Below are 243,793 nucleotides of genomic sequence, written 5' to 3'. Positions count from 1 at the left end.
AAAACCTAAGCTTGGAGTTTAGAAGCCTTTAAAGATTGAAATCCTCTCCACCACCTGGAAGCAGTGTGATCTTCGACAAATTTCATGCTATAATACTTTAAGCCTCAGATTCTTAATATATAAAATGAGGATAGAATATACATCCTGTCATCATAAAGTAATAGTGTGAAATAAAGAAGATATAATAAGGTGCCTTTCACAGAGGAAGTGCTCAACCAACGTTAAGTGAACGCAAAAATATCTCCATATCTTTAAAAATGAAATATCTACTAAATATGAAACCCAACAGCATTAAATTTCAGATAGTTATAAGAGGAAGTATCCTAGATAAACACACTTTAAATAAATGGCATAAGCTAATTTTTCAAGAGATGAAGCATCTGACTTTCAAAAAACTATTTTACTCAGGTTCTGAAACCTGACCAAGCTTTTTTTTTTTTTTTTTTATAATTTCACCATTTCCACTTTATGCAAGAACTCTCAGAATACAACTTATAACTGAACTTCCTGTGTACATAAGTAATTTACAATGAAAAATGTTTTATATCTTCTAAAAAGTAGGTTCTGCATTCATACTACAATACCTTGAGAAGTATCTTTAGGAAGAGAGTATTTCTTCTTTACAATAACACCTTTACTTTCCACTTGTCTTGTTCCTGGTGATGCTTTAATAATACAACATATTTCTGATGTATTCGAAGGAATCTGAAAAAGAAAAAAGCAGATATTGCATAATTTTTCGAGGTACTATATCTGTAGATTGTTTTATTTCAAAGGCAAATTGTCTCAGTATCCATATATTTCATAGATATTAACAATAGAAAGCATTTATGAAATGTTTACTTCACTCCAGACACTACGTAATTGGTTTTAAAACATTTGCTTATTTAATATTCATAAGAACCAGCAAAGTAGATTATATTATTCCCACTTGTAAAACAAGGAAACTTAGGTCCAGAGAGGTTGGATAACTTATTTTAAAACAGAAAGTAAAGATAGAGTTGAGATTCAAGCACTTGAAAGTGGGAGAAAAAGTTTACAGGATTTACTGAATTAAAACATAAATTTAAATTTAAGTTGGAGTTAAACACTAGATTTCCTTGATTTCTCAACTCAGTTAACTTTTTTTGAAATTTTATGAAGAATATTTATTTCTTCTATAATTGGATTAAATTAAATAACCTTTTCATACCATTTTACATCCCTTTCCCCACAGCATTAATGTTTAGTCTTTCTAGTGGTTACTTCTATAACTTTTTTTTTAAATTGAAGTATAGTCGATTTATAATATCATGTTAGTTTCAGGTGTACAGTACAGTGATTCAGATATACATATAGATATATATATATTCCTTTTCAGATTCTTTTCCCTTATAGGTTATTATAAAATATTGAGTATACTTCCCTGTACCATACAGTAGGTCCTTGTTGATATCTATTTTATATATAGTAGTGTGTATATGTTAATCCCAACCTCCTAATTTATCCCTCCCCCACCTCCCTTTTTCCACATTGGTAACCATAAGTTTGTTTTCTACATCTGTGACTCTATTTCTGTTTTATAAATAAGTTCATTTGCATCAATTTTTTTAGATTCCACATATAAGCGATATCGTATGACATTTGTCTTTATCTGAATTACTTCACTTAGTATGATAATCTCTAGGTCCATCCATGTTGCTGCAAATGCCATTATTTCATTCTTTTTTGTGGCTGAGTAATATTCCATTGTATGAATATACATCTTCTTTATCCATTCATCTATCTATGGACATTTAGGTTGCTTCCATGTCTTGGCTGTTGTAAACAGTGCTGCAATGAACACTGGCGTGCATGTATATTTTCAAATTATAGTTTTCTCTAGATATATGCCCAGCAGTGGAATTGTAGGATCATATGGTAGCTCCATTTTTAGTGGGGTTTTTTGTTTGTTTGTTTTAAAGGAACCTCCATACTGTTCTCCATAGTGGCTGTACCCACCAACAGTGTAGAAGGGTTCCACTGTAGTTTTGATTTGCATTTCTGTAATTAGCGAGGTTGAGCATCTTTTCATGCGCTTCTTGGCCACCTGTATGTCTTCTTTGGAGAAATGTCTGTTCAGGTCTTCCGCCTATTTTTTTTTAAGAACTTTTATTGAGATACAGTTAACAGACAATAAACAGCATATATTTAGAGTATACAATTTGGTATCCCAATCTCCCAATTCATTCCCCCCCAACCCTCCCTGCTTTCCCCACTTGGTGTCCATGTGTTTGTTCTCTACACCTGTGTCTCTATTTCTGCCTTGCATTTCCTCTTTCATAGTTGTTAGCATTTGTCTTATGTATTGAGGTGCTCCTACATTGGCTGCATATATATTTATAATTGTTATCTCCTCTTCTTGGATGGATCCCTTGATCTTTATGTAATGTCCTTTCTTGTCTCTTGTAACATTTTTTATTTTAAAGTCTATTTTATCTGATATGAGTATTGCTACTCCAGCTTTCTTTTGATTTTCATTTGCATGGAATATCTTTTTCCATCCCCTCACTTTCAGTCTGCATGTGTCCCTAGGTCCGAAGTGGGTCTCTTGTAGACAGCATATATATGGGTCTTGTTTTTGTATCCATTCAGCCAGTCTTTGTCTTCTGGTTGGTGCATTTAGTCCATTTACATTCAAGGTAATTGTCGATATGTATGTTCCTAGTACCATTTTCTTAATTGTTTTGTTGTTGTTTTTGTAGGTCCTTTTCTTCTCTTATGTTTCCTGCTTAGAGAAGTTCTTTTAGCATTTGTTGTAGGGCTGGTTTAGTGGTGCTGAATTCTCTTAGCTGTTGCTTGTCTGTAAAGTTTTTGATTTCTCCATAGAATCTGAATGAGATCCTTGCTCGGTAGAGTATTCTTGGTTGTAGGTTCTTTCCTTTCATCACTTGAAATATATCATGCCACTCCCTTCTGGCTTGCAGAGTTTCTGCTGAGAAATCAGCTGTTAACCTTATGGGAGTTCCCTTGTTTGTTATCTGTTGTTTTTCCCTTGTTGCTTTTAATAACATTTCTCTGTCTTTCATTTTTGTCAACTTGACTAATACATGTCTTGGTGTGTTTCTCCCTGGATTTATCCTGCCTGGGACTCTGTGCTTCCTGGACTTGGGTAGCTATTTCCTTTCCCATTTGAACTGTAATCTCTTTTAATATTTTCTCAGGTCCTTTCTCTCTCTCGTCTCCTTCTGGGGCCCCTATAATGCGAATGTTGGTGTGCTTAACATTGTCCCAGAGGTATCTTAGGCTGTCTTCAGTTCTTTTCATTCTTTTTTCTTTATTCTTTTCTGCATCAGTGATGATCACCATTCTGTCTTCCAGGTCACTTATTTGCCCTTCTGCCTCAAGTTAATCTGCTATTGGTTCCTTCTAGTGTACTTTTCATTTCAGTTATTGTGTTGCATATCTCTGTTTGTTTGCTCTTTAATTCTTCTAGGTCTTTGGTAAACTTTTCGATCTTTGCATCCAGTCTTTTTTCAAAGTCTTGGATCATCTTCACTATCATTATTCTGAATTCTTTTTCTGGAAGGGTGCCTATCTCCTCTTCCTTTAGTTGTTTTTCTGGGGCTTTATCCTGTCCCTTCATCTGGTACAAAGTCCTCTGCTTTTTCATTTTCTCTATCTTTCTGTGGCTATGATTTTCAGTTCCACAAGATGAAATACTGCTGATACTGCTTGATACTGCTGTCTGCCCTCTTGTGGAGGAAGCTATCTAGGAGCCTCCTGTGTGCTTCTTGATGGGAGGGAGTGATGGTGGGTTGGGCTGGGTGGGTGGAGCTCAGTAAAGCTTTAATCTGCTTGTCTGCTAATGGGTGGGGCTGTGTTCACACCTTGTTGGATGTTTGGCCCGAGGCCACCTAGTGCTGGAGCCCACAGGCTCTTTGGTGGGGCTAATGGTGGACCCTGGGAAGGCTCACACCAATAAGCACTTCCCAAAACTCCTGCTGCCAGTGCCCCTGCCTCCTCGGTGAGCCACAGCTGCCCCCCCACCTATGCAGGCAACCCTCCAACACCAGCAGGTAGGTCTGGTTCAGTCTCCTATGGGGTCACTGCTCCTTCCCCCTGGGTCCTGGTGAGCACATTTTTTGTGTGCCCTCCAAGAGTGGAGTCTCTGTTTCCACAAGTCCTGTGGAGGTCCTGCAATCAAATCCCGCTGGCTTTCAGAGTCTGATTCTCTGGGGATTCCTCCTCCCATTGCTGGACTCCCAGGTTGGGAAGCCTGATGTGGGGCTCAGAACCCTCACTTTAGCGGGTGGACTTCTGCAGTATAAGTGTTCTCCAGTTTGTGAGTCACCCAACCAGCATTTATGGGATTTGATTTTAACGCGATTGCGCCCCTCCTACCATCTCATTGTGACTTCTCCTTTGTCTCTGGATGTGGGATGTCTTTTTTGGTGAGTTCCAGTGTCTTTCTGTCGAAGATTGTTCAGTAGTTAGTTGTAATTCTGGTGCTCTTGCAAGAGGGAGTGAGCGAGCACATGTCCTCCTACTCCGCTATCTTAATCCTATCCTCTCTTCTGCCTATTTTTTGATTGGGTTGTTTGGTTTTTTTGATACTGAGCTGCATGAGCTATTTGTATATTTTGGAGATTAATCCCTCATCGGTTACATTGTTTGCAAATGTCTTCTCCCATTCTGTAAGTTTTCTCTTTGTTTTGTTTATGGTTTCCTTTGCTGTGCAAAAGCTTTCAAGTTTAATTAGGTCCCATTTGTTTATTTTTGTTCTTATTTCCATTACTCTAAGAGACGGATCCAAAAAGATCTACTGCGACTTATGTCAAAGAGTATCCTGCCTATGTTTTACTCTAGCAATTTTATAGTATCTGGTCTTACATTTAGGTCTTTAATCCATTTGGAGTGTATTTTTGTGAACTGTGTTAGAGAATGTTCTAATTTCACTCTTTTACATGTAGCTGTCCAGTTTTCCCAGCACCACTGATAACACTTCTGGGCACCAACATAGTCACAAGACTCAGCATAGCCAATCAATATATTCCATGCCCCTAGACATAGTGACTGGCTCAGACAAGGACACCGCAAATGGGCCAACAGGAAGAAGGGAATGCTGAACCTGAGATTCTGACACAAAACCAGAATCGTTAAAGGGGCAAGTGGCCCCAGATTAATACTCAACCCTAGCTACATCTTTTGTAGTAGAAACAGATACAAATCTTAGGAGGATAAGATCCCCAATTTAGGCCCATAGGATTCTCATCAAATAAGAGCCACAAAATAAATGATCGGGGTCAAGGTCAGTGTCAGAGTCTTCTTCAAGATTCAGCTCAGAATAGTTTTAAGCAGAAATGACGGACAAAATAAATTACACATCCTCCTAAAAATTCATTATAACAACAAAAAAGTAAGTACCAAAGGGGCTGTGGAAAATGCCATTGATAATTTGATAGGGATTTTTCAGTTAATTTTGACAATATTCCATCAAGCAGACCATCTGCAGAATAAAGAAATACTGTATCTCTCAAATGTGACATATTTTGTCTCTTAGAACTCAGAAGTAGAGATACATATTTATGAAAGGCTCCTATTTTAAATAAAGATTATACAGAAACCTCTTCTAATGTAAAATTCATCTCATCCTCTGAGGTGGACATCTGCAATTTTCCTGCCCAGCATTCATTTTCCATGCTTCTGATACTGAACAGTACCAGAGCATTCTTGGGAGAATCTACTCATTCAGCCCCTTTGGCTGGTTGGAGAAGCACTGGGAGAGGTAGAAAGGTTGGAGAAACCTAGACTTCACTCAGAAGGAGTGCGCAAGTGCTGGCTTGCCCCCAGGTAAGGAAGACAGGTCTGCCCCAATGGCTGCTAGGTTTCCCACAACAGCCTCACAGTACTCCCCAACTTGACTCAAGTGAATGCTCCAGCCCAGCTCACTCCATGCCACAGCATGGCACTGGATCTAGGGCAGCCAGCACAGGGGAAAAGACTCTGCCTTTGGATGCAGAAGTGACCTGGTTCTGGGGCAGAGGCCAAGTGGGGTAGCAGTGGCAACTGCTGCTGCTTACTCAACCAGTGCCCCAGAAGCAGCCCAGACTTCTAACAGCAGCACAGCCACTGGGTTTCCCCGCGACTGTCTCGTTGTATACCTTAGCCCAAGCTGAGTGAACTCTCTGGCCCTACTCACTCCATGCCACACCACAGCACTATATCTGGAGCAGTCATGACCTGGGGAAAAATGTGATGAACATAGGCAGAGCACTGGACCTCTGTAGGCACACAAGCCCTCCTTTGGGGCAAAGGTCCTGGTACGACGAGAAGGAAAAACACACAATGAAAGGGAACAGAGCCAGCATGAGCCCAACCCTCAGGGCTTCTACTCCAGCAACTTGGGATCAGAACCCACCTGACAGGGTTGTGACAGCCACTCAGTAGAGAGGAAGTCCTGCCTCACAGCCTGTGCAAGTTCTAGTTCCTCCATCTCCAGCCCCACCCTTTCCAAGGTGACAGCTGCCAGCAAACACTGATGAAAGGTGTGACTGGTGTCCATATCAAATCCAGCCCTCCCACCAAAGGCATTGAGAACATACATTCTACAAAGGGAAACTCCCATGTAAGAACACCCCTTCAAGACCATACAGGGAACTGTTTCACTTAAATTCATAGAAGCAGAGAAGGTTACGTAAAATGAAAAGGCAGATAAACTGCCCTCAATTGAAAGAGCAAGATAAAAACCCTGAAACAAACAAGCAAACAAACAAACAGATATAAGCAAGTTACCAGAAAAAGAAATCAAAACATTGGTAATAAAAATGTTAACTGAACCAGGAAAAACAATTGATCTAAGCACTGATAATTTTAACAAGGAAATAGAAAATATTTAAAAAAAAACCTCATCAGAAATGAAAAATTCTATAGTTGAAATAAAAAAACACACTAGAAGGAATGAATAGCAGACTAAGTGATACAGGAGAATGCATAAGTGACCTGGAAGATAAAATAATGTAAATCATCCAATCAGGACAGCAGAAAGAAACAAAAATGAAAAAAATCAAAAGCAATCTATGAAATCTTTAGGATAATATTAAGTGTTACAACATTCACATTACAGGGGTTCCAGAAGGAAAAGAGAGAGTAAAGGGAACTGAAGATGTATTTGAAGAAATTAAGGCTGAAAACTTCACAAATCTAAAGAAGGAAACATACATCCAGGTATAAGAACCACAGAGTGTCCCAAACAAGATGAATCCAAACAGACCCATAGGAGGACACATCATACTTAAAATGGCAAAAGTTAAAGATAAAGAGAGAATTCCAAAGGCAGCAAGAGAAAAACAAAGAGTCATATACAAGGGAATCCCCATTTGGCTATCCCTTGATTTTTGTGCAGAAACTTTGCAGGCCAGAAGGGAGCTGCATTATATTTTCAAAGTCCTGAAAGGGAAAAACCTGCAACCAAAGATACTCAAAGGTACCCAGCAAGAGTATCATTTGGAATAGAAGGAGAGATAAACAGTTTCTCAAACAAGGAAAAACCTTCATTCAATTCATCAATATTAAATCTACTCTAAGAGAAATGTTGAAAGGTCTCTAAATGGAAAAGAAGTAAGAATTTGGAGGAAAGAGAATATTCCACTAGGAAAGGCAGATATATAATAAGGATTGAAGATGACTTATATAAGCCAGTGTGCAGACTGAAAGACAAAAAATTGTAAAAGCAACTACAACAATAATTACCAGCAAGAGGCTAAGCATGAAGATGTAAAATATGACATCAAAAACACAAAATGTTGAGGGGGGAGTAAAAAATGTAGATCTTTTAGCATATGTTTGAACTTAAATGAATACAAGTTTAAAATAAGTAGATATAATTATGGGTCAATACTATTTCTATGGTAACCACAAATCAAAAACCTACAGGAGATAAAGAGAAACCAAAAAGAAATGTACCCAAGTACACTACTAAAGAAAATCATCAAACTGCCATGGTAGAAACAAAAAGAAGAAATGAACAGAGGAACAAAAAGAAAAAGAAGAAATAACAGAACTGAAAAAAAGTAATAAAATGGCAATAAGTACATACCTACCATAATTACTTTATGTGTCTATGGACTAAATGCTCCAACCAAAAGACATAGGGTGGGTGATTGGATTAAAAAGACTCTTTATTATGCTGCCTACCTGAGGCTCACTTCATGGCTAAAGACACACACACACTGAAAGTGAGGAGATAGAAAATATACTTCATGCAAACAAAAACAACAAGAATGCAGGGGTAGTAATACTCATATCAGACAATATCAATTTTGAAACAAAGGCTATAACAAAAGACAAAGATTAAATATCATTTATAATGATAAAGGAATCAGTACAAGAAGAGGATATTATATTCATTAACATATATGCACCCATACAGGAGCACCTAAATATACAAAGCAGATACTAACAGACATAAAGGGAGAAACTGGCAATAATATAATAATAGTAGGGGACTTTAACAACCCACTGGCATCAATGGACAGATCATCCAGATAGAAAATCAATAAAGAAACAGTGGTTTTAATGACCCAATGGACGAGTTGTACTTAACAGGTATCTACAGGACATTAAATCCAAAAACAGCAAAATACATATTCTTTTCAAGTGCATATAGAAAGTGCTCCAGCATAAGTCACATACAGGGCCACAAAACAAGCCTCAACAAATTTAAGGAGATGGGAATTATATCATGCTTTTTTTCCCAACCACAATGGTATGTAAATAGAAATCAATTACAGAAAGAAAAATGGGAAAAGAACAAGCACATGGAGACTAAACAACATGCTGAAGTCAAAGAGAAAACCAAAAAATACCTCAAGACAAATGAAATGGAATCAAAAGTTCCCCAAATCTATGAGATAAAGCAAAAACATTTCTAAGAGGGAAGTTTTACAGCAATACAGGTCTTCTTCAAGAAACAAGAAAAATCTCAAACAGCCTAACATTCCACTTAAAAGAATTAGAAAAAGGACTTCCTAGGTGGCGCAGTGGGTAAGAATCCACCTGCCAATGCAGGGGACATGGGTTTGATCCCTGCCCCAGGAAGATACCACATGACTCAGAGCAACTAAGCCTGTGTGTCACAACTATTGAGTGTGTGCTTTAGAGCCCATGAGCCACAACTACTGAGCCCATGTGCTGCAACTACTGAAGCCCACGTGCCTAGAGCCCGTGCTCTACAATAAGAGAAGCCACTGCGATGAGAAGCCCACACATCACAACAAAGAGCAGCCCCCGCTGGCCGCAACTAGAGAAAGCCCGTGTGCAGCAACTAAGACCCAACACAGCCAATAAAATAAATTAATTAATTAATTAAAAAAAAAAGAATTAGAAAAAAAAGAACAAAGCCCAAAGTCACTAGACGGAAGGAAATAATTAAGATTAGAGAGGAAATAAGTAAAACAGTTAGTATGCCCACAAATTTGACAATCTGGAGGAATTTGACAAATTTATAGAAGCATATGAACTACCAAGACTGAACCAAAACGAAACCAATAATTTAAACAGACCAATCAATAGCAGTGAAATAGAATCTGTAACTTAAAAAAATTCCCAGCAAACAAAAGTCCAGGACCAGAGAGCTTCACAAGGGAATTCTACCAAACATGTAAAGAAGAACTAATACCCATCTTTCTCAAACTATTCCAAAAAGCTGAAGAAGGAAGAACACTCCCAAATACATTTGATAAGGCCATCATTGCCCTGATACCAAAACCAGACAAAGACACTACTAAAAAAAGAAAATTATAGGCCAATATCTTTTATGAATATAGATGCAAAACTCTTCAACAAAATATTAGCAAACCAAATCCAACAATATATAAAAAGGACCACATACCATGATCAAGTTAGATTTATTCTAGGGTCACAAGGACAGCTCAACATTCATAAATCAATCAGTGTGATGTGCCATAGTGACAAAAGGAAGGATAAAAATCATGTGATAATCTCAACAGACACAGAAAAAACATTGAACAAAATTCAACATCCATTTGTGATAAAAACTCTCATCAAAGTGGATACAGAGGGAACACATTCTCAACTTAATGAAAGCCATTTATGACATGCCCACAGCTAATATCATACTCAATGCTGAAAAGCTGAAAGTCTTTAAAGTCAGAAACAAGACAGAGATGCCCACTCTCACCAATTCTATTTAACACAGTAATAGAAGGCCTAGCCACAGCAATAAGGTAAGAAAAACAAATAAAAAGTATCCAAACTGGGAGAGAAGTAATATGATACTTTGTATAGAAAATCCTAAAGCCTCCACCCCAAAATTATTAGCAATAATAAATGAATTTAGTAAAGTTGCATGATACAAGATTAATATACAGAAATCTTTTGCATTTCTATACACTAATAATGAAATAACAGAAAGAGAAAGTAAGAATGAAACAATCTTGTTTAAAATCAAATCAAAGAGAATAAAATACCTAGGAACAAAATGAACCAAGGAGGTGAAAGACCTATACTCTAAAAACTAGAAAACACTGATGAAAGAAACTGAAGATGATACAAAGAAATGGAAAGATATCCCATGCTCTTGAATTGGAAGAATTAATTTTTAAAATGGCCATACTACCCAAAGTAGTCTTCAGATTTAATGCAATTCCTATCAAAATAAACATGACTTTTTTTTCACATAACTAGAACAAATAATCCTAAAAGTCATATGGAACTACAAAAAGACCTCAAGTTGCCAAAATAGTCTTGAGAAAAAAGAACAAAGCTGGAGGTATAACGCGTCCAGACTTCAGACTATACTACAAAGCTACAATAATCAAAACAGCAGAGTACTGGCACAAAAACAGATACATAGATCAATGGAACAGAATAAGGCCAGAAATAAACCCACACAACTATGGTCAATCAATCTACAACAAAGGACACAAGAATATACAGTGGAGAAAAGACAATCTCTCCAATAAATGGTTCTGGGGAAAATTGGACAGCTACATGTAAAAGAATGAAATTGGAATATTTTCTAACACCATTTGCAAAAATTAACTCAAAATGGATCAAAGGCCTAAATGTAAGACCAGATACCATAAAACTCCTGGAAGAAAACAAAGGTAGAATACTCTTTCACATAAATGGTAACAATATTTTTTGACTCTGTCTCCTAAGGCAAAAGAAATAGAAGCAAAAATAAACTAACAGGACCTAATTAAACTTAAAAGCTTTCGCATAGTAAAGGAAACTGTAGGCAAAATGAAAACACAACCTACAGAATGGGAGTAAATACCTAGGAACAAAATTAACACCTAAACTACATAAACAGCTCATACAACTCAATATCAATAAAAACAAACAATCCAATCAAAAAATGGCTAGAAGACCTAAATCAACATTTTTCCAAAGAACATATACAGATGGCTAACAGGCACATGAAAAGATGCTCATCATAGCTAATTATTAGAGAAATGCAAATTGAACAATGAGGTATCACCTCACATCTGTCAGAATGGCTATCATCAGAAAGTATGTGAAACACAAATGTTGGAGAGGATGTGGAGAAAAGGAAACCCTTGTACACTGGTGGTGGGAATGTAAATTGATGCAGCCACTATGGAAAACAGCATGGAGGTTCCTCAAAAAACTAAAAATTGAACTACCATTTGATCCAGCAATTCCAGGGCTTCCCTGGTAGCACAGTGGTTAATAATCTGCCTGCTAATGCAGAGGACATGGGTTCAAGCCCTAGTCCAGGAAGATCCCACATGCCATGGAGCAACTAAGCCCATGTGCCACAACTACTGAGCCTGTGCTCTAGAGCCCATGAGCCACAACTACTGAAGCCCACACACCTAGAGCCCATGCTCTGCAACAAGAGAAGCCACTGCAATGAGAAGCCTGGGCACCGCAACAAAGAGTAGCCCCCACTCTCCACAGCTACAGAAAGACTGCACACAGCAATGAAGACCCGACACAGCCAATAAATAAAAATCAATAAATTGATCCAGCAATTCCATTCCTAGGTATATATGCAGAAAAAGTGAAAACATTAATTTGAAAAGATACGTACATGCACCCCAATGTTCATGGCAGCACTATTTACAATATCCAAGACATGTAAGCAACCGAAGACTCCATCAACAGACAAATGGATAGGACTTCCCTGGTGGTGCAGTGGTTAAGAATCCACCTGCCAATGCAGGAGACACGGGTTCGATCCCTGGTCCGGGAAGATGCTACATGCTGAGGAGCAACTAAACCCATGCACCACAACTACTGAGTCTGTGCTCTAGAGCCCATGAGCCACAACTATTGAGTCCACAAGCCACAACCACTGAAGCCCACGCGCCTAGAACCTGTGCTCCACAACAAGAGAAGCCACCACAGTGAGAAGCCTGCACACTGCAATGACGAGTAGCCCCCACTTGCCACAACTAGAGAAAACCCGTACACAGCAACAAAGACCCAATGTAGCCAATAAATGAATAAATAAGTAAATAAATTTTAAAAAAGACAAATGGATAAAGAAGATGCAGTTTATATGTATATAAATGGACCATTAGCCATAAAAAAGAATGAAATTCTGTCATTTGCAGCAATATGGATGAACCTAGAGAATATTATGCTTCATGAAATGTCAGACAGTGAAAGACAAATACTTTATGACATCACTTATATGTAGAATCTAAAAAAAATAATACAAATGAATATATATACAAAACAGAAATAGACTCACAGATATAGAAAAGAAACCTGTGGTTATCAAAGTAGAGATGGTAGGGGAGAGGGACAAATTAGGTGGCTGGATTAACAGATAAAAACTACTATGTATAAAATAGATTAGCAACAGGGATATATCGTATAGCACAGGAACTATAGCCATTATCTTACAATAACTTATAATGGAGTATAGTCTGCAAAAATACTGAATCACTGTGTATACAAATGTATGCATGATATAATATTTTAAATCAATTCTACTTCAATACAAATAATTAATTATCTTTAAAAAATTAAAATAAGATAATCAGCAAAAGGAAAATGCACATAGGGTGGAGTCCAGAAGAAAAGGCATACAAAGCTGATTTCAGGAGGATAAGCTTCCAGTTGTCCGCTCATAGTTAAAGTCACATGGAGAACATAAATTTCTCCCATGAGCAAAGCACTGCCAACCAGGGAAGCTCAGTGAGCTTTGGCATCAGGGTTTCTATTTGGAGTCAGTCACATAAGCATGCAGTGCCTGCATGACTGACCTCAGCCACTCAGACCCCAGTCCCCCAGAGGTCAAACTGACACAAGGTGGCCCAAAACCTCAGTCAACAAAAACAGGTGTTTACCATAAATCACTTGTTAGCATAAACTGTCTGGCCTGGCTCAGGACATACAAAAACACTGTTTTCAGGCAGGATACTCCAAGGGCTCAGAGGTCATCTCCCAGGAGCCTCACCACAAGATAGGCCTGAGGACCTTGGCAATTTGCAGGCCTGAAGATTTAACCCTTTCCTGCATACCTATAATTTACAAGGAAATGACAATTAGGCCAATAGAAGAGTCCCAACAGCAATATGTAAGTGAGAAGTCAGTGGAATGATAGCATCAAAGAGCAGAGAGAAAAAAGGCTCTCAACACAGAAGTATGAACCCATTAGATGCAGAAGAAAAATTTAATAAAAATCATATTCACATCATAGCAAACTAGAAATAGGGGAAGTTCTCAACCTAGTAAAGGATGTTGGTAGCCCTGAGTATTGTTTCTCAAAGATTTTTTATTTTCCTTGGAGAAGATGTACCTCCTGGTTCCCTTCTGATTCAGTAAGGTCATGTGAGTCTGGCCAATGAGTTTTCAGCAGAAGTAATGAATGTCACTTACAGGCCAGAAGATTTAATTTCCAATGTAAGAAGACATTCCAGAGCTTTATTTTTTTTCACTGGCATAATTTCTAGCAATATTCAAGATGGGGGCTGCTCTATGAGAAGGGTCCTAAGTCAACCCAAAGGAGGTATAGCATGAGCAAGAAATAAACTTTTATTGTTTTAGCTGCTAAATTTTTTTTAGTTGTTTCTTACCACAGGTTATCCTGCTTAATACAAGTTACCTATAAAATAAGTTGCACAAGCTTTAAGCTTAACAGTGAAACTTTTAAAACAATTTCCCTTAAGATCTCAAATAAGAAATACATTGTACTGGAGGTCTTATCCAGGACAATAAAGGACAATTCTCATGGAAGAAAAAAATTGTTATTCTTCACAGATGATATGATTGTCTACACAGAAAATCCAAAAGACTCCACACATATACATTAACATTAATAAGATTTAGCAGGGTTCTGGCTATACACAAATATAAACAAATCATTTGTATTTCTATACACTATAAACAAAAAGTTAAAAATGTAATTTTAAAAAGACATAATTTACCACAGCATCAAATAATATAACGTACTTAGGAATGTGTTTAACGAAAACATACAAGGTCACTCTGGTTAAAATAATAAAACTTTATTGAAAAATATTGAGGAACACATAAATAAATCAGGAAATATATGATGCTCATGGAATGAAAGATTTAGTAAAGATGCTAGTTATAAAAATAAAAAGAGCTACTTCCTTGGTAGCACAGTGGTTAAGAATCCACCTGCCAATGCAGGAGACATGGGTTCGATCCCTGGTCCAGGAAGATCCCACATGCCGAGGAGCAACTAAGCCTGTGTGCCACACATACTGAGCCCGTGTGCCACAACTACTGAAGCCTGCGCACCCAGAGCCTGTGCTCCACAACAAGAGAAGCCACCACACTGAGAAGCCTGAGCACCTCAACGAAGAGTAGCCCCTGCTCTCCGCAAGTAGAAAAAGCCCACGTGCAGTAATGAAGACCCAACTCAGCCAACAGAAATAAATTTAAAATAAATAAATAAATAAATAAATAGAAAAAAATAAAAATAAAAGTAGAGGAATGAATGGCACAAATCTCAGGATAGTCATTATTTATGGGAGAGGGTTAATGGAATCATAGTGAGACTCCTTGGGTTTCGGGAGGGACGGTATTTATAATGTTCTATTTCATTGTTTGCATGGTGGGAGAGCACAAGAGTGTTCATTTATTTTTTTTTAAACTATGCATACTCTCCTTCTATGAATGCTATATTTACATAAAAAAGAAGGTAGTCAAATTCCCAGATCTACTCTCCTACTTCTTGTAATTGCTTTACTCCAACTCAAGCAAAAGACTGTAGGATTTTTCTATGAAAAAGATATTACAGATGGCTTCTTCTCTGAGGAATTTCCTGAAGTTGAAGGGAAAGGTACCGTGCTAAAAATAAGTGGTACTGAGACTCCCAACACTAAGAGGCTTTTATCCTCCAGACAAGAGATTGAAAGATTTTGCTCTCTGCAGTCCAAAAGGAAAGAGCTAATGTTGCTGATACATGTAAAAGGCTCAGCAAAATCACCCTACAATGAATTTCACAGGTGACAAGCTCTATGCAGGAATTAGAGAGGCCAATCAACTTTTTAAACCCACAATCTTAAATATGAGTAGATAGAGAAAGAGAGAAAGAAACAAACGCAACAGATAGGAATGGAAGGGAGGGAGGGAGGGAAGGGAGAAGAGAATAGATGAGGGGAGGGGAGAAGAAGGAAAGAGAGGCAAGATGAAAGAAGGAAGGATACATTGTGCAGGAAACAGACTACAGTAGTAAAAGAAAGCTTCAAGAACAGCTAATTAACATTATAAGATATGGCAAACATGAAACAAGTACGATATTATAAAGTGGCATCCAGAGAATAAAAAGGAGCTCTTCTACATTAAAAAAATATTATAGCAGTAATGCAAAATCTTCAGTATAAGATGTGGAAGATAAAACTGAGGGAATCTCCCAGAGAGTAGAACAAAAGGATAATAAGATTATTTTAAAGATAAGAAATTGACTGTACGCAGAAAACTTTAAGACATTGATGAAAGAAATCAAAGACGACACAAACAGATGGAGGGACATACCATGTTCCTGGATTGGAAGAATCAACATCGTGAAAATGACTGTACTACCCAAAGCAATTTACAGATTCAATGCAATCCCGATCAAATTACCAATGGCATTTTTCACAGAACTAGAGCAAGAAATCTTATGATTTGTATGGAAACGCAAAAGACCCCGAATAGCCAAAGCAATCTTGAGAAGGAAAAATGGAGTTGGTGGAATCAGGCTTCCTGACTTCAAACTATACTACAAGGCCATAGTGATCAAGACAGTATGGTACTGGCACAAAAATAGAAAGGACAATCAATGGAATAGAATAGAGAACTCAGAAGTAAGCCCAAACACATATGGGCACCTTATCTTTGACAAAGGAGGCACGAATATACAATGGAAAAAAGAAAGCCTCTTCAATAAGTGGTGCTGGGAACATTGGACAGCAACATGTAAAAGAATGAAATTAGAACACTTCCTAACACCATACACAAAAATAAACTCCAAATGGATTAAAGACCTACATGTAAGGCCAGACACTATAAAACTCCTAGAGGAAAACATAGGCAGAACACTCTATGACATACATCAAAGCAAGATCCTTTTTGACCCACCTCCTAGAATCATGGAAATAAAATCAAGAATAAACAAATGGGATCTCATGAAACTTAAAGGCTTTTGCACAGCGAAAGAAACCATAAACAAGACTAAAAGGCAACCCTCAGAATGGGAAAAAATAATTGCCTATGAAACAATGGACAAAGGATTAACCTCCAAAATATACAAGCAGCTCATGAAGCTTTATACCAAAAAAGCAAATAACCCAATACACAAATGGGCAGAAGACCTAAATAAACATTTCTCCAAAGAAGACATACACATGGCCAACAAACACATGAAAAGATGCTCAACATCACTAACCATCAGAGAAATGCAAGTCAAAGCCACAATGAGGTATCACCTCACACCAATGAGAATGGCCATCATCACAAAATCTGGAAACCACAAATGTTGGAGAGGGTGTGGAGAAAAGGGAACTCTCCTGCACTGTTGGTGGGAATGGAAGTTGGTACAGCCACTATGGAAAACAATTTGGAGGTTCCTTAAAAAACTACAAATAGAACTACCATATGATCCAGTAATCCCACTCCTGGGCATATACCCAAAGAAAACCATAATCCCAAAAGAAACTTGTACCATAAGTTTATTGCAGCACTATTTACAATAGCCAGGACATGGAAGCAACCTAAATGCCCATCAACAAATGAATGGATACAGAAGATGTGGCATATATATACAATGGAATATTACTCAGCTATAAAAAGGGATGAGATGGAGCTATATGTAATGAGGTGGATAGAACTACAATCTGTCATACAGAGGGAAGTAAGTCAGAAAGAGAAGGACAAATATTGTATGCTAACTCACATATACGGAATCTAAAAATGGTACTGATGAACTCAGTGACAAGAACAAGGATGCAGATACAGAGAATGGACTGGAGAACTCGGGGTATGGGAGGGGGCGGGGGGTGAAGGGGAAACTGAGACGAAGCGAGAGAGTAGCACAGACATATATATACTACCAAGTGTAAAATAGTCAGTGGGAAGTTGTTGTATAACAAAGGGAGTCCAACTCGAGGATGGAAGATGCCTTAGAGGACTGGGGCGGGGAGGGTGGGGGGAACTCGGGGGGCGGGAGTCAAGGAAGGGAGGGAATACGGGGATATGTGTATAAAAACAGATGATTGAACCTGGTGTACCCCCAAAAAAATAAAATAAATAAATAAATAAAATAAATAAAAAATAAAAAAATAAAAAGATAAGAAATTGAGAGGGGTGGTATAGGAATTCCACTATGCAAATAATAGATGTTCCAGAAAAAGGAGAAAAAAAACAGAGAGGAGGAGATTATCAGTGAAAGAATATGAAAAAAACTCCCCAAACCTAAGTATTTATATTTCCAGGTTGAAAGAATCCACCATGTTCTAGCATAATACATGGACAAAAACCTAAACCAAGGTACATGATCATGAAATTTCAAGACACTGAGGATAAGGAGAAGATCCCTCTAACCTCCACAGAGAAAAAATTGTTCATTAATAAAAGACTAGGAACAAGAATGATTCTCAAAACAATACTGAAAACCAGAACTATAATAGAATTATGCCAGAAAAAGAAATGTCCAACCTAGAATTCCCTGGCCAGCTCAAACTACCAATTGTATGTGAAGATGGAATAAAAACATTTTCAATCTCAATTTCTATACCATGTTTGCTTCCTCAGGACACTAATGGATGATCACTTCCACCAAAATAAGAAAGATAAAGCTATAGGATAGGAGAAATAGTAGAGAGGCAAAGTAAACTCTCAGGATCATTGTATAGGGAGATCCCAGGAAGATAACTATGCCCCAGGCATAATGGCAACATAGCATAGTTGAAATTCATGGAAAACTTGAAGAAACAAAATCTTGAGAGGCCACATGGATAACTGGTAGAGTGTTCAGGATTGATTAGACAGAAAAAGAAGAAAACAAGAGCTATGGGCTGAATCCCAAAGATATGTTGAAGTCCTAACCCTCAATACTTGTGAAGGTGGCCTAATTGAAAAATAGGGCCTTTGCAGATTTAATCAAGGTAAGGTCATTAGAAGTGGGCCTTAATCCAATATGACTGCTATCCTTCTGAGAAGAGGAAAATTTGGACACAAAACACATATGGAGAATGCCATAAGAAGACACAGAAATACACAGACAGCCATATGAAGATAGAAGCAGAGATTGGAGATATGCTGCCACAAACCAATAAATGTTTGGGGCTAAGAGAAGCCAGAAGAGGGAAGGAAGGACCCTCCCATAGAGGCTTCAGAGGAATTTGGTCCTGCCAGCACCTTGATTTGAGACTACTAGCTTCCAGAGCTGTGAAAGAATAAAATTCTGTTCTTTCAAGAAGCCACCTAGCTTATGGTACTTTTTTACTAGAGTTCTAGGAAACTAATACAACAAGTAAATGAAATAAGTATTTTCTCCAGAAAAACAAGGAAATGTGGTCACAGTTTACCATATACCATAAATAAGGCAGAACCTCCACTGATTTTAAGATTTATGAAACTGAATTGAGGAAATCTTAAGTCTCAGCCTCATAAAACTTCCATTTTCAGAGTGCCTGGGGGAAAAAAAGGAAGATTTTTACTCTGTCATCCACCATTTGACTTCAGGGCTGACATTCACCTGAGGTTCCTATCTGTATTAGTTCTTTATAGTCTGAGGTTGATCTGATTGGGCCAACATCTACTTTGATAGATCAGTATCTGTACTCCTGCCTGAACTATGAAATATTTTGAAGATAAACCTTTTCCCAACTCAAAAACTCAGTGCATTTCCAGAATGAAAAGCCTCCATATAGGTCGCCGATATTTGAGGTTGCTTTGATTTCCAGTATTTTAAAGGAAAAACTTGGAAAGTGCCATCAAAATATAGAGGAAAAGGATCAAAAGATGCAAACAATGAGAGAAAAGATAGATCCATATAGAAAACAACAAAAAAGGTAAAATAAAGATTATTTGTATTAGAATAGAGAATAACCAAAATTAAGCCATAATCAGAGATATACCAGAAAATGTTTGAGCTAAAAATGAAATTATACAAGAGGAATGAAAGGGTTCAACATATTCCTAAAGCCCATCTCCCCCTTTTTACCTTCCACTTCTATTGAGATATAGTTGCCATACAACACTGTATGAGTTTAAGGTACACAGCATAATGACTTGAGATATGTACATATTGTGAACTGATTACCACAATAAGTTTAGTTATTATCCATTACCTCATATATTTGTAAAAAAGCTGTTTTTCCCTTGGGATGAGAACTTTTACAATCTACTCTCTTAGCAACTTTCAAATATACCATACAGAATTGTTCCCTCCTCCAATAAAAAAGAATGACATTAAAGTACATCTTCAAAAGAAAGATGTTTTCTACTAACAAGTTGCCAAGTAGAAAAATAAACAAGTTATCTGAAAAGGAAAAAAATTCATTGGTCTCTTCAACAGTAAACACACAAAAAGTATTTATAGTGGGCCCAGATAGCTATTGTTTTGTATTCTCAGCAAGCTTCTCATCTACTTTGGGGTTTTCTGACTAAAAATGTGGGCAAGGGACTTCCCTGGTAGCACAGTAGTTTAACAATTCGCCTGCCAACGCAGGGGGCACAGGTTCAATCCCTGGCCCAGGAATATCCCACATGCCATGGAGCAACTAAGCCCATACACCACAACTACTGAGCCTGTGCTCTAGAGCCCATGAGCCACAATTACTGAGCCCACATGCCACAACTACTGAAGCCCATGTGCCTAGAGCCCATGCTCCACAACAACAAAAGCCACTGCAATGAAGAGTAGCCCCTACTCACCACAACTAGAGAAAGCCTGCACACAGCAATGAAGACCCAACACAGCCAATAAATAAATTAAAAAAAAATGTGGGCAAGTGAGCTAGGGGTGGCCAATTATAGTTTGACATTTCCCTGGCAAATGACAATTGGTCCATGAAGCAGATATGTGACCTAAACAAAGCTAACTATTGCTCTTACCCAGGATGTCAATACATATACACAGAGAAAGAAACCTCTCCTCTTCAATCCAGGCAGTGAGGAAGAAACACCCTCCTTAAATGACAAGTTATACCAGATGACCTTAATATATATATTAATATATAAAAATATATATAATATATATTAATTATATATTATATATATATATAAAACATTTCATCCAAAAGCAATATAATACAGTCTTTATAAGAGCACATGGAACATTCTCCAGGATAGATCACATGCTAGGCCACAAAAAATCCTCAGTAAATTTAAGAAAATTGAAATCATATAAATTACCTTTTCTGAGCACATGCTATAAGATTAGAAATCAACTGCAAGGAAAAAAAAACTTCAAAAAACAGAAACACATTGAGGATAACAATAGGCTACAAAACAACCAATGGATCACTGAAGAAACCAGAGAGGAAGTAAAAAAATACCTGGAGACAAATGAAAACAAAAACACAATGATCCAAAATCTGTGGGATGCAGCAAAAGCAGTTCTAAGAGGGAAATTTATAGCAATGCAAGATTACCTCAGAAAACAAGAAAAATCACAAATAAATAATCTAACCTTATACCTAAAGGAACTAGAAAAAGAAGAACAAACAAAATCCAAAGTCAGTAGAAAGAAATCATAAAGATCAGAGCAGAAATAAATGAAATAGACAAAAAGAAAACAAAAGAAAAGATCAATGAAACTAATTGCTTGTTCTTTGAAAAGATAAACAAAATTGATAAACCTTTAGCCAGACTCATCAAGAAAAAAAGAGAGGGCGCAAATCAATAAAATCAGAAATAAAAGAGAAGTTATAACTGATACCACAGAAATACAAAGGATCCTAAGAGACTACTAAGTACAATTATATGCCAATAAAATGGACAATCTATAAGAAATGGACACATTCTTAGAAATGTACAATCTCCCAAGATTGAACCAGGAAGAAATAGAAAATATGAAGAGACCAATTGCTAGTAGTTGAATCAGTAATTTAAAAACTCCCAACAAAAGTCCAGGACCAGATGGCTTCAGAGGTGAGTTGCACAAAACATTTATAGAAGAATTAACACCTATCCTCCTCAAACTATTACAAAAAATTGCAGAGGAAGGAATGCTGCCAAACTCATTCAAGGCCAGCATCACCTTCATACCAAAACCAGACAAAGATACCACACACATACACAAAAAAAATTACAAGCCAGTATCACTGATTAGCATAGATGCAAATATCTTCAACAAAATGTAGCAAACTGAATGCCAATGATACAATAAAAGGAACATACACTATGATCAAATGGAATTTATCCCAGGGAATGCAAGAATTTTTCAATATCCTCAAATCAATCAATGTGATATACCACATTCACAACCCAAAGAATAAAAAACATATGACCATCTCAATAGATGCAGAAAAAGCTTTTGAAAAAAATTCAATATCCATTTATGATAAAAAAAAAATACTCTCCAGAAACTAGACATAGACAGAGCATACCTCACCTTAACATATATGACAAACCCACAGCTAACATCATACTCAACAGTGAAAACCTGAAAGCATTTCCTCTTAGATCAGGAACAAGACAAAGATGCTCACTCTTGCCACTTTTATTTAACATAGTATTGGAAATCCTAGCCAGAGCAATCAGACAAGAAGAAATAACAGTAATCTAAACTGGAAAGGAAGAAATAAAACTGCCATTGTTTGCAGATGACATGAGAGCATACAGAGAAAATCCTAAAGATGTCACCAGAAAATAACTAGAGCTCATCAATGAATTCGGTAAACTTGCAGGATACAATATTAAAATACAGAAATCTGTTGCATTTCTATATACCAACCACAAACTATCAGAAAGAGAACATATATCATTGCATCAAAAAGAATAAAATACCTAGGAATAAACCTACGAAAGAGGTAAAAGAACCTATACTCAAAAAACTATAAGGCATGATGAAAGAAACTGAAGACAACAGAAACAAATGGAGAGATGTACCATATTCATGGATTGCAGTGTTGTTAAAATGACCATGCTGTCCAGGGCAATCTACAGATTCAATGCAGTCCCTCTCAAAGTACCAAGGGCATTTTTCACAGAACTAAAACAAATGATTTTTTTTTATAAATTTATTTATTTATTTATTTAATTGGCTGTGTTGGGTCTTTTTTGCTGTGCACGGGCTTTCTTTTTAGTTGCAGTGAGTGGGGGCTACTCTTCATTGTGGTGCCCAGGCTCCTCATTGCCGTGGCTTCTCTTGTTGCAGAGCACAGGCACTAGGTGCATGGGCTTCAGTAGTTGCAGCACATGGGCTCAATAGTTGTGGCTCACGGGCTCTAGAGTGCTGGCTCAATAGCTGTGGCGCACGGGCTTAGTTGCTCCACGGCATGTGGGATCTTCCTGGAGCAGGGATCGACCCCGTGTCCCCTGCATTGGCAGGTGGATTCTCAACCACTGCACCATCTATGAAGCCCAGAATAAATAATTTTAAAATTTGTATGAAAACATAAAAGACCTTGAATTGCCAAAATGATCTTGAGAAAGAACAGAGCTGGAGGAACCACTCTCCCTGACTTCAGACTGTACCACAAAGCTACAGTAGTCAAAACAGCACAGTACTGGCACAAAAACAGACACATAGCTCAATAGAACTGAATAGAGAGCCCAGAAATAAACCCATGCACCTATGGTCAATTAATTAACAACAAAGGACACAAGAATATACAATGAAGAAAAGAAAGTCTCTTTAATAAGAAAGAGAAAACTGAGAAAACTGGACAGCTACATGTAAAAGAATGAGATTAGAACATTCTCTAACAACATACACAAAATAAACTCAAAATGGATTAAAGGCCTAAATATAAAACCAGAAACCATGAAACTCCTAGAAGAAAACATAGGTGGAACACTCTTTCACATATATCATAAAAATATTTTTTTGACTCTGTCTCCTAAAGTAAAAGAAATAGAAGCAAAAATAAACAGGATCTAATTAAACTTAAAAGCTTTTGCATAGCAAAGGAAACAATCGACAAAATGAAACCACAACATATTCAATGGGAGAAAATATTTGCAAATTATATGGCCAATAAGTGGTAAATATCCAAAATATATAAAGAGTGTATACAAATAAATATAAAAAAAATGAACAATCAGATTAAAAATTGGGCTGAAGATCTGAAGACATTTCTCCAAAGAAGACATACAGATGGCCAAAAAATACAAGAAAAGATGCACAACATCATTAATCATCAGAAAAATGCAAGTTAATACCACAATGAGATATCACCTCACACCTGTCAGAATGACTACCATCAAAAACAAAACAAAACAAAACAAACAAACAGACATTGGCAAGGATGTGGAGAAAAGGGAACCCATGTACACTGTTGGTGGGAATGTAAATTGGTGCAACCACTGTGGAAAACATTACGGAGCTTTCTCAAAAAACTAAAAATAGAACTACCATATGAGCCAGCAATTCTACTCCTGGGTATATATCTGAAAAAAATGAACACATTTATTCAAAAGAACACATGCACCCCAGTGTTAGTAGCAGAATTATTTACAGTTGTCAAGGTATGAAAGCAACTAAGTATCCATGAACAGAAGAATGGATAAACAAGTTGTGAGACACACACACACACACAAAGGAATACTACATGGCCATAAAAGATGAAATTTTGCCCTTTGCAACACATGGATGGACTTGGAAGGTATTACGCTAAGTGAAATAAGTCAGAGAAAGATAAATACTGTATGGTATCACTTATATGTTGAATCTAAAAAAAAAAGAAACTAGTGAATACAACAAAAACAGACTCAAAGATACAGAAAACAGGGACTTCCCTGGTGGTGCAGTGGTTAAGAATACACCTGCCAATCCAGGGAACATGGGTTCAATCCCTGATCCAGGAAGAACCCACCTGCCATGGAGCACCTAAGTCCATGGGCCACAACTACTGAGCCCACATGTCGCAAATATTGAAGCCCACATACCTAGAGCCTGTGCTCAGCAACAAGAGAAGCCACTGCAATGAGAAGCCCTCACACCCCAATGAAGAGTAGTCCCTGCTTGACACAACTAGAGAAAAGCCCACGCCCACCAATGAAGACACAATGCAGCCTAAACAAACAAGCAAACAAACAAAAAGATATAGAGAACAAAGTAGTGGTTACCAGTGGTTACCCTCTGGAAGCAGGTAGGGACAAGATAGCAGTAGGCGATTAAGAGATACAAACTACTATGTATAAAATAAATAGGCTACAAGAATATGTTGCACAGCATGGAGAATATAGCCAATATTTCATAATAACTATAAATGGAATATAACCTTTAAAAACTGTGAATCACTATGTTGTATACTGTAATTTACATAATATTGTATATCAACTATACTTCAATTTTAAAAAAAAAGTTGCAAAAGAAAAAAGAAAAGGAGGTAAACCACAGAAGAATGGTGGAAACCTGTTTACAGTAGGAGCCCAAGAAAATGAAGCCAACCAATGACAAGGTAAGATTAAAAACACACATAAAACACCAAGAAGATTTAAGAGGAATTTCTAACAAGATCCAATAGAGTTTGTGGATTCAACATTCTCCTCATTTATATGGATTAATAAATCCTCCTTTTACCCTTTTGTTTTTGGCTTAGGTTGCTTGGGTTGAGTCAGTGTGTTTGTAACCAGAGACCTGAAAATACAATAAAGAAACAATGTCTACTAAATTTTGAGAAGCAAAAGTTTGTAGCCCAGGATTTTTATACTTAACTCATTCTCCTTTCATATAGATAAAGAGATTTTCAAATACTAAAAGCTAAAAACACGTATCAGTGTATTCTTCATGAAAATCTTGTCTTTAGACACACCTCATCTAAGAAATAACTCCAACCAAAAGACACAGACTAGCTGAATGGATACAAAAACAAGACCCTTCTATATGCTGTCTATAAGAAACCCACTTCAAACCTAGGGAAACATGCAGACTGAAAGTAAGGGGATGGGAAAAGATTTCCATGCAAATGAAAGTCAAAAGAAAGCTGGATTGAACCTGGTGTACCCCCCCCCCAAAAAAAAATAAAAAATAAAATAAAAGAAAAAAAAAAAAGAAAGCTGGAGTAGCAATACTCATATAAGACAAATTAGACTTCAAAGCAAAGACTATTACAAGAGACAAGGAAGGACACTACATAATGATCAAGGGATCCATCCAGGAAGAACATATAACAATTGTAAATATCTATGCACCCAAAATAGGAGCACCTCAAAATATATGGGGAAATTGACAGTAACACAATAATAGTAGGAGACTTTAACACCCCACTTATACCAATGGACAGATCATCCAAACAGAAAGTAAATAAGGAAATATAAGCTTTAAATGACACATCAGACCATCTCAACTTAATTGATATTTATAAGACATTCCATCCAAAGACTACAGAATACACTTTCTCCTCAAGTGCACACAGAACATTCTCCAGGATAGATCACATCTTGGGTCACAAATCAAGCCTCAGTAAATTCAAGAAAGTGGAAATCTTATCAAGCATTTTCTCTGACCACAATACCATGAAACTAGATATCACTTACAGGAAAAAAATCTGTGAAAAATACAAACACATGGAGGCTAAACAATACACTATTAAACAACCAAGAAATCACTGAAGAAATCAAAGAGGAAATAAAAAAATACATAGAAACAAATGACAATGAAAACACAACAACCCAAAACCTGTGGGATGCAGCAAAAGCAGTTCTAAGAGGGACGTTTATAGCAATACAATCCTACCTCAAGAAACAAGAAAAATCTCAAATAAACAACCTAACCTTACACCTAAAACAATTAGAGGAAGAAGAACAAAAAACCCCAAAGTGACCAGAAGGAAAGAAATCATAAAGATCAGATCAGAAATAAATGAAAAAGAAATGAAGGAAACAATCACAAAGATCAATAAAACTAAAAGCTGGTTCTTTGAGAAAAACAAAATTGATAAACCTTTAGCTAGACTCATCAAGAAAAAAAGGGAGAGGACTCATCAATAAAATTAGGAATGAAAAAGGAGAAGTTACAACAGACACCACAGAAATACAAAGGATTGTAAAAGCCTACTACAAGCAACTATATGCCAACAAAATGGACAACCTAGGAAAAATGGACAAATTCTTAGAAAGGTACAACCTTCCAACACTGAACCAGGAAGAAATAGAAAATATGAACAGACCAATCACAAATACTGAAATTGAAACTGTGACTAAGAAACTTCCAACAAACAAAAGTCCAGGACCAGATGGCTTCACAGGCAAATTCTAACAAATATTTAAAGAAAAGTTAACACCTACCCTTCTGAAATGCTTCATAAAAATTGCAGAGGAAGGAACACTCCCAAGCTCATTCTACAAGGCCACCATCATCCTGATACAAAAACCAGACAAAGATACCACAAAAAAAGAAAATTACAGGCCAATATTACTGATGAACATAGACACAAAAATCCTCAACAAAATACTAGCAAACCAAATCCAAGAGCACATTAAAAGGATCATATGCCATGATCAAGTGGGATTTATTCCAGGGATGCAAAGATTTTTCAACATCTGCAAATCAATTAGTATGATACACCACATCAACAAACTGAAGAATAAAAATGATATGATCATCTCAATACATGCAGAAAAAGCTTTTGACAAAATTCAACACCAATTTATGATAAAAAATCATCAGAAAGTGGGCACAGAGGGAATATACCTCAACACAATAAAGGCCATACATGAAAAACCCACAGCAAACATCATTCTCAATGGTGAAAAGCTGAAAGAATTTCCTCTAAGGTCAGGAACAAGACAAGGATGTCCACTCTCACCACTATTATTCAATATAGTTTTGGAAGTCCTAGCCACAGTAATCAGAGAAGAAAAAGAAATAAAAGGAATCCAAATTAGAAAAGAAAAAGTAAAACTGTCACTGTTTGCAGATGACATGATATTATATACATAGAAAACCCTGAAGATGCTACCAGAAAACAGAGCTCATCAATGAATCTGGTAAAGTTGCAGAATATAAAATTAATACACAGAAATCTCTCGCATTCCTACACACTAACAACAGAATATCAGAAAGAAAAGTCAAGGAAACAATCCCATTTACCACTGCATCAAAAAGAATAAAATAAATAGAAATAAACGTACCTAAGGAGGCAAAAGACCTGTATGCAGAAAACTATAAGTACTGATGAAAGAAATCAAAGATGACACAAACAGATGGAGAGATAATACCATGTTCTTAGATTGGAAGAATCAATATTGTGAAAATGAGTATACTACCCAAAGCAATCTACAGATTCAACACAATTCCTATCAAATTACCAATGGCATTTTTCACAGAATTAGAAATTTTTTTTTACAATTTGTATGGAAACAAAAAAGGCCACAAATAGCCAAAAGTAATCTTGAGAAAGAAAATCAGAGCTGGAAGAATCAGCCTCCATGACTTCAGACTATACTACAATACAAAGCTAAAGCAATCAAAACAGTATAGAACTGGCAGAAAAACAGAAATACAGATCTAGGGAACAGTATAGAAAGTCCAGCGATAAACCCCATGCACCTATGGTCACCTAACAGATGGCAAAGGAGGCAATAATATACAATGGAGAAAAGACAGTCTCTTCAATAAGTGGTGCTGGGAAAACTGGACAGCTACCTGTAAAAGAATAAAATTACAACACTCCCTAACACCATGCACAAAAACAAACTCAAAATGGATTAAAGACCTAAATGTAAGGTTGAATACTATAAAACTCTTAGAGGAAAACATAGGCAGAACACTCTGACATAAATTGCAGCAAGATCTTTTTTGATCCACTTCCTAGAGTAATGAAAATAAAAAGAAAAATAAACAAATGGGATCTTTTTTTTAAATAAATTTATTTATTTGGCTGCATTGGGTCTTTGTTGCTGAGCACAGGCTTTCTCTAGTTGCAGCAAGTGGGGCTACTCTTCATTGCAGTGCGCAGGCTTCTCAGTATGGTGGCTTCTCTTGTTGCAGAGCATGGGCTCTAGGTGCATGGGCTTCAGTAGTTGTGGCTCAGGGGCTCAGCAATTGTGGCTCACAGGTCTAGAGTGCAGGCTCAGTAGTTGTGGCACATGGGCTTAGTTGCTCCATGGCATGTGGGATCTTCCAGGACCAGGGATCAAACCCGTGTCTCCTTTATTGGTAGGTGGATTCTTAACCAATGTGCTACCAGGGAAGTCCAGTGGGATCTTATTAAACTTAAAAGCTTTTGCACACCAAAGGAAACCATCAACAAAACAAAAAGACAACCCTCAGAATCAGAGAAAATATTTAGAAATGAAGCAACTGACAAAGGATTAATCTCCAAAATATATAAACAGCTCATACAGCTCAATATCAAAACAAAAAAAAAAAAAAAAAAAAAAAAAAAACAACAACCGAATCAGAAAATGGGTGGAAGACCTAAATACACATTTCTCCAAAGAAGACATACAGATGGCCAAGAGGCACATGAAAAGATACTCAACATCACTAATTATTAGAGAAATGCAAATCAAAACTGCAATTAGGTGTCGCCTCACACCAGTCAGAATGGGGATCATCAGAAAATCTACAAGCAATAAATGCTGGAGAGGGTGTGGAGAAAAGGGAACCCTCCTACACTGTTGGTGAGAATGTAAACTGGCACAGCCACTATGAAGAACAGTATGGAGGCTCCTTAAAAAACTAAAAATAGAGCTATCATGTGATCCAGCAATCCCACTCCTGGGCATATATTCAGAGAAAACCATAATTTGAAAAGATACATGTACCCCACTGTTCATTGTAGCACTATTTAATAGCCGGGACCTGGAAGCAACCTAAATGTCCATCAACAGAGGAATAGATAAAGAAGATGTGTTACATATATACAATGGAACTTTACTCGGCCATTAAAAAAAATGAAATACTGTAATGCCATTTGCAGCAGCATGAATGGACCTAGAGATTGTCATACTGAGTGAAGTAAGTCAGACAAAGACAAATATCATATGATATCATTTATATGCAGAATCTTAAAAAAAAGGGTACAAATGAACTTATCTACAAAACAAAAATATAGTTACAGATGTAGAAAATAAAAACTTATGGTTACCAGGGGGTATGGGTGGGAGGGATAAATTGGAAGACTAGGACTAACATATGCACACTACTATATATAAAATAGATAACTAATAAGGACCTACTGTATAGCCCAGGGAACTCTACTCAGTATTCTATAATGGCCTATATAGGAAAAGAATCTATAAAAGAGTGGATATATGTGTATGTATAATAGAGTCACTTTGCTGTACACCTGAAACTATCGAATAACACAACACTGTAAATCAACTATACTCCAACAAAATTTTTTTTTAAAAAAAGTAAATGGAAAAGATACAACATGCTAACACTAATCAAAAGAAAGTGGGAATAGCTATATTAATATCAGATAGGGCAGACTGCAAAGTAAGCAAAGTTATAAGGTGTAGAACAGGGCATTACCTAATGATAAATAAGTCAATTCTTCATGAAGAGATAAAAATTCTTAATGTGTATGTACTAACAACAAAGCATCAAACTACATAAGGCAAAAATGGATAGAACAGAAACGGGAAATGGATAAATCCACTACAGTACTTGGAGACTTTAAAACCCCCTCTCTCTCAAATAGATCCAGCAGGCAGAAAATAAGTAAAGACATAGTTGAACTCAACATCAATCAACTGGACACAATGGACATTTACAGACTATTTCATCCAACAACAGCAGATTACACATTTTTATCAAGCTCACATGGAACATTCGCCAAGATAAATCACATTTTAGGCAACAAAACATATCTTAAGTTTAAAATAATAGAAATCATACAGTATGTGCTAACAGACACAATGGAATGAAACTAGAAATCAGTAACAGTAAGACAGCTGTAAAACCCTCAAATACTTAGAGATTAAATAACACACTTGTAAATAACTTATGGGTCAAAGTAGAAATCTCAAGATATATTTTAAACCGTTTTGAACTAAAAGAAATTGATAGCAATGAATCTCATATCAGAAAAGAAGGAAGACCTAAAATAAAGAATCTATATTTCCACCTAGGGAAATAGAAAAAAAAAAAGCAAATTAAATCCAAAGTAAGCAGAAGAAAAGAAATAATAAGAATTAGAGCAAAAATCAATGAAATTGAAAAGAAAACCAATAGAGAAAATGAACAAAAACAAAAGCTGGTTCTTTGAAAAGGTCAATAAGACTGACAAGCCTCTATATAGGATAACTAGGAAAAAAAGGAGAAATGACACAAATTATTACTATCAAAAATGAAAGAAAAAACAGTACTACAACAGAGCCCATAAAATTTAAGAGGATGATAAAAGAATACTATGAATAACTTTATGCCTACACATTTTGATAACTTAGGTGAAATTGACCAGTTCCTTGAAAGGTACAATCTTCCAAAATGCACACAAGAAAAAACAGACAACCTGGATAGCCCTATATCTATTAAAGATATTGAATCTATAATGAATAACCTTCCAAAACAGAAAGCACCAGGCCCAGTTGAGTTCAATGGTGAATTCCACCAAACATTCAAGGGATGAATTACACCAATTCTCTACAATCTTTATCAGAGGACAGAAGCAGAAGAGACACTTCCTAACTTATTCTCAAGGCTAGCATAATCCTAATAACAACACTAAAAAAAGACCTTACAAGTAAGAAAACTATAGACCAGTATCTCTCACGAACATAGATGTAAAAATCCTCAGCAAAATATTAACAAATCAAATGCAACAATGTGTAAAAAGAATTAAACACCAAGACCAAGTGGGATTTAACCCAGGTATGCAAGGCTGGCTCATCATTTAAAAATCAATTAATGCAACCTATCACATTAACACGCTAAGGAAGAAAAAGCACATGATTATATCAATAGATGTAGAAAAACCATTGACAAAATACAATACTCATTTATGATTAAAAACTCTCTAAACTAGGAATAGAGAGGAACTTCTTCAACTTGTTAAAGAACATCTATTAAAAACCACCTACAGCTAGCATTATATTTAATGGTGAAAAACATGAAACTTTCTCAGTAAGATCAGGTATAAGGCAAGGATATCCCCTCCCACCACTGTTTTTCAACATCGTAATGCAAGTCTTTGCTAATGCAATAAGGCAAGAAAGGAAATAAAAGATATACAGAGTGTAAAGGAGGCATAAAACTATCATTATTTGCAGATGACATGATTGTCTATGTAGAAAATCCAAAAGAGTCAACAGCAACAACAAAACTCCTGGAGCTAACAAGCAAATATAGCAAGGTTGCAGGTTGATATACAAAAGTCTCGCTTTCCTATATACCAACAACAGACAATTGGAATTTGAAATTAAAACACATTACCATTTATATTAGCACCCCCCAAAATGAATTCTTTTGGGATAAATCTAAAAAAATATGTATAAGATCTATATGAGAAAATCCATAAAACTTTGATTAAAGATATCAAAAAAGAATGAAATAAATGGAGATATATTCCATGGTCACAGATAAGATGACTCAATATTGTCAAAATGGCAGTTCTTCCCAACTTAATCTATAGATTCAGTGCAATCCCAATAAAAATCTCAGCAAGTTATTTTGTGGATATTGAAAAACTGATTCTAAAGTTTATATGGAGAGGCCAAAGACCCAGAATAAAGAACACAATACTGAAGGAGAACAACAAAGTCAGAGGACAGACACTCTCCAACTTTAAGACCTATTATAAAGCTATGGTAATGAAGAGAGTGTGATATTGGCAAACAAGTGGACAAATAGATCAATGGAACAGAAGAGAGAACCCAGAAATAGACCCTCATATATACTCAACTGATCTTTGACAAAGGAGCAAAGGCAATACAATGAAGCAAAATAGTCTATTCAACAAATAGAACAATGGATATCCATATACAAAAAAAAAAAAGAATTTAGATACAGACCTTACAAACTTCACCAAAATTAATTCAAAATGGACTATAGGTCTAAATGTAAAATGCAAAATTATGAAACTCCTAAAAGATAACATAGGAGAAAACCTAGATGACCTTGGGTATGGCGATGCTTTTTAGATATAACATCAAAGTTATGATCCATGAAAGAAATAACTGATAAGTAGATTCACTTAAAATTTAAAACTTCTGCTTTGCAAAAGGAGGTATCAAGAGAATTAGAAGAAAAGCCACAGAAAATATTTGTAAAAGGTACATATGACAAAGGGTTGTTATCCAAAATATACAAAGAACTGTTAACTCAACAATAAGAAAACAAAAACCACAATTAAAAAATGGGCCAAACACCTTAACAGGCACCTCACCAAAGAAGATATACAGATGTCAAGTAAGCATATGAAAGGATGCCCCATATCATATTTTCACATCAGGAATATACAAATTAAAACAATGAGATGCCACTACACACGTGTTAGAATGGCCAAACCCCAAAACACTGAAAATACTAAATGTTGGTGAAGATGTGGAACAAGATGAACTGTCATTCTTTGCTGGTGGGCCTGCAAAATGGTATAGCCATTTTGTAAAATAGATTGGTGGTTTTTTACAAAACTAAACATACTCTTATCATTTGATCTAGTAAATAGATACCATTTCACTCTGTGGTATTTATCCAAATCAGTTGAAAACCTATGTCTATACAAACATCTCCACATGGATATTTATAGCAGCTTTATTCATAATTGGCAAAACTTGGAAGCAACCAAGATGTCTTTCTGTAGGTAAGTGGATAAATAAACATCCAGACAATATAATATTATTCAGTGCTAAAAAGAAATGAGCGGTTAGTGGAGTCAAGATGGCGGTGTGGGAGGACAAGGAGTTCGCATCTCCGCACAACTAGATCAGTTACCGGACACTAGTGGGGGACCTCAAGGCCCAAGAAGACCAGAGGAATGCCTGAGCAATTGGGTAGGACGTGGGGCAAGTCAGGGGGACGGAGAAGTGGAGGCTAGACAGCACTGGCACCCCTGAGGGGTGGCTTTGGGAGGGGGGAGGTTCCCGCCTGGAGGGACCCTCCGGGCCTCGGAGGATCAGAGGGGAGGGCGTCTAGGTCTCCCCTGACCAACTGGCCAGGAGGCCTACTGGGCTTCCGGGCCGGGAAGCCTGCTGGGCTCCCTAGCCGGGTCCTCTACCCTCTGAGGGCCCCTCAGGGCTGCCTGAGTCCTAGGGGTGTAGAGGGAGGAGGGGGGAAAAGGTGGAGAGGTGGACTGGTGGGGGGACCTTTGAGATTGGAGGACCAAGGGTGGCTGGAGGGTGGTTCCCCTGTCGACTGGGCCCCGGGAAGCCAGCTGGGCTCCTGGACCTGGTCCTTCATTCTCTAGAGCCCCCTCCAGCTGCATGGGTCATAGGGGTGAGGGAGGGAAGGAGGAAGGGGGAAGAGGAAGAGAGGCAAACAGTGGGGTGTGAAGGGACCCCTCAAGACCAGAAGAGCAGAGGAGGTGCCGCTGAGTTTTGCTCCACCCACTTGGCCCCGGGAAGGCTGCTGAGCTCCCAGGTGGGTCCTCCACCTTCCAAGGGCCCCTCCTGGCCATTGGTCCTAGGGATGTAGGAGGGATGCAGTGGGGGGAGAAGAAGAGAGGCAGATAGGGTAGGGGGCCCTCTGGGATCAGAGGATCAGGGAAGGTGCAGAGGGCATTTCCTTTGCCCACCTGGCCCAGTAAGCCTGCTGGGCTCCCAGGCCTGGTCTCCAACCCTCCAGGGCCCCCTCCAAGTTGTGTTAGTCCTGGGGATATAAGAGGCAGGCGGGGGAAGAGGAGGAGAGGCGGATGGGTGGTGGGGCCTTCTGGAATCAGGATCGGAGGACCAGGAGAGGTGTGGAGCGCCTGGTGCCTACTTAGGCCTGGGAGGCCCGTTGGGCTCCTGAGCCTGGTACTTCATTCTCTGGGGCCCTATCTTGCTGCATGGGTCCTATGGGCGTGGGAGGGACGGGGGAGAGGGGAAGAGGAAGAGAGGCACACAGTGGTGGGGAGGACCCTAGAGGACCAGAAGATCAGGGGAGTTGCTGTGGGCAATCTCTCTACCCACTTGACGCCAGTAAGCCTGCTGGGCTCCCAGGCCTGGTCTTCAGTCCTCCAAGGGACCCTCCAGGCCAAGTTGGTCCTAAGAGCATAGGAGGGAAGCAGGGGAGAAGAGGAGAGGTGGGTGGAGGGAGAAGTCCTCTGGGATTGGAGTATCAAGGGAGGTGTGGAAGGCATTTCCCCTGCCCATTTGGCCTGGGAGGCCTGCTGGGCTCCCAGACCTGGTCCTTCACACCCCAGGGCCCCCTCCAGATGCACAGGACCTAGGCAAATGGGAGGGAAGGAGGAGGGGGGAAGAGGAAGAGGGGCAGACCAGGGACCCTCTGGGACTGGGAGATCTGGGGAAACACCAGGGGCATTTCCCTAGACCAGTCGGTCCCTGGAAGACTTTTGGGCTTCTGGGTCTGGTCTCCTGCCTTCCTGTGCCCCCTCCAGCCCAGTGGGTTCTAGCTGCATAAGAGGGAGGGGGCGGGGAAGAAGAGAAGCCAAGGAGCGGGGGGTACCCTCTGAGATCAGAGGACTGGGAAAAGAGCCTAGCATTTCCTCCACCAACTTGGGCCTAGGGAGGTTGCTCAGGTCCTGGACCTGGTCTCTCGCCCTAGGACCAGAGGCATTCCTGGACTGCTCCTGTCTCATGTAGCCTAAGCCCCACTCCCCATCCCACCCCACCAGGGCCTTTCCTGGCCCTGAGGGACCTAAGCATAGGATCCTCCCATTGCCTAAACCCCACCCTGCCTAAGCCCTGACCCCACAGCCAAGGCCTTTTCTGGGTTTTTTTGTTCTTGTTTTCTTGTTTTCGTTTTTTGTTTTGTTTTGTTTTTTCCTTTTCCCCCTCCTCCTCTTTTTTGCTTTTGCCATTCTGTTTTACCCTCCAGCTGTTGCTTCATCTATTGTTTTAAAATTTTTTCTAACACATCTGTTAGTTTTCTAATCTTATTGTATTTTTTATTTTGCTATTGTTCTGATCCTTTTTTTTTTTTTTTTTTCCTGCTCCACATGGCTTGTGGGATCTTGGTTCACAAGCTGGGATCAGGCCTGAGGTCCTCCAGTGGGAGCTCTGAGTACAAAACACTGGACTAACATGGAACCCCAGATGGCAGGGAATATTCACCAGAGTGAGGTCTCCCAGAGGTTCTCACCTCAGCACCAAGACCCAGCTCTACTCAACAGCCTACAAACTCCAGTGCTTGAAGCCTCAGGCCAAACATCCACTAAGACAGGAACACAATCCTGCCCAGCCAAAAAAAAAAAAAAAAAAAAAAATGAGATGACAAAAAAATATGTCACAGATGAAGGAACAAAGTAAAAACATACAAGACAAATAAATGAAGAGAAAATGGCAGCCTAGCTGGAAAAGAATTCAGAGTAATGAAAGTATAGATGATCCAGAATCTCATTAATAGAATCGAGAAACTACAAGCACTGTTTACCAAAGATCTAGAAGAACTAAAGAACAAACAAACAGAGAAGAACAACACAATAACTGAAATGAAAAATACACTGGAAGGTATCAACAACAGAATAACTGAGGCAGAAGAATGAATAAGTGAGATGAAAGATAGAATGGTGGAAATAAATGCCAAGGAAGAGAATTAAGAAAAAAGAATGAAAGGAATTGAGGACAGTCTCAGAGACCTCTGGAACAACACTAAACACACTAACATTCGAATTATAGTGGTCCCAGAAGAAGAAGAGAAGAGATTATAGTGGAAAACTTCCCTAACATGGGAAAAAGAAACAATCTCCCAAGTCCAGGAAGCACAGAGAATCCCATACAGGATTAACCCTAAGAGAAACACACCAAGACATATATTAATCAAATTAACAAAAGTTAAATTCAAAGAAAAAATATTAAAAGCAGCAAGGGAAAAGCAAAAAATAACATACAAAGGAAACCCTATAAGGTTATCAGCTAATTTCTCTGCAGAAACTCTACAGGCCAGAAGGGAGTGGAAGGATATACTTAAAGTGATGAAAGAGAAACACCTACAACCAAGATCACTCTACCCAGCAAGGATCTCATTCAGATTTGATGGAGAAATCAATATCTTTACAGACAAGCAAAAGCTAAGAGAATTCAGCACCACCAAACCAGCTTTACAACAAATGCTAAAGGAAATTCTCTACAAGGGAAACAGAAGAGAAGAAAAAGACCCACAAAAACAAACCCAAAACAACTAAGAAAATGGTAATAGGAACATACATATTGATAATAACATTGACTGTAAATGGATTAAACACTCCAACCAAAAGACACAGACTGGCTAAATGGATACAAATTTAAGACCCATATATACATTGTCTACAAGAGACCCACTTCAGACCGAGGGACACAAACAGATTGAAAGTGAAGGGATGGAAAAAGATATTACATCCAAATGAAAATCAAAAGAAAGCTGGAGTAGCAATACTCATATCAGATAAAATAGACTTTAAAATAAAGACTGTTACAAGAGATAAGGAAGAACACTACATAATGATCAAAGGATCAATCCAAGAAGAAGAAATAACACTTGTAAATATTTATGCACCCAACATAGGAGCACCTCAATACATAAGGCAAATGCTAACAGCCATAAAAGCAGAAATTGACAGTAACTCAATAATAGTAGGGGACTTTAACACCCCACTTACACCAATGGACAGATCATCCAAACAGAAAATAAACAAGGAACACAAGCTTTAAATGACACAATAGACCAGATAGATTTAATTGATATTTATAGGACATTCCACCTGAAAGTGGCAGAATACACTTTCTTCACAAGTGCACATGGAATATTCTCCAGGATAAACTACATCTTGGGTCACAAATCAAGCCTTGGAAAATTTAAGAAAACTGAAATCGTATCAAGCATCTTCTCTGATCACAACGCTATAAGACTAGATATCAATTACAGGAAAAAAAACTGTAAAAAACACAAATACATGGAGGCTAAACAGTGCACTATCTAATAACCAAGCAATCACTGAAGAAATCAAAGAAGAAATTTGAAAATACATAGAAATAAATGACAATGAAAACACGACAACCCCAAACCTATGGGACGCAGTGAAAGCAGTTCTAGGAGGGATGTTTATAGCAATTCAATCTCACCTCAAGAAACAAGAAAAATCTCAAATAAACAATCTAGTCATACACCAAAAACAACTAGAGAAAGAAGAACAAAGAAAACCCAAAGTCAGTAGAAGGAAAGCAATCATAAAGATCAAAGCAGAAATAAATGAAATAGAAATGAAGAAAACAATAGCAAAGATCAATAAAACTAAAAGTTGGTTCCTTGAGAAGATAAACAAAATTGATAAACCTTTAGCTAGACTCATCAAGAAAAAAAAGGAGAGGACTCATCAAAAAAATTAGAAATGAAAAAGGAGAAATCCCAACTGATACTGCAGAAATACAAAGGATTATAAGAGACTACTATGAACAACTCTATGCCAATAAAATGGACAACCTCGAAGAAATGGACAAATTCTTGGAAAGGTACAATTTTCTAAGACTGAGTCAGGAAGAATTAGAAAATATGAACAGACCTATCACAAGTAATGAAATTGAAACTAATAAAAAGTCTTCCAATAAACAAAATTCCAGGACCAGATGGCTTCACAGGCGAATTCTACCAAACGTTTAGAGAAGGGCTAACACCTATCCTTCTCAAACTCTTCCAAAAAATCGCAGAGGGAGGAACACTCCCAAATTCATTCTACAAGGCCACCATCACCCTGATACCAAAACCAGATAAAGATAGCACAAGAAAGGAAAATTAAAGACTAATATCACTGATGAAGATAGATACAAAAATCCTCAACAAAATACTAGCAAACAAAATCCAACAACACGTTAAAAGCATCATACACGATGATTGAGTGGGATTTATCCCAGGAATGCAAGGATTCTTCAATATACACAAATCAATCAATGTGATACACCATATTAACAAATTAAGGAATAAAAAACATATGATCATCTCAATAGATGCAGAAAAAGCTTTTGACAAAATTCAACACCCATTTATGATAAAATCTCTCCAGAAAATGGGCATATAGGGAACCTCCCTCAACATAATAAAGGCCATATATGACAAACCCACAGCAAACATTATTCTCAATGATGAAAAACTGAAAGCATTTCCACTAAGGTCAGGAACAAGACAAGGATGTCCACTCTCACCACTTTTTTCTCTCTCTTTTTTTTTTAGAACTTTTATTGAGATACAGTTAACATACAGTAAACTGCATATATTTAGAATGTACAATTTGGTACCCCAATCTCCCAATTCACTCCCCCCCAACCCTCTCCACTTTCCCTACTTGGTGTCCATATGTTTGTTCTCTACATCTGTGTCTCTATTTCTGCCTTGCAAACCAGTTCACTCTTGCCACTCTTATTCAACATAGTTTTGGAAGTCCTAGCCATGGCAATCAGAGAAGCAAAAGAAATAAAAGGAATTCAGATTGGAAAAGAGGAAGTAAAACTGTCACTGTTTGCAGATGATATGATAATATACATAGAAAATCCTAAAGATGCCACCAGAAAACTACTATAGCTCATCAATGAATCTGTAAAAGTTGCAGGATACAAAATTAATGCACAGAAATCTCTTGCATTCCTATATACTAACAACAAAAAATCAGAAAGAGAAATTAAGGAAACAATCCCATTTACTATTGCAACTAAAAGAATAAAATACTTAGGCATAAATCTACCTGAGGATACAAAAAACTTGTATTCAGCAAACTATAAAACACTGATGAAAGAAATCAAAGATGACATGAACAGATGGAGAAAAATACCACGTTCTTGGATTGGAAGAATTAATATTGTGAAAATTACTATAATATCCAAAGTAATCTACAGATTCAATGCAATCCCTATCAAATTACCAATGGCATTCTTCACACAATTAGAACAAAAAATTTTACAATTTGTATGGAAACACAAAAGACCCCAAATTGCCAAAGCAATCTTGAGAAAGAAAAATGGAGCTGGAGGAATAAGGCTCCCAAATTTCAGACTATATTACAAAGCTGTAGTAATCAAGACAGTATGGTACTGGCACAAAAACAGAAATATAGCTCAATGGTACAGGATAGAAAGCCCAGAGATAAACCCACACACGTGGTCAGCTAATTTATGACAAAGGAGGCAAGAGCATACAATGGAGAAAAGATAGCCTCTTCAATAAGCAGCGCTGGGAAAACTGGACAGCTACACATAAAAGAATGAAATTAGAACACTCCCTAACACCACACACAAAAATAAACTCAAAATGGATTAAAGACCTACATGTAAGACCAGACACTATAAAACTCTCAGAGGAAAACATAGGCAGAACACTCTATGACATAAACCACAGCAAGATCCTTTTTGATCCACTTCCCAGAATAATGGAAATAAAAACAAAAATAAACAAATGGGGCCTAATGAAACTTAAAAGCTTTTGCACAGCAAAGGAAACCATAAACAAGACAAAAAGACGAACCTCAGAATGGGACGAAATATTTGTAAATGAAGCAAATGACAAAGAATTAATCTCCAAAATACAAAACCAGCTCATGCAGCTCAATATCAAAAAAACAAACAACCCAATCCACAAATGGGCAGAAGACCTAAATAGACATTTCTCCAAGGAAGACATACAGATTGCCAACAAACACATGAAAAGATGCTCAGCATCACTAATCATTAGAGAAATGCAAATCAAAACCACGAGGTGTCACCTCACACCGGTCAGAATGGCCATCATCTAGAAATCTAGAAACAAGAAATGCTGGGGAGGGTGTGGAGAAAAGGGAACTCTCCTGCACTGTTGGTGGGAATGTAAGTTTGTACAGCCACTATGGAAAACAGTTTGGAGGTTCCTTAAAAAACTACAAATAGAACTACCATATGATCCAGTAATCCCACTCCTGGGCACATACCCAGAGAAAACTATAATTCAAAAAGATACATGTACCACAAGGTTCACTGCAGCATTGTTTACAATAGCCAGGACATGGAAGCAACCTAAATGTCCATCAACAGATGAATGGATAAAGAAGATGTGGCACATATATACAATGGAAGATCACTCAACCACAAAAAGCAATGAAATTGAGTTATTTGTAGTGAAGTGGATGGACCTAGAGTCTGTCATACAGAGTGAAGTAAATCAGAAAGAGAAAAACAAATACTGTATGTTAATGCATATATATGGAATCTAGAAAAATCGTACTGGTGAACTTAGTGGCAGGGCAGGAATAGAGATGCAGACATAGAGAATGGATCTGAGTACACCGGGGGGAGGAAGGGAGGAGAAGCTGGGATGTAGTGAGAGAGTAGCGTTGACATACACACACTGCCACATGTGAAGTGGATGGCTGGTGAGAAGCTGCTGCCTAGCATGGGGAGATCAGCTTGATGCTTTGTGAGGACCTGGAGGGGTGGGATGGGGCAATTGAGAGGGGGGCTAAGGAGGGAGGAGATATGGGGATATGTGTGTACATATGGCTGATTCACTTTGTTGTACAGCAGAAACTAGCACAATACTGTGAAGTAATTATACTCCAATAAAGATAAATAAATAATAAATAAATAAAGAAAAAGAAAAAGAAATGAGGTATTAAGTCCTGAAAAGACATGGAGGAATCTAAAATGCACATTACTAAGTGAAAGGAGCCAAACTGAAAAGACTACATACTGTATGATTCCAACTATACGACATTTTAGAAAAGGCAAAACTATGGTGATAATTAAAAGATCGATGGTTGTCAGGGGTGGGCGAGGGGAGATGAACAGGTAGAGCACAGAGGATAATTAGGACAGTGAAAATACTCTATACAATATTAGAATTATAGGCATACCTCATTTTATTGCTCTATGCTTTATTGCACTTTGCATATACATATTTTTTTTACAAATTGAAGTTTTGTGGCAACCAGTGTTCATGAAGTCTATTGGTACCGTTTTTCCAACAGCGTTTGCTCACTTTATGTCTCTGTGTCACATTTTGGTAATTGACACATATTTCAAACTTTTCACTATTATTATATCTGTTATGGTCATTAGTGAAGTGACCTTTGATTTACTATTATAATTGTTTTGGCATTTTTTAGCAATAAAATATTTTTAATTAAGATTTTTTTTGATGTAATGCTACTGAACACTTAAATGACTACAGTATAGTAAAAACATAATTTTATATGCACTAGGAAACCAAAAAACTTGTGTGACTCAATTTATTGTGATATTCACTTTATTGCTGTGGTCTGGAACTTAACCTACAATATCTCTGAGGTATGCCTGTAATATCATTATACTTTTGTCCACATCTGCAGAATGTACAACACCAAGAGTGAATTCTAATTTAAACCATGGACTTTGGGTGATTATATGTCAATGTATGTTCATTCTTGATAAAAAATGTACCATTTCAGTGAATGATGTTGAACATGGTTACGGCTATGCATGTGTGGGAGTACTGAGTATATGAGAGATCACTGAACCGTCCTCTCAATTTTGCTATAAAACTAAAACTTCTCTAAAAGCTTTTTAAAGTAAAAAGATACAAAAATATACACTGTGCTAACAATAGTCAAAAGAAAGCTGGAGTAGCTATACTAATACCACACAAAGGAGGTTTCTATGCAAGGAATATTACCAGGGATAAATAAGGTCTTTCATGATAAAGGGGTGAATTAATCAAGGGAACATAACAATCCTAAACACTCCAAATGTTTATACACCTAGTAACAGAGCTTCAAAATATGTGAAACAAAAAAGAATAGGATTAAAAGGAGAAACAGACAAATCTACCATTACAGTACAAAATTTCAATACTTCTTAATAATCAATAGACCAAGTAGGCAAAAAATTAGCAAGGACATAACTTGAACATCATTACCAATCAACCTGACCTGATTGACATTTATAGACCACTTTACCCAACAAAAGCAGGATACACATTATTCTCAAGTATATTCACCAAAATAAACCATACAGGTTATAAAACATGTCTCAACAAATTTAAAAGGATTCTAGGTATATAAAGTATGGTCTCAGACCACAATGAAATGAAATTAGAAATCTGCAACAGAAATAACTCTGGAAATTTTTCGGCTATTTGGATAATAGCACACTTCTAAACACCCCATGGATCAAAGAATAAATAAATAGGGAAAGTGGAAAGTATTTCAACTGCATGAAAATGAAAACACAGCATGTCAAAACATGTGGGATGTGGACTTCCTAGGTGGCGCAGTGGTTAAGAATCTGCCTGCCAATGCATGGGGCATGGGTTCAAGCCCTGCTCTGGGAAGGTTCCACATGCCATGGGGCTTAGGAAAAAAAAAAAAAAGAAGATAAAATTTAAAAAAACAAAACAAACAAAAAAAACATGTGGGATGCTGCTAAAGCAGTAGTTGAAGGAAATTTGTAGCATTATAAACCTATATTAGAGGACTTCCCCGGTGGAGCAGTGGTTAAGAATCTGCCTGCCAATGCACGGGACATGGGTTCAATCCCTGGTCCAGGAAGATTCCACATGCTGCGGAGCAACTAAGCCAGTGTGCCACAACTACTGAGCCTGTGCTCTAGAGCCCATGAACCACAACTATTGAGTCCACGTGCCACAACTACTGAAGCCTGTGCACCTAGAGCCTGTGCTCTGTAACAAGAGAAGCCACTGCAGTGAGAAGCCTATGCAACGAAGAGTAGCCCCCATTCACCGCAACCAGAGAAAGCCCATGCACAGCAACAAAGACCCAATGCAGCCAATAAATTAATTAATCAAAAGAAACCCACAAGACCTATGTTAGAAAAGAAGAAAAGTCTCATATCAATGACCTCAGCTTCCATATTAAGGAAGTAAAAAAAGAAGAGCTAATTAAACCCAAAGTAAGCAGACTAAAGAAAATAATATCAGAGCAGATTGTTTAGGGAAAAAAAGAGAGAGAAGACACAAATTATCAATATCAGGAATGAGAAAGATTACATCACTATAGATGCCAATATATTAAAGAATAATAAGAGAATATTATAAACATTTGACAATAAATTTGAATAAGCTTATAGAAAATAGACAAATTCCTTGAAATACACAAACTACCAAAGCTCACTCAAGAAGAAAGAGATAAGTTGAATAGCCTTACATAACTGGCTAAATAAGTTTAGCCAATTACAACCTGAAGAGGTTGTAACTGTAGCTTATTTCCTCCCAACAAAGAAAATTCCAGGCCTAGATGGCTTCAATAGTGAATTCCACCCAACATTCAAGGCAGAAATAATACTATCTCTTTTCCAGAAAACTGAAGAGGAAAGAATACTTCCCAACTTGTTCTATGAGGTTATCATTACTCTGATACCACCCAGACATACACATCAAAAGAAATGTACAGACCCTCTTGAATACTGATACAAAAATTTAAGCAAATCAAATCCAAAAATATATAAAATGAAAAATACACCACAACTAAGAAGGGTTTATCTCAGGATGCAGAGTTGGTTTAACATTGGAACATCAATCAACATATTATATTCAATTCACAATCATAATCAATTCACCATATTAACAGACTGAAAAAGAGAAACCCTATGATCACTTTAACAGACACAAAAAATACATTTGGCAAAAGTCCAACATCTATTCCTGATAAACTCTCTCAAAGCATTAGGAATAGAAGGGAACTTCCTCAACCTAAGAAAAACGTACAGATAATGTCATACTTTTTAAAAAATATTTATTTTATTTACTTTGTTGCACCAGATCCTAGTTGCAACAGGTGCACTCCTTAGTTGCAGCTGGCGGGCTCCTTAGTTGCAGCCAGCAGGCTCCTTAGTTGTGGCTTGCCACTTCATTAGTTGTGGCTTGCCACTTCATTAGTTGTGGCATGTGAACTCTTAGTTGTGGTATGCATGTGAGATATAGTTCCCTGACCAGTGATTGACCCCAGGCCCCCTGCATTGGGAGCACAGAGTCGTAACCACTGCACCACCAGGGAAGTCCCCAGATAATATCATACTTAATAGCGAACTACTGAATGCTTTTCCTCAAGGTACAGAAGTAAGGCAAGGATGTCTGCTCTCCCTACTGCTCTCTCTCAACATTGTACAGGAGGATGCAGCCAATGCAATTATGCAAGGGAAAAAAAGCATCCATATTGAAAGGAAGAAGTAAAATTGTTTTCATTCACAGATGACATAATGACCTATGGTCTAATGGAAACTTTGGCAAAAAAAACTACTAAAGCTAATAATTAAGATTAGCAAGTTTACAGTATCTTTGTTAAGAACTGAGTGTTTGTGTCCCTACAAAATTCATATGTTGAAGTTATAACCCCCAATGAGACTATATTTGGAGATAGGGTCTATGAGTGGGTCATAAGAGTTCATAAGGGTGAGGCCCAAATCTGAGAGGTCTGGTGCCCTCATAAGAAAAAGGAGAAACACCAGAGCTCTCTTTCTTTGTGCAAAGAGAGAAAAGGCCATGTGAAGTCACAGAAAGATGGTGGTCATCTACAACCCAGGAAAATAGCCCTGCCAGGAATTGAATAGGCCAACATTTTGATCTTGGACTTTCCCAGCCTCTAGAACTGTGAAAAAATAAACTTCTATTGTTTAATCCCCCCTAGTCTATGGTATTTTATTATGGCAACTCAAGAAGACTAATATACTGATCAATATACAAAAAAGGTATATTGCTATAAGCTAGCAATAGTGAGAAACTGAAATTAACAGCATCAAAAATATGAAATATTGAAATTAGGTGAGAAATAATGACATCAGGTGGGAATAATGACCTGTTCAATAAAAATTACAAAATATTTCCAAGAGATATTAAAGAAGACCTAAATAAATGGACAGATACGCCTTTTTCTTAAGATGAGAAACTCAATCTTGTTATGATGTCAATTATCCTCAAATTAATCCACAGATTCAATGCAATCCTAATCAAAATCCTGTCAGGGTGTGTTTTTCTTTTTTTTTTGTAAAAATTGACGAGCTGATCCTAAAATTCATATAGAATTGCAAAGGACCTAGAATAGCCAAAACAACTGAAAAAAGAATAACAAAGTTAGAGGGCTAATACTATCTGATTTTAAGAATTACTATAGTGCCATATTATTCAATACTGCATGGTATTGGCATAAAGATAGACAAGTATATGAATGGAACAATATAGAGAATTCAGACACAAACCCATACATATACAGGGATAACTGTTTCTCAGCAAAGGTACAAAAGCAATATAGTGAAGAAAGGATAGCATTTTTACAAATGGTGCCAGCATAATTGAATGTCAATATGCAAATTGAATCCATACCTTATGTCATATAAGAAATTAATTGATAGGCATAAGTGTAAAACTTTAAACTATAAAACTTCTTGAAGAAAACAGAAGATCTTTGTGACCTTGGGTTAGGCAAAGATTTCTTAGATATGACAAAAAAGGCACATCCCATTTAACTTTGGACTTCATCAGAGTTAAAAATTTATGTTCTTGGGACTTCCCTGGTGGTGCAGTGGTTAAGAATCTGCCTGCCAATGCAGGGGATAGGGGTTCAATCCTTGGTTGGGGAAGATCCTAAATGCCGCAGAGCAACTAAGCCCATGCACCACAACTACTGAGCTTGCGCTCTAGAGCCTGAGAGCTACAACTATTGAGTCCACATACCACAACTACTGAAGCCCATGTGCCTAGAGCCCATGCTCTGCAACAAGAGAAGCCACCGCACTGAGAAGCCCACACACCACAATGAAGAGTAGCCCCCTCTCGCTGCTTATAGAGAAAGCCTGCACACAGCAATGAAGACCCAATGCAACCGATAAATAAAATTAATTAATTACTTTAAAAAATTTATGTTCTTCAAATGACACTGTTTCACAAGCAACTAAATATTGTATGATTCTATTTATATGAAATGCCCAGAAAAGGAAATTCTAAAGATATATAAAGCAGATCAGTATTTACCTGGGGCTGAGAACAGGGCTTAACTGTAAATGGGCATGAGGGATCTTATCATGGGGAAAAAATGTTCTAAAACTAGCATATGGTAATGGTTGGACTCTGTAAGTTTACAAAAAATCATTATATTGTAAACTTTAAATGGGTGAATTTTATGATATGTAAAATACACTACAAAAGGTTTTTTTCATTTTTTTTAAAAAAGACAGTGGAGTGTGTGAAAAGACAAGGCACAGACTGGAAGAATATCATTCAAAGCACATATCTAATAAAGCATTTACATCCAGAATATACAAAGAACTCTCAAAATTCTATAATGAGAAAATCAACCAATTTTTTAAAACAGCCAAAATATTTGAACAGATACATCATCAAAGAAGATACACAGATGGCAAATAAGTACACGAGAAAGTGATCAATATCATTAGTCATTAGGGAAATGCAAATTAAAACCACAATAAGATATCACTTCACAACTATTAGAATGGTTCAGATTAAAAGACTGACCATACTAAGTGTCACATGTAAAGAAACAAGTTTCAAACACTGCTAGTGGAAATGTAAGATGGTATAACCACTTTGGAAAACAGCTTGGCAATTTTCACTCAGGTGTTTACCCAAGAGGAAAGAAAATATACATCCATATTGTAAAAGAAAGTATATTCTGATACTTGTTAAAACAATAAAGAAGACTTTATTCAAAACTATTGTAATAGGGGTATTGCAGAAGCAGAGAGAGATTGGGTCCAACTCCAAATACAGCAAAGACAGCTGAGGATTTATAGCTAATGAGGAGAGTGAGGGCATCAGAGGATGGAAAACTGCGAAGAGGAGATATCAAAGGTAAGGGGATTCTTGCTAAAATGATCTGTGATACTATGATTTATGATAGGAAATATATATTTGGTCTTTGCCCCCATTTCTGGCATAAAGCTCCTTAAACCCTTGGAATTCCCTAAGTGATGAGAGTAATGAGGTAGCTTTTGTTACATTAATAAAGTGACTTTTGAACTGCACTTAAGGATGGGGGGTGGTTGCCAGGGAAACTAAACTATGTGATTAGAGGTTGGAACTTTCAGGCCCATGCCATAACCTCTCCTCATAAGGGAGGAGAGAGGAGCTAGAGGTTGAATGAATCACCAATGACCACTGATTTAATCAATCATGCCTATGTAATGAAGCCTCCATAAAACTCCAAAAGACAAGGTTCAAAGAGCTTCTTGGTTGGTGAGATTCGGGGAGAATGGACTCCAAGAAAAAGCATGGAAGCTCTGCACCCTTTCCTCATACCTTGCCCTATGCATCTCTTCTATCTGGTTGTTCCTGGATTATATCCTTTTATAATTACTAAACCAGTAATTTAGTAAGTAAAATGTTTTTCTGAGTTCTGTGAGCTGCTCTAAAAATTAATCAAACCCAAGGAGAAGGTTATGAGAACCTCTGATTTATAGCCAGTAAGTCAGAAGTAAAGGTAACAATCTGGACTTGTGACTGGAGTCTGAAGTCCAAGAAGGGGGTCATAGGAACCTCCAATTTGTAGCTAGTCTAGCAGAAACACAGGTGATAACTTGGGCTTGCAATTGGTATCTGAAGTAGAAGGTGTTTCTGTGGGACAGAGTCCTTTACCTGTGGAATCTGATGCTATCTCTGAGTAGACAGTGTCAGAATTAGGTTGAATTCTTTGATACCCAGCTGGTGCCTGGAGCATTGCTTGTTGGTGGTGTGGGAAAACCCTCCCCATCATACACTCATTGAAACTGGGTCCAGCAACTGAATTAGACTTAATAGGCCAGGATGCTAAAGACAGCCAGTGTGATCAGATATTAAGGGTGGGAGACTCTATCTAAATTGATGTAGCAAAATTCTTGCTAAAACTATTCAAAAATGGACATGGAAGCCCAAGGTCAAGGCCTAGTTGAGAAGAGGGCTACTCTGGTAGCCTAACTAATGTTTGATCAAGGAGAGATTCTTTGTCAATGCAAATACTGGTAAACAAATGTTTCCACCAGCTAAATAATCTGAATGTCCATAAATAGGGGAATGGTTAAATAAATTATGGTATACCAGGCAACAGAATACTACTTAGCAATAAAAAGGAACAAACTATTGATACATGGCTGAATCTCAAAACAATTATGCTGAGTGAAAGAAGTCAGACCAAAAAAAAATCTCTTTGTCTGTCTGTCTGTCTGTCTCTCTCATGACTCCAAAATCCAATCTATAATGACAGTAACTAGATCAGTAGTTGCTTGGGGGGCAGAGGGTGGGGCAGGAAGAAAGAAATTATAAAATGGTAAGAGGAAACTTTTGGAGATAGATATTTTCACTATTTTGATTGTGGTGGTTGTTTCAGAGGTGCTTACATACGTGAAAACTTTTAAACTGCACACTTTAAATATGTGCAGTTTATTGCATGCCAATTATACCTCAATAAAGAATGTTTTTTAAGAAGTAATAGTTCCCAGTTTCAACTGGGATCTCAATGATGGGCTATAATCTTGGGTTTCCCTAGTTCCTCCATTCCCCCAAACTCCTATTTCAAACTATTTTTTACTATCCTTAAGCCTCTTATTCTATATTCTTTCTTTCTCTCACTCTCTTTCTCTGGAGGTTCTCTCTCAAGTTGCCTCTAGTCTCAGCCTTTTACAATCTGTTCTCCACCTCTGGATCCAAAACAAACTTTATACAAGAATATTTGTTATCTCCTGTTTACAATCCCTTACCAGCACCCCCCCCCAAGAAAAAATTCAAATTCCTTAACATGGATTATAAGACCCTCTTTGATGTTGGCCCCTGTTGATCTCTACAATCTCATCTCCAATTTTCTCCTCACCACCTACATCCCCAACTTTACTCCAGGGTAACAGCGAAAAGGTCTAGCTACAACGAAACACTACCCATCCCTAAATTCTGCCTTTTATTTCTTTTTTCTCTCTGCCTCTTTCTTCTCTTACTCTGTCTTTCTCTCTCTCTTATCTGCCCTCTCTCCCCTTCTCTCTGTCTCTTTCGCTCTCTGACTCTCTCTTCTATTCTTCTCTCTTTTCCTGGTCATCCTCTCTCTTTACTCCCACCCCACCCCCCATGGCTCTTAGAGTTATGAGTCTTATTAGTGGAGCATAGTACTTCCATATATTCATTCTAACACAACTAGATTGATGTCTACAATTTATATGTACAGACAAAACCTGAGTTGTGGATCCAAGTAGGCTAATACTATTTCCTCTAGTTGTTTAACATCCCTGGGTCCTGATGATGCAAAGTGTTTTGGCTATAGCAGCCTAATACTCTTTATTTGGAATTATATCTGACAGCTGACTCCACATGTAGATGATGTTAGCCTCAACTAAGTTACAGATCTCTTAAAGTAACTCATATACAAAGTGTCCAACATAACAGTAATTATTTATTTTAGTAAGTGAAGGAAAATTTGAAAATACTACCTCATTTGAAGAATTTTCTTGCAAAGTTGACACAGGAACAATTTCATTTGAATTAACATAATTGCTGACATTTGGAAATAGTTCTTCAAAAGATGTTTTTTGCACTGAGGACAAATCAATCTATAAAAGGATATATTACTCTTTTGTAGAAGCTCAATGTTGCAAAAACAATTATTTTTAAGTAATCAAAAAAAAGTTGAAATACTCTCTTAATAGAATGATTTTCTTGTGAACCTGACATATGAACAATTTTATCTGCATTAATGTAATTGCTGATATTTAGAAATATTTCTTCAAAACATGCATGTTTAACTGGGAACAAATGAATCTATAAAGAAGCATACAAGGCTCTTTAGCTTCAAAATTATTTTTTAAATAGGAATTTTCATTTGCTAAAGTATCATTTAATTTATATATATTAAGTGCCTATAAATGAAATTCACCTACCCAGCAACTACACCTCATGAAATAATTTCCCCTGCTCTTCTCTTAATTGTCAGCCTTCCCCAGTATTCTGCCCTTGCCTTCTTTTTGCCTACCAATTGTACACTAGAGATTTTTAAATCTCTGTCTCTTTCGTGAGCACCATACCCATATCATTATCAGGTTACTTAAATCATCACATATGTCTACATTAAATTCAAAATATTTAAAACCAAAGTCATGATCCATACTCTTTAGTTTGGGATTCCAAGAAGCTTTGTCATGCTGACTATCCAGATCTGACTAGAGTAATCTGGCCTGAACCTAGGCTATACCACATGTATGTACGCCCAGAATGAATTATCAACTGTACTGGGTAGGGAGTGGAGGACGTCTGCCCTTGCCTAGCTTCTCTTCCTTGTAGGAGAACAGAACAACTTCAGGCCTATCTTGAAATAGTGTTAGGAAGGTCACATTAAAATGAGACCTAGAAAATGAAAATCTCCAGAAGTCCTTGAGTCAACTGGCCTCCTTTCAAGGTAGCCAGCCAAGGAATGGATGGCTTGGAATTGAGTGGAATCTAACGCCTCATTTGGTGTGGAATGAACCGAAGGGCAATTAGTCTCAGGCTCATTTGGTAACACAATGTAGACCTTAAAATGCCAAGCCATTACATGTTCTCAAAACTATTTTACTTATTAAAAGACACTGGTATTTACCCACAGGATGGGAGAAAATATTTGAAAATCATTTATCTGATAATGGTCTAGTATCCAGAACATATAAAGAACACTTACAACTCAACAATAAAAAGACAAATAACCTAACTTTTAAATGGGCAAAGGATCTGAGTAGACATTTCTCCAAAGAAGATATACAATAAGCCCCATTGCAAAATCACAATGAGATACTATTTCATAGCCCAAAAGATGGACTACAGTAAGTGTTGCTAAGAATACAGACAAATCAGAACACTCACACAGTGCTACTGGGAACCACTCTGGAAAACAGTCTATCAATTCCTCTAATGATCAACTACAGAGTTACCATATAACCCTGCAATTTTACTTCTAGGTATATACTCAAGAGAAATGGAAACATATAACTACACAAAAGCTTGTACCTGAATGTTTAAAGCAGCATTATTCATAATAGCCCAAAGGCAGAAACAACCCAAATGACCATGAACACAACAGAATATTATTTGGCCATGAAAAGGAAAGAAGTACTGGTACATGCTAATCTTGAAAAACATTATGCTAAGTAAAAGAAGTTAGTTACAAAAGACTACATATTATATGATTTTATTCATATAAAATGCCCAGGAAATCTATTGAGATGGAAAGTGGATTAGTGGTTGCTTGGGGCCAGATAGTGGAATGGAGGACTAAGGGGATAATAGTAATGGTTAAGGGGTATGGAGTTTCTTTTTGAGGTGATAAAAATGTTCTAAAATTGACTGGGGTGATGATGGCACATATTTGTGAATATACTAAAAAACACTGAATTTTATACTCTAAACAGGTGAATTGTACCTCAAAAAAGCTGTTTTTAAAAGTCCACCACAAAAGTGTTAAACATACAGTTACCAGGTAACCAATTAATTCTACTTCCACTTCTAGGTATATACCCAAGAAAATTGAAAACATATATCCACACAAAGACTTGTACATGAACACTCATAGCACTATTATTCATCCAAATGCCCATAAACTGATGAATTAGTAAATAAAATGTGGTATATGCTTATAATGGGATATTATTCAGCCATAAATAAGGAACAAAGTACTGATTCATGCTGTAACATGGATGAATGTTGAAAATACAATAAGTGAAAGCAGCCAGACACAAAAGGCTACATATTATATGATACAATTTATATGAAATGGCCACAATAAGCAAACCTAAAGAGACAGAAAGTAGATTAGTAATACCCAGGAGCTGGAGGGTGAGATGGGGGAATAAGTGTCTGCTGAGGGGGTGATGAAAAATATTCTTAAATTAGATTGTAGTAATGGTTGCACAACCTTATGAGTATACTAAAAGTCACTATATTCACACTTTAGCAAGGTGAATTTTATAAAATGTGAATTATAGCTCAATTTAAAAAAGATGTTGGTATTTACAAAATAAATGAGTCAATAAATTAGTTTTACAGAGGAAAAAAACTCATTTTTAAACATTTATTTCTCATATATACATTGTAGCCTAAAATATAAAACAAAAATGAATGAAAAATGAAACAGTCATTTTCTGGAAAAAGTATTAATCTTTAGAACACTGGAAAGACTGTGAGCAGAGTGTTCACAGAAACCTTTTCCCCATCTTGAAAAAGTCATCTTTGGTTACCTCTCCAGTTTTGTTCCACTAGGAATCTGATAAAGGTAAGAATGTTAACTGTATTACTAGGCAACATTGCTTAGGGTAAAAATGATATCTGACTGAGAAATTGCATCTGGACTGGGAGGAACTATACATGCACTATAGGTAAATAAATACTAGAAAATGCACCATATTGGGGGCTTCCCTGACTCTTGTAATTAAGCATGTCCCTTGTAGAGACCCTGGAAGCTAAGTCTATGTGTTATTACAAAAGACACTGGATATCAAAGATACTGGATCTCCTCTCCTTGTACCTGAGCTGTCCCCAGACTGCTGTGTAAACTACTACAAGGACTTCTGCGAGGACTGCTCCCACTGAAGAGGAACACCTGATCCTGCTCTGCTTGCAAGCTGTATACCTGCTGTTTAGTTGAATGTAAGATGAACCCTGGTTGGGTAAGAGCTAAATTATAGATTCTTAGAAGAAAACGCAGGGAGAAAGCTTCATAACATTGCATTTAATAATGACTTCTTGGACATGACACAAAAGCATAGGCAACAAAAACAACAACAACAAAAGATAAATTGGACTACATAAAAATTTAAAACATTTGTGCCTCAAAGGACACTATCAACAGAATGAAAAGCTAACCCACAGAATGGGAGAAAATATTTGCAAACCATATATCTGATAAGGGGTTAACATCTAGAATAAAGAACTGCTACAACTCAACAACAGCAACAACAACAACAAAAACCTGATTTTAAAAATGGGCAAAGGACCTGAATAGACATTTCTCAAAAGAAGATATAAAAATGGTCAATAAGCATATGAAAAGATGTTCAACATCATTAGCCATTAGGGAAATACAAATCAAAACCACAAAGAGATACCATCTCACATCTGCTATTTTTTTTAAAAACACAGAAAATAACAAGTGTTTGCAAGGATGTAGAGAAATTGGAACCCTTGTAAATTGTTGGTGGGAATGTAAAATAGTGCAGCTGACATGGAAGACAGTATGGTCATTCCTCAAAAAGTTAAAATGAGAATTACCATAGAATCCAGCAATTCCACTTCAAATAACATACCCAAAAGAATTGAAAGCAGGGTCACAAAGAGATATTTGTACACCCATGTTCATAACAGCATTATTCACAATAGCCAAAAGATGGAAGCAACCAAATGCCCATTGACAGAAAAATGGATAAACAAAATGTGGTATATTTATACAATGGAATATTATTTAGCCTTGAAAAAGGAAGTAAATTCTGACACATGCTACAACATGGATGAACCTTGAAGACATTCTGCTAAGTGAAATAAGTCAGTCATAAAGCAGACAAATACTGTGTGATTCAATTTATGTGAAGTACCTAGAACAGCCAGATTCATAGAGACAGAAAGCAGAATGGTGGTTACAAGTGACTGGGAGAGGAAGGAATGAGGAGCTACTGTTTAGTGGGTATGAACTTTCAGTTGTGCAAGATGAAAAATTTTGAGTATGGATGGTGGTGATGGTTGCACAATAATGTGAATGTACTTGAACTGTACATTTAAAAATGGTTAAAATGGTAAATTTTGTGTTATGTATATTTTGCCACAATAAAAAATGTTTTTAAAAGAAGAAAGAAATCTTTCTTTCATGTATATCAGTATATAGAGTACTTCCATTGAAAGTATGTTTACGCAACAGAAAATACAGACATTATTGTCTATGTGCAATATTTCCCTGGTCTAAGAGAAATAGAATAATGGAGAGAATAGGGAGCCAGAAAACAGATACTACAAGTGCCAAATGCTAATAACACTTACCATTAAACCAGCTGTTTGTGAAGATGGAGTACTTGTTAACAGGCCTCTGCTTTTCTTATCAGAAGTACTGGAATGTATGTTCTATCAATATTTTGTGAAATAGGGGATTGAACAGCAGAAATAAAGAAATTATCTTAATACAGTAAAAACAAAATTTTAAAATAGTATACTAGATCAATGTATCATAGTAATAAAATTTTAATCTGCTAATTAAAATTTAAAACACTAGACACATAACAAGAATTTTTTGGCTTGAGTTAGGTCAAACAAATGATAAATCTCTTTGAATAGGTGTCATTATATGCTACCAAGCCTGGAACCCAAACTCATAAAACCTGAACATCATAGGGAAGTTGTGTTAGGTTTCTTTTTTCTTTCTTTCATCTTTTCTTTCTTGCACTCTTTCTTTCTGGCTTAAAATCTCTTAAACTAGTTGTTCAAGACATAATCTGGAATATTTATTAGGAAGATTTTACCAAAAAAAATTTATCAGTATATATACCTAGTACACTAAATATGTTAGTTCTCCAGTTTATTAGCTATATAACAGGGGTCCTCAACCCTCATGCCACAGACCAGTACCGGTCCATGGCCTTTTAGGAACCAGGCCTCACAGCAGGAAGTGAGTGGCAGGAGAGCAAGCAAAGCTTCATCTGTATTTACAGACGCTCCCCATCACTTGCATTATGACCTGAGCTCTGCCTCCTGTCAGATCAGTGGCAGCATTAGATTCTCATAGGAGCATGAACCCTACTGTGAACTGCACGTGCAAGGGATCTAGGTTGTGTGCTCCTTATGAGAATCTAATGCCTGATGATCTGAGCTAGAGCTGAAGCAGTGATGCTAACACTGGGGAGTGGCTGCAAATACAGATTATCGTTAGCAGAGAGGTTTGACTGCACAGAGACCATAAATCAACCGCTTGCAGACATATCAAAACCCTATCAGTGAGTGGCAAGTGACAATTAAGCTGCATCTGGTGGCAGGCTTTATAGTGGCAAGTGAGTTGATGTACTTCAATTGTACAGCTACATCCGGTGGTAGGCTTTAAGTCAGAATCTGACATATATTTTAGTCTGTGCGTAGCCTGCCTGTTATTTTATTTACCACTTCCATCTGTGCCTTTTTCCTGCACTGCACACTTGTCTTAGCCACAGTTTTGGTAAGCCCACAAGCCAACCCTAGCCAAAATGAGTAAAAAACAAACGTCGCTGGAAAGCTTCTTTGCAAAGGGGGAAAGACCCAGTGATGAGACAGCAGAAGACTTTAAGACTGCCAACAAAAAGAAAGCTTCATTTAATAGAAAATACCAAGCCCTACTTAAATTACGGGTTCATTGCAACAGGTGATTCACATTCTCCAAGCCCACTTTGTATATGCGGTGACCGGCTAGCCAACAAAGCCATGAAACCTTCAAAACTGCTTTGCCACTTGCAGACCAAGCACCCTGCATTAAAACACAAGCCTTTGGAACTTTTCAAAAGAAAGAAATGTGAACACGAAGAACAGAAGCAATTATTGAGGGCCACCACTTCATCAAATGTGTCTGCACTGAGAGCATTCATTCTTAGTGGCTAACCACATTGCTAAAGCTAAGAAGCTCTTCACTATTGGTGAAGAGTTGAGCCTGTCTGCTGCTAAGGACATTTGTCATGAACGTTTAAGAGAGGCTGTAGTTCAAAAGATGGCATGTGTTCCTCTTTTGGCTAGCACCATAACTAGATGAATTGATGAAACAGCAGAGGATACTGAGGCACAACTGTTAGAGAGGATTAATGAGTCACCGTGGTATGCAATCCAGGTTGACAAGTGTACCGATGTTGACAAGGCAACAATGCTTGTTTTTGTGCGATATATCTTTCAGGAGGATGTGCATGAGGATATGTTATGTGCACTTTTGTTGCCAACCAACACCACAGCTGTAGAACTGTTCAAGTCTTTGAATGATTACATATCAGGAAAACTGAATTGGTCATTTTGTGTCGGTATATGCATGGGTGGAGCGCCTACCATGACTGAACGGTTTTCTGGTTTCACTACTCGGGTCAAAGATGTCACTTCTGAATGTGAGTCTATGCACTGTGTCATCCATAGACAAATGCTGGCTAGCCAAAAAATGTCACCTGAACTTAACAATGTTTTGCAGGATGCGTTTAAAATTATCAACCACATTAAAGTACATGCCCTTAACTCACATCTGCTCGTGGAGGTCTGTGAGAAGATGGACACAGAGCACACACGTCTTCTCTTATACACAGAAGTGAAATGGCTTTCTAAAGGTAGATTGCTGATCAGAGTTTTTGAGTTACAAGAGCTGCTCCAGAGATTTCTTTCAGAAAAACAGTCACCACTGGCAGCACATTTCAGTGACACAGAATGGGTCACAAAACTTGCTTCTGTGACATATTCAACCTGCTCAATGAACTCAATCTGCCACTACAGGGGAGAATGACAACTGTGTTCAAGTCAGCAGATAAAGTGGCTACATTCAAAGCCAAACTTGAATTATGGGGGTGATGATAACATTGGGTTTATATTGGGATCTTTGACATGTTTCAAACACTAACAGAAATTTTGAGAGACTGAACCAGGGCCTTCTTCCTCCCAGCTGGTGCATGATCACCTATCTCAGCTTTCAAGAGTTTGAACATTACTTCCCAACCATAAAAAACCCCCAAACTGGGAAGGAATGGATCCATGACCCATTTTGAATAAGCCAGGTGAATCGACTTTATTCTAAAAGAGGATCAACTGCTTGAGATCACAAATGATGGTGGCCTTAAAAGTATGTTTGAGACAACTTCAAATCTCTGTAGGTTCTGGGTTAAAGTCAAGGTGGAATATCCTGAGACTGACACAAAAGCAATGAAAAGCCTGCTTCCATTTCTAACATCCTATCTTTGTGAAGCAGGGTTTTCTGCAGTGACAGCAATCAAAACGAGATTATGGAGTAGACTGGATATAAGCAACACACTTCAGATGTCACTGTCTCCCTTCACCCCCAGATGGGACCATCTAGTTGCAGGAAAACAAGCTCAGGGCTCCCACTGATTCTGCATTATGGTGAGTTATATAATTATTTCATTATATATTACAGTGTAATGATAATAGAAATAGCACAATAAATGTAATGTGCTTGAATCATCCCGAAACCACTCCTGCCCCCCGCCCTGAGTCTGTGGGAAAATTGTCTTCCATGAAACCGGTCCCTGGTGCCAAAAAGGTTGGGTACTGCTGCTATATAATCTTTTAATTTGTTCATCTGAGCAACAGGGATTATCCTATCCTAGGAATTACCATGCAAAGGTTACAAATAATACATGCTGTTCCACTGCAAGGAGTGCAGTTAGCTGAGAGCTCCCAGCTGCAACATTTCTGCTTCCAGGTTGAGGCCATCATCTTCTTGGGCAAGTCTCAGCCAACATCTGAGCATAGCAGCCCAACATAAGATTCCTGTAATGGACAATCTTTGCTCCAGCCCTCCCCACTGGAAGAGATTTTGTCAGATCTGTATTGAAGACTGAGGCTATTTCAACCCAATCTTCCTTCCTTCTTGCTTTCCCTTCTCAGGTATTACCCTCTCCAATATGCCACTTGAACTCTTAATTCTGCCTGAATAATCTCTCCCCAGTGGTCTCAAGTGACACAATTGTCAACTGTCAGTCCATTTAAAAAACATCTGCCTGTATACAGCTGTAAGTATATAGATTCTCTGCATTTTCCCTAGATTTGCTAAGAAATTAATGCATATCTAAATCTTACTAATAAATACAATTTTTAGTCTTTTCAAGAATTAGTTAATAAAAGGCCTGTGCTTACCAACACAGGTTTGAGGGGCTGAGGCAGCAGAACTTTATCAACTGATCTACCTGCATTGTTTTCTACAACAGACCTCTGGTGAGATGACAGAACCTTGATTTTTAGATGACGAGAGCTTAACGTTGTTTGAAAATTTGTATCTCTAAGTTCAGGATCTTTTTCACACTGAAACAAATTCAGAATCATAAAACACATTTCATAGTGCTATAAAAACATTTGTATCACCTCTAAGATGTCCCATTTTTATTGCTTTATATATATGTGTTATAATTGTTATAATTAAAATGGGATATATATTTCTATCTACTATATATATATATATACTATATATAGTTCCCTCAACTTGAAAGTTTTAAACTTTAAGATATAAATTTTTCTAAAAAAAAGTAAGGTTTTTAATATATTTAAGGAAAAAAATCTGTTGAAAGACAAAATAATTTGAAATATACTCAGCTCAAAAAATTGCCCTACCACATTTAAGGTAACATCTCCCTGACAGTAGTCTGTGAAAAGAAAAATGATAAGACCTACTTATTTGTTACTAAATAGTGACAAAACTAAATTTTAGAGACAACATTAAATATATTTATATAAATGTCTTTATTATGCAATAACCTTCATTTAAGAAACAAAAACTCCTTTCTAAGACATCAGGAAGCTGCAACTACAAGAAACTGCATTGCTTTACTAACTAGTCCCTGCATTGAAAACTGTCCAGTGACTGCTTGTCCTAAGTTATGTGACTTGTCTTATGCTTTCAAGATGTGTTTGTAATAATATTCAAAGTTTAAATGTATTCAACATAACTGAGGAGGTGCAGTTTGAATTGAGTCCTGAAAGAATGACAAGATTTTGAGGTGAGCATAGGGGATAGAGAGGATGATAGAGAAAGGGGAGGGGAAGGAAGTAGAAGAGGTATAAGGTACTGATATAGCCCAAGCAAAGGCAAGAACAGGGTATGAAGCAAACAGTGAGGTACTTACTGTCATCTATTAACTCCTTTCTTTCACCGAAGGTTTCACACCTTTTGCATACAGCCTTTTCTCTCACTTCGGTCATCATTCTCAGCAATTTCATCATCCAAGTGGATAACCCAGCCAAACAATTGGCCTCTAAGTTGCTTGACCTCTGCATTTCCAATAACTTTGTCCCCTCATGGCATTTCAGTCACTCTATGATCAAACTTAGCCCTTGCCATCAACAGAAACTACAGAATCAACCAATTCAAATAGCTTCCTATATCTATCCAATCCCCGCTCAATTATCTTCAGGAAATAAACTTCCCTGTCATTAAAATCTCCAATTTACTGATCCTACATGTTATCTTCACCCATGATCTTTCTCCTGTCTTATTCCTTTCCTTATCTGCCACCATCTATCATTATAATTACTTTCTTATCCCTATCTCCTCCTATCACAGCCTGATGAACCCTGACATCAATATCCACTGTACCGCCAATGCAATTAAGTGTTGGGGAAAATTGTACAATGTGGCATACCAATGGCATCACAAACTCAAAAGGAGTAGCCACAGATTGGCACCTCTTCTATACGTCTCTAGCTTCTCATGTCTATTTCATATTCACCCCATTTTCCTTAAACCTCTAGCCTCCTTCCTTCTACCATTTGCAACTGACATCTTTGGCTCAACCTTCCCTGCAACAATAAAAGACCTCAAACATCATCCAACTACTCACTCAGGACTCACAATTTGGGGGGCCCAGTGCAAAATAAAAATGTGAGGCCCCAATGTTTAAAAACTATTTAAAATGTCATTTAAAATATTTAAGCTATTTAAAATAGCTTTAAAAGCTATTTAAAGCTCTGAAAACAGAGCTTTAAATGAAGTGTGGGGTCCTTCTAAGCACAATGCCCACTCTGGTACCACTATATCTACAAGTATATCACAATGGAAATATCCCTCCTCTTTTTTAAAATAATTAATTAATTAATTAATTTTTGGCTGTGTTGGGTCTTCGTTGCTGCACGCGGACTTTCTCTAGTTGTGGCAAGCGGGGACTACTCTTTGTTGCGGTACACGGGCTTCCCAGCGCGTTGGCTCTCTTGTTGTGGAGCACGGCCTCTAGGCACATGGGCTTCAGTAGTTGCAGCACGCAGCCTCAGTAGTTGTGGCACACAGGCTTAGTTGCTCTGCTGCATGTGGGATCTTCCCAGAGCAAGGATCAAACCTGTGTCCCTGTGTCGGCAGGCGGATTCTTAACCACTGCATCACCAAGGAAGTCCCAATATCCCTCCTCTTTTAAATGCCAGTTCCTCCACTGGTATTCTGGATCTAATCCCTCCTCATCTTTTCAAGGACTTCTCTCTCCCATATAATAGTATAGGGAAGCCATTTTTTATTTTAAAAAATAGCTTTATTGAGATATAACTCACCATAAAATTCACCCATTTAAAGAGTAAAATTCAATGGTTTTTAATACATTCACAGGGTTGTGCAATCATCACCACAGCCTATTTTAGAACATTTTTGTCCCCCCTTAAAGAAATCCCATAACCATTAGCAGTCAATCTCCATTCTGTCCCCATCAGCCCTAAGTAACCACTAATCTATGTCTTTATATATTTGCCTATCCTGGACACTTCTTATGAATGGAGTCATATAATATGGGGCCTTTCATGACTGGCTTTTTCACAGTGCATAATTTTTTCAAGATTCATCCAAGTTGTAGCGTGTATCAGTGCTTCATTGGTTTTTATTGCCAAATAATATTCCATTGTATGGATATACCACATTTTATTTACCCATTCATCAGGAGATGGACATTGGTGTCGTTTCCACTTTTTGGCTGTTATGAATAAATGCCGTCAAGAACATTCATGTATAAGTTTTCGTAAGGATGTATGCTTTTATTTCTCCTGGGTACAAACCTAAGAGTAGAATTGCTGAGTCCTGTGGTAACTCTCTGTTTAAAATTCTGAAGAACTGCCAAATTGTTTTACAAATCAGCTGTACTATTTTACATTCACATCACAATGTTTGAAGGTTCTCATTTCTTCACATCATCACCAACATTTGTTATTATTTGTCCCTTTTTTCTTTTTTTCAGCTGTGCTGTGCAGCTTGCAGGATCATAGCTTCCCAACCAGGGAATGAACCTGGGCCACATCACTGAAAGTGCCAAGTCCTAACCACTGGACCACCATGGAATTCCCTTATCTGTCATTTTGATTATATTCGTCCTAGTGGATAGGAAGTCATACATCATTGTGGTTCTGATTTGCATTTCCCTAATGACTGAGGATATTGAGCATTTCTTCATGTGCTTATTGGCCATATGTATATCTTCTTCAAAATAATATAGGGAAGTTCTTATAGACCAGCATCTCAGAAATGGTAAAGCTATAGTCAGGAAGAGAAACAGGAACACAGCTTTTGAGAAGGGGCAGAACATGTAAGAGCATAGAAAATGGCATTTAATGTAACATGTGACATACTTAAGTTATAAGATGCTTGATTTGCATAGCAAGGGGTGTGTGTATGTGTGTGTGAGAGAGAGAGAGAGATGGTGGAGTATGAAACTGAGACAGCATGCATGGAAACAGGAAAGGGAAACGTAACCATGAGGAAGGCGAAGAAGCATGGAAAAGAAAACACAGAAATATGTAGAAGATTTTTCATTGCTTTAAGTTAAAAAAGTGAAATTCAGGTCAACTTCAACTAGATCTCTAGGTCATAGGGAGCTCCAGTTGCCTACTGAGTTACATTCAGCTATTCCCTCTTCCTTCCTTCCAACATTCCGATTAGGCCTCAAAAATGCTCTACTGGGTTGGCCAAAAAGTTCCTTTGGTTTTTTTTTTTTTAAAGAAGCTGCTTTATTTTTTAAAAAGTATTTTATTTGTTTATTCATTTATTTATTGGCTGTGATGGGTCTCCATTGCTGCGCGTGGGCTTTCTCTAGTTGTGGTGAGCAGGGCCTACTCTTCAGTTGCGGTGCGCAGGCTTCTCAGTGTGGTGGCTTCTCTTGTTGTGGAGCTTGGGCTCTAGGTGTGTGGGCTTCAATAGTTGTGGCACATGGGCTCAATAGTTGTGGCTCACGGACTCTAGAGTGCAGGCTCAGAAGTTGTGGCACATGGGCTTAGTTGCTCCATGGCATGTGGAATCTTTCCGGACCAGGGATCGAACCCGTGTCCCCTACATTGGCAGGCGGATTCTTAACCACTGTGCCACCAGGGAAGTCCTACTTTTGGTTTTTAAGTAAAAATAAAAGACACATTTTTCATTTTCGCCAAGAACTTTATTGAACAACGTATTCACCGTTTTGTTCCACTACCTTCTGCTATTTTTCAGGCAACTTCATAATACCATCTTCCCAAAACATTTTATCTTTTTGAGCAAAAAACTGTTCCAGGTGCCTTTTACAGTCTTCCAAGGAATGGAAATTTTTTCCATTAAGAGAATTTTGTAAGGATGAAATAAATGGAAATCCTATGGCGCAATGTCTGGTGAATCAGGCAGATGAATCAGAACATCTCAGCCAACCTGTAACAGTTTTTGCCTGGTCATCAAAGAAACATGTGGTCTTGTGGTACCCTGATGGAAGATTATGCTTTTTTTGTTGACTAATTCTGGATGCTTTTCATTGAGTGCTGCTTTCAGTTGGTCTAACTGGGAGCAGTACTTGTTGGAATTAATCATTTGGCCTTCTGGAAGGATCTCATAATAGAGGACAGAGTGTTGACAGTGTGGGCAAAAACCTGTGGACATGCATTGTCATGCAAGATCACAACACCCTTGGATAGTAGGCCTCGGTATTTAATCCAAAGTTTAAGCTTCAGCTCTTCAATAAGCATCTCACTGTAACAATGAGCACTGTTGATTGTTGAACCTTTTTCCTGATAATGTTCAATAATGACTCTTGAGAATCCCAGAGAACCATAAGCATCAATTTTCCAGCTGATGGTTGACTTCTGAACTCTTTCTTGGTTGGCGATTGAGCATGTTTCCATTCCATACTCTGCCATTTACTCTCAGATTTGTAGTGATGAATCCATGTCTCATCACCAGTAATGATTCTCTTTGAGAAACTTTCACCTTCCTTAGAGTATTGGTCCAAATTTTGTTTGCAGATATCCAAACATTTCCATTTTATGCTCTTCCGTGAGTTGTTTTGGTACCCATCTAGCACAAACTTCTTGAAACCTAAGTCTGTCGTGGATTATTTCATTTCGAGGTGTTAAAACATCCTCCCTATAGTCCTGATCTTGCTCCATCAGACTTTCACCTGTTTGGTCCCCTGAAAGCAGCCCTATGAGGACAAAAATTCACTTCTGATGAAGAAATAAAGACAGTGGTGCATTCGTGGCTCGCAGCTCAGCCTAAAACATTTTTTAATAAGGGAATACAAAAGCTTGTTGGCAGATGGACAAAGTGTATTGAAAAGCAAGGAGATTATGTCAAAAAATGATGTATTTGTCTTTTCTAAAAGTTAATTAAAACAAATTCTACAGCCAGAGTGCAGATAATTTTTGACTCACCCTCATACCTTTCTTGAAATAATAAAACATAATATGCTGAAAATGTTGCTTTTTTCTTCCATCTTTAATATTAAAATGGCTACACAGAAATTCACCAATTTTGATGCTGTTTGCTTGTTTTTACTGCATGCTGATATGACAGCTGTCACAATACAATCTAACAAAATTGTTTCAAATAAAGTTAAAGACAACAGTTAAAGTTACTACAGTCATCTTACCGGAAAAACATGAATGAACTTTTTGGCCAACCCAAGAATATATCGCATCTTCAAAGCAAAACAATAAACTTCCTCTAACCCAGTCTCTCCCTGCAGTTACTGTTCTTTTTCCCTATTTCCCATCAGAGTCAAGCTCTATAATCATTACTTCCTTACTTTATTTTTTTTCTTTTTTCCCCACCTTTATTGAGGAATAATTGACAAATATAATTGTATATATTTAAAGCATACAAATGATGATTTGATATACATATACATTCTGGAATGATTACCAAGATCAAGATAATGAACATATCCAACACCTCACATAGTTAACATTTTTGGAGCATGCATGGTGCGAAAGCTTAAGATATAATCTCAGCAACTTTCAAATATATACCACATTATTAACTACAGTCACCATGCTATATGTCAGATCCTCAGAACTTGTTTTTCTTATAACTTAAAGTTTGTACTGTTTAACCTACATCTCGCCATCTCCTCATCCCCCAGACCCTGGCAATCACTGTTCTATTTTTTGTAATGAAATTGGCTTTTTTCCCCCCACATATATGATACCATACAGTATCTATCTTTCTCTGGTTTATTTCACTTAGCATAATGCCCTACAGGTTCGTACAGATTGTCAAGAATGGCAAGATTTCCTTCTTTTTATGGCTGAATAATATCACACTTTCTTTATCCATTCATCCAGTGAAGGACATTATGGTTGTTTCCATATCTTGGTTATTGTGAATAATGCTGCAATGAACATGGGAGTGCAGATAACTCCTTGAGATACTGATTTCATATCCTTTGGATACATACCTGGGAGTGAGATTGCTGGATTACATGGTAGTTCTATTTTTAATTTTATGAGGAAGTGCTATATGGTTATGGTTTCCATAATGGTTGTACCACTTTACACTCCCACCAACAGGGTATAAGTGTTCCCTTTTCTCCATATCCTTGCCAACATTTGTTATCTCTTGTCTTTTTGATAATAGCCATCCTAACAGGTTCAAGGTGATATCTCATTGTGGTTCTGATTTGCATTTCCCTTATGATTAGTGATATTGAGCACCTTTTCATGTACCTATTGGCCACCCATATATATTCTTTGGGACAATGTCTATTCAAGTGTTTGTCCATTTAAAAATTGGATTATTTGCTTTTTGCTCTTGAGTTATATAGGTTCTTTATATATTTTGGATATTAACCCCTTGTAAAATATGATTTGCAAATATTTTCTCTCATTCTGTACATTACCTTTTTAATTTATTGACTTTCTTTTTCTATGCAGAAATTCTTTAGTTTGATGTAGTCCCATTTTGTTTATTTTAGCTTTTGTTGTGTTTCCCTTTAGTGTATTATCAAAGAAATCTTGCCAAGACCCATGTCAAGATTTTTCCCTATATTTTCTCCTTGGAGTTTTAGTGTTTCAGATCTTGTATGTAAGTCTTCAATCCATTCTGGGTTAATTTTTGTGACTAATGTAAGATAGGGGTCCAGTTTCATTCTTCTGAATGTGGATAATCCAGTTTCCCTATTACCATTTATTGAAGAGACCATCCTTTCCCCATTTTGTGTTCTTGGCATCCTTGTGCCAACTGGCTATATATGTGTAGGTTTATGTCTACACTCTCTACTGGTCTATGTGCTGGTTTTATGCCAGTACAGAAAAATACTGTTTTCATTTCTATAGCTTTGTAATATAAATTGAAAACCAGAAATGTGATGTCTCCAGCTTTGTTCTTTCTCAAGATAGCTTTAACTATTTTAGTTCTATTGTGGTTCGATACATATTTTAGAATAGTTTTTCTATTTCTGTGAAAGATGCCATTGGAATTTTGACAAGGATTGCACTGAATCTGTAGATCACTTTGGGTAGTATGGACATTTTCACAACATTAATTCTTCTGTCTTATTCAATTACTTTCGTCAATGTCTTATAGTTTTCAGAGTACAGGTCTTTTACTTCCTTGGTTAAATTTATCTCTAAGTATTTTATTGTTTTTGATGCTACTGTAAATGGGATTTTAAAAGGAAAAACCTGTTTTACTTGTCACCTGTCTTTCTCCTGTGAGTCTACTTTACTATTCATGCAAACCCTCGCACTTCTGATCACCAAATATGGGGGCGGTGGGGGGAGGGTGGCATTTCCCCACAACAAGCAAGTCTCTACACCACCAGCTAGGTAGACTACAGTTCAAATCAATTCTAACACTATCTTCCTGGGGATAGTGTCTGATCTCACAGGTTAAGGGCTCAGTCTCACAAGACTGCTCCCATCCTACTTCAGATGCCAATTGTGAGTAGTAGGTTATCCACAACTTCCGTCTGATTTGGATACAAATCAGAGGTTCCCATCACCCCCACCCCAGATTTGATTAATTTGCTAAAGCAGCTCACAGAACTCAGGGAAACACTTACACTTTACCAATTTATTAAAGGATATATACGAACAGCCAGGTTAAAAAAAAACAACATATAAGGTGAGGTCTGGGAGAGTCCCAAGTGCAGGAGCTTTTGTATTCAACCTGGAAGCTCTCCATGCCCTCTACTATTGGGATTTTTATGGAGGTTTCCTCACATAGTCACGATCAATTATTAACTTCATTTCCAGCCCCTCACCCCTCTCTGAAGATGGCGAGGTTATGGGCTGAAAATTCCAAGCTTTTAATTATGGCTTGATCTTTCTGGTGACCAGCCCCCATCCTGGAGCCATCCAGAAGCCCATCTAGAGTTGCTTCATTAGAACAAAATATCCACTAGTACTCTTATCACCTAGAAATTTACAAGGTTTTAGGAGTCCTGTGTCAGGGATGAGGTCAAAGAATAGATATTAAAACAGAGATGCTCCTAGCATTATTACTTAGGAAATTACAAGCGTTTTGGAGTTCTATGCCAGGAACTGGTGGCAGAGACCAACATATATACATTTTCTATTAACTCACAGGATTGCTTTCCAATTTTTCTTTCAGATAGTTTTTTTATTAGTGTATAGAAATGAAACATATTTTTGTATATTGATTTTGTATCCTACAATTTTATTGAATTTGTTGATTAGTTCTAAAGGTTTTTGGCGGAGTCTTTATGGTTTTCAATATAAGATCAAGTCATCTGTAAACAGAGATAATTTCACTTCTTCCTTTTTGAATTTGATGTCTTTTATTTCTTTTTCTTGCCTAATTGCTCTGGCTAGGACTTCCAATACTATGTTGAATAGAAGTGGCAAGAGTGGGTAACCTTTTCTTATTCTTGATCTTAGAGGAAAAGCTTTTAACTTTTCACCATTGAATATGATGTTAACTATGGGCTTGTTATATATGACCTTTATTATGGTGAGATACAGTCCTTCTAGACCTAATTTGATGAGAATATTCATCATGAAAAGATGTTGAATTTTGTCAGATGCTTTTTCAACATCTATTGAAATGATCATACGGTTTTTAATCTTTCATCTGTTAATGCAGTGTATTACGTTAATTGATTTTCCTATGTTGAAATATCCTTGAGTCCCAGGGATAAATCTCACTTGATAATGGTATATGATCTTTTCTTAAAATAAAATTATTTATTTATTTATTTGTTGGCTGCATTGGGTCTTCCTGGCTGCACATGGGCTTTCTCTAGTTGCAGTAAGTGGGGGCTACTCTTCATTGTGGTGCGCAGGCTCCTCATTGCCATGGCTTCTCTTGTTGCAGAGCACGGGCTCTAGGCACGTGGGCTTCAGTAGTTGTGGCACACAGACTCAATAGCTGTGGCTCATGGGCTCTAGAGCGCAGACTCAATAGTTGTGGCACACAGACCTAGTTGCTCCATGGCATGTGGGATCTTCCTGGAGCAGGGATCGAATCTGTTCCCCCTGCATTAGCAGGTGGATTCTTAACCACTGCACCACCTAGGAAGTCCCGATAATGGTATATGATCCTTTTAATGTGTCCTTGAATTTGGTTTGATAGCATTTTGGTGAGGATTTTTACATCTATGTTCATTGCGGATGTTGGCCTGTAATTTTCTTTTAATGCCCCCATCTGAATTTAGTAATGATGGTGATGCTGGCCTCAGAAATGAGTTTGAAAGTGTTCCTTCCTCTTCAACTTTTTGGAACAGTTTGAGAAGGACTGGTATTCACTTCTCTTTAAATGTTTGGTAGAATGCACCAGTGAAGCCATCTGGTCCCTTTTATTTGTGGGAAGATTTTTAATTACTGATTTAATCTCCTTGGCCATTATTGGTCTGTGCAGATTCCCTATTAGTTTGTGATTCGGTCTTGGTAAAGTGTATGTTTCTAGGAATTTATCCATATCAAATTTGTTGATGTATAATTATTCACAGAAGTATGTATTTCTGAGGTATCAGTTGTAATGTCTCCTCTTTCATTTATAATTTTATTAATTTGAGTCATCTCTCTTCTTTTCTTAGTCTAGATAAAAGTTTGTCAATTGTTTATCTTTTAATAAAACCAACTTTTAGCCTAATCATTTTTATTGTCTCTAGTTTCTTTTTCATCTATTTCTACTCTAATATTTTAATTTTCTTCTTTCTGCTAACTTTGGACTTTGTTCTTTTTCCCTGAGGTATAAGGTTAGGCTGTTTACTTGAGATCTTAATTTTTTCTTAATGTAGGTGTTTATCACTATAAACTTCTCTTATAAGGCTGCTTTTGATGTATCCCATAAGTTTTGGTATGTTGTGTTTCCATTTTCATTTGTCTCAAGGTATTCTTAACAGCTCTTTTCATTTATTCTTTGACATTGTTTTTTCACAAGTATGTTGCTTAATTTCCAAATATTTGTGAGCTTTCCAGCTTTGCTCTTGTTATTAATTTCTAGTTTTATACCACTGAAGTCAAAAAATATACTTGACATAATTTCAATCTTCTTAAATTTGTTAAAGACTTGTTTTGTGACCAAACATATGTTCTATCCTGGAGCACATTTCCTGCCCACTTGAGAAGAATGTGGATTCTATTGTTGTTGTATGGAATGTTCTGTATATGTCTGTTAGGTGCATTTAGTCAAAAGTGTAGTTCAAGTCCATTATTTCCTCACTGATATTCTGCCTGGATGATCTATCCATTTTTGAAAGTCAGGTATTGAAGTCCCTTACTATTATTGCACAGCTATCTATTTCTGCTTTCAGATTTGTTAATAATTGTCTAATATACTCCAGTGCTTCAAAATTGGGTGAATATATACTTACAATTGTTATATCCTCCTGATGAACTGACCCCTTTATCATTAAATAATGGCAGTCTTTGTCTCTTATTACAGCTTTTGACTTAAAAACCTATTTTATCTGATATAGGTATAGTTACCCTGGTTCTCTTTGGGTTTATATTTGTATGGAATAATTCTTTCCATCCCTTCACTTTCAGCCTGAGTGTCCTTATAGCTTAAATGGGTCTCTAGTAGACAGCATACTGTGTCTTTTTTTTTTTTTTTCACTTAGCTGCTCTATATCTTTTAAATGGAGAATTTAAAACATTTACATTTATAATAATTATTGAGAGGTGTGGATTTATTGACAGTAAGCCCTGTCACTTTTTTGTTCATTGCTTTCTGATTGTTTTATAGTTCCTTTGTTCCTTTCTTCCTCTACTGCTGTCTTTCTTTGTGAATTGATGATTTTTTTCTAGTGATATGCTTTGATTCTTTTCTCTTTATCATTTGTGTACCTCTCACAGATTTTTGCTTTTTGATTACCTAAGGCATTCACAATACATCTTATAACAGTCTACTTTAAGCTCAAAACAAATTAACTTCAATTGCATTAAAAAGTTTTACACATTTATTTTCCCCTCCACACACACATTTTATTTGTTGATGTCCCAATTTGCTTCTTTATATATTTTACACGTCCTCAAATTCTATAATTCTTTAACCTATTCCAAACTAGTTTCCTTACTAGTCCACCTGACTTACTCCTTCCAAAGTCATCAGTTTCCTTCTTGATCCTAAATGCAATTGACTTTAGAAAAATTAACAAACTTCACATTTTAGAGCAGTTTGAGGGTCACAGCAAAACTGAGCAGAATGTACAGAGTTCCCATATACTTCTTTGTCCCCACTCATGCACAACCTCCCTTACTACTGACACACTACACCACAGTGGTACATTTGTTAGGACAGACAAACCTATACTGACATGTTATTTTCCTTCTCCCTGAAGAACTTCTTTAAATATTTCTTTACAAGGCAGGCCTATTGGCAACAAATTCCCCAATTTTGGTTTGTCTGAGAAAGTTCTGCATTTCTCCTTCACTTCTGAAGGATAACTTCACAGGGTACTGAATTCTAGGTTGGTGGTTTTTTCCTTTCAATACTTTAAATATTTCACTGCACTCTCTTCCTGCTTGAATGGTTTCTGAGGAGAGGTCTGTAAATCTTATCTTTGTTCTTCAATAGGTAAGGTGTTCTTCCTTCTGGCTTCTTTCAAGATATTTTCTTTCTGTTTGACTTTCTGACGTTCAAATCTGATATGTCTATATGTAGTTTTGAGGGTATTAATCCTGTTTTGTATTCTCTTAGATTTCTGGATCTGTGGTTTGATGTCATATTTTAATTTGGGGGAAATTTTTAGTCATTATTGTTTCAAATGTTGCTTCTGTTCCTTTCTCTGTTTCTTCTCCTTCTAGAATTCTAATTATATATATGTTACACCTTTTGGTAGTTATCCTACAGTTCTTAAATATTCTGCTTTTTTTTTCAGTCCTTTTTTCTCTTTGCTTTTTAATTTTGAAGTTTCTATTGTCATGTCCTCAAACTTATATATGCTTTCCTCAGCTGTGTCTATTCTACTACTGAGTTCACTGAGGCATTCTTCATTCCTGCTATAGTGTTTTTGATCTCCAGCATTCCTTTTTTTGATTTTCTTAGAATTTCCATCTCTCTGCTTACATTGCATATTGTCTACTTTTTCCTATAACTGCCTTAGCATATTAATCATAGTTATTTTACATTTCTGATCTGATAATTCTAACACTACTGCCATATCTGACTTTGGTTCTGATGTTTATTCAGTCACTTTAAACAGTAATTTTTGCCCTTCAGTATGGCTTGTAATTTTTTGCTAAAAGGTAGAAATGACATACTGGGTAATAGCAACTGCGGTGAATAGGTCTTTAGTAATGAACTGATAAATTGTGGGGACAGGGGAAGCATTCTACAGTTCCATGATTAGGTCTCAGTCTTCTATTGAGCTTGTGCCCCTGGACTGTGAACATCACCAGTTCGTCTCAGTTTTCTCCCCCTTGAGTTGAGACAGGATGGCTAGAAAGGACCATCTTGTAGTACTTGGGTACTTCCATTCCCCCATGTGGAAAGCTAGAGAGAGCTGGAATTGACTAATTTCCTTCCTCCACTTGGAAGGGTAGAGCTAGCTGGAATCAGATATTTCCCCTCCCCAGGTAGGTTAGGCTCTGATAAAACCCCAGCAAGTCAGGTTCTTGTAAAACACTTTCTGTTGAGGGAAGCCTTTGGTAAGAAGAACAGAATATTCTGATGTATTTCAAAATGGTTCCTTTTCCCCTTCCACTACCAGAAGTGTGAGGGTATTCTTCTCTGATATTCACTGTGAGGATCTGGTAGAGTTTCTGGAGGTAAAACTCACAAAAGTGTGGAGGTTCCTCTGATGACTGGGTCCATCTTGAGTTTTCAACTTTCAGAGTAGTCCACACCAAGACTTCAGCAATTCATCAATCACACTTTGGTTTTCCAACCCCAGCAATGGTTCTCAGGGTGGTTTCTGTTCATGTGTTTCTGCTCTGGTAAGTCATTATTCTCTGTATCCACCTGTCTGTCTTTCCATGTTTTGGTGTAGCAGTCTACCATTGCTTCTTTGACAGATCTACAAAGAGTTGCTGATTTTTCAGTTTGTTCAGGTTTCTACTTGTTGCTAGGATAGTGTAGTGACTTGTAAGTTCCTTTCATGTTGGACTGGAAACTGCAAGTTCTCCAATTTTTCAAAATTCTTTACAATACTGGACCTCCAAGCAGCACTCAACATAGTTGGTCACTTTCCCTTTTAGGAGCAAAAGCTCTCCTCCCTTACCTTCTATGATACCATATGCTGTTTATTTTCCCCTGCTCTCTGTCCACTCTTCCTTTTCCATGTGACTATAGAGTTTTCCAAGAATTGATCCTGGACCCCCTTCTCTTCCTTACTCTCTAGATACTCTTTACCAGGTGATTTCACCCATTACCATGAATTCTTCTGTTTTCCTGACCTGCAAGCTTACAGTCAATGGCCCTTCCAACATTTTCATCTTCATGTGCCTTTCCTATCACATTATATAGCACTGTTATCCATCAAAGCTGCTTAAGACACAAATTTAGAAGTCTTTCTTGACACCTCTCACTCTTTCATCCTCTATAGCAAATCCATGAACTCTACAGGCAAAATTACCTTGAATCCATGCATATTTTTCCATCTCTCCTACAAAAATCCTAGTTAAAGCCACCACTATCTCCTACCAAAAATCTTTGTAGCTTTGTATTAATGTATCTTCCTGCTGATACTCTTGCCCTCTTTCAATTTGCTCCCCAATGTATATAACAACCATATGGTACAGTGGAAGAAGTACAGGTTTTAGACTGAGAAAGACCTGTCACAAGCTCCTGAAGCATATTGATTAATATATAAACCTCTCAGCTATAAAATAGCTAAAAAATAAAACAAATGAAAAACTTACCTGATAAGAATGCTATAAAAAACATACAATTAATGAAAAGTGCTTAGACTAATGCTTTACACTGAATAGCCACTCAAATAGCAGCTCTTGCTATATACAAAATCAAGTCTGAATTCCTCCCCAAAGACCTCTAGATTCCAGGCCTAATGTACTGATTTACAATTCCTTAGCACAGAACACTGTTCTGGCTACAAAGTAAATGTGTTATTTTCACTTTAATTATTAACAGATATCCAATTATCCAAAAAGAAATTGGAAAAATTGTGTTTTAATCCTCTTTCATTAAATTTATATAGAGTACATATTCACGCAACAATAATGCAATCTAATTGCTAACTCCAAAAATGTTTTCAACTATTGGCTTAAGTAGCTGAAAAATAATTCCTATAAAAGTGTTGTTTATAAGAAAAAAATATGTCCTGTATTAATGAAATTTATGGTTTGTAAGGTTATTCTGCTTCAATACTTGCTTTTTTCTTTGTTTTTTCAGGGGTTGAAGGGTAATTTTTCTCAGCAAGTAAAACTCCACAAGATGCATTATCTATAATAAAAATATACTTTAGTAGTTTAATTATTTAACCTGTTGTTAACTCTAAGTACAGAAAATAGAATTCAAATTTGAAAAACATTGATTTTAATTACTATGATTTTGTAATAGTTTTAGAAGAAAAACAAAATATGTTGAACAACCTAACTTGCTACAGACAAGAGAAAGAATTCTTAAAAATATCTTTATCTTAAGAGCACCAGGTTTCACAGGGGTAAATAAACTGTATATAAAAGATTTACCTCTCAATTAGTAGAAAAAGTTGTGATAAGAATTCTTCATTAATTATCTTTCCATTTCCACTATCCTGTATTTTCAGTCTCTCCCTTTCTACTGTAACTTTTCTACCAGCATTTAAAACATACTCAGGCCAGGACTTCCCTTGTGGTCCACTGATTAAGACCCCATGCTCCCAATGCAGGGGGCCTGGGTTCAATCCTTGGTCAGGAAACTAGATCCCGCATGCTGCAACTAAAGATCCTGCATGCAGCAACAGAGATCCCATGTGCACAGCTAAGACCTGGCACAGCCAAATAAATAAATAATTTTTTAATTAAAAAAATTAAAATATAAAAAATAAAACATACTCTGACCTCTTTCATCTTACCAAAACTTTATCTGTACCCCAAACCCTTTCCTGCTGCATAGCTTCCACTAGCTTTTGAAATCACCTCCCTCTGCAGTCTACTATATATACTGTATACCTAAAATACAAATTAATATCATCTGCTTACAACCCTTCAAAGGCTTTTCACTGTCCTCAAGTCAAAACTTAAGCTCCTTAAATTGGCATACAAAATCCTATTTTCTATAATCCCTGTATTGCTTACATATTTCCAGCCTCATTGAAGAGGGTAACAGGTTGCTAGATTAAATATATGATGTCCACTTCAATTTGAATCTCAGATGAATAACAAACTTTTTTAGTAAAATTTTTCCATGTAATAGTACAGTCTAGTCTATGCAATGTTTGTGACATATTGTATTTTAAAAAAAGTATTTTCTGCCTATCTGAATTTAAATTTCACTGGGTATTGTGTATCTTTATTTGCTAAATCTGGCAACCTTTGAGGCTAATCATTCCTCTCATTTTCCTCTCCCAATGTAGATAGAAAGAAGTTGTAGACTTGAGAGTTGTATAAATGATAAAATTAGTGCCAAGATTTAGTAATAGATAAGAGACAGGAATGACAATGAGGAAGGTGTTGAGGATGATCCCATGTTTTGCTTTACTGAGCTACATTTGCTGAGATGGAGGACACTGGAGGAGGAGGACTAGGTCAGGTCTTGGTTGTAACAATTCTCAGTCACTGACCCTTGTTCTATTTTGACCTCTTGGAAACTTCTGTTATAGCTGTTTCTAAATGTTAAAGTGTTCCATTTATATTATTTTTACATATCTCTTTTCGATTTCTTTTCTCTTCCTAAGTGACTCATCTACTCTATGCCTTCAAAACACCTATATCTGACTCTAAATATTTATCTATAGCCCCAGTGTCTGCCTTGAACTCCAGACTCCTGTGTCACAAATTGCTTTCATGACATCTCCAGCTGAAGGTTAATAAGCCTCTTAATGTTTTAATACTTTATTCAGATATTCCATATATACAGTAATAGCAACAAATCTTACATTTATATGTATTCATCCACATAATTATCATCCAGATCAAAACATAAAATATTTTGAACACCCCGGATGTTTCCTACATTTTCTTTCCCAGGCAGCACCCCCTTTCTAAAGAATACCACTATTCTGACTTCAACCAGAATAGTCTTACCTGTTCTTGAACTTCATGTTTATGGAATAAATGAGTATATACATATATACATGTTTGTATTTGCATTCTTTCATGTAACATTATGTACATGAGCTGACAGATCAAATTTAATATGTGCAAAACAGTCTCTTAATCATTCTCCTAACTTGCTCTGCCCTACAAAGCTCCTATCTCAAAAAATGATACCACCATTCATCCAGTTGCTCAAACCAATAATTTAAGAGTCATTCTTGACTTTTCTCTCTTACTCAACGTCCAGCCTAATCAGAAAATCCTGGCCCATCTGCCTTTATAGTATAGTCTAAATCAGACCACAATTACCAAAACTTTGGCCTCCAACATCACTGTGTGACCATTGCAATAGTTTATTTGACAAGGTTTACTTGCTTCCACTCTTTTTTTTTAAGCTCTTTATTGGAATATAATTGTTTACACTGTTGTGCCAGTTTTTGCTGTACAACAAAGTGAATCAGCTGTATTTATACATATATCTTGAAATCCCCTCCCTCCTGCGACGCCTTCCCACCTTCCCTATCCCATCTCTCTAAGTCATCATCCATCAACAAGTTGAACTCTCTGTGTTATGCATCAGCTTCCCACTAGCTATCTATTTTACATTTGGCAGTGTATATATGTCAATGCTACTCTCTCTCTCCTGGCTTCCATTTCATCCCCCCTCCCCGCCCCTTGTCCTCAAGTCTGTTCTCTACAACTGCATCTTTATTCTCGCCTTGTCACTGGGTTCATCCCTATCATTTTTTTTAGATTCCATATATGAGTTAGCATATGGTATTTGTTTTTCTCTTTCTGGCTTACTTCACTTTGTGTGACAGACTCTAGGTCCAACCACCTCACTACAAATAACTAAATTTCATTACTTCTTATGGCTGAGTAATATTCCATTGTATATATGTGCTACATCTTCTTTATCCACTCATCTGTTGATGGGCATTTAGGTTGCTTTCACATCTGGGCTATTGTAAACAGTGCTGCAATGAACATTATGGTACATGTTTCTTTTTGGATTATGGTTTTCTCAGGATATATGTCCAGCAGCGGGATTGCTGGGTCATATGGTAGTTCTATTTGCAGTTTTTTAAGGAACCTCCAAACTGTTCTCCATAGTGGCCGTACAATTTACATTCCCACCAACAGTGCAGGAAGGTTTCCTTTTCTCCACACCCTCTAAAGCATTTATTGTTTCCAGATTTTTTGATGATGGCCATTCTGACTGGTGTGAGGTGATACCTCATTGTGGCTTTGACTTGCATGTCTCTAATGAATAGTGATGTTGAGCATCTTTTCATGTGTTTGTTGGACATCTGCATGTCTTCTTTGGAGAAAGGTCTATTTAGGTCTTCCGCCCATTTGTGGATTGGGTTATTTGCTTTTTTGGTATTAAGCTGCATGAGCTGCTTGTATATTTTGGAGATTAATCCTTTGTCCATTGCTTCACTGGGAAATATTTTCTCCCATTCTGAGGGTTGTCTTCTTGTCTTCTTTATGGTTTCATTTGCTGTGCAAAAGCTTTTAAGTTTCATCAGGTCCCATTTGCTCATTCTTGATTTTATTTCCATTATTCTAGGAGGTGGGTCAAAAAGGATCTTGCTTTGATGTATGTCATAGGGTGTTCTGCCTTTGTTTTCCTCTAAGACTTTTATAGTGTCTGGACTTACATTTACCTCTTTAATCCATTTTGAGTTTATTTTTGTGTATGGTGTTAGGAAGTGTTCTAATTTCATTCTTTGACATGTAGCTGTCCAATTTTCCCAGCACCAGTTATTGAAGAGGCTGTCTTTTTTCCATTGTATATTCTTGCCTCCTTTGTCAAAGATAAGGTGCCCATATATGCGTGGGTTTATCTCTGGGGTCTCTATTCTGTTCCATTGATCTATATTTCTGTTTTTGTGCCAGTACCATACTGTCTTGGTCACTGTAGGTTTGTAGTATAGTTTGAAGTCAGGGAGCCTGATTCCACCAACTCCATCTTTCCTTCTCAAGGTTGCTTTGGTTATTTGCAGTCTTTTGTGTTTCCATACAAGTCATAAAATTTCTTTTTCTAGTTCTGTGAAAAATGCCATTGGTAATTTGATAGGGATTGCATTGAATCTGTAAATTGTTTTGGGTAGTATAGTCATTTTCACAATGTTGATTCTTCCAATCCAAGAACACGGTATGTCCCTCCATCTGTTTGTGTTGTCTTTGATTTCTTTCATCAGTGTCTTATACTTTTCTGCATATAGGTCTTTTGCCTCCTTAGGCAGGTTGATTCCTAGGTATTTTATTCTTTTGGTTGCAGTGGTAAATGGGATTGTTTCCTTAATTTCTCTTTCTGCTCTTTCATTGTTAGTGTACAGGAATGCAAGAGATTTCTGTGCATTAATTTTGTATCCTGCTACTTTACTAAATTCATCGATTAGTGCTAGCAGTTTTCTGGTAGTATCTTTAGGGTTTTCTATGTATAATGTCATGTCATCTGCAAAGAGTGACAATTTTCTTCTTTTCCAATGTGGATTCCTTTTATTTCATTTTCTTCTCTGATTGCTGTGACTAACACTTCCAAAACTATGTTGAATAACAGTGATTACAGTGGGCAGCCTTGTCTTGTTCCTGTTCTTAGAGGGAATGCTTTCAGTTTTTCACCATTTAGAACGATGTTGGCTTTTGGTTTCTCGTATATAGCTTTTATTATGTTGAGGTAATTTCCTTCTATGCCCATTTTCTGGAAAGCTTTTATCATAAATGGATGTTGAATTTTGTCAAAAGCTTTTTCTGCATCTTGAGATTATCATATGGTTTTTATCCTTCAATTTGTTGATATGATGTATCACATTGATTGATTTGCATATATTGAAGAATCCTTGCTTTCCAGGGATAAACCCCACTTGATCATGGTGTATTTTATGATCTTTTTAATGTGCTGTTGGATTCTGTTTGCTAGTATTTTGTTGAGGATTTTTTCATCCATATTCATCAGTAATATTGGCCTGTAATTTTCTTTTTTTGTGACATCTTTGCCTGGTTTTGGTATCAGGCTGATGGTGGCCTCATAGAATGAGTTTGGAAGTGTTCCTCCTTCTGCTATCTTTTGGAAGAGTTTGAGAAGGATAGGTGTTAGCTCTTCTCGAAATGTTTGATAGAATTCGCCTGGGAATCCATCAGGCCCTGGGCATCCATCGGGCCCTGGGCTTTTGTTTGTTGGGAGATTTTTCATCCCAGCCTCAATTTCTGTACTTGTGATTGGTCTGTTCATAGTTTCTATTTCTTCCTTATTCAGTCTTGGAAGATTGTACTTTTAAGAATTTATCCATTTCTTCCAGGTTATCCAATTTATTGGCATATAGTTGCTTGTAGTAGTCTCTCATGATCTTTTGTAATTTTGTGGTGTCAGTTGTTACTTCTTTTTCATTTCTAATTCTGTTGATTTGCATCTTCTCCCTTTTTTTCCTGCTGAGTCTAGCTAATAGTTTATCAATTTTGTTTATCTTCTTAAAGAACCAGCTTTTAGTTTTATCAATCTTTGCTATTGTTTCCTTCATTTCCTTTTTGTTTATTTCTTATCTGATCTTTACGATTTCTTTCCTTCTGGTCACTTTGGGTTTTTTTTCGTTCTTCTTTCTCAAATTGTTTTAGATGTAAGGTTAGGTTGCTTATTCAAGATTCTTCCTGTTTCTTGAGGTAGGATTGTATTGCTATAAACATCCCTCTTAGAACTGCTTTTGCTGCATCCCATAGGTTTTGGGTCGTTGTGTTCTCATTGTCACTTGTTTCTAGGTATTTTTTTATTTCCTATTTTTTCAGTGATTTCTTGATTGTTTAATAGTGTATTGTTTAGCCTGCATGTGTTTCTATTTTTCACAGTTTTTTTCATGTAATCAATATCTAGTTTCATGGCATTGTGGTCAGAGAAAATGCTTGATAAGATTTCCACTTTCTTGAATTTACTGAGGCTTGATTTGTGACCCAAGATGTGATCTATCCTGGAGAATGTTCCATGTGCACTTGAGAAGAAAGTGTATTCTGTAGTTTTTGGATGGAATGTCCTATAAGTATCAATTAAGTCAAGATGGTCTAATGTCTCATTTAGAGCTTGTGTTTCCTTATTTACTTTCTGTTTGGATGATCTGTCCATTGGTATAAGTGGGGTATGAAAGTCTCCTAGTATTATTGTGTTACTGTCAATGTCCCCTTTATGGCTGTTAGCATTTGCCTTAGGTATTGAGGTGCTCCTATGTTGGGTGCATAGATATTTACAATTGTTATATGTTCTTCTTGGATGGATCCCTTGATCATTATGTAGTGTCCTTCCTTGTCTCTTGTAATAGTCTTTACTTTAAAGTCTAATTTGTCTGATATGAGTATTGCTACTCCAGCTTTCTTTGGACTTCCATTTGCATGGAATATCTTTTTCCATCCCCTTACTTTCAGTCTGTATGTGTCCGTAGGCCTGAAGTGGATTTCTTGTAGGCAGCATATAGAAGGGTCTTGTTTTTGTATCCATTCAGGCAGTCTATGTCTTTTGGATGGAGCATTTAGTTCATTTACATTTAATGTGATTATTGACATGTGTGTTCCTATTACCATTTTCTTAACTATTTTGGGTTTGTTTTTGTAGGTGTTTTCCTTCTCTTGTGTTTCTTGCCTCGAGAAGTTCCTTTAGTGATTGTTGTAAGGCTGGTTTGGTGGTGCTGAATTCTCTTAACTTTTGCTTGTCTGTAAAGCTCTTGATTTCTCTGTTGAATCTGAATGAGATTTTTGCTGGGTAGAGTATTCTTGACTGTAGGTTTTTCTCTTTCAAGACTTTAACTATATCCTGCCACTCCCTTCTGGCCTGCAGTTTCTGCAGAAAGATCAGTTGTTATCCTTATGGTTTTTCCCTTATATGTTATTTATGGCTTTTCTCTTGCTGCTTTTAATATTTTTTCTTTGTGTTTAATTTTCATTAGTTTGATTAATATGTGTCTCGGTGTGTTTCCCCTTGGGTTTATTCTGTATGGGACTCTCTGTGCTTCTTGGACTTGATTAACTATTTCCTTTCCCATGTTGGGGAAGTTTTCCACTATAACCTCTTCAAATATTTTCTCAGACCCTTTCTTTTTTTCTTCTTCTTCTGGGACGTCTATGATTCAAATGTTGGTGCACTTAATGTTGCCACCAAGGTCTCTGAGACTGTCTTCCATTCTTTTTATTCTTTTTTCTTTTTCCTGCTCTGTGGCAGTTATTTCTATAATTCTACCTTCCAACTTACTAACTTGTTCTTCTGCCACAGTTATTCTTCTGTTTATACCATCTAGAGTATTACTAATTTCAGTTATTGTGTTGCTCATTACTGTTTGTTTGCTCTTTAGTTCTTCTAGGTCCTTATTAAATGTTTCTTGTATTTTCTCTATTTTGTTATCGAGATTTTGGATCATCTTTACTATCATTACTCTGAATTCTTTTTCAGACAATTTGCCTATTTCCTCTTCATTTATTTGGACTTGTTGGTTTTTATCTTGCTCCTTTACTTATAAGGTGTTTCTTTGTTTTCTCATTTTGTCTAATTTATAGGATTTGCTGTCTCCTTTCCCTATGCTGCCTAGTAGTAATACTTCGTTTCTGTTCTCTGCCCGTTGTGGTGGGGTTGGTCTAGTGTCTTGATTAGGCTTCCTGGTAGGAGGGTCTTGTGCCTGCTTTCCAGTGTGTGGATCTGAGTCTCTTCCCTCTGATGAGGAGGGCCATGTCAGATGGTGTGTTTTAGGGTATCTGTGAGTTTAATATGGCTTTAGGTAGTCTGTGTGCTGATGAGTGGGTTTATGTTCCTGTCTTGTTTGTAGTTTGGTGTGAGGTATCCTGCACTGGCAGTTGCAGGCAGTTGGGCAACGCCGGGTCTTAGACCCTGATAGAGGCCTCTGTGAGAATTCTCTGCAGTTAATCCTCCCTGTGGCTGAGGACTCTCTAGTGGTCTAGCATCCTGGACTCAGTGCTCCCTCCCCAGAACCTCCGACTTGACTTCTGGTTGAGGAATCCAGACTCCAGAGTTCACTCATCCTGGAAATAAAGGGGATTAAAAAAGACTATCCAAGCCCCAGACTAATGGTAAAAAGAAACACATACCTGTACAAGAAACATAAAAATAGAACCCAATAGAACATAAGGCATTAGAACAACCTGACAGAGGAACCCCAGAACCCAATCAGACAATTAAAGAGAAAACCAACAAAATTCAAAACAAAAACAAACAAACAAACAAACAAACACCAGTGAAACTGTGAAAATGAGGACCAAATATAACAGGGACCAAATAGAAACAAGGAGCAAATATAACAAAGAGCAAGAGAACAACCAGATAGACTGAAGAGCCCCAAAATAAAATCAAAAAATTATAATTAGAACTAAGATAAAGACAAAACCTAATAACAAAAACCAAAGCAGTGTGTCATTTGAAGAATAGAGCAAGGAAACAGAGCAGACCAATAATATTGTTTAAAATTATAATAATATAAAATAAAATAAAAAGGGATAGAACACTGAGCAACAGAAGAGCATAGGATGACTAGAAATATAAAAAGAAAAAGAAAAAAGAAATATACTAAAGATAAAGAAAAAAGAAGTTAGGGGAGATAAACTCAGCACTACAAAAAAGCTAGCTAGAAATAGAAATATATAAAAAGGCTAAAAATAAAAATAGAAGTAAAAAATAGAATAAAAATATGTTATAAGACGTGAAGATCCCTTAGGACTAAGATTGTAATTAAAAAAAAAAAGCTAGAACTGACCACAGAATGGATCAGATCAATAGAATTAACAATTATTTTGTTTCCTTGGGGTCTCATCTTTAAGTGTCCTTGTACACGCCTTGAGTCTCAGGCCACCTTCACCTCCCCAAAGGCCCTCTTCTGCCTCTGTGTTGGACTCTGGACCTGCTGTGGGTCCTATGGGGTCCACTTAGGCTCTGATCTGACCCAATTCCTGTGTGTGCTTGCTCCCTCAGTCCATAGCTGCCAGAGCTATACCTTTTTCATTTGTGGGCACATTCACTGTCTACTCTGATACTCCAAAGACATAGGATCTACCTAGCTGATCCCAGGGAGTTAGTCTGCAGCATGCATATCTGATGGAAATATTTTAGAACCTCTTCTTTAGTCCCCCGTCCCTGGTGTTCAGCTTTGGTTTTGTCCTTGCTCCTGCACGTGGTCTAACTGCCATAGTCTGGTCCTGAGGCTGCCTTGGAGCTCTTTGGGTCTGCCTCAGTGAAGGTTTCCTTTATTGTTCATCTGCAGATGCAGGTGTGTGGGGAGAGAGAGGCTTTGATAGTGGCTCCTATCCCTGTGTCTGTTCAACATTAGTGCCCTGCTTGGATTGTGGGAGCCCTGAGGATGATGCCAAATGCGCAGGGATGCCAGCAGCCATGGGTATAGGAAATCTGGCCTCAGTGTGGTTCTTTACTTGTGCCTGGTGCAAGGTGCCTGATAGGCAGCCCTTGGGGGCTTTTTGTATTACTCTGCAACTAGCAGAGCTTCCTTTATTGTTTGTCTATAGGGGCCAGTGCGTGGGGAGAGAGAGAGTACAATAGTGGCTCCTTCCCCTGCATGTGAGCCAGCAGTAGTGCCCTGCCTGGGTCACAGGAGCCCTGGTGGTGGTGGCAGTGCCAACTGCAGAGGGAAGATAGTGACCTCGGGTGTAATAGGAATGTCTCCAGAGATGTCCTTCTCTGTGGACTTCTTCTGGCTCTTGGCAGCGGGTACACCAGGCCAGCCCCCCCCTCTGGGGGGGGCGCTTTTTCTATCCCTTGTTGACTGTGACAGCCAGGCCCAGAGGGGACCTCCCTTTGTTCGTTGCAGGCTCCGAGAGAGGCTACAACAGTGGCTCCTCCCCACTGCTTGTGAGTCAGCAGTAGCGCCCCAACACCTTGGCCACCCAGCTTTCTGCAGTAGGCATTCTCCACTGCGGATTTCTTCCCTCCTGTCCCCTCAGTCCATCTCCCCACAGCCAACAACGGTTCTCACCCTGAACCAGTTCTCTGGTTCCCACGTTCCAGCTCACAGACGCCCTGTACAGCTGTGACCCACATCTCAGTCTGGGACACACAGGGCTGTAGTACAGACCCTCTGTGTGTTTCTCACTCTTTCCTGTCTTCCACAGATCGGCCACTTCACCCTCTTTGGACAGTCCCAAATGTCTCCCTTCTGACCTAATCAAATTTCCTGTTGGAGAGGGGGTTTCCCCATCAGGTGAGGGGGGGATTCCCTGAATTCAGCAATCTCTCCTCTGTTTCAGCTCCCCCCACCCCAGGGTATAGGACCCGTCCCTTTCCTTTCTTCTTCTCCTCTCCTTTTTTTTTTTCCCTCTGTCCTACCCAGTTATGCTGGGAATCTTTGCAGTCCTTTCTGGTGTCCAAGGCCTTCTGCTAGCATTCAGATGGTTTTCTGTCGGAAATATTGCATCTTTTGATGTACTCCTGATGCATCTGTGGAGAGAGATGCCCTCCACGTCCTTCTACTTTGCCGCCATCTTTTTCTCCCTTGCTTCCACTCTTGCCCCTTAGTCTATTCTCCCCATAGTAGCTAAAATATGTACCTGGTCATGTTATTCCTCTGCTCTAAGAATGCACTTATCAGCACATTTAGAAAAAAAAATCCCTACTCCTTGTGATGGTATATGAGACTCTACATTATACCACTTGCTCTCTGACCACAATTTCAACCATTCATTTTTATTTCCTCATTTTGCTCCAGTCACACTAACCTCTTTTCTCTTCTTCAAACATGCTGAACACATTCCCATCTCATGGCCTTTTCTCTTGTTATTATTCCCTTTGCCTGGTATGCTCTGTCCCCAGATTTTCACATGGCCCACTGTCTCACTTCATTTAAGCTCTGCACAAATGTCACCTCTGAGGCCTATCCTGATTAACCTGTCTAAAACAGCATCCCTAGTCACATTCCCTGTTTTTACCCTTCTTTATTTTCCCTCATTACTTATTTCTGACGTCGTTATATATGTATTTGTTTATCTTTTTATTATCTTTCTTTCTCCACTATAAGATAAACTCTGCTAGGGCAAGGAATTTGTCATGTTCCCCAGCAACTAAAAGTTTGTGTTACACTGTAGGTACTTAATAAATATTTGTTGAATGAGTGGAATTAATGAATGATGAGATAAGGTGTCTCTGAAATATCCAAGGGGAGATGTCCAGAAGGCATCTGCATATAAGGGTCTTACCTCAGAGGAGAGTCTAGAATGGAAAATTTGGAAGCCCTGCCTTTTACAGGACACTTATACATATCAGGGGGTAGACTGAAAAGAGATTAAAATTTAGGAATCAGCCTTTAAGAACTCCCACATTTAATAGCTAATAGCAGTAGATAAGATTGCAGAGAAGACTGAGCATGAGATATCTGCGAAATAATTTCTTGTTTGTTTGTTTCTATTACTAGACTACTGAACCCTTGAGGGCAGGAATATAGCTGTTTCTTGGTTTCCTAACACTTAGAAAAGAGCCTGACAAACAAGTGGAACAAACTTGGATTTGCTGAATTAAGGAATGTGTAAAAAATACCTCTAGAGTAAGATGTGATTTAATTCGAAAATTTAAGTCAACCAATCACATAAAAGTAAGAATATAAAAGCACACATAATTACAGAATCATTATTCTGCCTTACTACCAAGCTTTATAAACAATATTTTCCACAGCCAAATCAAAACTATTTATTTGGCAAGACCTAAATAAAATGGTGATTGCTTCTGGTACCCTTATCAACTTTCCCTTTCATATCTTTCTTCTCTTGTTCACAAGTTCCTTAATTTTTTATCTATAAAGCAAATCTTCCTTCTAATGCTCACCTTCCAGGGTAATAGGTGTTACTCTTTCCAAGGATGTGTGCTTTTGCAAGTTTAGTTTTTAATCACTAGATTCATTTCCCTTAGAATGGAAACCATCTTAATCATTTTTATACCCATACTTCCTAGCATAATAGCTGGCATTTTCTAAATGCTCATTAAGACAACTGCTTATAGTGAAGATAACACAAAAAAAATTTTTTTTTAAGTTCATACAAACATTTATATCCATCAGGAGCAAAGCAAGCAATTCTTTAAATTTACCCCCAAACAGATGTTATTAAATTTGTTGCAGGAAATAAAGAAAATAGAAATCTGAAATACAGCAGATATTAATAAGGTTATAAATGTCTTGCTAAGTTTATTCTAATAGTAAGCTAAATAACGGAGGGCCAATAATGCAAGGCACTTTGTTGACTCTTTTATTTTTCAATCATCACACATAACTCCAATGTATCTGTTTACTGATTATCTTCCTCTCCTATGACTGAAATTTACAAGGGCTGGGAAAATATGTCACTCTCTACTGGTATATATAGTAAAGCCTAGTACAGAATACATACTCAGTAAATGTTTATTAAATGAATTGATGGATGTTGTGGGAATAGTTAAGACCTAACCTCACATATCTTCATTTCTTAAATACAACCACACTAAAAAGCATTCAATTTCCTGGTCTACCAGTTTTCTTAACATATACTGCACTATGATAAAAATAAAGAAATAGAGGATTATAAAAATGATTAGTTTCATTACTAATTACCTGATTCTGAATTTGAAGTACTCTTTGGTTTTGGAGAAATACTTTGGTCTTCTAACATCATCATGCTAGAATAAAAACAAATTAATGGGATTCTTTTACTCTTTCAGTGACTTTTTAGAATCCTCAAATAATACTTAAAAAAAATAAGGACATTTCTATGCAATCAATTATCCTGTAGAAAAATAAAACTAGTTAGAAAAAATGTTAACATATCTACATGAACAAATAGTTTAATAATAAAAAGCAATCTATTTATACATTCATCAGTGTGAGGCCAATATACATAGAGGTCAAAGCACAGTGTTTAGAATCAGACAGAACTCGATTTAAAGCTCAGTTCTGCTACTTACACTTGAGTGGCCTTGGAAAAGTTACTTAACCTGTCTTGAGTCTTGACTATCTCATTTATGCAAAAGGAATAGTAATCTTGTTTTCCAGGATTCTTGTGGTAAGGTTCTCATGTAACATGAGAGGTAATACTTTTAAAAAATTACTATTCTTTTCTATTTTATACTTTCACAAATGAGACTGCCCCCAATCCTATCCAAAAGTGCAAACAAAGATTAGCTATTACAAGAGGAATACAAAAGGATCAAACCTCAGCCTTTGACCACCAAAGTGGGATTTCTGAGTCTCCAGCAAGACAGTGGAGTTGAAAACTAAATGTGAGAAGATTTTTAAATGCCTATTACTGCTTTAGTGAAAAGTTGAGCTCAGTAAGCAAAAAAGAGTTTTATTCCTTCATATTTAACCTTCAAATTCATCCTGTTAAAAACTATAATTCAAAAAGACACATGCACCCCTATGTTCATAGCAGCCCTATTCACAATAGCCAAGACATGGAAACAACCTAAATATCCATCAACAGATGAGTGGATAAAGAAGATGTGGTGCATATATACAATGGAATACTACTAAGCCATAAAAAGAACAAAATTCTATTGCTTCGTGGTATTCCCTGGTAATAAATAGTCATCTTCAGGTAATAAAAAGCCCAGTCTAATATCACAACACCAAAGTCTTATTATCCAATTTAAACCTCTTCCTTTTCCCAACCTAAGTCTGATTCAGATTCATAACCTGCAGTGAGGAAAGCAACCATGGTTTTGTTTTTTGGTTTTTTTCTCTATTTCTTGTTCTTTTTCTTTCCCCGTTTGTTAACCACTCTTCAGGATCCTCTGGCATTGGAGTAGCAGAAAGGAATTGTAGGAAAGGATAGGAAAGGTCTTCCCTGATCCTAACTGATACTATTATAATATGTCCTTGGTGCCCTTCAGGCATGAAAGATAACCAGATGCTGACTCTTTCAAACCTGAAGTATTTTGAAGGGTTCAGTGATAAGATTTCCCTATCCCTGGGGCTCTCTCACTTGCTGCTCTTTATGAGGTCCTCACCTTTTGCATTTGATGATAGAATTTCCAGCCTCTTTTCAGTCAAGTTTACTTTGTCCTTTCCAGGAAGTCATATTGGGCATGATCCCTTTCAAGATGATCCCTTGTGCTGTGCTAAACTCTGAAAGTATACCTAAAGTCCCTTTTATCAGCCATTTCAAAGCATCTAACAGACCTTCTTGCTTTTAGCCTTTTCAGGGGTTGAGTCAGAAACCAAATTCCAGGGAACATATGTTGAACTTTCCAAATGTTTCTCTGGGAGCTTCCTCTCTTGTGTTGAGGTGAGGGAGAAGTTTCCCTCTCTCCTTGCATATGACACCAACAACTCTTCTCAAAGAAATAAACATTCCTGATCATTTCATCCTCTCAGTGCATTCTTAATCTTTACTTAAATAGCTTGGAGACTGGTGATGGGCTAATGCTGAAAGAACTAGGTTTTAATCTCCCCTATTACAAACTCTACATAAGTGGTTCTACACAGAATAGGGCATGGGGTAATTTTCATTTTTATTTTGTTCTCATCTATTGAGGTCACTGTCCAAACTCTAAGACTACATGAAAGCACATTCAACATCCTGCTACATTTCCCAAGTTCCTATTAACATATGTAGATTAAGGTTTGTGGACAGAACCAGAGTTTTACGTGGACAGAACTACAGAGTTTACTATTAGCCATAGAACATAGAAAGAACTCAGTATGTGACCTAAGATAGATCCCCCCTATATGCCTTCCAGTCTAAACATTTATTGGAAAGATAAAGGAGGCAGAGGCTTAGAAAACAAGCAGTTAGACAATGAGGACTGACTTCTCTCCCTCAAGCGCAAAATCTGGAGGTGGGGGTAACAGGTGGGAAGATGACATTAGAAGAGGTGACGAGAAAGCCCAAAGTAGAGGGGGCATGTGCCAAACTCCCTATTTAGAACTCCAGGAGAAAACACCCACACAAGGTTGAAACAATACAAAAATAAGAGCTTGGGATACTCAGGCAGAGAGGAGGCCTCAGCCCTCTAGTAGGGTAAGGTAAACTTGTTCTCAAGGTTCCACATACCAAAGGCAATGCAGAGAAGGTGGTCAAATTTAGAACCAAAATACCTGGCATAGGACTGTTGTGCCTAGGTGAGTTTACCACAAAGGCTGCAGAAAGGCAATGAGGTCAAAGTCTGGATGGAGGACTTCAATGAGACTTTAGGGGTTTGGAATGCCAACAAAAGCTAAGGTGAGGAAAAATCAGCAATGGAGGACTTCAGACCCAAAATAAGGCTGTAAGTTCATCAATGACTTTATTAGTAGAGTCCAGCCCAGGTATAGAACTAGTCTTGAAACCTGCAGCACAAATTAGTAAAAATTCAGAGACAACTTGTGGATCCCAGACACCCTCAAGACCCAACTTCACCCCTCCCCCACCTCTGGCCTACACACCTATATTTAGGCTGACAATTTGTCCAAACTGGGACCTTTCTAAGAGTAAAAGGGAGCTCTATTAAAGATTATGTCAGAACAGCAGGCACATACTGGGACTGTCCCAGGCAAATCAAGAGGTATGATCATCCTCAGGAATATGGAAAGGGAGATAATCTGAAAGACTCAGCATTTACCCAAAACAGACTTTTACGTGGAGGTAACTGGATAGCATTAATAAGTTTAACTCATCATTTCCCTGCTAAACAGAAAAGAAAGGTGATGAAAGCCCAAAGTTTAGATCAGTTATTTAAAAAAATTAATAAAGCTGTATTTTCTTAATAATTTATCCTTAGAATTTTCGTTGTTGTTCACCAAGGAAGAATAAAAAATGCACCCAAGAATAACAGTCATAGATTTTCTTTTCTTCAGAAATTTCTCATCATTTAGATGCAAGCATAACTATAAGGAGGCAATCATACTAAACCTATTTTTTTTAATTTTTATTTATTTATTTATTTATTTATTGGCTGTGCTGGGTCTTCGTTGCTGCGTGTGCGGGCTTTCTCTAGTTGTGGCCAGTAGGGGCCACTCTTCGTTGCTGGGCTTCTCATTGCTATGGCTTCTCTTGTTGCAGAGCAGGGACTCTAGGCACGCGTGCTTCAGTAGTTGTGGCACATGGGTGCAACAGTTGTGCCTCACAGGCTCTAGAGTGTAAGCTCAGTAGTTGTGGCACATGGGATTAGTTTCTCTGCCGCATGTGGGATCTTCCTGGACCAGGGCTTGAACCTGTGTCCCCTGAATTGGCAGGCACATTCTTAACCACTGTGCCACCAGGGAAGCCCTAAAGCTATTCTTTTCCTCACTCTACACACTTTCCCAAGGGGACAACTATGCTTTCAGCTCAGAACCTTTCCCTTGCTTTCCAGGCTGGGATATACCTGTGAGATATCTTCACCCCAAAATGCTGTAGGTATTTCAGTGTTTTCCAGACTTGTCACCCCAACTCACTCTTGCTTTTCTATTTGTGTTCCTTTACGTAGTGAATGAGTCATCATTCATCCTATTTCCTAAGTCAGAGGGCTGGGGGTCAACATGGACTCCATTTTCCTTCCTTAATCAACCAATCATTAACAACAGTTGATTATCACTCCTGAATTGTTCTCAAATTTTCCTTCTAAGCAATCCTCGCTGCTAAAGTTCAGGTCCTAATCATGCCTCACTTGGAATGCCACAATAGTCATCCCTTCAATCTAATCACTCCTAATCCATCTTTCTCTTGGCTGTAAGAGTGACTGCACAAGACAGAAATATGATGATGCATATGTTTGCAAAGAGGTAGGATGATATGCAAGAATTTTGGTTGGGTAATTAAAAATTCCACAGAAATTTTCACTCAGCAATTTATCAGTCCTTGCCCCCATGCACTCAGCAATACAAAATACCTATATTATAGATCCTCATCAAAGAAGACAACATTGTGCTGTCTACCATTTAATTCTGGTAAAAAAGAAAATCTTGTTATAAGACAGCAAGAGTTGTACATGATTATTTGAAGGTCACAAAATTTATCAAATAGCTACAGACATTTTCCTTGTATCTCAAGAAGCTTAGAGCCAAAATATGGCTCAATTAAATTATCTGACTCAACTCTTATAGCTTATTTATTTTTGTTCTAGTCCCTTTCTTACCTATATCATCTATTAAAAATTATATCTCCTTGGTTTCCTTGGTCCTAACTTTGTTTTTTTAACAGCTTTACTGATATAATTCACATACCATACAATTTACCAATTTAGAGTGTATAATTCAATGATTTTTAGTATATTCACAGAGTTGTGCAACCACCATCACAATTAATTTTAGAACATTTTCATCACCCCAAAAAGAAACCCTGCACCCACCAGCAGTCAATCTTCATTTCTTCCCAAACCTCCCAGTCTTATGCAATCATTAATCTGCTTCCTGTCTCTATAGATTTGTCTATTCTTGATACCTCATATGAATGAAACCATAAAATATGTGATCTTGTATGACTGGCTTCTTTCACTTAGCAGAATATTTGCAGGGTTCATCCATGTTGTAGTGCATATTAGAATTTCATTTCTTTTGTTGTTGAATAATATTCCACTATGGATATACCATATTTTATTTATCTATTCATTAGTAGATAGATATTTGGATTGTTTATACTTTTTGGATGTTATGAATAAACTTGCTGTGAACATTCATGTACAAGATTTTGTGTACACATAGTTTTCATTTCTCTTTGGTATGCAAAACTAGGACTGAATTGCTGGGTCATAAGTAACATTTTGAGGAACTGCCAAACTATTTTCCAAAGCACCTTCACTATTTAAAATTCCCACCAGCCATGTATGAGAGTTCCAACTTCTCCACATCCAAGACAATACTTGTTGTTATCTGTCTTTCTGATTATAGCCATCCCAGTGGGTGTGAAGTAGCTCCTCAAATTGAAGTTGATTTGCATTTCCCAAATTGATAATGATATTCGGCATCTTTTCATGTGCTTATTGGCCATATACTTATCTTCTATGGAGAAATGTATGTTCAGATGCTTTGTCCATTTTTAAATCAGGTTATTTGTCCTTTTATTGTTGAGTTATAAGAGTTGTTTATATATTCTGCATACAAGTCCCTCATCAGATATATGATTTGCCAATATTTTCTCCCATTGTGTATACTGTCTTTTCACTTTCTTGATGGTGTCTCCTGACTTTGTTTTTAAACTTGTATGAATCTTGTATACATTCTTTCAACCTCTGAAGATTAGGTGTTTAAAAAAATCACTGTATTTTACAGTGCTACTGAAAATCTTTCATAGGCTTTTATCATATTCAGGACAAAATAAAAATACCAGCTCTTAAGGCCATTCATGATCAAGAATGCGACCACCTCCTTGAACATATCTCTCACATACCTTACCCTTCAGTCTACATGTCTTGAACCAAACTCATCTTCCCCCAGTAATACGTTTCTCCTCAGTCTTCCCCATCTTAATAAATGGCAACTCCATCCTTCCAGTTGCTCAAGCCCAAACCATGGAGTTAGCCTTGACTACTTTAATACTTCACCATTCAGTTCTTCAGTGGATCCTGTTAGTTCTGCTTTCAAAATATATCCAAAATCTGACCTCTCACTATCTCTCCTCTTGCCACTCTGGTCCATACTCCAATATTTCTTGCCCAGATTAGGACAGTATTCTCCTAACTATAATTTTCCTAATTCCTTGCCTCATCATAGTCTATTCTCAACACAGCACCTAAGGTGGTTCTTTTCAAAAATAAGTCATATCACATCATCCTTCAAAGGCTTTCCAATTCATTTATATTTGCCTAAAATGCCTTATATGATCTGACCTCTTGCTTATTCTCTCACTTTATCTCCTACCTCACTCCCTCCTCCTTCACCGGAAGCCCAGGCCTTCTTGCCTTAGGGCATGGCTCCAGCTATTCCCTCTACCTGGAATGCTCTTTCCTCCAATAAGTTACACAGCTTGCTCTGTATCCTTTAGGTCTCTGCTCAAATGTTACCTTTTCAGTGCTGAGTCTCTGACCACACTACTTAAAAGAGCAAATCTCCATCCCAATACTCCCTAGTCCCCTATTTTGCTTTATTTTTCTCCATAGCATTCATTATCATATAGCACAGTATAAATTTACTTGCTTATTTATTTATTGTCCATCTCTTCCAACTAGAATGTGGACTCAACGAAGACAGATATTTTGTTTTTAAGCAATTTTTTTCACTATAGCAATTAGCTAGATAGATAGACAGACAAAGGGAGAGACAGCAAATATACCTTCAGCAATCAGAACAATTCTGGCAAACAGTGAGTTCTCAACAAATATTGAATAAACAAACACCTGAATTTGTGGGCTAACAATCATACCTGCTATATAACTATTAGAACACAAAGTTTTAAAAGCATAATAACGTTAAAAATGTTAGTTCTTACACTTTTCTATGGCATTTCTCATAGTCTTCTGAAGAAGTACCTAAGAAAGGAAAAAAAACAACCTATTAGAAATACAATTCAGGGGAGGTGAATCAAGATGGCAGAATAGGAGAGCATGGAGTTCACCTCCCACAGCAAATACATCAAAAATACTCTACACGTGGAACAATTCTCATGGAAAACTGGAAACTGGCAGGAAAACTCCTATACAACCAAAGCTATGAGAAAGATCTCCATATAACCAGGTGAGATGGAAAAAAAAAAGCATCAGATCAGGACCTGTGCCTCTGGGAGGGATCTGTAAGGAAGGAAAGGTCCGCATGCATGGACCTTTGCCCTGGGGAGTGAGCAAGTCAAGCCCAACCTGTGCACAGGAGACAAGTCTCTTGCCTGCTGGTAAATCCGCTGAGACAGATAGAAGGGCTGGAAAAGCTTAGACTCTACTCATGAGGAGTACATACATGCTGGCTTGCCAACTATCAGGGCAAAAAGAACCTCATGGCACTTCCCAACCCAAAGGGGTAAGTACCCCAACCACACCCACTCCAAACTATGGTCTGTCACAGATTTTGGGCAAAGACGTGGTCTAAGCCACCCAGAGACAGACCAGGGTGCCTGGAGTGTGAGCTGGGTAGAGTTGTGGTGGGCACTGTCAGCATGTGCATAGGGTGGCATCAGAGTGTGCAGTGGTTAAGCGCTGAACCTTGAGCACACAGCCCCTGGGAAAGGGCTCCATCTAGCCACGCAGAGACAGCCCAGAGGATCTGAAGTGTAATCCGGGTGGAGCTATGGAGGCCACTGTCAGTGCACTCAGGAATAGGTGGTGGTTTGTCTCCCAGTGAGAGTGCCCCAGGTCTACCTACTCTACACCGCACTTTAGTGGTAGATCTGAAACAGACAGGTCCTGGGAGATGTCTGCCACAGAGGCAGCCCAGATCTCTGGAGTTAGCACAGCAACCTCAATTCCTGTATCCACGATGCCCTGTCCCCCAGCCTATGTCATACCACAGTCTTGCACTATATCTGGGACAAACACAACAGAGAAAGGGATGTGACCTTGAGCTACTTCTGAGAAGAACCACAGATGCCTACACAGGCAGCACTTAGGTCCTCTGTGACCAAATGGGCCTCTCTTGCTTTGAGCATGGGACACACTCAAGGACAACAGAGCCTGATCAAATGCGAACTTCAGAGCTTCTAATCCAACAACTGGGGAGCAGACACTGCCTCTGACAAGGTGGTGACAGCCACTGAGCAAAGAGGAAGCCATGCTTCACATTCTGCATAGGCTCTAGATACTTCAGCATGAAGTACTGATACTTCCCCCTATGAAGGGAATAACGGTCAGCACAACCTGAGGAAAAACATGGCTGGTGCCTATACTAAAACCAGCCTTTGCATCAAAAACACTGGAAACACACAGGCTGCACCAGGATGCTGCCACATAAAAACACTCCTTCAAGACCATAGTAGATAACTGTTTCTCTTAAATTAATAGAGACAGAGAAAGTTAAGTAAAATGAAAAGCCAGAGGAACTACTCCCAATTAAAAGAACAAAGAAATCCTCTGGTATGCATCTTAAGAATATACCCAAAGCATAAAGCACAATAAACACAAATGCAAACAAGTCCCTCCCCCACAAAAAAAGAAAAGAAATCCTCTGTAAGAAAAAACAATGAAACAGAGCTCACCAGTCTACTAGACTCTGAATTCAAAAATGTGGTAATAAAAAGGCTAGCGTAATTAAGAAAGATTATTGATAGAAATGCAGATCACAGTAACAAGGAACTAGAAATTATAAAAATAAACCAAAAATAGACAATTCAATTACCAAGATAAAAACCAATCTAGAAGCAATGAATAGCAAACTAAATAACACAGAAGAGAAAATAAGTGATCTGGAAGACAGAATAATAGAAATCACCCAATCAGAACAGCAGATAGAAAGACAAATGAAAAAAAATGAAAGCAACATATGAGATCTATGGAATAATACAAAATGTGCCAGCCTACATATAACAGGGGTTCTACAAGGAGAAAGAGAGAGAGATGGAAAATGTATTTGAAGAAATGATGGCTGAAAACTTCCCAAACCTAAAGAGGGAAATATATCCAGGCACAGGAAGCACAGAGAGTGCCAAACAAGATGAACCCAAATAGAGCCACACCAAGATATATCATAATTAAAATGGCAAAAGTTAAAGATTAAGAGAGGACTCTAAAGGCAACAAGAAAAAAACAAAGAGTCAGTTACAAGGGAATCCCCATAAAGCTATCAGCTGATTTATCTGTAGAAACTTTTCAGGCCATAATGAAGTGGCATGATACATTCAAAGTCCTGAAAGGGAAAAACCTTCAACCTAGGGTACTCTACTGGCAAGATTATCATTTAGAACAGACGGAAAGATAAAGAATTTCTCAGACAAGCAATAACTAAAAGAATTCAACAATACTACACCTATGCTAAAAGAATTATTGAATGGTCTTTTCTAAATAGAAAAGAAGCAAGAATCTATAGGAATGGAAAAAATCACAATAGGAAAGGCAAATACATAAAAGGATTGATGATCACTTAAGCCAGTACATAGAGTACAAAAAATAATCAAACAATTTTGTAAAAATGATAACTACTTTTAACAGCAAAACAATAGTCATGAAGATGTAAAATAGGACATCAAAATCACAAAATGTGGGGGAAGGTAGTATAAAATGTAGATCTTCTAGAATGTGTTTGAACTTGTATGACTACCAGTTTAAAGCAAGTAGATATAATTATGGGTCAACACACTTGTAATCCAGGGTAACCACAAATCAAAAACATGCAAAAGATACTCAAAAACCAAAAAGAAAGGAGCTCAAACACACTGCAAAAGAAAACCATCGGGGCTTCCTAGGTGGCACAGTGGTTAAGAATCTGCCTGCCAACGCAGGGGACACGGGTTCGATCCCTGCTCCAGGAAGATCCCACATGCCGCGGAGCAACTAAGCCCACGTGCCACAACAATTGAGCCCATGTGCTGCAACTACTGAAGCCCATGCGCCTAGAGCCTGTGCTCCACAACAAGAGAAGCCATGGCAATAAGGAGCCTGTGCACCACAACGAAGAGTAGCCCCCACTCACCGCAACTAAAAAAAGCCTGTGCACAGCAAAAAAAGACCCAACACGGCCAATAAAATAGATAAATAATAAATAAATAAATAAATTTATAAACAAAAAAAAAAGAAAACCATCAAACCACAAAAGGGTAAACAAAAAGAAGAAATGAACAAAGAACTACAAAGACAACTGGAAAACAAAAATTAAAATGTCAATAAGTACATACCTATCAATACTTACTTTAAATAAAATGAGCTGAATGCTCCTAAAAAAAGCTATAGAGTGGTAGATTGGATAAAAAAAACAAGAACCTACAATATGCTGCCTAAAAAAGTCTCACTTCAGGGCAAAAGATAAAGACACACACAGACTGAAAGTGAGGGGATGGGAAAAGATATTTCATGCAAACACAAACAACAAGAAAGTGGGGGCAGCAATACTCAGACAAAATAGACTTTAAAACAAAAGTCATAAAGAAAGACAAAGAAGGGCATTATATAATGATATTGATAAAGGGATCAATACAAAGATGAAGATATTACACTTATTTACATATATGTACCCAATATAGGGGCACTTAAATATATAAAACAAATACTAACTGTCGTAAAAGGAGAAATGGATAATAACACAGTAATAGCAGGAGACTCTAATGCCCCACTGACATCAATGTAGAGATCACCCAGACAGAAGATCAATAAGGCAACAGAGGTCCTAAATGATACAACAGACCAATTGGACTTAATTGAGGTCTACAGGACACAACATCCAAAAAAAACCCCAAATATACATTTTTCTCAAGTGTGCATGGAATGCTCTCCAGAATAGGTCATATAATAGGTCACAAAACAAGCCCCAACAAATTTAAGAGGACAGAAATTATTTCAAGCATCTTTTCTGACCACAATGGTATGAAACTAGAAATCAACCACAAAAAGAAAAACAGGAAAAGAACAAAAGCACATGGAGACTAAATAAACAACATGCTACTAAAAAAAAAAAAAAAAGGGTCAATGTTGAAATCAAAGAAGAAATCAGAAAATACCTTGAGACAAACAAAAATGAAAACACAACCATAGAAAAATCTATGGGATTCAGCAAAAGCAGTTCTAAGAGAGACATTCACAGCAATATAGGCCCTCCTCAAGAAACAAGAAAAATCTCAAACAAGCTAACCTACTACCTAAAAGAGTTAGAAAAAGAAAAACAAACAAAACCCAAAGTCAGGAGAAGAAAGGAAATTATAAGGATCAGAGAGGAAATAAATAAAATAGAGATAAAAATGTAATACAAAAGATCAATAAAACCAAAAGCTGATTTTTTGAAAAGATAAACAAAATTGACAAACCTCTAGCCAGTCTCACAAAGAAGAAAAAAGACTAAACAAAATAAGAAATGAAAGAGGAGAAATACAAGTGATACCACAGAAATACAAAAAAAAAAAAAAAAAGAGCATACTATGAACAGATACAAGCCAACATATTGGAAAACCTAGAAAAAATGGACAAGTTTCTAGAAACATACAACCTGTCAAAACTGAGTTAAGGAGAAACAGATAGTTTGAACAGACTGATCACTAGAAGTGAAATAGAATCTGTAATTTAAAAAACTCCTTGTAAACAAAAATTCAGGACTGGATGCCTTCCCCGAGAAATTCTACCAAACATACAAAGAAGCACTAGTACCTATCTCTCTTAAATTATTTCAGAAAATTGAACAGGAGGGAGTACTCCCAAATTCATTCTATGAGAAATGAAGGGAAAAAATGAATGAATAAAAAAAGAAAATTATAGGCCAATATCGTTGATGAATATAGATGCAGAAATCCTCAATAAAATATGAGCAAACTGAATCCAACTATACAAAAAAAGGATCATGCACTATGATTAAGTTGGATTCAATCCAGGATTGCAAGGATGGTTCAACATATGCAAATCAATCAATGTGATATACCAAGTTAACAAAAGGAAAGACAAAAACCACATGATCATCTCAAAAGACACAGAAAAAGCATTTGATAAAATTCAACATCTACTCATGATAAAAACTCTCACCAAAGTGGGTATAGAGGGAACATATCTCAACATAATAAAAGCCATTTATGACAAGCCCACAGCCAACAAAATACTCAATGGTGAAAAGATGGACACCTTCCTACTAAATTTAGGAATAAGACAAGGATGCCCACTCCTAGTCCTTCTATTCAACATAGCATTGGAAGTCTTAGTCACATCAATCAGACAAAGAAGGAAAGAAATAGAGAAAGAGAGAAAGAGAGGAAGGAAGGAAGGAAGGAAGGAAGGAAGGAAGGAAGGAAGGAAGAAAAAGAAAAGATATCCAAAAGGGATATGGAAAAGGGAACCCTCGTATACTGTTGGTGGGAATGTGAGTTGGTGCAGCCACCATGGAAAACAGTATTCCTCAGAAAACTAAAAATAGAATTTTCATATGATCTAGCAATCCCATTCCTGGGCATATACCTGGACAAAACTATAATTAAAAAAGATACATGCACCCCTATGTTCATAGCAGCACTATTCACAATAGCCAAGACATGGAAACAACCTAAATGTCCACTGACAGATAAATGGATAAAGGAGATGTGGTACATATATACAATGGAATATTAGCCATAAAAAAGGACAAAATGATGCCATCTGTAGCAACATGGATGGACCTAGATATTATCATACTAAGTGAAGTAAATCAGAAAGAGAAAGACAAATACCATATGGTATCACTTATACGTGGAATCTAAAATATTACTCAAATGAGCCTGTCTACAAAACAGAAACAGACTCACAGACAGAGAGATCAGACTTGTGGTTGCCAAAGGGGAGTGGGGGAGGGAGAGGGATGGACTGGGAATTTAGGGTTGGTAGATGCAAACTCTTACATTTATAATGGATAAACAACAAAGTCCTACTGTATAGCACAAGGAACTATGTCCAGTCTCCTGGCATAAACCATAATGGAAAAAAATATTTTAAAAAGAATGTATATATGTGTATAACTGAGTCACTTGGCTGTACAGCAGAGATTGGCACAACACTGTAAATCAACTATACTTCAGTAAAAAAGAAAAATTCTTCAAAAATGTATCCAAATGGGAGGGAAGAGGTAAAACTGTCATTATATGCAGATGACATAATACTCTATATAGAGAACCCTAAAGTCTCCACAAAAAACTATCAGAACTAATAAATGAATTCATCAAGGTAGCAGGATACAAGATTAATATACACAAATAGGTTGCATTTCTTTACACTAATAATGAAATATTTGAAAGAGAAAGTTAAAAAAAAATCCTGTTTAAAATCATGTCAAAAAATAAAATACCTAAGAATAAACTTAGGTGAAAGACCTAAATGCTGAAAACTATAAAACACTGATTAAGGAAACTGAAGATGATTCAAAGAAATGGAAAGATATTCCATGCTTTTGGTTTGGGAGAATTAATATTGTTAAAATAGTCCTACTACCCAAAGAAATCTACAGATTTAATAAAATCCCTATCAAAATATCCAAGACATATTTCACACAACAAGAATAAGTAATCCAAAAATTGATATGGAACCACAAAAGACCCAGATTGCCAAAGCAATCCTGAGAAAAAAAGAACAAAGCAGGAGGCATAATACAAGACTTCAGACAATACTACAAAGTTAAAGTAATCAAAACAGCATGGTAGAGAACGGACTTGAGGAAGGAGGGGGGAGCAAAGGGGAAGTTGGGAGGAAGTGAGAGAGCAGCACTGACATATATACACTACCAAATGTAAAACAGCTAGCTACTGGGAAGCTGCTGCATAACTCAGGGAGATCAACTCAATGATGGGTGATGACCTAGAGGGCTGGGATGGGGAGGGTGGGAAGGAATCTTGGGAGGGAGGGGATATGGGGATATATGTATAAATGCAGCCGATTCACTATGTTGTACAGCAAAAACCAGCACAACAGTGCAAAGCAATTATATTCCAATAAAGAGCTTTAAAAAAAAAGCAGCATGGTATTGGCACAAAAACAGACATAGATCAATGGAAGAGAATACAGAGCCCAGAAATAAACCCATGCACCTATGCTCAATTAATCCACAATAAAAGAAGCAAGAATATACAATGGAGAAAAGACAGTCTCTTCAGCAAGTGGTGCTGGGAAAGCTGTATAACTACGTGTAAATCAATGAAATTAGAACACTCCCTCACACCATATACAAAAATAAATTCAAAATGGTTTAGCACCTATATATAAAACATGACACCATGAAACTCCTAGGAGAGAACACAGGCAAACATTCTTGGACATAAACTGTAGTAATATCTTCTAAGAGCAGTCTCCCAAGGCAAAAGAAATCAAAGCAAAAATAAACAAATTGGACCTAATTAAACTTAAAAGCTTTTGCACAGCAAAGGAAACCATCAACAAAACGAAAAGACAACCTACAGAATGAAAGAAAATATTAGCAAATGATGCCAATTAACAAGGGGTTAACATCTAATATAGACAAACAGATCATACAACTCAATACTGAAAAGCAAACAACTCGATCAAAAAATGGGTAGAAGACCTAAATAGACACTTCTCCAAAGAAGACATACAGATGGCCAACAGGCAAATGAAAAGATGCACAGCACCACTAATTATCAGAGAAATGCAAATCAAAACCACCATGAGGTATTACCTCATACCTGTCAGAATGGCTATCATGAAAAAATACACACACACACACACACAAAAATGCTGCAGAAGGTGTGGAGAAAAGGAACCCTCCTACACTGTTGGTGGGAATGTAAATTAGTGCATTCACTATGGAAAACAGTAAGGAGGTTCCTCAAAAAACTTAAAATTGAGCTACCATATGATCCTGCAATCCCACTCCTGGGTATATATCCAGAAAAGATGAAAACTCTAATTCAAAAAGATACAGGCACCCCAATGTTCACAGCAGCACTATTTACAATAGCCAAGACATGGAAACAGCCCAAATGCCTATCAACAGATGACTGGCTTAAGAAGATGTGATATGTATTATAGATATATAATATGTATGTATAATGGAATGTATATGGAATATTACTCAGCCATAAAAAAGAACAGAATATTGCCAAGTGCAGCAACATGGATGGACCTAGAGAATATTATATTTAGTGAAGTAAGACAAAGACAAATACCATATGATATCACTTATATGTGGTATCTAAAATATAATACAAATGAATTTATATACAAAACAGAAACAGACTCACAGACATAGAAAACAAGCTTATGGTTACAAAAGGGGGAAGGGAAGAGGTGTGGGACAAATTAAGAGTATGGGATTAAAAGATACAAACTACTATATATAAAATAGATAAGTACTGATAACAAGGATCTACTGTATAGCACAAGGAATTATATTCAATATCTTGCAATATTATATAATGGAAAACAGTATGAAAAATACACACACACACACACACACACACACACACACATATATATATAACTGAATCACCTTGCTGTATACCTGAAACTAATACAATATTGTAAATCAACTTTAAATCAATTAATTTTAAAAAGAAAACACATAGGGCTTTTTTTTTTTTAAATCTCATAGGGCTTTGTTCTGTAAAAGAAATACAAGAAAGGTTAAGCATACACTAAAGAGACTGCTTACCTATAAGGGGTGGGTGGAAATGGGATAGAAAGAAGAGGGGGAAAGGGTCATGGTAGCAGTAGAAGAAAGAGAAAGCAATACTTTTCTGAGAATATGTTTTTGCATAGCTATGACTCTTAGAACCACAGCAATGTTTCACATACCTTCCCACAGCCCCCTCTCCCTGAATAAATAAACAAAACCAATTAGGAAGGGAGAATCAAAAACTGAATCCAACATTACCAAAGGAATCTAACTATATAACAAGTGAATAACAATTTTATTGAAAGAGGAAAGGAAAAGAACTAACCTAACTGATTTTGGAAAAGAGTATGTTGATTGGATACTGTAACACTAAAGACAAACAGAACTGTACATAATGCTGTAGTAATCTACTTAGCAAATGTATTGGGTTGGCCAAAAAGTTCATTCAGGTTTTCCATAAATGGACAACCCCGAACGAACTTTTTGGCCAAGCTAGTATTTCTCACAGGGATCTCAGTTAACAATTCTGAAACTTCTTTATGTGTATAGTAGAATAAAGGAAGGAAGGAAGAAAGAAAGGAGGAGAGGGAGGGAGGGATGGAAGGAGGGAGGAAGAGAGGGAGAGGAAGAGAGGGAGAAGAAGGAAGGAAGGGAGGGAGGAAGGAAGGAAGGAGTGGATTTTATCACATAAAATAAAATAAATATCCACAAGTCCATACTGATATAAATAACTGAAAAAATAAATGGCAGAAAATAGACATTTATTTTAAAACAATTGCAATTAATAAATGTAACAGGAAAGAGTGAAGTAGAAAATCTCCATAAGATGAACATCACAGTAAGAACTGTTGCAGTCAAGTTCCTCTGATGAATGGTAATATCAATGAATGAAAGTTTGAGGAGAAACAGGACTCATGGAGTCTCAAACTATCTTTTCCTAGGTATTCAGTAACTACAGAGGGAAACTAGCAACTACACAGTGGAGAAAACCAGCAGATACCACCTTAAGTGAAGTTTAACATCACCAATAATAAGATTTATGTACTGATATTAAGAATTCCTTACTACATCATTTCTGTGGTATTCTTATCAAAAACTGCATAATCTCTTTCCAATCATGAGACAAACTCAAATTGAGGGAGATTCTACAAATTAACTGATCAGTAATCTTCAAAAGTATCAAGCTTATGAAAGACAAAGAAAGACTGAGAATCTGTCACAGACTTCAGTCGACTAAGGGAGAAATAACAATCTAATGCAATGTAGGATCCTAGATAGGATTCTGAAACAGAAGAAAAGACGTTAGCGGAAAAACTGGTGAAACGTTAATAAGGTCTATAGTTTAGTTAACAGATTAACACCATTGTTAATTTCCTGATTATGACCATTGTATTATGGTTATATAAGATAACATTTCAGAAAACTGGACAGGAGGTATATGGGAACCCTTTGTATTACTTTTGCAACTTTTCTGCAAGTCTAAAATTCAAAATTAATGTTTTTAAAAAGTAAATCCATATGTGCTTAAGCTACTTACTATTAGTCAGATATTATGTGTAGCCAAAGGTAACCCTAATCAATGAATTTGGCTTAGAAATCATTCAAAAGAAAAAAATACTTTGCTTTCCCAATATAGACAAGGGTTTCCTCTGTGACACGAGGAAAAGAATGTGAAACTTACCTAAAATTGCAGAGAGGTTTGAAAACTGTGGTGCCTTCTCTATTGCTACTGCTTTACTGGTGTCCAAAAGAGTGGAATTCTTACATAGCATGTTTTCCTCCAACATGGGATACTCCCAATCTAAAATAGCAGGGAGAAATGGCACAAAAATTTTGAACAACAGCCCACAAGTAGCAGGTTACCTTTTTCTCCCCAACTTAGGTCCCCAGCCCATGCCAAGCTATGGTAATTGAAGAAAGTTTGGGTGAGACAGAGAAAAAAAGACAAGCCTTGATGTCATCAGGATATAATCTCTTATTTCCTTTTACCTACTTTTCCCATTGTCCTCATATTACTATACTGCATATTTAGTTAGGCCAATATTCAATGTAGACATTATGATTATAAATTGCCGTAAAAATGCTAGTTTTTACTCTTGTAGTACACCATGACCACCTCTGGTTTTTCCTGGAGTCAATAAAAGTCTTGTTTCTTTAGTTTTCTCTGTATTTTTCATCTATTTAAACCTAAACTCTACCAAATTAATTGTATAAATCCATCGTTTATTCCATTCTCTGATGTTCTGAAATTTCATAATGCTTTGTCTTGTTTTTCATCTATTGTGCTAGGCACAGTATGGCCCTTTTAACCCAGAAATCATATTCTTTAGCTATAGAAATGTTCTTGAATTATATATTTGATAGTTTTCTTCCTTCTGTTTATTTAATTATCTCTCTTCTAGAACTCCTATTATTTAATATTAGATTTCATATACTGCTTCTCTAACTTCCCTTTTTTTCTCCATTTTTCTTTGTTTTTTCCTCTTGTTTTTCCTCCTCTTTCCCCGCCACCCCCCCACCCCCTCCCCCCGGGGAAATCTCCTCAACTTATCTTCTAATCCTTCCACTGGATTTTCCATTCTGTTATTGCATTTAATTTGTTCTCTGAATATTCTTTTTTTTTTTTTACAGCATTCTAATCCTATTCAATGGATGCAATATATATATTTTTTATCTCAATGAAGACTTTTTTTTTTCAGTATCTTCTTTGTATTTCTACTTCTGCTTGGTTTCTTCTCTTAAATTTTATTGTGATAGGAATGCTTAACATAAGACCTATCCTCAAATTTGTAAGAGTACAATAGAGTATTGTTAACTATAGACATAGTGTTGTGCAGCAGATCTCCAGAACCTATTCACCTTGCATAACTGAAACTATACCTGTTGAATAGCAACTCCCCACATCCTTTTCTGCCTGGGCCCTGGCAACTAACATTCTACTCTCTACTTATGGGAATTTGACTACTTTAGCTACTCTCTACTTATGGGAATTTGACTACTTTGGCTATCTCATACAAATGGAACCACATAGTATTTTTCTTCCTGTGACTGGCTTATTTCATGTACCATATATCCTCAAATCTATAGTGTTGCATATGGCAGGATACCCTTCTTTTTTAAGGCTGAATAATATTCCATTGTACGCATATAGCATATTTTCTTTATCTATTCATCCATCAATGGTCACTTAGGTTGTTTCCACATTGGGCCATTGTGGAAAAGGCTGCAATGAACATGGGAGTACAAATATCTCTTTTAGATCCTGACTGTAATTATTTTGAATAAATACCCAGAAGTGGGCTTGCTGGATCATATATGGTAGTTCTATTTTTAATTTTTCAAGTAACTGCCATACTGTTTTCCATTGCAGCTCCAGTATTTTACATTCCCATCAACAATGTACAAGGGGGTCTAATTTCTCCATATCCTTGCCAACACTTATCTTTTATTTTTAAATAATAACCATCCTAATAGTTGTGAGGTGATATCTCACTGTGGTCTTTATTTGCCCTTCCCTGATGGTTAGTGATCTTTTCATATACCTGTTGGCCATATGAATGTCTTCTTTGGGGGAAATGTCTATTCAAGTTCTTTGTCATTTTTTAATCAGGTTACTTGGATTTTTTTTCCTTTTGAATTGTGGGAGTTTCCAATATATTTTGGATATTAATCCCTTATCAGATATGTGGTTTGCAAATATTTTCTCCCTTTATATAGGTTGCCTTTTCACTCTTGTTTCTTTTGCTATGCAGAAGTTTTTATTTTTATCTAGGCCCACTTGTCTAATTTTGCTTTGTTGCCTGTGGTTTTGGTGTCACATCCAAGAAATAACTGCCAAGACCAATTGTCATGAAGATTTTCCCCTATGTCTTCCTCTAGGAGTTTTGCAGTTTCTGGTGTGATGTTTAAGTCCTTACTACATTTTGAGTTAACTTTTCTGTATCATACAAGGTAAGGGTCCAATTTCATTCTTTTGTATGTGGATATCCAGTTTTGCCAACATTATTTGTTGAAGAGACTATTTCTCCCACATTGTGTATTCTTGGCACTCTTGTCAAAGATCAAGTGACCATATGTTTATGGATTTAGTTCTGTGCCCTCTATTCTGTCCTACTGGTCTGTATGTCTGTCTTTATGCCAGAATCATAATGTTATATTTACTGTAGCACTGTAATATACTTTGAAATCAGTTAACTGTTGATTTTCTCTCCAGATGTTCTATCCATTATTAAAAGTGAGGGTACTGAAGTCGCCTACTATTATTGTATTGAAGCCTATTCCTACATTCAGTTCCTGTCAGTGTTTGCCTTATGTTAGGTGCTCTGCTGTTGGGTGGATATTTATTTATAACTGTTATGTGTTCTTGATGAATTGGCCCTTTTATAATTACAAAACGTCCTTCCTTGTCTCTTATAATAGTTTGTGACTTTAAGTCTACTTTTATCTGATATAAGTATAGCCCCTCCTGCTCTCTTTTGGTCACCATTTACATGGAGTATCTTTCCCCACCTATTTACTTTGTCTATGTGCGTCCTTAAATCTAAAGTGAGTCTTTTTAGACAACATATGGTTGGATTTTTTTCCAATCTATTCAGCCACTCTTTGTCTCTTGACTGGGCTTAATCCATTTATATTTACAGTAATTATTGACAGAGAAGGACTTACTATTACAATTTTGTTAACTGTTTTCTGCTTTGTAGTTTTTTGCCCCTCTTTCCTCTCTCGCCGTGTTCCTTTGTCTTTCATTGATTCTTTTATATTGATATGCTTTGACTCCTTTCTATTTTTCTTTTGTGTATCTTCTGCAGGTATTTTGTGTGTATGTGGTTACCATGGGGCTTATATAATACATAGTTTAAACAGTCTATTTTAAGCTGATAACAATTTAACAAAAACTCTACACTTTTACTTCACCCCTCAAACACACTTTGCAATACTGATGTTACAATTTACATCCTTTTATATGGAACATCCATTAACATATTTTCATAGTTATATTTAATACTTTTGTCATTTAACTTTTATACTAGAATTAATAGTGATATATGTCACTGTTATAGTATTAGTGTATTTGTCCAGTATACTTACCAAAGAGTTTTATACTTTCATCTGCTTTTATGTTGCTGTTTAGAGTCCTTTGTTTCAAGTTGAAGAACTCCCTTTAGCATTTCTTGTAAGGCAGGTCTAGTGATGATTAACTCCTTCAGCTTTTGTTTGTCTGGAGAAGTTCTTATATTCTCTTCATTTCTTAAGGACAGCTTTGCTGGTTATAGTATTATTGGTTGATAGTTTTTTCTTTCAGTACTTTGTCTATACAATTCCACTCCCTTCTAGCCTGCAAGATTTCTTTCTTTCTTTCTTCTTTTACAAATTCTAATTTTTAATGTTCTTCAAGAGACATAAGTAAAGATTGGAATTCCTCTTTAATTATTATTGGCAGCTGTAATGTGCCTTTAAAATTGAATTCATGCAGACAGTAGCCAGGTGGCATGCTAGTTTATATTTTTAGCCTGCCAAGATTTCTGCTGAGAAATCCGTTGATAGTCTGATGGGGTCCCTTTGTACATATCAAGTTGCTTTTTTTAATTGCTGCTTTCAAAATTCTCTCTTTGTCTTTGACTTTTGACAATCTGATTATGTGCCCCCATGTGAATTTCTTTGGTTCATCTTATTTTAGGTTTGTTGGGGTTCCTAGGTCTGGATGTACATTTCCTTCCCCAGATTTAGGAAGTTTTCAGCCACCATTTCTGTAAAAAAGCCTTCTGGCCCTTTCTCTTTCCCCCACTTCCTTCCCACCTTCCTTTTCCCTATGGGACTCCCACAATGCATATATTGATCTGCTTTTTTGTGTTCCATAAGTCTCAAACTTTCTTCATTCTTTTATGTTCTTTTTCCTTTTGCTCCTCTGACTGGATAATTTCAAATGACTTATCTTTGAGTTTGCTGATTCTTTCTTCTGCTTGATCTAGTCCAATCTCTTTTACTGGTTTTTTTTAGTTCATTTATTTTTTTTCTCAGAAATACAATTCTTTTTAGTTCTTTTTTTCTCTCTCTCTCTCTTAAAATTCTCACTTTTTCTGTGCATTGTTCTCCTGAGCTCTTTATGAACATACGTTGAACATCTTTATGACAATTATTTTGAATTCTCTGTCAGGTAGAATTTAATTAGGGTCAGTTTCTGGAGCTTTATCTTATTCCCATTTTTTTGGACCATGTTCCCATTTCTTCTTTTTCTTTAATGATTTGTGTTGGTATCTGTACATTAGAAAAAACAGCCACCTCTCCCAGTCTTCACAGATAGGCCTTGTATAGGAGAAGACCTTCACCGATCTTCCCAACCAGAGATTCTGGGATCCTCTCAAACCTTTTTGCCAGTTCAAGCCATAGTCTTTGTTCTTAGTGGCCACAAGGCACCTAGAGTACACCAAGTCCCATCACTGCCCCAAGACAGATGAGACAAAAGCTATTCTCTTGGGCAGCCCCTGAAAATACTGGAATGTTGAACACAGTCCAACTCTTTCCCTCCCCAGAGAGAAGTTGGGATCTAGTGAATGTTTTCATGCTAGGACAAACTATCTTTGTTTCAACAATCATGGAATTCTAGAGTATGTCAGGTCCCATCAGCACTCTGAGGCACACAAGCCAATTCTTTGGCCACTCCCAGAAAATCGAGAGCTTCTGACACATGGTTCAGTCCTTTCCCTCCCTCCCTAGGGAGAAGCTGGGAGCTGAAGGTTTCCTGCCAATTGTATGGTGCTGTGCTGGGGGTGTGAATTACGGTGAAAGGGTGTCTTGAATTTTCCTATTGGCTTTGATGTGACTGGTCTCAAGCCTGCCTGGGGTGCAGGAGCCCCTCAACTAGTTTTGAGATTTCTCTTATAGGGAATTAGTCCATGTATTGCTGTTGAATTGGTGTCTCCATGGGGGAAGGTAGTTCTAGGGTTTCCTATTCCAAAACCTTACTGACTCACTACCATATCTTGCTTCATTTTGATCTCTATGTTTTATGTTAGAGGGTTTCCTCAGAAGTCTGGTAGTCCTTGGCTATCTGCTCATATTTAAGAGGAGGCCCAAATGGCTAGGTGGGATCTCTTTTTTAAAAAAATTAATTTATTTATTTATTGGCTGCATTGGGTCTTCGTTGCTGCATGTGAGCTTTCCCTAGTTGTGGAGAGCAGGGGCTATTCTTCGTTGCAGTGCACGGGCTTCTCATTGCAGTGGCCTCTCTTGTTGCAGAGCACAGGCTCTAGACTCATGTGCTTCAGTAGTTGTGGTACATGGGCTCAACAGTTGTGGTTTATGGGCTCTAGAGAGCAGGCTCAGTAGTTGTGGCACACAGGTTTATTTGCTCCGCAGCATGTGGGATCTTCCCAGCCCAGGGCTCGAACCCATGTCCCCTGAATTGGCAGGCAGATTCTTAACCACTGTGCCACCAGGGAAGCCCTGCTACATGGGATCTCTATGGCTTATTTAGGGCTTGTCACACTGGCAGCTTCACTGTAGGGTTCTTGTAAGTTTCACGGAAGGACTACTGAAGTCAGTATCTTTACTTTCTTTATGGTTGCTCAGATTTCTCAGGAAAAAACCTTCCATTCTCTTGCCTAGAAGTTTCAATTCTGGGTGCTAGCATTCTGGCAGCTGAACAGAGACATGGGCTGTTGGGTTAGGATGAGAATAGGCATTGGGAGAGCAGGTCCCACAATTTGGAATGTACACTTGCATTTAATTCCCCTTTCCTGCATTTACTACAGTATCAGAAGCAGTTGGTTTTTTCTGTATAATAAATAACACTGAAATTTTAGTGCCATAAAATAAAAGCATTTATATCTTATACCCATGTCTACTGTTCAGCTTAAGCAGCTCTGCTTCAGATTGTAGGTCTGGTGATCAGCTGGGGCAGCTCTCTGAAGTTTGCAGTCTGCATAGGGCTATCCTGCTCTGTTCTCTCTTATTCTGGAGTCCCACAGGAGAGGTAATTAAGATATACAAATGGTCTCTGACTTATAATGGCTCAACTCACAGTTTTTTCCATCCTAAGTGGAAGAAGATCTATATTCTTCTCATGATGGCAAAAGGATAAGAGGACAGCCCAATCATGTATGCACATATCAAAGGTTTGCTTATGTTTCACTCACTGATATCCTATTGCCCAAAGCAAGTCATATGGCCAACCCCAAAGCAAAAGAGTGAGAAAGTACACTTCACCCACTATGAGACTATGACAAGGGTATGGCTATATAATACTACTACAGGGGAATGAGTAATTGGGACTAACATTTCAAAATAGCATGGTATCCCTGTTATTAACAGTGCCTAGTATCCTCCAGTCCAGAGTCCCTCTGTTTCAAAACACCCCAAAGAATAAATCTCCAGGCTCCACTTGAGTAAGAAAGGAAAAGTCACCACATCTTTTGTATTTTGGACATAGCTTTTTACAAGTATTTTACAAGCCATGTTGAAAACTTTTCTGGGCTACTATAGTATTATACAAACTAGCTTGTTTTGGGGGTGTTCCCATTGTTGATTTAGGACTCAGCTTTTTCAAGTCTGCTTTATCAGACCATTTGCTCTCTAGCTTCCTAACTTTATGCTTTATTCTTTCCCATTCTCTTTACTCTTATGTGTTTATGCCTTTTTTAAAAAGCTATTTTCTGCCATTACACAAAGTTGTGGAGGAAGGCATATGTTTAATCTGCATCATTAACCAAAGGCTCCTAATTATACATATAGTATAATTAAGTAAACATCGTAAACATAAATAACTGTTAATTTGTAGAAAAAAATCTAAGCAGGGAGATGGTCTAGTCAACCTTTTAGTTATTAAAAAGTAAGAAAAGTATAGGAAATAAAAGACATCATAGTTCAAGAGAACACGTATACATATGTTATGTGCAAAACTGCCTGATAACTGGGTATGTATTACATGTAAATGCTAATCTCTTCATCCTTCCCTGATCTGAGGGCTTTTGATCTATAGTCCCACGTGACTGAGCATGGAACACAATGGATAGGGGGCAGAAGAAGGTTTTGGTGAGCAAGATAATGGTATCTTCTCAAAAGGAACAATATTCATTGCAGGATTTGTGGATAAAGGAGCAATTTCTATAGTGGAGCAACTTAAGGTTGAAAATTATTTTCTCACCTAAATAATCTGATCCTCTGAAGAGTTCAGGTGATGGGAAGCTATTTAAACTCTCTTCAAAATTCCTGTATTCTGTATAAGAGTCTGTGATTGAGTAACTTAGAAAAGAGCTAGAAATATCATGCTGCGAACTTAGTCCTGTAGAATAAACAAACAAAAAGGATAAAATGTTTCAACAGTAACGTATTAAAAACACTAACTTGTAGAACTGTACATGCAGTTGTATACTAATAATGTAAAATTCGCCATACAACTGAAAAAGCATACTATTGTACACAATCTTAAATTATACTTCAATCAGAAAATAATTCTGTTTTTGATATGGAGAAAATGCATTATAAATCTTTTCCATTGTTTTTCAAAGTTTTATAATTTATTCCTTCCATACTTTGGTTCAGTTATAGTTCTTGACTCAAAAATGCAAGTTTTAGCAACTATATTTCAATAAAAAAATATAAATAAATAAAATGTATACCTAATTTTCAAATGCAAGTTTTATATATAAGTAACCCACTAAGTGTAAGCTAACTAGCTGAGAAGAAAGGGTGATTCTAGTTATTCCATTTAGAAAACAATGAGCATAAACATAGACTCAAAGGAACATAGATCAAAGGAACTGAACAGAGAGCCCAGAAATAGACTCACACACATAAGAGTAACTGATTTTTGACCAAGATGCCAAGGCAATTCAGTGGAGAAAGGACACTCTTTTTAACAAATTATGTTGGAACAAGTGGATATCCATATGCAAAAGCAAAACAAAACAATTTGCACTCATACCTTCCATTATATAAAAATTTAAGGGCATCATGATTCTAAACACAAATCCTAAAACTACAAAACTTCTAGAAAAAGCAGAGGAGAAAATCTTCATGACACTGAGTTAGGCAAAGATTTCTTTGCTATAACACTAAAAGGATGATTCATAAAACAACAGCAGTGACAAAAGGGACTTCATCAAATTTTAAACCTTCTATTTGAAATAGACTGTTAAGGAGAGAAGACAAGCCACAGACTAAGAGAAAACATTTGTAAACGGACTAGAATCCAAAATATAAAGAAATCTGAAAACTCAATAATAAGAAAACAACCATCTCAATAGGAAATTGAAAAATATCTGAACAGAAAATCTCCCAGAACCGGAGGTCTTAAAGTCATCCCTGTGAGAGTAGAATGAAAACCTTTCCAATAAATGACAGGGATATAACTTAGTATTTACTTGAAGAACTAGAAGGTTTAGTAAGAAAAGGGAAAATATACTCTGCTATAGTCAGTCAGCATTTATCAAACACTTCCAACATGATAAAACAGAGATCAACACTAATGGACACTGCCGGGGTGTAGGGTAAGGGATGAAAGGAGAGCATTGCTCTGAAAACCCAATCTCTTCTGCCCTGGAGTTGACTTTTACCTATCTCTGCTCACCCATTACCTACCTGCGACAACAAACTCTTTATCCTTCCTATTTTGACCTCACTGCACCTTTCTCTTCCACTCCAACCCTCTCTTTAAAGTTGACAATTGTTTCCTACCTGGCCACCTCCTCCAGCCACTAGCACGACACTTAAATTGACTGACTCAAGCTATCCTTCTTCCCCTCTTCAGACGTCAGAGGTAGCTTATCCATCTGAGTATCTTTTGCTTCCCCTCCTTCAGCTGCCGTAGAGTGTCCTTCCCTGTCCTTGCTACTTTTCACTCTGTCTTCATCCTTCTCACTGATACGTTGCTACATCTCTCATGCCTTCCACCTCTCAAAATTCCATGAATACCGCTCTCAAGAGAGCTAACCCCTCCACCAAACCCCAGAACTCAAGACAGCCTCGGAAATTAGGAAAGCCCTGTACTCACCATCCGGGTAGTTTGATAGAGAAAAGAATAAACAATTGTTCCTAACTATAACAGTAGAAGGTTGTTCCTGGTGTCACAAGTTAGAAATGTAAATGCATTTAAAATTACATTTATATCAAATTATACTATACATTTTAAAAAGTCAAATAATTCTACAAGGATTTCATCAAAAACTGCAACCTCTCAATATCATAATTCCCCATCATAATGAGACAACTATTTTTTTTTCAAGTTTAAATATTGAGTGAATTTTAAATCCCAATCCCTAAGGCATTTGGGGTCAAATGTTTTAACAGTAGTCATAATACTATATTTGATGAATTTTAAGATGCACGTTTTTTCACATTTTAAAGTATCCAAAATTGGATGAGACAACTATTTTCAGCCCTACTAACTCTACTGTTTCTTTTAATATCTATGCTTATTTTTTAAAGTAAATGTATTCAATGATTCTATTATTATGACTGCCTAAATATACTTACAGCTGAGTCATGTACTATGAGCTGTATTATTTATATCACCTTTTCGCTACAGGTTTTTGTTTTTCCTTTGAGTTACTGATTACTTAATTTTTAATTAGTTTTCTAAGTACCTATTTCATCCCAACTTTCTGCAAAAGGGTAAATTTCCTCTCAATTTTTTTAAAATACCAGGTTATCTATCCGTTCTTTTGTTTTTCTTTATTTTCTTTTCTTTCCTTCCTTCCTCCTTTCCTCCCTCTCTCCTTCTCCTCCTTTTTCTTTCCTTCTAGACATGCTGCACAGGTGACTTCCTGGGATTTCCCTTTGCCATGATCCTAAGAAATTCTTTTACATATTTCAAGTACTAGAGCCTTTGATTTCCAGATCTCATGATTTCTTCTTTACTGATTTACTTTCTGGTTTTGTTGGCTATCTTCTTCATTTCCTGAGAACAGGTGCATAGAAGACCTGTCTAAAAATTTCTTTATACTATCGTCACACTTGAGTGATTGTTTACCTGAGTTCAGAATTCTAGACCAGTATATTAAAAAGACAGATTGCATATTTTAGTGTTTAACCGATTTAAACCTTACTGCTCCATGTTCCCCTTCTGCCCCATATCTCTACAAGCTGATAAGCCCTGCTACTTCATCTTCTGGCAATGCTGGCAAGTTAAAACCTCATCCCAGCCCCACCCTCTAAGCACCTGAAAACCTCAACCCAGTCTCCTTTCCCTGCCCTCTCTAGCCATTTTCAGTCCTGCTCAGGAGACACCCTCCTCTCTAGAAGGCCTCATTATATCAGTAACAAACTTTTCCTTACCCTCTTGGTATGTGAGTGGCATCATTAACTTTGAATTTGAAACAAATTTTAGGTGGGGATCTGTCCTGTCTTTGCAAAGTCAGTTCTCTTCAGAAAAAATGCATTTTTCCACCATGTTTTAGCTTCTGTTGTTGCTCTTGGGACATTCGATGATATTCATATCCTTGATTGCTTATTTGCAATCAGTAATTTCTCCATTGGAAGACTGAAGGATTTCTCTTTATCCTGAGGATTCCTAAATTACATAATGTTGTGCCTTGGTGTGGGTCTTTTTCATTCATTGTGATGGGCAGTTGGTGGGCTCTTTCAATATGTACACTCATGACCATTTTTTTTTATGTTTCTGAAAGTACTGAGTTTATTTTAAAGCATTGCATCAAGTTTGAATCTCAGTAAACAAAGCCATGTCTTCATTATATGTTGATTTTGGCAAAGAGCACAGACTTACACACACCAAATGATATGATAAAGTAATTTAAAGCAAAAGGTGTTTGCTTTTAGTAATGTGAACCTACAGTACAATAGTAATGTGGAACTAAAGTACAATATATATGTCTTCTGGGTGATGCAGACCATAATGCTTCTTGTCTTCTTAGAAGTTTTCAAAATTAACATTTTTTAAATTGATCCTTTTATCTGATACTTATGCTAGTCACTGGAAATAGAGGCATAGAAAAGATTCTCTCTGCTTAGATTAATGTACTCATACAATATACACCTAGCTGAAACAAAAAGGTCAAATATCTGAGAGATAGTGGCATTCATGATCACAAGCTTTTTTAAAAGGGGAAAAATGAGTTCCAACCTATTTTAAAATAATTAAAAGTCTGAGCTCTTTGCAAAAGGATGCCATTTTAAACTTATTTGCCATCCCACTTCCATAACGTACATATGCATATTTCACTGGAGCAAGCAACTTAGTAACATGATTGCATCATAGCTGTGCAGTTAAGGAAGAAACTTGTCAACTGAATACCTATTTTTTTTTTTTTTTTGTGGGAGGTCATCTGATCACTGAAACATGCAATGAAAGGCAACATTCAGAAGCCTAGAAAACATGTAGTTCAGTACATAGAAGTTTTAACTACAAAAGAATGGAAATGTTATAATTACCATAGGAAATTACGTCTAACATATCATAAACATTATCTGCAGCTACTTTTTAATCACAATAATTTCACATCAAAAAGGTACATATTTTTATTCGCTAAAATTGATGAGGCAATTTGGGAACAAGAGACAGGTTGTTTCTCACTCACCTTTTAAAATTAATGAAGAGCTACAGATATACTTAAGCTGCAATAATAATACCAAAAAAGGGAACAAGTGTTTGCTAATCATTGAAGTACATAAAATGCCTTAGCAGACAATACTATTCCATGACACATACTTAAAATTTTATGTTCATCTCCCATTCTCCTCATCATAACGTTCACATTTTAATTCTGCATTCATTTTGTTTGCATGTGAAAACAACTAATCTATTATTTCAACGATTGAGCCTATTTCTTTTGAAGCCAACATAATTTTGCTATTTTATAAAAAGCAATGGAGCCTCCTTTTTCAGGATGCTCAGGGCAGAATTTTTAAGGTTCATGCTTGCTGCTTTGCCTGAGCTTCTGCTTCCTTTGAACCAGGTGGGGCTGTCAAGCCTAAAAATGCATACACTGCATTATTTTCTGTAGCTTCAAAGAAGGCATCATGGTCCCCATGGTACTGGCTTTCACTGAAAATCTGAGGTGGCAGGGGGTACCCTGTGGCTGGTCGACTGTTTTCAGGTACATTTTCTCTCATCCACTTCTGATTCTCTTCATTCATTGCAATATCTTTTTCTTCAAATCCTATTTTGTTAGCTTCTAAGAAACCAAGCACATCTTGCTGTTTCTTCTTAATTGCTGTGGAGCCAGAGGAGGATGCAATATACACACGGATCACCATCTTGGGAACAGCGGCTGTAGTTTTTTGAATCCTGCAAATGGCTGGAGAGCAGAGCCATGACCATTTTTAATTCTAGAAAAATTTCTAGTTTTATGTGTTTAATAATTCCCTTTCTGTTTATAATACCTGTACTATTTTTCAGATGTTAGAATGCCTGGACTCAGCTTATAATTATTTTTCTTTTTAAAATAGCAGCTTTATTGAAATACAATTCATATTCCATAAATCCCAATCTTTTAAAGTATACAATTCGGTGGTTTGTAGTATACTCACAGAGGTATACCACCACTATTTCTATCTTTTCTCTTTAAAGTCTGTTCAATTTTTGGAATATTTCCTGAAATTCATCACCCAATCCTTCACAGAATGTTTTATTCCTGATTTCATATTGCTATTTTTTAAGAATTCTTTTTGTTCTCTGAATGCTCCTTTTGATAGTTTCCTGCACTTGTTTCACTGACACACTTTTTCATCATCCTGAGGCTAACAATGAAAATATGGTTTAAAACTGTTTTTTCCTGGCATGGCCTGTGTCCTTCAAGTTTCTTTTTATTTGGTATCTTTTCTTTTAAATGTTTTCTTTAAATGCCTGGTAATTCTTGAATGTTTAAGAATGAGACACTAAACAGAAGTCAGAAACTCAGGATTCATAAGTGGGGTTTAAGAAGTAGTGGGCTTTACTGAAGGATATTTGGACAGGGACCAGGTCATTACTGCCAGAATATAGGTCTTTTCCAAAAGACGAATCCTCCAGTCTCTTAAATGGGGTGTATTTTCCTGATTGGGATAAGGAGTCTGGGGTAAATAAACAGACTTTACTTAATTCCCTGCCCTCCTCCTCCCACCCTCCACTGCTAGTTTTCAATATAGCACCCCTGCCCTCAGCAGTACGGAGCATTTCTGAGTCCAGACCCTTCGCTTCAATGTCTCTGGACTGCTATGGTGTAAAAAGAGTAGCTTCCTGGCTATATACTGTTGGGGAATGGATCAAAGCATCTAATTGCTACTTTTAAAGATTTCCAAAAATCCTATTTTCAACATTAATTCTAACTATTCCTTCAGGAATATGTGATGCCTCTAATTCCTGAAGCTTAAGCCTGCGTCAGTTTGCTTCGTGATTTGTCCTAGGTGCCTAGCTTTGTCCTAGGTACTCTAGGTACCTATGTTTCAACCTTTTTTTTTCTTTTTTTCCTGTTAGGACTATTACAATTTATTCATCTACCTTCCAGATTCCAAACTTTTGTTATCTCTTGTCAGCTGAAGTCTCTTCTCTTTTTCTATATGTTGTGGCTTCATTCCTTTTTTTATGACTTTATAATGGTATTTTCATGAGGTTTCAGAAGGGAGAAGTAAATGTATATGTTCAATTCTCCATATTAAATATGAAATCTTGAGTTAATTTTCATGATGTTGCAAAATTACTAGATTCCAAGATAGAATAAAAACAATTAATTATATGTTAAATAGAATTCTGTGGGCTGCTCAAAACCTAACCATTTATATTTTATTATGGCATAAAGTATTCTAAGTCTCAAATATCAATCACCAAATGAACTCAGAATACAACCAGTCTGTTAGAGACAGTGTATTTTGTTTCCTCATACCTTTCACATATCAACTTGACAAAGCTAGTAACCAAGAACATTTATCATATATTTAAACTACAATTTTAAAAAATACTGATTATGGTAAAATTGCTTATTTCCTCTAAATAGAGTAGAAAACTCAATCAACAAGCATTTCAAACTACATTATGTCCCAAGAATGGAGTAGGAAGATAAAAGGTAGTGCTTATTCTCAATGGTTTTAGGGCCTAGAAGAACAAAAACAATTATACTGCTGTTTTGAGTCCTATTACAGTACCACAGAACTACCAGGATAGACAACTCATCTAGAAAGACGGAAGAGCAGTCAGGAGAGGCTTCCCAGTAGAGATAGCACCTGAATCTATTTTTGAAGAACTAGTAGAAGTTAACCAGGCAAAGAAGAAGAAGGAGGGGAAAGCATTTGTTGAGCCCCTCCCATGTTCTTTTGCACCATATTTTAAGAAAATTCCTCTATTCTATTTTCTACCTAGTTAATTTGATTTTCAGCTGAATACATCCCAATAACAGGTTTTTTTTTTTTTTTTTTTTTTGGTTGCTGCACATGGGCTTTCTCTAGTTAATGCAAGCAGGGGCTACTCTTCGTTGTGCTGTGCGGGCTCATTGCAGTGGCTTCTCTTGTTGCAGAGTCTGGGCTCTAGACGTGCGGACTTCACACGGGCTCAGTAATTGTGGCTTACAGGCTCTAGGGCACAGGCTCAATAGTTGTGGCGCACGGGCTTAGTTACTCCACGGCATGTGGAATCTTCCCAGAGCAGGGCTCAAACCCGTGTCCTCTGCATTGGCAGGCAGATTCTTTACCACTGCGGCACCTAGGAAGTCCCCAGGTTAATTTATTGTTTTAAAATTTAGTGATATTTTTAGTTTTCAGGGACTATAATTTTTTTTATAGCAGACTATTATATTAGGGATTCAATGGCCTCTTGTCTCTAAAGAGATATTTACTTTTAAGTTTTCTGCCATTCCCTTAGGTATTAATTCTTTTGTTTGTTGCATTTGTGACCTCTCTTCCATGGTACTGATTTTCTTCAAAGATTTGACTGTTTCTGATTGTTCATATGTCTCTTTGAGAATCTCTGTTTGTATGGCAGAAAGTATAAATTCTGAAACAACAACCAACCTACCTCTGGAGATTGTAGAAGAGTGACGAGACATTCTGGGAACTTATGGTCTGGGTGGGGATGTCCTCCTATATTTTCTGGGTATTGTAAGTTACATGGGGGCACTGCCCTCTTTGGCTAGTGTTCACACTTGGAAGTCTCCTATATCAAAATTCCCATTTCAGAGAGCCATAATGTACCTTTTTTCCTTTAAGCATAATTTATATTTTAAACTTTTTTGCCTCTGCTATCCGTGTGGCAATCTGGAGTTACTTCAGACTCTCTTCTGCTTCCCACTCCAGCTCCAACATTGACCCTAAGGAGCCAAAGTGAAGTCTTAGTTCACTTTGCTTAGCAGTAATTCCTAGGGTTTTGATCGGGCAGCAGGCACTGGTAGCTGCCAGTGTTTCCAATACAAGAAGGGGATGAGAAGGGGGCCAGGTCATATAGTGCCAGAATGTAGTGCTTAAACCATTGCCTTGACAACTCTCTCAGGGATCCATCTATTAGAGTGTTTTGCATTTATTGACCAAGTGTTTTGAGTTAAGTGTATCTCCAGAGCTATTCTTACCTCTGCAGTGCTTTTTCTCTGCTCTTCATATATTCATCAGTCTGATCTCATCTGTTTTTAAGAATTCCTCAGTACTTCTGATGTGGTAATGGCATCCTTTCTTATTTTCAAAAATAACTTCAATTACACCAAATTTCTATCAGTAGCCCTCCATATCCAACTGCCTATTTGACGTTACTACTTAGTCATCTTAAAGGCACCCATAACTTAATATATTACAAAGAGAATTTATAATCTTTCCTTTAAAGAAGATTTTTTTTTCAGTGAATGGCACCACCTTATATTCAGTTATGTAAGCCAGAAACACGTGGCATCTTTGATACCTCCATTTTTTTCGCTCTTAATTTGCCAAATTCTATGAATTTCATTCCCTACAACACCCACAAGATATGCCAATTTCTTTCCATTTCCAATGTCATCCATTAGTACAAAATGCCATCATTCCTCCCCTTAACTGCTGCAATAGCCTCCAAACCTGTCTATTTATATCCACTCCTGCTTCTTTCCATACTGTAGCTAATATGAGCATATCATTCCCTATTTAAAAGACTTCAGCAGCTTCCTGATGTTCCAAAGATAAACATCAGTATCGTTGGCATGGCCTATGAGGCTATGCAAGGCCTCAGTCTGTTCAACCTTGTCTTACTATCACATTTCCTCCTCTCTACTTTAGCCACACTGGCCTTCTTCCAGTTCAGTGAATACAAAATGCTCAGTTCCATGTTAGATTCTTTGCACATGCTGTTCCCTCTGCCTGGATTTCTCTTTATTCATCTCTCTGTATAGTTAAGCTCTACTTTTCTTCAGATCTCAATTAAACTGCCATTCTCTCACGAAAGCCTTCCCTAATCTCTTCAACTAAATTCAGTTACACACAAGTCAACCTCACTTTTGCAGCACTTATAGCAATATAATTTACTGGTGTGTGCTTGAAGGCTTTGAGGATGAAGTCTAGAGCACAGGCAGAAGGATTCAACTTGGACCAGGAGAAAGACATCCCTTCCATTGAGATGGGAAGGTAAGGCAGAGATACAAATGGTTGCTTATGTTTATAAGAAAGCAAGTTGAAGGAGTTCACATTGCCAGCCTTACCTGATACTCGTTCACTATTTGATAAACTACTATCAACCTGGAGGTCATCTCTCACTGACTCCTATGTAAAATAAGAATTAAAGATATAGCACAAATTTTGAGATGGAATATTTTTATATTATAATATTATAACACATGGACTTGCTTATTTTGAAAATGCAAAACTAATGTCAACTTTGTGTATCAGTTTCATACATAATACATTCTTTCACCTTATTGATACAGATGTAGTCTGATATTTAATATTAAAATCTTAAAATATAATAATGTGGACATATCTAAGGAGTCAACAACATACTAGCCAACTAACTATTGTGAGATAAACCAGCAACTAGAAGATAAAGATGAATATTTTTCTGATCCCCTAGGCAGGAAAAAATTTTTTCCCTCTAAATATGAAAGCAAAATAAATCAAAAGAAAATAATTGACAAATAAGTCTAAAATACCAAAAATAAAATTAAAGGCAAACAAATGTGGAAATATTTGTTACATAAGTGTGTAAAAGTACAACTATCTTCAATATATAATGAGTATTTCACAAAAAAATCACACAAATGGCCAAAAAAATGAGAAAAAAGATCAACTTTACTAACATTCAAAGAAATAGAAAGTAAAACAACATGCTACTTTTCATCTATCAAATTATCTATCTATCTACCTATCTATCTATCTATGGATAGATATTTTAAGTTTCAGATAAGATGTTGTCAACTGGCCAACATGAATCAAAAACTTTAAAAGTAATCCAGCCCTTGACCCACTGCAATGTATTTGTCTTAGGTACACACAAAAAATTTGTGTGGTAGGATATCTACGGATATCTACGGATACCTAAAACAGCAAAACCTTAGAAACAATCTCAATCCCCCAAGCACAGAAAAATAGTTATACAAATTACAGTATACCCATGTTTAAGGTAAAGCACTATGCGGACACTAAAAACCTTATTTTTGAAGATTAGTTAAGGTTAGAGGAATTTATACAGGATAATTTGTAAAAAAAAAAAAAATTTTTTTAAGGCACAGAAAAAAAGGAATGGAAGGAAAAAAATACAAAAATTAAAAGAAACTGCTTAACACCTTTTTTGCATAATCTGAATCATCTATTAGGGACACTTAATACTGTTAAAATCTGGGGAAAAGCCTTTTTTAAAAAATGCCTTTTGTTAAAACTGCCCTCCCCCAAAAAACATGTCATAAAGAGTTAAACAACATGCTAGAGAAATATGCAAGCTAAAATGCTGGACCGTGACTTTCAAATTTAATGCTAATGTCAGATGAGCCACAAGCAATCTGTAAAATCTGAGTTTCTCCAAACTACTGCTATACATCTTTAAAATACTGTACAGAATCCATATTAAATACAGTAGATCAGGAAGTTATACGATATTCTAATGATAATTAATCCTCTGCTTCTAATTGTTAATGCAAAGTCAAATGAGAAAACATGAAAATGGCTTTGGAATGTTTAAGTGCTGCCAAACATGAGAGAATTACTAAGAACACTTTATATATGTCACACAGAAAATTAGCCAGTAATGAATATTTCTCAAATTTTTGTCAAAGGAAACAAAAAACGAAAATGCATGGCCATGAGTCTACTAGAATCAGAAAGTCAAGGCTCTGTCTAAAGACACAGCATCAATGTTTGTAAAAACTGTAGAAAACTATGTAGTCTCTACAGAACAAAGACCACATTATACTTTCGTTCGGAAGTGCATCGGGTTCCACTGGTCTCTTACACTAAGCTTATCCAAGGAGCACAGGAGAAACATACATACACTCAATGGAGCCATCTTCTCATCCTGGGCCTCTTCACTAGTGCTATTTTCATGCAGGCTTTTCTCTCCTGTACCTCGTAACTCAGTGCTAACAAACAAATAACACAATTAGTTTGCACTGTCTGGATGTGGCTCTCCACCTCGCTGATCACTGTTGACACTGTTTAGAATCTGAAAGGCTTTGTGGGGACATTAGCAACAAGTAAGAAACACAGTGGGTGAATTGTATCAATACCCAATTGATGCTAGAATGTTTTCCTGGAGATTTTATCTCACTTGCTGTAAGCAACTTGGCAAAATTTCCTTTTTTTTTTTTTTAAATATATCTCTTTCCTAAGTCAAATTTCCTGCCCTGTGTTGAGAACAGCGAAATCAGAACACATTATTTTCTCCACTGATTCTGAGAACGAGAGGCTATTAGGAGAAAATCAGGATTGAAATGTTGAGGTGGCTAGAGGCCTCGGGCTGTTACTCGTGGATACGCACCTTGGTGGCCCAGAGCTGCTACCTCCCAGCCCACTCCGCTCTGAGTTCTCCGTGATTCTCCGCAAACCGCACATTTTGCCATTTCTTTTCAGGCCTAAGAGAGGGCGACACACTTCAGGGCCAAAGCCTCAGAGCCCCTCCGCCAGCCCGCGGGCCTCGGGGGTCCCTGGGGCTGAGGCCCACCTGTCCCCAGGCTCGCCCACCCTGTGTCCTGCTCTTCAGGCCAGCCCCGCGGGGCTTACAGTGGGCAGAGAGCTTTCGGCCGGGCCTTGATGGGGCCTCCGCCTTTGCCGTGGCACCTATATCTGGCGTTGGGGTTAAGTTGCGCCTATGGCCGGCCCGCTTTTTGCGAGTATAGCCCCGTGGCGACCACATTTCCACCCCACCGCCCAGGCCTCGGAGGCCTCTTGGCCCTCGACAGCCTGTCAAGTCGTCTTCCTGAGGAACCGAGCTGGAGTCGGAGGGAACCAGCGTCCTGTGTGGCACCCCGAGAGAAAGGAAAGAAGTGAGAAATCAACACAAGCCCACAGGGCCAACCCCCACACTGATCTGAGGCCGCGGCCTCACTCCCGCCTTTTTATCTCTGCGGAGTGGCGTGGGGGCTTCTGGGAAAACGCAGTAACGTGTCAGGGCCCCGCCCTCCCGCAGGCGCAGCGCCAGGGAACTTGGCGGTGGGTGGATGGGCGGAGACCTTGGGCTCCAGGTGTGGGCTCCGTCGCCTCGTGCTGTAGGGAAAATTCATGGAAAAAGCCTTTTCCTAGTCCAGGAGGTTGTTCTTTTGCTTTTCATTTTCTCGTTAGTCTGATGGGCCCAACGCTTGGTACTGATGCCTGGGCCACTCTCCTTAGCAACATTACCAGGAAGGCCATGGTAATGGAGTTTGGAGTCTAGCCGGGGGTCAGCCTGACTCAGTGCAGGAAGGGCAGAGAGGAATGAAAGCACAGTGACAGGGAGTATCCTCCTGAACAATCAACTTCAGTCTCTGGGGCCGCCAGTTTACTGGGAGGCCATGGTACTTCAGAGTCTAATCAAGCATTAGAAGAGCTTAAGTTCCGGGGGGTTTCTTCTCAGGGACAAGAATAATCGCTTAGCACCTGCCTAGAAGCTACCTCCTGGACGTCTCTGGGCAGCTTTGTGGTTAAGGTAGAGAGTTCCACAAGGGCTCCCTTCCTAGTGCCCTGAAGCTCAGCTCTTTTGTGCAGGCCAAAGAAAGTAACATAGGAATGACCACTAACTCTCCATACTCCCAGGTTGAACCATCTGGCTGCATCTGATAAAAATATTGTGCATATAATAACCATCTTCTTATTTTAAAAAATGACATTTCACAACATTAAAAAATGCTGTTTGTACAGATGAAATTAGAAAAACTCTTAAGACTTTTTCTGTGGTGCTCCAATATTGTGTGTGTAAATATAAACATATATGTAGCCACAATATTTTCATAATAAAATCACTGAATTTTTAATTCAAAATCTCTTAGAAAGTCCCCTATTAATTAATTAAAAATCACTAATTAATCACTAAAACTTTAACTTTGTAAAGAACAGAGGGTAAGCATTCTTACCTGATTAGATATAGTGCTTTGAGTCACTGAATCAGTACTTACTCAGCACCTTACTCTGTGTTAGGCATTATGGTAGGTCCTGGGGATACAGAAGTGAATTAGAAATGGTTCTTCAATCAAGGATCTCACAATTTTGTTGCAGTATAAAGCAATTATCATATTTCAACATCTTTTCTTTAGTCACATCCATCATATGCTGACAGGCAGTCTCTAGTATGCAAGGCAGGTCTCCAGGCTCCCCTCTCTCCCTTTGGAGAATGTTGTGAAAAAAACCTTGGAATTCTTAAATGACCTTTGGGAGGTGTGGATCTTGGGATGCCCTAGACCTAGAAATGGAAGAAACACTGAAAAAGGAAAACAGCTTAAAGCAAAAGTTGATCTGCCCTTCTGTAGCCCTATTCTCTAGAACTCTGTCTCTCTATACTGAATTACATTCACTTCAGTGCCAACAAGTAAAGGTTTATGGTAGTTAATGCTTAGGGTTCCAAGACTGAAAATAACCTTTGGTATGATTTCTTGAGCCAAAAGTGTCGTCCTTAGAGATGATCTGGTTGTCCCTTCAATTCAAAGCTGAGCAACCACAACCTAGGAGGCTCATTATGACAGGTGGTTGGCATAGGTGGCATGGATTTCCTGACATTTGGCTAGTATGTTTGCCATTCTCCCATTCCTCCTAACATGTAGCTGGGAAAGGGATAGGGGGAGCAACAAAAAGAGCTTGAAGCCTTAAGTAGCAAGGGGAGGGGAAGGACTACAGACAGACTTGGTCAATTTAAAGCTTCACCTACCCAGCCTATAAAAGGGGAAGGAAATGTGTGCCGTACAAAAGGGTGAAGTAGGGCAGAGATATCTCAACTCAATCATCTATCATCTGTCTCCCTCCACTCCATCCTCAAATACACAAATGCCAGTGCAAGGATTCAGCCATGAGTGTTAAATTGAACATTTTCCATTTTCCTGTTGTATTGCTTCCATATCTACACTCAGAATTCTGCTTTCAGTGTTTCAGTACAGTCGTGTGATGGTTTTGACTAGATTTGGAACAGTCATGGAGATGATAACTTCCATGGGAAAACAAATTCCAAATTTGTAAGAGATTTCTGAAGAAAGCTTTTGGGGAAACAGCCAGTTCATGGGTTTAGGGTTCCCTGGAGTTCAGAGGAAATCTTTCTGAATACTGTTTTCTCATCGAGTGACCCCACCCCCACCCAGCCCCGAGCAGCTTCCTTTGTCACAGGCTTTAGGGTCCACCTGAAAACTGGCTTATTTTTGCTTAGTTGACAAGATTGGAAAAAAAAAAATAACAGTGATAGATGAAAAATATCTTCAGGTATTGCAGTCTTAATGTTATGCAACATATGTAAAAGGGCCAAGGGGATTTCCATTCAATAGACATTTCATAAGATCCACTATGGGCCAGACCTTCTGCACTGGGGATACAACTTCAAGCAACTCAGTCTTAGTGGCAGTGGGGCAGAGGGACAATCAATCATACAACTGTGTGGGAAGCTTCTTAGAGAAAAGGGTAGTTGAACTGAATTTTAAGAGATGAATGACAGGAATTAGGGGGATTAAAGGAAAGCGTATTCTATGAAAAGGGGACCTAAAAGCATGATGCTTTTAGGGCACTGCAAAAAATAGTTGGTATGATTGGAGCCAAGACACTTAGGGAGGAAGGGCCAGAGAAGAGATACTGGGCCTTGTGTGCTGAACCAGGGAGTCTGAACTTTATCCTGGAAACTATGGGAAGTCATCAAAGGAATATTAAGCAGGAGAGTGGCACGACTAGATTTTCAATTTAGAAAGATCGCCCTGACTGAAATGTGGATGGTGAAATTTGAGGAAGCTGGGGTGGGAACAGGAAGACTAGTTTTAAAATCACTGTGATATTCTAGACAAGAGATGAGAGTGGCCCCAACTACACTAAAAGCTATGAAAACAGAGAGGAGTAGATGGTAGCAAATACATGGCAGAACCTGCATAATTTAGACATGGCAGAATGTACCATTTTAAGAAATGTACCCACTGTGTATGGGTAAAAGACGTCATGGAAATACTGTTTAAGGACCATCACTGATAGAAAATTTCAATACAACTATTTGTTCTTTTAAAAATATAAAAATGAATTAAATCCAGGACACATTTAAATCCAGGACACATTTGGTAATAGCAAATGTGCAAAGAAAAGGAGAGCTTCTGTGGGGGGACCATAAGTCTTTGGAGTTTGAGGACCCTTACAGAGTATGTAGAATATTGCTGGCTAGTGATATAGCTTGATACCATGTTTACCATAAGCACTATGATCTATGTTCACCAAATATACCCACATCAGGGGATTATGCTAAATAAATATATAAAATAGTAATTATAAGCAACTTTGAGAAACAAAAAATCTTTATTTTTTACAAAAGTTTTCATAAATGCATTTTATATTTGATATGCATGCTACTATAACAAAGCAACTAAAAATATAATTACAGTTAATATACTCCTATGCATATTTAAAAGATAATTTTTTAATCTCTTCAATTTTTAAAAATTGAAAGTAGACTAAGCAATTCTTCAAAAAATATCCATTTCCCTCCATGCAACTGCTGTGATGACTTAACAAGGAAAATAAAAATAATCATTCAAATGAATGTTTAAAAGCCACTGTCACCTCATGAAAACCTTTTCTTTGGGACCAAGTTTAGAAATGCATGTGTTCCAGGTAGTATATATCTATTGCCTCTGGGTTATAACCATTTGTGTCTTCTAACTGAAGAGTTTCTCATTAGGGCTTTGTCCTCACTTGAATGCTAATTCCATTCTTACTGTGGTTAACTGTAGATTCACAGAAAGGGCTGTGTAGCATACTTGAGAGAAAATTCAGACTACCAGGATCATTTTTTTCTCTTCATGTATATGCTTCCTTAAAATAGAAATAGGCAAGAAAATACAGCAACTTAGCTCAACATAATTTTATATATGATTTTTCATTCTTTTTTTTCCCTGAGATATGAAGCAAGTTTAAGTGTTCTGTTTTCATGCAAAAATACATCTTTCCATTCTTTATATTCATTTCACAGTATTTTGTATTCTAAGTAACTATATCACATTTGTGCTTTATACATTTTGAAAATAAAGAATAATTCATTTCCTTTACTACAGAAAAATAAAAGATTAGAGGTTCTTTGATGGGTAATACAATCAAATTAAGTGCTGACTTCAAGTTGCTAAAACATTACCTAACTATAAAAATTTCAATGAAAAATTCTATTTTTTCTCATGCTTGCAGTTTTACCTAAATTTAGAATGAAAGGTTGACTTCCTCATGTGAGGGAGACTAGATATGTTTATTCCTTAGACTCCTGAGTATGTGAGTTCCTAATATGTGAAGCTAGGCCTACACACAGCTGGTCAGTTTCCTATCTCACCTGGAGGAGAATCACAATACAACGATGTCTTTTATGGCAAAAGGAAAAAAAAATGGTGTGTATCCTACTTTATATCTTTATACACAACAAGATTAGTTTGTAAAATGTGAGAATTACTAACATTTGAAATGAGGAACAGATAAAAGGCCGAATATTTAAGAACATGTTTATGCTTCAGCAATTGATCTCTGTTATACCTCTAGACTTAAATCTGATCTGATGTCCACTATGAATGTAAATGTCATAAGTATACAGTCTTTTTCTATATTGGTTAAAGAGAAATACAAACATTTCCCCCTCAAAATAAAGTTGGGAAATCTGAAGCAAGAAGGATTTTTTTCCTTTAACACATATTGTTTCATTTCTCTTTATTAAAAAATTCAGTAGAGTTAAACAGAGGAAAAAATAAATGTACATGCAATATGTTTAGGGCCCACTGTTTGGTTCTCTCAGCACAACTGCCAGAACCTAGTTATATGCCCAAGTGTGATGATTTTCACAAGGATCAGGAAGGCAAATAGCAACATAAGATCTTTAAAGTGAGAAAAAGAAATCTTAAGTTATCCATAATCAATTATCTCTATTATTAGGTACAAAGATAATCAAAGTAAATTTTAAATTATTTGTTTATAATTACATTGTCTAAAATCCTTTGGAAACAGACAAATACGAAATTTAGTTGAGTGGAAGGACAATGGGAAACAGCTTCATTTTCTTCAAGATGTGAAGCTACTTGCCTTTAAAAACGTATGAATATCCAGTTCGGGTAATGATATTCTCTTTTAATCAGTCAAATATATATTAAATATAAAAAATTAATGCTATATATAATAGATGCGGCCTTGGAAATTTTTAGTATTTATTTAGAAATGCCTTTAAATATTAACGTGCATAGAATTAGGTCATTTACTAAAAGTCAAATCTAAGTGCAAAGAGAGAATCCAGCAAAGGAATATGTAAAAGATTTGATAAATACATCAAATGAAGCTGTGGTCCACTTTTACAAAGACTGAAATGTAAGTGTATAATCACTGGTGCAGATTCATCTAGCAAGCCTGTGTGATTGTGCAGTTTCTAACTGACAGCATTTACTGACAGTTTGGATGTGCTCCAGGGGAAAGGAGCTTCTGAACTGTGAATACTGCCCCCATCTCTGCTTTCAGATTCCTGTCTCCATAGAACAAAACACTTTCCTAGGGACAGTTTCTTCCATAGGTGAGGTCTGTAGCTTGGAACTTAATTGCTGTCCATGCTGGGCTTTAGTTATATGCCATTGTTGGCACCCAGGTGCAAGAAGTATTTAAATACATAACACAAGAGAGGAGGTTTTCATGGGTAAGCTTAGAAGCGTTTAGAGAGTCTATGCATGAAATTATTCCCCAAGGAGGTATTCATCTATGATGGACCATTTGTTTTCTAGAGGTATTTTGAAGAGGTTCTTCAAACTTATACTGTTGAAAAATTATTTTATTTGGAAATAACATCCCCACCTCCCTATATCTTGCATTGATAGTCTTACTGGAAGAAAGTGAAACTGTTCAGAACTGTTGCCATATAGGTTTCCCAGGCCTGGCATGGACACACTGAGAATGGAAGACTGGAAGAACCCAGCAAGGAACATTAGTACATTAATTACTGCCCACCCTGAGAGATAATTCTGGGTTTCTTTTCCCAAGTCTTCCCTAAAGGTCCATTCATTGTAGTCAATAGACATCTTTTATAATTCATGTTGTAAGACATCCATGAATATAAACGTACTATCCTTGAAGTAGTTGTACATTACATTTTTTCTAGGTAGCTCCTTAATATTCGAATGAGCTTAATAAATAAGAAAATGTATTGAAAGATCTTTGTAAAAGGTTATGTAAATGTAACACTTGTTTTAAGAATATTTGAATTTGCATTCTTCATAAATAAAAGTAAAAATTGGAGAGAAAATTTTTTCACACCAATGAGGATTTGTTATGTTTAAAGAATCTGAAGTTATGTAGAATGTGAGTTATCATGTTTTGTTTCAGCATGATTCTGTATTAGTTTTAATTTTTAAAGTCTGATTTAATTGTGATTTTAACCATCAGTTATTGAATGAGGTAGTCCACATTGCCTAGATATTTGCCGTACCTGGTTACTATTCCACAAATAATTAAGTACAATATATCAGTTATGTTTTTCCTTTATGTTTAATAGAAGTTCTGTGAACATTGAGAATATATTACTTTTAGTGGTACACAGTTCTTGAAAAAAGTCTTGATTTTTACAATGCCATTTGTGATATTTTTAGCAGCTTGCTACAATATCATTGTAATAAAAATAAAGTGTACTCGGTGATGAGACAGAAAATATTGTTAAAGACCTCTTGGGACAGGAAAAGCCTCAGTCATAAGGTCACATGCTTTTCATTTTCGGCTGCATCATTCTGTTACTTTCAAAAATAACTATAATATTGCTACATTGTCCATTATACTGAGAAGAACTTTTCTTGAACTTCACATGGAGATTGAGTAAAGCTCTTCTATTTGTTTTTTGAAGTACTCTCTCAGCTCAGGTCTCTTAGCCTTTAGTGTTGGTGTCAGCAAGCCATTTTGAACTGAGAACATATCAGAGTGGATGTGAATGGCTTTAACCTAAAAACCAAATGCAGAATACATCTTTACCAGGAATATAACACAGCATTCATAGCATACATGATAAAAGTAGACAGGCGTATGGGAATAGAAATATTGATATAAAAACACTATGCCTATTTAAAAGAGTTTTCTTAATAACATTTCAGCTGGGCAATTATTAGACAATACAGTCAGTATACACAGGATGAAGGGCTCCTAACTCAGTTATGGTAGGAGAGAGAGAGGAGCAGTCAGGCAAGCCTTCCCAAATCAGGTGAGTGTTAAAGAACGAGTAAGAGTTAACCAGCAAAGGAGGAGAGGTGGGTGGAGAAGGGCATTCCAGGCAGAGGCAACCCCATGAACAAAGCTATGGGAGTGAGAAATGGCAGAGTATGAAAAAGGAAATCTGTTGCAGTTACATAAAGTAGGAGGCAAAGAGGGCGAGAGATGAAGCTAAAGTAGTAGATGGGGCAGTTTATAGAGGAAGACAGTAGGAAGGCACTGATAATTTTTATACAGGGCAATGACATGCCTGAATATACATTTTATAAAGGTCTCTCCAAGAGAAATGTGAAAATGGCTTTTAAGAATGTTAAGACTAGAAGCAGGGAAACCAATCAGAAGGACCTGACCAATCCATAGGAGAGAAGAAGATAAGGGCCTGCACTTAGAGCATTGGCAGAGACAGAGACAAGTAAGCAGCTCTAAGAGCGATTCAGAGATAAATGGGCAGGATGTAATAAAGAAGGAGACAGCCTTGAGGACTCCCAAGTTTCTGGCTTGGAGGGCTGCATGGATAGCGGTGCCATTCACAGGAGGAACACAAAGTCTAGGCGGGACATGACAAGTCAACATTTAAAAAAAAAAAAAAAGTTCTACCAGAAAATTTCACACATTATTGGAAGGAGGAATGGTGGGTTCAGACTTAGTGTTCATATTGCCTGTTTCCATGAGGCAGATCCCAAGCCTCCTCATACAAAGTCTCTTTGCAAAGCTGAATGGGGGGTCAGAGAGATAGATGAACTAATCTGGGAGGGCCTGGGCAGGCTCCTCCCACATGGGATTCCTGCTGAAAGGGTCACTGTCAGTTCAACGAGAATTTTATGATCTGGGTTTGAGCTGAATCCTGGAGTGACAGTATCTCCAAGAAGTTGTATCCTGACTGACAACAGGGTCTACATTCAATTACTTTGTTGAGATAACAGATCTATATTATTAACTAGCAAATGAATTTGCTATATATATAGACTTTTAAAAATTAACTCAAAATATATGTGCTAAATACACATATACTTTCACTTGTTGTTTTGCTTAATTGGTATTTATTGAGCAACTACTATGTGTCAGGTATAGTGTAAGACACCAGAGATACAAAGAAGAACAAGACACAATCTCTGCCCACATGGAGCTTACAATGTAATGAGAGATGCTGCGGTATGATATTACTGCTATAGGGACAAGCAGTTGTCAGTTGCTTTTCCCAGTATCACTCCCTATCTTCCATGCTAATAAAACCCAGGTTTTATTTGGGGCCAAAATGGTCTATGTAAACTGTGACAATCCTATTCCCTGATTTCCCAGCCTCCCCTGCGGCCAAGGGGTAGTCATGAGATCCATCTCTGGCTAGTGAGAAGGGAAAGTTTTTACTTTCCTAATAAAAGGTTCAGACATACCTGTTTCTACCCACTCTCCTTTTCTCCTTCCTTGAATATGGACAATGTCCAAAGCTGTAGCAGCCACATAAGGTGATAAGCCAAAATACTAAGAATGGAGAGTGGAAAGATAGGGAGAGCCTAGGTCTTCGAGGACCTGTACCTGCCTTGGACTGCCTATCTTTGGACTTCTTATGTGAGAAAACCACAAAAACACACCCTATGTGTTTAAGACACTGAGGGTTTTCTCTTAGAGCCGAATGCCTTTCTGACATAGCACCTAACCCAGTCTCTGGGGCAGGATTCCTTGAAAAGGCATGCTTGAGTTGGACTCTGAAGGATAAGTAGGCTTTGGCCAGAGGAAGATAGCAAGGGGAAGGGAGAGGCTGTTATACGGCTCTAGGCAGAGGCAACATGTGCCAAAACACATTTGGGGTATTGCAAGTATAGGCTGAAGCAGGTGGTACAAATAAAGAAGAAGAAAGAGATGGGGCTGGGGAGATAGGCTGGGGCCAAATTACAAAGGATCAATATGCCAAGGTAGGGATTTGGGACATAATTCATTAAACAATTTTTAATCAGTGACAGCACAAAAGAATGCCTCTTTGGAAAGATTACTCTGTTAGAGTGGATTGACAAGAGGTAAAAGTGGAAGCTGGAAGACCAGCCAAGAGGCAAGATTGATGGTGATTTAGGCTATAAAAGTAAAGTTGACTGTGGAGATGGAAATATATTTTGGGAGTAGAATGGACAGGACTTACAATTGGTTTGGGTAAGTGGTAAAGAAAGAGGTTTTAACGAGTGGCTCCAGGTTTCTGCTTGAGGAGAAAAACTGTAGGGGGAGAAGAAAGATTCTCTGGAGGCAGGAAGATCAAGTATTCATGTCAAGTTTGAAACGTTTCTGAGACATCCAAGTGGTTTTTGGACATTGGATACATTAGTATTAGTATGTAGGACACCACTTCAGCCTGGGCTTGAGACAGAGAAGGAGTGTCTTGAGGAGTAGAAAGGAACTGGGGTATGAGTTACAGAAGCCAGGAGAATAAGAGTGAAAGGTCACTGTGTCAGATGCTACTGTCATATGAGAATGGTTAATTAAAATCAATGGATACAATCAGGAAATGAGTTATTTCCAAGATCAATATATGTACCACCTCACACCCATTAGGATGGCTATTATCCAAAAAACAGAAAATAACAAGTGCTGGTGAGGATATAGAGAAATTGGAATATATACCCAAAAGAGTTGAAAGCAGGATCTCAAAGAGATATTTGTACTTCCACGTTCATAGCAGCATTATTCACAATAGCTAAAACAGGGAAGCAACCCAAACGTCCACTGACAGATGATTGCATAGGCAAAACGTGGCACAGGCATACAATGGAATATTATTTACTTTATGAAGTAAGGAAATTCTGACACATGCTACAACATGGATGAACTCCGAAGGCATTATGCTAAGTGAAATAAGTCAGTCACGAAAAGGCAAGTACTTAGAGTAGTCAAAGTCATAGAGACAGAAAGTAAAATGGTGGTTTCCGGAGGCTGGGGGTAGGGAGGAAATTGGGAGTTATTGTTCATGGAGTACAGAGCTTAATTCTACAAAATGAAAAGAGTTAACAGAGATGGATGATGGTGATGGTTGTACATTATGAATGTACTAATGTCACTGAACTGCACACTTAAAATGGTTATGATGGTAAATTTTATGTGTATTTAACCACCAAAAAAATTTTGGAAAAAAATCAGTGTATGCAAATAGTTGCAAAAAATTCAACATGTCAATGATTGTTTTCCAAATCTCTGATGCTAACAGTCTAGTGTCCCAGCAGGTGGGTATTCTGATATGACAAAGAATTCTTTGCTCAGAAAATTCTCCATTGCATTCACCGATTTTTCAGATCAAAGACTCAATATACAAAGAAGACCCCTAAACAGCTACACTAACTCTTAAAAAGCTTTTAAGAAAAATTCTAACAAATTCTGGCATTTTTAAACCCATGCTTGTAATTTTAAAATATGATAATTTTCAAATGAGCACAGCATTAATAAGTCAGATTCATCTTTGTCTAAGAAATTTTTCAAATGAAGGATTCACTTTTGCTATAAAAAGAATAGCCTTTTAAGGGATTCATGTATGTGGTGGGAAGGGGAGGATGGGACTTTAGGCTAAAACTAAAGCTAGCATTATAGGTAGCTGCTTCAACTTTACCTAACATACTGAAAGGATTTCTACTTGGCTATGCATTATAAATAGCTGGAAATTTGAGGCTCTTGGCTAAAAAGAGGCATTATCAAATGTTTCAAATTTTGTTAAGGTTTTTGTAAAAAGTGTTTTGTTTGAAAATTCTCTCAGTGGTTTTGATACTCAAAGAAGTAAGGATTTGGTGATATAGGGCTGCCAGTTTTTGTACTCTCTGAAATATACTTTTTTCCTAATTTGTTTTAATCAAACATAAATCATCCTAGGGGATCCAAAATTCACTGAAAACACGTCCCAAGAGAGACGTTTTCAGACCATAGTGCACTGAGAACTGGGGGTTCTGCAGTGGCCACTGCTGGGGGATGTGTGGAGATGGAGATGGGTGTGAAGGTAAAGTGCATGGAGGCGGGTGGGATGAGGTGGGGGAGAGGCAGTGGTACATGCAGGCAGGGTAGGGGAGAGATGAGTGAGGGAGTTGGGTTTAAAGGGGCCGGGGTGGAAGATAGGCTCTGGCTCAAGCCCCAAACCGGCCAGAGCAGTACTGCTCTTATGTTTTGTACATGCTTATAAGGTGCACATAAGATGTCATCTAAGTTCTGCTACTTAAGTTCAGAAATCACTGTTTGATAACAAAACTCGTTAGCCTGAAAAAAATATGAACAAAATCCAAATCAAACTTAATCCTAGATACAGTGATTTAACTTAGTAACTCATGTTTACCATCATGAAATGAAAAACTGACAGTGCTAATATCCTTAACTTTTTTTTTTTAACAGGTCCTTTCTGCCAAGGGGGGAAAGCTGGGGGGTTGGGGGGGATGAATTGGGAGATTAGGACTGATATATATAAACTAATATGTATATAATAGATAATTTTAAAAATTAATTAATTAAAAAAAATCATGGTGAATATAACAACTACAAACACAGGCTACACAGATGTGCTGTATCAGATGCAAACACAACCAGTGCTGTTTGCTTTTGATGTCCTTTTCTGAAATAGTAAACAATAAATAAATAAAATTCCTCTCTGACAGAAACACATAAAAACTTTTGGCAAGTGTAAACAATCTATCCACTTTCTTCTGTAAATGAAATTAATAATATAATTTTAAAAGGAGATGCCAATGCCAAAATATAATTTCTACAGTGTCCTTGCAGCCTGGGTTTCAGTTCATTTGCATTCCTAACAGCATATGGAGAATACATGTAATTGAGACAAGAGTCTATGCTCAGTTCAGGGACTTGGGTGAACACCTTTGAAAATCCAGCAGTGACAAGTAGAAGCTTCAAACAATACAGTACAGGGAAGATGACTCTCACAGGGAGGCTACATACGCTATCTAGATGGTAAGTAGAATGTAAAACAAAACATTATGATCTTAGGAAGAAAGAACTGCATCAGCTGGTAGATTTTGAGTATCTGTCAAACCAGCTACTTGTAGCAAGACTAAAGTGCTGACTGGGGCATCTGCAGTGCAGTGTGGCTCTCTACAACATAGTCTCTGCCTGAGGAAAGGGAACACAATTAAATACAGCCTTGCACGAACTCTACCAATATGGCACTTAGCTCACCTTTCAGCCGCTTAGTGCGTGGATCAGAGTGGCACTGCTGTCAGTTCCTGCCCCAGTGTGACCTATAGCCCTGGGTCTATTTAAATTCTTCCATGAAAATACCTATATAAATTGCTCCAGTGACCAAAAGTCTAATCAGTAAGTGGGAAAAAATGAGTCAAAACAGTTCCTTAACTAACAGTGACCATAAATGTGGGCCCCAAACCTACAGTTTTTTTCAGAAGTAAACCAATGGTAAAACCAATTTTCATTTTTTTAAAATAATTACATACTTTCTAATAAAACCAAACTGTTGATTGTGGGGGAAAAAAAGGAATCAGAGTCTTTAGTCTCCCTTTATGCCTAACACAACATAAAACTTATTTTCCAGTCAGCAACAAACAAAGTTTTTGTTGAGGAAAGAAGGAAGGAAATGCTCAATGTTAGCTCCCTTTCTGTAACTACACTCTTGTCACTGAAAAGTGATTTTATAGACTTTTTAAAAAAAATTTAATGATACTGTAATATTTAAATCTTATATTGGAATATAATGCCTCAAAAGTGTCAATTTATGCCAACTCATTAAAGCATAGAAGTTTTCATAATTCTGAAAAAAACAGAGTATTTACAATCTTTCAGTGGTATTACTCAGTGAAGGACTTTAACACACAATATTGCTTGTAGATAATAAACACAGAGTGAATAATTTAGGACAGGAGAAATTTTAAAATGTTTAATTAGGGAAATGCTCAATTCATTTCTGATTTAAAGGCAAATTGATTATGTAAGTTCATTTCAATGACAGGAAATACAGTAAAATATATTTAGCAAGGGCTTTGCAGTCAGAATTTGAAAAATCTATCACGTTTCAAAGTTCACTTTGTATTTATATGCCTATGCAAACTAATAAGGCATATAAATGTCAGGAAAATGGTTAAATCATGGTTAAGTATGCTCAAGCACTCTGCAAGTACCTACATATTTTAATTATTGATAACAGTTATTTTAAATGCTTCTTATCTACTCATTAAAAAATATCTTCCAAAGATCTCCATAAATTAATAATGGTTGGCCTAGTTTTAGGAATTGTCTGTTTCTGGAATTAAATTATATTAATTTTTCATCTAATTCAAAGTTTAATTCAGATCAACCCTGCCCAGTAAGTCTGAACTCCTAAAGCTTCTGTTGAATGATTTAAGCCTTGGGCTTGGATATCTACTGGGGGTGGGGGTTAAGGGGAGGGGGGAGGGGAGGGCTTAAAAAATTAGCATTAAGCCTTAATTGATCATCCCTTTTTGAGGATGAGGGAAAAGGACTAGCTGACAATAGATTATGGGTTAACTCAAATAATTTATGTTGAGCTTTGGAACACAAATAGGAGCACACCCTTCTCAGGCATGAGGCCTAGTTTTCACTTGCCAGTGGTCAGCTGAGGGCACATACTGGCTGTGGTGGGGAGGATGTCACAGACCAACAAAGAGGAGGATGAGAACAGAGAAAATGAAGAGGTAACAGCCTTGGCAATAAAACTCAGGCCTTTGGGATGCCACATGACTTCTCTGTATTTGAGGTTACCATGGCAAGGGCAGGTTATTAGAGCAGAAACTCTGCTTAAGGCATATGAAAAGTCAAGAATACGTCTACTCTCACTAAAAGCTCTAACTTGAGCAATGGTTAACACTGGAAACTTAACCAAAGGTTTCTTTTAAACATAATCTTAAGAGTCTTTTCCAGGAGGAGGAATCTGCTACAATTCCCTACATGCCCTGAGGCAGGTCATGCAGCCCACATCCAGCAGGGGGCGTGCAAGCCTTGGGAATAGCAGGGTATCCACAGGATCCCCCGTACATCCCCAGCACCCTTACAGCCAGCCATTCAGATAATAGGGAGCCCAGATCAACCAGGTCTCCAACCACTCATTTGTGGCTCCTGCTCCACGGGATCATATCCACAGTCACACAGCTCCCTTTAATGGAAGAGCAATGAAGTCAGTTCTAGCAAATTTAGAAATTGAAATAATTATCATGCAGAACTGACCTTGCATCCAGAAAGGAAAATATGACTTGCCTGAATGCCTCAGATTTTATAACTTTTTAAAATAAGGATTTATTCATTCAGGCCTTATTTGCCCTAAAACATGCTGACAGATGAGGGTAAAGCTGTGTTTGTCAAGCTAGATTAACATAAAGATCTATTTCAAAAGAAAAACAATTCTCTCAAACCCTGAAACTATGTTTAGTTTTCCTCAGTTTGAAACTTAAGAAATTAAAATCTTAATCTGTGGAAATGTTTTCTAATTGTCAAATAACTGCTGTAAGAGTTTATATTCAAAAGAGTTTATATTCAAGAGTTTATATTCAAAATGTTTTTAGGTTGACATCAAAATGAACATATAAAATTTAAAATTCTCATAAACCTTTCAGAGCCTTAATACTATATTTGGGGACACTGTTGGAGAAACATTTTAAGAAAAACAATTATATTAAATACATACTAGAAAATTTTTAAAAATCAGTAATTAATATTTTTCTATTTGAGTAATTTTTCTTTTTGAATTGGTGACTAAAGAGGATTATAAATGGTATGTGTAAGTAGGACAAAGTATGCTTATGAACTCAGTTACAAAAAAGAACCCCAACCTTGCAAAGACAAAAAGTCTTAGAGGTCTGCTGTGTCCACTCCCAACACACTTTTTGTTTCCTCCTCTTTGTAGAGGGCATGCTGGGCTGACAAATCACTGGCCCCAGGAGTGCAATCTTTCCGATGTCTCAGCAAGTAAGTTTGCCTGCTGCAGCCAAGAAGATAGTCCCCATAAAAATAAAAATAAGACAGGACTCTCTGGTCTTGAGTATTGCATGCAGCTTAGAGACACACCACATGGACATGCTCTACCGATTACGGCTAGGGTAATATTTCATCTTTATGAACATTTGTGATTATGAGGACAATGAGTGCAGTTTCACTCAGCCTACGACCTATTTTAGTTAGGATGCAGGCTGTTGCAAAGTCAGCTTGGATCAGGCCTTCAGGGTCCACTGGTACACAGCCTGCCTTCAGGCCACAGCATGGAGGACAGGGAATCTAGGTCAGGGTCACCATTAGCTACTTTAATTTTCATCCCTGCATAAAGGGCAGGGACAAGTATGGAGAAAGTAACAGTTACCTGTTCAAAAGAATGGAGTCCACTTTCTTTTCCTAACCTCACCATATCTTCCAAAATGGCTTTCTTCAGCTCCTGAATTGAATCACATAGGTAAAATTACAAGGCAAAAACACATTTCAAAATGGAGATAGAAGAATCAATGAGTTTTGAGCAAAGTACAACTGGCAATCATACCAACACTCCCCCCCCATCCTTCATATCCCCAACTGGGCTGACACTCCTTGGTAGCAAGCCAATCACTACCCTTCATCTGGCAAGTAAGTGCCGGCATGGACTAAGGAGCATCCAAGAACAGGCTAAGGGACCACTCAATTTTTTCTTTAAAGTGATCCTCTGGTCAGCCTGGTGAGTCCCAGGGGCCCTATCGTCCCCAGAAGAGCCCAGGGCCTGGTGGGAGCTCTAGGGTTCATGGATGCTGCTAAGAAACAGATCATGTGACTGAGGGGCCAGCGCTGAGTCAGGGCACAGAGATCCTCTTCCACAGGACCATACTTGTGGCAGGAGGTTGCCGGAAGGTGTGAGTGGCTAATGCTCCAAGCAGGGAGAACTGTGCTCCTTTTTCAACTCCATGACTGTCTCTCTCAGCCCAGCAGATACAAAATCTACCTCACATTAGGAGAGAGCAGGGCCAGTGAGTCAGAAGGCCTATGCTCACATCTGACACTGCTGTAAACCAGCTGTGTGGCCTTGGGCAAGCCGCCTCCCTCTCTGGACTCTCCTGCAAGCTGCAAACGCACAGGGCTGGACAAGCTTTCTGTGATGTCTCCTGGCTGTAAAATTCAATAGTTTATCAAGCGTTCTAAGAAGAAATACGAGTTCCTTCTACAACAACAAAAGACGAATCTCTGGTTTAGGATTCCTACCATTTATAAAATAAAGTTAGAAATTTCCCTATAGGTTCAAATTTCACTTGGGCTACTGTTTTTCTGTCCTCTCATTATGCAGTATCACAGAAGGTCCAGCTGTCTTTTAGGGAACAGCCCCAAGGTACAGACCTTATTTGTGCAGAGCTCGGCATACGTCCCTTCAATTCCTCTCTTCTGGGCCCAAGAGGGCATGACTTCTGGGTCGGGCACGACAATGCCCACCAAAAAGGCCTGCGATCCCACCAGAGGAAAACACAGTTATCACAAAAGTTTTAAAGTAGTTGTTTGGGGTCCAGCATTAAAACTAATCTATTGGTATTTTCAGATTCCACTCTTTTCTAAAAATATGTGTATGCTTATGTTATGAAACATTTCCACCAACATATCACACATTCTTGACAGAAATATTCTTGAATATTTCTCAAATATTTCCCTAACTTCATAAAAATTAATAAAAAATAAGCTTAAGCAGATTAAGAATCAATAAGGTTAGTCCTGCATGTACCTTTGATTCTCATGCCAATCTTAAATAAGTACATCTTTGGGATACTAGTCAACCAACTCTATGATCCAAAACACATATATTTCTAAGGATTTCCAGACAGTTTTGAAATTGATTCATTAATATGGCTCTCATTCATTAAGAACACCATTTTAATTTTTAAAGCATTTAAAAAATAATAATTTAATAGTCTGTAATTACATAAATCCAATGATAGCACAGAATATATTCAGTGATCTTTCTGACTTCAAATCTAAATGATATCAGGAAGCAGAATAAATATAAATTCTCTCCAAATAATTTAATCCTAAACTATATTAGCATATTAGCTTAATAAACTATATCATCAGCACCATTATTTGCAATACTGCACCTATTTATATGTAAAATTCACTTGCTTATTTCAAAACCAAAACAGCAGAAACCCTAAATCTTGCTTTAGCGTATTACCTCAAAATTCCTCTTGGAAGTAGGTGGAGCATTGTTAAAAGTAATGGGAGTATTCATCACTACTACTTTAAACAACTTATTTACCTAATTGCAATTTACCAAACTATAAGCAATTAAGATTTCTCCCTTTGAAAGGCATTTTCTCTTATGATCTTATATGCCAGAGAATACCAGTGTTTGATTGGAAATTAATGTTCATCACTTTATCAAATACCAGATACTTAGGAAATCATTCCCAAAGTTCTCATCAGGACCAGCAAGTGTGGGAGGGCTGAGGCCTAGGGGACTCACCTTTAAGCTGTCCCCATGGACATAGACTTGTGCAACAGGTTCGCTCCGGATGTAGATGTTCTCAATCATCTCAGGCGCGATATATTCTCCCTGAGCAAGTTTAAATATGTGCTTCTTCCGATCAATAATTTTAAGAGTTCCAGCCTGTGGAATTGGACAAGCAGCTTCATAAGAAGATGGCATTCCCAAGTCTGAGCCTCACTCATTAGTGCCATAGCTCCTCACCCCTGCCCTGTCCCACCCTGCAAGCCCCACTGGATCTGCTTGTGCACCTGACATCTCTGCTCTCATGGAGCCACTACATGGCTGGAAAGGGACACCGTGCACAAGGGTGTATGGCTCCCAAGCTCTGCTGGGCCCTGGTGCCCTCTGCCCTTTCCCCTCACCATGTGCCCTACTCCCCCTCCTACTCCTGCCACCCTGGTGCCCAGCAACAGGTGCTCTCTTCCTCAGAAGGCCACCCACCTTCCCATCAGGGCTCCCCTCACCCAGACCCTCACTCCAGCTGTCCCTTTTCTCAGCAGCATCTTCAGATTCACCCCCTTGAGCCACGCTTAGGCCACCACTCCCAAAGAGCAGCCTCTCCATCCTTCAGCACACAGCACAGCTCTGGCAGAGGCCCCCAGGTGGCATTAGGAGCCCTCTCCCTCCAGGACCTCTGCAGCAGGCAGGCCATCTCTTGGGCAGTGAGTGCTTGTGCCCCTGACCCCAGGATCCCCATTCACCTCTCTGACTCCCTTCAATCTTTTTGAATTTCCAAGGTGAATAGGTGCTTCTCTCTCCTTTGGCTCAACCCTTAAATGTTGCAATGTCCTCACCTTCACTGACATTGCTCCTTGAGGTGACCAGCATTTATGTCCTCAGCCAGAGCTCTTCACTGAGTTCCAGACCCAGAACCTCACTATCCTCAGAATGCTACAAAAACCAGGCTGTGTGCCTGGCGCGATGCAACATGCCCTAAAGGAAGCTCATCCTCCTTCTCCTCCTCAAGCCTGTCCCATTCCCCAAAGCCCAGACCCGGAGATGGCCTCACCATTGGCCTCTCCTGAGACTTCCAGCAATCAGGCTCCTCAGTCCTCACTCATAAATCCTTCTCACAGCTACTTCCTCCTGCCATCAAAACCACTGCTTTACCGAACGTGTGCACACACACTGGTCCTGCTCTATCTGTTCAATCATCAGAGCCAGAGAATTTTGCCAGAAGAGAAAAACAAGCAGGCCTTGTTTTGCTCAAAATCCAGGCTGGACATCAGGCACTTTCCCTACACTGGCTTCTTTGGTACTCGTGGCACCCCGTGAGCTGGGTGTCATCACCTCCTTTTCACAAATGGTGAAGGTGAGGATTAGAGAGAGGTTAGTTAACTCCTCCAAAGCCACGCAGCTGGGACAGCCAGGACTTAAATCAGGTTTTTCTGGATCAGAAACTTAGACCTTTTCCTTCATCTATCTAATACTATTTCAAAATAATAATAATTTAAAAAATTGACTCCCACAGACTGCCTGCCTACTGCCTTGGGCTCTGAGTTCAAGCACAGAGCTAGGTGCTTCACGTGAATCGATATACTTGCTTCTCACAACACCCTGCAAGGTGGGTGCTTTCATCCAAGTTACAGGCCATCAGTGCCAGATCCAGAGTTTTGTGGGACTTCAAGTTTTTTCCAATTTTGAGATCCCTCCTTTAAGAAAAATAATATAAAATGAAGTGCAGAGCCTTGAAAGGTGCCTATGCAAGTGATGGCTGGAGCCTAGGCTTCGTTAGCTGATGGGACAATCTACCCTCTGCCAGTAGGCAGGCCCTGCTGCTCCTCCAGACTCCCTCCTCCACACCTGTGGGCCCTCAGTTAGAACTGCTTGCCTCACATCTCTAGAGTCTCTCTACTTAGCATATGATATTACTCCTGCCCTGACTGCCTTTCCCACTCTCCCCTCTCCTCTTGGAACAGGACTTACATCCTGAGACTCAGAGCTAGTAGGTGCCTGTCCTTCTTCCCCAGGTACGCATGGCCCTCATCTCATGCCCATCACACTGGGTTGGGAACTGTCTAAACATGTGTCTTTCCCCTCAGCATAGTCCCTGGCCCAGGGATACATCCATGTCTGCTGCAGGAATGAGGGTTTCTCAAAGCAAAGCACACAGTTCCAAGCAGGGGCAAATCAGCTCACCAGCCCAGAGGGCCCCTGGAGGGCTTAACATCATTCAACTGTCTGATAAATTCAACATCTCAGAACTCCACCCCAAATCCTAGCAATTTCCCAGAGACACAGGAAAGGTTTTCTGGGGTGGGCTGCAGCAGGTGAGGGGCTCTTGGTTTCAGCGACAGAGTCTTTTTCTGGTCATAGCTTTCATCTAAGCATCTCCTATGTGCCAGGTATTGTGCTAAGGGCTTTACAAGTATAATCTCATCTGTTCCTTACAACAACGACCACAGAGGTAAGCAGTGTTATTACCCCCATTTTACAAATGACAGGATGAGGCACCATAACTGGTTTTGGCTAAAAGTTGGGGGCCACAGCTAAAGAATGTCACGTAGCCTTACTTTCTTATTCTACAAGTGAGTCAACATGGAGCCCCAGAGAGGGATGAAGCTTTGCTTAAGGTCATGAGAGCAGCTGCTAGCAGAGACAAAGGAACCTTAGCATCCTCCTGCCCAGCTCCAAGCTTTTCACACTGCTCAGTGCCACCTTTCAGCTGGGGGCCAGTGTCCATGGGCTCCCAGGCCCTGCCTTTCTCAGATCTTCCAGAGCTATGAACCCTCCTGCTCCTTGTACTTCACCCATCAGATTCCAGAGCACTGCTGGATCTCTTCCTGGAAACCACTTAAGGGTAGGCAGTGGGTCTCAAACTCCAGTTCTACGCTCCCAAAAAATCCCTGTCACCTTCATCAGAAGGATGGAGCAGAAGTTTTGGGGGTGAGGTAAGGAAGACCTTCCCAATTCCCAGAGATGTTCTGGAATGACTAGTTGTTGGGGTGGATATAAAGACTTCTGCCTCAGAAGGGGATCAGATTATACACACTCCCACCACCGAAATGTGTGGTGGTCCATGGTTCCAAACATACACACCGGCAGCCATTTCCCAATGTCTCCAGTGTGAAGCCAGCCGTCATTGTCCAGAGCCTCCTTTGTCCTCTCTGGATCTTTCAAGTAACCTTTGAACACATTGGGTCCTCTCACACATATCTGTAGGGACAAACATGCAGTTTCTCGCAGCCCACAGTGTAAGCAATTCTGATATGAGGCTGTCATGAGGCATGTGTAGAAAAATGTACACTATCCTTCAGGAAATGCACTGTGGAAATTACAGTGATGGAAACTGAGCACAGGAACAGCCACCAGTGTTCTCAACTGTCTCTTGCTTTCTCTCAAGCAGTGTCCTTTCCATCTACCTTTTTGCCCTGCCCACCCCAGACCTCCCTCTGCCGTCCCTTCCTCCTCAGGAACCCTGTGGCCTTCGGTATGTGCTGCTTTGTGACACTGGATGGGGTCTCATCTGATACTGAAGGCTGGCTGATTCTACCAGAGATGCTTGAGCCCCCTGCTTCTTGACCAGGCACTCAGCTTTCCCATCTACTCCCATGGAATGAACAAGCACAGTTCATTCCAGTTCTATCCACCCCATCTGGCCTATTTGCAAATGGTCATGTTTCTGCTTGGAGAGGTACACAGCAACAAGCCATGCCAGCTAAGAAAAAAAAAAAAAGTATTTTTAAAAAAGTTTGGGAATCCCAAATCTTGTTCTGAACCAGTCCAGTCCCAGCCTTGAGGGCTGGTTACTTCATAAACAGGAGAGGAAATGCTCAATTCAGTTGAGTCAAATTAATTAGTAATCTAAAGTGACTGTACACATAGGGTGAAAGGAAAACAATTCCATTTCCATTTTTTTTTTCTTCTTTTACTCACTACATGTATATGGCTAAACGCTCAAGTTTACCTCTCCTTCTCCTTTACTGGTCCAATAGTTCAGTTCCTCAACATCAACAAGCTTGATATGATTGCAGGGCAGAGGTGCTCCTACGTGTCCTAGAACACCAAAACAATGTGGCATTTGTCAGTCTTCAGATCAATTTCAGCACTGAAGATGCTCCAGCCATGTAAAACCCCTCAAGTGGTCAAAGTGGGGAATTGTGGGTGGAAAGCAATACACTTTTAAATGGGCGTTTGTCACAAGCAAGCACTGATGATAAAACAAAGTTCTGGAGACAGAGAGACCAACCTCTGCTAGGCCTTTCTTTTAAATCTGATTCTTAAACAGCTGGACAGGCTCACATGGCCCAGCGTCAACCTGCACAGGGCCTGTGGAGAGGCTCATACCCACACCAACGACACAATCAGGCTTTTTTGTATTAAAACACTTTCCCCATCATCAGATCATATGTTTTGGTTTGGAGATCATAAAATATAGTCATTAGTGCTTTTCTTCCAGCCAGCAGACTGTTGATTAACGTGCATAATAATCATCTAGAATTCTTGTGAAAATGTAGATTCCGATTCAGTAGGTCTGGAATGAGGCCTGAGAGTCTACATTTCTTACGGGCACCCAGGTGACACTGATGCTTCTGATCCACACAAAGGAATGGAAAACAAGGATGAGGCAACTTGCTACTCCCTCCCCCCCCCCCAAAAATAAGACATCAGATTTTCTTGGTCTTATAAACTCCAACCACCGAGCTACATCGAAGTCATTTTCTAGTACTTGTGGTTGTTACACAAGTCACTGGCAAGGCAGAGCATTTTTAAGCAGGTGCTGGCCAAGGTCCTGAAATAAAGTGAGCCATGTAAACAAAAAGGAGGCTGTAACACTTTTGTTTCGCTTTTAAATGAGAGACTGCCAAATCTGTTACAATATTGTACAAAGATAGCTATCCTTTCATACTCAATAACCTTTGCAAGTTTTTATGGTAAGGATGCATTAAAAAGGTAAAACCTTAAAAGCCTCACATAGGAAAATGTAGAGGACATCATGAGAGGGGAGAAGGTGTCCAAAAGGAAGGGTATACATGTAAGTAATCAGTAAATATGATGGCAGTAATAAGAAAAAAGTTAGTCAGCCAGGATCTCAGAAAACAGTCCTTGTAGTAAATTTGCCACTGGTAGGGAGATCAAAAACTTCACATACAAGACAGGCTTTATTCAGCTAGAGTTTTTTGTTTTTGTTTTTGTTTTTAATTCTAATAAAACTTTATTTTTTCAAACACAGCCACAGAGGCAGGACCTCATGTTTAACACACACAGACTTACGGATTTTTTTTAAATATAAAACAAAGTTTATGAAAAAGCTCAGGAAAAAAGAAAAAAAAAGCTTCTGTATCTGACATCACCAAATGTGATTTCAGTTTAGAATCCACCTATCATGTTCCTGCTGACTACCTCAAGGTGCTCTGAAAATAGTATGGCATTACTAAGCATATTTCTTTTCTATGCACATCATCCCAAGTTTGTAGTTGAGCAAACTGAAGCATGACGGGTGGTCCCAGGCTCACAGAGGAAGTTGGTATCCTGAAGGATTCTTTTGCTGAATGTTTTTCAGATTCTTGTATTTGGTCTAAATTTGGCAAATACGTGGCTACCCACTGCTTCCTCTTTGCCCTGAAAGATAAGTCTCTTCCGAATGAGGGTGTGGACAGTAGTTGCTCCTTTCTGAAGCTGCCGTTGCCTTTTAGATGTTGCTATCACAGGAGACCATAGTTCCAAAGAGCCTCTGAAATGGCCCTTCAAGAAACAGCACACTGGCTGCTATAAACTTGCCTCTCCTTCCTAAATCGTATCCAATTCACAGCCTGCTTCCTTCATTCTAAAATGACTGTAAGCAAGACTGTGATATTTAGAAACTATAAAATCCAATATGATATCATAGGCATTTTTCTATCGGGAGATGTATTTTGTGACCTGTTACTTTTTTTTTAACATGACTTCTATTTATCTATAAAAGAAATAGGAGAATACAAAAAATAGTAGGAAATACAAAAATATGTAACAACAACAACAACAACAACAAACACAGATCCATAAGGCCACAACACAGACAGAACCACCATCATTGTTTTTCTTCTGTGTCTTCTGCCATTTCCTAAGTGCCCCTATAAATATACTTTCCATGAGGAAGTTTTAGAGCCTGCTGCTCTAACTTATTCCCACATCTCCTGCTGATCCTACCTGAGGTCCAGTCTCCGGGTGTGGTGAAGGTACATCCAGCTGTGCACTCAGTTTGGCCATAACCTTCATAAACCTTCAAGCAAAACACAGAAACCACACTGCAGGTGCACACCCTCCTGCAGATAACTGGCTGCCCTTCTCAGCCAGCTACCTTCCCGCTGAGCACCTGGCTGCTCCATGCTGGGGACAGTGGGAGAGGAGGTGCTCTGGAAGTAGGCAACTCCAGGAAGAAACTGAACACAGACAACAGGTATGGCTACTTTGCTTGGAAGAAAAGCTATTTTTACCAGACACTTAGATATGGTTATATGGTTTGAGGTAAAGACTTCTAACCTATTTTCAACCACTGACTCTATTTTTAATTTGAATAATATGTATTAAAGACAAACATTTTAAAATACACTAAAGGTTTTATTTTGTCTCTGTAAGATATTCCACTTCAGAGCCCCCCGTGCTCACATGAATAGACCATGTGTGAGAGCTGCCTTTAGGAGTGGTCAGCTCCTGCTGGTGTAAAACAGGAGGTCAGTGTAAGAAGCTGGTGGCTGCTTCTTTTTTTTTTGGGGGGGGGGGGGGGGGCTGCTTGCGGGATCTTTGTTCCCCAACCAGGGAACCCAGGCCCAGGGCAGTGAAAGCTCCGAGTCTGAACCACTGGACCACCAGGGAGTTCCCAAGAAGCCCATGGCTTCTAAAGCATAAAACTTTAAGCATGCACATTTATGAAACAGATGTGCCTACTTTACTTAAAACCCACCAGTCACAACTATGTTACTACAGTCTGCATAAGTAGGAACCTAATAAACATTCATTGAATGGATAAATAAAGGAATGAATTTTTTCAGCAATGACAAAAACTATTGGATCAAATAAAAACACACACATGAACTTTCATCCCCCTCTCTCGTGCTCCTTTTCTGGGCTGGGAGAGAGTCTGAGGGCTGGAGAATGCAGAGAGGCCGCTGCAGGTGTGGGACAGATCCTCCAGCACATCGATGGTCCATACACAGTTCTCTCCCAGAGTAGATCCACTCCTGGGCTTTCCACAAGGTCACAGGCTATCTTGGCTTTCAGGGACCCTGGGCTTCTTACATCTTCAGAGGAGGGAGCTTTTATCCCACAAAAATCTTGCCCCCAGGATATTTTTCTATACAATAGATGGTATAATGGGTTTCCTGCCCTAACACACACCCCACGGCCTCCAGGGAAGGCCACACAAAGGCAATACCTGGCACCCCAGAGCCGCCCGTAGGAATCCCAGGACTGTTGGTGACGCAGGGGCTGCTCCAGTAACGATCATCCGCACGCACCCACCAAGGCTGGCCTGTGGGAGGAGACAAGAACCTGCCAGAGTCTGTGCTGCTGCAAGTGGCACGCAGCTCACCGGGGCCTCACCTAACATCAGCCTTCAACAGCGGTATCACACCTGCACCCTGGGGCTGGGATCAGAGAGTCAGTCTGAGGCTGTACAACACAGGAGCTGAGGAAGCCCCTTCTCCTTCCAAAGGAATCAACCCAGTCGGCTTTGCAATCCAACCCACGATATGGCCAACTCTTTTATGTATTGAGATAAGGGCCATTAATCTGTGTGGCATTCTATAATTTTAGTTCTCCCTTTCTTAAAATACACAGCTGTTCTCTCACTCTCCAATCATTTACAAGCATCCAAAACAATTACTTAGGACAATTTCTTCCCACTTCCACCTTATTTGTATGGCCTTTTTTCATTTCTAAATCAATGCCATGAGCTATTTATTATGCCCTGAAGAGGACAAAGAATTTTTTAAACACTTTGTTTCTGTAAGTTGAGCCAAGAGATTTTAAATATTCATTTTCATAGCTAAAAATAGGGTAGTAAGAAAAAAATGAGCAATGCTACAAATTAACTACAAATTCTTTGAGTAATGCAGAGCTTTAAAACTTCAGTGAGGATACAGGAATGAGTAATTCATAAACAGCTTGCTTTGGGAGAGGCTGAAGAGATGGGAATAGGGAGTAAAAGGAAGATTCTTGGTCATCTGGCTAGAACCTTGCACTACCCGGAGAGCCACCGTGGCCAAGGCTACAGGGAGGTGCAAGAGACTCTTCAGGCCCCAGCAGCTCCTTGGTGAACCTGACTACCCAAGGGCAAAGTTGCCCTGCTGCCTACGGAGGTCAAGGAACTACTTTCCAGGAGTCCTTCTTGCTGGTTGCCTTTGGCAAATATAACACAGCTCCAAGGAATAAGAATGAGTCCTTTAAAATTTCAATGGCAGCTTAAGCTTTTATTTCATTAGCAAATAAATTACGATTTTATAAGATCACACACCACTAGGATGAACTTTTCTAATTCTTCTGTAAGGTCACCCATTGGACACTTGGGTGCCACTCTATCATCACTTGTTCATTTTCTTACCTGAATCTTATGAAAGAAGAGTTCATCCCAGATACTATCATTCCTGATGATTCCACTCCGGACCTCAGCCTGTTTACGCCTTGCTGCAAATTCCAGGAGCCAGCGCTTTAATGGTGTGTCGGCCTGGCTGAAAATCTGAGGAACAGAAGTTGGAAAAAGCTGTAAAGGCTGCAGCCCCAGCAATAAGGCCCAGACTGGCCAGCAGAGAAACCACATTCTATTTTTGTCCCTGCAGGAGGTCACTGAATGTGTGACATCCAGCTAAAGGTTAACACTACCAAGGCCCAGGCACATTGTTGCAAAAGAAGCTCCCCGCAAAAATCTCCCAACCAGGGTTTTAAAGAATATGAAGAAAACAGGGAGAGGGGTGAGAGTCAGGGAATACAAGAGAAGAGGCGACTTCAGGACCTGGGGCTGGAGGTGTAGAAAGCCTGTCTGGCGCTCCAGCTTCCGTCCAAACCAGCAGATGCGCGGCCGCTCAGCCTGGCCAGAGACTCCCTGTGGGGCTCACCTTGTCATACATGCGGTTCAGTAGTCGTGGGACCACAGGGAAGATGGTGGGATGCAGAGCCTTCATGTCATCTGAGAGGAGGCGGATGTCTCCCTGGAAGAAGCCAACGCGCCCCCCGTGGCAGTAGACCACAGACTGGAAGAAGAGGACAGGAAGGGAGGAGTCCCTCAGGGCAGTCACTCCCAGCTGCAATCCAGAGCTGTCCAAAGCTCTCCCCACATGGAGGGCACCTGTGACCCCCTAACTGAGCTCTGGCTGCTGCCTTGGGACACTGAAAAAAGCCACCCCCCTCCATGCCTCCCCACCTTCCCACTAAGTCCCACTTGGACATGGAGAGAAGAAGCAGGAGACAGGGTGGAATCCTGAGCTTTTGGGAGATGCCAGAGCAGCCAGTCTCAATGATGCCTGCCCCTTCACGCTTACTCCCAAAGCCTGGACAGGGGCCTCCCTGGGGACCCAGTCTCTGAGCTGTACTACACCCTATCAGTGTGTATGCTCCAGGTCTTACAGCACCTGTGGTCTTCCCCAGGAAACTCTGGAAGGGTATGCAGTGCCCACAAATACTGGAGATGCTGCTAATGTTGGCTATGGGAGGTCACGGTGGAGCCTGGCTGGTTCTTAATGGGACTAGGAGTGTGCCAGGGGCTCCTTTCTTTAATGCTCATGGCGATTCTATACGGGAGACAGAATTTCTAATCTCTGTTTTACAGATGAGGAATGCAAAGCTCACAGAGTTAAAGAAAGGGATTTGCCCAGAGTCACACAACTGGTTCGTGGTAATTGCTGGCATTCCAATCCAGGTCTGGAAAGCTGGAAAGCATGCCCTAGTATACCAGATCTCCCCCAAGGCAAAACAGGAGAGGCTTAGGAGAGAGCTTATGGTCCTTAAGTGACACACACAAATAACTCTTTGTCCCCACAACCTCCTGTGGTCTCCTCCATTCTCTCTGTCCCCCCCCCAAGGCCTGTCCTAGGGCCAATCTTAACACCAGTCCCATCCACAGCCTGAGAGGCCATGATAGTTTGATTCCCCCTTCAACTTTACTGTCTTGTTTTCTTTTTTAGGAGTTTGTGAGTGATGGAAGTTATAGAATATAGGTGTTTGGGACATAAATGGAGCCATACTGTATAGAACTTGAATGGTAAAGCACTTCTGCAGAGCTGCAATGCTCTCTGAGCAGATGCCATCAGCTGGGGCCTCTCTCAGCCAAGATGTGTCCACAGGCAAGACAAGCAGGCCTGGGTCTTCCCTGGAGCAGTGCTCCCAGGAGGGACAGGTCAGGGGTCCAAGGTCCTCTGACCCCTCTGACCCCTGTGGCACCTTCCAAGGACAGGCCAGTTTAGTTCTACTTCATGCTGCCAATGACAAGTGACATCCTGCTAGGGTTCTGGGTTCTGGGCACAGACTGTTCCTCCCTGAAGCCAGGGCCTTACCTGCACCATTCGCTCAAACATGTGTGCTAAAGGCAAATAGGAAATGTGCACATCCGCACAAGTGGGAGCCCACTGACTCTGTAAGAAAACAGAAGGAGCCCAGGCAAGGCCCGGTCAGTCAGGCGGGCGTCTTACCTGGATGACTCTCTCAAACATGTGAGCCAGAGGCAGGAAGGAGATGAGCACATCGTCCTGTCTCGGAAAGATCACTTTCTGCAGGTGCCGGGCATGGGAGACAGAAAGGAAAGAAACACTGATAGGAAGACGACGAGAGAGTCATAAAACAATAAAGAGAAGATGACCTGGTGGGGCAAACAGGAAGAGGGGAAGGGCAGTGGGGAAGGGAGGACAGAGAAAGAGGTGAGATGACAGAGAGAGAAAAGTAAGAGAGAGAAGGAGAGAGAGGAAGATGGAAGGCGCAGAAAGAAAGGAGAGAGAGAGGGAGACAGAGAGACAGGGCAGTGTAGGAAGCGGAGTGTTAGGTCGAAGCGCCAGTGCACCTAGGTTATCTGCAGAAGCAAAGAGCCAATTGAAGCACACATAAACCAGCAGAGTTGAGCTCCGCAGGGAAGTCTCCTCTGGGAGGACCTGCACCTTACTCACAGTCTTTGCACCAGCCCGGTGCACCTCTCCCTCCCCACAGCTGCAGGGTCTGCCTCAGGCCCCACTTCACCAGTCTTCCTGGGCCACCCCAGCAGGTATTCAGAGGGTCTCAGCCTGTCAGCACTTTCTGGTCCTTCTTTGAGAGGAAGGGGCCAAGAGAACCCTGGGTCTATGCCTACTGGGGCTGGGGCATGTGCCTGGGACAGAGACATGGTAGGTGGAACCAGCCCTCACATGCTACAGCCTGGGAACAGGGTCTTAAAGGGGCTGGCCAAAGAGGGATCCCCCTCTCCAGGATGGGTCTGACCTCAGGGACAGGGGCTGCCCCGGCCAGGGGGCCTTGCTCAGGGATGAGCTCTCTTTGGCTGACTTCCCTGCTCTCCACCCTTTTTCAGAGGTCCTCAGTCTCCTAGGCTGGCTTTTGGACACGTTTGGACAAGCCCAGGGAACCTTACTCACGGCTCCTGGCCTGGGCTCAGCTTCCAACAGTCTCTCACAGTTTTCTACCAAAATATGCAACTGTTTGGGCATATGCTCCATGATGCCATCTGGCTAAATGTGGATAATGATTTTCTCCACAGTAGAGAAAAAGCTTAATTTATATGAAAAGGTACATTCCTTTTTCCTTAAGGAAACGGTAGGACATTCAGATACTCACCACTTTTGGGAAAAAGTCCTTCTTTCTTAGTCGGTTAAAAATGCTAACATGCTTTTGTCAGGCCAAGATATCAAGCTTTTTTGACTTTAGATTTACCTTTTTTTAAGTACAGCCTTATAAATTAGCAGTTGCCGTTGTTTCTCAGACTCTAGTAGTCCTTAAACACAAAACGATTGAATTAAACCCTGACTTACTTGGAAAAACAAGTTATTAAGCATTACTTTCTAAATAAAGGTACACATAAAACCACAGTATCTCAATTTTTGAAGTTAAAAATGAAAAAGAGTTTTCTGCGTTTTTCTTTCTGGGATCTGAGCACTCTTAGAAATCAGCTGAATATTTACCAGATATGGATCATTTCATTGTTTGGGGTTAAAAATATCTGTGAAAGTGAGGTTGCTCTACTGAGAAAAGAAATTCCTGCCTATGGAAGGCATCCCAGGTTGTACCAGGGGAGAAAGAAAACATAAAAAACCTCTGAGGCTTGAGGGTGTCCCTGAGAGACACCTGCATCAGCGAATCTACACCAAGTCTATTCACCTCTGTCACTTTCAGGAAGCCTGAGAAATCAGCCACCACGTTCCCGTGGGTGAGCATCGCACCTTTGGGGTTCCCTGAAAGGAGAGAGCAAGAAGGAGAATTAGTGGGAAGCTCAAGGCCCACTCCTTGAGAACAGCACCGGAGTCACCAGTCCCAGACACCCAGCGCTGTCCATGCAAACCTCTGGCCTTCGTCCACAGCCACCTTCAGAGTCTCAGGCAGATGAATGCTCTGTCAAGGACCTTCATTCTGCAGACACTTGAAGCCCACCTTGAGGCTCCCAGCTGCTTGAGACCAGAAGGCAGGTGACACAGAGGCACAGGTGGAGTGCCCCGAGACCTGATGGGCTGGCCCACACCTTCCCTTCTGCCTTCCTCGGGGAGCATAGACTCTTGGTCCCCAGTCTCCTTATACACATACCCAGTAACCTATGCTGCTCTCTGGACCTAAGCAGTTCTAGTCTCCAGAATCCAGCAGCCAGCTGTGCGGGCAGAGGACTTCCTTGCTGCATCCGGCACCTGGAGAGGCCCCAGTTCAGGCCAGGCTGGAGGTCCAGATGGCTGGGGCAGCCCTCCTGCCTGCTCATTGGCAGAGATGGCACATGGATATCCTTGCTTTGTCTTTACACGACCTTTCACTGCTGCTCGTGAGGAAGCCCGGGGCTGCCAGGATGGCTCCGAGGCCAGAGGCCAGGTGAGGACAGAAGGCACAGCAGGCTGGGGAGGGAGGCCGCTGGCCACCACGTCACGTCAAGGTGGGTACCACACTGCCGCTGCCGCCGGACAGATCTGACCAGGTGCAAACCTTGCCCTTGCCGCTCACTGCCAGTGTAACACAGGCAAGTCATTTTTCCTCTCTGTTTCCTGATCTATAAGGTAGGGACAACGACATCCACCTCACAGGGCTTCTATGAGGTCTAAGGACATAGCCATGTACAAAAGATATTAAATTAGAAGCTTCCACGGAGGTAGAAGATGCAACAGCGGTGAAACTCCAAAAGGAAGGGGCCAAACCATGTGCAGAATTTACCCAAGAAATATCAAATAAACCAAAATGTTAACGTTGCAACCCTCACCCAGAAAGAGGTAATAAAAGGGCTGCGTTGAGGTTAAGAGAGTATTATAGTAAATGCCACTGAATTTTTCAGTTTAAAATGGTTAATTTTACGTCATGTGAATTTCACCTCAATAAGAAAGAGTGAGAATATGAATGAATGAGGAAGAATTTGCGGGAAGGATTTCTTCGGAGAGAGCTATGCTGAGTTCTGCAGCCCATCGAGAGGGGAGAAATGCGGGGGTCCTCTCTCCCAACTTTAGTCTGAAACTCAAGCTAAGTCAGCCACTCATGAGCTTGCTTGAAAAGCCCCATCATGTTCCCTACAGCTTCTAGGGGGTGGGGGGCGGGGTGCTGTCCCAATAAGAAAGGTGAAGAAGGCCACAGCTACAAAATAATAATAAATCTCAGAAACTGGATATGCAGTCTGCAGAAGGAGCAACGGGTGGTGGTGCGAATGGTGTCAAAAAGAAAATCTTATATGCAGGCCAGTTTCCCCCCAAAATCAGGGGGGAGCAATAAAGAGACAGAAGCTGATGTGAAGTGGGGAGCAGATAACCAGAGGAAGGAAACTGCCTGTCTCAGGAGGACTTTTCAAAGTGTCCGTGCAACAGAGATTGAGTTGTAAACAACTGCCCAGAACCATTCTCCCTCCCTACTTCCATCTGGCGGGGGAGGGCAGAAACCTGCATTGGCATGCCTGAGGAGGAGGAGGAGGAGGAACACCAGACGGGAAGACAGGAAGGCACGATCTCATGCCATCCCCACCAAGCCTCTAGCCAGCCCTGGCTGAGGAGGGAAGTCACAGTGCAGTGGACTGGTTCATATTTTGGACCCAGACTTGTAATTCTGAATTAAGATTGTATTTGTGACTTACAATCCCCATGGGGCTCACCTGAGAGGGACCAGAAAAGGGATGAGATGCCTAAGCTTTTTCCAGGGGCAAAGAACTATCCCCACAAGCAAGTTTAAAAGAATAGATGGAGACAAAAATAAAGTTGCTCTCATAATTATACCCTGTGAGGCCTTTATGCTCAACTTACTGGTGACCTATTTGTCAGAAATGAGCATCAGTAATGGTACCATCTCTGTCTGACCAAGATGTGTGGTGGGCGGGGTTTTACCATGTGCTTGGGCACCTACACCCATATTGCAAATCACAGAGGTGATTTTGGGGACACAGAAAGTTACAGGATTTTAAAAATTACATTTTCTAATAGGTAGCTGTTAAAATATCCTCCTTTTGGAAAGAAGATCCATGCACTTTGTTTTACTGTTTGTCCTTCTTTCATTCCGACATGCTTCCTCAAACCCAGGCCCGTATTAGGAAATTTCCCTGAATTGTCTCCTATGTACAAATCCCAGAGACCCTGGGCCCACAAACTATTCTGAGAGTGAATTTTCACCTGTGGATTCCCAAATTCTGGAAATTTCTAAGTAACGCCCCCAAAATAATAAGTATGAAATCAGAACTATCACAAAACATGGTCCTGTGCCACACAGCTTTAGATCTGCTAGATTGGCTGACTTACACCTAATATAACCTCAGGGTAGATGGTTTGAGAATTTCCAGAGGAACTTGTCTTCATTGATGAAAAATTTCTAAAGAATCCATTCAGTTCGGTCAGAACACACAGTAGTAGTAGTTATTCAATTTTGCTTAGACAAGCCCTTTTCCTCTCCAACATGATGAGGAAAGCTTACATCTTTTAGAAACAAATGTTTTCTTGTGGATATAAATGAAATTTTATAAACTTCTACTGAGTTATAGAATTTTTAAAGATTCCCAGAAATATTCAAATTATTTCCTTAGTTCATCTCTAGATGTGGTCCCAAAGGATAAAGGAGAGGTGAACATTGACAACAAATCCTGGAAGAAGACTTCAAGGTCCAAGTCGGGAGGTGAGAGATGAGCCTTCGGAAAGGCTCTGCTTGCTTCTCTGATTCAGGACAAGGACATACCTCTGGTAACATTTGTTTTAAACATGATATGGTAATTTCTCCAAGTGGCTCACATGCAGGAACAGGCTAAGCATTCCTGGCTAGACCTACACACAATCAAAGTTGCAAATTGACGTGTCCCCTGGTTCTCTCCTTTTCTGGTGAGACCAACATCAGTGAGAGACGCTGCTATCCAGGCCATGATGTCTCCGCAGGATGAGACCTATATGGTCCATTTCCCACCCTCTATTCATAAACTTGCCATCCTTGCACTTCATTTTCTCTCCAACTGCTAAAGGAAAAAAGCTCTCCTAGTTTCAGATTTTGCAAACAGCATTTTGGCTTCAGCCAGTGTTCCTGGGTGGGCCACCCATGGCTGATGTGCAGAAGGGCATTTCATTGGGTGAAGATCTGCCCTGGATGGATGTTGGTTCCAGGTAGGAGCAGCTATGGGGCGAGGCTGAGCTCAAGGTCTCTCCTGTAGGAGTGGGTGGGAGCGGGGCTGGGAGCAGTGTTGGGCCCTCTGGCTCGAGGGCTCCCTGGCTGCTTATTTCCACGTTCACACAAAGGTGGGTTACGAAAGATACCAGTGACAGAAATGCTTTCAAAGTTGTATAATGCAGATAGAGTGTTCATCTTCCTGCTAAAGGTTCCCAAATCTTTTTTAGGATTGAGTATTACTTTCATTAACCCCATATCCACCAATTTTTCAAACATCAGACTTGAGGACTAGTAGGAATACAAATACTACTATAATAGCAGCCAATTACTGAACACCAATGTGGCACTGTGCTAAGCATTTCATACATGGTAGCTCAGTTACTTCTTGGAACAATCCTAAGCTATAGGTATCAGATGTATTCATTTAATATCCAATGAAACTAAGGCGTAAGAGAGGTTAAGAAATTCTCCTAAAGCTGCACAGCAGTAATGCCACGATGTAGTTTTCTGCATGTGATTACATAAGTCTTGAACAGAATGGTACAAAACGCATAGGTCAAGGTGAGCATTTTCCCAGAGAGCCCACCTGTAAGCAGCCACAGCTGTAGGGCTTTTGGGTATTTACATACTCAGCTAAATGACTGGGCTTGCCTGAGCATCCTCAACTGGAACAGAAGAGATGCTCCAGTTCCAGTGGCCTTCACCTTCTCCTCAGCTTCCCAGCCCCACTGCCACCACTAAGAACTGATCTGGCCAGCTCCCTCATGCTGAGACCCTTTCATATGACTCCAGACCCCTGACCCTCCCTCTCCCTCCCTCCCAAGCTGGACTCCCATCCCTCACTCCAGCCGCTCTCCTGCCAAGCGCTTCAGCCCCCGGACTTCCTCTGGAGCACCCCACTCTAACAACCCCATCAAACCAATCCCGCTGCCCATCTTTTCCACTCCTCCCACAATGTGACCCCAGAGGCTCACGGTCTCCAGCCCAAGGGAGGCTCTCCTCACAGAAACTGTCACATGGTGCCCCCTTAGACTCTGGTCCATTCATGACACCTCTCACCCTCAGGCAGGACCTGAGGGGAGCATCCCCCATTCTCCTGGCCTCCCAGAATCCTTTCTCCCTCCCTTCTTTCCCTAGGCAGGCATCTCTTTACAGTACTTGGAAGCCTCCTCTCTCCCCCAACTCAAACCAAAGCTTTGGGGGGTCTGCTCCATTGAGCTTTTCCTCCCTTTCTCTATCAGTGGCTCTCTCTCAACTATGAGAATGCTTTCAGGTATTTCCAGGAAAACAACAAAAACCCCACCCTCCCTCAACCCCACGGCCTCCACCAGCTGCCACTCTTGTTCTCTGTCATGCTTTCACAGCTAATCTTTTTTTTTTTAATAAACTCTCTCTTATGTTATAGTATAACATACATATGGAAAAGTGCCCAAATAAGTATACAGCTCAATATATATTTTTTCAAAGTGAACTTACCTAGGCAATTAGCACCCAGATCAAGAAACAGAACATCATCAACATTCCAGGGCACCAATATCTTGGAAGGCAACCATGATCCTGACTTCTAAAAGCACAGAATCCCTCACTGTGTTTTGCAATTTTACATAAAGGAAATCATACAATATTTTGTGCCTTTTTTCTTTTGCTCAGTATTGAGGTATAATTTTTTATTTGTAGCTATACCATTCTATTGCTGACAGGCATGTGAATTGTTTCCAGACTCTGATTTTTCAAATCGTACTGCTAGGAACATTATGGAGCATGCCTTTTGGTGACCCTGCCAAGCTTCTTAAAAGAATTGTCACACTTGCTGAACTGACACTCACCTCCCATCCACTCCTCAGCCCACCACAGTCAGCTTCTGCTTTAAGCACCCGCTGCCCCCTCCTCCAACAAGAGCGCCCGCAGGTGTTTCTGTGGCAGCACCCTATGGGTACGGCTTAGCCACCCAACACGGCTGGCAGGTTCTGTTCTCCTCTAGCCTCACTGGCTGTTCCTGATCAGCCTTTATTTGGAACTCCTCCCCCCATCATTCCCCTCCTGCCAGGGTTCCCAGGTCCTGCAACCAAACCTCTCTTTTCCTCAGTCGACTCTCCCTCAAAGGAACATTTTCTTTCCTGCCGCTGGTCCTCCGCACATGCTGTTCCCTCTGCTGAGAATGCCCTTCCTCCTCTTCTCCTCCAGTTGCCAATCCCTCAAGACTCTGCTTAGATTTGGAACACTTTCTATGCCGCTGTTCCGACCTCTTGGTGGCCTAGTACTCCATGTACCCAGGGATGCAGACCTTCGAGGCAGTGAACCGCCTCATGACATGAGCTGTGAGCTCATGAGGGCAGGGATGTGTCTTGTCCATCCCTGTGTCCTCAGCCTCCAACACTAGTTCTGATGCATAGTGTATGCTCAATAAATGAACTGAATGAATGAATTGACATAAATTAGAAAAAGAATGCTAAAAACCCATAGACTAAGAAGGATATGTTTTAACAGACCACTGTATTTTCTTCTCTGGGAAGGGAGGGTAGTACATGAATGCATAAGGATATATCTGAACTATCTATCATTCAAGGAGCCCAAGTCCCCAAACTGGGCTATATTATACTCACAAACTATCTTTTATTTGGGGAAGGCAGTTCAATTTCAGTCCAGCTAATAGTTATTCTGAAATGAACAACCAATCACACACCCACCCATTAGCCATCCCCGAGTACAGACAAACCCCAAGCTCTCACCTCCTCTACGGCCTTCTTGGCCTGACTAGTGGCTCCAAAGCACTGGCTTATTCTGGGACTCTCCACAGATGTTTCCTTCATACACCAAGAGAAAAATCTTCCCAGAACGATTCCACCAGAATCATGATTCAAATGTCAGATTCAGATCATATTTTTCCTCTTTCCCCATTGAAAGAACAACATGGCTCTTGATGAAGCTGAGGCCAGGACACTTATCGTGGAAGGGAAGCTGTATCCTTGGCTGTGATGTGCTGGACAAGAGGATGGCTACCAGAGGCACAGCACAAGCTTGAGCTCACGCCAAGGAAATCCAAGCATGCAGCCAGGCAGGGTGACATAAGAGGTCTTCTCACTCCCCCAGCTCCGCCCTGGCACCAGCCACACCTCCGGAGTGGGAGGTTTGGGCATCAAATTACAACCTGTTTTCTAGACTCCATACATCCTGCTTCCACCATATAGAGCTTGGGCAGGATGGCTCAGCTTCCAACTATGATTCCATGGTCTGAAAAAACACTGGACAGGAGGCCTGCCCTCTGCAGTTAGGCAACAACACATTTCTGCATCGTGAAGTTCTTTTCCAGATACAGGGGCAGCAGCTGTGACTAAGTGACTCAGTTAAAAGCCAGAGGGCACTCTTGAATAGCAAGGGTCCAAAGCTAAAGGCTACAGTAGTGACCTGCTCCCAAACCCAGGGCTGAGGGACATGTCACCAAAATTTCACATTGTGAAACTCCTGACAAAAAGCAACATAACCTGAAGGCATTTTTGAATTCTGAGTTGGCTCTGGATGTCAGCTCCTGGAGAGCAAAGGCGCTGTCATTTCTCTTCTGACAGGGTTTAGCAGTAAGGTGGAAATTCTCAAAGCCACTTGAGTTAATGGTAAAAACCCATTTTGATTCAATAAAGTCATGTTTATCATGATCTACCCACAAGGATTGTCCTACAGGCTGGTCAAGGATCTGCCAACTGCCTTGGAGGCTCCGTCCGTGGAAAGCATGGGGAGCCCCGATTCACTGCCCGTCGAGAGCTATCATCAAGGTAGGCCAGCCCTAGGTCTGGAAAAGAGGCTGGAAACGTCTTGCCCATTCAGGCCAAGGTCAAGTGACTTCCCAAGTCATCAGATGAGATGGAGAGGCAGCAGTGGGAAGAACACTGGGCTGGGAGGTGGAAGGACAGGGGCACAAGCCCTCTGCTTTCACTTGCTGCTGGTGCCCCCTTGGACAACCCCTACCCCACCTGCCTTACAGGCCGTGCTGAGGCCCCAGTGGCACAGTGATAGGATGAATGGGCCGCTGCAGACTGCAAAGCACGGTGCCTGTGGCCATGATCCTCAGGCGCGTTCTGCCTCCCCCAGGAAGCCTTTCTTGGCTGTTCCCACTGATGCGGATGCATGTGCTCCTCTGTCAGCACCACGCACGGACTGCATCATTTCCTCTTCCTGACGGCCTTGCCCACGGCATAACAGCCCCAGATCATCCACACTGCCCTTTCACACACCTTCCCACCTCCAACTTGGCACCTTTAACCCCAGGTAAGAAACTTGGGACAGTGGTGGCAGAGAGGTTTAAGTGACTGGTTCATGGCCCCCCGGCAAGTGATGGTGATGGAACGCGAAAGCAGGCTCTCAGACGCTTCTTCCCCAGTCCCCGACACAGAGGCCAGGCAAGAGCAGGGAAGCACAGAGGAGCGAGAGCCCTCCTCAGCGTAATGATGTGACACAGCTGCCCAGCCTGCCTCTGGCCCCAGCTCCAGTAAGTTTGTAGCACTCACCCTTGACCTCCCAGTCCACACCATCCGTTCCTGTCCAGCCACCCTGCGCTGCCTCACGTTTGCCACGGAGAGGCCAGTGTCTGGAGCCAGGCAGAGGACAAGGCTCAGCCCATCCCACAGAGGGCACCAGCGATGCCTCAGTCACCCTGCCAAGGCTGCCAGGGAAGGGTGCAGGCGGCCCTGGCTGGCGAGCTAGGAGCCTCTGCTTACCTGTTGTGCCGCTTGTGAAACACACAATGGAGAGGTCACTGGGTTTCGGGGGCTGCAGAAGTGAGAAGAGTGTGTTAAAGAGACCCAGTGTGGCCAGCCTGGGCCCCTCCACCAGCCAGCCCCTCTGTGCATCCTCCTACCCCCACCCTGTGTGTGTGTGTGTGTGTGTGTGTGTGTGTGTGTGTGTGTGTGTGTGTGTGTGTGTGCGCCCGCGCGTGCACTGTGTGAGGATGCAGGCATATGTCAGCACACGTGCATGGCCCTGCATGCTGTCATCGGACAGGTGAGCAGGCAAGTCCCCAGGAAAGAGGAAGAAAAGCCAAGGAAACCTAATCAGGCATGGACATCGATCTGTCCCGCCTGCTCCTGCTGCCGCTGCTACTTAAGTCTGAGTTGAATTCTAATGGGATTAGGCTGCAGTGGCCAGACCTAGGCCTCTATCAAAGAGCTCACCTTTCTAGGGAGTATGACCCACTTCCTCCTTCCTTCCCACTTTCTCCCCAATGTCTGGGTTCAGGTTTGGGAACAGAACAAGCAGCCCAGGAACTGAGCTGCCCACTCTGTCACTAAGATCACTCTGTGTTAGACCCCTGCCCTGGTGATGTGCACATAGTCCTGGGGTCACCAGGAGGAGCCCACCATGACCACTTGCATGTAGAGGATGGCTTCCCAGAGGAGGTGACATGAATTGAGACTGAAGGACAAGCAAGATCTCTCTAGATGAAGTGAGGGTGGGCATTCTGTTCCAGGTCCCTCTCTGGACCCTCACCCACGGAAGTCCTGGGCACCCTGAGAGGACATTTCCTGAGTTGCTTATTAACATGGGGGTGCTACTCAGGCCCCTCTACCGTATGCTGTGTGCATAGCGAGGGGGTCTGTGAGGACATGCCCTGGACACCATTTTGTTCAATCAGGACCTGCTGGCAGATGAGCTTACCACGGGAACGTGGTGATTCCGCTGACCACAGTCCTGGGAAGAGGAAAACACTGTTTTTAAATGCTTAAAACTTCTAATCAATCAAAAAAAAAATCTAAATAAACTCAGCACAGTATGCCTTGCTCCTCCGCCAAGCCCAGAGTCCAAGATTCCCTGCCCAGACGTGGCCCATGCAGAGACATCACCCCAGTGGCCTCTCCCCAGACACACATCCTGGCCTTGGCCACCCACACACCACAGACAGGGACCTGGGGCCCAGGGAGAGGCTCAGTACTGTGCACATGCACAAGGGAGAGACAGCCTGAGGGGCCCGCAGTATGTCTAGATATATGCTCAAGACAGAGTGGCTAGGTGGCCTGGGCTTCTAGCTGGTGGTCAGGGCTGGAGCGGCAGATGGGGGCTGCCAGCTTAGGTACGGCCCCTAAAGCCATGGAGGGGCACAGCCATTGTGGGTACATTTAGAGCAGACAGGGAGACAGGAGGAGAAATGGAGGGCCCACAGGCCTAGATCCAGGAGGGCACAGTGGGGGTCAGCTGCTACTGAGCAAGGACCCCAGAAGATGTCCTGTGTCACTGCAGCAGGCCATAAGCTGCCACCAGCCTGATGTCTCTGGGGAGGCCATGCAAAGGAAAATTGGCTCTGCTGGCTGCTGGGGATCTGGGACACATCTACAAGAACCTCTCCAAGACTTCTGGACCTCAAGTTTACTATAGTCCTCAGGCTCAGACAGGCTGGTCATTAGCTGGAAATGAGGAGGCTCCAGAGGCTATGGGAGTAGCTCTGGGGCAGGCTGGCACTATCATCCACCTCTTGGTGCCTGTGTCATTAACTGTGTCAACTAACTGAGCCCGTCTCGAAGAGGATGCCTGTGGGTACCAACCCCACTACCCACCATAGCCACGGTGAAGCCTGCCCTGTGTGAACCCTGACACACCCTGATGGCCCAAGACATCCATCCTAGGGCATAAGATGGGCAGATAACCAGCATCTCTGGCTCAGTGGCCAACCAGCTGTGGCCAGGAAACAGCCCGGAAGCAGACGCTTACCTCCACAGCCTGCATGGACTTAATGACCACCCCGCATTCTTGCCCTCTGTCTTTCAAGGCTTCCTCGAATGGTTCCATGAGGATGATCAGCTTGAGCCCTGGTGTCTCCTTCTTCTCCACATGCTCCAGCAGAACCACGGCCTTCTGAGGTTTATCCACGATCACAGTGCTGATATCGGCTGCAGGGACCACCAAGGACAGTCAGGCTGTGCGGGCACAGGCTGTGACTGCGGGCAACACATGCCAGGCAGTGGAACCATGGGCTGTGTTTGCCACATGATAAGCTCGTGTGTAAATACATACGACAGGCCATGTGGGACGTGTATTATGTCCAGAGGAAAGTGCACGGAGCCTGGATGGAGCCAAGGGCAGAAGGCCGGGGAATCTCCTGGGGTAGATTCCAAGCATTCCCTTTCTCCAGGCTCAGCTCCCATCATCCCTGGTCTGTCTGAGATATTTACCACCACCTCCCCAAACCGCGCCCCTCCCCCACGCAGCATCTTTCTCAAGCTGAAGTGAACTCGGAGGGTTGGCAGCCTACGTGGAGGCTGGTACAGAGGCTACTTCTTGGCAGCCCTACCCTGTAGAAGGAGCCTTTGGGTGAAATCCAGCTGGGGACAGCTGGACTCAGGAAGCCAACTCAAGGGCCAAAGTGGAAGCCCCCAGCGCTCTCTGAGAGTGGAAGCAAAGTGCTCATTCGTGTCCGACTATCAGCATAAGCTGAAAGGCTGGGAGGGGGAGGTGGCGCTGGCTGCCAGGGGCAGGAGGGGGCAGTTTGGCTTACCTGTGTTGATGATGTAGCGGATTGCCCCAGGGCCCAGGGTGTCATAGAGCGGGACTACCACCATAGAATATGTGTAGCAGGCAAGCTCCGTGATGATCCACTGTGGACACACACAGGTTGGGGGAAGGGAGAGCATAGAGCAGAGATCAGGGCTGCACTGCCCTTAGGCCCAGGCAACCAGGGTCCTTGCTCAGGGTCCTATACCAAGAGCGCTCTGTTCTGGCCTTCTGCACAAGGCAAGGGATCCATGAGGCGGACCAGTTGAGCCTGCTCACCCACAAGCTTCTAGACCATGCTTGCCCCAGGGAATTATGGGACTCTAAACAACCCCAAGCCCACCTCCGGGGTTTGCATGGGCTTCTTCCCCAGGTTCTTCCTCCTCCATAGCTCCAGGAGCCATTGTCTGTGCAGCTGGGTGGGGTACGGCTGGAACGTGGCTGGAATGTCCACCCCTGATTAAAGGCAAAGCCAAGGGAGTGGGAGATGGCATGGACCAAGGATGTCCATTTTCCCTCTTGTCCCAGGTGCTACAGACAGTGGGAACAGGGCTGTTCTATGGTACCCAACCCTGTACTCCACTGATGCCTCTAAAACCAGTTAAGGCAGATGCTCACCTCTGGTCGATTCTGTGCAAAAACGCCGATAAACTGATCTGTACATGGTTTACAATTGTGCTGCAGAAGTCCAGACCCTAGAAATTCAGCCCTGTCGGCCACCTGCACACAGACATGGGGCAATGATGGGAAAGCAAGGACTCTTCAGCAGGGAAGGGAGATTCCCAGGTGGGATTCCTACAGTCTGAAGGAGCTCCCCCAAGTCCCTACCCAGGTATGCTGGAAATCCTGAGAGGTTGCTGCCAGGAGTATGGCAGACACGCCAGGCAAGGAAAAAATGACTCTCTGAGACCCTCCAGGGTGCCCACAAGCCCCACCCCCACCCCCAAGGTATGTGTGGGGGGATAGGGTGGGGCCTGTCCTCTATTACTCACCTCCTGGTAGGACAGCCACTGATAAGGCTGCCTGGGATTCCTGAAGCCAAGACAAGGTCCATTCCCTGCATAGAGATAAGAAGGCCTTGTGCCAGGGAAGAAGGCAGGGTGGGGTGGCACCTGCCCCTGCCCATCAGACACCTGGATGAATATCCCATCCTGGGAGGTGGTCCATGGGCCAAGTGAGCTGCTCCCCAGCTGCCTGTCTAACCTGCTGAAGTCCAAAAAGGCTTAAAGTACAGAAGCATGGCACTTCCCCAGGGAGATCAGGGAGGCCCAGGAATGGGAATTGACACAGTGCTAGTTCCCTCCATTACCTGTGTGATGCAGCCCCAAGAGGACATGGAGACCTGGGGGCCACTGGGCAGAGGTGTCAGTTTGCCTCTCTGTGACAACTCCCTTCACCCCACACCATGGGTCACCTGGACATCTTGGAGCCTCAGGTTCAGAACCATGCCAGCCAGCAGCCTGGTAGTTCAAGGCTCACCAGGGGCTGCCAACGGGAGATATAGAGGATGAGCTAAGAGACAGCTTAAGGTCAGCAGTACTCAGGGCTGTAAAGCTAAGGTCAGCCCTTTGGCCTCATAATGCAGCTACTCGTCTGACTGGGTGGCAGGAGGGCCAAGAATGGCTTCTCTCCTCTGAATCTGGGCATGACTACCTACCTACCATACCCCTGGAACTGTGCTTGCTCACCCCAACCCTTGAACCTGCTCAACCCCTGCCACAACCCTTCCACATCCCCATGGCCCCTCTCACCTGAGATGCTAAGCCCGCGGTGGAACACCTCGTACATGGTCCTGGCATCGTCATAGTAGTGGGTTAGCAGCTGAGGGCCATCCCCGATTACAGATCGCCGGGCCCCACCACTGTCCTATGAGCCAAGCACAGGCCAGAGAAGCTGGCTGAGGCAGGCAGGTAGGGGCATTAGGAGAGGGCACCAGCATGCAGCAGGCTGTACACAGCTTAGATGCACGCCTGGGCCACACAGTTGGAGCTGGGACACGCTCTGTGTGTGCTCACACACCTCGGCTGTACACACACAGCCTCTACAAACGGTCATGTACACGTGGCTTGTACACACTGGACCTGTACGCACCCACACTCAAACACAGGTGGCTCACGCCCACAGGCCCAGTACACTGGTCTCCCACACATGCACACACAGCACCCACACACCAGGTCAGCATATACACTAAATGCCCAGAATCTTCAGTTACTGTTCACACACAGCCACAGTTCACTCATTCAGTGGAGTAGGGAGTGTTGGCTGGAGTCAGGCTGCCCTCTGGCACCAGGATCAACCTGCCAAGGTGTCGCTGCTATGCACGTAGGTTACGAATCATTTGGGAGCAATCTTTAGCTAAGAAAGTTGCCATCCATCATTCACGTAACAGTTGTGATTAGTCTGAGGACTGACTGAAGGTACTTTCTTGGGAAAAGAGCCCTAGAAGGCTGTGGAGGGAACAGAGTAGCAGATGCCCTGGCCCTTGGTGGTGTGGATCAAGAGTGGGAAGTTAGCAAGTTCCATCTGTGCTGGGGGCTGGGGAAAAGAGCTGGGCTTCTCCTGCCTCTTTCCCTTCCATATGCCACCACTCCTCAGGCTCCCCAAACCCAGAACTCTCCAGTACCAGGGCTCCACCTCTTCTCTGAGCACTACCTGGGCGGCACTGTGCTGGCCCACGGTCTGCTACCTCTTGGAACATCCAGTCTGAGGAAAAATGTGAGAGCCACAAAGCAAAGAGCCAAACTCACAACCACAAGCGGCACTCAGCTGTTGTGCAGCGGAAAGTTCTGTTTGGCCAGTGCTTCCTGAGCACCAGGCCCGTGTAGGACCTGTGTGGGAATCTGGGGACAGATACAATCAGACCTCATCAGCACTCAGGGGGACAGAAATGACAGTGCAAGAGATTGTGTGCCAGGGATAGAAGGGGCTCAAGTGAGCAGGTGTGTTGGAAAGTGGCCGGTGAGCTGGGTTTTGAAGAATACAAAGGGGTCTACCGGGCAGAATGAGGAGGAAGGAATGGCGGTCTCACCCAGGGCAATAGTGACTGCAAACACACGGGGCAGGAGGCACCTGGGAGACTGCAGGCAATTCATGCTGCTCCACGTGGTACCTGGAGGAGGCCAGAGGGGCTGCAGATCAAGGCAAGGGGTCTGAGCTCTAGGCTGAGGGCAGTGGGGAGCCAGGAAGGATTTTAAGCCAGGGTGAGTGACATGATATGAATTGTTTCCTACCGTGCAGCACACAGAGCAAATGCTACCAAGCCCTCTATGATCTGGGCCCCTCTTAGCTCTCTCATCTCACTTCCTACCACTCTCGCCTTGCCTCCTTCCCTACAGCCACTCCAGATTCCTGCACTCCTGGGGGATGAGGCAAGCGGAGGCTCCACTCTCCCAGGAAGGGAGGCCTTAGCTGTGTCCATGCCCTGTCCTCCCAGCCAGACCCACGAAGCGACTCACTCTGTGGCCCTCAACCTGGCCCCATCCAGACCACTGTCACCTCCAGCCCAGTTGCCTCTTCATGCTTGCCCCTGCCAAATCACAGCAAAGATTAGCCCTGTCTCTCCTACTACTGAAAACCCCAAGTAAAGCCAGGCTGTCCACTCCAAGAGTCCCTGCCCAGTTCATGGGGCTTTGTCCTTGCTGGCCTCTCCAGATGAGTTGTAATTATAAGCTTACCAAAAATAATTCATCTTAGTGCCTTCTCTGCATCATCTCACCAAATCCTTACCATAACTTTAGGAAGCAGGTAGTCTTTTTTATTGCCCACTTGACAAATGAGGAAACTGAGGCTCAGAGTCAAGAAACTGCCAAGGACCATAAGGCTAGTAAGAGGCACGGCCAACCTGCAAACCCAGGGCTGCTGGTCACCACAGGCTACTGATGCATCCTCAGCCCCTCTCCACCTCCCAGCTCACCACATAAACTGCCATTTCCCAAAGCCACCAGGTGCATCATCACACACCTGCACCTCTGCACACATCATTCCTTCTGCTGGAAAAATGCCCTAAAGATCCCAGCCCTGCCTTGAGCTGTACCCTCTTCCACCAGGCAAAACGTCGTCATTCTTATGATCAGTGCCTGCACGATATACCATCCAGAGCAAAAACAAGGTGCTGCACAGTGTATGTGGTATGTTATTTTAAAAGGTGGGTAAACATCTATACATTTGCTTGTGGACAACTGCTAACACAATTCTCAGGGGAAGAGAACTCAGAGGCAAGGGGAAGAAGGTGGAAGCTTTTCAGTCTATGTCCTCTGTTTGCTTTTTTTTTTTTTAATAAATTTATTTATTTTATTCACTGTGTTGGGTCTTTTTTTTTGCTGTGTGCAGGCTTTCTTTGGTTGTGGTGAGTGGGGGGCTCCTCTTCGTTGTGGTGCGCGGGCTCCTCATTGCCGTGGCTTCTCTTGCTGCAGAGCACGGGCTCTAGGCGCGTGGGCTTCAGTAGTTGTAGCACATGGGCTCAATAGTTGTGGCTCACGGGCTCTAAAGCGCAGGCTCAATGGTTGTGGCGCATGGGCTTAGTTGCTCCGTGGCATGTGGGATCTTCCTGGAGCAGGGATCGAACCCATGTCCCCTGCATTGGCGGGTGGATTCTTAACCACTGCACCACCTTTCACACAGTTCAAAAGCACCCTCTGTTTGCTTTTGAACTGTGTGAATATATTATCTATTCAAAATAAATAGAATTAAAGTTTTTTTAAAAAGCAAAATAAATTCCATAAACTTAAGAAATAAATCTTATTGGTCTTAGACTGAGCCTGGAACACCCTTGTCTACGCTGGGCCAACGTCCCTTCTTCCCTCAGTGGCTCTACCTGTGAGTCCGTGTGCTCTGGGAGGGCAGGGCCCTGGGTGGGCTCAGCTCTGGGTCCCAGCTCCAGACCGGGGTTGGGCACAGGGAGAATCTGGGAGGGAATATACCTGGCAGCCCCTTGAGAACATGCTTAGGCCTCCTACTGAGGCAACCGTAAGCCAAGGTCCTCTACCCAAGAAGCAGACAAACCAGAGGCCCAGGGCAAAGCCAAGGTCAGTCTCTGCCCAGGCTTCAGTTACTGGGAGAGGCGGAAGGAGCATCTAGTAGAAGAGCCTGTCCAGGGTCACCTCAGGGCTTACTGGCTGGCTGTCAGGAGAAACCGAGATTCTCTGGGCCATGTGAGGTCAAATAAGCCGCAAGTTTGGTTTCTACCTTCAAGATGCCTGGTCCCACCCACTACTTCCCACAGCCCAGCTGCTCACACCCTGCTCACCTCCACCTCCTCTGACTGCATCAGGAGATTGCACGGCGGTTGCAAGGCCTTTGGCCGGTGAGTGAACCAGTAGGCAAGGATGGCAGCCAGCGCACCCATACTCACGAGGGTGGTGGCTGAGAGGCTGCGGAAAAGCTGGCCCAAGTCGCCCAGCTCAGGCAGCCGCAGCATCCTCAGAATCTCCTGAGTCTGCATCTTCTCCAGAAGCGAGACAATGAACTCTGTGGGAAACAAGAGGCAGGTGAGGGAGGAGACCTGATGGGAGGCAAGGGAGGGATCCTGGGCCTCTCTCTCCTTCCACCTGTCTTCAGTCACAACACACTGATCTTCACCAGGCCTTGAGCAGGAGTTGGGGTGTACAGTCTCCTGATGCAACACAGTGTATCCCAGAAGCTGGGTGCCTAGAAGGGCCTTTCCCAGTGACAGGCCAGGGAGCCCTTGGCAGTCATACCTGACAGTCAGACATCCAGCCCAATTTTCCTGAGAAACATACGCTCAGACCCTGGGCCATGCCTGACATGCACTTCCATATCTTCCAGGGTTAGAGTGTGCTCTGACAGCTCTGGAATTAATGCCTCCTGAGGCCAAGGGCCCGGCTGTACTGCCTCTCCTGTGCGGTCATAGCATTTTGCTTACTTTTGCTCCTACAGTGTAGATTGGACGGGGGGGCAGCAGGTGTGCCTAGCACAGTGCCCAGAATGACTGGGGGAGAAGGGATGCAGACTGCACTTCAAAGCTGCCAGCATCAGGCTCTCACCCCGAGGAACACAGAGAAGGCGAGGCGGCAGAGCCCACAGACCAGCCCTGACAGATACTTCCTGTCCTCAAGATCTGATGGCAATGACCTACCCGACAAGGGTTCAGTGCATGACAAACAGTAGGGTCCCCTCAGGCCCACATCCTGGCCCACCATGGTGTCTTCTTGAAGAAAAGTTGTAAGCAAAGGCCTGCCAGGGCCAGAGGTGATGCCGGGGCCAACTTTCTGAGGACTAGCAGAGTTCCCAAGAGGAGCCAGGGTGAGGTCCAGGCACTGCTCTCTGACCCCAGGTTGCCCATCAGTATGCACTGTGGCTCTGCACCCACAGACCAAGATCCAAGAGGAAGAGCTGGCCCCACCATTAACTAAGCCTTGTGCTGTCCTCCCTGGGATTCCATCTGCTAATGTCCAGAGGAAAAAGGAGGCGCCAGAGGGGAGCAGGAGTTAAGCTGCTGTGAAGGAAAAGAAATGAAGGGTTGGAGAGAAAGGGCTCAGCAAAGTGCTGTGTGCACTCCTAGGGGTAATGAGCATCCCTTGTGACACTGCATATGGTGGTCAGGGTGCCACGCTCACTCACTGCTGTCCAAGTGGACAGTGCGCCTATCAGGGGCACGTGGTGGATGCCCTGGGGTGGGCAGTGGGAGCTTTTCTGTGAGAAGCACTGGTGACTGAATTTGGTTCAAAGAGGGAAGTCTCCAAGTGCTACCATGTCCTCCTGTTAGCTATTAACTGAAGCAGTACTGGCAGGGCAGACATATGGCCAGCTGGGCTCAGGGGTCTGCACTTTGCCAAGGACTGAGGAAGGAAGCGGGGGGCAGGGGGCAGTTGGATGCTTTATCCCTACAAGGGTCTTCTCAGTGTCACTGTCCACCTGCAGGGCCTGAAGCTAGAAGTGCTGGATGACAACTACAGGTCTGCCAGCTCAATGAGGATTGTGTGGGCTCCAGGCTGCCATGCACTGACCTTTCACCCCCAACCTTTGGGTGAATGGCAGTTCCTTCCCTTCTTGGGAAAGAATGAGAAGCCCAACAACGGCTACTCTGCAGCCACGGGATATGAGCCAAACAGCAATTGCTTGACCCCTAAGAAGAGGAGAGATCTGCTGAAATCCCAATAAATGGCATTTGTGCTAAACTGTAACATCACCATACCAAAGATGAGGTCAGTGCTGTGCAAAGTCACTGCAGAGAAAGTGGGCAAAGCTCCATATTTCAAGTCCCTTCTTTACTTATGAGCTATGCTAGGTTGCCTATACTCCACTTCTTTGGACCTCTTCTTCCCCATCTTTAAAATGGGGACATTATGGCTCAGACATGTAAAGCTCCTCATACTGAATCCGGCATAGCTAGAAGCATGCTGGGACTAGAGAGATGGCTAGAGGTATGCTTGTCAGACCAAGAAGACTGCTCAGCCCAGGCAGGAATAAACGCTAGACAGAGGTGGCTGAACCCAGGTACTGTGGATCCACAGGAGTTTATGCTCTACAGATGGCATGACAGGCTGTCTGAGTCCAGGGAACACTCATCAACCACCTACAGGCTCTGGGTAAGAGGAGCAAGCCCCCAGCCAGCCAGAGCATTCTCACTGAGTCCCTGAGCCGGAAATCCAGTTTAACCAGCAACCTCCTTGAATTGGATCAGTTTTCAGTCCATCCCACAGCAGCAAACCACTCCTGGCATATTGGTCAAATTAAGGTTCTGCATCAGCAAAACAGAAAGCGGGCTATGGACCACAGTGAATTCACCAAGGAAAACTACTCTGGAGAGGACCCTGGGCAGGAGGCCAGCCGGCTTTCTTGGGAGATTTACTTCCTTAAACTGCAAATGGGAGACAACGTTACAGCCAGACTCATCAGATAAATGACTCACTACATAACAGAAAATCTAGATATGCCCACCAGCTCCTGGGGTGAGCTCTGAGAGCTGAATGAAGTTTCCTATAATGGACTGAACTGACTCCAAGGGCTGGGAGCAAGGCCCAAGAAGTCCCTGCTCAGCTCTGAGACTCAAATATGCAGTCCCAAAAGTTTTAGAGAAAACCCCAGAAGGATGCCTTACTACCACCAGTCCCTGGCCCTTGGCAGTTGCTCACAGGCCCTAAGCTGCAGCTGAAAGTGGGCATTGGTTGCAATGCTGGGGTTGTCATAGAGCACAGACAAGATGGCCAAGCCATCCACCCACCCACCCATCCACCTACCTAGCAGACCCTCACATGGCCCTTGCTCTGATCCAGCTCGGTGCTGGGCACCGGAACAAGCCAGATGTGGGCCTGCCCCCAGTCTTATGGGAGAGATACAGGAGGGAGTAGGCAGTGCTGTGAGTGTAGTCTGGGCTGTGATTAGGCATGGGGAACCAGAGAAGATGCCCAGGCTTCTTCTGGCAGGAAGTGGTATTGATGCTGAGACTGAAGGATAAGGAGGAAAGGGTGTTCCAAGCAGAGGGAAGCAAATATGTAAAGGCTGGAGCTGAGGGAGACCGTGGAGCACTTAGCAAACTAAATATTCTACTCAGGAAATAAAGTCTTAAGCCCATGAAATCTTGTACAAGGGTCAGTGCTGAGAGTCTGAGGCTGGTTTCCCAGATGTGCAGAGCTTTCAGCCATCACCAACGTATCACAGTCTCCAGGAGAGGGAAGAACAGAACTCGCCTAAACTTCCTGAATTGCTGGTTACCTGGGAGCCGATGCCTACACACTGCACTGCTCAATACTCATGACAGCTACACATACTCATAAGGTGGGGACACAGAGACTCCACTGAGGAAGTTACCTGCCGTTCACAGGCGCACAGTAAAGGAGCAGGGGAGCCAGGCCTTGAGCCCCAGACGACTATGGTCTCTCAGACCCCTGCCTCGTGTTGCATCACAACCCCCACCCTTGCCTACACTGTATCATCCATACCCAAACTCATGTTCTTCTCTGCAGTAGTGCTGAACCCACAGAAAATCAGCTCCAAACCTGCTCAGAAGAGCCCAGGCCCAGGTTGCAGGGCGTAGGGGGCTGCCAGAGCCTGTAAGCAGGGATCAGCCAGTCACGCCAGTCACTTGCTCTTTGCCACGCACACACTACATGTGGGCTCCCTCCTGACCTCGCATTATAAACTTGCCATCTTCCCACAACTGGGTTCTCCTCCAGGAAGCCCACTCCCTTGGGACGCTGGAGGGTGATGGGAAAAGGTCTTGGCCACCCACTCCTCCTCAGGCTCATACTTAGGTGCCCACCCCTAAGGAGGTGTCTGAAGTGACTGTAGCTCCCCTAGTCCTAAGGCTGGGCCTGTGCCCCTTCCTAGCTGGGCAGCGCCCAGAGGGGGTCATTCTTGCAGGCTTGCCAACCTTACAGTCAGTGATGCTTGCACATACCCTGAGATGCCCTTCAGACCGGGAGCCATTGGAGTGGAGAGCTGCAGATTCAGGTCCTCTGAGGACAAGGACCTGAATCTGCAGCTCTCCAGAGCCAGCCTGTGCCACCAGGCTTGGGGCAGGGCAGAGCCTGGGCCTGGAAGTCTGATCTCATCTCATTATTTCACAGAGCCTTGGCCTCTTCTGACTTCTGCTCCTTCTCTGTCAACCTGGGGTGGGGCTTGGTGGTCCCTGGGGTCCCAGCCATGGCTGCCTCCTTCCATGCCCCCAGGAGGCTCTCTTGGTTGCAGCAGCATGGGGCACGGGGGGGGGGGGGGGGGGGCGGGGGGGGGTGGGGGGGGAGGAGCAGAAGAGGAGGGGAACAGCACCCAAAGGAATCAGTGGTGCTGGTGTTGCCAAGGGAACGGCTGTGTTTGTACATATTCACCTGGCAGGGGTACCCAGCCCTCAGCATCAACTAGTCTCCTCTCCTTCAGCATATCCTATGCCTTCTCCTCCAGTACAGACCAGTTCAGAATACCAAATGGTGGCACAGGCTGAGGGGGAGTGGGACTTCCCCACCTTACCCTGCCTTCTGCTGCTTCAGGGCACGTGGAAGGTGGGTAACGAGAGGCATAGGTGTCAAAACCCAGGAAGGGAGAGAATTTTGACTTCAAGGTGGCAGAGGCAGAGCCCCAGGGCACGTCCCCAGTGGAGATGGCCCTGAGACCCATGGCTCCACGCCAAGAGCCCTCTGCTGGTCCAGCTTCCTGATGCTAGCCCTCTAGACCGTCACGATCTAGCAAGATGGTTCTATCAGGATGACTTCCTAAATATCTCCCAAACCTGACCACTCCTCTTCACGCCCCCTACCCTGGTCTGGTCCAGCCACCACTAAGTGCAGTCCAGACTCCCACACGAATCTCTTCACAGGTCTCCTTGCTCTAACCAGTGTTTACACTGATACCAAAGTTATATTCCTGGTATACAGACATGACTGTATCATGCCACTGCTCAAAAACCTTATCTGGCTCCCTCCTGCCTTAGGACAAAAATTCAAGCTCATCACACGGACACTGAGACCCTGCATGATCCTCAGAGTCTTCCCTCGCCTTAGAATCACAGCAGCCTCCCTCTGTATCAGCCTGCAGGCAGGCGGGGGTCCTTGCAAGGGGGTTCTCAGTCTATGCAAACCTCTGGGGGCTGCAGAAATGGGGAAGCACAAGGCAAGCCAGCTGAACTCCCAGCGAAGAGCTCTGAAATGAAATCATAACCCCCCCAGGGCCCAGGGTCCCCAGCAAACAAGCCAGGGAGAGGGCCCAAAGTGGAGTTCTGACGCTGGATTGACCCGGGTCCAAATCCTGACTCATACTCTTGATAGCTGTATGGCCTTAAACAAGTCACTTTACCCCTCTGGCCTCTTCTCAAAAATCTCACGGACAGAGAATATGGTGCCAGGCACGCAGTAAGGGATAGAAGTCAGCTGAAGCAGTTACTCTGTCTCTGCCAGCCAAAAGGGCTCAAAAACAACTTGCAAAATTACATGCATTCACACTCTACCTTTCCAGCAGGCTCCTGGCACTGGGGAGGCGGCTGAGCTGGTCCCGCTCGTACCAGCCTCCCTTTATGAAGGGTGTGTGGGGCTTAGGGAGAGAGCTTACCACATCTTGATCAAAGCACAAAAGTGGCGAAGGCCCTGCCCCAAGTCTGCCCTCCTGGGGACAGCCGATGGCAACGAATGCCTGCTCTGAGAAGGCGGCTGGTGGTAGAGGCTCTAGCAGTGGTGGCAGAGGCTCCCTGGCAGCTGTGGCAGCAGGTCTGGCAGGGACCCGGGCGCAGAACAGCTCTATGGGGAGCTGCTGGCCCCTCAAGGCCCCTGCTGCCCCTCCCCCCATCTGCACACGGGGCAGTGCTGGCTCAGATCAGCTCAGAGGCAAGCAACCCAGCCTTAACCCCCACTCTGCCAGGTTGCAAGAGCCTCAGGTCACACCCCTGTGCTTCTCCCCACCCGGACCCTGTCTTCAGTCCTGGAGAGGAGTTTGTCAGAAGGGTTACTTAAGGACAAAGTCTTCTTACACATCTATCTGTGGCACTGATCAAGGGCCAGGCCCTCAACATGGGCTGTGGACCTGCAGGCAGCAGGAGTGGTGGAGGTGCTGGGAAATAGTGGAAGTGGGGGTGCGGATGTCAGATCTCCCGTGCTGAGGAAGGTCTGCATCATTGCCCAGGAATCTCTTCCAGCACCTTCCAGGGGCTGCCTCCATCCCCACTCCCACAAGGTCACAACCTGTCTACTTGGGGAGAGGAAGGAGGTTAGGCACAGTCCCAGATAAAACATCTGCTCAGAGATGCTCTGGGCTGTGGGGACACTCCTGACCAAGCACCAGGGTCAGCAGGTAGAAGATAATGGCTTAGTTTCCCAGCAAGACCCCAGGGTAGCACACCAGCCCCTCCTTAATGCCTGCCCTGAGAGATATTTTCCCAGCTTGCCAGGGGATTGGTCCCTCGAAGCCAGAATCCACACCCTGGCCTGCGGGACCCAAAGCTTAGCCCCAAATTCCCTCAACACCCCTGGCAGACAGGCTGGGGACAGTGAGGTCCCAGGACGCCCAGGGCTTCACTCCTGCAAGGTTTCTCCACAGAGTGATAAGTGGGGGTGGGGATCACATCTGGCCTTTTTTCACTTCTACTTTCAAGGCCAGGACGTGGCTGGGCACACAATAGGCACATGGTGGCCACTGTGGAGGATAAAATGTAGGTTCAGCCCACAGAACCCAGCTCACCACCCCCAGACCCTACTCACAACTGGTGCTTCCGAGACTTCCAGGACAGGGCCACCGTCTACCCAACGCGATCCACCCTCTCTGCAGCGAGACTGGCCCAGGTCGCGGCCCAGCACGCTGAGCTCCCTCTTGAGAGCTGTGCGCACAACCTGCCTGGAAACTCTAGAGCCTGCAGGCCTTGCAACACCTTCCCTGGGGCTGATACAGCTTCCCCTGCTCACCCCACCACCTGGGGCGGGCCACGCAGAGAGCTTCCTGCCTCAGCAGCCCTCACCTGGAACGTGGCAAAAGCCTGCCTGGGCCCCCCGGGCCCTCCAGGCCCCAGCCTCCGGCCACCCACCTGGAGGAACCTTTAAAATGCACAAATGCCTGAGGACCCACGCTCAGCCCCCAAAGCCCCTTTTCCTTCCTTCTTGGCAGGACCCTTACTTTTCTCTGCACATTTTCAGAGATGTCTTTAAATAAGACGAAATAACAAGCCTCCTTTAATGCTTCTCCTGGCAGCTTCTTGGGCAGAAAATTCAGTGGACACAACCAAGGTCCTAGCTGACGGAAAACCACACACGGTGCCAGAGGCAGGGAGTCATGGCCCAGCAGTGCTGCCCCAGGAAGTGCGTGGCCCAGGCACCGCGTTAAGAAAAGCACAAATCTCACTATCACACCTGTGTGACCCTGATCTGTAGACACGCAAGCACAGAAGCCCACACTCGGCCCGGCACCCACCCCGTCCACACAGGGATTCACGCTTGTCTGTACTGAGAGGGGCGTTCTCTCCACCTTCCTCCTGGGTTTTAATTAAGAGTCACAGACCCACAGGTGACTGGGGCAGACATGGGGCTGAGGGCCTCCCCCAGCTGGGAATTGCCAGGTGAGACCCACCGCACGTTCCCCCAAGGGCCCGGGATTCAGGGTTGCCGGGTTACCGGGTGGCTCGCGCGCCGAACGTCCCCTAGGAGCCTGATTATAGCTCTGAAGGTTTAATTAAGCCTTTTGAATGTAGAAAGGCCTAACTAGTTGGCTGTGCCTGACCACTGTGCAGGGGCCCTGTCTCCATAGCCCGAACCCGCGGTGAACGTGCCTCCCTTCAGCAATTCACTCGGGGTGGGAAGCAGCCGCCATCGCCCGCCACCCCCCATCCTCAGGCCAGCACCTCTCAAGAATCTCACTCACCCTAAGCCCTGGTCAGAGCACGTGGGCCCACATTCCTGACGACAGCACCGGGAAGCCAGGCTCAAACAACACTTTCAGACACTTAAAAATACAAACAGCCTTGAGAGCAGAGACGCAAAGAGAAACACAGTGTCTTTCACGAGCTCTGAGATAAAAGTTGTCCTTACCGCGAATCAAGCCGACAAAATTCTCAGAACAAGGAGGGGCAGCAGAGGCTAAGATAATGGCAACGTTCCCTTTAGAAATATTTCCAGGGGACGACGATTAGGACGGACGGTGTGGAGGAGCCTCGGCCTCATCGTCCTTCCTCCCACACCAAGCCCTCGGACGGCAGGCAGAGCCCTGGGGACAGCGGCGAGGGCCACACAGGCAGAGGACACCCCCTGGCCAGGCCCCACCGTGCAGGAAGCCAAATCCTGTGGCTGCAACACGATCCTTTCCCCCCCCAGCGCGTCTAGATTAGGGCTACCAGGGTCCTGGCCTCAGGAGCAGGGATTCATTTCTACCACCGGCCCACACTGAGGACACACGGCAAAACCTACAGGTTCACGCTCAGAAAGAGAACATGGGCTGCTCCTGACAGGGCCATGCTGTCAGAGCTCAACCACGGGTGGCCAGGGTACAGGTGGGACAGGATGTAACTGCCACCAGCTGGGGGACGCTCCTTACAGGAGGGAGGAGGGTGCTGTTAAGCTATGGGTGGGGTCACTGAGGTGGGGGGAGCAAGAGAGGGATTTGCTTGCCCACGTGTTCACTCAAGAACCACTGGGGACATCCTGCTGCGGGGCGGGGGTGGGGGGGAGGGGGGGAGGGGCAGGGCGGGGGTGAGAGTCACAAGACAGAACCTGAGACATGTCCTCAGTCAGGGAGGGGGGCAAAGAGATCAGAAGCAGGGTGGGAAGGAGCGTTCTGAGAAGGGGACAGAGTCCCAGAAAGGGCCTGTAAGATGTTGGAGCTCCCGGGAAGGAGGCAGGAAAAGAGGCACTGAGGCTGAGAAGATAGTGTTTAACTGCAGAAGGAAAAAGATTGTGATTTGTACTATATGTAGCCTCACGCTTTTGAAGTCACAGGCACAAGCGAGTGGTGCCCACCAGCTCACCTGATCTAACTCCTTGGGGTTTCAGGATGTCCAAGTGTCCCAGGCAAGCTGTGCTTCCAGATCCCAGCCAAAGGGACCACTGCCGCAGCAAGGAGCCAATAAGGCACCAGTAACCCACCATTCCAGGGATCACTGTTATTTCACAGCATGACAATGAGCAGAGGAAAAGGAGTTTTGCTTTCAGTTAAAGGTAAGTTTTCTAGGACTCTGATACATAGCTTAATTTTCTGGCTTCCCCATGCTTTGGCAAAGTTCCTCTTCTGAACGGCACAAGGAGAAACAAATCTGAATCTCACTCAGTTCAGCAGAAGTCTGTGTTGGTCAGTGGGCCCCTGCCACCTCCTGAATCATCCCTCTGGAGGCCAGGGCCACACAGCAACGGCTGCCTTTCGCTGCCCTCCAGCCTCCAAGACCTGCTGTTGGCCGGTGAGAGCCAGTGGCGCCCACAGAGTTAACAGGCTCAAGCAGCCCAGCCCTCAGCTGGTCAGGGAGGACTGAGAACTCAGGCCTCCTTTTCAAGGCCAGGATGAATGGGGAATATGCAAATCACTGCCTCCCCGAGGAGCAGTGGCAGGGGAGGGCCTGCTGCTGGCAGGGCTGCACCTCTCCACTTGGGTCTGTCACATGAAAGGGTTTGTATTCCTGCCGCTGCCTCCGGCACCCGGCCAGAGTGGGGCTGTTCTCACCAGAAAACAAAAATCTCTTTCAGACCAAAGCAAAACGAGGCCCCGGCTGGCCCGGGAAGGCTGCTGGACGTTGTTCACGCCAACCCACGGAGAGCACCCATCACTCGGATTCTCACTGAACCCACCACCTTTCCAGAGGGAGCTGGAGGCTTCTGTGGCCGCTCAGGAAAGCACACTGTCAGGTCAGTATGGGTGGGACCAAGAAATGGGACAGGCCCATTCTGAGGCTCTATTATGTTGTCCTTTTCAAAAATAGTTATGACTGGGCCTCAGGTAGCAACCTTTTTGTATGAAGGAACTTGGGTGATTCTCATGGTGCTGATGGTAAGTGTGGAGAAAGAAACGGGAAGGAAAATGTGACAGTAAAGAAAAGCCCTTGCAGTGCACAGAGAGCACGTTTAAGGATGGAGGCCACACTCTGCCTGCTGCCTACGGTGCTGCAGTGCGTGGGGGCTGCAACCCAGAGCCCGGCGCACAGTCACGCTCCAAAGCTTGGAACACAACCTCCACGGACGCTCCAGGGCAAGGTCAGACCTCAATCTTGTTCAGACTTTCAGAGGCCAGAAATGCTGCTTTTCTGACACCCTGGGGCCACCAAGGGCTGTCCATGAACCATGGTAGAAATACATAAATATCTATATCTATCTATCTACACATTTTTTAAACAAATGTATCAATAATAAAACAAAACAAAAACCCAACCAAATTCCCAGCGTATTTTATTACAAGATAGATGGAAGAACATTATCTCAGAATAAAGGATAGTTATATGACTTGAAAAGCTCACAGTGCTGCCTTCATTTTCCACACTTTTGGGAACATACTGTTGCAAATTTCCTTACTACACACAGCACCATGGGTGATACTGAGTGAAGAAACCGGGAACAAAATAGTGCACCCTCTAGGCACAATTCTCCCACGTTGAGGCAGGACAGACACAGGTGAGGTTAATCTATGTGTACAGCACAAACCTTGTCATTTATGGAGCATGGATGCTACTCAGACTCCCATTAACAGGAGACAATGACACAGCAAGATCTCAATCACACAAATGACCATTTAGCCTGAGAGGAAATCTAGGACAAAACCACCTGGGGGTTCATGCTGGACCCATAGGAGGGTTCGTAGATGCTCTGCAGATCTCCTGCAATCCAAGGGAAACAGGCCTTGTCAGCCTGTCAGCCCAGAGAAAATGCCCACCTTTGATGACCCTCCACTGCTGCCTCCCTTCTCAGGTCCTCCTGTCAGTTGGGGCCGCACAGAAGGCCCATGAAGCCCAGAGGCCAGGCGTGTCCCTGAGAGAATCCATGGGGCTGCCCCAGGGAGGAGAAGCAGGAGGTAGAGGAGGAAGAGAAAAGAAACTCCAGTCCAGATGGAAAAGGGGTCTTCACAGGTCACCGCCTTCCCTGCTGTCTGACCTGTGGCAAGGAGATCAGGGACACATGTACCCAGATCTCCCAACAGCCCGCTGGCCAGGAGAAGGCCACGCTCCCTTTCTCTCCACCACCTCAGGCAGAGCCAGGCTGAGGGGGCGGCAGCCTGCAGGCAGGGTGGGGGCTAAGTACGGATGAGTAGAAGGTGTCCCACAGGGAAGCACATCCCGTCCATCTGCTGGAACGTATGTTCTCTGCCACTAAGCAGGGTCCTGTGGCCTGGGTGGCTTCATGCAGCTCGGGAACATAGAATAAGGGTCAGAAGCACTGCCCCTTCCAAAGTCAAGGGGTCACTGCAGGCCTGGATGGGTCCTCCCTGATGTGCCCTTCTCCATGCTGATACCTGCTTTTGCTCTCATTGGCCTCTAGGGCCTCACCATCCAGCCTCTGGCCAACCTCCCTATCCAATCTCACTGGCTGGCCCACAACCCATCCTGTTGCCCTCTCTGTCCCAGTTCTGACTACCTTCCCATTCCTGTCTCTGACTGTCCTTGCTGTGTGGCCTCCAGTTGGCCTTGATGTCTAATCTCTGGTTGACCTTCCCTTCTCTCCTAGTAGCCCTCCACCTATGCGGCAGGACCTGCAATCAGTGCCCAGCCAAGGCTCGGGCAAGGGTTAGTCCCCACTGGGGACTCTCAGTCACCAGAACAATCTAGAGAAACAAACAAAAAAACAGGAAAAACACACTGGTGGGAAAAACAGGGCTCTGTAGCAGGACAAGTCCTGCTCAGTCCCTCAGTATCTACCTCCTGTGCTGGTAGGTCAAGCTGTGGTACGCTGGGAGTAGGGCAGTGCTGATTAGCAGGCTCTCTCCCAGAGCTGCCCATTCATCCTGGGCCTGCCTGTCCTCTCCCTCCTTTCCTCCAATAGCCATCAATCACTAGGTCTGTTCCTGGCCCCAGCAGGTGCCAACCCAGATTTGCTTGCCCCAGGGTCTGGGAGCAGATGCTGACTGTTACCTCACTGGCACCCCGCTGGCCTACCTTCCTGTTCTAAAGCCCCAGAAGACAGTTACCTCAGAATGCAAGTCTGAATCAGCAGATGACAAATCAGAAGCAAGCCACTCCCAACTCTCCATGGACACCCCCTACTCCCTGGAGCAGTTATCAGAGGAGGAACGTTCTCTAGGAAGAGCTGGTGAACAGGCACAGATGGGACTTCTTGGGAATTGAAATCTTTCGGGCTCTGAGATTACAGCTTGAGCTTCTGAAGAGATAGCTCAGCTTAGCTCAGAACTTTTCCAAGCCCATTTCCCATCTTCCTACTTCTGCCTGTCACAGATCCCAAGCCTCACATGAATCAGGAGCCATGCAAAGTAACTAGGTCTGAGAATGATCAAACCAACTATGAGCTCCTGGAGCATCTGAGAAATTACGTGGGACCACCCCTGGGCCTGACCTAAAGGCCAACCCCAAGGGCCCAAAGTAGCAACTCACTTATAGTGCTCCCCTCCTGGGGCCCAATGAGTGGTTAGCGGGGACTCTGGCCAGGCCAATGGAGGGAATGGGGCCACCACACCAGATCATCCAGTGAGCTGAGGACCTTGAATGGGGCCTCCTTTCAGATCTGCTTGGCCAGAGTTCCCAGCCTACTGGGAAACCTGGAGCTCTAAGGAAACAACAGGATCTCATTCTTGGAGAAGACTATCTTCCACAAAACCAGTCACCCTACAGCTGCGAGTGTGGTCATCCACTCATTCGTTAACTCAGCAAACACTTCTGGAGCACCTCCTTCTGTTCCGGGTTCTCCAGTGAAGGCTGATCTGGCTCTGCCTGCCAGGAGTTCACACCGGCTTTTCCCTATGGCTTCTACCATATTGGCGACATCCCCCAGCTAGGCATGGAGCCTGGCACCCAGGAGGAGCACATTCAAGGTCTGCTGTCAGCCAATGGACTTGTGGCTGAAACAGATTATAAAACATCATTATTAATATAAATTATTCTCAGGGAATTCTTCATGTCCTTTATTTATGTATTTAACACTGATGCACACTGTGTGCCGGCCCTGGCTTGGGGCACAGGAAGGAGACACCCTGGCTCTGCCCTCAAGGAGATCACAGGGCTAGTAGAGGAGGACAAAGACTGCGGTTCAGTGGAATGTGTGCCACCAGGAGATGCATGTGGCCTGAGGAGTGCAGGGATAGTGTCACCTCGGCCATCCACACGCACAGGTTTGGTCATATGTCCTTGATGCAGCTACCACACAGAACGATGCCTGTGCTGCCTTCAGAGCCTAGCCCTGGAGACCTCACTGGCTGAGCAGAGTTTGTCCCTAGCTCTCCTTCATCTGTCTTCCCAATCTTTTCTCACATGGATCTCTCTGCCTGGAATGTCTTTTCTTTCCCTACTCCCTTTCTGCATGTCAGAATCCTGCACCTCCCTTGAGAAAGGCCTAGTTCAAGGTGTTACAACGTCAGCTAACATTTAGTGAGCCCTTTCCTATGTGCCAGCCCCTGCTCTTTGCTCTTTACACCCGTCTTCTCTTTAAACCCTCCCTGTCCAAGGATCGCTCCCTTGTCTGTGCCCGCTGACCAGCCTGCTGGAGGGGCTCAGGCCCTGACTGATCCTGCCTGATCCTCCGGGTACCTTCTTGGCCTAGAATCTGAGAATGTGGTCTGACTCACAGCTCTCAGGAGCTGCTTCACCACTGAACCTACTTTTGTCTTGGTGCCGCATCTATTAAATGGGGATAACTGCACCACAGTGCTGTGGGCAAGATTAAAGGAAAGCTTGAGGAACTGTAGAACATGGTGCTGGACACATGATGTGTGCTCAGGAAAACAGCAGTCAAGTCAGCATGTTTGCAACACTTCCCCCATGAAAACACTGTCCTCCCACCCCCCAGCTAACAGTACTTCATTCAATAAATATTTTAGTGCCTACTATGTGCCAGGCACTGGCTAGTTACACACTGCAGCTTCTGTTATACAAATGCCTATAACTTCGGCCTCCTTTTGCAAACAAGCCAGAGCCTTATGCTCACTTATCCTGCATGCTGTGTCGGGGGGACAGTCCTGGGTCCCATCTGGGGCCGTAGCTGAGCCAAATTCGGCCTTCTGAAGGTCAACCCAAGAGCCCTTAAAATCAGAAGGGACAAAAAACTAGCCAGAGAGCAGAATGGCTGGGTTCTGCTGCCCCCTGGTGTCAGTGTGCTCTCACTGAGAGCACCCCTATAACCTACCAAGGGCCAGGGAGGGAGAGAAGGCACTGAGATCAGAATTCTCCCACACACTGGACACCGTGTGCAAATACAAGCTTTCCTTTGTGAGGTGTGCCCTCAGATGTTCTGCCTGGAGCCCCACCATCTGTCAGGGCCCTGGCTGCCTTCTTGGGCCCCCTGGGATAGCCGCAGACCTCACACCAGTCCTCCACCCTAACAGGAGCAGGGGTATGGGGAGAATCTGATGGGGCTGAGCTGAGCTGTGCTGTGCAAGTCTGCGCCTGCTGTGGACACCTATAGCCAGATTGTTGCCACACTAGTTTCTGCCACCAAGGCCAGCCCCTACGCCCCCAAGGGTCATAGCTAGGGCCTCTTACCTTCCCCTTCCTGGAACCCAGCCTCGACCAGGCCATCCTTGAGCCACAGTTATTCTCATCCATAACATCATAACAGCCTCCCACTGCTCTTCCAGCCTCTACTCTCCTCCTTCTGGCTCAGCTTGGCCACTGCAACTAAATTAAAGGCTCCTCTGCCCCCCTAAATAAAACGCTCTTCTCTAGAATCCCCTCCCATCCAGACTCCATCTCCTCCTACAACCTACGCTCCTCAGGCACAAGACCCTAAAAAGACCCATCTCCCACCACAGTTCTTCCTGCACACCTTTGCTGGCCTGACTTTCTCTTCCTGGGGTTTGGCCTGCCTGACAAATATCTGTTTGCTGCAGAAGCCCACTCAGACATCACCCATGGCCGGGTATATGATTGCACAGCCTAGACCCTGTAGAAGGACAGAGGGTTGCATCAGCCTAGAAATTCATCCACCAAAGGGGAGCCTCTTTCTACTTTGTACAGGGGGTGCCATACAGGCAGGCAAAAGTACCAATTCATTGCTCCCATAGTCCTCTGAGTGCTCACAGCACTGAGACCATGTTTTCCTGGGCCGGGCACAGCATCTGACTCACCACACTGGATCTATTTCATTCCTTGTTTATTACTCAACACACAGGTGGGATCTGGGCTGGCCCCAGTGGGGACAAACACAGCCCTTGCTCTCCTAAGGTCCAGAGCACATGGCTGCTTCCCCCATATAGTCAGTTCCTCCTTCAGGTGGCTCCCCTCTCCCCTTCCCTTGACTCCCTAGGGCCAGATTGGGTGGCAAATAGTACATAACTCTACAAAGAGTAGTATCACTTCAGGGGGCCTCTCCTATTTCTAGCTAAGCCAGAGAGATCTGGCAGCTGCCACGGGACCCTGAAGATTACAAGGCAGAATGTGTTCTCAGTGTTAGCCTAGGTGTCCTCTCTGCCTTCAAAGAAAGGCTGGGGTCCAGGCAAAGTCCCAAGCAAGGTGGACATGATCTGGGAATGCCATAATGTGTCTGAAGTGAGCACCACACACCAAGCTCAAAATCTCACTCTTACACCAAGTGTGGCATCTTTGAGGAATTTCCTGTATGCATTGAGAAACCTGGCCTGTAGGGAAGCAGCTGCCACCTGTACCAAGAGTCACCCTGCTTGACCATCCTGATGCCCCTGAACAGTCCTTCAGTGAGGCAGTTTCCCCATTCCAGGAGGCACCTGACCATTGTGGAAAACACTCCACACCGAAGCAGGACAGAAGACCAGTTTGAGTTAGCGTCTGCTGAATCCCACTTTCAGACAAGCATCCCGCACTGTAAGGATTTTTTTTCTCAGAGGCTGATGACTTCTGCCACGTGTGGCCCTGCAGCCCTCAGGCACTTCCCTGTAGCCACAGAAGACCAAGGCTCCAGAGAGCTACCCTTGGGCCCATGGCTGGGTAGGGGCCTCCTAACGGTAGGGCAAAGGGGTCCTGGCACAGGCAAAAGGCTCTGAGACCATCACCCAAGCAATAAAGGGTGGCTGTCACTATCATCATCACCGTCACCATTATTTTGGTAACTCCCACCCTTTATCCTTAACCCTAGCTCTACCTCCAACCCTGTCTGTTGGCTCAGCACATCAGGCCCAGAGTGCCCCTGCACAGCTTGTCCTCGGACACGGCAGACAGAAGGAGCTTAGGGAGCTGAGGGGATTAGCGAGGTCTCACTCTCTCCCCAGCTCAGGGGAGGTGTCCCTGTGGCCTGACTCAGGGCAATGGTAGCAGGTAAGGCCCACCATTACCGGGCCAACCAACACTCTAAGTTCAAGCCGGATACCATGAAGTACTTAGCAATGATGGATCAATTAAAACCTCAGATCAAATCCTAATCTGTCAGATATTATCTGTGTGACATTGGGCAAGTCAATTAACATCTGAACCTCAGTTAAGAAAAAAGCAGATTGCACCACCAACCTCCTAGGATTTACTGTAAACATTAAGTAACACAGGCAAAGTTTCAGTTAAGGATTTCAAAAGGGTCAACTTCCTCTGCTTCTTCAGCTCAGAAAGAACCTTACTATCTCCACTGATACTGCTGTTTGAACATGAAGTAATAATAAAACGAACATTCATAAGGCATTTGCTCTGGGCTAGGTCCAACTTAAAGCCAATTTAATGTTCAAGCACTTCACATACATTACCAGGCTGAATTTGCACAAGGGGGTGGGGGGAGGAGACCCTTCAGTAGTATAACCTAGAGGAACCCAACACTCACAGATGGGAGTGGCTGGTGCAGGCAGCAAAACTGGTGGATGAATGGGTCCTGGGTGAGAGCCCAGTATCTGTGTGGGGAGGTGAGAAGAGTGTTGGGCAGATGATTCAGAGGGGGTCCTCAGAGTTTCTTGAGAGGATGCAGGGGTGAGAGGCTGACCTGTAAGGGGGTAGGTGGGGGCTGGCAGGGTGGGGAAACAAGCCATGGACATAGCTGAGGAGCCAGGTGAACCCTGCTTTACACAAATCGTATACTCCGGTGGAAGGGTGGGCAGGAGGGGTTGTGAGGAGGCCCTCTCACCATGATCAGGAAGCCCCAAGTCAGTCCTGGTCATGTCCTTGACCTACAGTGGGACCCCGGGGTCCAACATCCTCCGTGTCTGGACCCTGGAGATGGACAAGGATGAACTGTCTGTCCCTGGACATGCCCTTTCGGGACGAGTGGGCTTAGGGCCTAGTCTGCTCTGCGGATGGTCCTCGCCATAAGGTGGGGAGCGGGAGGCGGGGGTCGAGAACTGGAGGGAAGTTGTGGGGTCGCGAAGAGCAGACTGTTGTGAGGTCGCAGAGAGCAAGGCCCCTCATTTTCCCTGACACAGGTGCTTACCAAACGCGGCCTGGAGCCCGCCAGAATTTGGAGGGGGGAGACCTGGGCGGCCCAGAGGAGTCCTGAAAGGATGGCTCGGCAGCAGGGGCTGGGGGCTTACCCTCGCCTGGGACCAAGACCCCACAGCGTGCCGGGGATGAGGGTCACAGACGAGGGCGCGGGTGGGGGTACCTTACCCGAGAACAGCCAGAGGGAGCCCCCCGACACAAGGAAGAAGGTCAGCATGTCGGTCAGCGGGACCCAGCTCGGCCCAGCTCGGCCTCCCCGGCCCGCAGCCGCGCAGCCCCGCAGCCGCGCAGCCCCGCAGCCCCAGCAGTCGCCGCGCAGCCGCCGCCGCCGCCGCCGGGTATTTTTAGCCCCCGCCCCCCGGCTCCGCAGCGCCCCGCCTCCCCGCGCGGCTGCGGAGTCTGGGCAGGAGGGGGAGGGCGCGGCGCGCGCTCTGCGCTGGAGCCCCCCGCCAGCCCCGCCGCCGGCCAGGTCCCGGCGCTCCGCACGCTCACGGCCGGGTAGGAACCTCCACGGCCCCGGGCGGGGGAGGGGCCAGGCAGTAGAGCGGACCGGCCTTCTCCGCTCCCGCCCAACGTCAGGACCCGGCGTTCCGGGGAAACGGGCAGGAGTGGGCCTGACGGGCGACGAGCGCGGGAGCTTGACGCCGCGCGCACCCCACCGATGCGCGACCTTTACCTCTACCCTGCTCGATCCTGGCTTTTATGGCCGGGCAGGCTCCGGTGGCAGAGAGGTCGAGGTCACCGCTTCTAGGAGGCACACGTGCCGATGGGCCGGTTCCCACTGACGCTAACGCCGCCTAGGACCCTAGTTTGCAGACACCAGGAAGGAGCCTCTGCGTGTCAAATCTGCAAACCAAAGAGGAGAGAGGGTGGTGAGGTTCTATCTAGGATCTGGCAAAGGGGCAGCTAGGCAGGGTAGTGCACATATTCTCTGGGGACCCCAGACCTTGGATCTCTCCTTCTGAGAAGATTGGATCTGAGGCCACCCAAAGTCACAGGGGGCTCCATGTGGTCACAGGCTGCCCGCAGAAGTCACATGAGGTTACAGGAAGCCACATGGAATCACAGGTGTTTCACCAGAACACAGGCAGTCCTGGTCTTCACACACAATCATATGTGGCATATGAGGTCTTAAGAGGCCCCCTCATAGCTACAATGAATGGCCACACTGCTGGTTGAGAGGTGGTGTTACCAAACTGAACTCAGGCTGCCTGCGGCACAGCAAAGCTAATCTACTGACACCAGGTTTTGGTGAAGGTAAGTACGGTGTTTATCGCAGTGCTCCAAGGAAGGGAGTAGAAGATAAGCCTCAGATACACTTCAACTTGGTCTTTGAGTTAGGGCTTTTTTAAAGAACGAATAGGCTGGAATTAATCGTCTCGTGAAATTTCTATGACATTTCTTCATTGTAGTTTCAAGAGTCAGGGTGTCCCTGGTTTATGATACTCTGGCCAGGTGGTCCCATGGCTTGCAGCCTGTTAGTTCATCTTGCTCTGAAGAAACAACCTGAGTTTGTACATTAATGATGTTATCCACAACAGCAATTTTAGTCATCTGATTCTGGTTGATTACTGTTTAGTTAGCAGAGGATTGAGGTCAGAGGGGACAAGAAAGGGGATAAAGTTTTGGATAGAGAGATGAACCATGAACTCAGTAAGGAAACTCAATTTTAGGGGGACTTTGCTTCAATCCTGAAACCAAATGCGGCCCTGTGGGGCTCCCAGGCACGAAGGCCTCTTTTTGTCCCCCATTTCTTGTAGGCAAGACTCCAGCCTCCATGACTTGCCCTGAGTTGCAAAGGGCAGATTCAAACAGTTGCTAATCAAGGGAGAACAGCCAAGAAACCACCTGAGGCAAGATTAGGAGACCACCTGAGACAGGGCATACACCCTAATCTTATCAGCAACCTCACCCTTGGAAAGTATTGTCATGAAACTCCTCATCAAATCCTCCTGGATTGGGACACAGTTTTTTAAGGCAGGAGCCCACTGTTTCCCCCTTTGCATGGCAAAGTAATAAAGCTACCCTCTTCTACCTCACCTGTCTCTAAGATTCGATTTGGCACCGGTGTACAGAGAAGCTGAGCTTTTGGCATCAATCCCCACTCCTGTTTTAACTTTCCTGCAAATCTTTGAGGGAACAGTGTGATGACTATTCTAGCTATTTCTTGCTGAAATGGGGCATAGTCCTGCCTCAGTATGGGGAACAGAAACATTGCATACCAAGCTGGAAATAATTTCTGAGTTCCAGGTCTTGGACCCAAGACTTACATGATTAAATTTTAGTCCCTTGGTCCACCATTTTGGTGCAACAGCTTATAGCACATTTTATAATCAGGTACCCAGTTAGAAGTAAGAGGAGGAGTGACAACCCAAACTTTGGTAAACCTTGGAAAATAGATCTCATTCCCTGAGGAATTCATGAGAATAAGCCTGAAAACCATCTTGGACCTGGTACTACTGGGCAGACTTGTAGACAGCTAGTCAGTTTCCTAATTTTATCTAAGTAGGTTTTAACTTCTGATGTGGTATTAACATACACATAACAGGAGCTATTAGCTACTACACGTTTCTTTTTTTCTGCTAAAATCTAATCTAAAGCAATTTTATTGTCTAGTACTAGTCTGGCTAAAGAATCTAATGCCTTCTGCTGGAAGGCTATGGCTTGAGCTGTCTCATTTGTTACTAATATTCCTAAAGTAAGAGGAAGATTTCACAGTTACCTTGGGACCTTGCAGTTGGCAGCTGCTTGCAGATATTATTTAGAGAACAGTTGGTGGTGTTCCTGAGTCTGATACAGTTCAGAAAATTCAAGTCCTCAGTAATACAGGAACAAGTCTGAAACCATATCCACAATAGCCACCCAGCTCTGTTTTGGATGCCTGAACCACAGTTACTCTATTTTGATTTCTAAATGCATTTTCTTCTTGAATGGTTAAAGCAGATATAATACATGTTCAATAAGCCATAGAATAAGCTGTTCCAGTTTAATTTAAATGATGTATAAGCCAGAATGACTTCCCCAGACCTCAATATGTGAAAATTTCTTTGATCATTTACCCTTTTCTTTGCAAATCTTTCAATAGATCAAAATATTTGTCCCTCAATGCCAGGATGATTACTGCCTCCCTGAATCCATCATGTCCCTCAGTGCTAGACCTCCTTTTTCTTTATATATATCTATAGCTATATCTATATAGATATCTATATCTACTATATCTATCTATCTACCTATAGAGAGAGAGATCTGCCTAGTTATCTACATTGGGGGAAAACTAATCAGACATAGTGAACAACTTCAGAGGTCTGATTATGGAGAAACATTTTACGGGATATACATTTTATCCATTATACCAAATTATCACACTAACACTGTACATGTGCTTTTAGCAGAAGACTTACAGCAGCAGTGATACATGTCATGAGTAGTTACACTTTGATAACTTCATTAGAGAATTTTCCTTCTATCCTGAACATTGAGAGCAACAGTATGGTTAGAAGTAAAACAATAACTTTCAACTTGATAGGAGACAAACATTTGGTAAACAGTTCAACTGAATTGGTAGAATGGGTCTTACAGACCTGGTCCAGATTCTTGGGTCAGCAGTCCACCACTGCTGTCATCTTCTTGTCTTGATGTGGTTGTCATTTGTGGTTAGTAGTCCTTTCTATAGACCAGTCAAGTGAAGAGACTCTTCATAAGTGGAAAATATGAATTCAAGAGTCAATTCCCTTCAGTTTTGCTATGCATGAGCTAGTTAAGAGTACCTAATAAGGGTCTTTCATCTAGGTTGGAGAGTGTCCTTTAACTGATGTCTTTTCCAGTATGCATAATTTCCTGGTTGCAGGTCATAGGGCATCTGATCTTCATCCAAAGATATACTGCTGTAATAAGCTTCAAAACCAAATTTAGAGTGTCCTTTTAATAACTAAATTAAACTTTATAATCATGTAATGTAACAACAAGGAGTTATCTGGGAAGTGAGTCTTAGGCAGATATAGAACTCAATTCACAAAACTAGAATTTAATATCCACTTAAACATAATCTTTTTCTCTCTAAAATTACCCTCATTTCTACCTAATATAGCCAAATTAAGACAAATTTGTTTGCAAAATAAGTCTGGTTTTAATAAACTTGGCCTGATTATTTACATAAGTATAATTGATCAAATAGGCTCTTTTATTTTTTTAATTTATTTTTAATTAATTTATTTACTCTATTTATTGGCAGTGATGGGTCTTTGTTGCTGCATGCAGCTTTTCTCTAGTTGCGTTGCATGGGCTTCTCAGTGTGATGGCTTCTCTTGTTGCAAAGCATGGGCTTTAGGTGTGTGGGCTTCAATAGTTGTGGCATGTGGGCTCAGTAGTTGTGGCACACGGGCTTAGTTGCTCCGTGGCATGTGGAATCTTCCCGGACCAGGGCTCAAACCTGTGTCCCCTGCATTGGCAGCCGGATCTTAACTACTGCACCACCAGAGAAGTCCCAAATAGGCTCTCTTAAATCAGCTGTGCTGGAACTTTTCATAAGGAATCTCAGATTGAATGTTTTAAAAGGACTCTCAAGGCCACAAAAGCCATGCCAGCCAAGGGCTTGTCACAGATTCTGCTTGTGATATCTATAGATTTGGGTGAATTCTTCTCCTCTCAAGGCCCCCCAAATACCTTGAGATTCTTGCACCTATCAGGAGGTGATCTTCCTTATTCACCTGATAAGGAAACCTAAGAGTTTACAATTTCTGGAGGGGTCAGATAGAGAGAAAAGATCAATGTTTCAATTCTGCTTATAAAGGTGTAAAATTTATCAAGCTGCTGGAAGTCATAATTAGCTTAAAAAGAAAGCTTTCCTTATATCTGGAAAACACAGATTTTAAAAGTCAGTAATTTTTCAGATGAAAACCATTAAAAAAATCATATTCATCAGTTCACTCAGTCCTATGTAACGAATCCTTTTTGTTAACATTTTTATGCAGTATTCTCTAATTTCTTACCCAGTTCAGTGGCATATTTTGAAAGTTATGAGAAACCTGTACTTTCTACGAATCTTCTTGAAGAGGAAGCATTTTTTACAAAAGCATCAGAGTACAACAATAACTGTCTATAAATGACAAAAAACTTCAAAGACATCATTAAAGATCTTATTATAGGGACTTCCCTGGTGGTCCAGTGGTAAAGAATCCACCTTCCAATGTAGGGGACATGGGTTCAATCCCTGGTTAGGGAACTAAGATCCCACATGCCACAGGGCAACTAAGGCGCGCACCGCAACTACTAAGCTTGCATGCCTCAACTAGAGAGGCTGCATGCTGCAAACTACAGAGCCCACTCTCTGGAACCCACGCACCACAACTACAGAGCCCATGTGCCCTGGAGCCTGCACGCCAGAACTAGAGAAGAGAAAACTCACATGCCACAACTAGAGAGCACCCCATGCACTGCAACAAAAGATCCCACGTGCTGCAACTAAGACCCAACACAGCCAAAAAAAAAAGTAAAAGATCTTAGGGCTTCCCTGGTAGTACAGTGGTTAAGAATCCGGGACATGGGTCCAATCCCTGGTCCAGGACAATCCCACATGCCGCAGAGCGACTAAGCCTGTGTGCCACAACTATTGAGACTGCCCTCTAGAGCCCATGAGCCACAACTAATGAGCCCACACTCCACAACTACTGAAGCCTGCATGCCTAGAGCCCATGCTCTGCAGCAAGAGAAGCCACCACAATGAGAAGCCTGCGCACTGCAATGAAGAGTAGCCCCCACTCCCTGCAACTAGACAAAGCCCGCAGGCAGCAACGAAGACCCAATGCAGCCAATAAATAAAATTAAATAAATAAAATAAATAAATTTATTTAAAACAATGAAAAAAAGGGAAAAAATATCTTATTACAATGCAATTGACAAAGTTGGTTACTGCTATGACAGACAGCATTGTAAGATGATAATTAAAATTATAACTGATAACATTTTATCAGGGCATACCAGATTATTTTTAAGAATTCCACATAATTTCTAAAATATCTACATTAATAATATTTACCTATACAGTATAACCTGGGAAGGTGTATTACTCTTTGACAATGCTTCCCATGTAATTTAATATACCAAATAATCCTAGTCAGTTTAACATCTCTCTCTGAGATGTTTCAAGGGCCCTTTGGAAAACTCAAAGTTAGCTATAGGTCAAATGAACTTTAATTAGAATTTGATCTTTGGGAAGTTTATCAAAAATATCAAAAAGTTTCAAAACACTTGGTCAAATAGGGTCATAGGTCACTGTGAAACAGTACTTATTCACTTAACCAAACTAACAAAAAAGATATCAAAAACAAATACAAAAAGTTACAATAAATTTTTTAAAAGCTTGTAAAGAAACTTACAATCTGTTATCAAAAGCAGCTCAATATTAAAACAAAACAAAACAAAAAAAAACCTTTGTTCTCTTAACAGAGAGAAAAACCAAACTCAGGTATTTCACCATCTTAACTTTAATGTTAAAATTGATTTACTCAATTAAATTCATTCTAATCTTAGCTAGTCCTGACCACACATAGAATTCCTTTCTAAAGATTTTTTCTCTCACAAACCTTCTACAACTTTCTACATCTATATTAATTTGTCCCTTATTTTCTCTCCTATTTAGAAATAACCAGTTTTAGACAAAACTATTTTTTTCTTAACAAAATGCATTTCCATTCCTCATACGTTCTTTTTCCTTGCATACAAAGATGGTTTTTCTTATTAATTTTTAGTTTTAATTACATATATTAATTAGAATTATCAACTCTTTTTTTATACATCTTTATTGAAGTATAATTGCTTTACAGTATTGTGTTAGTTTCTGCTCAACTCTTAAAAACCTTAATTTCTAGTGAAAACTAAGAATTAAGCAATTATGAACTGTCTCACATTAGCATTCTATAATTTGGCAAACATAAATATTATTTGTAATTTCTAAAAACATGCTTACTTACCAAAAATGTCTTGGTGTGACACCAAACATATTTATGAATAATAGTTCTAAATATCTTTAGTGTCTCTAAAAGGAAGCCTATGATCAGCAATTAATGTTCCAGTATATTATTTTATTTTGGAATGACCTAGATATTTTAAAAACTGTCATCACTTAATTTAGCAAAACTTTAAAGTTTCAAGTTACCAAAATCTGGAGAGACTATTTTTAAGTAGACATTCCTAAAATATAATTATTCCTGAAGAGTTTACCTAAAAGCTTTTATCTCATTTATATTTAATTTACTTTAAAAATTTCATCATACCAAATTATTTTTTTGCTGACAAATTTTGCAACAGCTATAATAAAATATTATTTGACATCTAGTAAACCTAGGTACAATAAAAGTATTATACTTAACATTGATGGCTCTAAAGACATGTCTGTATTAATTAAACCAATAAACTTAAACTAACTTTAATACCAAATATTAATTTAACATGAAATATTTCCCAGTTCATGTGAACCTGAAATTCATTGGGGTTAGTTACTTTTATATTTCTGGGAATTATGTATGTGCTCAACTTCCTTTAAGCTGATTAAATAGAACTCATTTAGAAATTAATTTTGGTAAGACCATCCAAATATAAAGACATATATTTATAATGTACACATAGACAGATAGACAGACACAACCACAGATTTCATAGCTTCATTTTAAAACTTAGCCATGAATCAGGTATTACAATATAAAACTCACTAGTTTATAAATAACAGTTGGAATAAGCTTTAAAAGGCCTCTTTTCCCATTCTTTCTTCAGTCTCAAGAATTGAACATGGTCTAGATAAGACAAAGATGAGTACCTGAGAGCCTGTTAGAACATTTACATCTCAAAGGCACAGGGAGAGAAAAGCAAGTTCTTCCTAGAGGGACTTGTTCCCTTAGGGTAAAAATTCTGAAAAGATGTTTTATCAAGTCAGTTTTGAGTTGTCAAATGAACCTCATCTTGGTCATTTTTCTCCAGAGCCTAAAGAATATTGTGACTATGTGGTGTTACCAATATAAGTTTGACTTTAGTCACAGAACCATAAATACGGGTGGTCAAATTTCATAGGATGCATCATAAAAGGCTATTTTTAGGAACTGAACTTTCATTGTTCATGTCTGCCAATTAAAATAGTGCACTTCCTTTAACACAAATACACACTCACACATGTACAGAAGATAAAAGTCAAACCAATTTCAAAAGGCTCAAAGCCAAAAAAGTTCCCAAAAGGCTCACTTCAGTACAATAGCATAAAAGCCTATACATAAGGAATTTCATCACATTTTCCTTCCCTTTTACAAAACCGTTCTAATTTATAGATGACATAATTTATAGAGCCATTAGGGGCCATTGTTCTGATTTCAGGGATTAATGAAGTCGAGCAGTGTTACAATAAAATACAATTTTTTTCAGAGATGTATAACTAAAAATTTCCCAATTCTGCAAAATATACCCTAAGGAGCTACAAGATGGAAAAGATTTCTGATTACTTATCATTAGTTGTTCATGGCCAGTGTTGTCAAATATCAAGCAAACAAACAAACCAATGCAAAGTGGTCTCTCAGGGTCACAGTTCCTTAATCCAAAAGGGAAAATCCCAACCAATGCCCTGCCAAAAATGAAGCCAAATGCAACAAAGACAAATACCTTGCTGTTGTCACACATGAGCTCCACTATTTGCCAGAGACATCTCAACAAGCCAATGCCTTGTGTCCTTCACCAAAAAATTGAGAGCTCCTTGGGCCAACAATGCCTAGTCAGCAGCAAGCCGTTGGGGCTGTCCATGAGACAGAAGCACTCAGGCAGATGCTAGACAGGATCTGAGAGCCACCACTGTCCAGAGGCCAATGTGCCATGGGTGAGATGCTTACATGGGATGGTGGTCCCTTTGTGACTGTAAAAACTGTAACTTAACCAGACTCAGGCCTGCTTGCCTAATGCTCAGCAAAAACAACCTACTGATACCAGGTTGTGGTAAAAGAAAGTACAGCATTTATTGCAGAGTGCCAAGCAAGAGAGTGGAAGATAAGCCTCAAATCCACACCAATTTGGTCTTTGAGTGAGGTTTTTTTTTTTAAGGTGAAGAACAAAGAGGCTGGAATTAATCATCATCTTGTGACATCTCTTAATACTAGTTTTGGGAGTCAGGATGTCTCTAGTTTTTGATCCTCTGTCCAGGTGGTCCATGACTCAGGGTCTGTTAGCTCCTCTTGCCCTGGAGAAACAACCTGTGTTTGTACATCAGTGATGACATATATGATAACAATTTTAGTACACTAATGATGTTATCGACATCATAGTCATCTGACTCATTGATTACTGTTTAGTTAGCACAGGACTGAGATCAGAGAGGACAAGAAAGGGGATAAAGGTTTGGATAGAGAGATTAATCATAAACTCAGTAAGGGAATTCGGTTTTAGGGGGACTTGGTTTTAGCTGGACACCTTCTGTTTCAGTGTGTGGGATTGAAAGGAGGAAGCCCAGTTACACATTCTTCTGGGAGAATAAGTGTAGTTATTTTGGTGGGCTCCACTGGACATGTACACCTGGATTTCAAGGTCAACTGCTGCAACATTTGCTTGTTCTCAAACACGCATGTACCACCAGGTCTCCAGCACCAAGGACAGCGCTCAGGCAGCCCAACTCGGTCTCTTTGCAGCTGTCCCAGGCTAGGCACTAGCTGACCCAGGAAGAAAAGGATAGGAAATCAGAGAGCAGAGGTCAGGCAGTGGAGGGTGGAAGGGCCAGAGGTCTCTTAAGATCCACCAGAGGCCACCTTCCCTGTGTGCATGTGCACTCACAGCTCAGCAGCTAGAGTGTGAGTTTGTGTAGGGGCCTGTGCCTGTAGTATCATTATATGGCATATGTGTGCCCAGCTTGTCTATGTACACCTTGTGGGTCCAAGTGTGCAGGTATATACCTCTGAGAAACTTCCTGTGTTTATACTAGGCACTTCCACCTTCTTCCCCTTCGTAGAATCTGGATTCTTGGGAGAGCTGCTCCTGCTTGAACTCAGGCACAGTCTGGCAGGGACTTTGGAATCTCTCATGCTCCAGGCTCGGCAAGGATCCTTCAGGAGGGTATCATATGGCTGTCAGAATCCCATCCCTTTACTCCCACTGGCAGAAGGCTGGGCAGAAAGAAGGTATCTCCCCAGATCAGACTGTCTTACAGAGGTAGGCAGATAACTTCTCCATAGGTCAGGAAGCCAACAAATCATTTCTTTGCAGAGCAAGGGGCCCAAGAGCCCTGCCTCAGGCCCCAGGCCCAGCCCTCCTCTGCAGCACTCAGCTGCAGAAGTGCTCCAGGTCCTTGTGAGACTCCTGGAAGCCTCCTCTCCACAGTGATGTCATGGGATACATTTAGTCTGGCTTCCTGCAGGTTGTCGCATCCAGTTACTATTCCTACAGATATCTCTGCTACTTGTGAATATTTTAATTCAAAAACCTGTGCTGAAGCTGTGACACATTACAGCTTAACTGATTATTTTTCTTTTTTTTCACTGAGCATGGCTTGGTCCTCCCTGAGGAATGGGGATAGGAAGACCAGGTACCTCTCCTCTCTAGGCCTGTTCCTATCACTAGGTAAGTGGCCTTGTTCTTTCCTGTCCTGGGCTTCAGAGAGCTCCTTCCTGCTCTGTGGTTTTCCAACTATACACCATTTGTGAGCCTGGGCAGTTGTGACTCTGCATGGGTGTGGCAGCCATGGAACCCAACAGGAGGGAACCCAGGGCTCAGAGATACCTAGGCCAGGCTGGAGGACCCTTGGATTTCTCTCTTTGTTAGCACGGTCAGCCACAGTAGTGGTCAGCGCTGTTCATGCCTCCCAGATGCTGTTCATGCTGTTCATCTCCTCCCAGATTAGCATCTCTGAGAGGGCAGGCAGACAGGATCTTGATGACACTTTCAGCCCTGGCACAGAGCCTGACCCAAAGAATGCAGAGAACAGAGAGTAGGAGACTGAAATCTAGAGATGAGAGCACCTGCCTCAAGTCACACAGCTGTTCTGGCCTCCAGACTTATTTGTTCATTCATTCATTCATTCAGCTCATGTTTACTAATAATGTGCCTGGCCCCCTGCTGCTCACTGCAGGGGCAGAAGAGACTAACAGGAGGCAGCAGTAACAGCAGTCCAGGGTGGTGAGCATGATGACAAACATTTGACCCAAAGGAGACCTCCTGGAGGAGGAAATACTTGAGTTGGGCTTTAAATCTTGCCAGGCATCTAAGCAGGGCATAGGACACCACTCCCAGTCCTGGCTCTGCTTCTGTCATGCTGTGCAACCCTGAGCAAGTCTGTCCTCTTTGTGTTCCCTGGTACAAGGAGGGGTGGGTCTAGATGCTTCTGGGCATCTAGTGATAAATCTGCTGCCTCTTTATCATCACAAATGGCCTTTTTCTATTCTGTGAGGCCTCATGTCCACTCTATGTCCAGCCTGCTATTGACCCTAAGAGCCAGTCAAGGAGGACTCAGCCACTTTGGGCCCAGGTTTTCCTGCAGTTAGGACATCTGGCACATGCTTCTCTGACAGTGATGAACTCTCTGTTATCTGAGCTCTCCAACATTTTCGAACACTCTCCTATGTTTTGATAGTTTCCCACATTGTAAGTACCTCCTTCCCAAGGTAGAGTCCAGAAAACTCTCTCTTCCAGCCTCCCTTGCAGGAAGGGGTGGATAAGTGACTTTGACGGTACCGGTGAGATGAACCCTCATGAGCCTTTGATTCAAAAGCTAGCAATGAGTGGGAGAGAGTCCTACATGTGGGCTCCATCTTGCTGACACAAAGCTGGTAGCAGACGTGATGAGTAATGGATGGATTTGGGAGTTGTTCCTGAAAGCTGAGATTTAACCTTGTTTCTTGAACTCTACCAACTATGCTGTAAGCTTCCTAACATTCTTTAATATGTTCCTTTTCTGCTTAAAATAGTGAGTATGGATTTTGTTGTTTGCAGCCAAGAACTCAGATTGACCTACTCACTGTCCCACTGTTAAAGGTCTTTCCAGCCCTCTAGAGAATGTGGATATGGGACTGTGCACACAGCATGACACTCACCACCCCCATCACTGCATACACTAGGAGATGGAGGTGCTGGCTGCTGGGCCTGGTTGAGATGAGCCAGACGTTTATTTCTCTTTACTCTGACAACCACAAATCTGGAAAGCTGAGCCAAGAATTTGAAACCCTATCCAGAGCAAAGGTTTTGAATATATGATGAAATGATTGGAGAGCTGCAACCACGTTCAATCCATGTCTTTTACTGAATAGTAGTGCTTCTCCCCCAGATTATAAAATTGTTCAATGTAGAAATGTTGGAAAATTATCCCCAAGGATAACAACCAATGCAATTTTGTGTATTTTCTAATATTATTATTATTATGAAACATTTATATAGTGCTTAGTATGTGTCAGGTATTATTTCTAGGCATATTTCTAAGCATTTCTAACATATAGTTTACATATATGTTACAGACTGAATTGTGTCCCCCCCAAATTCATATGTTGAAGCCCTAACCCCCCACTATGACTGTATTTGGAGACAGGGCCTTTGAGGGGATAATTAAGGTTAAATGAGGTCATAAGGGTAGATGCCTAATCCAATGGGACTGGTATGCTTATAAAAAGAGGCTGAGACACCAGGAGTACACATACACAGAGAAAAGGTCGTGTGAAGAGTCAGCAAGAAGGCAGCCATCTGCAAGCCAAGAGAGAGGCCTCACCAGAAACCAACCCTGCTGACACCTTGATCTTGGACTTCCAGCCTCCAGAGCCATGAGAAAATAAATTTCTATTGTTTAAGCCACCCAATGTGTGGTATTTTGTTATGGCAGTGCTGGAAGACTAATACAATATGTTAACTCATTTAATCCTCACATCAACTCTGTCTTTTCCCCATGCATAGAACAGTTCAATAGATATTTGTTAAATGAATGCATGTTTATTTGGTAGCATATACAGTACTATTTTTTAAAACCTGACCACACGGATACTTTTCTTACATTATTACCTCTTTAAATTAAAAAATGGATATGTGATAGTCACTCAAGCATTCATTCAGTTAATAAGTATATGTTGAGTCCCGACTATGTGCAAGGCATTGTGTAGGTACTGGGGATGTAGCAGTAAACAAACAAACAAAAAGTCCCAGCCCATATGGAGTGTACTTGTTCTACAGAAGTGCCATTGTCGAACTGTCAGACATCAATTAACCCACTTATTTGGGAAGGTTTCTTTTGTTTGAAAGTTCTCTGATGAGCCAACCAGACAGACACAGGCAGCCACATTCTTTTCTCTTAAAAAGGTCAATTAAATAACTAAAGGGCTCCTGGGGTTTCCCCAGAACCATAGAAAGACAAAGATGAAGCCCTTGGAATTTGCCACCAGCACTGGTTCCTGAGACACCTGTGCATATGTCTTCCACTCACACAAGGTCAGGACTGATGGAAAACAAACTACACTTTCAAGATTTTGAAAGTGAAACTAACAAAATATTTCAAAGAAAATATAGTTGAATGTTTATACCATCTGGAGGTAGGGAAAATCTTTTTCGGCACAACAAAGAAGGCATAAACCACAAAGGAAAAGACTGGTAGATTTGAAGATCTGACTACATACAAATTTTAAATGTCTGCATGTTAAAAACCACCATTAAAAAATCTAAAAGATAAATAGAAAACTTGCAAAAACTGTTTATAACCCAAGCTACAGAAGGGTTTAACATGTAACTCAAATCAGACAAATAAGCAAAGGACAAAAGCAGGCAATTTCAGAAAGAAAAAATGCTGCCCTTCTCTGCCTGGCTGCCCACCCAAGTGAAATGTGAAGCTGCTGCCAGAATGTAGCCACCTGTTTTTCTGGCTCCTCCTTCCAAAGACTAGGTCACAGGGGTGCCGATCCCTGAGAGAGGAGGAAGGATCAGCCTTCCATAAGCCACACCTCATTCATCTGGAAGCCCCTCCTTCCTATCACTCTTCCCATCTACCCAGAATCCAGTCCCTTTTTCCTGGGGGCCACCTAGGTAGCTTAGCTCACTGCCAGGCCAGATGATCTCAACATTAAAAGCAGGGTAGAGATCAGGAGGAAGTGTGGACATCTCAGGGTCTGACAACCTACAAACCCTTTTTGAAGGGAAGCTTGGCAAGGTGTATCACAAACCTCAAAAAATTCTCAAACTCTGACTACCACCAGCAGGTTTGCTTAGGAATTAACACAAGGGAAAAAAAAATCAGGAATTATTTGTTCACGAGGATTGTCATTGCAATATTATTTACAATAGTGCCAAGTTGGAAACTACCCAAAAGTCCAATCACAAAACTGAATTCACTTTTGTACATCTATAGGATGGTATATATGCTCTGCTTCCCATTAAAATGATGACGCAGAAGACTGCACAATGACACAGAGATGTTTGTGGCATGTGGCCAGATGAAAAATGCAGGTTATAAAACAATATATTCAGTTTGACTCCAATTATGCTTAAAAGCATTTATACATTCATGGGAAAAAAATGGAAGACAGGTTAATAGTGATTATCACTGAGTGGTGGGATTATATGGTTTTTTTTTTTCTCTGAATTTACCTGTATTTTCCAAATTTTCTACAACTAATAGACATTTTTGTAACAAGAAAAAAATCTATTATAAAAAGAAGTATTTCCAGAGCTCTCTCTTGGTTCAGAAAGGGTTGGGGTGCTTGAGAGGGAGAAGCCTGTCATGGCAAGATCATGACAGAAATCAGAATGATATCCCCTCCTACATGGCATGAACTGCAAGGTTTGACTCTTGGACTGCTCACATCCTAACCTGTGGTCTCTTGGCATCTGTCCCAGTAGTCCCCTTTTTTGGCGGCCATTAGAAGTCCACATGGTCAGGACTGCAGGTGGCCATGAGGATCTTAGGAGTGGCTCATGGCAGCCCAAGAAGATGTTATAGAGGGTAGGAGGTGGACAGAGGCAGACCTTTTTAGAGGTGGTGGAAGGAGGAGCTCTCGAGGAGAGGCCAGTGCTGGGAATTCAAAGGAGAAGTGAATTTTCAGAATAGGATGGTACATCCCCCAGAGGGAGTCAGGCTGCTTCCCAGTCTCAGAGCTTATTACAGGGAACCAAAAAAAAATCAGTGCCCAAGACACTGCCCATGTGGGTTCAGGCCCACAGATAACAAAAAAAACAGTTCTTTGAGAGGGCACCCTCAGGGCCAGGAGAGAAACAAGAGCACAACACAAAGCACTTCAAAGATTAGGACTGATATATATACACTACCGTGTGTAAAATAGAGAGCTAGTGGGAACCTGCTGTTTAGCACAGGGAGCTCAGCTCGGTGCTCTGTGATGACCTAGATGGGTGGGATGGGGGTGCGGGGAGATGGGAGGGAGGTCCAAGAGGGAGGGGATATATGTATACATATAGCTGATTCACTTTGTTGTACAGCGGAAACTGACACAACATAGTAAAGCAATTATACTCCAATTTTTAAAAAAGGTGGGGAAAAAACCAGTGGCTAGAAATCTGCTAGTAGGCACCAGAAAGGTGCAGAAGGGGCCTACCGAAAGAAACAACCTCAAGGACCAGTGGCTGACTCCCTAGAAGAACCAGCTAAGTGGGAGCTCAACACATCTGAGCCAGCTGTTCTGTCCTCCCTAATCCCACAGAGGCCCAGGGAGGGGCAGGGATGTGCTCAAGGTCACAAAGGAAATTAAGACAAAGACCAAACCAAAACATTGACGTTCTGACTCCCAGTCTAATGTGCCACCCATTACCCTCTAAGAAGAATTTTATTTAATTTGAAGACATAATCCCTATATTAAAGCACTTGAAACCACATAAAAACATTATTTGTCATCCAATTCAATTTATGAAGTAAATATAGACAGAATTCCAACAGTTGATGTGACATCAAATTTTTAAACAACAAAAAATAGACAGGCCAGGGCCTTCCCTGGTGGTCCAGTGGGTAAGACTCCATGCTCCCAATGCAGGAGGCCTAGGTTCGATCCCTGGCCAGGGAACTAGATCCAGGATGCATGCCACAACTAAGAGTCTGCATGCTGCAACTAAGAGTTCACTTGCTGCAACTAAAGATCCCATGTGCTGCAATGAAGATCCCGTGTGCTGCAACGAAGACCTGGCATAGCCAAAATAAATAAAAATAAATAAATATTTTTAAAAAATAGATAGGCCAATACCAGATATAAATATGGGCACAAAAAATCCTAAATAAAATTTTAACTGATGATTAAATATGTAATTTTAATTTCCACTAACATAAAATAGAATCTATCTCCAATGTGCCAGGCTGATATGAAACAAGCAGTCATGGCAGTACCTAAAGATTTGTTGAGCATCATCCAGGTGTAATTACACAGTGAGCTCATATTCTATCCTTAGCAACTCTAAGATATAAGGATGTTAGGATTATCTCTGCAGCAGCTTCTTTTGGAAACGTTGGTCTCACTATGATCTTCAGTTCATCCATAGCTTTACAATGGGGGCCGCCATGTTCACACAGGTGATGCTGTACCCTGGTCACCTATGATTGGTCCAAATGATCAATAACTGCTACGATAGCTGGACCCATTGTAGTTCTTCCTTGGGAATTTGGAATTGGAATTTTAGTCCTTTTCTGCAGAGAAAGCACATCTGCAGAGAACATGAAAAATGAAGTAAATATGTCCAGAGAAGCAGAGATGAGAAACAGAGAGAAATTCATTGCTGAGTTCTCTATGGGCCAGTGAGGGGTGAGGGAAGTCAGTGCAAAAAAACCAGACTAGAAGAGGGCTCAGGCCCAACCATGTCGCATCGCAAAACAAATCCCCAGGGAAAGATTTTTTAGCCAGTCCACGCTAGATTCTGAACTTCTGGTGACCTGCATTTCCAACTGCGGCTGCATCCCTGATTTCAGTGTGCCCTGGAGGTCTAGCTACATTCCTGCATTTGGAGCATGTGCGATATTTCCCAGTGACCTCTAATCAATCTTTAGTTGGCTTGAGTAGGTCACTACTGCTTGTGATCATTTGTACTAAAATACCTAATTTTGCAGATGAGGATATTGCGGCTTAGAGAACTGAAGTAACGTGCCGAAGATCCCATAGCTAGCCTGAGATTTGTCCAAAGCCATCCAACTCCCAAGCCTGTGTTCTTTCTTTTATAACTATTAAAAGGAAATTTAGCAAAAGTCGTATTAAAGAGGAATCCACAACAATTCAACATCTTTTCTCAATAAAATCTCTTAAAATTAGGAATAGAGGATTTCCTATGTAAAAAGGAAAAGCAAGAGTTCATTTCTTGGGAAGAGGAGATTTGAATTCAGGAGCCGATCCACTTTCTAGTGGGAAAAGGTGGCAAGTGTAACCCTAGTAACCTGAGTTTTTGCTGTCATCCCTGAAGCTATTAAAGTTTCACTGTGGTTTGTGTGGGGGCAAACCCCGGAGAGAAGGAAAGAGAATATCCCCTGCATTTGTAGAAACACTGGGGCGAACCACAAGCTCTCAGTGATGACACAAAGCAGGGAATCCACCCAAAAAACCAGTGCATCCTTCACACGTTTGCTGTACAACTCCAACCTCACTCAAAATAGTTTCAAAAAATATTTTTAATCTGTAGAATGAAAGCTCCCAAACAAGGAAAAGGTAATGGAATATATAACATCCAGGATGGACATGCTGGACCCAAGTGTATAGTATAGTGAAGAGAGGACAGTTTCACAAGGTGAATTTCCAGAGAACATGGGGTAATGAGTGAGGGAGGTGACTCAGCCACCGACACCTGTGGGAGCATCAGACTGAAACCCACAAGGCCACCCTCTCCACCCAGGAGAGGCCCACTACCTGCCACCTCCTCCGCTCCATACACATGTTGGTATGTACTCAGTCTTCTGTCATTCAGGAAACACCCAATACAAATCAGGTGCTGTAGGATTTTAGAATGAGAGAGAAATCATGAAGCAGTTGTAAATACCAACAGGACCTGTTCAGGTGGAGAATTAGAAACAATCTGCCCTGGGGGCAGCATTTTTTTGTGCCAAAGTCAGCATGGGCCTTTTGGGAGCAGGGAGGATAGATCTCTAAACTATGCCCTTGGAAAGGGTCAGGAAGGATGCTCTCAGGTGAGGAGAGCAGACACTGGCACTTGAAGGAAGAAGGAGATTGGCAGACAGGTCCTCCTTCCAGGCACCTCTGCCCCGCTTCCACGGATCCTGCCGCACAACATATACACATTCGGTTCCTCTTCTTCCTTGAGCCCTCCCATTCCCATCACTGTGTTCCTCAAGGGCAGGTCCTCCTGCCAGAGCAGGAATTCAGGGCCTCCAGCAAGCTCCAAATACCCATGGCCAGATTCTACTGAACCTCCGCCCGTATTACTCACAACTCTCCCCATGTGCTCTCTGTTCCACCTGGTTTTTGATCCTCCCAGGAGATCTGTTTCTGCGGTTCCTTGGCTGGGCAAACTGTGTCTGTTCTGTCTCACCCTAGACATCCGTGCATCCAGAGCAGACTCATCTTTCCAATGCAGGCAGCAGCGATCCCCTTGAGGGAAGATCATCCATAGTCCTCTGAGGACAGGAGTCCATGCTGATCTATCCTCTGGTTTGAGGTACTCAAACTTACTTCTTCCTCCACCTGTAGATGGAAGGGAGAAGGAGGAAAGACAAAAAGTGAGCACCTAGAGGGTAAAAACTCCAAAAGAAGCAACTAAAAGCTTTTGTACTACACAGGAGTTTTTGTAAGGTGATTGAGTATTTATTAAATATGAAAGCAAATGTAACAGAAAACATACGGGGAAATATTTCCTTCACAAAAACAACAGAGAAAAAATAGAAAACTGGAATAAACAAGATATGTTCAGGACCTAGATGAAGAGCACCATAAAACTTTGTAGAAGGACATAAAAGAAGATGCCAGTGAATGCAGGGATGAATGATATCCCTGGAGTAAAATACTAAATATTATGAAGATATAAATTCTCCCTAAAATTATATTTACATTTAATGCAATCTCATTTAATTAATCTCATTTATTAATTTTTAAACAATAAAACGGATTTAAATTTAATTTGAAGATTGTTCATGTCCAATACTGGCCAAGAGACATTTTTGAAAGTAGAATAACACTAAAAATTAAAATGCCACAGTAAATAATATAATGAATAACACAAAAAGTAAATCTGTGGCACAGAAATAGATCAATTTACTAGAAAGTTCAAATACTAAACAAAAATACTACATGAAACTTTTAAATTTTGCACCCCAAAATATTTATTGTATGAGGAACTCTTACAAATCAATTAGAAAAATCACACCCTGAAAAGAATAAGGGGCAAGAAGATGACCAAGCAATACAGAAAAGAAAAAAAAAAATACACATAGCTTGTAAACACAAAAATTAGCCAATCTCACAAGTAATCAAAGAAAAATTCAGTAAAGATAAGGTACATCTTTACTATTAATTATCAAAGTTTAAAACATGGTAATAGATTCCATGGATAAGGGCTGAGGACTTGTGTTTGGATCAGCCTTTTGGGGTAGTAGGGCAATTAGACAAACGTATAGAAGTTTTAAGTAGGCACATTCAATCCAGCAATTCCACTTCTAGGAATCTATGTTTTGAAAGTAATGTGTAGAAGTAGCTATATATGAATATTCAAAGACATTTGGCCTGATATTACCTATTGTATAAAAAAATTGAGGCAACTACAATATCTACCAATAGTGGGTTTGATTTTTTAAAATTATTGTAAAAAAATTATTGATTATTGTATGCACATAGGATAAAATACCATGTAGCATTAAATTAATGGCATAAGGGAATACACAATAATGTTAGAAAAGGATTACACTGCATTAAGTGAAGACAAGATATAAAATCCACTCTTCCAACAAATATTTATTGAGTGACTACCACATGCTACTGAACAGCAATGAACAAAACAGATAACATGCCTACTCTCATGAAAGCTTACATTCCATTATAAAATTTATAAACCGGACTGTAAGCATGGTTTCAACTAAAAAAAAAAAGATGTGGTTGTAAGGGAGTCAAAAAAGATACAAAATGATGTGTCAAGAGAAAGTGATTGCCTCTGAGTTTGGGACTGAGGGTGGTTTTTGTACTCTTTTTGGTACTTCTCTGAGTTTTCCAAATTGTTTGTAATGAACATATATTGCATTTGTAGCCAGAATGAAAATCAAAAAATATCTTTTTTCAAAGAACATGAGTGGGATATATGTAGGAAGTGGCTGTAGAGAAGGCAGGCTGGGTAGGGGTGGGCTAGCTGCTCTGGGGATGGAGTGAGGGGACACTAGGGGAAGGGCTGCACGGGCAGAAGTGGGTGTGGAATGCAGATACCACAGGATGAACAGTGGGAGGAAAGAAAAGTCCAGACAAAGGAACATCTTATAGGTCTTTCTCTAATATCCTCCCCCACAAAATCATATTGTTTCTCATTACAGTGTCTTTCCCATGAGTCAGTGTCCTCTCATCCCCAGGCATGGCTGAGGCCCAGGCCTCTCCTGAGGACAGAAAGGTTGCTCACTGATTTGACTCAATCCTTCCTAACCTGACTTTTCTTTTTCTTTTTTTTTTAATCTCTGCTGCCTTTTTGGAAATTGGGTTTCAGATTGGTCACTCATTATTTGATCGCTTGTTCACTTTCATTTACCAAATGCTGTCACTTTTGGGTTCCTTTTAGTATCCAGGCAATGGTGGCCAAGATTCTTTCCCACACCCTGAGCTGTTAGAGACATCCCCCCTGTCACCCCCATGACAATCAATCTAGCCATGTCCAAGCCAAGTCTCTCTTCCCAAGAAAGCCGAGGTCCCAGAGTCAGCCATGGATAGATCTTGCCCCTGGGCATTAGAGCAATGGTCTTTGCATGCTGACCATCCCTCACGTGGCTTCTTTCACTGGTGTGAATGAACCTCTGCGTAGGAGTTTGGTATTTCCTTTTTGTAGCATGAGCTAAGAAACAAAGCTCAGAAGGAGGTTAGTGCTTCAAAACATTATCATGGCACATGCAACAGCTGAGACTAGCTTATAGGGCTTCTCCCAGGCCAGGTACCACCATCATCTTAGGGCAGCCTCCAGGATGACCTGGACCTTTAGCACTCTGTTCCTGCCCTCCTATTCCAGTCAATCACTTCTGCGACCCTAGTTCTCCCCTTGCATTGCCCTTACCCTTACCCATCCCACACAAACAGGGCCTCATGACTTTCCAGCACTCATGCTGTTCTTCCCACCACGCTGCCATTGGACCTCTACTGTCCCTCATTGTTCACTTTCATTCTGTCCAGCCCCAACTGCACTGCTGCCCAGCCCGCCCAAATCCCTATCAGTCATTTTTGTCAGAACCCAGGACTTTCCTTCTGTGCTGATGCCACAGTGAATGGCATCAGTCCTTTACTTCACTCTGCTCACCCCTGTGCAAGCCTGGGGTGTTTGAGAGGAGGTTGGTGTGAGTAGCCACAACATGGTAGGCTGCATGCTCTGACATCAAGTGGTCAGAGGGGCAAAGAGGGTCCCTAGCCCAGGGCTGTCCTGAGTCCAAGTTCGTCCCAGAACAGAGAAGAAAATGACTGTTCTGTGGCCTGGCTGCTCCTCTTGGACCACAATTGTGGACCACATGGGCACTGGATGCAGCCATGATGGCCTAAGCTTTACTTGATTCCATGACCCTCCCAGATGTCATACCTTTTTTCTTCCCCATTCACAGCCAAACTCCTTGAAAGAGTCATCTGTATTCACTATTCCACTTCCTTACCTCATAGTCTGTCCCCTGAGGTGTCACTTGTCAAGGTCACTGATGAGCACCATGCTGGATCCATGTCTTTGTTCTCATCTTGCCTTTTTTTTTTTTTTTTTTTTTTTTTTTTTTTTGCTCAGCAGCTTTCAACTCAGCTGAAGGAAAACATTCAGGAGAATGTTTTCCTCTCTCAACTCCAGGATGACACATTCCCCAGGCTTTCTGGCTACCTCACTGGCTGCTCCTTCATTCTCCCTTTGCTGGCTTCTCTTTAGGAGAGTCCTTCTTTGAAATGTTGGTGTGCCTCAGGGATGAATTCTCAGATTTCCATTTATACTCCTCAGGTAACCTCTTCTAGGCTCATGCTGTAAGTACTATCTATACACCAATGACAAGTGTTCATTTCCCAGTCTGACCTCTCTCCTGAGTTTCAGACTCCTATATTCAGCTTTCCCCTTGGTAGTTCCCATTGTACATCTAAGTGGCATCTCCAGTGATCTATGGCTCTGTGGACCTTAGGGCTGCTTTTCCAACATCCATTCCATTCCTTCCCCTTTTGTAAACAGATACTCCTGCCCACAGCTCCAGGGACGGTCTCTGATTGGTGAAGACAATTAGTATAATCCCATTCCCATTTGCCACAGTGATGGGTGATCTAAACTGATCCGGTCAAATTGAACAAAAGTTCAGAAATTTTGTTTACTGGTTGGGCAGTAGAAGCTTCGTCTTCTGGTGGGTGTTGAGACTGAAACAACACAGCCATTTTACCCCAGTGAGGGCAGCCAGATTGAGGATCCATGGATCAAAACGTGCCTGAATTCTGGACTTTTCAGTTATCAGAGTCAATACATTCGACTTGATGTTTAGGCCGGCTTTACTTGTACTTTCTGTTACTCACCATTTGGAGCATCATAAACATATGAGAGTAAACACAGAACTCTCATGTTCCCGCCACCCTAGCAACCTACTTTCTTGTGGTCTTTCCCATTTCAGTTCATGGCACCCTAATCCATTCAACAGCTCAGCCCAAATCTTCCAACTCATCCCTGACTCCTTTCATACCCTCACACCCTGTGTCTGTCTGTCAGCAACTCTTTCAGTTCTGCTTTCAAAATATATGGAGAGTCCATCCCCTCCTACTCTTGTCCTACTGCTGTCTACTCTCTCACAGCAGCTAGATGAATCTTTAAAAAACCTAAATTAGATTACATCATTAGCCTGTTTTAAAATCCTCCAGCTGGGAATAGAATTCAGATTCCTTACTAGGCCTGCAGGCTGTATGGGATCTAGCCCTGCCTACCTTTCTGACTCATCCCCTTCCACTGCCCCTTCCCCAACTACACTGGCTTCCTCTTCCTCAAAGTCTCCCTGTACTCCCCTGGAAGGCCTTGGCACTGCTCTTCTATACCCCCACTTCTTCCTATGCTTGCTTCTCTCGTGTCACTCGGGTCTGGACTCAGATGTCCTCTCCTCACGAGGTCTGGCCTGAGGACCACATCTCATGGTCCTCACCCAGGCAAACTCTATGACAGTGCCGTGTTTTATTAATGGCATTTATCACTGTCTAAAATACTCTTGTTTGTACGTGTGTTCACTTCCTTATTGTCTGACTCTCTCCCTCCTGGGTGCTCCTTGATGGCAGGCCCAGTCTTGCTCATTATTGCATCCTAAGACCTAACATTTGTTGCCTTTGGACAGAGTGTGACTCTCAGTAATGTTTGTGGCCATCACAGAAGCAGAAGATGGTTGAGGCCTCGCTAACATGGGACACTGTGTCCCACTGCAATGGAAGCCCAAGTTCTCCGCCAGGCTTCCCGGCAGAGCGGGGGTGTGGAGGCAGATGACAGGGTAAAGGGGAGAATCCGTGAGGCTTTCAGAAACCTGGGCTCCAGATGGTGGTTCACATTAGTTCCTAGCTGTTCTATGGAAAAAGCGTCAGAGAAAAAGGGCCCGAGAAACCTCTGTGGCTGCAGTCACGGGAAGCCCCAACTCAGAGAGGCCTTGGGGCGGGTTATGTGTGGGGAGGTCTCCAGTCACCCTGAGGCCTTTGGTCACAGATTCCACTACTGCTGGGGCCCAGAGTCCCTGGTGTCAGCGACCGCCTTGACCACTGAAGCCCCGAGGGCAGGCAGTGCTATCTGGATGGCAGTGGGCACTGCTGCCATCACAGGGCCTTGAATCAGATCCAGGACTCGGCTGGACTGAGGCCACTAAGGCCCAGGCCAGGGAGGGGCTGCTGCACACGTTTCCTGGCATATACTTCCTTTCTCCTTTTAGAGGAGCAAGTGTCGCTGGGGCCTTGGCCACAGCTTCCTGCCTCCCTCTGAGATCAGAAGCCACAGCTACAGTCTCCGAGGCTGCCCTGCCAGCCTAGCTTCAGAGACCCAAGGCCAGGCACACTGCCCCCCCCCGCCCCCCGCCTCAACGTTCCTAAGGCGGGTGCTCTCTGAGCAGGGCCTACGTAATGACAGCCAGCTTGATATCTTGGGGAGGGGCAGCTCTGGCTCTGAGGGACCAGATAGCTTTGGGCAGACCTGCACTCAGCAAAGGCAGGGCAGAGCTCCCCACTACTCCAGCTCCATGCTCTGGAAAAATATCACGGATCCACTAAGCAGTAGGGGCAGAGGCACGTACTGAGGGGCTGCCTGTGGTCAGACATCCCTGAGCTGTGATCTTCACTTAGGCTCCCACTGGCTCCAGGATGGACACCTCTCCCTCATCTGCCCCTGCCCTCCAGCCACAATGACATGTCTGTGGTGCTCCATGGAGCTACTCTCTCTGTCACTGTTGCCCTTGCTGCTTCCTCTGCCTAGAACACCTTTCCCTGCTGTCTTCTCTCCTGTTGGCTGACTTCCCATCTCTCCTTCAAGAATCAGTTCACAGGGCCTTCTTCCTGGCAGCCCTCCATCAACCGCCACCAGCTGGGTGGAGGCACTTCTCTCTGCTCCCATAGCCCCAGCACCACATTGTCCTCAAGGAGGCTACCACCAAGCTCCCCAAGGGCCGCCTTGGCCACCATACTTTAATTCATTACCCCTCCCTCCTTTCTCAGCCATTCCCAGATCCCCTACTCTGCCCTACTTTTCCCAACGCATTTATCACCATCCAACATACTATATACTTTTATTAGGACCTTATTGTTGTACTGTCTTTCTCCCTGCCAAGCTTCACAAGGGCAGGAATCTTTGACTATTTCGTTCACTTATGTATGCTCAGCCCTCAGAAGAATGTCTGGCATTTAGTGGGTGATCAAGACATATTAGTGGAATGAATGAATGAACCATAGTTGTCTGTGTAATTGTTGGTGAGCTCCTTGAGGACAGGGCCTAAAGATAAGGAATCTCTATATCCTCAGCACTCAGCGAAGGATTGTGTGCTGAGTAGGAATCACTAAATTAAAGCCTTCAGCCTGGCATTCAAGGCTCCCATCATCCACATCCAAGATTCTTGCCAGCCTCATTCTGCAAAGTAAAGCAGGAAGGAAGTGGTTATTACTAAAAAGGTGGTCACATGGGTTGGCTTTGCCATCCGCACTGTGGGTCACTCTTGTCTGCTCACTCTGTCAATGTCTGGATCACTGCATGAATGGGACAGATGCCCAAATCTCCTGCCAATCATCAGTGGAGAGTTGAACCTGGGTGTGAATGATTCTAATATCTGAGCAAGTGTGTAAACTTCATCAGCATGATTTGTGTGACCTTAAGATATGCTCTGGGGATACTAAGAAATAATTGAGGGATATTGCAGGGAACTGGATATGTGTGGGAAAAGACATTTCTTGTAATTGTCTCAGTTCTCGGAACTATAGTGGGAAGGGGAATTACTTATTATAATTCAGGGAGGAAGGAACTAATTCTTCATTAAGCGGTAATGGAGAAAATGGCAATTTGGAGGGAAAAGAGCCTGTTAAAATCCCTACCTCACACTACCCAACAAAATTAATTCCAGCTGATTAAAATGAAATGTAAAAAAAACAAACAAACAAAAAAACTAGAAGAAAAAATATATATCCTCTCATCCAGTGGGAGAGGATTTTCTAAGAATAAAAATCAATGAAAGAATTTATCCAAGAGAAATCAAAGTATATGTCCACATAAGGACTTGTACTTGAATGGCAGCAGTTTTATGTTTAGTAGCCCCCAAACTGGGAAACAACCCAAATTTTCATCACTAGATAAATGGTTAAACAAACTATGGACTAGCCACACAATGAAGCACTACTCAGCAATAAAAAGGAAGGTACTATACATTTGCAGCAACATGGATGGACCTAGAGATTATCACATTAAGTGAAGTAAGTCAGACAGAGAAAGACAAATATCATATGATATCACTTACATGTAGAGGCTTAAAAAATCATACAAATGAACTTATTTACAAAACAGAAATAGACTCACAGACATAAAAAACAAACCTATGGTTACCAAAGTGGGGGGCTGGGGGAAGGCAGAGATACATTAGGAGTTTGAGATTAACATATGCACACTATTACATATATAATAGGTAAACATCAAAGACCTACTGTATAGCACAGGGAACTATACTCAATACCTTGTAATAACCTATAACAGAAAAGAATCTGAAAAAGAGTATACATACACACATACACAACGCAATCATTTTGCTGTACAAGTTAAACTAAAACAATATTGTAAATTAACTATACTTCAATAAAAAAATCATTAAAAAAAGGAAGGCACTATTGATACATGCAAAAGCACAGGCGAATCTCAAAACAAGTATGCTGACTAAAAGAAGCCAGACAAAAAAGACTATATACTGTATGATTCCATTTATATAAAACTCTAGAAAATGTAAAGCATATAGTGGTGAATGGGTAGGAAGAAGAGATTACAAAGGAGTATTAGGAAATTTCTTGGGGTGATGCATATGTTCACGATCTTAATTGTGGTCATAGCTGCATACATATGTTAAAACTTATCAAACTGTACAATGTTAAAATGTGCCATTTATTGTATGTCAGTTGTATCTAAATAAAACTGCTTTTTAAAAAAATCAGTGAAAAAAACATAAATTAAAATGTAAATGGATTTTTAAACTTCTTTTTGAGTTATACCTTATATATAATAATATGTACAGGTATTATGTACACAATTCAGTGAATTTTCATATATATATATATATATATATATATATATATACATACTTTAGAAAGCAATACTCAGATCAGGATCTGGGACATTTACAGTACTCTAGACGGCTCCCTCATGTCCCCTACTATCCAATATCACCCCAAAAGTAACCCAAAAAAGGCCAGTACATTTGCTAGCATACGAATTTAAAACTTCTATGTGTGAAAAATCACCATGAATTACATTAACGAATAATTAACATTCTGGAGGAAATATTTTCCATAAATATTACATACAAAGTGTTGCTAACCTTAATATATGGAAAGCTCTTACAAGGAAAATACTTGTAAGAAAATGGGCAAAAGACATGAATGAACAAGTCATGAAGGAAGAAAGGAAGGAGAGAGATAGAGAAAGAGAACACAGAGAAAGGAAAGAAGACATTCAACCACTCAGTCAAACAAGAATTTATGATGGGACTGCTGTCGTCTAGGCATTGAGTTGGTGCAGAGATTATAAGAGGAAAGAAGACACAGTCCTCACAGTGTAGTGAGAAAGGCAGACAAATGGCCATTAAAAGAGGTGGTCCAATGACTAGGACTCCACACTTTCACTGCCAAGGGCTCAGGTTCGATCCCTGGTCAGAGAACTAAGATCCCACAAGCCACTTGGAGTGGCAAAAAAAAAAAAAAAAGGAGAATAAATCTTCAATGCACTGAGGAAGCATAGGGGCTTTCTGAGCCCAGAGCAGGTGTGTGACCCAGCCATGGAAGTTTCCTGGAGGAAGAAGTATCTGAGTTGAAGCCTGAGAAAGCAAGAGGAGGGAGGTGTGGGAAGGTAGGGGTGGGGGTGGGGGAGGACACCAGCATTCATTCCAGAGTGCAAGAACAAGAAAGTAAAGTCCTGCACGGGAGGGAAAGGAGCATGAGCTGTAGGGGTACGGGGAGTGATGGGAGATGAGGTTGGAGGAGTAAGGAGCCATGACCTTGAGCACCCAGGCAACAGAGAAACTCTGAAGCATTTTGAGGAGCACAAAAGTGAAATCACCAGACTTGAATGCCCATGTGCTTCAACTGGAGCAAGGCCTCCAGCAGTGCCCTCTTTAGGGCAGCCTTCCTGGGTAGTGGGCTCACAGCACACACTGAAGCAGAAAAAAAGGAGAGATGAGGCTGGGGAGAGAATAGCACTACCACCCAGACCTCAGTCTCCCTCCTTGTCACTTGTGATCCCTGGGCTCTTGCTTTCCTTATTAACTTCCCTTATTCCCAAGAAACCAAGGAAACAAGATGACAATCACATAAAAGGAGAACACTAGGAAATATTCAGCTAGTTGTGTTTCCCCAGTAAATTCTGTTGCCCCACAAGGCTTCCCCAATTTCTGCAGCTGGAATATGAAGCACATAGGATGAAAAGGCTTTAGACTTTCAAAAGCTCGGACTCTTAAGGGATTCAGGACACAGGGAACAACTGCAAGATGATTTAGGGCCAGGTCTCTTGCCCAACTAGATAAAGGTTCCTTGGGCTGGTAGGAGAGAGTGTTTGGGGCAGGGGGAGCCAAAGTCTTGTCCCTCCCTTTGGCCAGGGATTTAAGGGATCTCAGGGTAGAAGGGTACTCCCTTGTCTGGTTTAACTAGAGGTCTTCCAAATTAGTAGAGAAGAAAAAATGCTTTAGGGCTTCCTAGGTGGCGCAGTGGTTAAGAATCTGCCTGCCAATGCAGAGGTCATGGGTTCGATCCCAGCTCCAGGAAGATCCCACATGCCGCGGAGCAACTAAGCCCGTGTGCCAAAAAAAAAAAAAAAAAAAAAAAAAAAAATGCTTTAAAAAAGAAAAAGAACTAATCCAAAAGAACAAAAATAAATAAATAAACAGAACAGGCAGGAAAAATGAAAGTCACTATGTAAGATGATAAAATTTATCCAAAATATGACAGTAATATTACATTCAAATTAAAAACAATGACACATTTCAAGTAAAAGATATACACTGACTAGAGTAAAAAGCAAAAGGAGGGACTTCCTAGGTGGCGCAGTGGGTAAGAATCCGCCTGCCAATGCAGACGACATGGGTTCGATCCCTGCCCCAGGAAGATACCACATGCCGTGGAGCAACTAAGCCCGTGCACCACAACTATTGAGCCTGCGCTCTAGAGCCTGTGAGCCACAACTATTGGGCCCATGTGCTGCATCTACTGAAGCCCAAGTGCCTAGAGCCCGTGCTCTGCAACAAGAAGAGGCCACTGCAATGAGAAGCCTGTGCAGCACAACAAAGAGTAGCCCCCGCTCACCACAACTAGAGAAAGCCCGTGTGCAGCAACAAAGACCCAACGCAGCCAATAAAATAAAGAAATATATTTATAAAAAAATAAAAATAAATTTAAATATGTATAACTTCAAAATATGTAAAGGCAACTGACAGAACTATAAGAATAATTAGACAAATTCACAATCATGGTGGGAGATTTTCTCTGTGATTGACAGAATAACAACAAAAAATTCTAAAAATTCAGTAAGGATACAAAGATTTGAACAACACAGTGAGAAAATGTCCCAACCAAATTTTGCTGAATGCACTTTACATAAAACGCTTTATTCATTAACTAAAGAATACAGAATCTTTTCAAATACACATGGAACATTATAAAAGCTGACTATATACTGAACCATAAACTAAATCTTAACAGATTTCCAAGGGTGACATCATCTAGAGCTACACTATCTAATATAGTAACCACTAGGTACATGTTAAGGACTTGAAATGTGGTCAATTATGATGAGCTATATGTATAAAATATATACTGTGTTTTGAAGACATATGAAAAAAAGAATCTAAAATATGGCATTAATTATTTTTGTATTGATTACATGTTGAAATGATACTATTTTGGATATATGAGGTTAGATAAAATGCATTATTAAAATTAATTTCTACCTGCTTCTTTTTACTTTTTTGTGTCACTACTAGAAAAATTTTAATTACATTATAAAGATTTTAATTGCATTATTTCTGTTCAGCAGCACTGATATAGAGCATATTCTCTGACCACAAAACAAGAAAGAAGAAATTAGTAGGAAAAAAAAAAAAACAACTAGAAATCCCCAAATACTTGGATATTAAGAAATACACTTCTAAATAGCCCACATGTCAAAGAAGAATTCAAAATGGAAATTAGAAAATACTTGAACTGAATAAAAAAATACAAAATACAACGTACCAAAATTTGTGAGATGCTGCTAAAGCAGCACAAAGAGCAAATTTTAGAGCAGGGGTTGGCAAAATCCAGGCCCTGGGCCAAATCCAGGTCACAGCCTTATTTTGTAAATAAAGTTTTATTGGAACCCAGTTACTTCCATTTGTTTATTTATTGCCTGTTGCTGAGTTCATGCTATTATAACAGAACTGAGTAGTTTTGAGAGATCTGTCAAGGCAAAATGTATTTACTATTTGGCCTTTGCATAAAACTTATTTGGTTTAGAGCCCTAAGTATATATGTTTAAAAAGAGTAAAGAGTGAAAAGTAACAAGTTAAGCATCCATTTCAAGAAATCTGACGAACAGCAAAATAAACCCAAAGACAATGTATGAAAGGAAATAATAAAGAGCTAACAGTACTGAAATAAAAAATGAACATATGCTAGAAAGGATTAACAAAGCTCAAAGCTGACTTTTTGAAAAACCTAAAACAATTAACAAAGCTCTAGTGAAATAATAAAAAAAGTAGAGAAAGGAATTAATAACCAATATCAGGACCATCACTGCTGATGTTGCAGACATTAAAAAGATAGTAACAGAGGCATGAATATACAATGGAAAAAAGACAGCCTCTCCAATAAGTGGTGCTGGGAAAATTGGACAGCAACATGTAAAAGAATGAAATTAGAACACTTACTAACACCATACACAAAAATAAACTCAAAATGGATTAAAGACCTACATGTAAGGCCAGACACTATAAAACTCCTAGAGGAAAACATAGGCAGAACACTCTATGACATACATCAAAGCAACATCCTTTTTGACCCACCTCCTAGAATCAGGGAAATAAAATCAAGAATAAACAAATGGGACCTCATGAAACGTAAAAGCTTTGGCACAGTGAAAGAAACCATAAACAAGACAAGAAGGCAACCCTCAGAATGGGAAAAAATAGTTGCCTACGAAACAACGGACAAAGGATTAACCTCCAAAATATACAAGCAGCTCATGAAGCTTAATACCAAAAAAGCAAATAACCCAATCCACAAATGGGCGGAAGACCTAAATAGACATTTCTCCAAAGAAGACACACAGATGGCCAACAAACACATGAAAAGATGCTCGACATCACTAATCATCAGAGAAATGCAAGTCAAAGCCACAATGAGGTATCACCTCACACTGATCAGAATGGCCATCATCACAAAATCTGGAAACAACAAATGTTGGAGAGAGTGTGGAGAAAAGGGAACTCTCCTGCACTGTTGGTGGGACTGTAAGTTGGTACAGCCACTATGGAAAACAGTTTGGAGGTTCCTTAAAAAACTAAAAATACAACTACCATATGATCCAGTAATCCCACTAGTGGACATATACCCAAAGAAAACCATAATACCAAAAGAAACATGTACCATAATGTTTATTGCAGCACTCTTTACAATAGCCAGGACATGGAAGCAACCTAAATGCCCATCAACAGAAGAATGGATAAAGAAGATGTGGCATATATATACAATGGAATATTACTCAGCTATAAAAAGGAATGAGATGGAGCTATATGTAATGAGGTGGATAGACCTAGAGTCTGTCATACAGAGTGAAGTAAGTTAGAAAGAGAAAGACAAATATTGTATGCTAACTCGTATATACGGAATCTAAAAATGGTACTGATGAACTCAGTGACAAGACAAGAACAAGGACACAGATGCAGAGAATGGACTGGAGAACTCGAGGTCTGGGGAGCAGGGGGTGAAGGGGAAGCTGAGACGAAGTGAGAGAGTAGCATAGACATATATATACTACCAACTGTAAAATAGATAGCCAGTGGGAAGTTGCTGTATAACAAAGGGAGTTCAATTCAAGGATGGATGATGCCTTAGAGAACTGGGACGGGGAGGGTGGGGGGGAGTCGAGGGAGGGAGGAAATACGGGGATATGTGTATAAAAACAGATGATTGAACTTGGTGTACCCCCCAAAAATAATAAATAAATAAATAAAATGGAAAAAAAAGATAGTAACATAATTTGAAAAGCCATATGCTTACAAAATTTAGAAAAAATCAACAAATTAGGATAAAATTATCCTAATTATCCTCAAAATTGACTCAAGGAGAAATAGAAAGCATGAATAATCCTATAACCTATAAAATAATGGATTTGGTAAGGAAACTCTGACCCCAAATGGGTTCAACATGAATTATTCCAAAATATTCAAAGAAGACATAGTTCCAATCTTACACAACCTCTTCCAGAAAATGTAAAATGAGGAAACACAGCTGTGATATCAAAACTGGACAAGACGAGAAGGCATTCTCACTAGAACGATGATATGCTTTATTACCCAAACCAGGGCACTTTTGAGAGTGAAAGAAAGTGTTATTAATAATGATATTAGGGCTTCCCTGGTGGCACAGTGGTTAAAAATCCACCTGCCAATGCAGGGGACACAGGTTTGATCCATGCTCCGGGAAGATCCCACATGCCACAGAGCAACTAAGCCCGTGTGCCACAACTACTGAGTCCACATGCTGCAACTACTGAAACCCGTGCACCTACAGCCTGTGCTCTGAAACAAGAGAAGCCACCACATTGAGAAGCCCGTGCACTACAACAAAGAGTAGCCGCTGCTTGCCACAACTAGAGAAAGCATGTGCACAGCAATGAAGACCCAAAGCAGCCAATAGATAAATAAATTTATTTTTAAAAAATGATATCATTTAGCTGAGACGAAGTGAGAGAGTAGCACAGACATATATATACTACCAACTGTAAAATAGATAGCCAGTGGGAAGTTGTTGTATAACAAAGGGAGTTCAACTCGAGGATGGAAGATGCCTTAGAGGACTGGGACGGGGAGGGTGGGGGGGACTCGAGGGAGGGTGGGGGGGAGTTAAGGGAGGGAGGGAATACGGGGATATGTGCATAAAAACAGATGATTGAACTTGGTGTATCCCCCCAAAAATAATAAATAAATAAATAAAATTTAAAAAAATGATATCAGGATGACAGGTATTAACTGGGGTTGTCCCAAGCAAATCAGGACATATGTTCCCCTCAATCTCACTCATAAACATAGATGCAAAAATCCTAAAAAAATTAGGACACACAAACCAGCAATACATAAAAATGGTAATGACATATAATAACCATGTTAGGCTTATCCAGAATACAGATTATTTTAACTCTAAAAATAAATTAATGTGATCCACCACATTAACACATTAAAGTGGAGAATAAATGATCATCTCAATATATGTGGAAAAATTTTTGATACAATCAACATCCATTCATGATTAAAAAAAAAAAAAACCCCAACTCTCAGCAAACCTAGGAATAGAAGGGAACTTCCTTAATCTGATAAGGGATGTGTGCAATATACTTAGAGGAAACATCACACTTAATGGTAAAATGATTAAATCTTTCCCTTTGAGATCTATAACAAGACAAGGATGCATGATACCACTACTTCCATTTAACACTGTACAGGGTGTCCTAGCCTGTATAGTAAAGAAAGAAAAATAAAGATATAAAAATAAGAAAAGTAAAAGCAAAATGTCATTATTCACAGATGGTTTACTTGTATATGTATAAAGTTCAAAAAGATCTATAGGTAAAGTTTTAATATTGATAAGACAGTTTATAAATTTGCTGGATACAAAATCAATCTATAAAATTATATTTCTCTATACCAGAAAAATTTATTATATGAATTTTAAAAAAGGTATTATTAATATTACACCAAAATACCAACTTCCTAAGAATAAATCTAACAGAAGATGTAAAAGTTCTCTACTGAGAAAATTTTAAACTTTATTGAGAGACATTAAAGAAATAAAAAATGATATACTATGTTCATGGATTATGTCTTACTATTTTAAAGGATGCCATTTTACTTAAATTGATTTATAGAATCAATGCAATCCCAATCTCCCAGCATTTTGGAGGGTGGGGTGGGATTGGAAGAGAAATTGACAAGCTGATTTAAAATTGATTTGGATAAAGAATAGCCAAGACACTCTTGAACAAAAAGGACAAGTTAGGAGAATTTGCTCTACCAGAGATATATAATAAAGATGAATTATAAAATTTAAGACAGTGTGATATTGTTTGAAAAAGAGACAAACAGACCAATGGAATAGAATAGAGAGCCTGGAAAGAGACCCATACCACATATAAATGAATCCTTGAAATACAATTGCAATAGTAATGCAATTCAACAGGGAAAGGACAGCCTTCTCAAAATGGTGCTGGGAAAAATGAGTATTAATATGGAAACAAACCAGAGCCCTACCTTACACCATCCCAGGTCAATTAAACACATCAATGTGAAAAGCAAAACTGTAAAGTTTTTATATAGTATATGAGAAAACCTCATGGCCTTGAGGTAGGGAAGTAAGAAATTACTACATAAGATATAAAAAGCACTACTAATAAAGACAAGATTGACTACATTAAAATGAAGAACTTTGGTTCCTCAAAAGATAACATGGAGTGACAAGATAAGGAACAGAGTGGTAGAAGATACATGCAACATACACAATCCACAGAGCATTAGTATATGGAATATTTAAAGAAATCCTACAAATAAGAAAGTTGCAGACAGTCCCAGAGGAAAATGTTGAATAGGTCCAAATGGTCGTTAAACATATGAAAAAGTTTTCAATCAGTAGATTTAAACCACAATGAGATATTATTTATATTTACCAGATAGGTAAAAATTTTTCAATCCTGGAAAATCAGAGAATTTGAAAAACTTTTAGAATGAAGAGAGTTTGGTAAGATGGTAGAACCATTCATTGCTTTTTCCACCAGTCTCTTTTCCTCTCACCCTGAGTGAACTCCATAGTGGATCTAAATCTACTTAGCTGACATTCCCAAACATCAAAGGTATGCAGCCTGGGGCTGTGCAAGATCCCGCCATGAGCAATAGGTTTCCAGCCATTAGAGCCATCTTCACATAGTGCTTCCACCTGCTTGCTACCCTGATTGCCTGGTGTCCAAGCCCAGAATGTTTATTCTCCCAGGACTCTTAGACTAGACCCCTCCCCCCAGCCCAGGCCTCCTAGGGCACAGGAAGGAAGCCACTGTGGCTTACCACGGAAACCTCTGGGCCTAGTATACATGCTCTCATAAACAGAGAGAACTGTGGGTGTAACCCAGCCATACAGGAGGGCAGGCATTGTTCTCTGGGAGGGTGAGGAGGCTGGGAGGGCCACATAGAGGTGACGAGGAACTGAGTCTCAAGGTGAAGAGGCATTCATCAGGTGGTGAGTGGTCAAGGACCTCCAGCTGAAGAAGCACCAGGGATTAGGGTAGAGAGAACCCTGGGATTGGTCCTCTGAGGGCCCTGTTGCTACACTGAGAGATCTGGGCAATAGGAAACTTCAAGAGGAGTCCCAGGTCAATTGAGAAAACATCTAGGCTAGATTTTTTTTTTTTTGGTAGTAAAATATACATAACATAAAATTTACCATTTAAATAATTTTTAAGTATACAGTTCAGTGGCATTAAGTACATTCACACTGTACAACCATCACCAGCACCCACCTCCTTTTCCGTCTTCCCAAACTGGAACTCTATACCTATTAAAGGATAACTCCTCACTCCCCACTCCCCCCAGCCCCTGGCAACCACCATTCTACATTCTATCTCTATGAATTTGATTACTTGAAGTACCTCACATAAGCAGAGTACAATATTTGTCCTTTTGTGTCTGGCTTATTTCACTTAGCACGATGTCTCCAAACTTCATCCATGTTGTAGCGTGTATCAGTATTCCCCCCCTTAAGGCTGAATAATATTCCATTGTACGTATTTACCATATTTTGTTTATCCATTCATCTATTCATGGACACTTGGTTGTTTCTACCTTTTGGTTATTGTGAATAATGCTGCTACTGTAGGCTGAATGTTTTTGTCCCTCCAAAATTCATATGTTGAAATCTAACCCCCAAATTGGTGGTAATTGGAGGTAGGGCTTTTGAGGTGATTAGGGCATGAGGACAGAGAATACATGAATGGGATTCGTGCCCTTATAAGAGACCCCAGAAAGCTCCCTTGCCTATTCTTCCATGTGAGACTATAGCAAAAAGACAGGCATCTATAAACTAAGAAACAGCTCCTCATCAGACACCAAGTCTGCCAGCATCTTGATCTTGGACTTTCCAGCCTCAAAACTGTGAGAAATAAATTTCTGTTGTTTATTAGCTACCCTATGGTACCTTATTAAAGCAGCCCATACACATTAAGATGGCTGCTATGAACATTGGTGTATAACTAAAGACTAGATGTTTCAAAGCAAGGAACTAATGCAATTTCAGTTAAGAAAATAACCATTAGGCAATTCCCCGGCAATCTAGTGGTTAGGACTCCGTGCTTCCACTGCTGAGGGCCCGGGTTCCATCCCTGGTTGGGGAACTAAGATCCTGCATGCTGCAGGGCATGGCCAAAAAAGAAAGAAAAAGAAAGAAAAAGAAAAAGAAAAAGAAAACAACTGTTAGAGAGGCAAGTACAATTACAACTACCAAGGCCAGAGAGATCGGTAGGCTCCAAATCCACTTCCCACTTGTTGTCCCTGACATCATGGCCCTGTTGACATGTTCATCTGGGCAGAAATGAAGTGTGGCATTCCCAGCCACAGGCCTCCTGAACTCACCCCAGCCTCATGGAGTACTAGGCACGTTCAGCAGAATGACAGGAATGTGACTCAGTAGCTGAGTCTGAAAAAGTTATCAGAATTGAAAAAGTCTTCTGCAAACCTGAGAGACCCAGTACACAAAGAAGACGCAAGAGTCAAGCAAATGTTTCAACCTAAACTCCTGCAAATATAAGATGGGTTATGTAAGAAACCAAATGCAGCATCCTGTGCACAGAGGGGAGAAGGAGGTGTAAGACCCATCAGTCAGGCACAGCTCAGAGCGGGTAACAATCCTGGACCTAAAGAGCTTAAGCTCCCAAAGAAGTGCCCCAGAGGAAGACATCTGTGAGTTAGAGACAGAAAATGTATGGTGAAAATGTATCCACACCCTCCTCTCTCAGTCTAGGGGAACTGCCTCCCACTTCTGCAGGAGTGGAATTTTATCCATACCTGACAGATCTCCTACAGAAGGAGTTAGCCAGGGGTGCTTGACTTGGGAGGCAAATGTGTGAAAGTTACTGGCTTTGAATGAAGGACATGGAGGGACCTCAGCAGGGGCCACAGCAGCTGGGCTTAGGATGCTTGGTAACTGCAAGGGACTATGGAAAGACCCCAACGAGGCAGGGCACAGAAAAAACATCACTTTCATTTTTTCTAATCACTGCCTTCAACTGTGTGCCTTCCTACCACTCTTTCCTGACCCTGGTCAGCTTTTTGGAGAGACTCCCAACCTCTTGAGTCACTTGAGGTAATAAAGAAAATCAGTGCAGCTTAGAGACAAGTTGACATACATTTCTTCCCTTCCCCAGCGCTGGGTGTCTTGGGGTGAGGAGGATGGAATGAAACCCATGGCTCTTAGATGACAGGTGTTTACTGACATCCTCTTATCTGCTGTTGCTTTTCAGTCTGGGCTTATCCAACTGTAAGGCTCTCTGTGGCAGATGGGCCCCCATGGGGCATGTGTATGGAACTCCCTACTTCACAAGTCCCCATCAAGTGAAAACCCTTTGGTTGACTTCTTCTGAGCCCCCTGCTCCAGTCCCTGTAGTCGTCCTCTAATCTCTTCCTCACGGGTCCCCTTGCCTAGCAGGTGCTTTCCGCACTGGGGGTTGCAGCCCTTCTAACTTTCAAGTGTCCACTTAGGCCAGAAGAAACTGTACATTCTTGCTCCACCAAACTGTGGGAGGACAGAAGGCTCCAGGCCCTCTGTCCCAACAGTTGTTTTCTTAGCTCAGAGAGACACAGCACTGGATGCTGGTGCTCTTTTCTAGGGCGATAAGGTAAAAATCCTACTCAGTACCCCGTTAAACTGTCATTTAGTCTTGAGGGGCTAGTTTAGAGCAAGCAAATGGTATCTAATCGACAGCTAGCTAGGAAGAAGGCAGCATTGCAGTTGCTTAGTGTCTGGCCATTAGAGTTGTTTTATATTGAATATGATGGGATTTTTTTAGAATATAAAAAACAAGCACATTTCATATTGTGTGGTGTGAGCTATACTCTTATCCTGTAGACTCCCAGGTATGGCTCCCAGGAGGTAGAGGATGGCAAGAGGGGTGAGAGAGATTTGAAGGCCTATTTAAATAGGGGTGAGGGGACTTTAGGGGGCCAGGATCCCAAACTGACAAGAACCACTTGTTTCCTGGACTGGAATGAGCCCTGTGGATCCTCAGTGGGAATTTTCTTAGGAGGAAAGCTAGGCTGTGTTTCTCCTGGGGCCTGGTCCAAGTAGGTTGACCACTGGAGGGACAAACCAGGGGTGATATGAGCAGAGAGGTGTCCAGAAAGGCCGCTCTGACAGCTGTGAGAAATAGGGTGGGAGGCCAGCCTGGTAGCTGTGGTGGGAACTGGGTCAGGATGTGGGTGCCCATGGGAATGATGACAAGTGGACGGAGCAAAGAGGTACTAGGAAGCAGATGCGGGCAGTGGGGAGAGAGTGATGAGCAGGAGGGTGAGGCCGATGGTAGTGACCAAGCCATGGAGAAGGAGCAGGGTCTGGGGGCGCCTGCTCAGGGCATAGGACAGGGGAATACTAGGGAAACACTCAAGGACAGAATCCCAAGAGGAATCAAACCCACAGCATTAAAGAAATTAACTGCAGAGTGTAGGAATCGCAACCCAGACCCAAGTCAGATGGAGAAACCTCTAGAAATGCAACACTGGGCACAAAATGACTCTTTACAAAGAGATTATTTTTCCTAGAGGAGAAGGAACCCCTTTGAAATCTGAGATACAAATGAAAATGGTGTCACATCCCCTGTGAGCTCTGCTCAGAGACTTCTTAGAGGCCTCCATTATTAAGATAAATAACTCCACAACACAGTGGATAATAAGTAAATAAACTGCTACATAAACTTATGACACAATTGTTGGTAACCCTGAGACCAAACTTGAGCAGCCTGGCTCAGAAGCCAGACGTTCAATAGCTGAGATCTGTGATGGAGCAGGGCAGTAACTGGAATATCAAGGAGGAGGACTGAGACCCGGGACCTGAGCCCAGCTCTGCGCCCTGCGAGGGCAAAGGCCTGGACTCAGGGACTCTACACAAGATTGTGAGAGTTCGTGGGCAGCTCCGTAAGGACTCCAGGGCATCATCTAGGATTTTCAGGAAGATCCTCAACTTCCTCAAGAACTCATTAAAATCTCTTGTTAGGATGTGATCTCCTCCCTTTGAAGAAATCAGAAATTTGGGTCAGGTGTGGGTAAGGTGGAAGGTGTACGGCAGGTGCCATGCTCATTCTGGGCAGGGGGCACCCCAGCCTGGTTGGCAGCTTACCTGGGATGTGGTCATGGGGATGGTCAAGATTTGCAGGAGTTCCTGTGGACCAGAGACAAGAGAAGCCAATCAGCCTTTGGGAGAAGCCAGGAAGGCAACATGGGTCCTCTGTGACTAAGCAGGTGGCAGCTCTGCCCCAGCCCTGGAGGAGTCGGTTGCAGAGGAGGGCATAGGAACTGGGAATGGGGCAGAAATGCTGCTCCTGTTTTGGGAAAGGGCAAGACACGGTCACTCACTCTGACCTGGAGTGAGCTCTTCTGGGGACGTGGAGACCCCAGTGCCGGAGGGACCCTCCCCAGCCTCACATACCTCAAGATTCTTCAGATTTTTACTGATGGTTAAAGACACGTTAAAGATACTGACAAACACCTCTAAGGTGTTCTGGAAGGCAGCCAGGTTAGACTTCAAATGGACCTTTCTCTGCAGGGACTAAGACTGCGTGAGACAGGGCTGGGGAACGGCTGTCCTTCTTGTGGCTTTGTCCGTCGTCCCTCCTGCCTCCTTTCTGGAGGGGTTTTCAGCAGATCCCTCCACCATCTCCTGCAGCTCTCTGCCTCTCTAGCTCTGTCCTGACCCCAACCCCAGGAAGAACCCAGCTGCCATAAGGGCACACACCCGAGGTGGTCACAGGATATTCTGGCAAAGCCCAGTCAAGGCAGGGCCCATCCCACCTCCTGGCTCCACGTGGGCTGGGGAAGGGACCTGGGTGAATGGAGAACTCATCTTGAACCAGTTGCCAGAGAAGAACCCAAAGGGAAGGAAGCCAGCTTTACTAAAACAACATTTTAGAACTCTCACACTTGGGAAAAAACATCTACTACTCAACCCCAAATGAGGCAAAGAATAGGCTGATGGACATATCTGCCATTAAGATGCCAGGTAAAGAATTAAGACTCAGGTGAGACCCATTAATATGTCAGGTAAATAGTTAAGACTCAGATGAGACCATCCAGTTTGCCTGACCCCAATGCACCCAAGCCCAGAGCAGTGACCAGCAACATATGGCAGTCACCAGCAGGGAGGCAGTGGGCCCTCAGCGTCAGCGCTCACCTTCAGCACCTGCCACCGATTAAAGTGTTTAGATTCCTGCAGGGGAGAAGAGAGAACCCATGAGCGCTACTGGCCTGAGATTCAGCTGGGCTGTCCCGGCCCCACGCCCAGCGTGGCCCCAGCTACTCGCAGAGGTGATGGTCAGGTTATTCTGGATTTGAGAGGATGTGCCAGGCAGCAGACCTGGGGCTGGTTTCAGGGTCCCTAAGGGCTGGGAGTTTGGGAGGCTAAAGGGAAGGAAGATGAGAAAGCGGGAGGCAGAGGGATCTCCACATCTCTGAGCTGCTAGGATCTACTGTGGTCCTCCCTGATCCTATGGAAATCTGAAATGGCCTGGCTTCTCTTATAGGCTCAGTGGAGTTGGGGGGAGGCTGGGAAATGGGGTGATGGTGGAGTGTGTGAAGAAGCCCCAGATGGGCGTATACCCTTTGCTGATATAGAACCTCTACGACAAACAAATCAACCTACTCACCAGTTTCTGGAACTCAAGATCAGTAAAACTTGAAAAATTGTTCTCAAAGGGTTTCTTTCTCTCTCTCTCTCTCTCTCTCTCTCTTTTTTTTTTTTGGCTGCAAGGCTTGCAGGATCTTTGTTCCCCGACCAGCAATCAAATCTCTGCCCTCGGTAGTGACAGTGTGGAGTCCTAACCACTGGAGCACCAGGGAATTCCCTCAAAGGGTTTCACTTCACCTTACCAAGGAAGATAAGAGCCACTGCCCACCGGACAGAGTGGGCGCAGGTGAGAGGGCAGCCTGGCTCTGACTTCACCCAGGCTTGTCTGCGCCTCTGCCCAGCTGGGATCTGGTCCTGTTGTCCTCTGACAGCTCTGACTCTCTGCCACCTACCCGCACTGGCCTCCCACGCTCTGCCTGAGAGGCAGACAAGATTTTGCCTGGGAGCGTCATCTACATAGCTAACAATCTGTGTGACGCCTCAAACACTTATGAGAGTACACTTAACCCTTGACCAACACAGGGATTAGGGGCACCAACACCCCCACAGTTGAAAATTCGCGTGTAAATTTTGACTCCTCAAAAACTTAACTGCTAATAGGCTACTGCTGACCAGAAGCCTTACTGATAACATAGTCAGTTAACAGTTATTTTGTATGTGTATTATATACTGTATTCTTACAATGAAGTAACCTAGAGAAAAAACATGTTAAGAAAATCATAAGGAAGAGAAAATACATTTACAGTACTGTACTGTATTTATTGATTCCACAAGTTCATGTTGTCTGTTTACAAGATGAATTGTCTGTCAGTACCTACAACAATGCCGACTTATATGACACCAAACACTATAGATGTTATGTGTATTACTAATAGTAGACACCAAAAAGTGAAAGATAATGCGAAAAAGAAATTCATTTTTTTTTACAGGTTTAACAATTCATGCATTGATAATGAAGAAGCAGCCATATGATTGCTTTATTGCAGCCCAGTGTAATCAACAGGATTGCTTCACGGTAGCCTAGCCTACACACTAATGAATGAATTGCTATACAACTGTTATGGCATACATATTATAGTCATATTCATAATACAGTATTGGAAACATTACATTTTTTAAAAACCACCTATCTTTGACGATAGGGTGATATGAAATTTCTCCATTTACAGGAGAGAGAGGCATACTGTACCACAATGTAAGTCTTTGAAAGCAAAGTTACAAAACAGTAAGAAAACTAAAGCATTATTAATTTCATGTCACTCACTTTATGTCTACATAAGGATAGACAAGTATCTACATATATTTTATGCATTCATGACATACATTTTTCTTAATTTTTTCAATATTTCTAGGCTCCACAACTCATCTGTCAGTATTTTCAAATTGTTGCAAATCTCCAAAATTTTTTCCAATATATTTATTGAAAAAAAAATCCATGTATAAGTGGAACCACATCAAACCCATATTGTTCAAGGGTCCACTATATTGTTTAAGAGCCTGGAACACTGCGTTACTAGCATTTAAGTCCCAACATTGTCACCTCATAGTTTTGGGGCAGCCTCTTTGAGAATGGGGACTGTGCGGCTGAGGGCCCGGTACGCCTGTCCCTCCCTTGGCTCCTGGTTTTGTCTGAGGTAAATATAATGAACACCACAGGAATGAATGCACATTCCAGATCTTTGTGTTCCAGGTGAGCAACAAAAGAGTGACAGGCACTGAAAGCCTACACATTTATTAATAACAAGAATGACATCACCCAGTTCCCCAGATATTGGGGTTTGAGGTCAACAGACAGAACATCTACATCCCCAAACCCAGCTCTATTTGGGAGCACTTCCTCTGCGACTTGCCTGGCTCCAGACCATCCTTGAGATCCTTCCTCCAGTCTTTCCCCACAGTCCAGACAGGAGATGCTGCCCCATTTCTGGGCTTCCCTTCCCCACCCCACCAGGCTTACCATCCTAAACTGTGCATCTCCATCTGTCTTCTCTATTAGACTGAGCTTGGGGAGGAGGTCCTCTCTGCACAGACGTGCCCCAAGGAGGCTGTATCCTTGCAGCATGGGATAGAAAGATTAGGGTGCACAGGTTGAGGTTGTACAGGCCCCAGGGAAGAAGTACAGAGCTGGGTGGGACAGGAAGCCAGGCCTCTCCATCTGGGCCCACCCAGGTGGCTCTTTCCTGCGCTCTCTGCTCAGGTGGGCACGTGAAACTGATGGCATTGCTTGGCCAGCCAGGAGCCCTGAGCTGCCTTCTGTATTGACAAGGCCAGGCAGTGTGGTCAGGGCCACCAGTGGAAGTGCAACTGTGGTCACGGGGAGACTAAATCCAACACATGATGCCATGCAGAGGGTGGCAGAGGAGCTAGTTATGATGACTGAGGCCTGGGTCCCTGCCAATGGTGGGCACCCAGAAAATTCCACCAGGCCTGCGAGGATGAGTGACAGGAAGGAGCAGGAGTGAATCTCTGGATGAATGGGCCCTAGGGACCAGGACCTCGGACACTGTGCCCCACTCTGAATATATCTGGGCCACAGGCGGGACAAAGCCAGTCCTGCAGGGGTCTGTAGGATGGCGTCCGAGGACCCACTCTGAAACCCACTGCTGCAGACCCCAGGCCGCAGTTCTGGGCCGGCTCTCCTGCCCCAGCCCTAGCAGGGCTTCCCTTGTGCCCCCCTCAGCTCAGTTCTCTTTGTGATTGCAATCAGCCAGCCTGCAGAGGAGGCTTTCCTTGCGCTGGGCTGATGCAAATGCCTGGGGTGGAATTACTTTCTTACAGGGGCCAGGCCTCTCCCAAAGGGTCGGGCAGGACTATGTGTGGTCTGTGGGGGAGGAAAGGAGGATTCCTGTGATTTCACCTAAAGCAGCTTCTTTAGAGTCAAGGCAAACCTCAAAGGAGACTCTTGGAGGAGGCCCAGGCTCTGCCTGGTTCCCCTGAGAAGCTGCAGAAGCTCTGTGGAAGGTGCCCACCTGTCCTACACAAGGGCAGCTGGGCAGCCCTTCTGAATCACATTTGCTTAGAGGAATGTGACTCTGTTCCTCGCACAAGAATAGGTGCTGGGTTGCACATGACAGGCCATCCTTGCTCTCTTCCCTGCCCTTTATGGCCTCCTCTCATGGCCCCATCACCCTGCTTCAGGGGCCTGCCTTTCCATACGCTAGCCCAGAAAAACCCTGGATTCTCCCAACCTCACCCTCTGACCCCTGGATGCCAGCTCCTCAAGGTTATCCCTAGCAGTCAGCTCACATTCCCTGACCATGCCACCCTCCATGCCTCTAACCCCACCTCCCCAAACCCTCAAGGACTGACTTGGCCTCCTATTTCCCAGGGAACACAGAAGCCATCGTCCCCTTCTGCCACCAAACCCACTGCACCTTCCCAGCCGGACAGACTGGGCCCACCCAGGCAGCCCTCCCCTGAGCTCTCTGCTCAGGTGGGCATGTGATACCTGATGTTGGGAGTCCTCCCTGTGACTGTCCCCCTCAGGCACTCACTGCACCAGCCCACCATCCATCTCTCTCACCTATTCCCAGCTCATCTCCAGCAGAGAGATACTCAAGTTTCCCTGCCTGGGAAGATCCTTCTCTGATCCCTTGACTCCTCTAGCTGTCTGTCTCTCTTTCCTTCCCTTTAGAATAAATCTTTGAAGAGCCACGTACCCTCTCTGTCTCAACCTCTCTCACTCCTCAGCCCACTGCCACTGGCTTCTACCCCCACCATACACTAAAACTGTTCCCCCAGAGGCTCCAGTGGCCTCCTTGTCAATAATCCCAGTGGCCATATCTTATTCTTACCCTATTGTTCCCCTCCCACTACCTGACATCACTTCCTAATTTGTCACTTTCCAGTGCTGTCGTGGTAGGTGCTCAGCCTCTGGGGTCAGACAGACTTGCTTGCATTTAGTCCTGGTGATTTTGCTTCCTAGCTGAATGAACTCAACCTCTTTGAGCCTCACTTTCCTCTTCTGTTAAATGGGGATAATAATAGTCCCTGCCTCAGGCTCATTGTGAGGATTAAATGAATTAACCCAAAAAAGAACCTAGTGCTTAGCATTTAGCAAGTGCTGCTCAGCGAAAGTTAGCTGTTATAGTCTTTACCTGCATCTGGTTCTCTCCATCCCCACCAGAATCAACCTGCTCCAGCCTTCCCGCTATCTGTGGTCCAGAGAACTTCCGTGCCTCCTCACTGGCCAACCTGCTGTCCTGATTCTTCCCACCCATTCTCCCCACAGTAGCTAGACTGGGCTTCCTGGGATCCAAACCTTCCAGGGACCACACCTGTCCCTGGCTGAAAACCTCACAATGCTTCCAATGCTCCTAGCATGAAGCCTAAACCTCTTCCTTTAATAAACTTTATAACTATTTTAAAAACAAGAGGCAAACTACAAAGGTCAAGATTTACAATAACACTACACAGAATTTTCCTTTGCTACAATACAATGCGAAGTTAGGGCTTTTAAAGAAGGTTTGCAGGAATGTTCAGCCTCCATAGCTTTAAAATTCCCTCAAAAAGCCCATTTACATAAAAAAAGAGGTTTTTCTCTATAAGAAATCACATTTGTGTGTGTGTGTGTGTGTGCACAGTTCCCAAAACTCTTATATAGAATGTAACACCAAACCACAGCTGAGTATTTAAGATGCCCTGGGTCTCTGGGACGTGAACCCCCCCACTACTGTCTGAGCTGAATACTTTAAATTGGAACTTTAAATAATTAATTAATTGGCTGGATTGGGTCTTCACGGCTGCGCGCGGGTTTTCCCTAGTTGCAGCAAGCGTGGACTACTCTTTGTTGTGGCTCATGGGCTTCTCACAGTGGTGGCTTCTCTTGCTGTGGAGCACAGGCTCTAGGCTCGTGGGCTTCACTGGTTGTGGCTCACAGGCTTAGCTGCTCCACGGCACGTGGGATCTTCCCAGACCAGGGATCAAACCCACGTCCCCTTAACCACTGTGCCACCAGGGAAGTCCCTGGAACTTTTTTCTTAATTCTTATTTTTTTCCACATTTTACAATTGAAATATAGTTAGTGTACAATATTATATGTTATAGGTGTACAGTACAGTGGCGCACAAATTTTAAAAGTTATACTCATTTATCGTTACTATAAAATATTGGCTATATTCCCCATGTCGTACAATGTGTCCTTGCAGCTTATTTTATACCTAATAGTTTGTAGCCCTGAGTCCTCTGCTTCTATGTTGCTTCTTCCCCCTTTTCTCTCCTCACTGGTAACCACTAGTTTGTTCTCTATATTTGTGAGTCTGCTTCTTTTTTTGTAATATTCACTAGCTTATTGTATTTTGTAGATTCCACATATGAGTGATATCAAACTATTTATCTTTCTCTGTCTGACTTCTTTCACTTAGCCTAATGCTCTCCATGTCCATCCATGGTGTTGCAAATGGCAAAATGTCATTCTTTTTTATGGCTGAGTAAAATTCCATTGTGTATATATCTATATATATATACACACACCACATTTTCTTTATCCATTCATCTGTTGGTGGACACTAAGATTGCTCCCATATTTTGGCAATGAAATCAGAACTTCTTAAATGTCATGTGAATCACCTGAGGACCTGGTCAAATGGCAATTTTTGAATCAGAATGTCTGGGGTGAAGCCTGAGGGTCTGCACTTCACGTAAGCCTCCAGCTGATGTTGAAGCTGCAGGTCCAAGGTCCAAGCTGAGTAGGAAGGGTATACATCTGTCTCTGCCCACAAGATGGTGCATCTCTTAAGGAGCGGAACTGTGTCTGCTTTATTCACAGTGCTTGCACACAGCAAGTGCTTCATAAAAGTTTGTTGAATGAATTGTTCTTAGTGGGTACCCAGTCCTAAGACTCCCTATGTGTTTCTGTTGCCTCATTTCACTCATGCCTTTGAGACACTCCACTTGTTTTTTGAGGATGCTCTGGGCCCAGATCCGAAGGCTGAGCCAGAAGCCATGTATTTCAGCCACAGGCATTATTCTCATGACATTGCCTTGCATCATAGCCTCTTCACCTGCCTCCGCTGCAGCCACATCCTGGTCCTTGTCTTTACCAGATCTGCTCCTGCTGAAACACCCAAAGCCTGAAACACCCAAATTCTCCTGCCTCAGCATAATCTTTTTATCCTTCATCTCCCCACGCTGATCACATCACACTGCAGCCCAGCCCCTGGCTTTTCCATCTTGCCTCTCTTCTTTCCCCCTACCCCAGACCCAGTCATCTCAGAAAACTCTTCCCCGTGCCCCTGTTACACTCACCCCTTACCAAAACGCCCTGCCTGAGGCCTGCGTCCGGGCCTGACATGGGCCACGGGGCAGCGGTTCACCTCCTCCTTCAGGGGCAGCCCTCTAGGCCTCCCGCCCTCCTAGTTTCCCTGCTTCCTGTCCGGCTGCTGCTTCCCTGGTCCTTTGTGGACTGCTCCATGGTCTGTCCCTGCCCTCTGCCCTGTTCAGCAAACCCTTCCTGCTGCTGCATCTGCCAAATCATGCTTCAGCACAGACTGGGATCCAGACCCCAGCAACACAGCTCTCTCCTTTGGTCACTGGACCCTATCACCACAGGCCCAGCATGAAACCAGCAAGTCTTCCTCCTCTCTTCCTTTCCCTCGCTCTTCAGACCTTGCCAATTCCACCACCTAAAGTTCCCCAGGTCACTGCCCTCCTCCTACTTCCCAGTGACAGCTTCCTCAAGGTGCCCCCATCATCGGGCCCCTGAGCCCAGCTCCTCTGTGCTACCAGAAGGACTGCTCGGGGCCTGCAGCCAGGCCTCCACCAGGAAGTAACATTCCATAGCACAGGGCAGAGTTTGGCCCTGCTGTTATCACACCAATAAGAGAATGGGCGTCTGGTGCCTGAGCTCCATCTGCCACCTGCCAGGATCAGAGAGTGTAGAGAAGAAGCTGCCCAAAGCCCGTGAGGCAAATCACTGGGGGCTTTAACACCAGTAACTCAGTGCTGGGAGTGGGTATCAAGAGATGTGCTCTCAGTGGACCAGCCCACAGGTGGATAGTTAGCCATGTGACCAGCTGCCAGACAAACTCTTGCTTGTTCCATTAGGCCTTCACCTGGATGCCCATTCAGAACCAGGCAGTGCCACGGGGGGCGGGCAGCAGAGGGTCAGGGTTGTCCAGGGGATGGCAGGACCAGATCCCACTTGGCAGCAGCTCAAGGGAGCTCAGAGTTAGGGGGCGGCTCACCTGTCAGAGTGGTCCTCTCACCTGTCCCCACTCTGCCCAGTGACCTTCCTGTCTCTTAGCCTCCGTGGCAAGATGAGGAGATACCGTTTGAGTAATTTTTTTTTCCAAGTTTCACTGATCTCGAGTACTAGAAAGTGATGAATAAGTCTGTGGTTTGCTATGGAGGTTCCATGTCAGACACAGATTCTTCCGAAGCCTGCACTCCCCACCGCACCCCCCCGGCCCGGGGTGTGGGCACGCTGCATAAAAGACGGAGGCTGTCTCGGACACTTCAGAACGCCACAGAGGGCCTGGACGAGGCAGAATCTATCCTGCCAGCCTAAACATGAGCAGCCTCCCCATCCTGCATATGCTACTGCTCCTGCTCACACTCCGTGCCCCTCGGGCACAGGGAGCTCCCGTCACGACACCAGCAACTCAACGAAGCTATAAACTCAACCTGATCCGGGAAATCATACATGCGCTAGACAAGCTAGACGTGGCTTCACAAGTGAGTAGCTGGGATAAGGTTGGCAAGGGGTAGGGAAGGGCTGGCAGGTGCCTCAGGCCAACAGGACTCATGGACTCTCTTCCTCTGCCCCTACAGGACTCCTTGAACTCAAACGAGAAGATGAGGCTGATGGTAAGAGTTCAGTCCCACAGCTGGGTGCACTTGGGTGGGTCCCCATTCACCTCCTGCCTGGGGTGATCTCAGGCATGTCACTCCACCTTGACTGGCCTCGGTGTTTTCATCTATAAATAGGGTTAACAGCACCTGTCTCAGTGGGGTTGCTGTGAGGATTAAATGCACACTGTGTGACAAGTTCCCAGACCAGTGGCTGGTGCTTAACAGTACTCAATACATTTCCCCAGCCATGGCTATAATAATGAAAATGATTTTTTTTTCTTTTCTTTTTCTTTTTTTTCTCTCTCAGACAAAATGATTTTTTTTTTTTTAATTTCAAAATGAAAAGGCAGTTCTAGGTGAGCAATATCAAGGCATCAAGCTCAGTTTACAGTGGGGCAGCCTCTGGGCTGGCAGACTAAAATTTCCCTCAGGATCGTGCCTGCTTCCCTTCTTTTCCTTAAATAATTGTCATATTTTACAACTCTGACCAGCCCTAGTCATCATCATTTATACTTATTTTTCCTAAAGTGGTTATCTCACCTTTGTTTGCATGGCATTTCTTGGGTCAAACAAGAGGTGGAACCTCTCCTGAGTTTATTGGCCATTTGCATCCCCTCTCTTAGGCACTCACAGTTCACACAATGCTCTCATTTCCATGCTGGGGTCTCTGTGATTGTCTTCCTTATTTCTAGGAACCCTTAACTCAGTCAAGGCCTCTTGGCTGCAAATATTTCCCTTGGCCAACCCTTTGCCTTTTTAGAGCCTGTTTTGGGAAATATTTTTTCCCCAAGTGCAGAAAGATCCACCTAGGCCCTTCATGCAGCTCACAGGAGCCAGGGGCTTGGGATGTGGGTGACATAAGGCTTGCCTGGGGTGTGCACTTACCTCTAGGCCTGTGCCCTTCAGAGCAGTTCAGGGACCCACCTGGGGCAAGAAGGGGACGAGGAGGGGACTGTCCAGGGAGGTCCCTGAAAGCAGGCTTGGAAAACTGTGGGGATGACTTCATCCCAGCCATGGGAAGGACCCTCTCCAACTTTTCCTCCTTACGTGAATCCTTTGTCCCTTAGGAAACGAAACTTTGGAGGCCAAACCTGGAAGAATTCCTGACATTTGCCACAAAATCCCTTGGGAACGATTCAAAAATCACAAAAAATCTTAAGGTATGTGAAGCTGTCAGGGGTTTTGGGATCCCTCCCTTGGCCCTGCTCTGCCTCTGGGGAAGAGAGGAGCAGGTCCCGCTCCTTTTCCAGGCAAGTCTCTGACTGTCTGCTTTTGTCTCTTCCCACAGGATATCCAGCTAACCCTGCCCACAATCACGTCCACGGTAAGCGGCCCCTAACTGCCCCTGCAGGTGATGCCCTCAGCCATGACCTGACCCAGGCCTGTCATCCACCTTCCAACCTGCCTCCATCTAACGCCACCTTCTTGGTTTCTTTACAGGAGGAGCCAATCCTTATTGAGGAGAATAACTTGAGCGATTTCCGGGTGAAACTGAAGGAATACCTGTTGGCCATTAGAGACTCTGAATTCCAAGAACGCCCAGAGCCACTAACATCATAAGCCTGAAGCCCAGCCCCGCTCTGGAGCCTCAGAACGTCAGTAACAGCAGATTGCCCTGAGCTTCTCGGATGTTTATCGCACAGTCCAAGACTGGAAGAATTTCACTTTTTCCTGTGGAGTTAGAGGAGTTGTTAATTATCTAATTCCTGAAATGCGCAGCCCCCATTTGTCCTTCTGCGATCATGTTCTTATTTTTATTCTATTGGGATTATTTATTTATATATTTATTTATTACCTTGTGCAATGTGAAGGGTATTTATTTTAGCAGAGGAGCCACGTCCTGCTCCTTCTGGACAAGACTCAAGATGGGGACTGGGGGGCATGCTTATTTGTATCTCAGGTTTTAAACTGGTTTCTACACATCTGTGAAAATAAACCACACTCTGAACAAATGTTTTGTCACTAGTGTCTCAGTTTGACTCAGGTCTTAGTAACTCTCTTGCCTGATAATTTAACACACCTCCCTGCCACCGGATGGGCCCTGGAACCTATACCCTGGCAATCGTGGTCCACTGGGGAGCCAGATTGAGTTTCAGAAAATGCAAATATGACGAGGTCGGTTTATACTTAATTTTCCAGTCCTCAGGGTCTTTTGGACCTTGTCCAGATCCTCAGGGTAGCATAAAAGTCCTGATTCCACCTGGTGCTTCTACTTCTTTACTCCCACAGCTACTTACCTCCTTGACGCTCCAGGTAACAGAAGCACTGTGGCTTCCTAGATGAACCACACACCTTTCTTCATAACTCTAAACCTTTACCCACACTGTCTCCTCAGCCTCGCCCAGGTTCATTTAAAGAAGCTACTTGAAGTAACAACACTCTGATTATTTAAAGAGCCCTTTCCAGCACGTTTTCTAATGCCTAGTCATTAAAGGGATGAGTGAAGGTAGAGAAAGAGAAGGTGCAATGTAGCTTTAGAATGAGATCAGACTGAAATCTTTTTTATTAAAGTAGACCAGGAATAACATAATAAAGACAAGTCAGACAGAAACAGTCTCCTGTATCTCATGGAGGATGTGAAAATGTGTGCAGTAATTCTTTTTTTTTTTTTTTTAATTTACTATAAAGTGTCTGTGGTTAGGGGGATTTGGAATCTTATTGGAAAAGAAAAAATGAACACATAGGGGAGAAAACACGAGCTCAAATGTTGCATACTTCTGGGCAGTCCACACTACTCCAGGACAGAGCTCTTCTCTGAAATAGGTGGGTAGGCAGGGACCCACTGGAAGCACAGCCAGTGTGGCCTTGAGGTGGCACAGACTGACCTGAATGATGGAGGCTGGGGCATCACTGAATGTGGCTTCAGTCTGCCACCTGACCCTTGGGGTCCCACTGACCCTTTAGCCCTGAGTGCCTCCCTCTCTGGCTCCCCCGCACCCTGCCCAGGTGTGCTTCCTCCAGTCTGGGAGTTCAGGAGAGGAGGGTCAGAGCAAACTTTCCTCTGTCACCATACTAAGCAGCAAGATCATCCTCTCTGACTCCTCACAAGTCCCATAAAGGCTTTGGGTGCTGAACACCTAAGTGTCAGGCCCTCTACTGGGAACATGGGAATATGGCAGTGACTAGACAGAAGGTGTCCAGGGAGCTTGCTTTAGATTGAATGGCCTGGGAAGGTCTTTCTGAGGAGATGATATATAGGTTGAAACCTGAATGACAAGAAAATGCCAGCCAGGCAGCAATTAGGGAGGAAAGAGCTCTGGACAGAGGGAACAACAGCCAGTGCCTGCAGACGGAAATGTGCTGACAGCACTCACGGAACAGAAGGAAGAACCCACAATTCTCCCTCAGTTTCTCTCCCTTCCTTCCTCAGGCCCAAGCCCTGTGTTAGTGAACAAGGACTGCAGGAGGTGGGCGTCAGTGGTCAGGTCAGACAACACAGGCTTGGTGCAGAAGGAACAGGGGAAATAGAGTGTGAGGTAATCATAGGCAGGACCTGGGTGGAGGTGACATGCTTGAGAAGGCGGCGGGCCTTTTCAGATCTTCTGGGGGCTCTTCAGTGCCCTCCTTGTAGAGCAGTCCAGCCTGCTCCAGGTTGAACTGGGATGAACATGAGCCTGGCATACTCAGGCGCATGCTTGACCCCAAATCTCAGACCCTGCCTGGGTCTAGCATAACCAGCCCCAAGCACAGCCCTGGTCCTGGGCGCCAGAACCAACAGGCGGCCAGTTCCCAGACCAGCTGGGATATTTTCACATCATGTGCATCTGCCTTCAGGAAGAGGGCTGATGACTCCACGACCCAATGGGAGACCCTGGGGTGCTCAAGTCTCTCCTGCAGGTCTTTTCTCACAGCCTGCCCAGACTGTCCTTAGTGCTAGGTCTATAGGCCCGGTTGCCACTAGGAGGCACCAAAGCCCCATCATAAGTCCCACAATGGCCAAGTGAAGGCCAAAGTTCCTACCTTTCCAAACCCAGGTGCCTTTTCAGCAGGACAGTAGATTACACCAATTGGAATTTTATTTTTTATTTTAATTTTAAAAATATTATGGAAAAGAATCTGAAGAAAATACATATAACTGAATCAGTGTGCTGTACACCTAAAACACTATAAATCAACTACAATTTTTAAAAATTACAGTTTTTTACTGCGAGGGCAATATGAGAGAGCATAGATACTCTTTGCCGATAAACTTTGAAGTAGAGAAAAATAAAGCAAAGAGAAATTGCCAGGAGGGCAAATGCCTGAGGAGAGAACTCAGGCAGGCACTGCCCACCTCTCTCCATGGTGCGAATCCTCTTGCTCCAGGAAAGGGGCTCTGCACCTCCCACCCTGGCCTTGAATCTGCATTTGACTCAGTTCAGCAAACACCCTGAGGACCTTCCACAGCTTACCCGGACTGGGGCGGTGGGTTGGGGAGACACTGAGTCAGGACTCTGGGGGCCTCTTGGCCATGTCCATTTGGCCCAGAATGGTGTGGTGGGGGTTATTACATACAGAGCAATGGATGGATGGGTGTGGATCTCGTCAGAGGTGCTGCTCTCAGGAGGTAATGCACAGGGAGCTTGAGAAAGGAGTAGGAGTTCACCGGGCAGCCAGAGGTACAGAGAAGGATGTCAGGCAGATGGCACCAGGGAGCAAGGGTGCGGAGGTCTAAGCGTATAGAGCGAGTCGGGGGTTACAGGAGAGTTTAGGCAGTTTACAGGGCCACAGTGTGGGTGCTAGGTGGCCAGGTGGAGACACAGCTCCCTTAGTCACTGCCTTTGCCTCCAGAGTCTGGCGACCTTTGGCCCCAGGCACCTGTGGGTCTCAGCCTGGTCCCTCCCCCATTCCTCCCTCTCTTTGCCTAGCCCAGCCTAGCCTGGCCTGGCCACGATGGAGTTAGCAAGACGAGACAACCATGCCTGAGGAGCTGGGCGTAGACAGAAAGGTAGGATAGGACGGGGCCACGTCACTGTGTTTAATGCCAACGGGAAGGAGCCAGTGCAGAGGGAGAGACGCTGGAGGAAAGAGGGGCCAGCCAAGCAGAGAGGGATCCCTGGGGCCATGGTGAGAGGGAGGAAAGGAGAGGCAGAGGTTGTGTGGACCAGAGTGGGGGGTTAAGTGAGTTCTCACCATTAGCTGGGGCCTCAATTTTCTCCTTGAAAACCTCAGGTCATGCTCATGGAGGGGAAGATGGCTCAGGCAAAGGGACTCAGAATCCCCTCAATGACCAGATGAAGTCTATGACTGCCTTCATTTTACATATGAAAAAAAAAACTGAGGCACAGAGAAAGTGAATCCAGAGCCTCTGAATCCTTAAGCCACAGTGCTTTGGCCAATGCCCACTGAGACACAGGAGCCGTTTAAGTCTGGTGTAGGTCCCACCTGGGGTTCCCCCCTTAACTGGACGCAGGACTCCAGAGGTAGCTACTGGCTCCACAGCCTCCTGGTTCCAGCTCCAGGGGCGCGCAGCACAACCACGGTGCCTCAGCTCCATTCTCCATTCACAGAGCCTCCACACGGTTATTGCCAAAATCTCTCCATGCACATTTGTCCCTTCTCCTATCCGGCCCCCCGCACAGATGCACGCACTGGGCTTAGGTCCACGCTTGCTCCCATTCCCACACCGCACGGGGCTTCTGAGAGAGAGACCACTGGCTCACAGCCACCCCCTGCCTTGGCTTGTAGTCAAGGCCTCCTCTCTGCCACCCAGCTCCTCAGAGATCCCAGACTCAACTTCCACCTCCAGCCTTGGCTCATGCTGTGGCCCTCCACGGGCCCTCCCTACTGCCCAGCATCCTTAGAATCCTAGCCTGAGGCCTTCTCGCCTCCTCCTCAGACAGGCGCCCTTGACCCAGCCACCCCTGGGACTTCCTTCAGCAGACAATCAGCGAGTGTCTCCACTCAGCCTGCCCTGGAGGGCACCACGTGGGCTGTGCCAGAGATGAATTGGTGCAGCCAGGGACAGCGGACTGTAACAATGAAGATGTGTACCTCTGAGGGGAGATATGTTGGGAAAGGAGTGTGGCTGTGCCTGAGCCTGCGGCCAGGTATGAAGCACACGGTTGCAAGAGCACCTGGGAGTGGTGCGCTGGAGGCGCGGAATGAGGGTTCACATCCGGGGGTGATGGTGGTAGGGTGCTCCTCCTTCTACTGTATCTGACCTGACCCCTGTGGGGAAAAGGACCAGGGCTCCCTTGAGCATGGTAATAAAACAATGGACCCCTCAGAGGAGATCTGAGCCTTGAATGCGGGTGGGGGAAACACTTTGGCCAAGCCTACCCCACATCGGTGAACATCCAATAAATGTGACTCTGCTCCCCCCAAGCCGAGGGCCGGACTCAATGGCTGCTTTTTCCTACACAGCAAGGCCCTGGGCCCCTGGCAGCCTGGGACCACCTCCTCCTACCCAGGACAGGGGGCAGGACTAGGGAGGACAGTGCCCTGTTTAACCATGTTGTCAATTGGCTCTTTCCAGGAAAATCCATGTGACTGAGTCATTTCCCAGTCAGCTGACCTTGAATACGCAGGCTGCCTGGCAGGGTTTGCCTCCTGGGGCTGGGTGTGGGGCGGTGTTGGGGTACTGCGGAAAGGTCTGTACAGGAAAACCTCCTATTGGAAACCTAAATCACCCCTACCAGAAGGCTCCGGAGACTGGCCCAGACCCTGGCGATCACCCCCCTCTCATCCTTTCTTTCCAATAAGGAGACAGAGGTGGTAAGGGGGAGGTACCCAGTCAGCCAAAAGAGAAAATATCCTCCCATGCAGCCCAGAACTTCCTTGTTAGGGAGTTGTTACCCGAAAAGCGGGCCTTCACCTCCTCGTGGAGATAAGCCAACTGGGGCGCAGAGGTGGAAGTCACAGTCCGAGATCACGCAGTGAGAAGTGGTCGAAGGCAGGCCTGTCAGCTTCCAACCCTGCATTGAACACAAAGGCAGCTGCTGTGCCCAACACTACACAGGGGACCTGGCACAACGCTTGCTAGGATGTGGCCTGAGGGAGTGGGAAATGAGTGTGTGTTTAGGGAGAGGGAGTTACAAGTTGATGGCCCTAGGGCTGGGAGGAGAGATCCCCAAGGACCCCTCTGGTCATCCCAGAGACACTTTGTGGGCCAGCTCTCTCTCCTTCCCACCGTTCACGGACCCCTTTATCACTGCTCTTGCTGGGCCCTCAGTCTGAGTCGTGGTAGGGGGACTATCACCCTTGTGAGGGGCTGGGGTCCCTCTGGGGGAGGTGCTGGAAGGAGGTAGGGAACTCTCTCCAGAGGCACAGGTACACAACAGGGAGCTGGGGGCTCAAGGCCAGGGACCTCTGGGACCTGAAGAACGAACTGGAAGCAAGAGACACACCTGCCCAAACAGGGCTGCAGGGAGAGTCCAAGGGAGCCCTGACACTTCAGAGAAGTGCTGAAGGCAGCTAGATCCAGAACCACCCATCTTGCCCAGAATAGAAAGCTTGCACCTGCAACTTTGACTGGCCCATCAGCTCCAGAGGGACGGGTGAGGGCGTTGGGCCAGGGTTCCCAGGTTCCCACCCACCACCTTTGCCTGGACTCCAGCCCCAATCATAGAGGGCAGTGAGGGGCACCCTCAGGACTTTGCAAGTTGTAAAGGCTTCTGGTAATGATTTCTCCTCCTTTTAATTTTCAATGAGGCCTCCAATATTTTTTTTTCTCCCAAGGAGGCAGACAAAGGCAGCAGCCCCTTCTAGCTATCTGATGACACTTCTAGCTGGGGATGAGCTTAAGGGACAGAGATTCACAGGTGGGGAATGCATTTCCAGCCCTGGAGGGAGTCCTCTGGGCGCGTGGGAGGTATAGGCTGGGGAGGGCAGGCCTGGTGCGCACCCACCCTTGGGGTATCATTGCCTGCACGTATAGTTGTTGGGTCCTGGGAAACAGCAAGGAAGCCCAAAGAACCAAGGAGTGAAGTGAAAAAGGACATCTCATCATCCTTGGTCCCACCTTAAAGCTGGCATCCCTGGGCACGACCCAAGACCCGGCTCACTCTGTGCAGCACTCTATAGTGCTGTAACTTCCTCTTCATCAGTGACTTCCAAATGTCTTGTGCCATTGACTTCTCTCCGACCTTTGGGTCCATGTGGTCACAACTGAGTCTTCTCAAGTTCCCCTGGCCTCTCAAACTGCCACATCCAGTCCAAGCTGGACTGAACCCCCCAAACCTCTTTGATACCTTGGGTCTCCCCCATCGCAGGAAATGGGCTCACTATCCGCTGCCTGAACCGGAACCCCGAGGTGAGAGGTTCCTCACTCACCTCCTACCCCCAACCTACACGCCCAATGAGTCCCCTCAAGGCCTTCTCTTAACTTGCCCCCCTCTCACTTCATGACCACCCCCTCCTGGCTATTCATTCTCTGTGCACATCTTGGTTGGTACCCTTAACACTGTGCCTCTGAGTCTCGGCCTTGTCCTCCCTGCCCCCTATCCCACATGAGCACCAGACGTGAGCTCCGAGTGCAGAGGGCTGTGAGGTCGGCCACACCTCCAGCTTCCTGGAAGCGGGGCTACATGGATGTAGAGCCCACACACACATGGTTGAGGGTTAACCACACTCAGATCCTTCCAAACCAATCAGGACTCGCCAGAGCTAGGGGTCTGAGGATACCCAGAGAGCAGGACCAGAACGGCTCTCCTGGACACCCTAGCCTTTTTGAGGTGCACCTCTGGAGACTTAGAGGAGATGCAGGAAGGC

General features: G+C 41.8%; 3 protein-coding genes and 1 non-coding gene across 5 annotated transcripts; 1 reads left to right on the top strand and 3 right to left on the bottom strand.

The window, feature by feature from the left end:
* Positions 1-570: 570 nt before the first annotated feature.
* On the bottom strand, positions 571-122,407 carry MEIKIN (meiotic kinetochore factor). The gene is made up of 12 exons (XM_057701133.1): positions 122,296-122,407; positions 122,033-122,126; positions 121,547-121,634; positions 119,766-119,826; positions 110,330-110,467; positions 102,869-102,988; positions 92,471-92,510; positions 85,702-85,766; positions 73,261-73,331; positions 54,581-54,661; positions 50,020-50,139; positions 571-705 (listed from the first exon to the last, which is right to left on the bottom strand). Exons 1-12 carry the CDS (start codon positions 122,405-122,407, stop codon positions 571-573), a joined length of 1,125 nt encoding a protein of 374 aa, XP_057557116.1.
* On the bottom strand, positions 114,971-115,398 carry LOC130832628 (adapter SH3BGRL-like). The gene has a single exon (XM_057701146.1). It carries the CDS (start codon positions 115,396-115,398, stop codon positions 115,054-115,056), a length of 345 nt encoding a protein of 114 aa, XP_057557129.1. The 3' UTR covers positions 114,971-115,053.
* A 6,875-nt stretch (positions 122,408-129,282) lies between the features above and the next one.
* ACSL6 (acyl-CoA synthetase long chain family member 6) lies at positions 129,283-168,962 on the bottom strand. Of its 2 annotated transcripts, none has more exons than XM_057748859.1 (20): positions 168,747-168,962; positions 165,253-165,367; positions 164,494-164,558; positions 164,120-164,221; positions 163,506-163,605; positions 162,722-162,900; positions 161,675-161,707; positions 160,738-160,789; positions 152,594-152,667; positions 150,928-151,005; positions 149,359-149,493; positions 148,848-148,982; positions 147,681-147,776; positions 146,456-146,528; positions 144,234-144,322; positions 143,366-143,482; positions 140,303-140,446; positions 139,189-139,290; positions 138,194-138,265; positions 129,283-129,639 (listed from the first exon to the last, which is right to left on the bottom strand). In XM_057748859.1, the coding sequence occupies exons 1-20, from the start codon at positions 168,939-168,941 to the stop codon at positions 129,502-129,504; spliced, it is 2,094 nt and encodes a 697-aa protein (XP_057604842.1). In that variant the 5' UTR covers positions 168,942-168,962; the 3' UTR covers positions 129,283-129,501. The 2 variants fall into 2 exon arrangements, with proteins under 2 accessions (XP_057604842.1, XP_057604849.1); XM_057748866.1 differs by lacking the exon at positions 150,928-151,005 and adding an exon at positions 150,793-150,870.
* A 33,349-nt stretch (positions 168,963-202,311) lies between these two features.
* TRNAW-CCA (transfer RNA tryptophan (anticodon CCA)) lies at positions 202,312-202,384 on the top strand. The gene has a single exon. It is a non-coding gene; the product is annotated as a tRNA-Trp (tRNA).
* The last annotated feature ends 41,409 nt before the right edge of the window (positions 202,385-243,793 follow it).

Source organism: Hippopotamus amphibius, chromosome 1, assembly GCF_030028045.1.
Source record: "Hippopotamus amphibius kiboko isolate mHipAmp2 chromosome 1, mHipAmp2.hap2, whole genome shotgun sequence".
Taxonomy (NCBI): Eukaryota; Metazoa; Chordata; class Mammalia; order Artiodactyla; family Hippopotamidae; genus Hippopotamus; species Hippopotamus amphibius.
This window is presented reverse-complemented; position numbering and strand designations above follow the sequence as displayed.

Bases quoted from the DNA above. Each gene is read 5' to 3' on its own strand.
- LOC130832628 (XM_057701146.1), bottom strand. From the start codon at position 115,398: ATGGTGATCCGTGTGTATATTGCATCCTCCTCTGGCTCCACAGCAATT.
- MEIKIN (XM_057701133.1), bottom strand. From the start codon at position 122,407: ATGTGGTCGCCACGGGGCTATACTCGCAAAAAGCGGGCCGGCCATAGG. The intron at 122,127-122,295 runs GCCGAAAGCTCT...GCCCTCTCTTAG, and splicing joins GGAGGCCCCATCAAGGCCCG to GCCTGAAAAGAAATGGCAAA. The intron at 73,332-85,701 runs GTAATTAGTAAT...TTTTTATTATAG, and splicing joins TACTTCAAATTCAGAATCAG to ATAATGCATCTTGTGGAGTT.
- ACSL6 (XM_057748859.1), bottom strand. From the start codon at position 168,941: ATGCAGACTCAGGAGATTCTGAGGATGCTGCGGCTGCCTGAGCTGGGC. The intron at 139,291-140,302 runs GTGAGTCCCCTA...GTGGGATCGCAG, and splicing joins TCCATGGGGACAGCTTAAAG to GCCTTTTTGGTGGGCATTGT. The intron at 138,266-139,188 runs GTCTGTACCTTG...GATTCAATTCAG, and splicing joins CCGAGCTCTGCACAAATAAG to GAGCTGAAGAAAGCCATTTT.